Below are 288,358 nucleotides of genomic sequence, written 5' to 3'. Positions count from 1 at the left end.
AGACAGGTGACTATAACTAGGGTTTCTGGAACTGAGAACTTTCATGGGAGATGAGACTTTTGGTTCTAAATCTGAGAAAGCCTTGGGAGAGCCTGAGGATATGGTTCTTCTAAGGGTAGCACAGGAGTATTCTGTTGGATGGTTCTTTTTAAGGATATATACTGTAATTTTTGATGAATTTTTACTAATGTCATATTCATTCTGCCCAGAATTCTCCAGAGCTGGTAATCAATTACAAATATTTGGGAATGTAGGACAACCAAAGATTGTGTTTCTTGTCTCAGAATACAGGAGTAATGTGAAGGAGGAGACTCCTCTTACTTCTTCTTGAGAGATCTATTGGTAGATCATGTTGCCAGGACTGATAAAAGAACTTTCCATTTGCTGGGAACAAACCTACTAGTTCTAGATGGATGTGGTATTAGAAGAAATAGGTCTTACCTCACTAACTGTCCATTTACAAATATGTCATTTCCCCCCATAGACACACAGTTAAGGGACTATTCCAAAACAAGTTAATAAGGCTACAGGACTCAACCTGAGTTTATATTACTAAACATCCCAACTTTTTTTTCACTAAAGATGCCACTTACTGGTTGATATTATTATAATTTGTGGTGAATCTTATCTTGAAATGTCTACAATTATCACAGGTCCCCTAAATAGCTCCTAGATAGGAAAAGAGCAGAAAGTTTAACAGTTTAGTTTGTTAAATATCATTGCATAATGTCAGATTTCTATCTTCTAATTTTATTAGTGTTGCTTTGTCTTTTGTCTAAAACCAAGTACAATATCTTCTAATATTAGAATTAGAGAGAACATACTGACTGTTACTCTGAGTAGGAAAAGTTGATGAAGTGGTGCCCTCAAGTTAACTGATAGAATACCAGATTTTCAAATGAAAAAAAAATTCTCAAGGGAGAAACCAAGTAGTCATTGAACTATGCTTTGGAGGGTACTTGAGTAAAAGTCTTACAGCATTATTTCATGAAAATTCAAAGCACAGCATGGAGTGTTGATGCTGAGTCAGAGAAATCAGTGTCAGTATAATTGCCCAAAGTTGAGAAACACTATAAAATTCCCCAAACAACCACTAACATGTATCTAGGATCTATTATGTATCAGGTACCATGCTAGATGATTCAGACACATTCAGACAGGTTAATTAGGGAGAGTTATTAACAATGCAAATAGTCATTTGAAGTCATATTAGCATTTTACCAGTTCAGACACAGTAGTGCTGCCCTGGATTTATATCTTCCATTTGTTCATCCCAATTGCCCTTCTATAATATGCTCCCAGTACAAGTCACAGCTTATAATTACTCTTATTCTTCCTGCAAACATTTCCCTGGGACTAGATTTTCAGACAGTTGTGAGCTGCCATGTGTGGGCTGAGAATTGAATCCAGGGAGGATCACAGATTTAGAAACAAGTTAGGTGAATTGCTCCCATTTTAGCCATCATAGTTATTTTTCTACTGCTGTAATAAGACACTAAGGCCAAGGAAAGTTACAAAAGTAAGTGTTTATTTGGGGCATATATTTCAGAGGGTTAGAGTTCATGACCATCTTGGCAGGGAACATGGCAGCAGGCAGGAAGACATGGCACTGATTCAGTGGTTCCTGGGGATGGAGTCGGATTTGAAAACTCAAAGCCAACTTCCAGTGATATACCTCCTCTAACAATAGCACCCTTCATAACCCTTTCCAAATAGGTCCTCCAAATGGGGACCAAATATATATGGCTACTGGTGTTGACCTCATTCAAATTTTCACACCATTCAACAGTCATTAGACGTCTACACTGTAATAGCCTATAGAGTAACAGTGGGTAGGATAGTGCCATGGACAAGGTATGTCATCCAATCTGGGTTGTCAACACACACAAATGATCAAACATAAGAAACATCTTAAACCAGTTTTGGAATATTGTGATGAACTAATCTGAACAGGCATGTCTTTATATTGGATATTTCCAACCAATGTAGGAAAGGGCTATTTGATGAGTATGAAAAGCTCTACTGAGAGGAAAACAAGAAGCCAACACTAAGTCTGGCAACAATTTTAGTCATTTCCTTTTTCTCATATGTTCTCTAGGAGGACTGTTTTCCATTCCATTTACCTTGAGAGTTGTCCTAGTTTTTGTACCTCCATGTTTGATAGAAAGACAAACATGCTAAACTCCTGAGTGTATCTAATAAAATCGCTATTGATGTGGAATACAAGACAGAAGAATGACGTCCTGGCTTTTGTACATTATAGTCCTGTTCACACAACCCAGGCGCATAGCAGTCTTTTAAACCATGGCCCTGTCTTGTTTCCATTTATTCAATGTGTGATTCATAGTGATGGTTTCTCCAGCCATGCCTCAGCAGGTATTCATGTGTTTTGGATTTGGGGAGCGCATGGATTGCCCAGCACTGTCCCTGTTGAACATCAGATGTCAGCGTCTCTTTGACAGACCATTTTTCTAATTGGTCAAGGTCACCTAGGATTCTGTTCTTCCTTCACAAGGAATTTTCAGCTTTTATTTCGACCCCTCATGCTCTAGCTTCATTTCCCAACATTGTGTCTTCTATAGATTTATAGGAATTTTCTTATTTCGTTAGTTCCAGACCCTCCAGAAAAAAAAAATAGAACTTCCAAGAGAAATGTATGTGGTCTCTGGGATATGTTGCCCCAGGTTCTTCCAAAAGCACTTTTTAATGCCCTTGCTGTAAGACTCATATAAGACTCATAATCAAGGCCTGATATCCTCGGCTCATTAATGGAAATGCCTTGCAGATCCTCATAACTTTAGTGAAGTCCAGATGTATTCTACATTGATTGTTCCACCCCTTTTATTCAAGACTTGAAACTCTGTCACAGAAGGTAATTTCATTGGCTTAATATGACTTGTCTTGGAATCTTGTGAACAAATCACTTGCTTGATTTTAATCTTATGAACTTTGTGTGCATTAAAGTAAAAATGATTCAGTATGGAAATACTATTTTAATTGCTGGAGTGATTCAGAGTTGACACAGGTTGCCTTGAAGAAGAGGTGCTAAAGATTCCACCCCTACAAGCATTTGAATAGAGCACTCAAGGGAAACCTTCATTGGCTAGGATATTGGCCTGTATGACTGGGCTCCCAGGTTTCTTCTCAATATTAAGTTGCTACAAACCTGCATTCTTTTATGATCTAGTAATAAGTTTTCTTTCATTTTAAATTGCTTTTCAATTGCTTGGTCTTAAAGGAATTTTCCAATTTCTGTAGGAAAAGATGACTTTTTTCCTGCATCCCATACTTCAGCTCATGTCAGGTAGGATTGGAAATGAGCAGAGGTTACTGACTGACTAAAACTTTCCCCATTATCTTTAGCATTGAAGAAAGGTAGAGAAAGAGGAGTACCACTTTCTCTTCCTTTATTGAAGTGGTGGCTCTTGACCTATAAATGCAGAGCTCTGGGGATTCACAAAGGTTTCATAAACAAAGGCCAATGATATCTTTGACATTCGACATAGCTCTTTCCTGGGAGTTCATAAGATACTGGCTTACTGAAAGAATTTACCACCTTTGAAAATTGCTGATATAATTAATAAGGCCTACCAAAAGTTACTAAGTAATAAGAAGATGACTATTAGAAACCCGATAAAAGCCAAGTACAAGCTAAATTTTGTCAGTCAGTGTATATTCTCCAAATGATGTGCTCAAGATGAGATACTTCTGTATTTTCTTTCTTTCTTGTGATGGCCTTTAGAGAAATGCAGCATTCTATGAGACATGTGTAGCTGAACCCCCTGATTCCACTATTTTTTTTTGGTTTTTACGAGACAGGGTTTCTCTGTATTGTTTTGGAGGCTATCGGTCCAGCCCGGCCTCGAACTCACAGAGATCGGCCTGCCTCTGCCTCCCGAGTACTGGGATTAAAGGTGTGCACCACCACCGCCCGGGTCTGATTCCACTACTATAGAGTAGGCTTCTAAGGCTCTCAAGCAGCTGAGAACCTCATTAGATTGTGAAGCATCACAATGATTATCAACCTCTACTTTCGCATATACTGCAGTACATATCGAATTGGTTAATTGAGAACAAATGGGATGAAAGTGACAATGGAAATGTTGTACTACCATTCAATGTCTACATCTTATGAGAGATAAAAGTGCTTTTTTCATTTTTTGGGAGAGGTTGGTTTGGTTTTTTGTTTCCAAGACAGGGCTTCCCTGTGTAACCACTCGGGCTATCCTGGAGCTTTCTCTGTGGATCAGGTTGACCCGGAACTCACAGAGATCCTCCTGACTCTGCTTTCAAAGTGCTAGGATTAAAGGTGTGTGCCACCACTGTCTGGTGAAAAGGGCCTTCTTCAGGAAGTCCCAAATGGGGTAACTCTGCCCCTGTCATGCTCACTGGGAATAACAAGATCATTTGTGCTAAGACCACATGTATGGTTCCTCATTAAGGTCTCCAGCATTAAAAATTCTTGGTGTTTTTAACCTCAATAGCTTCATATAACTTAAGAGTACATTGTCTAGGTTTTAGATCAAATCCCATGGATCAATTCAAAGTTTTCTGAGAATTTTTGAGGATATATTATTCTTTTGTGTTTGCATGAGTTCACCATGAGAGAAAAAGTGAATACCCTGAAATAAAGATGGCAAGACGAATAGATTGATTGGGAAATGAACTTCGCAAGCACTCAAAGCAAGCACACATGTGAGATAGCAAATGAAAGTAGTTCTTAAAGTTTTGCCTTATCAAACCAGTTATCTCCATGCCCTATTGGAGCTCAGCTCTTCTGGATAATTATAAGACACATGGTAGAATATGCTACAGAGTTATCCCGAAAGAAGGAGGAGGTGGCCAAATTGCATACCCACTGATTTATCATTATTTGGACAATGTTTCCATAGATTTTAACAATGTGGTACCTCTGGCTTACACTATCAGCAGCCTGAGCCTGCTCTATTGGCTAGAAAACAAATAAAACCTTTCAAATTATACAAATGAATGCTGAATGGACACCTATGGGACATGACATTGAATCTGGGAATCTTGGGGTTTAACTTAGAGTATCTTAGCTTGCTGTTTTGTCAATGCATTAAATGATGTGTTTAAGTGGACTACAGATATTGGGCAGTAACTCATTTGACACTTTATATGCAGTTAACTTATGTTAGAGTCTATGCTAGATCATAGATCTAATAATTCTCTGGCTAAGAGCAGTGTGAATATACTGACTCAATTCTCCTAGAACATTACATTCTTCCTAGTCAGTCACTATCATTCCAAAATTATTTTCTCATGAACTCTCTCTTAATCTCTCACCTAGCCATCTTGGATATGTCCAATGCTCCCCCTCACACTTCTCTTCCTGTAATTTTATCTACATTTTTAAAATCTCAAGCCAGGTATAGTGGCAATAGGCTTTAATCCCAGCACTCAGGAGGCAGAGGCAGGCAGATCTCTGAGTCTTGGACCAGCCTGGTTTACAGAGCAAGTTCCATAGCATCCAGGACTACATATAGAAACCCTGTCTTACATGCTGTGTTAAACAACTTCCTTAACTTCACTGAGCCTGAATTTTATCACCTGAAAGGTTAAGTTTGATAACATTACATGTGAAAATGAAAGAAAAAAATAAATTGATTAAAATAATTGGCATGGAGTAGCAAATTATAGTGGAGTTTATCTATTTTAATTTTGTCTCTTCCTATCACCTCAGTATGATAATATCTTTTAGATGTCTGCTCTCATACCACACACTAAAAATTTACTAAAAGGAATATAGACTTCTGGGGCATTAATAGGAGTAATTTCTAGTTTTGTCTATTTGCCTATGAATTTTAGGATGTCATTGCTTCTTACTGCTGAGTAGTACTCCATTGTGTAAATGTACCACATTCTTTATCCATCCTTCAGTTGAGGGGCATCTAGGCTGTTTCCAATATCTGGCTACTACGAATAATGTTGCTATTAACATAGTTAGGCAAATAGGAGCAGATGGGAGTAAGGGGAAGTGGGGGAGTGGGAGGAGATGAGGGAGGGTGAATTGGGATTAGAATGTAAAAAATAAATTAATAAAAATAAGAGTGATTTAGAAACATTTTTGTAATACAAATAGTTTATACCCATGAACATAGTCCGAATTCTACTAAAACTAGGCAATTTGTATAATGTTAAAAAAATTGAGGGTCCACATTGCCTGACTTTGCTACCTCTGTCACTATATGACAAATTGTAAATCTGTCTCTCTCTTTTCCTTCCTCCTATTCCCTTGACTCTAAAATGAAACTCCAAAACAGCATGTACCTCATGTAGTTGTTGTGAGATAAGCCATCATGAGTCAGCACCTAAAAAATGCTTACTACAATAGTCCATGTACAATGCATGTCAGCAATTGTTCCTCCTTCAGAAACAACCAGGGTTCTTGGATCTCAGAGAATAAAGATTTTCACTGTGGCTGGCCAATTCACAGCCTGGAATCTTTTATGACTGACCCATGAATATCACCCTTTTAGAGGTAGTTCTGTGATGGAAGCAGACATGAATTAGGTCCTGCAAAATCACAAAAGGAGATAGAAATGAGATACAATAGTGCTGTGACAAGAGATGTGAACTTTGCATCAAAGGATCCATCCCAATTTAGGTCAGTGAGATCAATCCGCAAGTAAAGGTGCTTGCTGCTATACCTGCTCCCTCTCGTTTGATCCTTGTAACACACATGATAGAAGGAGAGTATTAACTGCTACAAGCTGTCACCTGACCTCCACACACATGTTCATGAACACACGCACCCCATAGCACACACACAGTTGGGCACACATGCATGCATGTATGCTGGCAGAAGTGTTATGTCAGTGTTCAGAGGCTTTGTTCTTGATTTTTTTTTAATTTTACCAGCTTTTCTTCCCTTTATGTCAGCAAGATAGTGTTCTACAGCCATCTTCAATCAGTTAATAAAGTAGGCTGTCTTGCGAAATTCACTTAGCTTCACTAAGTATTAATTAATACACCTGAAAAGTGAGCACAATAAACCCTTTTGTTGAGGCCAGAATCGAATAGGAATACCAAGAAAAATGTGTGGCAAATCACTATGTACCAACAAAAAATGCCTGTCATCACAAATGCTATTATATGTCTGACAAATCTATGCCTCCATCCAGCTTAGATGAAAAATGGGCTTTCACCTTGGAGATTTCTAGGACTATCTGCTTAAGATCTGGACCTGGGCAGAACTGATAGAAACTCCCAGATCCTTAACTGAACTTGGTGCCAGTGTCCGAACAATCATACTCACACTTAAACTTGGGTGGCTGTTAAAATAGGTGGCGTTACTAATCAACCAGGTGGCTACCCGCTGTCCAGAACATGGATAATTAAGTACAAGGGCCATTTTTATCCAGAGGGTTTGCTATTTCATAGCCAATTACCAGGGCAGCTTCACCCCACTATGAACTTTGTGGAAAGTAAGGGCAGCATATGCATCTGCGGCCTCAATAGCTTCCCTGTAGTTCCTGCCATCAACTCTATTCATGGGTTTCTAAAGGCGCGTCAGCACCCACCTGCCTTTCAGTATTTAACTCCTTCATTTAGAAAGAAGCAGCAGGAAATTTGAACCAAGAGCTATTTTTATCTTTATAATGGCAAAAGCAATTTTAACACTATATCCCCTCCGTAATCTGCATTTTTTGCAATCTGCTATATTTTAAAATATCAAACTCAGGAATGAATGTGCCCCTCTCAGGCACTAACATGGCTTCCTAATGCATTTTTTCCCTAATTATAATGGCGCTCAGTTAAGAGCAAGACAGTTAATGTTCTTGGTCCCTAAGACAAATACAGATTCTACCAAAGAGAGGCTGTGGCTCAGTTTTCCTAAAGGAGATGCAATTTTATTATGGCATGAGTTTATTTTAAAATGGATGATTACCAAATTATACCAACTGTACTGATAAAATTAAAGACATGTGGTACAAGTATAATACTGTACTTATTCATCCAGTGACATACAGACAATGCTGTCCCAGGCCTAACATCTGAGAAAGTGATCACATAAGGACCGTGTGGAGAAAAGAGTTGTTTGTAATACTTCCCAGAATCCTTTCCTATACTTGAGTCAAAAGAACATCTCTTTATCTTCAGAACATTTTTTCAAGGCCTTTTGGAGACCAGAAATGACTTTCATAAAAGAAAAACCAAGTTGGTGGTGACAGGGAGAATCATATAATCCTGTCCTCAGAATGCAGCTTCAGGCATTTCCTCTCATTTACTGCTCTGTAAAAGACCTTATGGAATTTGACCTCATGCTCATGTGTATAAGTTACTTCAGGAACTAAGTAAAATGCAAGAAATCGTTCAGTAGCCCTGGGCTGGATATCTAAAGTTCTGTATTTTACTGTGTTCCCAGTTGATAAAATTGCTGTAGATCCATGGTCCATATTTTTAAGACCACATATCTATATAATATGATATTATGGTTGACCCTAATCTTCTCTGTCTCCCCACATAAGCTGTCTATTCTCCAAGGCCAGATATACTATCTCATACTTCTTCTACAGAGCTTCAGCATGTTGAGATCATAGTTGGGATAGTTTAAATGCTTCAGGATTTACTGATGAATTCTCATAAAAGGGTCTTTAAAACTAGAGAACCCAGTATGGTGTTCGTCCCATTGGTGCCCCTTAGAGATTGTGGAATGTGGAAGAATTTATTCATCTTCTCTAATCCTTCATTTCCTCATCTGGAACACAGTAAGGCAACTCTGAACAACAGATAAACTAATTCTGGAAAGTGTTTTGCACAGCACTTGACACTAAGTAAAGTCCCCATAAGTAGTAATTCTGTATGCCTTAGACCTTCCAGGATAAGAATTGAAAGTGATCAGATAAAACTTTGAAAGGAGAAAAGGACATTTTAAAAATATACATATTTCTGAAAATGGCTGCTTGGATGCTTTGAATAAGGCAAATTTAGTGAGGTGAAAGGGTTTCTGGAACTTCTAATCAAACAGCCTTTATCCACAGTTCTGTTAGCATTCCTAATGCCTTCTGTCCCTCTACTATTACCCAAATTATAAAAATATAAAAACAAAGATATAAATATCATTTATTCAATTAACCAGCAGGTTTCAGATAACCTTGTGAATACAATCTTTATTTTTTTCTATGAGAAGGTAGAAACACATTGAGTTTTCTATACATAATAGTAAATTTTAAAATACTGCCTGAAAACAGGTATCACAGAATCCTATTTTTACCTTCCAAGCAAACAAAGAAAGCATTTTGGGCAAAGCCCAATTCTACCATAGCCACTGGGGTTAGGGGCTAAAATTTATCACCACATGACTTACCTATCCATTTTTAGTGTCCCTTTCTATATAATCACGCTCTTTTCACAGAAAGTAGATTTCTGGGACTTGTAATGGTCTCTGGCAGCACTTCAACCAGAACTTCCCACTGAATTTGACATTGAGCAGACCCTAGCCTAGACACTGATGTTTGCTTGCGTCCTTCCCTCCCTCTCTCCCTTCTTTTTTTGTGTTTTGAAGGGAAATAAATCATCTCAAAGTAGCACATAAGAGAGTATGAGAAAAACACATCCTTCTCACATCATAATTTTACCATTTCCTTAGTAGCTATAGTTTTATTAAGAAGTGGAGATAGCATTGTATATTTGTGCAGATGATAATATGTTTAGTCCTTTTCATCCCATGGTACACAAGCGTTCTATGATCCTAAGTTGAAAAGTTTTAACTGCTAGTGAAGGTTGAAGCACATGTATCCTTTTTTATTTTTGCTTTTTCAGTTTCAAAACCCCAAATCATAGAATATCTCACAAAAAAATGCACAACTCTAACGTGCTCCAACTATAGACTTTAAATGGAATTCAGAGTTTCCCATATTAAGAGAGATCTATAGGGTGCAAGATCTGATTCTGTCTTCAATGACCAGGACAAAAGTGACAAAGTTGTCTCGGATTTTAGACAACCTACTTTTAGGATTAGTAATTACCATTGACTTTTGCTAGCTCATCAAATTCTTCACATTCCATATTTAGTACCTCATCATCCTTGCTGCCCTTCAGCAGAAATCCTGTTAAGTCAGTTTGGCAAAGAATTGCCCTATCTATCTCATAGGAATTGTCCACACCCTCCTTGGTCTTTAACTGTACATCTCTGACTCTTCCTTGGAGTTGAGCCTTATAAGGGTCTTGCTCTCTTTAAAATGTATCAAGAATAAAATTTTTCTTCAACTCCAGAACATCTACATGTGGCTCATCTAAGTAGTCTGGGTTTGATCAGAGTGTGGTGCCTGTGTTCCATTGACAAGGGGGTGGGTAGAATGACACAGATAAAAATTAGAAGAAGAGGAGGAGGGGTAAAATAATACATGAAAGGAGAGGAGAGGAGTAAAGAGATGAAGGAAGAAAAGAGGACTGGCAGAAATATCAATTGCTTTTTAAAATCTAACCTCCAGTGTTACCTGTGCTTCATCCAACCCATCATATCCATCCATCGAGGCAGTTATAAAGGAATGACACTGAGACCCCTCCCATTTCTCAATGTGAAAGAATAAGTGTGCAGGATAGGATACTTATTTCCATGAGCATCTTTAGCATCTATAACCTGCCAGGCATGAGAGGGGCACCTAGATAAGACAGCTTAGAAGTTGTTCATTCTATTGCTTGTGGTCACTCAAATTCACTAACTTTACATATTGGAAACAACTTTACAATCTTTCTGAGATTTGCATCCTCAATCTAGCAACATTCAGTCATATGATAATTTACACTGTCACCTAATTGAACTTAGAATCACTGAGAAGATATACCTGTAAGGATATATCCAGAGAGGATTAACTCAAAAGGGAAGACACACCCTAACAGGGATAATAGCTTAGCCATTAGCACAAGTAACTGTGTATATTCCCACCTTGGGCTATTTCTCTCCATCTGAGTTATACACATGTATAAGCATGGGTTTACTCTAATTTTTTTTACTGACACCTCTCTATACAGCAGCAGTTCATATTCAATGTGCATCCACAAAATGAGCCAAGCCCCCTTTGTTTTCCACTAACACCTCTATTTGCTTCTCAGAGAATGCGCTCCCACCATTCTGGTGGCTCTAGGTGTGAGCTGAGGAAAAGGCACCAATATAATACTAGTAAGTATACCATGCAGTTCCCAGCCATCGATTCATGCAGCTCACTTGGTCCTGCCTATGATCAACACAGGATGCCCTGTATCCAAATTAAGATAGAGTATTTTAGCCCACCCTCAAGCACACACAAGAGAGGCCATTTAGGTTGCTAGTGGATTGGTGCTCCTATTAGGCGTGATGTAAACTTGACAGCTTCTCTTTTCCTTTTTCTTTTTGGTTTTCCTTCTGTGATAGAGTTGAATACAGAGAACTGTACATGGTAGATAAGAAAGAAAAACCCACACATTTTTGTTTATCCTTTATTTGCTTTGAAACTTGGTTTCACTATGTAGCTCAGGCTGACTTTGACCTCACTACGGAGTCCAGGCTGGCCTCCAACTCATTGTCCTATAACTCAGCTTTCTGAGTACTTGTTGTCACAGGTGTATACCACCACATCTAATTCCACATTTTGTTTTTACATTGGAGATATATGTAGTATCATTAAGACTGTGGAGTTAAATGTTAAACAAACAGAGCTGTATTTCCACCAGTGGTACATGCTGCCTGCAGAGCTCAAAGGGACCCACAAAATACTTTGTTTCCTTTTTGTAGTGGAGCAGGCAAGGCATAGCAACTTGCTTTCAACTTGGAAGGGGACATTCCATTATTGAACACTGAATAATTACCAAAAAGAAAAAGACAAGTAAACAGCCCCCTGACACTTCAAATCCTACCCTGTACCTTCTCTGGTGCTAATATCTTCACAAAGTGTTCAACAGACTTACGCTTTCTGATTGATAATACATCATTTATAGATTGGACCAATGTGGAATTCTGTAGGTCATCAAAATAGCCTATATTTCCTCAGTTCACAGAAGGACAGTGTGAGAGGGTTAACATAGCCTTCAGGAGGAGTCTAAACTTGTAATGTCACTTGTCCCACATGAATGCAAGCTTCTTTTGAGCCTCCTTCTTGATAAGAATGCATAAAAACTCATTTGTAATATAGATGACCACACACCATGTACCTAAACTGATGCTAACATGCATTAGTATGATTTTGGCTACTGCTAGACTGAATTAAGCATACTCCACCATAATCCTTCAGCATGCAATTATTTCTTTTAAAGAGAAAACTGCTAAATTGGTGAGTATATAATGAGAACTCTCAACTCTTGCATCCTTCAGAGGTTTTTAGGGTAGCATCAATTTCTACCATTCCTTGGAGATGCAATTTCATTTGGATTTGCTGTTTTAACTGAGCTTATAATGATGAAAGGAGAAAGTGATTCAGTGGCTTGCATTTAGCCCTCCCCTTGCAGTAGTACTTATACTTATTCTAATTAGAGAATTTGGGGTTGAGGTCAGGATGACAAGAGATATTTCACAATCTAATCCAGGGCTCCATTTATCAGCTGATCCAGCAGAAAGGTCATGATAACAGTTCTCCTATCCAGATATCATTATCAACTAACCCTAACATATTTCATAGTACTTGAGTAGTCTGTCTTCACAACGGGTCATTTCCCAAATAGATGATCTTAAGTTCCTCCAGAGTGCTACTGCAGGAGTCTCTACAGGCTTTATGCTGACTTTACTTTTGGATAGGCTCAGAGACAAAAACTGGATAAGAGATCATTTTTTTCATTAGGAAGGCTGCTTTTTCTCAGCATTACCCAGGAATTTTTTGAGTAATATCTGTAAAAAAAATCTTATTTGATTCCCATTTATATTACTCGAAGAATATCATAATCTCCATATCTGTTTACAGATCAGACGCCCCTGCTGTTTACTACAACAGTTACACATACATTTCCCTGAGGAAAAATCACTACCATGCAGTCTCTATTATTACAAGGTCTTCTTATTACCTTTGCTATCAAGTATCCAAGTGCTGCACCAGCATTTCCTACCACTAGTATAGATGAGCCAGTACATTCTCCATAACAGTACTGTCATTCTCACTAGTGCATGACCAGCTTCTGAGTCTTCCTGTGGAAAATGTTTGCCTGGTAGATTTTTCAGAAGTTCCATGTATACTCTTTCCTGACTCAACTAGTTCCGGAGACCTCTGATCCCTTTTTCTACCACACTTCCATGAAATTTCGGACATTTTTACTTCCCAGTATTCTGATGAGCAATTTTCTCAACTCTCCAGGAGTCATCCTGATGGCATATTAGCACTATCCTTCCACAGTCCTTGGCAAGTTAAATTGTGCAGCATAGGAGCAATACGTTTTCCTACATTACTAAACTCATTATCCCATTTATCATACCACTTTATGTTTTGTTCATCTTGATCTAGCATATTCAGAACACAATCAAATATATACTCTTCTGACTCCCATTAAAAATTAATAAATATTGAGTAGGCCCTTCTCAACTAAGAAGTTCTATGGTTATGACAAAATATAAATGGTGTGTAAGGGTAAATTCTTGCACCACGGAAATATCTACAATATCTTCTAACTAGAGAATAGAACTAAACTTTACCAAAGAAGAATAAACCACTTTTGCATGTCAAGAGAATCCAAGGGAACTGAAGAAATCAACATATTAGACTCCACTGACCCCCCCTCAGGCACTTCTCCTCACTCAGTACTGATGACCCACTAGAAGTTGAACATTCAACATTCAGTGGAGCTATGAGGTCCTTATAAGGAAGTCTTGGCTTCTGGTAAGAAGACATGAGGGTTTTTTTATATGATGCCAAAGATATTTGACGTTCTCACTCCACCGTTATTCATATCCAGCATCTCCTCAGTCTTCCAATGTCTGTTCAAGGCATTAGTAGCACCTAGCCAAAGCCATTCACTTTCCTTATGTCTGTAGTTACTACTTCGTTCAAATATTCAAACATAAAAAGTACTCTCCCAGGGGCTGGAAAGATGGCTCAGAGGTTAAGAGCATTGGCTGTTCTTCCAGAGGACCAGAGTTCAATTTCCAGCAACAACATCATGGCTCACAACCATCTGTAATGAGATGTGGCACCCTCTTGTGGCCTGTGGGCATACAGACAAATGCTGTATACATAATAAATAAATAGATCTGAGCCCTCCTGTACAATAAAGGAACTTCTGGAGGCATCACCATCCCTGACTTCAAGCTCTATTTTAGAGCTTTAGCCCTGAAAAGAGCTTGGCATTGGCACAAAAACAGACAGGTAGACCAATGGAATCGAATTGAAGAACCTGATATCAACCCACACACCTTTGAACACCTGATCTTTGACAAAGAAGCTAAAACTGTACAATGGAAAAAAAGAAAGCATCTTCACCAAATGGTGCTGGAGTAACTGGATGCTGGCATGTAAAACAGAGCAGATAGATCCAATTCTATCACCATGCACAAAACTTAAGTCCAAATGGATCAAAGACCTCAACATCAATCCAGCCACACTGAATCTCTTAAAAGAGAAAGTAGGAAGTACCCTTGAACGAATTGGTACAGGACCCCCCTCCTGAACATAACACCAGTAGCACAGACACTGAGATCGACAATTAATAAATGGGACCCCCTGAAACTGAGGAGCTTCTGCAGGGCAAAGGATACAGTCTACAAGACAAAATGACAGCCCACAGAATGGGAAAAGATATTCACAAACCCCACATCTGACAGAGGGCTGATCGCCAAAATTTACAAAGAACTCAAGAAGTAAGTCTCCATAACACCAAATGATTCTATTAAAAAGTGGGGTACAGAACTAAATAGAGAATTCTCAATAGAGGAGTCCAAAACTTCCAAGACACCTGAGAAAGTGCTCAACATCCTTAGCCATTAGGGAAATGCAAATCAAAACAACTCTGAAATACCATCTTACTCCTGGCAGAATGGCTAAAATAAAAAACACTAATGACAGTTTATGCTGGAGAGGATGTGGAGAAAGGAGAACACTCCTTCACTGTTGGTGGGAATGCCAACTTGTGTAGCCACTTTGGAGATCGATTTGGAGATTCTTCAGGAAAATGGAAATCAGTCTACCACAAGATCCAGCAATTCCACTCTTAGGCATATACCCAAAAAATGTACCCTCATACAATAAGGACATCTGCTCAACTATGTTCATAGCAGCATTGTTTGTAATAGCCAGAAACTGGAAAGAACCTAGATGCCCCTCAACTGAAGAATGGATAGAGAAAATGTGGTACATTTACACAATGGAATACTACTCAGCAGAAAACAATGGAATCTTGAAATTAGCAGGTAAATGGATGGCACTAGAAGAAACCATCCTGAGTGAGGTAACCCAGTCACAAAAAGAGACGTGTGGTATGTACTCATTCATACATGGATTTTAGACACGGAGCAGGGCACTGCCAGCCCACAATCCCACCTCCAGAGAGTCTTGAGGACCCTAAGAGAGATATGCATGGTAACCCGGAGAAGGGTTATGGGATGAGATCTCCTAATTTGATTGGGGGGGGAGAAAGGGAGGGAAGAAGGAGATGGGAGAAAGAGAGGGAGAGAAGAAGAGGGGGAAAGGAGGACATGGGAGAGCAGGAAGCTTGAGCCAGGGTAAGAATAGAGGAGAAACGGATGAGAGATACCAGAAAAGACGGAGCCATTGGAAATTGGAGGAGAGATCTGGCACTAGTGAGATCTTCACAGACATACAAGAATGAAAACAACTGGCATTAAGTCTACCTTAAATGCCCTCCCATGATAATGAGAATGATGACTACCTTATATGCTATCCTAGAATTCTCATCCAGTGGCTGATGGGGGCAGAGGCAGACACCCACATCTGTGAACCAAATTGAACTCCTGGAACCCAGTTGCAAAGAGGAGTGATGACCAAAGGAATCAAGATCAGGCTGGCGAAACCCCCAGAGGCAGCTGACCTAAACAAGGGGGGAACGCATGGACCCCAGACTGATGACTGAGGGGCCAGAATGGGACTGATCCAGACATCCCTCCCACCAAACCTGGGTGACAGAGAGAAGGCCTTGGCAATCTGTGGGACCATGGAGAGTAGAGAAGTATTTATTCCTGGCATATAATGGACTCTGGGAACCCATACCGTGTGGAGGGATGCTCTCTCAGCCTGGACACATGGGGAAAAATCTAGGCCCTTCCTGGGATGATGTGACAGACTCTGAAAATCCCTCATGGAGGCCCTTGTCCTCCCTGGGGAGTGGAGGGGGGGATGGAGTGGGGGTGAGGGGTTGGGAGAATTGAGGTATGGGGGAGGAGGGGAGGGAGAGTGACATGTATAAAAAGTTAAATAAGAAATATGAAAGAATGTTTATAAAAAGGTACTCTCCTCACCAAGGTACACCCTGCCTCTGATAACCCCTCCCAGGTTCCCACTAATAGTCTAAAATTTCACTGTTATAGAATGCTGAAAGTTGTTAATACTCCACTTATCACCTGAGAAATGACTTTCATTCTCAACTCAATCTCGCTTTTTGAGTGATTCATGTAAGCTAATCCTGAGAATCCTGTCACCAGGAGATATATCTGAAATGAAAATTTTGAGTGAAATTTGTTGGGGATAATTATGTATCACAAAATTCAAACTTCTCAAGGAAGTAAGCAGTAAATTGGATTCAGGGAAGTTTTGAACAGTCACAATTCCTACAGAGATTTCAATCAGTCCCACAGCATTGCCGGGTTTGGCATAGCCTTGCCAAGTTTCCCTGATAGATGAAAAACTACTTTTAAGTTGATTTAAGTATGTGTGTGTGTGTGTGTGTTTGTGTGTGTGTGTGTGTGTGTGTGTGACATGATATCTGATGACTGTGTATGGTTTTAAAGACTTTATGCATAAGTTAAAATAAAAAGTTTTTTAAACTGAAAAAAATACTTTGAAAAATATTAAAAGGTTCTCTCTCACTAACATGAAGATTTGGGGGGAATATAAAACCAATTGCCCTGAACTGGGGAAACTGGGCCCTTCAGAGTCATTGAAGCCAGTTGCTCTCCAGAAAGAGAGTGTAACTCTGAACAAATTTGTCAATTATAGATGAGACCAGATCCTGGAATAGGACTTACCCATGGGTCATTAACAGGCAAGAACCATAGCAGCTAAAAAGGATGAGTGTTTCAAGGCTGAATGGGGAGTCGGGATGGCACATGACAACATTTATTACAATCTTTCCTCTTAGAGTTGATCTATGTTTAACAGTGTTTTTTTATGTAGTAGCAGTCCATTCATTTATGCAACGGTGTCAATGGCATACCATTATATGTCAACAACTAGGTGCTATAGAGAATTAAGATAGAGGTTAGTAAATGAGTGGTTTATTTGGAGGGAGTCTTTTGTCAATATTTTACCTTTGTTGTCATGTGCCATTTCTCTTTTTAAAACCTGGCAGAAGTCAAGGGGTAAAATTCTATGTGAGAAGAGTAAGCAAAGACAAATATTGAGGTAAAGCTGTCATATTGTCTTTATGAAGCTTACCACTCCTTAAGAACCTTTAAATTGGTCATAGGGCCCTCATCCCTTCACCCCTCACCCTGTGGCAGGTAGGAGAGCTAACTAACCTAGGACCTCACAACTGCAACACTAGGGAGAGCAGGTCCTGTACCTTGCCTGGGCAGCACAGTAGAGCTGGCCCTGCTGGTGATGGTACTGGCGAACCAACCCCGAAGGCATAAGCTTGGGAGAGCTAGTCCCACTTCTTGGCCATCATGTAGCAAGGGCACCACCTGGGCACCACGGTTGTGCTGACCCTGCTGGTAGGAGTATAGGTGAGCCTGACCTGAGGTTGTGAGAGTGGGAGAGCCAACCCTGCACCCACTCATTGTCTGCTACATGGTGGTGAGGGAGAGGGAAAGACGCACCCCATCACCCCTTGCCACCTGCAGCAGACAAGAGAGCTGACTCTGCCCCTCATTAGATGCCATCACTAGGGAGAGTGGGTCCTACATCTTGCCTATGCAATATAGTAGAGATTAACCCATTGACAGAGGCATGGGTGAGCCATCCCCAAGAACGTGAGCTTGAGAGATCAGGCCCTGCCCCTGTTACATGGAAAAGGGATAGAAACACTGCCCAGCACCTCCAAGCCTATGGCAGATGGGAGAGCTGTCCCCAAGGTCACTAGAGCAAGGAAGCTAGCACAGCCTCTCACCAGCTGCAGCACTGGGCAGAGTGGACACAACACCTTGCCTAGGCAACACAGTGGAACTGGTCTTGGTGGTGTAGGTGTGGGGAAGCCAACCTCCAAAAACATGAGATAAGGAGAAATGGCCCCACCCATTACTACTTAGGGTAAGCTTGCTTGGGGCGGTGCTGGACAGCTAGCTCATCCTGGTATTGAGAATGAAGGAGAGTTGGCAGGCTGGCCAAGCCATCAACCACCCAAACCCAGAGCCAGTGCTATGAGTTGGCCCATTCCAGTATCCAACCCATTCATGATCCGATGGAGCATGTGAAGGGACCGGCCTTACAGATCCAGAGTTTCAGGATCCCCGTGACACAGGACAACAACAGGCTATCCAAGAGGAGCCACACTGAGAGCCCAGTATTGAAGATGTAGTAAAAACCAGAGACATCAAACCAGACCAATGACTCAATGTAATGAACACTTGCAAGTAATAATCTATGGACTAAAGGGTATATTGTGTGACTCACTATGTCACACTACAGCTTCCACAACAACATATGGTGGTGATAGAGCAGCCTACTTAAAAGTGATAGGTTGGCACATTCTTATGAATAGATTTTGGTTCTCAGGAGAGGATTGGGCACGATATAGCTGGATTGGTTCTCATGAAAGCAAGTCTTTACAAAGCAAATGTTTACCCCATATGCTTGGATATGTCAACCATGGGACTCTTTATCAGCATATTATGATAGCCAGAGAATCTCTGCAAATATGCCAGTGCAATACTTCTCAGAGCCTCTAGCCAACATAATATTGAGTCAAATTAACTTCATATTTATATATTATCCAGTGTCCAGTATTTTGTTATACCAATACAAAATGATCTAAAACAATGCCTAATACAGATGATATATTATTTCTTTTTTGTGTTAATTCTATATTTAACAGTACTCATGCAGCAGTAATTTATTTACTCATTTAACAGTGTCAAGGGCATATCTATTATATGTCACAAACTAGGTAACATTTCAAAAGGATATACAGTTTTCAAGAAAAGTGCATTATAAAAATGCATGAAATTTTCAAAAAATAAACATTTTATTTAAAATAATTATAAAATGAATGAATGTCCCAATAAGAAAACCCCACCCTTAGAGAGAGTTGGGGAGATAATGTTCAAATAACAAAATTTCAAGAGCTATAAATGATGGCATGTTAACAAAAGACTAACCAAGCCAGGCAGTGGTGATGCAGGCCTTCAATCACAGCACTCAGGAGGCAGAGGCAATTGCAGATCTCTGTGAGTGTGAGACCAGTCTACAGAGTGAGTTCCATGACAGCTAGGGCTACACAGGGAAACCCAGTCTCAGAAAAAACCTATAAAAACCAAATAAAAAATCCATACTACCAAATATGTGGCTAGATGTAAAATGGAGAGAAAAGTTTCTTTAAAGGCATTAGAGGAGGAAGCTCATTGGAGCTGACAGCAGAGTACAGCCAGTAAATAAGCCATGAGGAGATGGGGGGTCTGGACATAACAGACTTGAAATAGCCCCCCAAAACTATTAGCATGAATCCCCTGAGTTAAGTATGAGCTTGGCATGACCAACAATCAAGAAGACAGGCAAGTCAGACAGATTAACACTGGAAACTGTGTATTGAAGATTACATTGTCCTGGAAGCCATAGCAAATAATTTACTTTGTACTTAAGGACAATGGGAAGACTGCAGCACAGTTTGAGCAAAGTAATGGTAAACTCGATGTTTCAAACAAATAGCTCTGGAAGCTTTGTATAAGATAGACTACAAAGTCAAAATGTAAACAGGAGTGCCAGTCAGAACAGTATAGCAGTAACTCAGGAACGATAACCGAGGAAGTGGCTATCAGGATAACAGCATGGAGATACTGTTGATTTGTCAGAAAGTGAAGTGAATAGGATTTACTGATAGGCTAGACGGAAGAGGTGGGAGGACTTGGATCAGCAACATTATAGCTAGGGCACATGTATCAAGTTATAATTTAAACAATGTGTTCATTGCAGAAAGAGGTTACTAAAGGCCAAATAAGGCTCCACTGTGTCCACCCTCTCTCTCTCTCTCTCTCTCTCTCTGTCTCTCTCTCTCTCTGTCTCTCTCTCTCTCTCTCTCTCTCTCTCTCTCTCTCTCCCTCTCCCTCTCCCTCTCCCTCTCCCTCTCTCTGTCTCAATCTGTGCATGCACGTGTGTGTGCACGTGTGTGCACTTGTGCTTGTGTGAGTATACGTGTGTGTGTGTGTGTTTTGGGTAGGGCAATGCAGAAATGTAGAGATATTGTTGGGTGGGAATATACAGAAATGCAACGATATAGGAAGTAATTTCTTTTGACGAAGATAAAAAGGCAATGTGTTCTGTTTTCATTGACTGTATGAGGTCTTTACTTTTTCAAAATTGCTCCTGGAGCTTACACTCCAGCACACATGAAGGCACCCCATGTCTTTTTGTCAAACCCCCTTGGTAGCTTCTGAAGTAATAATGAATGCTACAGCACTTCAACAGAAAGCTGTGCCTGAGGCTGTTGAACTACTTGCACTAACTACACAGGTGTAAGAGACGAGCACGCATAATCCAGCTGCAGCTGTGGCTGGACACCCTGCCCTGTGTTGGTCCTTTTGCACTTCATAGGTGGGAGGCCATTCTGAAAGCAAAGCCATCCCACAGACACTGGGTTGGAACACAATTGATTTCCTTTGTGGAACTAGCCACAGAGAAATCCTTCATGTCTGCTCCCAGACTCAGTTTCAGGTGGTTGTAACGTGCTGACACATCGCATGGAAGTGCTACTGTTGGAACATTTTGGAATTTCAAAGCACCATCTGATGGGGCAAAGTGCAGAGAAACCAGAGGTTAAATAAAGAGATTTCCTCAGAGTGAAAAGAAAATTGAATGTTTGTTTTACTTTATCTGTTTAATCTTCTGTTTACAATTTGAAGTTTATATTGATGTATATATGATGTATTTTTATCATATATATGCCCCATTTTCCTCACCCAACTCCCCTGCACCCCCTCCCAACTTCATGTACCATTCTTTTTTTAACTCCCACTTAATCCAGTTAGTGTTGCCTATATGAGGATTGTGGGAGACCACGACCTCACCCCTAAAGAAAATGACTCCCTTCTCTGTCCTATCTATGCTCAAGTTTTGTCTGGCTTAAATTTGTGCCAGTCTTGTGAAAGTAACCACAGCTACGATGAGTTCATGAATACCATATCTGTATCATATGCATAAGACAGCATTTTCAGCACTCTTTCCCATCCTCTGGATCTGACACCCTTTCTGCCCCTTCTTCTGCTTCTTACCCCAGGTCCTTGATGTTCCCAGAGAGTTCCTTTCTCTCTCTCTCTCTCTCTCTCTCTCTCTCTCTCTCTCTCTCTCTCTCTCTCTCTCTCTCTCTCTGTGTGTGTGTGTGTGTGTGTGTGTGGTGTCCCATTTTTGGTTGAACGCTCACAGCAACATATTCTCTGAAGTTTTACCAGTCATGGGTCTGAGAATTAACCACTGCAATTGCAGAGAGAAGCTTCATAAATAAGGTTGTTGACTGGATCCTTGGATATAGAAATATTTAGAGAACAGTTTGGCAAAATGACCATTTAGGAAAATAAAAATAGGCATGTGCACACACACACAGGGCTTTTGACCAGTTTTGCCATACAAGGTATGAATTTCTACCTATGAAGCATGCCACAAATCCAATCAGAATGCCCTTGGCTACATCCATAATAGCTGCGGCATACATGCAGGTCAGTAGTGTATCTCATACATATAGTGCTGGAGAAGGCCATTGCCATCTTTTGTCCCTCAGTTGCCTTCATAGTGGATCCTAACCTTGAATGGATTTTATGGATCCCTTTAGAATATATGTGAAGTGAGGAAACTTACAAAGGCCCATGATATGTTGTGATGGCAATTCTTGGTGTCAACTTGACTATATCTGGAATTATCTAAAAATCCAAGGGCTGGGCACACCTGTTGGAGCATTTTGTTTGTTTATTTGTTTTGTTTTCTAAGTTAACATATTTTTCATTCATTTTATATGCTGACTGAAGTTTCCTCTCCCTCCTTTCCTTCTGGTTCCCCCCTCCCTCCCTCTCACCCCGCTTCCCATCTACCCCTTCCCTTCCACTCCTCTTCCATTCACAAAGGGGCAGGCCTCTCATGAGCTTGAACAAAGCATGTCCCACCAAGCTGAAGCAGGACCGAGTTCCTCCCTTGTGTCAAGGCTGGGCAAGGTAATCCAGCATGGGGAACGGGTTGTCCAAATCCAGCTATGCTCCAGGGACAGGTCCTTACCACACTGCTAGAGGCCTTACAAACAGACCAAGTTACACAGCTGTCACACACATGAAGAGGACCTAGGTCAGTCCCATGCAGGCTCCCTAACTGTTGGTCCAAAAGCCATGTGCTCCCATGAGCTCAGGTCAGCTGTCTCTGTGGCTCCCCCCTGTCATGACTCCCCTGGCTCATCCTCCTCTCTCTCTTCAGCAAGACTCCTGGATCTCTGCCCAGTGCTTGGCTGTGGATCTCTGCATCTGCTTCTGTCAGGTACCAGACAGAGTATCTCTGATGACAATTAGGGTAGTCACCAATCTGATTATGGTAGACAGCCAGTTCAGACACCCGCTCCAACTATTTCTATGAGTTTTAGCTGGGGTTATCCTTGTGGATTCCTGGGGGTTTCCCTGGTGTCAGGTTTCTCCCTAACCACAAATTCCCCCCATCAAGATGTCTTTTTGTTACTGGAGGGTCTTAATTAAATCATTTAAAATATGAAGAACCACCTTTAACCCAGATCTTTTGAGATGGGAAAATCCACCTTTCTGGGCCACACCTTCTGCTGGCAGCCTATATAAAGGGCATGGGAGAACAAATCTTGCTCTCTTTGCCTATTTGCCCTCCCTGTTAAGTCCATTCCTTTGTGGTCACTGGAGTCTACTTCAGGATTTTAGCATATACTGAAGACCAGCTGAGACATTCAGCATCATGGACTGAACAACCATTGACATGTTAGACTTCCCATAAATAGACAGCCATTGTTGAACTAGCTGGACAACAGCCTATGAGCCACTCTAATAAATCCCATCTATATCTGTATCTGTATCTATAGATATGCATATACACACACATTCATTTATTCTATCAACTCTGTTCTGTAGAATCCTGACTAATACATGGGAGAAAGATGCATTAATGGATGGGGGAGTAGTAAAAACTGGAAAAAACAAAAGTAGAGAGTGTGTTAATAGGGGCAGAAGGGTTCAAGGAAGAGAATAGGCAAATGAAAGTGGATAAATGAGTAAATCAAAACAAATTGTGTGTGCAAAAACCATATAGAAACCTACTATCTTGTAATCAAGTTAAAATAAAAGTTGAATGTGATATGAAAGAATTGAGAAAACACTGAAGGTTAAAGGTTTAAGTGAGGATACAGTTGGGCAGACAAGGGGCGAGGAGAGGTTAAAAGGCTACGGAATCCCGCTAGTTTATACAATTACATAGTATAATTTTTTAAACGAAGTTTTGGCTGGTAAGAAGGCTCAGTGGATAAAGGTGTTTGCCATCAAGCCTTACAACCTGAACTCAGTACCCAGTTACAATGGGGTGGAAGGAGGGAAGTGACTCACAAATTGTGTTCTAACTTCCACACATAAACCATGCACTGCGCATGAATATAAACCCAGTAAGTGGGTAAGTTAATACATGAAATGGAAAAGAGATTGGAAGGTGTTTGAATGAAGGTGCACTGGAAGAGTGACAGTGCTGCGTAAGACGTCATGGGCTATTTGTTCAAAATCTCAGTACCAGGCATGTGATACCTCCCTATGAGTTATGGTCATGGGGGCTCCAGGGGCTCCAAAACAGCACAGGCTTGGTTATGCAATATAACTATATGGTAAGACTCTGGTGCTGAAAGAACCATACATTTCAATCGCAAAATGTAAAGAAATACATTTCAAACTATAGGACAAATCTCTTCCCTGGCTAGATTACACAGTGCTACATTTGCATATTTTATATCATACTCTATTGAAATTTTCTTTTTCATTGTCTCTGTATCCTAGACCTGTTGTGCTCAATATCAGTAGACTGACTGCCACCTGGACCACCTGGCTAGTTTCACAAAAGGATTGCGGAATCAGGAACAAACAAAGGAACCTAAGTTAACCCCAGAGTCTGCCAGCTAAGTCATGTTGTCAATATTTGTGTCAGTAACATGACTTGTCAAGTCTTGGCTTTGTATTTAGTACCTGGATCATTTACAGTCAGACTACAGCTTTACTGTGAGTGGAGCCTGTGGATCAGTAGAACTGATAGTCACTAGGACGAGGAACTTAGTCAACTGCTTCAAATAGTTGCTTTGATTGCTACCTTTTCCTACTCAGGCAACTAATCGTCTCTCTCTCTCTCTCTCTCTCTCTCTCTCTCTCTCTCTCTCTCTCTCTGTCTGTCTGTCTGTCTCTCTCTCTCTGTCTCTGTGTGTGTGTGTGTATGTGTTTGCACATGCACATGAGTGGGGGGTGTGGACATATGAGTGGGGTGGGGTGCATGCACATATGTGCACATATGTGTGGAGGCCAGAGGTCAACACTGAGAGTCCTCCTCTGTCACTCCCCCTTATTGTTTTGTGACAGGGTTTCTCTCTGAGTCCAGAACTAATTGATTTGGGTAGACTGTCTGGTCACTTTTATACATGGATGTTAAGGATCAAAATTCAGGTCCTCTGGCTTGTATGGCGAGCATTTTACCCAGTGAGCAACCACTACTGCCCTGCTCAATTGCCTAGCTTTATTTTTCTGAATTGCCAACAAAAAAGTTTAAAAAGCACACACTAATGTCTGTGGGACACAATTGTACCTCTCTCCTGAGATGTGGCCATCATTCTGAAACCTGAGAGACGAAACAGTGATGTTGAAGGCTATCTCTCCAGACTCTCTTGTTAGACACCCCCAGAGTCAGGGTACAAAGCTGGAACAGTTGTTTGAGGTCATGAATTCAAAATACCCAACTGATTGGCTCAGTTCTTCTCTACTTATACAATCAGAACTCGCGTGTAATCAGCATCTGTTGTCTCCATAAGGTATCAGGCTCTTTTTCACCTCTCAAATGTCTCTTTCAAAAGATTATAAACATTACACACCTTAAGTCAACCCTCTTTGTAGATTTTCTCACAAAACCTCTCTCGTCATTCTCTACATCTTCCCGCTGCTTTAGCAGCTGTGTGCCCCCCAAGATTTTCCTTCTAATCAAGGCTGAAATCCATTTTGAATTTTCACATAAGCAAACATGGGACTGTGTGGATGAGCAAGCACTATTTACTCCAGTCATTCCTGATTGGACGATGCATTGAAGGTTTTTGCAGCCTTCACGAAGTAGCAACAGTTTAAGCTAAACAATGACACCTAATAAAACCATATATCAAATAAAGGCGTATCAGGAGAAGGCACAAGATGCCAGGCAGATTGGTTCACTTAGAGGGGTGACATAGGAAAGGCTGAGTTTCCAGATTTCCCAAGCCAGAGACAGTATGAAGAAAAATAGGAGAAAACACAGAGGGACCTGTGTTTTATGTTATACCAACATAAAAAAAAACTTCCCATGGCAGCCAGATTTGTTATCCTTTCTAATCATCCATGTATGGAAAGCAGTCGCTGTGACACTCTCCTGCCTGGCATGTAATCTTCAATATACAAACGTGTAGTTTTAAATTTTCTTTTAACAAATCAATGAAATGCATAATCGTTCTATGTCTAATAGCATAATTCAACGAGTTAAAAGTCTAATAGCTGTGCTCCTGGGTAGCATAACCATAAGTGAGCTACTCAGTCTTCCCGATGAGTGAAAAAAAAGGAGTGGTTTTATACCAACCACTTCTACTTCCTATTTATAATACAATTCTGCCCATCACCAGCAGCCTGAAATTATAAAGAGCAAAACATTTAATGAACATGCTCTCATTAAACGGTGCATATCCACTAACTCTGGGGGAGAGAAAGCCAAGACTCACAGTTTGAATGGTCCTAGAACAACCTTAACAGCGGCTTGTTAACAATCAGACTGAGGAGTATTACACTATTTCAGCAATTTGGAAGCAATTTATTTTATTTATTCTCACCATTGCACTTTTTGGACCTATAATATATTCCATCCATCAGAAAGCTTTATCTCAGCTGGAAAACATGAATTCTTATTTTGGTTTCTAAAACTCCAATTCTTTACTCAATTCTAAGTGCCTTTAAAATTGAAATGCACTTGGTTAGCACTTATTCTTATAGGTAAAATACATAGTTATATTCATATTTCAGAAGAGTGTATATTTAAATTCATACCCCCCCAAAATAAATAAATGATAAAAAAAATGAAACTCACACCCTATGAAGACTATAATTGAAAATGAGAATGTTCCTCTATTCCTTTGCTTTCAACTTGAACATCATGTCTTGTTTACTGTCTACCATAAATTTACATACAATAAATACATATATATATATATATATATATATAGTTCTCCATCTGTAAAGATGCAATGGCACTGCTCCAGGATTGTTTATTTAACACTGGCATCATTCTACCAGAATAATCCAGTTTGTGGTTCTCAGTTCTGTCTAGTAAAGATGCTTGAGCTTGAAAATCCCCTGAGGAGAAATTAAATAAAAGCATAGTGGAAAGGTCATCAGGTGATCTATTTTGGACTTAATGAATATATATTTGATTCATTTTATATTTGATAGCATAACTGTGACAATAGAAAGCAATTTGAAAATAATTGAACACTTTAACAAGTGTTTAGTTAGCAACTAGGTGCTATATGTCATTGCAGATTAAACCAAATTGCAGCAGCATTTGTACATGCATCTCTCTAGCCATTGCAGAAATACATATTTATGGTACATGTTCATATATAAATTAGTTACTGAGTAATAACTACTAGAGAGTGTTCTCTTCTGGCTGATTATTCTGTAATTGTTTTTGCACTAAATTTTCATGGATACTCCTCAGTAAAAATGTAGCGTGAACTGAGTGGTGGTGGCACACACCTTTAATCCCAGCACTTGGGAAGCAGAGGCAGGCAGATCTCTGAGTTCGAGGCCATCCTTGTCTAAATGGTGAGTTCCAAGACAGCCAAGAGAACCAGTTTTCCCCAAGGATAATGTCCCTAATTGTTTATCCAAAACCAAGTGTTCAGCCCTAAAAACGTGTGTGTGTGTGTGTGTGTGTGTGTGTGTGTGTGAGTGAGTGAGTGTGTGTGTGTGCTGTGTTTAAAGAAAAAGAGGTCATGAATTTGAGAGGAAACAAAGGGGGAAACAGGAAATCATTTTCTGTTCTGATAGAAACTGTTCAAACTATGCATTAATAAATATGCATTGTTTTTATACTAACTATATAACTTGGTATCACTAAGACAACCTCCTATAGAACATATACGTACACTGGAAACGCAGAAGCTGAATTTGGTGTTTATAGGTAATAGTCAAATTTTCAGAATGGCAAGCTATGAAATGCATATATACATATATATAGAAAATGTTAGATAATAGACAGACAGACAGATATAGACAGACACAGTACAGTACCGGGAACTAGACAGACAAACTAGATTAGATTCAGATTTTGAAAGAAGATACAATCTTACTAAACTGACTATTTTTCACTAAACTGACAATTCAGTTTAATGAAAGTCACTTAACTCCCTGCCACCGACATTTGATCAAAACCACCTGCTAAGGAACTTATGCAAAGTCTTATTTTCCTGATCTTTCACAACCCTATTTTACTTTCCACTGTTTGACTCACCCATCTCCTCCAAGCAGCTCTTTACTGGCTCAGGGTTTTCTCGGTTGTGGCTGGAGTTAAGGAATAACCATTTGTTCCCCAGGACACACATTTTCCTGGGACTGGGTGAGTTACAGTAATGAACTGAGCCGATGGATGCCCTGGGCAGAGCTGTTGGAAGGCCCCTGAGGAGCAGGTTAAACTCCTGAGCCTCCCAAGAAATCTACCACAGTCTAAAACTCCATGAGCTGCTAGTTTGGTGTTCATTCCTCCATTTCATAACCAACACTCTGCCTCTGAGCTAGTGATCTGAAATACACATTCAGCTATAATTTCTCTTGAGGCTAGCCAATAAACTGAAGTGGGTCAAACCAACCACAATTCTTTAAGAAGCAGTCACCCAATGGCAATATACTGTTCATCTTACTCTTCAAGGTAAACGCCTTTATTTCGAAATGTATGATGAGAAGGGAAGTACAATTGTGCAATTTTTAATTGAGATGTACTCATTTTCATTTTAATCGTTAATGCAGTTCTCTATAGGAAACAGCACATCCATAGGAAGGTGGGGGAGAACCCAATAGAACATGCTTAGAAGACTCACTTGCTTTCTTTAGGCATGAGATTCCCACTATCTTCCACAAGATGGCAGGCAGTTTTCATTTTACTATTGGTGATCAAGAGGAAATTGTTCCATTCTCAAATGACAACAACCCCAGGTAGCTAGGGTGACATTTGCTTTACATTATGATACACACTAATTAATCATTAGTGATCCCAGAAGTAAGTCTGCTAAAAATTCTTTGCAATGGCTTTTCCCAGCAGGGGCTTTCAATATTGATACTATTACATGCACATATGTTCAGCCAGTATATGTTTTAGTCATGGCTTTAAGCTTTTAGGGTATTTTAATTAATATTGCCTCGATTAATATTTACGTCTCATTCAGAAGGGGAAACAGCAAAGCTAGTAAAATCAAAACAGGAAGGAAAAGCAATAAACAGGGCTTTGCAGAGCTGAAGGCAGCTGCCGAGCTTTCAGCATGAGGCACATCTGTCTTCTAGCATCTGATAGCTTCAACTTTGTCTCAGGCTTACCTTAAAGTTACTGAAACAAATATCTCTTTAAAAAATAAAACAAAACCCTTGGCTGGCATGGCTAATATCCTATGAAATCAAAGTGCATAACTTAAAAAACTAACAAACAAAAAACCAGGATCTCATATATCCCAAGATGGCCTTGAATTCCATATGTAGCTGAGACTAACTTTGCTCTTCTTTTTCTTTTTTTTCCAAAAGAGTGTTTCTCTGTGTAACAGCCCTGGCTGTCCTGGAACTCACTTTGTAGACCAGGCTGACCTTGAACTCATGGAAATCAGCTTGCCTCTACCCTTGCATGATCAGTGCTTGGATGGCACACATACCAACATGCCCAGTTCCATGCAATGTTGAAGAAACCCATGTGAAAGAGTTAAATACTTCTTCAACCAACTGAGCTGCCTCTGTCCCCTCAACTAACAAGAAACGCTCAGACTGCCTTCTAACATGAACTTGATTCCTTTGTGAAAAGCAGCTGCTCCAGGCCTTGGCTACAATCCAAACTGTAGAAAATAAGCACGGATGTTCTTCTCATCTACAAGGAGTCTTCCACAAAATGTTCATCAACCATATGAGCAGCTACAGCCAGCTTAGTTTCCTCCACTACCTGAAGCTGGACCAGAGCAGAAGTAATCTGTACATGCCTTCTCTACTGGTGGTGAAACCACGAATTTTAGATTCACACCTTGTTTCAATTATAACTGGCTACTTCTCCACTTAGTCCCACACCCCAATCCATGTTAGTGCATCTCTTAAACATTTTCTTTTACTCTTTCACTGTGATTTAGCTTCCTTTTGATAATTGCACCTCTCTCACAACCACTTCAGCAGTGGTTCTTGAACTGTCATGTTCATATGTGTCCCCTGGAGACCTTACTAGAATTCAGATGACAGTCCAGTAGGACAGTAGTGGGTCCTGAGGTTGTGCCCTTCTAATGGACTCCCAAGTGATTTTGGAGGGTACCAGTTCACTGGCCAGACTGAGCTCTCCATATCTCTTGGAATTCCTTTGTCTACACTCCATATTGCACACATGCTGAAATAGAGGAGTCAGGCAGGAATTTCCTAATCCCATCCTGACAATTCTGGAGTTCTTTACACCAATAACTCCTCCTCTTTTGAAGCCCTCCTCATCCAACTCACAAACTAAAGTGTCTTTACAGTCACCACTGGAGCTCCGCCTCCGGCATTCCATTGCATTACAGAAGGTTCTGGAACCTAGATTGCCATTTTCTTTCCACCATATCTTCTTAAAATTTAACTTTCATGTGACAAATGCGTTTAAGGCACTAACCCTGATCTGTCTTATTTCAACAACCTTCATCTCTATCCCAATCATCTTTACCAGTCATCTCAGCAATTTGACCATGAACTTCTTAATCCCCTAACACCAATCTCACACTAAAATCGTAATCCTTAAAACATGCCTGTCTTATTTCAGCCTCCAACAGGAGCCTGACTGCACTCCCTTCCTCCAATGAAACACATTATCCTACTCCATTGGACTTTCCACTCCTTGGTCACCCTCCAGAGTCTTAATGTTTGTAACACTTCGTTGTCTCCTCTATTTCTAGCAGTCTAGAGATGGAGATTGTATTGAATTGCTTTGGCTCTGTAATAAAAAAACAATCTGTTTTCATTAACTTATATTTTTCTGACACTACCCTGCTAAATGCAATTGTAAATGCCCCCGGACTTATTATATTCCTCTTCCCCATCTAAAAAGATCATAATGAGCACTCAAACAACTCATGCTACAGAATGACCCCTACTGTACAGCCATATAGCCCAGTTTGAAGCACTGCTTCCCATCTAACTGGTCCCGCTTCTGTCTCCTGCTCTTCGCCTTGATTTCTCAAACTGTCAAGCTATAGAGGAGGAATTTCTTTAGTTTCCATCCCTTCGACTTCAGTCTTTCAATTATCTTTGCTCCATTTCTTTTTCTTGTCTATTATTTTGTCTTGGAATTATCTTCCAAAGTCCATTTCAACAAATTTTGGCATTCCAACACATTCCCTCTTAGCTTTTGCTGTGTATTCTTTTTTAAGCTTTGGAGTGATATGTTTCATGGTTTTCGGTTACGAAGCTTTACTTGCCCATTGGATTTTTACTCTCACTTAGTACACATTGTCACATTTCCCTCAGTAAGCATGATCTCTCCTAACTGAAAATTGCCTCAACAAACTTACTTCTTGATCATTCATGGAATAGCCTCAAACTACCTTCATTACTGAGCATTCTTCTCAGAGCTAAGAATGGAACCCAGGGATACATGGCATTAAATACATAGCATTAAACACATGCTAAGGCAAGTTCTGTACCACTACCACTGACCCTCACGCGCAGCCTTATAAACTTTAAAAAGTGATGTCTTTCTTGTTTTTTTTTCATTATCCATCCTCTTTTGAATTCCCTATAAATTTGTGCCATCACATAAATCAAGGTCAAACTTTCAGTTTGGTCTCTACCTTTATCATTTCAACAATGGCCTTTTAATTTTTAATTTAAGTCACCTCAACTCTGTCCCTATTGATTTTAATCTGGCAACATTGATACTATGTTCACTCTGTGATGAAATCATTTCCTGTTTATTACCCTGGCTCCTTCATTCTACTTTATTTTTATCTCCTATGATGATTAATCATTTCATCAAACATTTAATGTCAGCGTCTCAACGGCTGTGGCCTTATGCCTTTGCTTCAAGCTTTGTATTTTCCTTTTTACTGCCTATGCCCCACTCAGCTATCATAAGCATTCTTTTTTGTTTGGGGGGATTTTTTGTTGTTGCTTTCATTTTTTTTTTGAGACAGAGTTTTTCTGTGTAACAGCCCTGGCTCACTCTGTAGATCAGGCTAGCCTTAGACTCACAGAGATCCTCCTGTTTCTGTCTCTTGAGTACTGGGATTAAAGGCATGTACCACTATCACCTGGCAATAAGCATTCTTATAAATGTAAAACAGAATAATAATTTTTGTTTTTATGTTTTAGTCAGCATCTCACTATGTATTTTTGGCTGGCTTGGAACTCACTCTGTAGACCAAGCTGGTCTTGACCTCATAGAGATCCACCTGCCTCTGTCTCCTGATTACTGGGATTAAAAGTGTGCACCACTATGCTCATTCTAAAATAATGCTTTTTAAGTAAAAATGATTCTCTTGATTTCAATGTTTGTCATATAATACATGTACTTTTGATATAGCATTTTTATTTCATATACTCATTGGTATCTACCTACCCAAATCTATCTTAACACTGCTGACTGCCAGCTCCTTGGAAACTGGTAACTATGTCTCTTCCCTGATCTTCACAAAGCACTTGGAACACAGTATATGCTCAACACACTTTAAAATAAGTTAACCATCACCTATAAGCAAGCAATGTCCTGTTCAGAAGTCTGAGCCATTTTTTCTCTTAAATATTTGCCTATTCATGGTTATAGAACCAACACATCAAGCGTAAAATGTCTCTAACCAAAATCATTATCTCCTCCTGCACCATATTACTCCCCCTGCAGTGGTTGAAATATCAGATCATAGCAGTGCAAACCCACCAAGTCTGAAGTCATCTGGTTCATTTATCCTTTCTCACCCTGCAGAGCTAATCAGCCATTAACTCCTATGGATTCTAACATCTGCAATAGCTCGCAGGGCCATGATCTCTCTATTTTCCTCCTCCCAAATACAGACACAGGCCAATTTCTGCTCTTGCCTAAAGCCCTAAAAATACCTGCTAAAATTATTATCCTGCTGTCACTAGTTGCTCACACCATCTATCCCATACAAATGTGTCTGACTCATCTTCTGGGAAAAAAACCCACAAATCTGATAACATTAGCTCTCTCCTGGTAAGTCTATAAGGGCTGTTCATTTTCTCTAGGTTTAACTGTGAATTCTAAAGCTCCTCTGTCATCTGCCTTCAAAATGTCCTTTCAGCTTCATTGCCATTGTATTTGTCCCCATCTCTATCTTGAGATAATTCTAATCCAAATGTTCACCTGACCCATAATAGAGAAAGACATTTTAGGAGAACACAGATAAGAAAAATGGTGAGTTACTTAAAGAAAATATGACAAGATTCACTAGACAAAGTTGGGTGATTTAAAAGTAGCCTCTGCTGTGAAATAGAAATCTGTGAAACATTTGAGGCTAAACTTGGATAAAATCATTCAACTTCTCAGGGCTGAGGGCCTAAGAGGTTTCATAAGGTAGCATCTACTAGGTGGGTTGTAAGATCATCATTTGCAACAGATTTCCTGAGAGATTCACACATACTCAATCCTGAAAACAACTACTCTGAAAGTCATAGCTGTCCTTGTTTTGTGAAGGGAGTGAGAAGCAATGTCTGTATCCTAGTGCACAAGGGTAACAGGAAAGGCACTGGATTTCTTTTTCATTTCCCTGTGTGCTCAGGCAAGCCACTTACTACAATATGCATGGGCTACCATAGGACTTACTGTTTCTTAGAAGCCATGTCTCATCATCATACATCTTGAAGCATCATGCCACCATGCTGAATTGTCACCCATCACCCTGACCTATGAGTGGGGAAACAACTGAGAAAGTGACTCATGCCTTAATGTCAGTCAACCTTACATAAACACTGACTTATACTGTGCATTCATTTAGGTATCTTGATTTGTGTGTATCTTCCTCCACTGCACTATAAACTAAATGACAGCCAGCATTGGGGCTGATATATTGGTTCACTGCTGTATCATCTGGATCTATAACAACATCTGGCATATAACAAAATGTACCCATATAAATAAATCTTCTCCTTCCTTCATATATCTCCCCATGTCCGCCCCTCTCTCTCATGCCACTTTCATTCTCTTGCACTCTTGCTTTACACCTCGACCCTTACATATATATCTATAAAGATGGGATAAATTAGGTGGGTTGGTATAGAAAACAACTTGTTCCATTTTCTGCTGCTAAATTTTTTTGAATGAATCTTCAAGTAAGGAAAGTCCTCTACATTAGATGTCATCTAATAGGAATGGTAAAACATCTTTTTCTCAACTAAGAACTTCTACTGTAGCAAGCTTTCTTGAATCACCATTATAACATGAAGAGTGAGTTATGAATGCTCAGCCTTATCTTATACTTGTCCCACAAGCTTTAATAACTCCAATTAGCCTGTTCATCCATATTTTGCCTTAGGGCTATTTACCTTTCTTTTCTTCTGTATGTCCTACTGTCTGTATGACTGGTAGCTGCCTGACCCCAGGTGTCTCCCTCTCTTTCTTCATCATTCTCTCTTCTCATTGTCTTCTTGAGCCTAGATTCCTCTTACTACTTATTCTCTCTGCTCACCACCCCTGCCTGTCCCTCTACACCTAGCTATTGACCATTCAGCTTTTTATTAAGACAAATAGGGTGTCTTAGGCAGGCAAAGAAACATCTTTACATCATTAAACAAACGTAAAACAAATGCAGCATAAACAAATGTAACACATCTTTGCCTAGATAAAGTAATATTCCACAACATCCTACAAAGTAGAAGACACCCTCTTCTTTGCTATTGGGCTTGCTTCTAATATTAACAGAAGAGACATTGCATCTCTACCTGGAGAAACAAATATCTAGTGAATTCATAGAAGCAGCTTGTTGAGTAAAGCCTTCCCGCCAGCCTGGTTCCAGAGCCACATCAGTCCCAAATGAACACATTAATGCTATATTAATTATGATGCTGTTAGCCTTTCTTGTTTCTTACTGGCTAGCTCTGACTGAAGTATTTACTCCATAATTGTTAATCTAAGTATTTCTCTTACCGGAGAAAAGGGTCCGGACTTCTTACCCCTATGGCAGCTACATGATGACTCCCTGTGTTTCTCCTTCCCAGAGTCCTCCTTGACTCCTAATGCCACCTGTATTGCTTCCCTATTGGCCAACAGTGCTTTATTGACATATACACAGGACTTCCCCATCAGCAGCTATCATCTCAAACATGGACAAACAAGATGGAAGCAGTCACGAAAGTGTTTGGTCTAATTTAGTGTGGAAAGACTATGGTGCCATTTAACCAGAGGGAGAGTTTTCGGGGATTCAGAAAACCTGTGTAAGCCGATAGAAGAATCCCAAGGCTTATCAGGGTGCTTAGTAAATAAGTGTGTGTTGAATGGACATACAAACCTGGTGCTTATGGAAAGCTGAACCCTTTAACACAAATACTGCATGGCATAGAGGATAACAGGACTCTTAAGGATTTCATTTCAAATGGTAGAAGAGCCAAAGAAAAGGAAACAACCTCAAAAGAACAGATTTATATTTTCATTTAAAGCAAATTAAACACTCTCCTTTCCTCTCTGTTGGACCCCAAGAAAATGTCAAGTCTTTCAAGATCTAGCCAAGACTGTATTTCAAGGTTCTTGGAATCAATGATCACTTTGGCTTCTCAGAGTCCCAGGAGATGTTCTTTTTGAATGCCTAGCAGCAAGCAATTAATTCCAAGGGAAATACTGTGGTCAATTTCCACCTGTCCGTTGAGGAATTAGCTTGCGATACTTTGACTAACCTCCATTTGGGGATAGGTAGTAGACTTAGACACTAAATGGTGATAAAGAAAACTTCCTAATTCTCTATTTTTGAAGATTGATGGGGAAAGTTGGACGGTAGGACTCCTGGATTTTCTGGTCCTTGTCTGACAGATGAAGAGCCTGAGACTCAGAGACAAATAAATCTTTTTCTTCCCCCAAAGAACTGTTATATCAATTTTAGAGGAAATTCATGATGGATTATAATATGCCTTGTTGAGTGACTTCTAACAATGTGTTTCCTTTTTTATAAACTTCCTAAATGGTAATGAAGAAAGCATAAAACGTGGATATATGTTATCTCTGTGGAGTGAAAAGCCCATAATAATCCACAGATTTAGAAAGAGGTAAGTCTACAGGGTTACTGGAATGGCCTCTTCAGCTCATTCATCACATGAGCTGACTCCAAATTTTATCATCACTGTCAACGTTGTACAAGGATAAAATAACACCTCTCCAACCAAGATTTTATGTGCCCAATTCTAGTCAGTTAGTAGTGCTGAATGCTAAAGCAAAACTCCTCTCTCTCTCTCTCTCTCTCTCTCTCTCTCTCTCTCTCTCTCTCTCTCTCTCTCTCTCATCTGTGTGTCTTTTCCCATCTCAGTTAATTTGCTATAGCTTTCCAACTTTCCCCCAGCCCACATGACTTTCTATTTGTAAAAATATGATACTTCCATTGAAACTAATAACTAATTGTGTGATTTTTCAAGTGAATGTATCAAATTTGAGTTGAACTGAAGCTATCTCTTCTTCTCCAGAAACTTATGGCATTTCACAGCCTAAGTGTTATGGGAAATGTGTTCAATAGATATGATCTCCTCTGTGAGACTGTAAGTACTTGATAGCCAGGGGCTTGATAGTGTCTCTGTATAACTCCATCATCCAATACAGTGTATGTTAAAGTGCTTTGCTAAAACCAAGGTCCCATCAAATAATATTGGGCTGATTAATCAAAAACTAAAATCCATCCTTTTTAGACTATAACTCCTGCATTTCAGATCCTAACCTGGACACTCCAGAGTTGGGAAGGCTAAATTATCATAGAAAAAAATCTTTGTGTATTCAGATCAAGAAATGTTCCAATACAGAACTATAGCTTCCTGGATAAGTAAGCCCAAACAAATCATTTCCCTGTGTGAGCCTCAGTTTTGCTTGTCTATGAAATGAGTGTATAATGTCTAGTTAGAATTGTCAACTTGACACAACCTAGAGTCACTTGGGGAAAAAGTCTCAATGAAGGACTGTCCAGATTAGGTTGGCTTTTGGGTATGGCTGTGGGGATTTATTTTGATTTTTAGGACCATCTATGTAGTTTGGGTGGCACCATTCACTGAGCAGGGGATACTTGCTTATATAAAAGTGGAAAATGTAAAGTGAGTAGTAGCAGTTGATTGCTCTCTGCTCTTGACTATGGATATGATCTGTTTAAAGTTTCAGCCACCTTGAATTTTGCCACAATGATAGACTTTAAGCCAGAATTGTGAACAAATAAATCCTTTGTCCTTTAAGGTGTTTTTGTCAGGTGGTTTATCATAGCAACAGGAAAGGGAACAAAAACAAGTTATAACTGCTGTCATGAAATTTTTGAAAGGCATAAAGATAAGCATGTATATATACATGTATATATGTGTGCCATGAAGCAAACTTTAGATTCTTATCTTTGATAGTAGGCAAAGGCCCACTGTAGGAGAAGCAATTGTTAACCCATACTATGGAGGTAACCAGCCTACAAGTAAGCAAATGAGTTTAGTTGGCCTCTAATTCTTCCCAAATCTATGCTAAATTGGACAGGGGAAATGATGAGAAGAAGCAGCTTCTGCTTTCAAGTATAGAAGAATCTATTGGCAGGGGAAAGAAAAATATCAGAGACCAGGTGTTGTAGCCTACAGCTTTAATCCTGGCATACAGGAAGCAGAGGCAGGCAGATCTCTGTGAGTTTGAGGCCAGCCTGGTTTAACAATTGTGTTCTAAGACAACCAGAGCGACATAATAGAGACAACCTGTCTGAAAGAAAAACTAAAAACATCAGAGACGTGTGTAAAGAATCTCAGAGGCCATGTGCTAATCATCAAAAGTATTCAGAATATGAGAATGTTTAAATGAGTTGACGTATTACGGGAGAGCTTCAAAATCATCTGAAAAATTCTTTGGACATAGTAAATGCCATTGCAGTAGGAAGCAATGCCATGTGCTCAAAGACAGAACTGGGCCTTATTCAGACAGTTGCTAAATCTGGACTCTTCTGAATAGGTAATAAGGTAGAGAATCGAGGGAGAGTATATGTTGGATCTTGGAAGGGCCAGATACTCAATGTAAAGTAACATTGTCAGTTACTGTCATAGAGTAGCCCATTGGGTCTCCCACCTGGAAAACTGATTTCTAATTTAGGGAGTGTTTTTCCTGAGGCCACTCTTAAAGTATTCATAAAATAGTCACTATTCAGTGGCCAGGACCACTGATCTGCAGGACTGAAGCAGAGAGGTTCATTACTTTTCACCAGCTTCCAACTTTTCCAGATTCTCTAGACTTTTTCTGTCTAACTGCTGCCCTTCCCCCCATGGCAGCTGCCCTCGGTGCAAGGTGGAGACTGACTCCCCTTGATGGACAACAGAGTTGGCTCCCCAGAAACCTCACAAACGTGAACATAATCAAACGCTCCTCTTTCAACCCTCACCTACAGTCAGGCTTCTTGTCTCAACTTGGACCCACAGAATGAGAGCCTACCATGGTCAGTCCAGAACGGTGTGCTGCTCTTGGTTCCAAGCTGCCTGTGTCTTCATTTGCCTGGTGTGGGGGAGGAAATCCTGCTGATTGGCCTCCAGCTGGCTTTGTTGTACTCGAATAATAAGGAAGATAGGGCTCGAAACCAATGAGGTCATGGATTGAAGAGGAGAGGCACAAGCCCCTCATCCCACACTCCGTTCCCCACTACCACCACCACCTGCTGAGTGCCAAAGTTTTCTTTGGCATCCAAGAGGAATGGTGAATGGGGAAGGCCAGGTGGTGGGGTGGTATGCTCTTGGAGAGTGGCTGGGAAGAAGACAGTATTGTGAGCCTCTGACTCTGTGTATGGGAAGAAGACAGTATTGTGAGCCTCTGACTCTGTGTATGGGAAGAAGACAGTATTGTGAGCCTCTGACTCTGTGTATGGGAAGAAGACAGTATTGTGAGCCTCTGACTCTGTGTATGGGAAGAAGACAGTATTGTGAGCCTCTGACTCTGTGTGGGCCAGTGACAGAGTACGAAGACCACTGATCAGGTGAGCTCAAGTGCCAATCAGCTCACTCCAGCGTCTGCCACCTGTCCTCCCCTAAACGTTTCCGCATGCACATGTCTCTGGGCTGTTCATTTTCTGTTAGAAAAGGGGATCTGTATGTAAGCTCATTTGCATTCTTTGGTTCCAAACAAAACCATATTAAAGTGCTTTGAAGAATCCAGCTAACTAGGAAGGCTATTTGCGATGGGGGGTTGGGGAGGGCTTTACACTTAAAAGGAATCAATGTAGTAATTCTATTTTCACACCAAGTACAATGCTTGCATTAGGGATGAAAAAACAAAACAAAACAAAAAGTCCTTTCCTATTCATTCTGCCCAGCAAGCCTGAATGGGATGGTTGAGAACTTAGCATCTTTCTCAGCAGCCTTTAGATATATTAGCTGGTGTTTTTCTTCATTTGTACCAACTTGTTTTGAGACTTGTGAATGAGTGGGATGAAAGGAAATGAAGGAGAGAGCAGCAGCCTCAGCAGCGACCTGGTGCCTGTCCCTCCAGAAGTATGGATGCAGTCCCTTGTCTCACTTGGGAACCAGATGGTGTTTTATGCTTAACATAATCAGCACCGCCTCTCTATCTGTGCCCCTAACCTTCTCCACCTGTGTGAAACCTAATCAGTGCCTAATGAACATGCTTGGAGCTGTCTGGATGAAATTAGTCCCAGTAGGAGCTGGGCTTCAGGTACACAGCAGTCTCTTAAAAACATGGAGCTGCAAAAGACAAGGAATCTTTACATCAGGGATAATAAAATAAATGTCTCCCTCTGATAAATACATGTCTGCCACTAAAAGTAGGCAACATTAAAGATATTACTTTGTTTAGTAAATGCAGACCGCTCTCTGTGCTGCAACAATGTGCAAATGTTTTTAGTTTGAATTTCATCTAAAGACATGAGACATCAAGTATCTGTTTGATTGTTCCCATGTTGGATGGGGGCTGCCTTCCTTAGGTCACACTCTTCTTTGTGCCAATGTACACATGCTAATGACCACAACATTTAGGCTATGCATGCCAAGGGGCTGCTTCCTCGCCTATCCTTTGATAAAGCTATGGTTTGCTTCCAAGTGAATGAAGAGATGAATTGGTTTATAGTGCCAGCCTACACTTAGGTATATAGCGTGGGCACACGTGTGCGTGCACGCGCGCGCACACACACACACACACACACACCTGTAACATTAGATAAGATAATTGCCACTGGAACATTTAAAAATTGTATGAAAAACTGCAACAAGCTAGAGGCTTCTGGGTAATGTTCCAATCACCATGAAGGAACTCACCTTTTTCTGATCAAAAGCTATTTGTTTTGATGACACAACAAGGTCAATGGGTCATAGTTTTTCCATTACCTCATCTTGATTGAACTTTCCTGATGACATATGAAATTATAGAGCATCATGGATTATCTAGGCTGCTTATCCCCTTACCCAACCCTATGCCATGTCTTTAACATTTACAAGCAATGGGAACCCACAAATTATGTTCCTACACTCTTCATCTCCCTGTGAAAGTCATTAAGGCGTCACATTAGTGCCCCATCACTTCTTCTGTATGGCATCCACAGAAGCCTTATTTATGATCCAGTTGTATGGAGTTACAGGCAATATTAATCCCAGATTGGCTTAGCTCAAGAACCTAGTGTTATCTCCCTGTCCTAGCTTAGACTTCCCTCAATCTTAAAAGGATTGTTTAACAAACTTGCCCCAAACCTTGCCAGCCATCTGTTTGAGTGAATAAAGTTTTATTAGAATATATCCTTATCCATCTGTTTATGGAACCCAAAGCTGCTTTCTCACTGCAAAAGTGGAGTTGAATGGTTGTTACCAAAACAAAATGATATGCAAAGCTTTGAAATACTTAGATTTGAGGTCCTTTCCAGGAAATCTCATTAAATCGCTATGTTGCAAGGTACTAGCTGTGCTATATGATTCCTTTCTTAGTGTTCATGTTTCTCATGTATGGAGAGAAGATGTGTGATATTTCTCCTCAAGGACCCATCATAAGGGTCACATCCAACACTCCTATAATAAAAGGCAGGTAGACAGGAAGAAAACTATGCATTCATCTAATCAAGGTTTCACATGACACAGGAGTTTTCAGAAACAAGGTTAACATGAAAACTGTCTGCTTTTGTGCCTAAGCAACAAACCTAAGTTTGGTGACTGATGGGCAGCTATAAAGATATATGAGAAGACAAAGAGCATAATCTAATGACAATGGCCTGATGAGGGAGCCAGCAAAGCCTATCTGTTCACTTGGCCTCCCTGCTTAGCGCATCATCCTCCAAGGTACTGTGCAAGACCCTGATGGAACAAGGATCTAAGACTGAAAACCAGATATGCTAAAGAATTTATGTTTTGGAAGGATACTGATGAAATGGGTACTCACACTGTAACCCACATTGGCCTGTAACACACTACAACCTTGAACTCCCAGCAATCCTGCTGCCTCAGCACCTAAGTGCTGGAATTACAAGTGTGAGCAGTCATACCTAACCTACAGAATTTCTTTATGGATAGCTCCTGCCATAAAAAGGTAGGTAATGATTAAATTTCCAGACTTTATGGCTATCTTTTGGGGAGAAATGTTACAATTTGTATGGTTTGCTTCAGGAAAAAGAAATGCTAGCATGTATGAATAATTTCAGGAAAGAAATTATGGTAGAGTACAGGAGGGCATGAGGTCAGTGAGATCTTCTGAGGAAGTACCAATGTCTCTCAGTTGAAAGGACTCAGCGTATCAAATTGGTATACTTTAAGGGATCATTTCCTGAGCCCCACCATCTGCCTCTAACTAGCCTGCCTCAGCACCTATTTGTTACTGGAATTGTTGGATCAGAGTTTGGCTTCTAGCAGCCCTAACAAGCCAAGCACAGCTGCCCATCCCCAATAAGCCAATTAAAGAGACAAATAATAGTGAAGAGAGGTGAAAGGAGGCTCATTCAATGTGACCACATTGAGAAAAGGAACAAAGAAAGAGGTCTAGTGACCACCACCCCCCAAATCCATCACTGGGGTACTGACATGAGATTTAGGTTTAAAAAGAAAGCAAATCTGGGCATGGTGGCACACACCTTTGATCCCTCCACTTGGGAGGCAGATGCAGGTGGAGCTCTGTGAGTTCCAGGTCAGCTGGGGCTACAGAGTGAGACCTTGTCTAATAACTAAATAGAAGATGAGAGGTATGGATAACTAGCCCATCCTAGTCAAAGTGTTGTTATGCACACAACTGACCCATAAATGTCTTGACTCCATTCTCTCCTGTGAATTGTCAGGGTTGTGTGAAATCTCTTTCAGGACACAAGGTCTTGCCCTGCCTAGCTCCAGGGCCTCCATCCTTTCTCTTCTTCCATCACAAGATTTCTGGGGAAATTCCAATTTCTCCGGGTCTATTGTCTCAATCAGATACAGAAAGGAAGGGATACAAGTGTCCCCCCTTAAAGCATCTTCCCTCCTGCCAGGACAGTTACAAGTCTACAATCAATTCACAAAAGGTAGGCATTTTAGAACAACACAGAGACCTTCTGTATCTCCGTATCTGAGAATCCTGGGGGGATTGAAACTTGGCTATTGTGCCCTTTATCAGCCTGTCCTTTTCTGGGGAAAATTCAAATAGGAGAATCAGAATTCTCTCACAGATAAGAACACCCCCCCAAAAAATCCTAAATCACTTCCAGGCAAAAGTGTAGAAGAAAATGCTTCAGAGTTCACAAAATAAATAACAACGGTAGCAGTTCCCTGAGAGAATCCAATTCTGAAACCCAAAATTCTGTCTTGGGACCCAAATCATGTTCAGTAACCTCAGTGCTCCTTTCTTGCCATAGGCTTAGCTGGGACTTTAAGAGGATTCCTTAAAATTCTCTCCAATTTCTTTGTGTCTGTTTCTCACCTGCGGAGAAATCCAGGTCCCTAAATTAGAGCAAAGTTAAGCAATTCCAGCTGGGTTCCAGCTCTTTGGACTTTTTACAAACTACCCTGAGCAGAGGCAGAATGTGGAGATAGCCTGTAAGGGAAGAATACCGAAAGGGTGCTTGCCACTGGAAGATTTCACTCTCAAGGCAGCAGTCCCTGCTTTCAAGGCAGTCCTCTAGCCCAAAGTGGATTTGCTCCAAAACATGCTAACCACTTAACCAAGACAGCAAGAGGCAAAAAGGGGAAGCATTTCAAAAGAAGGCTGCTCTGAAGTCCAGGACAGATATGATGAGGACCTTTGTGGGGGGGGGGGGGGGTTGAAAAGATGGCTAAAATGGGTCACAATCAACATATAAAAATACGTTCAGGCCATTGTGAAAGGGCATCGATAAGGGTGGCCTAACTGCTGAAACTAGACACCTTTGAAGTAAATGGCTCAAATCACATACTTACTTTTTGTACACATCGCAATACTGAACACCTCAAGAACTGGGCAAATCAGTCATCTTCCGCTCAGGGTCCTGAGGGTACCAGGCTCACAGGAAGCACTGCCATCTTGAACATTGTAGTTTCCTGGATGACCTTTGAGCCAGTTTCATTCCAGTAAGCTGAATATCCTAGAGCAGCAAGCTTGTAGACAAAGAATTCCGTGTATCAGACATGATTCTTTTTTATGTTTTTTAGTAATGGTGTTATTGTTATGATAAATCGTGGGGAACCTTAGCAGATTCCATGGCAGGCAAGGGTGACTGAGGCAGACATGCCAGGCAGACAGACCTTAAGTGAGAAGTTTTATTAGAAATGGAAGGGAAGGGGGAAGGCAATAGAAAAGAGGTAAAAGACACAGTGGGGGACAGAAGATAAGAGGGAGACAGGAAAATTCCTCTCTGCCCCAGAAGACCCAGGAAAGAGGCGGAGGCAAGCATAAGGACCTGAATTTGGAACCTCACAACCCAGATTTAAAAGGCCAGGCATAGTGGTGATTTTCTATAATCCCAGCGCTAGAGGAGGTTCAGAAAGCCAGGTTGCTGGGATTCATTGGCCAGCCAGGCTGTCCAGGCAGGCTCCAAGTACAATGAAGTGAAGAGCCATCAAAGAAGACACCCAATGTCAACCTCAACCACTATACAACACATGTATATGCATCCACATGTGTGCACATGCACATACATCTATACAAATAAGTACATACACTACACACAAAAAATAAAAGTAGTTCACAAGCACAAATCAGCATACACCAATTCTGAATAAATTGGAAAGGGAAGTGATTTCCTACCAGTGGTCTTTCTTATCTTTCTCACTATTCAGATTCACAACATAAGGGTTTGGACCAACAGAAATACAGATGTTGTGCAGCCAGCAATCCTGTGGAGAGTGGAGAGTAAAGACTTTCCTGGATTTGGTTAGTGCACCAGAAATAACTGAATAGTTTAAACCATGCCTGCCTTGTGACTTGGCCAGGCTTTATATTATAACAATGGAAATGCACAAATGTGTCTAGGGAGTCATTTATACACTGGAGTGCCACATAAGAAACCCAATTGCATATAATGAAGTGTATAATGCACATAAACTTTTAATGAAGAGTAAAAGTATTGCCAGGCCTCTCCAGGAGCAGCCCTTGGCCCCTCCTTTCCCCTGAGACTGACGGAAAGGGTTAAGGCAGCTGTTGTGCAGCTGCAGATGGAGTGATGGTAGGAAGTAAGAGAACAAGGCATGGGGCAAAACTGCAAAGGATGATCAGACTTTTCTTGAGATGCCTGCTTAGCCTCAGGGGGAAAGCAGGTCACTATTGCGAACTTCTGCATGAACTTGATATGCCTCACTATCCGCATGCTACTATACTCAAGTGTTTGAGTTACTGAGGCAGGCAGATCGATAATTGGATCCTGACCCTCCTCCATATTGCCTATGTAAGCTTAGACAAGTCACTCCACTTCCATGAATTACAGTCTGGACATGGAAACAAAAAGAGTTCTTACTTTTCAAGGTAGTCTAGGAGAAGTCAGTGAAATGATGCAAATGAAGGTGCCAGGGCTGTACCAAGAGCTCAGGAAATGATAGCTGATGTCATTTTCTCTATTAAAATCCACCCCCTCCTAGGGGACAGACTAATCCACATACCACTGCTGCTGCTGCTGCTGCTGCTTCTGAGTCAAGATATGTTTGGTTGCCAAGGAAACTGTTCAACACAGAAAATGCTCCAATAAAATGCCCATCCATTATTATTAGCTAAGGGTTAAACCCCAAATCCTATGAGCTGAGCTTTTTGGGACATGGGAACATGAGAAGCACCCCTACTTCTTTAGCTGTGAGCACAGAGAAAAGTATACTCAAGAACCCTTTTCAATACTTAGTATATTAGATTTAGAATTTAGCAAGCTTCCCCCAAATGCAATGTTTGAAAAAAAAAGCTATTTATTTCACAGTTCTGTGGGCCAGTGATATGGACTGGGTTCTGCTGCATGGTTCCTTTGCTGGTCTAGGCTGAACTGGTACTCATATCTGTAGTTTACTCAGTGGCCTCACATCTCTGGGACTTGGCTGGGTGACAATGAGCTTAACAGAGGCAACTGGTTCATGTGTCTCTAATCATCTACCATACTAATCTGACATTTCAAGACCAACAAGAAGGCAAATCCCCATGCACACATGTGTTTCAAACTATTGCTGTGCCATGTTTGTTAATTGCCCTATTGGACAAAGGAGGTCATGGTGCCAAGCCAGATTTACAGATTGAGAATATCAATTTACATTTCGCTGGTCTGACCTACATTTGCCATTATATGGATTCTATGCAATTGTAAGGGCTTGGCTACATAAGGGAAATAATTTATGGTCACTGCTATATTTGACTTCACTGGCCTTCCCTGCGCTGTCTCCTTATCCTGATCACCTTCACTCATTCTGCTGCACACCAACAGCATGTATATTCTCATTTGTGGCTTTGTGCGCAGTGTTCCCTCTGCTTGAAGCACTCTAACCTCAGATATTCACATGCTTGCAACTCCAAGGCCAAACCCAAGGACAGAAGATTGGGAAGATCTTGCACAGCTGGTCAGTTATACCTGGCAGAGTCTTGACTTGGCATTCCCAAAGATGGTTCTCGCCTTTGCTGTACCCTAATGGCTTCTAAAATAGGCCAGCCACCTCATGGATAAAGTTACCTCTCTGGTCCACTTCTCATTCTAGCAACTTTATTACAATATAATTTAGATACAATACGGCCCATCCATTTAAAACGTACAACTCAGTGCCTTTAGCATATTCAGAGATATGAACAACTAATGAACATTTCTTCACCTTAAAATGTCTTTGAATCCTTGCACTATTCCCCCTGTCCAAGAGCCTATTGTAAGCAGCCACCAAACTACCTTATAATTCTATATCTTTTTTCAGTTCTGAGACTTCCCATTAATGGGATCATATTGTGGTCCTTTTGTACTTCCTTCTGTTAGCATAGTGTTTTAAAGTTTTATATGTGTTGTGGTGTGCATGGATATAATGACATAATGACTTTTAATGGCTCAGCAATACTTCGTTGTGTGGCTAAACAACATTTTGTTTAACAATGAAACACTCAAGGCATTTTGCTTACCCTATACTTTTGTTATAAATAAAATGTGCTTCCTAATGTGCAAGTTTCTGTAGAACGTGCTTTCAGATCTCATAGGTAAGACGCAGTGAGCATAACAGTGAGCTTATAGTGTTAGCACTCTGCTAAATGCTTAAAGGAAAGGCTCAAGTTTTCCTCGGGACTTGTGCCACATTATATGCCAACCAGCAGTGTATGTGGGGGCTAAATTTTTCACAGGCTTACCAGTACTATTTTCTTCATTTAAATATAATGGGATACTTTATTGTGGCTTTAAGTAACAATGGTAATCATCTTTCCTGGAGAAATGCCTACTTACTGCATTTACCTGTGTTTAATGTGAGTTGTTATTTTATTATTGTGCTATGAATGATCTTTCTACATCCTATGAACACCTTTTTTTTTCAAAACAGATTTACTCTATTTTTATTTTATGTGTATTTGTGTTTTGCCTGTTTGTATGTAAGCACACCACATGTATGCAGCACTCTTGAAGATCAGAAGTAAGTATGGGATCCCTTGGAGCCATGGTTTCCGGTGACTATGAACTACCATGCAGGTGCTATGAACCAAACCTGAGTCATCTGCAAGACCAGAAAATACTCTATGCACTGGATCACCTCTTCAGCCCCTATGTACACATCCTTTATTAAAAATATGGTCTGCAAATATTGTCATCATTTAAGTCCCAGTCGAAGCACGAAAGTTTTAAATTTAATGAAGTCAGATGTATCTGTTTTCCTTTAGTGCTCATGCTTCTGCTGGCATAGTTGAGAGTCAGTCGCCAAGTCCAACATCATCACGATGCATCATTGTTTTCTTCTAATGGTAAAAACTGTAGTTTTCACCAATACATTTCAGTCAATGACCTCCTCTTCCCTTTTTAAGTATTTGAGATGATGTTTCATTAAATTGTCCAGACTGAACTGAATCCTGGACTCAAGTGGTCCTCCCTCCTCAGCTCCCAGGCAGCTAAGATTACATAGATATACCAATGTACCCCATTTTGAGTTAGACTTTATGTATATTATGAGGCAAGGGTTCAACTCCATCCTGTTGCATGGGCCTATCCAGTTTCTTTCAATATAATTCACTAAATACACCGACATTTTTCTATTAAATGGTTTTGGTATCTGTAGTGGTTTGAATGAGAATGGCCCCCATAGGCTCATATATTTGAGTGCTTGGGTCCCAATTAGTGGGTAGTTATTGGAGAAGGTGTATCACCCTCTTTAGGTTTCAAAAGTTATCACCCCTTCTCTGCTTCCGGGTTGTTGTACAAACATGCACACTCCCAGCTACTACTCCAGCACTATGTCTGGTTGCCTGCTGTCATGTTCCCTGCCATGATGGTCAGGAACTCACCCTCTGAAACTGTAAGTTCAATAAATTCTGTCTTCTATAAGTTGCTTTGGTCATGGTGTCCTAGCACAGTGATAGCAAAGTAACTAAGACAGTACCCTTGTCAAAATGGACCAGAGAGGTACAGGTTTACTTTGGGACACTGGATTCCATTCCACTGGGCTAGCTAGTTCCATCCTTCTGGTTGGCTCTTTTTGAATTCATGCTTCAGCCCTAGGGATCAGAGTATCACCTCCTTCTGAGCCACTTTGCCTTCTCTTTCAAGTTGTCACTTGGACTTATTCTAAGATTTCTCTAAGCTGGTGATAGCTATATACCTCATTTGGTAGAGCATTTGTGTATAGCACACACAAAGTCCTGGTTTCAATCACAAGCAAAGAATAAACTGGGCATGGTAGCACACAACTGTAATCCAAGAACTCTGTATGTTAAGGCATGAGGGTAAGAAATTCAAGGTCATTCTTGTCTACATAGCCACCTTAGTTGGAAGCCACCTTAGACTACATGAGACGCTGTATGAAAAAATAAACTGCTCCAAGCTGACTTTGCCCTGAAGATCCACACAGGCCCATCATTGATCAAAACAAGAAATCACCCTTTCTCTCTATTCTGCTCTGATTTTTGCTATCACTCATTCTCTCTTTCATAGACATGGACTCATGGTTTCTCAGGCAACTATCATGTTCCTCCTTTCAGTGTCTCCTAAACTCCAAGAAGTACATCAGGCCTTCAAAATGGTCTTTTCTAAGTCACTCATTTGATATAAGGTGTGAGGATAACAGCCACCTAAAAGGCTCAACCAAGATAGAGACGTAGCAACCATAGCACTCCAATAACCCAGCAGAGGAATTCATTCTCCCTCCATGAGCCCTTCCCTTTCCCTCCTCTTGCTCCCACTCTCCCTGGCTCCGGAGCATACAGTTGTCTGTATGTGAGTGAGAGAGACTTCAACATTTTTAATATCCTAAAGATAATAAAATTAGGACAGCAGAGTTTCATTTTAGTAACCCTTCATGAACAAATGAATGGGTAGATGGATAGATGAATGGGAGCTTCCTTCTGCCCATCAGTGTCACCTTCTCAGTTTAATTAGTTGACTACCTCCATGTGGCCAAAGTTAATTAATAGTGATCAACAGTTGCTGTGATGAGTTGAAGAATCAAATGCCATAATGAAAATATTAAAAATTAATTATCATAACCTCTTGACATAAGTAAATGATTTTAGAGATTTGGATGGACTTCTGATTTCTTGATGATTAATATATTTATGTCTCATCTATTTCATGTCCCCTCCTTACGCAGCTGCTCAGGGAACATTGCAGAAGACAGGGATGGGAAATATCAAATTCTATTTTGAAAATGGCTTCAGAAATTTGCACTGTTCTTTTGTCTTTTATTTTCCAGTATTAATTACCATTCACAGGCATTTTGTTTGAATTTATATATTCAAAATATTATGGTTTAGATAATCCACTTCTAGAATGAGAGGTTATGTGGGTGACAGCTGAGAAACAGTATCTTTTGAATATGTCAGGGCGAATGTACTTATAAACTAATAGTGACTGTGATTGCTGTACGAGACTTACCCCAAATCAAGCCAAACATCATTCTAGCATAGATCAAGAGGAGTTCATGAAGCCCTGCTCCTTCCTAGCTGAGGAGTTATTGGAGACTGGAAGCTATTGGCATAGAGAGAGTCAGTTTTCTTAGAAAAGTGGCCCCTGTTGGGATGCCCATGTTCTAATGAATTGTGCTACATACACCCATAAGGTTAGCACTGATTGGACTCAGTGGGCTACAGAGGGTTGTGGTAGTAAGATTCTTAGAGGAGCTGAAGAGGAAAGCAAGCTGATACGATCAAAACACATTGTAGGGCAATTAAGATGGATCAGTTGGTAAAGGTGACTACTGCCAGGCTCAATAATCTGAGTTCAATCCCTGGAACCAACATGATAGAAGTAGAGAATCAATTCCTGCATTTTGGCCTCATCACATGTATAACAAGCATGTGGACAAATGTATAAATAAATAGAATAAAAATTATAATCTCAAAAATAAAATAAATGATTTTTTAAATCATGTTTTCTAAAAAAAAGAAAAAGAATCCCTTAGAACCATAAAGACATTTTGAGACAATTTGGGTAGATTGAATATTGTTTAGGCTTCATTAAACTGAATCTATTATTGTTAGCTTAAAAATTATAAAGCATTCTATACATTCATGAAACTATTAAATAATGAATTACAAATATATTTGTCTCCTCTTTTTAAAAGTCATATAAACCCAACGAGGAAAACAAAAGTGACAGAACTCCACGTTCAATGAAACTACTATGACGTCTAGCCTCCAAAGGTGATCCTAACAGTTTCTTCTGTCAACATGCTTATGCTGCTTCTCATAGCAATGGTAATTTTCCTTCCCAGGAAGCTTCACAATGAAAGCACAAAGCAAAAACACAGAAGGCATAAGAACCAGGAGAAAGAAAACTCATCAGAACAGTAGGGAAAATTTAGTCCCAAGATATCAGACTGGAGTGAGGGGTGGGGAGATTCAGAAAGTCCAGTGAATGACTGAAGAATTGAAGCAAAATTTCCAAAGAAACAGACTGATACCAAATAGGACAGCTTGATACTAGGTAATTTGATAGAGTCGAATGGGGGTAAGAAATAACAATTTTCATTAAAGGCCTTTCAATGTGCTTACTGTAATTTCCTCTTAGAACTTTACAGGTAATACATTATTATTGGCCAAAGGTTAAATTTCTCTACAAGTTAAAGATGCTTTTTCAATCCCACATAACCTTTATGTGATCTGCTCTACTGTGTAACAATTCCACCCTAAACTACATCACTGATTTTATGTAGACATCAGAGCTTATCAATACATTACTGTGGTTTCTTCTATTACTTTATAAAAGCAAGTATAAATGGAAATAGTTTTGTACATACAATCTAATTAAGGAACAGCTTATTGGCTATGTCAAGATAATGAATCTGTACCTTCATTTTTTACATATGGAACTTAAATTGGCCATCTACAGATTAAAATATGTGGAAAATTATAGGCAGATTAGACATTGGAGATCCCATTTAACATCAAAAGTATAATTATGACATGGATAATATTTTAGCTTTTTAAAAACAGTACCACATTCACAGGGTGCAAAATAATTATTTGAAAAATTGGTTTTTCACATAAAGTTTATAGAAGGCTATGTAGGAAAACATATAATCTGCTGATCAGTGAAGACAGAAAAGTCACAGCAAGATTGAGAATCCAGGCTATTCTCAAGCCCCTAAAAATTTAGGCACATTTCTTTTTTTCTTTTAATTATGATATTTCAAAGTGAATAAATTCACCAATAAACAGGAAAACTATAGGTTTCTCTTACTACAGATGGCTAAACAGTAAATGTGCTCTTACCTTAACAAATCCATGTGTCTGTAACACTGACAAATACAGGATATTGCAAAAATTCATATGTGTTATAAACCTTACATTTATACTTATTTATTAATACCTTTTCTATGTGAAAAACAGCTATTAAAGTTACCAAAGTAAGAAAGTAATCATGGTTTCATTGATAGCTGAATAAATTGTACATTTGTCATTAAATTTCACATATGTGTGTGTCTTTACACACACTACATAGAGGAAAAAACTGTCATTAAAAATGTAACCACTGTGGGACTATTGTTCACTTTTATGAACTCAAGACCACCATCATAACTTTTATGATTTCCTAACTCTTGTAAAGATCACTTTTATTTTTTCTTTTATTAGAATACATTCATTGCACACAGTGATTGGTTTCATAAAGACATTTCATACAAATATATGACATGCTTTAACCATATTCACCTTCCCCTCCCTATCTAACACACACACACATCTATATGATTGATTGTGAATCTATAGGATCTTCAAATATACATTCCTTTACTGAGCAAAGGTTCTAATAGAACAGAGGTTCTAGATCCAGTTTATGTGTGTAGGAAAGAAAAGGTATTCAAGTTTTATCTGCATCAAGCCATAACTTTTATATTCAAGTCTTTAGTTGTCTCCATTCCTCAGAAAAGGTAACTTAGGAAAACTGAGATGCAAAAAAGGCAAAACTTACCCAAATACATGGTGCCTGAATGGTACTAAATCCCACTGTTTTTCAATTTCTTTCCATTGTACATGAAAGCCCAACCCCAAATCCATGAGCTTCCTTTATGCCTAATGGCATGGCACATGGCCAAAAGTTGTTCCATTCTTTGCTGATAAAGATGAAGGGCATAACATTTTAATATGACTCAATAGTGGAGACTCAGTGATGCATGACTTGCATACACTAAGGCAATTTCTTTTCTGTAATTGGCAGGAGTCTCCTTTAGCCATTCCTAGAAACAGTTCCTTTTGTGACAAGATATGAAACAGGCTTGAATGCTGATGTCTGCTTCTATGTCAAACCTTTTCAAACAAGAATAGAATCGTGGGGTCCTCATCCTTTTTCAGATCTTCTCCTACACTGGTTGGAATCCTGGCTGCATAATTACATCTCAACTTTGCATGATCTCCACTGGTTCAATATGAACTTCTTGGCAGGAGTCTCCATGAAAGACCTTTATTTCTGAATCTGCAGGTTGTTGGACCATTACCATACAGCTTGGGCTCGGAATAGTAAATGTTACAATCCAAACATTTCTCCAGAGGCCAACATGTACATTTGAGGTGAACATAAGTTTTGGCCTTTGCTAGTTGGAGCTGCTTTAGGCCAAGTAAACTAAATATGATAGGCTCTATATCTCTTCCAAGTGCTGCCAGGGAGACATTTACTTTAAAAGGTATGGTTTGAGACTTTCCAAATGCATATCTCAGTTTCATAATTCTATGCTTCAATCCCAAATGAATTCCCCCAAAAAGAGATTTTTGCAAATTCTTTTGGGTTTCCATAAAAGAATGAATGCCTTTTACAATATTTATTGCTGTGGGCTTAGGTTTGTATTTTTAACCCTCTTTGTTTTATGACATGCTGTAATTATATGCTCAAATCATAGTCTAAATTTATCTCATTGTAGTTTTCTGGTAAAATACTATGTATTACATACAACATTTATATTTATAAAGTCTATGATACAGGCAGAAAGAGGTTTGTTTAGAACTTTAAACTGAGGTGCAAGAAAGAGAAAGGAAAACGATAAACGAATTTCAGAAGAATTCAATGTCAAAAATGTATGTTAAATGCTCTCATGGATGTCAGTTTATGACATGATTCGATATTAATGCAGTTCCATCTCGTGTGTGGGTGGTATGAAATCACATCATCTAGGAAACCCCTAGTTTCCTCTATAGCCTTGCTACTAAGTTGTACCACCCTTCTTAGAGCACTTTCTATAAAATATCAGATAATAGAGAATTCTCATTAGAGAAATCTAAAATGACTGAAATACACTTAAGAAAGTGCTCAACATCTCTAGCCATCAGGGAAATGCAAATCAAAACAACTCTGAGATACCATCTTACTCTTGTCAGAATGGCTAAAATCAAAAACACCAAGGGCAGATTGTGCTGGAGAAGATGTGGAGAAAGGGGTACACTCCTCCACTGCTGGTGGGAGTGCCAATTCGTACAGCCACTGTGGAAATCAGTATGGTGGTTCCTCAGGAAAATGGGAATCAGTCTACCACAAGATCCAGCAATTCCACTCTTAGGCATATACCCAAAAGATGCAAATTCATACAACAAGGACATCTGTTCCACTATGCTCATAGCAGCATTATTTGTAATAGCCAGAACCTGGAAGCAACCTAGATGCCCCTAAACTAAAGAATGGATTTTTTAAAATGTGGTACTTTTATGCAATGGAGTACTACTCAGCGGGAAAAAAACCAATGAAATCTTGAAATTCGCAGGCAAATGGAGGGAATTAGAAGAAACCATCCTGAGTGAGGTAACCCTGTCATAAAAAGACAAACATAGTATGTACTCACTCCTATATGGATTTTAGACATAGAGAAAAGGATTATCAGCCTACAATCCACACCTCCAGAGAAGTTAGGAAACAAGGAGAACTCTAAGATAGACATACATGGTTCCCCATAGAAAGGGAAAAGGACAAGATCTCCTGAGCAAATTGGGAGCATGGAGGTAGGGGAAAGGGAGTTAGGAGAAAGAGAAAGGGAGAAAATGAAGGGAGAGGAGGACATGAGGGAGCAGAAATATTGAGTTGGGGGAAGAATAGAGGAGAACAAGATAAGAGATACCATAATAGAGGGAGCCATTACAGGTTTAAAGAGAAATCTGGCACTAGGGAAATGTCTAGAGATCTACAAAGATGACCCCAAATAACAATCTAAGCAATAATGGAAAGGCTGCCTTAAGTGCCCTCCCCCAATAATTAGATTGATGACTACCTTATATGCCATCCTAGAGCCTTCATCCAGTAGCTGATGGAAACAGAGGCAGACACCCACAGCTAAACACTGAGTTAAACTCCTGGAATCCAGTTGCAGAGAGGAAGGAGTGATGAGAAAAGGGGTCAAGACCATGCTGGGGAAACCCACAGAAACAGCTGACCTGAACAAGGTAAAGCTCATGTACCCCAGACTGATAGCTTGGAAACCAGCATAGGAATGATCCAGACCCCCTGAACGTGGGTGTCAGTTAGGAGGCCTCTGCAATCTATGGGGCCTCTAGTAGTGGATCAGTATTTATCCCTAGTATAGGAATGGACTTTGGAAGCTCGTTTTACATAGAGAGATACTCTCTCAGCCTAGACCCACAGGGGAGGGCCTAGACCCTGTTCTAAATGACATGGCAGACTTTGATGATCCCCTATGGAAGGCCTCACCCTCCCTGGGGAGCAGAAAGAGGATGAGATAGGAGGTCAGTGGTGGGCAGAGGAGGAATGAAGTGACAGGGAACCGGGATTGACATGTAAAACAAGACTTTTTCTAATTTAAATTAAAAATAAAAAGGTATCACAATAAATTCTGAATCTCATAAGATAAACACATAAGATGTTCTATGTATCTACTCATCCGTTTCACAATCAAGATAACTTTCCAACAAAAAACAAGTAATAAAGAAATTACCCAGGCAGATACATAAATACTTTTTTTCTTCGAGAGACAGGGTCTGTCTACATAACTCTGGCTGTCCTGGAACTCACTACGTAGAAAAGACTGGCCTAGACCTCACAGAGATCCACCTGCCTCTGTCTCCTGAGTACTGATATTAAAGGCATGTGTCATAACACCCACCCTAAAATGTTTTTTGAAACAATTCCAGAATGGGAATGCCATTGAGTTTGGACAGGGGACCCAGAAACAGCAGCTAATGTACACACAAATTTAATATACAATAAAGGAGATAGGACAATTGTACAAGAATGGAAATGATGAGGCAGTTGTCAGGTATTGAAAGAGAAACTGAGTCCAAATGAATTCCAGATGGATGAAATAATTAAATATAAATGCTGAAGTCAATGGTTGGGGGTGTAGATCATTTGTAGAGTATTTGTCTAGTATGCAAGGGATTCAATCCTAACATTGTCCCCCAAAACATTAAAAGCTAAAAGAAAATCCCATCTTGGAGTTAAAAATACACTTGAGGGATAGTACCAAATACAAAACTCTAAAGATAAAAATTAAGACTTGACTATATAATTTTAAAATAGTTTACATGTAAATATAATACCATACACAAAATTAAGAAGCAAATGACAAACTCAGGATTGCACCAGATATGAAAATAGATTAATATGTCTAATACATAGATGGCACTTCTAATCAATAATGAAGAACAAATACCACAAAGGAAAAATAATCAAATAATAAAAACAGAAAATTTACAAAAAACACTGATATCTAATAAACATTAGAAAAGCACACCCTCTCTCTCATTAATCAGAGAAATAAATAAACATTAGACTAATGCCATATAGAAATTTAAGATACAAATTAAAAAGTCAGAGGAAGTGTTTGCTCAAAAGTAAGAGATGTTTTTAAAGCAAAAATACCTAATGTGGGTATGGATCATTAGTTGATCAAATATGCTTTAAGTAACCATTGCCTTTACAGGCATTGAATAAATGCTGGGGGATAAAACATGGTTCTTGTTCTGGAAAGAGTTGTGTAGAGAGAAAAGTGTTTTGGTAACTCTTTGTACAAAAAGTCTACCTGTTCCTTACTGGACACCAATTACAAACCAAATCAGAATTGCAATAAAATCCAATTTGCATAACCAATCCATTTACTGGGCTTACTTAAGGCGCATGTGTAAAGGGTTCCTTATAGGGCATGTGCAAGGCTCTCCATTCCAACCTCAGAGAAAGTGAGGAAGGTGGGGGAACTTCTGAGCAATTCAGATCACACCCACAACTGGTAGGAGTGGAAATTACTGCTCTCCTTTTGGCAACATGCATTAAGTATGTTAAAAAAAATAAGCCTGTCCTGTGGCCCCATCTTTCTGCTTCTGAGATTTTATCACAGGCATGTGATCAGAGAAATACACAATTAATGATGTTCAATGTATTACAAGCACTTCTAGACACAAAGCACTATCTTAGCATATTACATGTGTTAACTCATCTATTTTAACTTCCCAAGAGTAGTATTGTATAGAGACACATAGTGTCTAAGTCATTAATTAGCTGAAGTTTACAAAGCTTGTAAGTGAAAGAGGCAGGATCAAAACCTAATAATCTCAACCCCTGAGCCATGAAGTCTGCTAGAAGATCTTAAACACAGCTCTGTTTATGTATTTGAACTACTGAAAACGGTCTAAACAAACACCAAGAGGAGCTTGCTTCATACATCCAATAGGTACTACACTGTCCACAACAACCACAGTGGTAACGGTTTTCTAAAGCTCAAGGACAATTTTACTGCAGTTTAAAAGAAATGGAAAGCTGTAAAACCCCAGCAACTGCCTAGAGGAGGAGAATGGAGATGAAAAGTTAAAAAAATACCCAGCTTTTTAGCCTGGTGTGGAGGGCAGACAAGCAGCCACGTGGTGGGGAGGTGGCCTTTAGGGAAACAGTAGGAAGCCCAAAACTTGGGGAGAAAACCCAAAGATTTGAGGAAAGCACTTTAGCGAAGAGATAGAAATAAGTAAACATGGGCAGACTTAAACCAACATGACTGTGGCCTGTAGGCTATTGCCTTAAAGGTTGATCCATGACAGAGAAATTGACCACAATGTATTATTATACAGAAGAAAATGGTTTTCAAGTATTAATGTGGGCTTGGTTGGGGAAGAACTCAATGTTAGAGCACGTACCTACCATATGTGAGATCCTGGGCTCTTTCTCTAGTGTACACACACACACACACACACACACACACACACACACACCTATATTAATATAGATATAACAATGGCTGTGTCTGAGTAAAGGTTTCTTGTCTTTCCTTTTGAGTTTGTGATTCCAATTTTTCACATAAAGGATCTGTATTATCTTCATATTAATAAATTTATTAGAGTTGTAACTAGTGTTGTTAAGGTCAAAGCCTGGGTTCAGATTTAATAAGCCAAGTTTATCCACTTGCTCTCAATGAATCAATTAAGCAAGCAAGTAATAGTGAACATTAGAAAGGGGGATTTATTCAAGGTAGATACACTGAGAAGACAAAAAGGTCCAGTGACCATCCCCTCAAATAAATCTTTGGGATTTGAAATGAGACTTAGACTTTGATGCGGAAGTCCTGTGTATATGTTAATAAGGCACTGTTGGTCAATAGAGAACCAAGATAGGTGGGACTAGGAGTCCAGGAGGACTCTGGGAAGGAGAAACACAGGGAGTCAAGATGTAGCTAGCTGTCATAAGGATAAGAAGCCTGGAAACCTCTCTGGTAAGAGAAATACTTAGATTAACAATTATGGGATAGATACTTAAGTCAGAGCTAGCCAGTAAGAAACAAGCAAGGCCACAGCTTCATAATTAATATAGCCTCTTGTGTGTTTATTTGGGACTGATGCAGCTCTGGAACCAGGCTGGCGGGAAGGCTTCTCTTTGCAAGACTTAAATAAAGGACAAAAGATATACACAATTAAGTAGTCCTGGTCAAAATGTGGCACATCAGTAAACCCTCCCTGTTGTGTCTCCAGTCTCCCATACAAGGTTATCTAACAAACACTCAGAACTGTGTGAACTTTTAGAAGACAAGACTCTCCTCTGGCTGTCCATAGGGTAGAGCACCCCTAGCTCTATTCCCAGGTTCCCATAATACCTTGTGCATATTTATTTTCCCATGTTTTCTATCTCCAGTACCTGTTGGTGCCACGGGTAAATCTTTAAGTCTTGCACAGTATCTGGCTTATGGAACAAGGTTTTTTTTTACTTTTTTGAGATTTTCTTTTTTATATGAATTTATTTTTTTATTTTACATCCCAGCGGCAGTTTCCCCTCCCTCCTCTCCTCCCACATCATCTCATCCACCCTCCCTCTGTTCCCTTGCTGAATCCACTCTTCTTCTGTTGCTGTTGAGGAAAGGGCAGCTCTCCCATAGATATCAACAAAGCATGCCATATCAAGCTGCAGGAAGACTGAGCACTTTCCCTTGTATTAAGGCTGGGCAAAGCAGCCCAGTGTGAGGAATAGGGTTTTAAAAGTCAGAGACAGCCCCTGGAACAAGTTTATAAAATAAATGAAAAACATCTCTTGGTGAAGAAATGGGAAGAAACTAATTTTCTAAGTGTGTAAAGTATGATGTTTATAGGTTTGCTTGGGAGCTGGTGGTAAACCTTGGGTTGTGGCATAACACTAAAACAGTCATTAGCATATATCACCCTGTATTAATCTCTTAGACAACCTATTCCTCAGTGCCTAAGGACAAACTCTTTGATACTAGTGTCTTTTTTCCCTAGTCAAGCCCAAATTTTTTGACACTACACTCTTCCACAAGACTGAAATTCTTTTTCTGGCCTCATGCAACAAAACCTGCCATTGAATTCCCTAAGCACTCAAGAAGCACATTGAACACCTGTTTCTGTGCTCTATTTCCAAAGTACTGCCTTTCCTAGTCTGTGCCACAACACTAGGCTGTATGCAGCACTGAGTATTCAGCTCATGGCTTCATGCATGGTAGACAGGTACTCTAGAACTCAGCAACACTTTAGCTACCTACGAGTGTCCTGAAAGATTATCCACAGCTTGTCCATCTCTGCGTCCCATGCCTAACGTCATATCCGAGTCCTTGCTACAAGCCCTTGTTGATGACTCAAAGACCTTTCTTTAGCATTGGATACAGTTGATATAGCAAAAGATCTGAGGTTGAGAAGATACTTGACCAGCACCAAAATATCCTGGTGTTTTTTACCCACTGTACTGTGTATGTGTGGAAACACCACACTCATTCGAACTGTAAGTTTTACCACAAAATTCCCACCACTGTTACTGGCACCACACACAACTTTCTAGATGGAGGTTGTTGGGAAGGAGAAGTGTGGGCATGGAGCAATGTCTCAAGTCTCATATCCAAGCTGGGCCACAGAAAACACTTGAAAGACTGTTTTTCCTCCCAAGTTTAAATGTGAATTATGTAATTTCCAGAAGAGCATAACAAAAATCAAACCTTTAAGGGATTCCCATGCTTTGTATGCATCTGTCTTTCTTTCTCCCAATGCTGGGCTTACCCATAAAAGGCTTCTGAAAATCTTTATTCAGGCCTCCATTTTTCAACCAGTCAGTATGGTCAGTAGACAGCATGCACCCCATGGAACAGGGGCTCTGTTGTGCACAGATCTCTGTTGGCTCTTTCCAGGTTCGCATTTCTCCCCTGTGAATCATGCACCTGAAAAGGCAAATTTCTCTTAGTTGTAAGTCCCCTGACCTCAGGCAGTCTGGCTTCCTTGTAGCATTGGCCACAGATCTGTGCTAATTTGCATTCCATTATACTTCTCTTCCCAGCCCCTCTGATGATGGCCAAGACCCAATGCAGAACTTTCCCAGTACCACAAGAGTATAGTTAGACCAGTGTCCCATGTGACTCAAAGGGAACTGGAAACCTCATCAGAGAAGTAGCTTGTGAGATTTCCAACCTCATTTTCAATCATCATTCTCTAGGTTCATAAACACTTCATATACCCATGCGGACAACATTCCAAGAGAAACTGTGGATAAGAATTTGCTAGTGGCAGTATATTTCACCTCTACGCATTTTTGAAAGCTCACCTGGGGAGAAGTGAAATATAGCTGGGAGACTAGCCAGCCATAATATGATATAAACACCCCAAAAAAACGAAAGAAAGCTTTTACTATATGATTGGTGTTTCCACTAGGTTAGAATTCAATAGAATGTACTTCAATACAGAACGATCGCAAAGGACCAGTCAAAATCATACAGACATTAAGAGGAATAGCTCTAGAGACAAACAGATCTAATGTCAGAGAGCACATCTTTGGAAAACATGTGCTAAACTATTCGATCCTTTGTTTTCTCACTTGAAAAATAGGCCTAAATATAGTGTACTTTAATCAGGTTATATAGAAGGATTTAGAGAGATTAATGTGTATAACATAGAACCAATGTCCCAATGTGTTGATTACAAGCATTATTTACCACCTGTGGAAAAGACTCCTCATCAATATCCAGGTATCTCTTTGACTAGTTACCCAGCTAAAGCACATTTCCCATCTTGTGACTAATAGGTCTTGTTAGTCCCTGGCCCTTCTAGCACTAATCTTTTGTGCTCTTTCCACTTTCATTTGCTGGATATTGATTGACAACAAGACAAGCTTAGATGCCTGAATTAGAGATAGCAGGACCTCCACTAACATGAACTCTAATTGACTGCATTGTACACAGTTCTGAAGTTGTATCATTACCATAGGCTAAGGACATGCATATAAGGCCATTTGATAATCATTAAAGAAATTTCTATGGTATTAAGACACAGCCTGGGCAGGATTTTGATGTACAGAGCTTAAGCACAGAAGAACAAATCTGAAAATATCCTTAAAGAAGACCTGTGACACAGAAGGAGATTTTATGTCTCAGGGTCATTATCAAATGATTTTTAATTTCTAAAATTACAACACTTTACCTTGCGATTTGACATGGCATGTTAATTAAAGGCTACATAATTAAAATGTATCCGCTGGCCTAGTCAAATCAAGATAGATATACTCTTAAGGATATTTGGCAGAGGATGAGGTAAATACAGATGTATTATACAGAGCAGCATAGCAGAATGGAACAAACATAAAAGAGTCCTTGCTTATAGTTTCTATCATTATAGTAAAGTAACTAAAAATTTATACCTTCTTCCAGGATTCATGAGTCTATCTCAACATTATGTTTTGAAGAAGCTTTGCAAACTAGAAATGTCAATATACTACTGAAATATTTTTGTCTTTTCAGCACATGCAAGTTTAGAATATTTTTGGGTTTATAGCATGATCAAGGGAATAAGCTCTCCCATATAATCCTTGTCTACAAACATAGCTTTCTCCACTGTCAACATCACACACCAAAGTATTGTATTTGTTGCAGCTGATGAACCCATATTATTGCCTCATTAAAACCCAAAGCCCAGTGGAGGGAAGCAGCCAAGCTATGACATCTATGAACAACAACAATGACCAGCATGACACAATTACCTAATAATGCAATAGTGACATCCATACCTTGGCAATAGCCAATAGCTCACTAATTGGACTTAGGATCCACCCAACAAGGCAGGAATCATGCCTGGTATTGGGAACTTAGCCAACTATCCAGGAATAATGAAGGCATGGACTTTAGAGGTGAACCTACAGCCACCATTTTACTAAATTAGCAGAATCCTTAACTACATTCTAAATATTTATCCTTATAACCACAGATAAGGGTGATTCTCAGCCCTTCTCTTTGCAACAGATGGAGACCATTACTGAAAACCACAACCAACCAAAATGCAGAATTGTGGATCCAGCCCCAAATGGTGCATCTGCAGCACAATTCCTACACCAGTGACTCAGAGACCATTGCAGAACAGGGCTAAAAGATGGTTAGAGTCAGAAGAACTGTAAATTTGCTGTGAGACCATAACTCATGGAGATGTCAGAAGCTATACCCATAATGTCTCACTGTCATGGCTGCCTAAACATGATATGAACAAGGACAACACCAATAGACCTGCTAATATAGATAGGGAAAAGCCCCAACCGTAAACAAAGTACTACAGGCAACTAAAGAATTCCAAGAGCAGAAGAAATATTCTTCCCTAGGGAAGAGTACACAGTGGCTATCCAGTATCAAATGGTCAGCCCTGAAAACATATACATACAAATAACATTACATGAGCCAAACATGTATTTATATATTTAGGAACACACACAACAATATATATTAAAAAGAGAGACCATGAACTTGAAAGAGAGCAGGAGTGGGTACATAGGAAGGTTTGCAGGGAGGAAAGGGAAAGGATAAAGATGTAATCAAAAACCTGAAAGCCCATTGTTTATATTAGGGTTCACCCTTGGTATTGCACATCCTACAGATTTGTGCTCATAGATAATGATATGTACCTACCACTGTAGTATGACATAGAATACTTTTACTACCCTAAATATCCTGTGTGTTCCACCTAAATATCCTGTGTGTTTCAACTGGTCAAAGTGCAGAAAATAAGTTATAATAGCAGACTCAGTACTCAGTAAAACATTCCCCCCTGTTCTGAAAACTCAGGGAACATTGCAAAAGAGGTAGTAGAAAAATTGTAAGAGACAAGGATGGAGAGATGGCTTAGTGGTTATGAGCACTGGTTGCTCTTCCAGAAGACCCAGAGGGTGCCTGAATAGGCCTTCCCCTTTAATCAGATTAGTGACTACCCTAATTGACATCATAGAATCTACATCCAGTAACTGATGGAAACAGATGCAGTGACCCACAACCAAGAACTGGGCTGAGCCCTTGGATTTCATTTGAAGAGAGAGATAAGGGATCATATGAACAAGGGGGGGCTGTCAAGATCATGATGGAGAAAAACACAGAGACAGCTGACCCAAGCTGGTGGGAGCTCATGGACTCTGGACTGACAGTTGGGGAACCTGCACGGGACTGAACTAGGCTCTCTGAAAGTAGGTGACAGTTATGTGGTTTGATCTGTTGGGGGACCCCTGGCAGTGGGACCAGGACCTCTCACAGGTGCATGAACTGGCCTTTTGGAGCCCTTTCCCTATGTTGGGATATCTTGCTCAGCTTTGATACAGCGGGGAGGGTCTTGACCCTGCCTCAACTTAGTATGCAGAACTTTTTTGACTCCTCAAAGAAGGCCTTACCCCCTCTGAGGAATGGATGGAGGGCAGGAAGGGTGAAAGGTAAGATCAGGAGAAGGGGAGGGAGGGAGAACTGGGGTTGGTATGTAAAATGAAAAATGATTTTTAGATAAAAATTTGTAAGAGCCAAGCCCAGGGAAGACTACTGCAAAACAACATCTTCTGAACATGATAGAGACATTGCACACACAGACTCATAGCAAGGAAAAAAACATGATAAATAGGAAGTATAGGCTGAAATCTCTCCCCTTCTTCTACAACTACTCCTAAGATTTTATGAAACAAGTAGGCTTACCTCCTGACAAGGAAAGGTACATCATTATCTTACAGAATGGAGGGAAGTAGGAAGGAATCTGAATTAATCAGTCCTGCTAAATTTCTCACAGTTTAATACTCTTAGTTAAGAACCAGTTTGTGCCGGGCGGTGGTGGCGCACACCTTTAATCCCAGCACTCGGGAGCAGAGGCAGGCGGATCTCTGTGAGTTCGAGGCTGGGCTGGACCCATAGCCTCCAAAACAATACAGAGAAACCCTGTCTCATAAAAACCAAAAAAAAAAAAAAGAACCAGTTTGTGTTAGGACATTTTCCCCTACAACATTTCATGTGTCACAATTTTAATAATTTTGGGGGGTTTCACTTCTTTACTCACAAATGACACAGAAGACTTAAGTTTAATATTTTGTGTACTTTTCCCTTGTTGACTCAGTGCCCTAGCTAAAATTATTTTAAAAAGCTAATTTTCCTCCTTTACATTGTGATATTAGATAGCATTCACGGGGTCCTTATTATTTATGCCTTAACACTATGAGATAGATTGTAGATTATTTTTAATTCAGTACTATTTGTTACATTTATTTTAATTGCTTTGTGACTGATCAGTATCTCATTTGGGAAATTCTGTCTCAGCATACATCAAATGCAAAACAAAGTCCTACCTCCCACTAATGACAAATGATGACATACTTTCTTCACTAGGCAAGTTTCTTCAACTTGAATAATTGGATAATGTTATGGAGGACAAGGTTTCTGCCTTTAAGCAGTAGGAAAATCAACCGCCCAGTGGTGATGGTAGCAAAAGGGACCTCCAGAGTCAAGATGCTAACCTGGCCCTGCAGGTTGCAGTTTTTCATAATTTCTATCATTCTCTGAAATTGTGTTGCCTGTTTTCCTATCATGCACCCATGAAATCTGGCTTGATTATGCTAGCTGTGATTGGTTGCTTTTTGTTTTTAACAAGAAACCTGGCTAATCACAAAGGTTATTGTTATTGATGATATAAATGAGAAGATGGGGGAATAGATAAGGAATCATACTGCTGACATTTATACTGTGATCACATGAAATCCAATATTATGATAGGAGAAAAGGAAGCCATAGAGATGATTCACCAAGGATAGTAAGGTAGCCAGATAGTACATGCATGAAGACCAATATCTACATAGAGGATTAATGAGTTAATACTTGTAAGGCATTCAGAACGACATCTAAGGTAATGTCAGTGTTTGTTAATGATATATAATTCAAATGTTTCAGACTATAAATCAAACTTTTAAATCCCTATCCAATACATACAATCTATATTTTCTAAAGAAATTATCAGAATTCATTGAACTAAGGAACATTTAATATCTCAGTATGAAAATCCATCACTCAAAGAAAATCCTAGAATATTAGAAATTTTAAAATGGCACATGTACTCCCCAAAATAAGATTATGTTGATAATTCTTTTACATCAATTGCTTTTGTTATATTTTTCCCAGTGGAAAATGGTGCAGATATTTGATCTGCTGCCAAATGACAAAGAATTCTACACACACAGTTAGAAAAGAGAACAATGAAAATGTTAACAAAAGATGACTAGAATACTCACTTTATCCAACGTGGACCAACACAGAAAGACTTGGAACCAGAGAAATCATAGACTTTAGCCAGTTGCACCAGAGGACAGTAAATTATATAAGAAGAAGAATTATTAAGGGATCTTCCATGTGCTGGGTCCTTTATATAATATTATCTCATTAAGTCCTCACAAAAAATTTTCAGGTGATTTCTATTTTACAGAAAAGAAAAATAAACATTAAGTTTCAGAGAAGGTATGTGACAAGACTATGAAGGAGCAAAGGTATGAATTTGATTTTAAGACAGTCTCACTTCAAAGTGCATTCTAAAAACCCATTAAAAACAATCAGATCTTGTCAAAGAAGTTGCTTTGTGAAGTGGGCAGTGGGTAATCTGGAAACTCATAACTTGTCAAAGTGCAAAGAAAAAGTGTCAGTGGAATGCTCAGCCACAAATGGGACATCTATCTATGTCACTCCCTCCCTCCCAATGCTCAAGGACCATCACAGAAAGACTGTAAGATTCAAAAGTGGACGATGGTGATGAAACTGTTTCCTGTACACGACAATACTGAATCACTCATGAACTCACAACAATTGTGATCAAGCTATTAAATAGCTCAGTGTGGAAAACGAGAGGTTCACAAACATCCACCACTGACAAAGAAGCTAGTGACAGTTGATGCATGTATAAAATTCTGAAACAAAAATTATTCTACAATTCATATAAGCAACTCAGTTATCTGAGCAAGCTTGAAGAGCACAGGTCCAGAGAGAGGTAGAAGAAACCAACACATGGTCAAACATAACAAAAATATAACACCAGGGACTTTTCAAAGCAATTTTCTCATATATTATCCCATAGTAGCAATTTGAAGTTCAGTGATAAAATGCTTCAAGCAACTGTTTCCTGGTATTTAATTAACTCTAAAGGGATTCTTGAAATAGTTGAAAAATAAAGGTCTGAAAACTAGTCTGCTGTGCTTTTCAATAGACATGTGGAATGAGGGTAAGCTATGAAACATATGTTATAACCTTCCAGGAACACAAAATTTCCTGTTAAGATTGGAACAAGAAAGTTACATAATTTTCCCATCATATAAAATAGATTTAAAATAAAAACAAACATAATATATTATGAAAACATGTGTAAATGTTTGTGATATTTTTATATTAAAAATGCTTCAAAGAAATTTCGCAGTTTTGATAGACTGCTCTGGATCCCGGGGGAGTTCACATTCTTCCATCCTTAGGGATACATGCCGAATCTCTGCAGAGCTTTATGTTAAGGAAACATAGTACAACTTTCCTGAAGTGGATATATTTCCAACTGCCATGATTTTAAGCAGAACAAGTTGACAAATTAACAAGTAATTTACAAGTATAGAGTGACCAACCTATATTTCTAATAACAGCTGAAGAAAGGGGGGCTGGAGAAGTGACCCGATGGATAAGAGTACATGTTGCATTGCACAGGACTCAGGTTCACTTCACAGCACTCACATGCTGGCTCTCAACCATTTATAACTTCAGTTCCAGGGCAACTGAAAACAAAAGTCCAGTGGCAGGCTGGAGAGATGGCCCAGTGGTTAAGAGCACTGCTTACTCTGCTTACTGCCTCACAATTTTTTGCAACTCCAGTTATAGGGAATCCAGTACTCTTTTGGCCTCCAAAGGCACCAGACACACCCATGATACACATATATACAAGCAGGCAAACATTAATACACAATAAAATAAAATAAATAAATCTTGAAACATGAAACTGAAGGAAAAATAGCATTCAGACTACATTGTTTAAGTAATGCCTAGCAAATGTGGTCTTCCTGGCATTATTTATAACCATCACAAAACAACTGCCATCTCCATCCTTGCTAGCCCCATCTGCAGCTGCAGACAATACCAGAGAAGGCAGCTTCAAATTGAGTGCAGTTGAGTGTACTTGTAATCCCATCATTCAGACAACCGAGGCAAGAGAATCATGATCTGGAAGCTACACAGACCCACGTAGCAAGACTCTGTCTCAAAACCAAAAAGAAAAAAAAGAATTGGGGAATTTCTTGATGTCAAATCTTGCAAAGATAAGGAGAAAACTGATCGAGTGGCACAGGCTTAAGAAGAAAATCCACAGACTTGCATCCTAATTCTTTTTCTCATGTTGCCAATTTTGTTAAACTACTACTAGAAATTACTTTTACTGTCTTCATAGAACTACTGCTGGGTTATACAACCCAAAACATCAAAGAGAGCATGGATTTTTAGCTGAAACACAGGATTGTTTTGAACTTACATATGTATATATATTTATTTTTGGAAAACTATTACACTCTGTGTATGAATCTACTTGAAAATTGTGGTAAACATTTGCTCCCAGTTTTCATCATCATCATTCATTGTATTGTTGCTGTTTACAATGCATAAAATGTGCCTGAATCACACAGCTTTACTCTTACTGTAGAGAACTTAAGCCCAAGGTGGGCTTCTCAACTAGCCAGTTCTGAGCTTCTTTCTCTGGACAGCCTGGGTCTCAAAACAATGGAACAACCATCATCAGCTCCTTTTCTGTCTCCCTCGCTTTCAGTGAGGTTTCAGACATAAACAAGGAGCCACCTAATATACTCAGAAAGCTTTCTAGACTTTAAAATGTTGGGTTTTCCTGTCCCCGCAAACCTGTAAACGAGTTTCTGTTTCTGCTGTGGCTCCGTTGCATTTGTTCCTAAGAATCCTACCACTGTAATCTTAAACTGAAAAAGGTAGTTTCTGAAATTGCTCCTACATTGACAGTATAATTATGCATGCATTTTGACTGACGATAGGAGCAGATGAAGAAAACATGAAAACAATTTGATTTGCAGGGGGTGGCAGGACTACAATGGGGATTTGTTTCTCCCATTCCTTTTGGCGTTTCACTAACATTCTGAGAAGCAGTGCAAAGATCAGGTGAAACCTAGAACTTTTGTGGGTAAAATGTTGATCATTTTCTCTGTTCAGCGTTTGCTGGTCATGGACAGTGCTCTCTTTTCTACATCACCTGAAAGAACAGATTCCACTATAATTTCAGGAGGAGTCCATGCCAAGAAAATCAATAAAGACATATTTGTACAGGACCTAAAGGAGGCTGGCTTTATCCAGGAATGTGTTGAGTTAATTGAATAGGTTTTGGTTCAAGTTAGCCTGTTGGAGATCACAGAACTGTAGACAACACATACTGTGAGTATGAACTTCGTACAACCTTTCAAATACCTTTGGGAAGGCAGGAAATTGAAATATTGTGCTATATTGGCAACTAAATGGTCATTTATCATCCATGCTAAGTTTGAAGCTGAGGAGACCGATTTGGACAGTCTCACAGGGCCTTTATTAACAATTTCAAAGTTAGGCTGGTATATGTAGATTTTTCACAGCATATTTGGGGAAGACTAAGAGATAACATCTGTATATACTATTAGCATGGCCTTGCTAATAACAACTTTGGACTGTATTCACACCCTCAAAAGCTGCATTAAAATCCATTAAGCTTGAGACACCAACTGACAAAAGCAAGGAAATTCACAGTTAAAGGGGAAACACACCATATGTTCTTCAATACCTAAGAGCAACGGGGTGCAGTTGGAAAGTCATTAAAGCGGCACCCAGTTGTGCCTAGGTATTGGAGAACATATGGAATCTTTTCCTAGGCGAGTGTAATTTTCCCTGCTCTCACTGAATGCCTGTATCAGTCTTCACTTTTTGGTCATATAGGTTTTTGTTTGCTTAATTACCATAGCATGTAAAATAAATACCTTCTTATTTTCCGAAATCAATACAGTCACACTGTGAGAACCGGTCCTCAGCCCCTGTTGCCTGATGGTTTCTGATTATCCTTCTTTCCAAAGTCCCTGCATCATCTTCAGAGTTCCAGAGGTTCCCAATGCCATTAAATGTGCCACCTCTCCTTTCCCCCTCCGAATGATGCGGTCATGCCAGGAGGGCCAGGCTTTTCTCTTTCCCCTAGCATTTCTGTGGGTTAAAAGTTCTAATAGAAGGAAACTGCCATGACATATCATTATTATAGACCCAAGATGATAATCAAATCAATTCAATATGGTCCACAAACTTTTATTGAACACCTAGAGCATGCCAGACACTAACCTAGGCATTGAGGATACTGACATCGTTCCTCTAAATTTAAAGAAGTGCAGTTTAGCCAAATAACTGGGGTATAAGACAGAATGGGGGATGGACAAGCTTGCTTCATAATACACAAGTAAAGAAAACAGTTTATTTCACACAATGTGGTTTGATCAAATCAGTGTTTTACAAGTATCATTTGGGTAATTTCTAAGTGAGGGGAAACAGCTCGATGCTGGTGAACGGTACCGAATGTCTTGAGGAGGAAAAGGCACATGTTGTGGAAGGGTATGGGGAAATCTAAATGACAGAGGACACCAGGACCTGGTGATTGATTAGATCTGAGGACAAGAAAGACTTGGGTATTACTGCATGCTGTAGAATTCATACAGACTCAATGACTATTAGAGGAGATGAGCCAAAGAAACTGGAGCTGGGTTCAGTGAGATGGCTATTCAAGTAATGGTGTTTGCTGGAAGATCAGCCAGTCATAGTAGGGATGGTCGGAACCTGAGCTTGCTATCTGGGACTCAGATAGGAGAAAGGAGAACTGACTCCAAAAGTTGTCCTCTGGCCTCCACAGGCACATGGTGGTGGGCATTTATCCATAGATGGATACAGGTAAACACGGATAGATACTTAAGTATATTTTTTATAAAGCAATTGGAGGCTTAGATTTACTAACTGATATCAAATTAACTGATCTTTATTTTGTGGTGCTTCAGCATTTAGGAGTAAGATTTCTTGGCTCTCGAAAACAGTTCTGCAGTAAATTTAACTTAAAAATCTATATAATTACAGTTTAAAGTACCCAACACTGAAAAAAATGATCTCAAAATTCCCTTACTTCTCTCATATTTTCTTGGCTGTCTAGTCCCATCACAAAGGATCTGAACTCTATGCTCTCCACATCTTCTTTTAGGCTCTGGAAATTCATGAATGACAAAGAATGGCAATATGATACCCTCCTGATACCACAACTATGAAATTCAAATGCTTTACGCAGACAGTTACTTTGTGATTAAAATGTGGGCAGACTACAGTGCAGAAATACCACAGAATGCATAGCAGTGAGTCGAAATATCAGTTGTTTTCTTCTCTAGGGCTCAGTTCCTAACTTGTAAAATAGAGGAAACAAGATTGAGTGACTACTGAGGTAAAGAACATTTGATACAATCAACTCTGAAGAGCAGCAAATTTCAAATATCTGTGGATTACCCATCTCTTCAGTAAGAATAAAGTTGTTCTGTTGCTTTCCTGACTTCAAATACCAGCTGGCCTCTAAACCATTAATGATGGGATCTATTTTTTAAAAACTAAGTTATAAATTAACAATCATTTGAATCTGCATATCTCTATCCAGTGATAGTTTTGATACTGCTTCCTAAAACATGCCCTAAGGGATTTCTTTACAAGTTCTTCTGATGGCTTCACAAACACAATAAAAACATCAAATATACTAGCACTTTGAGATAGCACACACCCTCACTCACAAGGGGGTTACAAATTCCTCAATGCCCTGAATGGTCCTCTTCAGTTTCAAAAGCCATATAAGAGGGGTTGGAGAGAGGTCTTAATGATAAACATATTTCTGTGAGTTTGGATTCTCAACATCCATGTAAAAGTGCAGGCATGGTGTGTATGCTTGTAGTCTCAATATTGGAGACAGGAAAATTTCTGGTTCTCACTGTCCAGGCAGTCTACCTGAATTGGTGAGCTCTAGTGAGAGATACTTACTCACAGAATAAGGTAGAGAGTGACTGAAAAAGATACTCAATGTTGACTTCCCTCCCACATACACATATACACATAAACACACACACATACACTAATACATCCTTTTATTCAGTGAATGGTGGCCATCTCCTTTGTATAGAATGAATACTATCTCTCTCTCTCTCTCTCTCTCTCTCTATATATATATATATATATATATATATATATATAAATGCCAGTGAAGGGATGAACTTGCTATGGAGAGCAAGCAGGCAACAAGCAAAAGCTCCCTTCTTCCATGTCTTTATATAGGCTGTCAGCAGAAGGTATGAGCCAGATTAGAGGTGTGTCTTCCCACCTCAAGATTCAGATTAGAAGTGGATGTTCCTACTTCAATTTAAGCAAAAACCAAAAAATCTCTCAGTGGGGGTTGTAGTTCATTCCAGATGTAGTCAAGTTGACCGCCAAGAATAGCCATCACACTCCTCCATAACTTTTTGTATCTCCATATCCTTTTTCTATCCTCCATAACTATTGTTATCGGAGGTCAATGGCTCTCCAGCAGACAGTCTGGTGTGTTATTTGTTATATAAAATGTGGCCAGTGATAGAAGAGGAAGATACAGTTATATCATCTTTATTTGTGGAAAATATAAAATAATACATTTTCATCTTGCATGTATATTTCCTTTGTCCCTTGAACACAGAACATTTATTGCCTAGGGTGGGTGGGGTGGTGCTTCAGATATAGCTTAGAATAAAGAATCATTGCTGAGCTGGGCAGTGGTGGCGCATGTCTTTAATCCCAGCACTCACGAGACAGAGGCAGGCAGATCTCTGTGAGTTCAAGGCCAGCCTGGTCTACAGAGTGAGTTCCAGGACAGACTCCAAAGCTACACAGAGAAACCTTGTTTCAAAAAAAGAAAGAAATCATTCTTCTATTTAGATTTCAAACTTTATTTTTGTCCAAGTACATAGAAAGGCACTCACCTGGAAAGTTAGTCTACATTGGAAAACTGAAGGCTTTTTAAACCTCTTTTTAAAAAACATTTTACTTTATGTGTATGTATGAGTGCCAACAAGTACATACAGGTTATGTGTTTCTGCTGTCCTCAGAGGCCAGAAGAAGGTTGTTGGACCCCCTGAAACTGGAAGTATAGATGTTTATGAGGTGCCATGTGGGTGCAGGGGACCAAGCCCAGGTCCTCTGCAAGAGCACCAAATGCTCTTAACCACTGAGCCATCTCTCTAGTACCTCTAAACCTCTTTTTAAAATACCATTATACGGCAGAAGTAAGAACTACAAGGACAAAGTTTTATAATTAATCACAATGTAAAAGACAGTGTGAGCACTGGAAATAGAACTCAGTGGTAGAGCATTTGCCTGGCAGACACAAGGTTCAGCAGTCTGGGCTTTCACTGATAGCACCACGGTCAGTCAGTGAGAATAATGTACTGTAAAGGAAAGTCCAGTGAAGCAGAAGAATATTCCTGGGGTGAAATGAAGACTTGATGAAGGGGTGTAATTCAAATAAATGAGACAAAGTTAGACTTGCCTTATCCTTGAGAAGGTCAAACAAGAACCCGAGATATTTGCCACATTATTTTTATTCAGAGAAAGCAGAGTATCCTGGGTGACGTACTCCTTTCAACTCCCTGTTCCCATATTGGAAAAGACATTCCAATAGGCTGGAAACATCAAGTGTGACAGCATCAGCCATAGAGGTATCTGTGCAACTGGTTCTAAGAGACTACTTCTGAGTGTCCCACAGCTCCTGAGTGACAGTGTTAGGGCAATATTGAGAGACGTGATAAACTGGGAGATGTCTGATGACATATGAAGACAAGTAGCAATCGCACAGCTAAAGGATCCTGATCTGTTGACAAGGATGCTACTAGGAACAACAATCACCACAGCAGACATTTTCACTGCAATGACAGCAGAATGAGAATGTTCCAGAAAGCAAGAAGCCAATTTGTTCTGCTAATCATATCACCATACATAAACCTTCATCTACATACTGATGCATTCATGGGTGATGAGAAAGGAAAATACCCTTTTCCTTGGCTTGAGAAAGAGTATGAACATCCAACAGAATGACTACTTGAAGACAGTTGGAAACTAGAAGGAAGGGAATTGCTTTTAATATCCAGATTAAGCTTTCCACTGTCAAGGAAACCAGTAATGCTACAACAAAATCAAGTAATGCACTGGTTATTTTGCTCATTTCTGTGAGAAATGTCTGACAGAAGCATCTCAAGGAAGGGTTTGTCTTACAGTCTGAGCTGATACTGTCTAACATGACAGGAAGGCACAGCCATAGGAGGACAAGAGCAAGGTTACACTGCGTTTGCATTCTGGAAGCAGTGAGATATGAGCATTGGTGCTTAGGTCATTCCTTGTATTTCATTCCAGGACCCTTGATCATGGACTAGTACCATAGACATTCAGGGCAGGTCTCCTGTCCTTAGATAAAACTCTCTGGGAACACTCTCACAGACACACATAAGTGTGTCTCCTAAGTGACTGTAAATTCAGTTGCCTTGACAATGAAGATTAACCACCACAGGTGACTTTGGTTTTGTCAAGTATAATATATGAGGCCTATTAATCTTTTTTCAAAGATCTTGAAATGCTATTGCACTGGCTTGTTGAAGTAGTGTTTCTATGACAAATACCATGACCTCCACAAGTGAAGTCAGGCTTTTCAAATTCTTGCAAATCAATCATCTTTGGCATGAAGCAAGACTCATGGAGAAGATGAAGGCTCCATCTTCATCTCCAGTTTTGCGGTCTTTCTTATGTCCCCCACTAACATATTTTTTCACAATAGCTATAAATGTAGATAATAAACTACAATGAATGACCCACTTTCATTTAAGTATTGGGGTTTATATACAGTCTTGACCAAATCCACTTAATTTATGCTTCCTTTGTGGTAAAAAAATAAGGTATCCAAATATTTTAAAGGGCCAAACCAGTGTGCATTTTGGTTGGTGAATAGCTAGCAATGGAGTTCCCAATCTCTTCTAGGGTGATCATTTCTTGAATCTCACTCAAAACTCTGGATATGCTGTCATGAGGCCACAACTAGCTGTTGTCCCCTTTGAAATAATACAGTTTTTAGCTATATTCATCAACATTGTGCATGGGAGGAGTTAAGGGCTTGTTCTCCAGAATTATTTTATTATTCTTTCAATACTGTAATAATATAATAACTTAGAGACTTAATAGTTAAGCTAAACAAAGGTACATAGTTGCCTACTGAGAAACACTAGTATTTTGCTTTTGATAAGACATTCTTTCTGGGGACTAAAAAAATTATTTGTGATATTTACATAACAATGTATTTCATTGCAATGTGGTTAGCATTTCAATAGTAACAAATCTGGAGAAAAGAATAGCATTTTTCTAGTATAAACAATGATATTTAGAATTCGAACAGAAAGTCCTCCATCATTTTTCAAGCTGCCAACTATGTCAATGCTGAGAAAAACATCTCTCTCCCTCCCTCCCTCCCTCCCTCCCACTTTCTCTCTCTCTCTCTCTCTCTCTCTCTCTCTCTCTCTCTCTCTCTCTCTCTGTGTGTGTGTGTGTATGTGAGAGAGAGACAGAGAGAGAAAGAGAGAGATGCAGAGAAAGAATATGCACATGTATAGAAACCTGTGGACTGATGGGAGTATCCTACAAATATATGAATTTATACACTGCCAACATGAAAGGAAGCATTTTAAGTGGCACTGTTAGCCAAAATGCAGGGGTAGGAGGCAAGGGTCATATATTCTAGTACAAGTCTATGTAATGTTTCACCTTTGTGTACATTTTTCAATCCTAAAACAGATTTACTTGGGATTTAAGACTTTATTAAGGTCAAAAGGATTACATTAAGTTCATAGACACGTTTGTTATATTAATTGAGTCATAAATTCTGGCCATCTGCAACCACATGTGAAAACAGGCATCAGCTGGTTTCTATTGCCATAACAGATCAGAAAATCTGCCAGTAAGTCTGTTTGCAGCTCTTAAAAGTTGCAGAACAAAAATGTGTTTTGCACTATCGACAATTACCTGAGAAAACAACTGGATTTTGTAAATGGATTTGTTTATATTCTCAATATCGTTCCTTGCTTTACTTCTGCTCTTATCATTGACTTCCCTTAGCCCCAAGCTTCCCAGTCATGTGTGTCACAGATAATTACTGCTTGAAAAATTCTTCTTCTTTCTTACTAAAATGGAATAAATGGGGTACTAGCCTTTTCCAAAATGATTTAATATTAATAAGGAAGGGAAACAGTGGATGTAGGATAGAACAGATCTGGGTTTCCATTAAATTATATACAAAGAAATGCATCATATGTACAAATACCTTTAAGTTCTCCTGTATTAAGAAAGCAATCTTTAACTTGAAAGTGCCATTAGTTCCTACACAAACCTATAGCTATCACTTTGCTGAGATGCAGTAATTATCCTACATCTTATGTTTATCATCCATCTGCTTTTTTGGCAGTGTTCCACATATATTTATGTAATTTAACAATGTGTTGTTGAGTTTTCTATGTTTTCAACTCTTTAAAAATAGCAAATCAGAGAAGCATCACCTTTTATAATAGTCAAAAACAGCATCAAATATCTGGGGATAACGTTAACCAAAGGAGTAAAAGACCTGTATATCAAGAACTTGAGTCTGTAAAGAAAGAAATCAAAGAGGATACCAGAAAATGGAAAGATCTCCCATGCTCTTGGATAGGTAGGATCAACATAATAAAAATGATAATCTTGCCAAAAGCAATCTACAGATTCAATGCAATCCCTATCAAAATACCAGCACAATTCTTCACAGACCTTGATAGAAGAAAAATCAACTTTATATGGAAAAACAAAAGACCCAGGATAGCCAAAACAACCCTATACAATAAAGGAACTTCAGGAGGCATCAGCATCCCTGACTTCAAGCTGTATTACAGACCTATAGTCCTGAAAACATCTTGGTATTGGCACAAAAATAAACAGGTAGACCAAAAGAATTGAATTGAAAACTCTGATTTTAACCCACACATGTATGAACACTTGATTTTTGACAAAGAAGCTAAAGCTAAAATTATACAATGGAAAAAAGAAAGCATCTTCAAAAAATGGTGCTGGCATAACTGGATATTGGCATGCAGAAGACTGCAGATAGATCCATGTCTGTTGCCTTGCACAAAACTTAAGTCCAAATGGATCAAAGACATCAACATAAATCCAGCCACACTGAAACTCTTAGAAGAAAAAGTAGGAGATACTCTTCAACAAATTGGTACAGGAGACTGCTTCCTGAACATAACACCAGTAGCACAGACACTGAGATCATCAATTAACAAATGGGACCTCCTGAAACTGAGAAGCTTCTGTAAGGCAAAGGACACAGTCAACAAGACAAAAAGGCAGCCCACAGAATGGGAAAAGATATTCACTACCCCATATCTGATAGAGGGCTGATCTTCAAAATTTACAAAGAACTAAAGAAGCAAGTCTCCAAAACACCAAAGGATGCAATTAAAAATGGGATACAAAACTAAATAGAGAATTCTCAATAGTGGAGTCTAAAATGGCTGAGAGACACTTGAGAAAGTGCTCAACATCCTTAGCCATCCAGGAAATGTAAATCAAAACAACTCTGAGACACCACCCCACCCCTGTCAGAATGGCTAAAATCAAAAACACCAATGACAATTTATGCGGGAGAGGTTGTAGAGAAAGGGGAACACTCCTCCACTGCTGGTGGGAGTGCCAACTTGTACACCCACTTTGGAAACCAGTATGGGGATTCCTCAGGAAAACCGGAATCAGGCTACCACAAGATCCAGCAATTCCACTTCTAGGCATATATCCTAAAGATGCAAATTCATACAACAAGGACATCTGTTCCACTATGTTCACAGCAGCATTATTTGTAATGGCCAGAACGTGGAAGCAACCTAGATGTCCCTCAACTGAAGAGTGGATAGAGAAACTATGGTACATTTACACAATGGAGTATTACTCAGCATAAAAAAAATGAGCAATGGAATCCTGAAATTTGCAGGCAAATGGATGGCACTAGAAGAAACCATCCTGAGTGAGGTAACCCAGTCACAAAAAGATAAACATGGTATGTACTCACTCATTTATGAATTTTAGACATGGATCAGGGGAGTGCCAGTCTGCAATTCCAGTGACAGAGAGTCTGGGAAACAGGAAAGAACCTAAGAGAGATATGCATGGTACCCCAGAGAACAGAAATGAGGCAAGATCTCCTGAACAGATCGGGAACATGGTGGGGGTGGGGTGGGGGAGAGTGGGAGCTGGGAAGAAAAGAGGGGGAGAAGAGGAAGAGAGAGTAGGTCATGGGGGAACAGGAAGGTTAAATTGGGAGAAGAATAGGGGGAGAACAGGATGAGAAATACCATAAGAGAGGGAATCATTATAGGTCTGAAGAGAGATCTGGCACCAGAGAGACCTCTAGCGATCTACAATGATGACGCCAACTGGCAAGCTAAGCAATAGTGGAGAGACTACCTTACATGCCCATCCCTGAAATTGAACTTGACGACTACCTTATATGCTACCCTAGAACCTTCACCCAGTGACCAATGGAAGCAGAGGCAAACACCCACAGTTAAACACTGAACTGAACCCATGGAACCAAGTGACAGAGAGAGGAGCGAGGAGCAAATTGGCAAAGAATGGGTTGGCAAAACCAGCAGAGACAGCTGATCTGAACAGGGTAGAGCTCTTGGGGCCCAGACCGACCGACAGCTGGGAGGCCAGCATGGGACCGATCCACACCCCCCTGAGTGTGAGAGTCAGTGAGGAGGCCTGGGCAACCTATGGGGCCCTGGGCAGTGGATCAGTGTTTATCCCTGGCATACAAATGGATTTCGTGTGTCCATGACACAAAGAGGGATGCTGTCTCAGCCTGGACTCTTAGGGGAGTGCCGGGACCCTGCCCTGAGCGAAATGACAGACTCTAGATATCCCCTCTGTGGAAGGAATTGGCAATAGGGTGGGAGGATGGGGGGGGATGGTAGGAGGAGGGGAGGGAGAGGGAGCTGGGATTGACATGTGAAGCAAGCTCTTTTCTAAAAAAATATAATAAAAATAATGAAAAAAGTAGCAATAATACATTTGGTGACTTTTGTGGAAGCACAGTAATCTATTCATACATATGTGTATATTTTATACATTAAATATCTGTGAGCTATTATCATTCTCATTGCCATTATTATTGTCATTGTCTTTGGCATTGACAACTAACCCTGAGCTTTGGGAGCTCTACGCATACAGTCTACCTCTGATCTATACTGTAGGATAAAACTTTTTATGTTACTAGTATAATAGTGTTCATTGTGGATATTTTTAGGTGACAGAAGTGTGCCCAAATTTAGGACAAAATAGAATTGTTCATAAAAAGAAATAGATGTTTTCTAGCATGTTAAACAGCATCAAATTGTGCTTCTTACATATGTATATCAAATGTCTGTTGCTCCTTATGCTAGCCTGATAGCTATGAAATAGTTACTTCATTGTGGTTTCAGTTTATGCCTCTTTCATCACAAATGGAATTAAGCTTTTCATATACTTCTCACTCACATTTACTATTCTATTATATAAAATTACAGCTGATTATTATATATTACTTTTATATTTAGACACTTCGGTCAAACACTCTCATTAATTCTTATAATTTATCTGTACACTGTGATTTTTGTACATAGACAATTGTATGATCTATGAATAAAGATAATCTGTCTCTTGTTTTCGATCACCAAATTGTTTTTCTTTTCTTATATCACTGGTTATGGTTGGCATTAGAATGCAGAGTAAAAGTTGTGGTAGCAGGCATTCTTTTCATCTTCCTAGTTACAAATGGGAATACTTCCATAAACGTAACAATAATAATGTACTTTTTTTACGTTTTAAACAAGTTTAGTGTGGTCTATTTTCTTCCTTCTTTTTGCTAACACTTTTAAACTAAATGGCTGTTGCCTTTTATACCAAATGACTATTGAATTTTTCTTCTATTGAAGTAATCATATTCTGTCAGTGTGAGAAGTTCTAAAAATTAATTTCCTAAGTTAAACCAATTATGAACTATAGAATTTATGAACTTGGTTACAAAGCATTATCCTCTTCTGCTTTGATTGATTTATCTAGAAAATACTATGCTTAGGATTTCTGAATATATATTCATGAATGAAAAATCACCTATAATTTGCCTTTTATGACATAGCATAAGGAGTTTGTAAGTATTCCTTCTTTTTCCTAAATCTGGAGTAATCTATATAATTGGGATTATTTGTCCCTCCTATATATATTATAGCTAAATAAAATCACTTTATATTTATTACTTTGGACATTTGAAATAAGCATACATTTATTACTTTATTAGTTTCAGAAGAATTTTTAATTATTCTTATCCCCTCCTTTTTAATCTTTTTGTCAGACTTACTTTATTTTATCTTCATGGGTACTTTGCTTGTATGTTTATATGTGCAGCATGTGAATGCCTGGTACTCTATGAGGTCAGAAAAGGGAATTGGATCCCCTGAAATTGGCATTATGAACATTGTGAACCACCACATGTATGTTGGGAAACAAATCAGGGTACTCTACAAGAGGAACAAGTATTCTTAACTACTCAGTTATCTCTCTCTCTCCAGCCCCTTATCCATTTCTTTGGTTGGTTAGTTTTGGTTTTTGAGAGTCTAGCTGTTTAGCTTTGGCTGGCCTATAACCCACTGTGTAGATCACATTGTCCATTAACACACAGAACTCTGCCTGCCTCTGCCTCCTAAGTGCTAGAATTAAAAGTACAAGGACCATGACTGTCTGGTCCTTTTAAATTATAAGACAAAGGTTGAGCTATAACATTCTAAGTAGATTAAGCAGTCAGCCAGCATGTGATTCTTCTGTCTCCATCTTCTAAATGCTAGGATTACAGGTGTGAGCTGCTGCCACAGCTAGCTCCTGTTTTTACTCTTGATGTTGCTTAATTTTGTCTTCTGCCTTTATTCTTTATTATCCTTATAAATTAGGCTTTGCAAGGTACAGTTGTGGGCTTTATTGGCTTATTTCAGCTGATATTTATTTTCTAATATATTGGCTTCTGCTTTTATCTTTATTCTTTGATTCACGATACTTCCATTAGATGCAACTTATAATTATTTTTTGGTAACTTATAATTCTTTTTTCTTAAATTGAAACCTTCTCACTAATACTTAATATATATGGTATTAACATTCTAGATCACAAATTTTTATGTAAGTACTATTTAACTGTATGTCATGAGTTTGGATATGTGTGTGTGTGTGTCTGTGCATGTGTGTGTTTGCGTGTGGAGGTCAGAGATTGATACTGAATGTCTTTTTCAAGAGATTATTATTATTGTATTGTGTGCATGATGTGTGTGGGGTACGCATGCCATAGTGCACATGTGAATGTCAGAGGAAAACAATGAGGAGTCAATTCCTTTCTTTTACATCCACATTGGTCCCAGTGACTGGACAGGTTCACTTCACATGCGGAGTCATCTCACTGGTCCCAGTGACTGGACAGGTTCACTTCACATGCGGAGTCATCTCACTGGCATAGGAACAATATGCTTTTGAATGACAGTGACTGGACAGGTTCACTTCACATGCGGAGTCATCTCATTGGCATAGGAACAATATGCTTTTGAATGATTAGTATGTTACAAAAGAAACCAAAGAGGAAATACATAATGTAGACTCAAACAGAAGTAGAAATACAATGTACTAGACTGTGCAGGTTACAAGAAACACAGTTCTGAGAGAGAAGTTTATAGATATGAACACCTACATTAAAAAAGAGATGTCTCAAATAAGTAGGTATCCTAATGATGCTCCTCACATTCTTAGAAAAACAAAAAAATGCAATCCAAAACTATTGGAATAAAAGGAATAATAAAGATGCGATCTAAAATAAATATAATGGAGAAGAAAAATGATCTGTGAATCAAAGAATTTGTTCTTTGAAAAAATAAGTAGGAATTGGTTCCTTGGAAAATAAATACACCATAGTAATAAGAAAAGATAGAAGACTCAAGTAAATAAATTCAGAGGTAAGCACAAATACCGTATACCTGCAACTTAAATCCATAAGCTAATTTTTAATTTTTTATATACATGGGTGTTTTGCCTGCATGTACCACAGACATGCATGCAGTACCTGTTGTGGTTAGAAGAGGGTGTCTGATACCCTGAGACCGGAGCTACAGATGGTTGTGAACCACCATTTGGGCACTGGAAATGGAATGCTCATCCTCTGGAAGAGCAGTCAGTGCTCTTAGTTGCCAAGTCCTCTCTCAGCCCTCACTAGGGATTATTTTGAAAAGTTATATGCTGAAATTGAATCAAGAGGGTATAAAAGTGGCTAAATTAATCCACAACAGGCATTGAGAATACAGCATTAGTAAAAAGTCTCCAGGCAAAGATAAGCCCGGCAGTAGATGGATAATTTGCAAGAGAATTTTATCAGACTTTTAAAGGACTAATAACTCCTTTCTCCTTCTCTCCCTCCTCCTCCTCTGCAGGATTCCCAAACTCCAACTAATGTTTGCTGTGGTTCTCTGTATCTGCCTCCAGTTTCTGGATGACGCCTCTCTGATGACAACTGGGTCAGGCACCAATTGCCCAGTCTGAATAAATGGGGAGGTGCTCAGGCTTACTGCAACTTGTCAAGCCATGTTTTGTTGATACTCATAGGAGACCTGCCCTTTCCTTGATGGAGACACAAGAGGAGGCAATTAGCAAGTAGAAGGGGGAAATGGAGGCAAGGGACTGGCAGGGGAGGAAGGGGAGGGCTGTAGCCAGGATGTAAAGTAAATAGATGAATAAAAGAAAAAGAACAATAACTATGGTCCATAAAATAAAAAGAGAAGGAATGTTTCCAAGTCACTTTCTCCAAAGTCAATATGACTCTAACACCAACACTTGATGAACGCACCCCTAAAAAAAAGAGAATGAGAGACCAACATCTTTGATGAATATATATGGAAAAAATTCTCAGTGAATCACTAGCAAATTAAACTCAACAACACATGAAAAGATTACATATGGCAATCAAGTTAGTTTCATATCAAGGATGTAAATATGGCTCATCATACATAAATCAATAAATTTAATATAGAACATAAATAGAATCAAAGATAAAAATCACATGAGCCTTGCAATAGAATCAGAAAGGGCCTTTCATAATAAAAGCTTTGAATAAACTGATTTAGAAGGGCCATTCCTCCACATATTAAATGCTATATACAAAAAATCCATAGCCAACATCATAATGAAGAAAACCAAGAACTAGACACTCATGTCTGTCCTCAGCACTTTTCAACATAGTACTTGAAATTTTAGTCAGAGAAGTCAGAAGAAAGAAATAAAGGAGATACAAACAAGAAAAGAAGTTAAATTACTTGGCAAATTAGAGGATTTCATACATAGAAAAACTAAAGGCTCTTAGAGCTGACAAATTCAGCAAAGTGGGAACATAGAATATTAATTTACAAAAATCAGAGATTTCCTATACACCAATATTTCCCGATTTTTTTTGTGTGTTTGTTTGAGTTTGGGGTTTTTTGCATTTGAATTTTATGGGGGATGACTGTTTTTCTTTTCTCTTCTTTGTTTTCGTTTTTATTGTTGTTTGTTTGTTTGTTTTATGAAAAAGGATCTAGCTATGTAGTCCCAGCTGGCTTGGAACGTGCTATGTACCCAAGTTGACCTCAAATTCTTAATCCTGCTGCCTCAGTCTCCGGAGTGTGGAGCTGACATGTGCGAGTCACCACATCTGGCTCTTCCTGATTTCAAAATCCCCTTTGATCCCTATTTACCATGAACTCAACATTATTGTTTTGACATATATATTTCATTCAGAACAATATTTTCTCACTTTGAAAAAAGAAAATAATGGAAAAATATTGTCTGGGGGAATGTACTAATTCTTTTCAAACAAAAACAGAATAACCTAAGAATGTATAAAGTTTTATTGTTGTAAAAACTAAATATACAGCATAAAATTTACCATCTCAACTCTTTTAAATGCACAGTCAAGTAGTGTTAAATATACTCACATTATTCAGTATCCAGAACTTATTGTCCTAAAATACTGTGGCCATTATATAACCATTCCCTTTCTCTAATGTCCCTAGTCCATGGCAACTACCACTCTACTTTCTGTTCTGGTGAATGTCACTGTTTTAGATACCTCACATACAGTAACCATATAGTAATTGTCTTTTTTTGTCTGGTTATCCCCCTACTTTAGCACGACATAGAGTTTCCTTTATCTTTAGAACTTGATAATATCACATTGTGTACATAAACACATTTTATCCACTAACTAATTCATAAACATCTAGGTTAATTTCACCATTTGGTCATTGTGGATAATGCTGCTACGAATGTAGGGCACCCCATTCTGTTTTTATTTATGTGGGTCTCACCAGGCTGATCTCAAACTACCAGTTCTCTTGCCTCCAGCTTCTAAATGTTGGAATTACAAGTATATACCTCACTCCACCTGGCTTTTATTTACATCTTCCAGATACACAACCAGAAGTGAGGTCACTGGATCACATGAGAGTTTTAGTTTAATTTCTTGAGGAAACTCTACACTGTTTTACATAGCAGTTGTACTACGTTATGCTGTGAAAATGATTTCAAGTCACATGTGCCATTTTGGTGGCCTGCTTCTTTAAACCATTTTATGGGAAATGAGTTAAACTTGCTTTTCACTCACATTAAATCAACTACGTAAGCAGTTTGAAAGAATCCAATCATTCTCAACAAGTTGTCACAGTGTCGCTATAGAGGCCAGAATAATAACTAACATCTCAGAATAATAAATACAAACACAAGTACTATAGAAACATAATACATACGTGCTTGACTAAGGCATTCCCATGCTGACCCTTCATTTCTATGTGTTTTCATTGTAATGTCTTCTCTAAAGGCAGTTTAGTTTTTAGTAGTAGAATAAATACATACACAAGTACTATAGAAACATAATACGTGGACTTGGCTAAGGCAATCTCATACTGGCCTTTCCTCTATAGCACCTATTTTTCTTTTCACTGTAATATCTACTATAAAGGTTTCTTAGTTTAGTGGTGGTTTTCTAACATAACTGAGCACTATGTGCTGAAAGATTTAATTACATATTTGTGCTAGCCATTCCAGCAAGAATCATTCCTAGTCCCATTCTCTCAAATAACACACTAAGAAACCTTAAGAACTGTATTTAAAAGAACCTAAGATACACATTGTACAACTCCAAAATCATCACGTATCTTGTAATCAACAGCATCTTACAATTACTATTGTCTGACAGTTGCCTGGAAAGGCAGCTATCATCGAGATGTGTACATATTCAATCACAGTTGTTGGTGTTTTTGTCACTTCTTTTGAGTTTATATACAATGTCAGTACTAAAGTGATGAGGGTGTTTTCATAATTTAAAGGCTTTCCAAAATAATCAGTCTGACTTATCATTAAAGGAAAATGGATTGTGCCTCCTGAAAAACATAAAAATAGAGTATGAGGGTAAAAATGGTGGATTGGTAAAATAAATATCACTGGTGGGATAACACAGTTCTTCATTTTCTTACAAAACAATGAATGACTGACAGGATCTAAGAAGATGATGTCTGAAAAAAGAAAATTGTATAATATTTTAGTATGGTTATATACATAATCAAAGTAGCTGAAAATAGGAAAATTCTCAAAAGTTTCCACATAAATGCAAGCAGTTTTAAGGCAGACAATAAGAGACCGAAATGGCAAATCCATACATTGCCAGAATTACTAATATGGCCAATATGTCTTTGAAATATATATTCTTTCTTAGTGGCTTAGTGGTACATAAAATAATAATGTGTCACATTAGATGGCACCTAGTGCATTGCCCACGGTTCTGAGGTTAGTAAGCAAAAAAAGAAAAAATGGAGAATTATGTGCTAGGTCTATATTTCTAGCCAGCAAGTTTTAGTGGATTTTGATGATGTAACTTCTCTTTATCAAGCCTGAAGCACTTTTTTTACTTCTAAAGTTAAATTTTAACAGAGTATTCATTTATTTTTGCCTATATTTGCATGCCTCTGTGAGTTTGTATATACCAAGTGCCCTCAAATGCTTGCAAAGGCCAGAAGATGGTGTTGGATCTCCCAGTTACAGGTAGGAGTTATAAGCTTATATGGGTTCTGGAAACCAAATTACAGTCCTGTACAAAAGCAGTAGGTACTCATAACCACAAAGTCATATTTCCAGACAATAAACTTTCCTTTTTAAATAAAATATTGCCTAGGTTTTTACAAAATAAAAAAATGGATTTTTTAACATTCATCTATCTGTGTGCATGTGTGTGCATGCACCTACACTTGAGTTTGCACATACATGGAGATCATAAGACAACCTATGGGAGTTGATTCTTTCCTTACACAATGTGGGTACCAGAAATTCAACTAAACTCAGGCTTGGAGACAAGTGTCCTACTCACTGAGCAATCATCTGGCCTCTATACTTTTTGGCAATTTGGTGACTTGTGTTAGTTACCTTTACTCATTATGTTCCACAAAACTAGTTAAAAAACAACTCAGAAGGAGGGGGATGTATTTTAGCTCATGGATGCATAGGATCCAGGCCAGGCTTCCTTGGCTTTCATGTGCTTAAGGATAAAATTGTGGCGAGGAAAACTTACGGCACACACAGAGAGGGAAAAGGACATTGGACCACCTATAACCTTCAAAAGACATTCCCAGTGACATGGTTCCTCTTAAACTTCCTACAGCCCTCCACATAGCACTACTAGCTGGGGACTAAGCATTCTATACCTGAGCTTATGGGAAACATTTCAGAACCAAACCATAATAGTAACCGGTCAGGGGATAATTATAACTCCTTGAAAGAAATCTCCAAAACAATGTCAAGAATCACCCAAATTAAGGAAAATTATAAAACTGGAAGAACAGCACATAGTGACCATCAGATATAGCAGAAAACACATCCTCCTGTATTAATTCTACTTCCAAACAACAGTGAACATGTTATGTGCTGGATTTCACAGAAATGTAAAATGGTAGCACACATCTAAAAATGAAAACATTGCTCTGTTTACTCATATCTCATGACCCATGTTTACCTGATATATTCTATGCTTTTAGAATCTGTTGTTTTAAGAGCTAAGAAACAGTCTTAACATGATCAGTTACAATGGTTTTATTAGTATTGAATCATGTGGTCTTTAATCTCTTGATAAATCTTCCAACTTCTATTGGGGAAGTCCTGTGTATATGTCAATAAATTACTGCTGGCCAATAGGAATCTAGATAGGTGGGGCTAGGAGTCCAGGAGGATTCTGGGAAGGAGAAACACAGGAGAGTCAACATGTAACGCCATGGGGGTAGGAAGCCTGGAACTATTCTCCGGTAAGAGACATACTTAGATTAACAATTATGGGGTAATTACTTAAGTCAGAGCAAGCCAGTAAGAAACAAGCAAGGCCAACAGCTTCATAATTAATATAGCCTCCTGTGTGTTTATTTGGGACTGATGCGGATCTGGAACCAGGCGGGCAGAAAGGCTTCTCTCAAAGAAAAAGCTTCTCTTAACAAACTTCATTCCACTTGGTCCCCATAGACACACCTTACAATGGAGAGTCTTAAACCATCATGGGAGTTCAAATCTTTACTTAACCACAGGTTCAGTTTTCAACTGATGACTTGAGGCAATTCACTTCATTTGCATGAGCCTTGTTTTTCTTGTTAGTAAAATTAAGTTGTAATAATACATATCTTGAGAGTTGTTATGAGAATGAGATAAGATACTTCATGAAATGCAATTTAACATGTCACTTGTTCTTTTTTGTCTTTGGTTTTCAAGAAAGAGTTTCTCTGTGTAACTTTGACTCCCTTGGAACTCACTCTGTAGCCTAGGTAGACTAGGTTGGCCTAGAACTCAGTGATCTGCCTGCCTCTGCCTCTTGAGTGCTGGGATTAAAGGCATGTGCCACCAGTGTGTGGCACAACTTGCTCTTAAAGTCTTGATAAATGCAGCCTGTCATTGTTAGTAGCAAAACAAAACTGTGCCTAAAATATTTTTTCAAATAGGAAAGTAAGGCTCAGAGAGACTAAATCAATTCCCAAGATCATGCAGCTATTAAATATCAGAGAGAGAAGGAGGGAGGGAGGGAGGGAGGGAAGAAGGGAGGGAGGGAAGAAGGGAGGGAGGGACAGAGGGAGGGAAGAAGGGAAGAAGGGAGGGAGGGAGGAAGGGAGGGGAGAAATTTACTTGCCTTGGGTGCAGACAAAATACACACTTGGGGATTTCTCATGGTCTGTGCCAAGTAAGAAATTCCTGTTCTTTTATGATCCCTATATAACTTAACAAATTAGTACAAGAGCTATAAAAGCTTGAAAATGCTTTTTCCCCTTCTCTCATAAAGGCTGCTGAGAAGTAGAGATAAAAATAAAAATTGAGTTGACTTTCTTCATAGTATATATTTATCAAAATGCCAAAAGCTCTTTGTTATAAAAAATAAAAATAAAAAAGATCAAATCCTAGCTACCTTGTCACCAAGTCAAGAAACATTTGCTACTATTTTTGAATAACCAAAGACAAAGACAGGGCATTTGAGGCTTAATGTGAAGAGTCTGACCCGTACTGGAGCCCACTTGAATTTCCTAGTACTTTAGCCCATGGTGATGATTTGAATTTGCGTTCAAGCTCTTCATCTGCATAATTAGTTCTAGTACCTCACAGAAACAGATTGAGACCTAATCAAGGAGGTCAAGAGTTGGACAAGAGTGAGCTCCAGAGGAGAGGATGCTGCATTAACCCCTGCTCTTAGGTGCATCTTTGTGTTCAGGAGTCACTGAACTGGGAACAAAGGGATGGGCCAGAAACAGAGGAGACAGAGAGGAAAAGGCTTTGGGTAGATATTCATGAGTTTGCAAAGCTTTGTGTACTAACACAGAAGGGAGAGAAGCAGAAACTAAGGAGAGTTGCTCAGCAAGGGCTAAGTGCCCACAAGAGTCTAACAGATAGCTGAAGACCTTAAGCAAAATCCCTATAAAAGGAAGTACGAGAAAAATAAACAAAAACAGGAAACAAACTATAAAGCTGACTGAACAATAAGGAAAGAGAGCTTACCAAGCTCAGGACGGTGACAGCAGTGGCACAAAGCACCCAAGCACAGTTTTACAAAGCAGCTCAGAGAGTGTGCGTCTCACAGTCTTCCCTTGCCAAGGAGGTTATGCCACAGCCAAACATTCGGGACAAAGAACAGGACAAGCATTGGGCCATGTCTTTACTAACATGGAGATACCATTCTGGTATGGTGAGAATGGTCCTCTCCAGCTGGGGAACTGGAGCCTGTAAGCACTAGGAAGGTCACATGTGTCCAGAGCTGTAGCCATGGTGCAAGCTCTCTGGTGGGGCATGAATGCTGGAGGACACCTGGGAGCTGTCCAGGGGCTGTAGAAACCCTGAAGGCTTCTATGTGGGAAAGTCTCCCAAAGATATCAGGAAGCATATTTCTTTCAGGGCTCAAAATGTCTGGGGAGATTTCTCAGTGGAGCTTTGTGTGAGAACGCATTAAAGGCCAGTGTTGACAACTCCATCAGACTATCACTAACAAGATAAGTGCTCAGTGACAACAGGGAAAGACTTTCTACTATGTGTCAAATAAGCCACTTGACCTTTTTTTTTCTGCCCAAGTAAATTTGGCATGGTAAAAGATGAGAAAATAGGAATTAGGAATAATCATCAAGTTTATTCAGATACATACACTCTGCTAATTGTTCATTCTTTAGTCTACTTTAAAATTTGCAAAAGCTTTTCTTCAGAAGATGAGAAATGACAATATATACATCTTATTGCATTTTCCTCTTCATGTTAGAAATATACCAAAAACATAAGAAATTATCACAGCGTCAGAGACGAATTCACTAAATAATCACTTTCTGGAAATTCAAAATCTAATTGCTTCATTAATAATGGCAAGTTGACAAATTAATACTGAGTAAAATTTTAGTATCGACCTCAGGTTATCATCATTGCATATTCGGTTACATTGGTTTATAATCCATACCCTGTCATCACTACAGATAGAAAGAGTACCCAGCACATGGGCCCATATGTATTTATAAGTATAAGTGTGTGTGTCTGTCTGTCTGTCTCTGTGTGTGTGTGTGCATGTGTGTGTGTGTGCGTGCGTGTGGTTTTGCCCATTATCACATACATTTGCACAGTAAAGCTCACACACATATAAGCTACACAAAAGTTCATGCATATGCACACATATTGACATTATACAAATGCTCACGCACTTGTACCCTCATTCATGAATTTATTGTCACACCCACATGTGCACTCAATTAAAATATATACATATGCTTCTGTACACTCAGCAATAGACATACATACACATGTAGCAAGTGCTATACAAAGTGAACCACAGAATGATGCTATGAGCTCATGGCTGCTGACTCCATTGTACAAATTAAACACTGAAAGTCTGCATAGAAAAGATTTTATTTAAAGTTATGCTGTTAATAAATGGAAGGGTGTGTCTGAATCAGAAGTGTGCACAGTTGCTTTTAAAGTTAGAAACAAAACAATACACTATGTCTGAGACCTCTTCCAGATTTCACTAATTATACCATCATTTTCACTAGCCAAATTCAACATGATTCTTTGAAATATTTCTTCACTTAGTTTTTGAACTATGTAGATTTGTGGAAAATTTAATCCACATGCTTATAATTCATTTACACCAAAATGCTGCAAATGTTGTTTCTTAAGAGGTATTTGATGTCAAAAGAAAGCTTTTGAATTTTCCAGTGACATTCTTTAAGCTTTGTATTTTATTAAAAACAGGCAAAACTGTTGTTCCACACTTAAGGAAATTGGAAGATACATTTGATGGTTTTTCCCCCCTCTTCTGACATTTTGAAGATTGTTATTCATATTCAGTGATTTAAATCAAGATTAATTTGGTTCTTATAAGTCTCTACTGTTTGGAGTGCTGCTGTTTTAGCTAATGACATAATTACTTTAAAAATAATTACATGGTGATTTTTCATTTAGCAAGATAACGATACTGACCATGCAAATTCAAGAAGACATAGCTGTTACATTTGAAAGCTCTATCATTTTATTAGGAAACTCTTGGGGAAGATAAGCAGAGTTCACATAAGACTGCTGGTGTGAAAGGTCACATGAGTTCCACTAAGATGTATATGAAAAGAGAAGCTTTTTCCTTGAGAGAAGCCTTTCCGCCAGCCTGGTTCTAGAGCCGCATCAGTACCAAATAAACACACAGGAGGTTATATTAATTATGAAGCTGTTGGCCTTGCTTTGTCTCTTACTGGCTAGCTCTGCTTTAAGTAATTACCCCATAATTGTTAATCTAAGTATGTCTCTTACCGGAGAATACTTCCGGGCTTCCTACCCCATGGCGGTTACATGTTGACTCTCCTGTGTTTCTCCTTCCCAGAGTCCTCCTGGACTCCTAGTCCCACCTATCAAGATTTCTATTGGCTCAACAGTACTTTATTGACAAATGTACAGGACTTCCCCCATCATGTATATGTTGTTGTTCCAAATCCAAAGCTTCCAGAAAAATCACAAATAAGCTCTAAACAAATCACTTCTGACCTTCTGAGGATGAATAAACACCAAATAGTCATCTGCAGTAAGTTTGAACAGCCTTACTCCCTCTGTATTATCTTTGTTGAAAAGACAAGAGACACAAAATAAACAAATGACCAGAAATCTGAAGCATAGTTCCCCACTGAAATGTGCTGAGTCAGCTGACCTGGAGGTGGGGCAGAGAAGCAGTTTACTTTTTCTGAGTGACTCTGGAGATAAAGCTTTTATAGATATATGTCTCTGGTGGGTATATCTGTGATGTAGAATACTAAATTTTCTATTTGCCCTGCAAAATTTCTCTAGCAAGGATGGTTTTGTACAGAGTAGGTATATTGTAAGGAAATGTAGTGCTTGCATTACCTGAAAATCCCACGACAAGTACCCTATGATGCAACTGTTTATTGTTGTCACTGTTACTACCCTTATAATTTTTAGTATCCCCACTCTGAAGATAAATAGCTTCAGGTTTAAAGTTGACAAAGGCTGCTGCAATATGGGAGAGTCCAAAGTAACAAGAGATGTGACCAAAATATATATCTTCAAGGAGAATCACCCAAACTCAGGCTGAATGGAATATGGGGCAAAAGCCGAATGTTTCTGGAGTGAGTGAGAAATGAAAGGAAATAAAATAAAATAAATCAGGGCTCCTGGCCAACCTAGTAAGACCTTGCTAGCAAATCTTGACAGTGCCTCCTCCATTTCATGCCCACATTCAGGATGACTTGGAAGGGTTTCGGTTGTGTTCTCATTTCAATGTCATTTACCTCTCTGTTCCCACCCCATCTCAGATGCTCAGCAACCCTCTGTCTCTCCCTTCCGCCCTCCATCTAAGCCCATAATATTTCAGCATAGCATGATCCCGTTTCCTTTAGTGTTTAGTCCATGGCATCAACTGGAGTAGCAACTCAGTATTGTTCATGGACACTGAAGGTTACAAGCTCAGATGTCTCAAAGAAATTCCATGTTGCAGCTCCTAGTGATGATTCTCTACTATTCTGAATTGTAATAGAGACTGTTCAACAAACGTTAGCACAATTCCCCCACAAACTCACCAACTTTTAGAGTGAGCTATCTGCCCAACTCAGTCACATCACCCACCCATGTGCTTCAGCTTTCACTAGCCCTGAATCTACAATGTTTCTCTTTTCTTTCACTCATCTCCTTCAGCAGAAATCTTACCCCTCAAGGCTCAGTACAAATACCACTTCTTCCATGAAGCCTTCTTTGATCTTCCCATCTGGAAATGATCGAACTCCCCTTTGAACACCATTGCCCTTTGTACTTCTCTGTTGGCACTTCTCCCATTCCACCTTATATTAGAATTGTAATCCTGCCTTAGCTCCCCTGCTAGTCTGTGAACTCTTTGAGGGCAACAGAGCACTTTTTATGCACTTTTAGACTCCCCCCAACAATGCGTGGCTCTGCTTAGTTCATTGGTACTCAGTGTACACTTGTATGAATGAGTGAATCCAAGCTAGGTGCTGTAGTATATGACTTGAAAAGTTGGCAAACCAAATGAAAGTCTGGCTTGACATGAAATGTCTGTAAGGATAAAGCCCTAAATTAAAAGGAAGCTAGGAAGCTTGGTTCATGACTCTACTTCTTTGTCAGAAATACCATTATTAGTCTGAGAATTGCCTAAGGCAGAATATCAGCTAAATGTGGTATACTTAGTATGTATATAATTTTTATTAAACATAAAATAAAATAACATACACACATAAAACTAATTAAATCCTCATGGCTTTTTAAATAACTATATCAACATTTCAATGGATGGTGTTTAAGAGACTCAAAATACTCAGTCATCCTTGACAGAATTCATCCATCACCTCAATCTTGTTATCTCTAGAAATGCTCAGCGTCAGCTGGTTTGACCATTTCCATTCTCTTTGACCTCAGCTCCCATGACTGCTACCTGGTGGGTTTGTAGTCAAAGTTGACTGACAATTGTGGCAATAAAAATGCTCTTGCTAAACAGAGATTAAGACCATGTCAATATAGTCCTGGCATCAGGTTCTGTGCTTAAGTATTGAACTTAAGGAGCCTGGGACTGCTAGATCATTAGCATGGAAAGGGTCTTCCTAGATTTCAGAATTACTCATTTGCTCCTGATTTTTTTCCTGCTGTGTGGAAGGATGTTTCAAAAAAATTAATTTGACCTCTATATAACCTTATCAGATCAAGTCATCCTGGACACAGTGCATCTTGGAATCAGCATAAACCCTCAGTAAGGATATAAGGTCAACAGAATTTCTAGACTTCTGGATACTTCCATGTCATGTGGTGGCACCTGAAGCCCCGCTCCCTCTCACCTTCCTAAATGCTGTACTTTCTCTTAGTCTTCCAGCTGGCACTGGTCTGAGGAGCTGTCCATTTTCCTTGGTGGCTCTACTCAATTACATTTTTATTTTTATTTGTTTAATGGGACAGGGTGTGACCAAGGTATGAATGCAGAGGTGAGAGGACAACTTTTGAGAGTCAGTCCTTAGCTGGGTGGTAGTGGCACATGTCATTAATCCCAGCACTAGAGAGGCAGAGGCATGTGGATCACTGTGAGTTCAAGGCCAGCCTGGTCTATAAAGTGAGTTCCAGAACATCCAGAATTACACAAAGAAACCTTGTCGAAAGAAAGAAAGAAAGAAAGAAAGAAAGAAAGAAGGGAGGGAGGGAGGGAGGGAGGGAGGGAGGGAGGGAGGGAGGGAGGGAGGGAGGGAGGGAGGGAAGAGATAGAGTCAGTTCTTTCCTTCTGTCATGCATGTTTGGGGGCTCAATCTTAGGTCATCAGTCTTGGCAGCAGGTACCTTTACCTGTTGAAGCAACTCACAGATCCAGTGTTTATTTCCTTTTATAGATTAGGAAACTGAGACTCAAGAAGAAGTAATTTACCCAATGCAAACCGCTGTGAGTATTTTAGTAGAGTTAATAACAACAATTTCATTACAATAAAGAGTTCGATGCTGCCATTTCTTAACTTCCCCTTCACTGTCAGAACATGACCTGGGACAACTTAGTTTAGTTTAGCTACTAAGTCCTTTGTTTTCCTGATGTCTGGTTACCTCTCTACCTTATTTCTTCTGACCATAGCTGCACTCATCCTACTATATGTTGATCTTCAAATATCTCAAACATCTGTCTTCCTCATGCCTTGTGTCCTTCCCAGTTTCTCCATCTGTCACATACTTTCTCCAGATAGCTTTGTGGAATGATCTGACACTGCCTTCCATTACTCAAATATCATCTCCAGGATGATACTAGCCTGCTTAAAATACTGCTATTTCAGTGGGCTGAAGAAATGGCTCAGTGGTTAAGGGCACTGCTTGTTTTTCCAGAGGTCCTGAGTTCAATTATCAGCAATCACATCATTGCTCACAAGCATCTGTAATGGAATCTGATTCCCTCTTCTTGTGTGAGTGAAGACCGGCCACTCATACACATAAAGTAAATATTTTTTAATCATGTCATTCTAATATGATCCTCACATGTTGCCTAGTGTCCTCTAGGTTACATATTTAAATAATAGATATACTATCTTAGGGTTCTAGAAGATCGGCTCCAAAAGAGCTAAAACTTTGCTATTGAACACCATTTTCCCATCACCAAGAGAAATAGCAGGTACATAGCAAGTACTTAATATTTGTTGAGTGAGTTCTCTGAATACAAGGACTCTGCTTACAACTTAGACCCCAGAGAACCAGGTCACATGACTGTATCAAATGAGATATATTAGACCACACAGAAAGGCAGGTGAATGTGGCAGTATCATCTCAACATATCGTTTGCTGTCTTTTATTGAATTATTTCACGTTTATATGGTAACATCTAGCAAGGGTTTATTTCAGTGATTTAAAAATTAGCTTGATTAAGTGTAATCATAGCACTTGGCTGTTGTAAACCCTAATGTGACTCTTCATGCTTATTGGTAGAGAGCAATTATGGCATTCAAATTGATTCCACAGACCATAGCACCATGTCCAGATGTTTCTTCCCAGGGGAAGCTATAGGGAATCTTTTCTCAAGCTATTGCCAGCTGTAGGCCTTCTCTTGAACTGTAAGGGGCATGCTGGGGACTTCTATCAACTCCTCAGAGATGAGAGCTTCCACTGGAGAACCCAGGCTGCACAGGGCTGTCTTAGAACAACCAAGCTAAGTACAAAGCCTTCTGGCTTGAGGCTCTGTGTTCTCCCTAGGAAATTTTACCAGTAGGAAAATCTGTACCAAACTTAACACAGCTAGAATGTCACAGATTGCTAAACAATTCAAAAGCATGCTAATAGAAGTCCTAAGTTCGTTTGCACTGAGGATGGCCCAAGCCCTGTGTGTGAAGTTCACACTTCACACCAAGACAACACTGCATCTACATGGGATTTGTTATTGTTTATTTTACAATGTAGAAAACATTATTTCCCCAGTTTTACAGGTGAAAAGAGAGAAGAAACTTACCCATGATCATATAGCAAGTAGGTGACAGCAGGGCATTCAGGGACAATTTCATCAGAATGTAAATGCCCTACTTAATGTAGGCTTTGCTTATGTTTCAGAATGGGGAGTTTAGAATTTTCTCTATAGTTGGAATGTTATTGAAGGGTTTGAGTTTCTTTCAGAGAATCAGATAAAGTTCCATGAGGACAGATGCTATGTCACACACATGGTTGTACTCCAAGTGCCCAGCAAAACATCTGTCACAGAGTAAGTGCTCGGCAGATGTTGTCTTAGTAGCAGAATCCATCACTACATGTGTTTAGACAAACCATATCAACCAAAGTTCCTAGACACACACAACACATCTGTCCTGACATAATGTGCCTAAGGCCATAGCATAGACAAAAATGATCTTGTCACATACAGTGGAGGGAAGAGTTCTGCTGTAACAATTGGAATTCTTAGGAAAATGACTTGGGTATACTTAAAATCAGGATAATTGTTCATTTAGAGCACTAAAGCATGAGTTCTGATAACCCCACTCAGCTTTTATCCTTGTGCCTCTTTTCTCTTATTATTTAAGGCTTTTAGTGACATGATCAGCCAGCCTGTGTTTTTAGCAAAGCTCTCTTGTGGGAGATGTGGAGGACTGATTACAGAGGGGGAGAAAATGGAGGCTGGGGGCCAGGGGAGTGGATGCTCACTGCTGCGGAGGGAGCGGGGCTCAACGGGGATGATCATGAGAATGGCCAGGAGCGAGAGATGAGAGAACGAGAAGGATAGTGGGGCTTGAATTTAGTCACAACTATCAAGAAATATTGGGAAAGGGTGGGATGCATTTTAAAAGGGTCAGCTACAGTTACCAGCAATGTCTTTGAGGCTTTAAATACAGAGTGGGAAGCAAAACAGGGAAATCCGGAGTCAATAATCCCTTTCAGCACAGAATAAGGGTACAAGTAATGATTCTGGTTTGGAGTACCTTCAACTCATGGGGTCACTGTCTACCCAAAGGTGGGTGTTTAGCCGATATTTACAAATTAGAATTCATTAACAAATCCCCTCTCCTTTCCTGGTTCCAAGGATGCATAACCATTTGAAAGACCCGGATTCTACATATTTCAGTGTGTTCCAGGCACATGAATTACAGCAACTTCTGCTCTGGAATGCAGAATTTCTGAGCTGAGTAAGGGGGAATGTGAAGACAGTGCTGTGGGACAGAGCTGAACGGAGAGTGAGCTGCTTTGTCCATTTAGGAAACACTGTATCCTTGTCTCTTCACACTCTGAGGCTGACTAGTGAGTAGTCATTTCCTAGAATGATAGGGTACTTCAGTACTCAAGTACTTGGTAAGTAAGATTCTATATGAGCAATCAGTTGAAGAAGCAAATAAGAGCCTGAGGAGAGCATTAATCATCTCTGCATCTAATAGGGCTTCCCCAAGGCCGCATATACACGAGTGTAGAATTTTAAACAGATTTTCTTTTTGTACACTTGAAAAAGGACAAGGGTATGTCATGTTACAAATAATAGTTTCCTAGTAGTTCTTTCTACATGAAAATGAACTTGGAAAGCAAAGGTCCTCCGGCTCTTGCCCCACATGCTGAAAGAGTTCTCTCTACTTCACAGCATCTGCTAGCACATCTGGAGAGTTCAGCTTGGCCAAAGCTTTCTCAAAGGCAACCCAAAAGGCTCTTGCAGATCAGGTGCTCCTTCCTAGAAAGACTACCATACTTTGCTTGCCAAAGCTGACTTGGCCCAGCATTTCGCATATTCTAATTGAATAAATTATAAAGCCTCCTTTCTTTCTTTTGCATTGGTGGCTATTTCTTTGATATAAGGACTGGGAACATATTGGCAGATGTTAAGAGTTACCTTTGTTTCATCTCTTGAAATGTAGCTTACTTCAAAAAATCAAGAGACTGTAATATACTCGTGCCGCTCTGACGAGAAATCCACCAGGGACACTGCTTCCTCCTTTCCCCTCAATGACAGAAATGTGCGGGACCTTTAATAAAAGTTGGCAGCACTGAAACCTTGAAAATGACTTGAAAGGAGTAGTTGCATGGGATACCACCACCCAAACTCACTCCAGGTGTGACAATCTCTTCAGCTCCTAGACTGCAAGGGGAGGGTCATGAGACTTGCTTGCAATTCTTTTTTTTTAACTCTCTTTTTATTTGTTCTATGTGTCTTTTATATCACGTATCTCTGTGTATGTGCATTTTATTTTTTTTCTGGAAAAAGGGATACCACTATCTCCTTAGAACAAATCTTTTGTCCTGGAGAAGGATGTTGCTATACTTTCCCCAATTCCTAGCTGTGAAGGTTAAGCAAGAGTCAAGTATCCAAAGCAGAGTCTCAGGATCTAGCCTATGAAGAATGGGGCAGCAAGGTGTTTACTTCACAAGCTCCCAGCCCAGTCCTGCTCATATGGCTAGTAAAGGTATGAAGTACAAGCCATGGTATCTCTGTAGGAGAACGCATTTCTGAGAGAATTTTGTATTCTGAGACACTGCTATAGCACCAAAGGGAAACCCACAGTGGGTAAATTCATCTGAAAGGTTGGCATTCAAATCATATCTGAGGAGCCCTTAGAAGCATTTCCTTAGGCCTTATCCCAACTCACTTTCAAAAGCCTGGGGACATTGAAATGGCACTCAATAAAATAGTCATTTTTTTTCATGGCCACTATAACCTTTAGAATACCAAAAACAATTACCTACTGGTTTTAAATTTATGCCAAGTCTAGGTCCAAATGAATAATCCATCCTACTTGAGAACAAATGATGATGATGATGATGGTAATGATGATTATGCTAATAATCACCATCATAATAATAATAGCTGCCATTACTAAGCAATTACTATGTTCAAGGCATTATATTAAGCTCTTTGCATGCATTTTTCTTATTTATGCTTGTAACAATACTGAGAAGTAGGTATATAATTATGCTTGTTGTAGAGATGAGAAGGGGAGACTCAAAAAAAGGTTTAAATAATGTGTCCAAGGGCCTATAACTAGTAAGTGGCTCAGTTAGCATTCAAAGCTAGGTCAATCTGGGCTGGGAGTGCACCTCATTGGTAGAGTATGAGCCTAGCATTCATGAGGCCCTAGATTCCATCCCTAGCCCCAAAGAAAAGCAAAACTAAAGCTGATGAATACAATTCCCAAGACATGTGTAATTAATAGACAAATTACATTACCTGTATACTACATATGTCAATACAAATGGAAGAGAGTTTACTCAAATAGCTTCAATGTGCCAAGAACCTAAATAGTTTATATGACTACTCACTATATGTTCCTTTTTATCTCAATTGATTTAACACCCCCAAAATGATATATTTGTTCTTATATAAATGAACTGCTCTGAATTTTGAAAATACTGTTCTTTTGCCTAAAATAATCAACCACTACAGAATATCAGTGGAACTAGTAAGGTTATGTTGAAAACTGTTTCTCAAATTCAAAACATAACAGAATCCCCTGGAGAGCTTGAGAAAGCCAAGACAAGGGGTAGGTATTCAACTCTAAAGTTCATATTCAATAGCTTTGGGTGGACCTAAAAATTATAATTCCTTTATGTCATTTGTAGGAAGATGGACAGAACTAAGAGAGCTAGACATGTTTTTCTCTCATGTGTGGAAATTAGATTTAAAAGGAAAATAAAGACAACTTGAGAGTTCTAGAAAAACTATGAAAGGGGTGTTATGGTTATGTTTAAGAAAAGGCAATTGTTCTGAACTGGCCATCTCCTGTGATCAGACTATCAGACTTGTGACTGTCCAAATTGTCATCAGAGAGCCTTCATCCAGTAACTGATAGAAACAGATGCAGAGACCCACAGCCAAACATAAGGCCGAGCTCAGGAAATCCTGTAGAAGAAGGAAAGGCAGGATTGTAGGAGCCAGTGAGGTCAATGACATAACAAGAAAACCAACAGAATCAACTCACCTGGGCTCATAGGAGCTCACGGAGAATGAACATGGGACTGACCTGGGCACTCTGCATATATGTCACAGTTGTGTGCCTTGGTCTTCTTGTGGGATTCCTAACAGTGAGAACAGGGGCTGTCTCTGAATCTTTTACTGCTTTGGGGACCCTACTCTTCATGCTTGGTCACCTTGCCCAACCTTATTACAAGGGGAGATGGTTAGTCTTACTACAACTTGATATGCAATGCTTTGTTGATACCCATGGAGGCCTGGCCCTTTTCAAACAGAAGCTGAGAAGGAATGAATTAGGAGAGGGAGAGGATCCTAGGAGAGGAAGGAGAAGATGGGAGGAGAGGAGAGAGGGGAAACTGTGGCCAGGATATAAAAATGAATTAAATTAAAAAGAAAGAAAAGGCAGTTGGGATGATGGCTCTGATCAGAGAGTGATTTCTACATGGACAAAAATGATACAGTAAACTCTATCCATATGTAAACTAACATACATTGATAATTATAATTAAAAATAGAGAAAAGAGTTGAAGTCATGGAAATTTACAGTGAAAAGTAGTGATCGGTGGGATGGGGAGAGGTGGTAAGTGGACACTAAGCTACAGCTAGATGGGAGCAAGAAGCTCTGAGTGACTACAGATAATTACATGCTGAGTATTTCAAAGGTTTCATTATAAAGAATGATAAATGTTTGAGGAGATAAGTTTAACGTGATTTAGACATTTACTTGGTGCACAGTTGTATTAAAAAACACAGGAAATCTACAGATTTCACCTATCAATTTAAAAGTAGTTGTAGTTAATTAAAAGAAATTTTGCTTTTAACAAATTCTCAGGTGATTCTGTGGTTGCTGGGCAGGAAACAGTAGCTTGAGATCTTCTGATCTAGCGTTAAGGGAGTCACAGGGGAAAATAGTATCTGTCAGAAGCAAGTAGTCATGGGCGTAGGTTTTAGTCCAGACTCTCTTGCTGACTAGTGATATGATCCTGGGGATACCAATCACCTCTTTAAAAGTCTGAGTGATTCTTATTCTATAACATAAAGGAACTAGCTCCAATATTTTATGAGGAAATACATTAAATAAATGTAGCTTGCTTGAAATTCCAACATATGATCTTCAGGACTTAGAGACTTCATTTTATTGACAGTGACAGCAAACAGCACACACATGCACTTTGTATACATAGGTGAATCCAAAACACATTATCTTCATTCTTTCAATATATTTACTGAAGTATGATGTTAATAGTATATTGGTATCACTACCTTCCAATATATTTATCAAGTGAAATGTCTGCTACATAGTGGGTGCTGTACTAGGTATTGGAATCAAGTAGTGAACAGAAAGGCAAGACTCTTATTCTTACAAAGGTTATAGCCATACTGTTGAAATGCAAACCTTTTACGGTCTTTTTTATTTTTAAATGTACTGTTATTGCATGTGTACGTAGACGACAATGGGAGGTAGGAGCCAGAGGATACTCTGTGCAGTAACGTTTCCTCTTTGTATCTTTATGTGGGCTCCAGGGATTGAATTAAGATCCTGAGACTTGTGTTGCTACTGCCTTTACTTGCTGAGCCATGTTGCTGGCCCATGGAACTATAAACATTTTAGAGAAAAATGAGAAAAACCATTACTACATGTTCTAATATATTTCACACTAAAGTATATGCCTTACTTTTTAATTTTCTGATTAAACAACTAGCTGCATAAATCTTAAATTCATGTCTGCATAAGTTGATTGCATCCAGACTTTGTATAAGAAGAAATTGCATTGTAAACAACTACTTGTTATTATGCCTGTCTCCACTTGACAGAAAATAAGCTACAAATTCATCCTTTATTTTTACGTAACGGTTCTAGAATCAGGTGTGGAGGCTTATCTCTGTTGTCACAGCAGCCTGGAGACTGAGGCAGGAGAATCATCAGAAATTTGATGACAGATTGGACTGAATGTTAAGTTCAAATCCAAACTGCACTATTGAGGGCCACCCTGTCTCAAAAAAGCATCTAAGTTTATTTATCTTTGTTTTACTGTATTACAGTCTTTTTATAAACTAATTTTGCATACAATTGGGTTTATAACATACATATTCCAGCTCAGTTTCAAACACCATTAACCATGTTAGCATCTTTGTTTACATAGAGTGCTTCATGAAGCCCTCCTGTTTCATCTGGAGCACTTTGAGCCATATGACTCATAACACATAAGAGGACACTAATATGTTTCTACTTCCTCTCTGAAATCTATTTATTTTATTTTATTAAACTCAGGATATTATTTGAGTGTTGAAATCTTATGCTATGAGATATCCTTATCTATTTTTAATCTAATATTATGCCACTAGCTTAGAGAGTAAACTGGATATATGGAACACTTTCTTTTAGAAAATAATTTTGCAAAGAGATGCACGAACACAGTGAGTCTAACTGGCCTTCTAGCAGAAACAGCCATGAACTGGTTTAGCTAATGCCTGGCCGGAAGGTTTCTTTTCACATGTGTGCCTACTACCCAACTGGCTATAATAAGGAAAGAGTCACAGTGGTGATTCCTCCTGCACTGGACTTTGCAGTTTCTGTGATTAGTATCTATGGTTTTATTCCAACTGTGTTGGTGTTAAAAACTTCAAAGCAAATCCAAAGCCCAGTATTTAGGGGAATATATTTTAAATGAATACTCACTACCAATTAGCCTAAATGGTAATGAAAATCATCATATATTTTCAATGATGAAAGATCCCGGTAGGGGGGCTCCTAATGGATGACAGGTGCCAGAGTGAGAGGCGTCCAGTGGGAGGAGGGCACCGCCTGTTTCTTAGCTGGAGAGAACACAGCTCACCCAGCCTGCAAAACTGGACTTTGAACACAGAGGCAGCCCACAGTCTCCTCTGTTTCATTCTGAATGCTGCTGTTTATAATTAAGTCATCAGAACCCTTCTGGGGAGAGTGAACTGGCTACTGCAAGTTCGCTATCCCTTTTGCTGTCTTGACATGGCTACTGACAGCATTAAGACACACCACTAATAGATGAAGAATGAGATTGGGGGAATTCTTGTGTATTCCTTAAATGACTACTCTGCTTACTCCTGGAATATGACTTCCACTAGAATGTGACTACTATTTGGGCAGGAATAGAGGTTTCTTTACTGATGTGTTCCAAGCATTTCAAATGGTACCTGTCACACAATGCTTGTTAAGCAAGAATAAATGAATGAGCAAATGGATCTTATAAAAACAATTCTTTGTCTGGCTCTCATTTTTCCTATTTTTTCTTCTATTACAGTTATTCCAAGAAGTGCTCCATTCCTATCTGCCACATCAACACACTTCTTTACTGAATATTTTTGTTGGTGTTGTAGTTTATTGGATTTTTTAGAGTTATAGAGAAAAGGAAAAATCACTATCAACATAATTAAATTAAATTTCTTATTTATTATTTTTTTCTAGACAGGGTCTCACTACATAGCTCTGGTTGACCTTGAACTCACTAATGTAGACCAGGCTGGCCTTGAACCCAGAAATCCACCTGCCTCTGCCCCACCGAGTCCTGGGAATAAAGGCGTGTGCCACTATGCCTGGCTAGCATAACATTTTAAAAGGTGTGTACACCCTATGTAGTAAGTATGCAAAAAAGGAAAATAATCTGAATAGCCCCGCCCCCAGTCATCACTCCACCACAATGCTAACTGCTACCTGACTTTGAATAGATTGGCTTACCCTGTAGGTAAATGAAAAATATGGTTTCTCTTCTTCAGTACTTTCTTCATATTGAGAGACATGGTTGGGCTTCATTCATCCACAGTTGCATACAGTAGTTGCATATATTGTCATTTATTTGGTCATTATGCTGTTATTAGGCACTTGTGTTATTTCCATTCAGAAACATTATAATTACCTGTTTTGGTACTTGAGTATTATTTTATTTTAGTTTGGTTTGGTTTGGTTTTGGTTTTGCTAGGGGGTTTCTCTGTGTAGCCTTGGCTGTCCTGGAACTACCTCTCTAAACCAGGCTGGCCTCGAACTAAACTTCCTGCCTCTGCCTCTAGAGTGTGGTATTAAATGCATGTTTCACCACCACCCGACTTGCGTTATTTATTTGCTTTATCTTTTTTCTTCATTTATTTATTTGTTTAGTTAGTTATTTTTATTTTTATCACAACAGGGTTTCTTTCGGTAGGCCTGACTGTCCTGGAACTCACTCTGTAAACCAGGCTGATCTTGAAATCAGAGATCTGCCTGCCTCTGCCTCTCTAGTACTGGGATTAAAGATGTGTGCCATCACCACCTGGCTGTACCTGTGTAGTGATTTTTAAATACATTCCTAGATTTGCCCCCATTTTAGTAGTGAGCATGAAACTATTCTTTGACTGCCACTGTCTACTAGTGTCTCCTCCATGTTAGGAAAGAATAGTTTGTCCAGGTTCCATAAATGCAGTTCTTCCAGCAGGACATAAAGACTCTACAATTAGACCACGCTGAAAATGCCTTGTTCTTGTTACATGGTTGTAACTCCTCCAACAAACACTTGTGTTTTTTTCAAGGAATCAACTACTTATATAATGAGACTGCAATTGGTTATCTGAGTATGTTGACGTTTGGTGCCACACATTTTATTGACTAAAGCCTTGGGTCACCCAGATAGCAGTACATGGGTGTATCTGAATTAAGCCATTGCTTTCAGTTAAAAGGATGATAAGGTGGTTCAGAGTGTAAAGGCAACTGTCCTGATACCAAGCCTGACAATCTGAGTTTGATTCCTGGGTCCCATATGGTGAAAGGAAATAACTAACTCCCACAGGCTGTCTTCAGACCTCCATGTATGCACCATGCTGTGCACACACATGCGTGCATGCGTGCACACAAACACACACACACACACTAAATAAGTAAATAAATGACCAATTGTTTAAAATTTTCTTAACTATTTTAAATGAATAGTTTGACAGCATTAAGTTTATTCACAGACTTACACAAGCATCACCATCATTCAGCCTTCCAAACTGAAACTAGATACCTCAAATACCATATTTACCCATTCCATTACCCCAGCCTCTGGTTACCACCATTCAATTTTTTGTCTGTGAATTTGACTACTTTACAAACCTTATGAAAATCATCCTGTGCTTATCCTTTTGTACATAGTTTATTAGTTCACTTAATATAATGCCATCAAGGCTCATCTATGCTGCTCCATATGACTAGATTCCTTCTTTTTCAAGGCTGAATAGTACCATATTGTATATTTATATGTCATTGTTTTATCCATTTGCTTGGGTTCTATACCTTACTGATTGTAGATGCTGCTGCTATCAACATGAGTATAGAGTGTTTTTCATCTTCAAAGAGCCACTCTGGTTATTGTGTTGAAGTTAGACAGCAAATAAGAGTGGAAGCTGGAGGCCAGTTAGGAAACTACATAAAAACGATGTTTGTGTGGTGGAAAGTGACAATTCATCAAGAAAAGGGATAAAAGAGTAGACAGTTTCCTGTGTTTTATTTCTCCCCAGACTAGCATCTGGCATTGTACAATTCATGTCTCTCAACTTCTCGTGGAATTTTAGTGCTGTGTTCTCAGTGTATCCCCAAAAATCCATATATTGAAAACAACCTCCATAGTCAGAGACAGGGCCTAGTGGACACAGGTTAGGTCATGTGGTTCATGTTCTTATCAATGAATTAATGTCGCCATAGGAAGAATTTGTGACAGCAGGTTTGCTCTCCTTTTTCTTCTATTATATTCCTCTCTACTGTGATACTTTCCCTGGGGAGACTATATCTGCTCATCTCAGATAGAAATCAATCACAGACCAAGGTAAATATTCCACTCAGGTCCAGTTTGTTAAATGAATGAGTTTTGATGAAGTTACTTAAAGAAACATGGATATCTCTGGCAGTTACAACACCATAAAGCTCACCCAAGTGTGGGTGACAAGTCACAGAAAGCTACATCTCTGTAGTTCCCTGCAAGTTCAGCTACTCCACTAAAAAGCCTGCTCTCCCCTCAATGATTGCTTTCTGTTTACATAACCTCAGGGAAGGGCCTCATGAGTCCAGTGAGTTTCATGTGTTTCCTGAGACTTGTAAGTTTTCTGTACGCTTCAAGTTTCGTGACCCTCATGAACCTCCCTCTTTTGTCTAGGAGAGAATTTTTCAGTCAAGATGAACCAGCTACACATACAACACTACTCAAGAAGAAAAAGAATTCCATGTGTCATCTTGAAATCAGACAGTGTGGGCTATAACCTACCACACATTCTTATTCTTCAGAACTGAGAATAGATCTCTGTCCTTTGTAAATTCCCCAGTCTCATATAATATAGACAGACAACAGATAGATACATACATGCATACACACACACACACACACACACACACACACACACACACACACACACACACACACACCACAATGGATTCCTTCTGTATGTTCTGTTCCTCTAGAGACAGTTGACTAATACGCAAATCTACACTAAAGAGACTCAGCATTTCATGCTTTTGAAATTCTTCTTTCCCTTCCCACTTGCTTGTAGAATGAGGATGACTGAAAAAGTTTATATATTACATAATAGAAAGGAAAACTGTTACAGAATGAGGAATTCATATGTGCATAGCTTTACGTTTTATTTTTCTTCTCTGTTCAGGGCCCTCTGGTGTTCTTCCTAGTCTTCACAATTTTCCAGGAAACCTAGTTTGCCATATTACTACACACAGTTGAGGTTATTAGGGTAGGCCATTAACTACTAGCAAGAAATACCTGATTGGGCATGCAGGCTGATCTTACAACAGAGAAGCCATAAAATGAGAAATCTCTTCCTCTCCCATCTATTCTGGTCATAACCATACTGGAAAAAGATGTGCAACACTTTGAAAGCCTCAACTGCTTGGCATCTGTTTTAAGAAAGTTCACAAGCACAGTCACAATGACAAAAGTGGTGTGTTATTTTCTTTATTTTCTTGCCAAAACAATGCATTATAAAGTAAAGACTAATTGGGTGGGGTCACATTTAAACTACAAGTACATGTAGAAATTACAGCATCTAGGATCAAGAAGGGGCCCAGAGATGAGGGAAACAGGAAGACTAACAGATGTGGATATGAGACTAGAGCACATACTTATTACTACTGTAGTTACCGCTGCCAATTTCTGTGGATATGCAGAAAATTTCCTACAGTAGGATTTACATGTCTGTCTCTGTATCATATGAGGAATACAGCGCAAAAAAGTTGGAAATGAAATATGCCTACTAATAAAGGGAATTGTGAGGGCTAACTGAATCATCTACCAGCCCACATATAACTTATTCACTATTCATCTACTGGTAAATTATAATATGTAGTTATTATTATGCCTTATACTGTACTAATATTCAACATGTAACAAATATAATTGTCGAGCACCTTTATGATGTAGATATTGCTATTGTCACCACTTTATAGACATGCGTAAACTGAAGTTTGTGGCTTGGTAGAGTTAATATTTAAGCCCAGTTTTGTCTGAGGCCAAACCTAGTGTCCTTAACTACCATACAACACTGCATGGGAAAGCAACAGCAGAAATTCAGGGTCTAAACAAAACGCCAGGTGTAAATGGAGGCCAAAAGAGAGTACTTGATACCTTGGGAGTTGCAGAAGATTTTGAGCATCCATATGTGTACTAGGAATTGAACCTGCGTTCTCTGGAGATGTAGCCAGTCATCTCAATTGCTGAGACTCAGCCCCAAAATGTTGAAATTTGAAAACTATTACTATAGCCTAACATAACCTGCTCTAACTGATAATAGCGTACTTTCCAGAAAAAAGTAATCTTTAGATTTGCCAAGAGCCACTGGAAGTCATTAATGAATGAATACAATCCATAAATCCATTATGATTAATATCACTCACTTCTAAATTTACACCACTGTTCCAGTCAACTCTTCCCTATGTGTAATCAATTTTCCACTGATTTTATCCAAATGATATTAGTTTGAAAGTAATTGGTCCCATAATCCCAAAGGGAGTGGCACCGTTAGGAGATGAGGCCTTGTTGAAGTAGATGTGGCCTTGTTGGAGGAAGTTGTGGGGGTGGGTTCTGAGGTCTCTGCCTTAAGATTTGCTCAGTGTGACAGACAGTTGTCCTCTTCATGTTGCCTTCTGATAGAGATGTAGCTAGCATCATGTCTGCCTGCAAGCCACCATGCTTTCTACCCTAATGACAATAGACTAAACCTCTGAAACTGTTAGGCCAGCACTAATTACATATTTTCCTGTATTAGAGTTGATGTGGTCATGATGTCTCTTCACAACAACAGAAATGCAAACTAAGACAGCAACTGAAAATAGAGTTTAGAAATATTCTTAGATCTAGGTGTGGTGGCACACCACTTTAATTTCAGCATTTGAGAGGCAGAGGCAGGTAGAACTCTGAGTTACAGGACAGCCAGGACAACCACAGCTACACAGAGAAACCCTGCCTCAAAGAACCCAAAAATTTAAATTAAACTAAAAAGAACTATTCTTAGAATTTATCAAGACTTTACTGAAGATTTGGTGATAACAAATAGAAATAATTATTTGTTTGTTTGTTGAAACAGGGTCTTATGTGTCTCAAGCTGACCGTGAATTCATTATGTATCTAAGGATAACCTAATCCTATTGCCCCCACCTCCTATGTTCTGTGATTACAGGCATGTGCCTACTTAGACCTAGTTTATAGGAAAGTAACAATGGAACCCAGGACTTCATGAATACTACATATGCATTCTAACACTGAGACAAATCTTCAATCTCGAGTAGAACTTGAAGCACTAAATAAAGTTTAGTATATGTCTCCTTAACATAATATCTCCTAAAGGATATTAATACTCAGAGTATGTCTCTGGGAAGAATCTGCAGCATCACTGTGAAACACTGAAGAAATACACCTTTCTATAAGCAACATCTGCCAGTACCTAGCTCATAATATCTACAAAACACAGTGAGTTGTTATGAGAAGAGGTCATGTATGATTATACTGTGATATCTAATTATACTATAAGATGCCACACAGTCTAATGAAACCAAAAGAGACGACAAAGTACTTCTTCCAACCAGATGGCTGATAAACTGGGAGTGAAAGGAATCTGAGGTACCTTGAGGTTTTTGAGAGCCCAAGGAAGAGAAGATAGGAAGGATATAGTGGGATATAGTGGTGGCTAGAATTAGAATAACCCCTATGGGCTCTATACTTGAATGTATAGTCCCTAGTTGGTGAAACTGTTTCGGGAGGATTAGGATGTATGGCCTTGTTGGAAGAAGTGTGTCACTGAGGAGACTTCAAGATTTCAAAAATCCCACATCACTCCCAGTTAGTTCTCTCTGCTTGTTGATTATGTCTCAAGATGTGCACTCTCAGCTACTGCTCCAGCAAGTACCTGGCTTCCTGTTGTCATGCTCCCCAAAACTCTAACTCTCTGAAACCATAAGACCTAAGTAAACTCTTGGCTTATAAGTTACCCTGATTGTGGTAACAGCAACAGAAAAGTCACTAAGGCGAGTATTAATCAGACAAGAGCATTTTCATCCATTGGGAGGAGAACAAGGACCACCTCTGGAAAAATGACCACATTATGCTGTGCTAGTCAAGTCCCAAGTATATTTGAGACAATATTTTGTTGAGCATTCCCAACAATCTCACAAGGGAGATATTAAGATTCTTTTGAGATTAAAATGTTGACTGTAAGTTTGTGGGATGTGCCTGGGTGCCCTTGGCTTATTAGTTTGTCATACTGAGATTCAGACCTAAGCCCACCTGTCCTCAGAATCCATGATCTTCGCTTCCTCCACTGGACAGACCACAGAGCCTTGCTAAGTCACTGTCTGTTTCCTGTTCTCTGCATTAGAGTACAAACTTAAAACAGTACAGGAGGGATGTGTTAACATTCGTCCCAAATACCTAGCTCAGTGCTTGCCCAAGACGCAGTATGGAGGAATGGAGAGAGGTGCTCTGTCAGCTTAGGTGTCGGAGGAAAGCTGAAGAGGACGAGGTTCAGGAGCACACCCCTGAACACAGTCCTCTCAAGAATCACTAAAGGTGCAGGGAAGGCACTGGGTCACTGCTGGGTTGAATACATCCTCAACAAAGGAAGTAGTGCCGTATGGAAATTTTCATAAGAAATTTCAAATGCAAAACAAATCCTTCTTTTAAAAAAATATCTATATTACATTTGCTGATGGTTCCGTTTCAGAAGTTCAGAGACCTGATCTCCAAAGGAAAAGACAACAGACCCAAACAAAACCCAAAGGCATTGCTAATCGGCCATCTGCACTGATGAAGTAGGAAAATAAACGAAAGCGAAGCAAAACAAAACACAACAAAAACGCCTTAAACAAAAACGTCTTCTCTTGAGACAAGAGGAAAACTCTGGCTTCCCAAAACCATATCCATGTTTTCCGTGTTTATACAATGATGTGACTGAGACCTCGTGCTCTGATAAGCGAGTGGGGGGCATCCCTTTTCATGCCATGTGATTTCATCTGTCTCCATCACTTCCCAAGGTCTGACAGGAATCAGCTTAAAATGCCAGAACTTGACTTCAGCCAAGTGCCGCCCACCTCCCAAGCCACAACATTGTGCTATAGCCTTCTCACAGGCGCGGAAACAGTCAATAAGGAAATACCATAGTTAGGTTCTTTGCAACTTGCTGGAAGTGTGTCTGGCGCTTCATTTCCTGATCGCTCAGGTGGAAATTGTAAAAATAATTAAGAGCTATGACTAATCACCAAATCAAAGCAGGTTGCCCGACTCATTTGCAATTGTGCACGGAGTTCTGTGTGCCAACAAAGAAAGACTTGGAGAGTTTATTATTTAAACCAATTAAAAGCTCCAGGCAAAGTGAGGAGTCAATTTGTGGCCACGTGGTGGGAGAACAGAAGTTGGAGGAGCCTGAGGAATTTTGGGATCAGAGCCATATGGCCCAAATCGAAATGAAGCACCCAGAATCACTAGGAATGTCTGCACAGTAAGCAATCTCAGAATAAAAAGTGTCACCAAGCAAGAACAGGCTTGGGCTTTGCACATGAGTCCATCCGATTCTCCCTTTGCCCCAGCCGATCAGCAAGGCCAGTAGTCCTACCCAACAGTAAAAGAAAAATCAAACTGACTAAAATCTGATTCCTGTTCAGCAAGAGACATGGCTAAATTTCCTGTCCAGCATTTGGGCTTTTATGTATTTTAGGGCTACCTAGAGAGTTCTTAAAGGCACAGATGATGAAAATCGGCTGCCCTGCCCTTCTTCCCAAATGAGGTGAACAGTCCATCTGGAGAGGGCACTCACACACTTGAAGGAAGCTGTGGGCCATAAAATGGAAAGGAAAGAATTAAAAACTGGAGTCATTTGGTAGCAGTTACAAAAATAAATAAATAATAAATAAGGGAGCACAATGGGGGTAGTTACTTCAGCAAATTAGTTTTACAGAATGGATGCTAGTGAGTACCCCTTTACTTAAAGTTAATTTTCACATATCCATGAGGTAGTTTCCTTTTTCCCTTCCCTTCCCTTTCCTTTCTTTCTGTCTTCTTTTTTGAGATGGTCTTTTGCATTCCAGTCTGCCCTCAGACTTTCTGTGGAAGTAAGAATGACCTTGAACTTCAATCCTCTGTCTCTACCTCCTAAGTGCTGCAATTACAGGTATGCACCTCCATCCCAAATTAATGAGCTACTGGGGCTGGAAGCCAGGGCTTCATGCATGCTAAGCAAGCACTCTACCAGCTGGGCTCCAAACCCATCCCCCCTCATCAAGTAGTTCTCAACCTCAGTTTTCTTCTGGCCTACTGGTCCCATTGCTCATAACCACTGTCTTTCATGAACCCAGATCTCCACTAACCCTGCATTTTCAAGAAGTCTAATTATCCTTCTACTTTCAAGGGCTGTCACGTCCAGGTCCTAGTTCCATCTCCCTTCTATTTTCCATCAAAACAATCATTCTCTAAATCTCCTTAGAGAAGAAGGAAGAAAAAGTGTACCAGTACCAGTTGTCAAACACTGAAGCTAAGTCACATAGCTGCCGATGTCCATTTCCATGCTGTACATTACTACTAATGCCTTCAGACTAAATCATTTTATACATCCACAGAGTGGCTCAAAATATGCCAACAAATTAAGTCAATTGAATAACAAAGAAAAACAGGTATAATTGCATTCCTAAAAAAATCTAGTTGTCAATAATTCCCAAATTACTAAGGCATACTTGTTAATTCATTGGAGTGTGTTATCACTATGTAGCTTCATCATTCTGCTACTTGAACTCTACAGGGAAGAGGTAGAAGGACTCCTACTATTTCCCCTACAAGTTATTCTCCTTAAACTGTCATTTTGTCCTGCAGTAGGCCTCTTTTCATTCCTACAAGTTGGCAGAAGCAGCACAAACTAACATTTCAGATGGAGGAGACCACCCTTGGATGTTTATGAAGAAGAAGAAGAAGAAGAAGAAGAAGAAGAAGAAGAAGAAGAAGAAGAAGAAGAAGAAGAAGAAGAAGAAGAAGAAGAAGAAACAGATGAGTGATGGGGAAGTCCTACTGTGTATATGTTGTCCTATTGGTTGATAAATAAAGCACTGTTTGCCAATATGGAAGCAAGACAGATGGGACTAGGAGTCAAGGAGGATTCTGAGAAATGTAGTCAAGAGTGGAGAGTCACCATGTGATCCCTAGAGGAGAGGACACAAGTCTAGTGTTCTCGGTAAAATAAGACCTTTTAAAAATATATATTAGTAATCATGGGTTAATAATACAGAGATAGACATTAAGAAACCATAGCAAATGGCCAATGGCTTCATAATTAATATAGCATCCTGCATGTTCATTTGGGACTGATGTGGCTCTGGGACCAGGCTGGCAGGAAAAATATACAGTACAGATAAGGGTCTATGTGGTGGTTTGAATAAAAATGACCCCCATAGTCATGTGTTTGGAAGCTTGACCCATAAGGAATGGCACTATAGGGAGATGTGTCACTTTTGGAGGAAGTATGCCACCATGGTGACATGCTTTGGGGTCTCATATGCCCAAGCTATAGCCAGTATGACACACAGCCTCCTTTTGCTGCCTATGGAATCAAGATGTAGAACTCTCAGTTCCTTCTCTGGCACCATGTCTGCCTACATGTTGCCATGCTACCTGCCATGACAATAATGGACTAAACCTCTGAAACTGTAAGCCAGCCCCCAATTAAATGTTTTCCTTCACAAGAGTTACCATGGTAATAGTGTCTCTTCACAGCAATAGAAACCCTAAGTCAGTCTGCAAAATGGCTCAGCAGCCTAAGGAGCTTGCTGCCAGCTCTGACATTCTGAGTTCAATCCCCACACCCTATATGGTAAAAGGAGAGAACTGTTTCCTGAAAGTTGCCCTCTGACATCCACATGCATGCACACAGTGGAATGACAAATATGTATGGACACACAAGCATACACACAATTAATTAATCAAATGTAGTTAAGGAAGCTATAACAAGCTAAAAAGCATATAATTGCAAGATCTGTGAGTTCAAAATTTTACTCTTGGTAGGTGGGGCTAAGATGTCCTTTTATTTTTATTTTAATTTATTTTATTTTATTTTATCTTATTTTCCAGTTTAAATTTAGATAAGAAACAAGGTTGCTTCACAAATCAGTTCCAGGTCCCTCTCCCTTTCCCTCCCCTCCTCCCGTGCCCTCCCCCCCAGCCCCCCCTCCCCGTTATCCCCTCATTCCCCCAGGGAGGGTGAGGCCCTCCATGGGGGTGTCCATAGTCTGTCATTTCATATAGGGCAGGGCCTAGACCCTTCCCCAAGAGTTCAGGGTGAGAGTGCAGCTCACATTGTTCTATGGGAGTCCAAAGTCCGTGTGTATACTTGGGATGGGTACTGATCTGCTGCCCAAGGCTCAATAGATTACCTAGGCCTCCTCACTGACTCCCAGATTCAGGGGGGTCTTGATCAGTCCCATGCTGGATTCCCAGGCTGATGCCTGGGATTCAAGAGTTAACCTTTGTCTGGTCAGCTGTTTCTGGGGGTTAAACCAGCCCAGTCTCAATCCCTTTGATCATCAGTCCTCCCTCTCTGTTACTGGCTTTCTTGAGTTCAGCTCAGTACTTAACCGAGGGAGTCTGCCTCTTCTTCGATCAGCCACTAAATGAAGTTTCTGTTTCCCAGACTCTCTGACCATGGGATTGTATGCTGGCACTCCCCAGATCTATGTCTAAAATCCATATATGAGAGAGTACATGCCATGTTTCTCTTTTTGTGACTGGGTTACCTCACTCAGGATGGTTTCTTCTAGTGTCATCCATTTGCCTGCGAATCTCATGATTCCATTACTTTTTTCTGCTGAATAGTACTCCATTGTGTAGATGTACCACATTTTCTCTATCCACTCTTCGGTTGAGGGACATCTAGGTTGCTTCCAAGTTCTGGCTATTACAAATAAAGCTGCTATGAACATAGTGGAACAGACATCTTTGTTGTATGAATGGGCATCTTTTGCATATATGCCTAAGAGTGGAGTTGCTGGGTCTTGTGGTAGGTTTATTCCCATTTTCCTGAGGAATCTCCATACTGATTTCCAAAGTGGCTGAACCAGTTGGCACTCCCACCAGCAATGGAGGAGTGTCCCCCTTTCACCACATCCTCTCCAGCATAAATTGTCATTGGTGGTTTTGATTTTAGCCATTCTGACAGGAGTGAGATGGTTATCTCAGAGTTGTTTTGATTTGCATTTCCCGGATGGCTAAGGATATTGAGCACTTTCTCAAGTGCCTCTCAGCCATTTTAGACTCCTCTATTGAAAACTCTCTGTTTAGTTCTGCAGCCCACTTTTTAATTGGGTCCTTTGATGTTTTGGAGACTTGCTTCTTGAGTTCTTTGTAAATTTTGGAGATCAACCCTCTGTCAGATGTGGGATTAGTGAATATTTTTTCCCATTCTGTGGGCTGCCTTTTTGTCTTGCTGACTGTGTCCTTCGCCTTACAGAAACTTCTCAGTTTCAGTAGGTCCCATTTATTAATTGTTGATCTCACTGTCTGTGCTACTGGTGTTATGTTCAGGAAGCTGTCTCCTGTACCAATTTGTTCAAGGGTACCACCCACTTTCTCTTCTAAGAGGTTCAGTGTGGCTGGATTTATATTGAGGTTTTTGATCCATTTGGACTTAAGTTTTGTGCATGGCGATAAACATGGATCGATCCGCATTCTTCTACATGCCAGTCTCCAGTTATGCCAGCACCATTTGTTGAAGATGCTTTCTTTATTCCATTGTATATTTTTAGCTTCTTTGTCAAAGATCAGATGTTCGTATGTGTGTGGGTTAATACCCGGGTTTTCAATTCGATTCCATTGGTCCACCTGTCTATTTTTGTGCCAATACCAAGCTGTTTTCAGGACTATAGCTCTATGATAGAGCTTGAGGTCAGGGATGGTGATGCCTCCGGACATTGCCTTGTTGAACAGTGTTGTTTTGGCTATGAGATCACTTCAGAGAGCTGCTTGGATCTCCAAAGAAACATCTTCCTTAACTATCATATATGCTGAAGATTTAAGTCATATGATAAGCTGGGCACTAGCAGCAAATGTCCCTTTAGTAAACCAGTGTGGCCAGAAATAGCATGTCCCAGGCACTAACTGAACCATTTTGAGTAGATTTCAACTGAAAAGGTAAAGAAATATGGTCCTGCCTGAAGAAATTCCTGAAGTGCAATGAGATGCAGGGTTGGGATAGCCCTGCATCTGCTTAAGAGCATTAGGGACTTAAGCCTGATTTACAAGATAAACTACCAACTGGCCACCTAAAACTACCAAGTACTATTGGCATTACACCTTCTCTAAAAGAAATAGGTATATTTGCGGAATACAAAACCCGTCCCTTTGAAATTAGACACCACCTTGTCACTTGATTTGACCAATGAAGGGAGGGTGAAAGATTGTATTTTACTTGTAAACAGAAGCAGTTCTTTGTCAGAGTTCTCTTGCCCAAGCATTTTCTTTTTCCTTTTTTATTATTTTTTATTTTAAGTTTTTTCATATTATATATTTTGATTGTTTGCCCTCCCCAATCCCAACTTCTCCTAGATCCACACCGTCATCTCCATACCCATCCAACTTTATTCTCTCCCCCTCTCTCTCTCTCTCTCTCTCTCTCTCTCTCTCTCTCTCTCTCTCTCTCTCTCTCTCTCTCTCTCTCTTTGTGTGCATGTGTGTGTGTGTGTACATATGTGTGTGACCCCATGCATCCCCATGCATGACAGTGTAGTAGATAGATTAGAATGTAGGATATTCTTCTATTGCTCTTTGACTTATTCCCCTGAGATAAAGTTTCTCGTTAAACTGGAAGCTTGCTGTTTTAACCAGACTGGCTGGCCAGTGAGATCCTGGGATCCACCCATCTCTACCCATACTGGGATTACAGTCACACACTAGGATGTGTGCTGGGTGCTGGGTGCTGGGTGCTGGGTGCTGGGGTCTTGAATTCAGGTCCTCATGCTTGCATAGCAAATACTTTACTGACTAAGCCATTGCTTTAGATATATAGATATAGATATTTCATTATAGTCTATTCATATTTGCCTACTAACTACCCCCCTGGACCTCTTCCTTCTAAATGGACACCTTTCTGCTTTCATGTCATATACATAGAGGCATATATAGTTAAACATAAATTCTGAATGTAAAAAATATAATATTTTGTCATTTCTTCCCCTAATATTAACTTTTCTTATCCTCTCTCTTCTTCTGTTTATACTACTTTCTTCCTCCCTCATAGTCTCCAGAGATCACTCTCTCCCTCCTGTTTCCCCTTTTAATGGTCCCTTTCCCTAATTAAAAAAAAAAACCTTCGTGAACCTTGTTGCATGGCATCTTTCTCTCACATGCTGCTTTTCTTAAATTACAACAGTCATTACTGCCAAAGAAGACCTGAACACAGACAACACAAAAAGATATACTAACAATGAAGGGAGACAACTCATGGGGCCGTAACCCTAGACAAAGAACTGTAGAACTTAGACAAAGAACCCTAGACAAAGAACAAAGAACTTAAGTAGGGTTTCTATTGCTGTGAAGAGATACCATGACCACAGTAACTCTTTTAAAGGAAAGAAGTGAATTGGGGATAGCTTACAGATTCAGAGGTTTAGTCTATTATCATCATGGCAGGAAGCATGGCAGCACACAGGCAGATACAGTGCTGAAGAAGGAATTGAAAGTTCTACATCCAGATCCGCAGGCAGCAAGGAGAGAGAGAAAACACTGGGACTAGACTGAGCTTTTGAAAGCACAAACCCCACCGCTAATGACAATTTCCTCCAACAAGGCCACACCTACTCCAAGAAAGCTATACTTCTTAATCCCTCTCAAGTAGTGCCATTCCCTGATGACCAACCATTCAAATATATGTGCATAGGGAGGCCATTGCTATCCAAGCCACCATGGCACCTAAGAAATAATGAGAGCAGAAAATAAAATCATCCCCTGGAAAGAGGCCCAAAGTGGTCAGACCTAAAAATCCTATACATTTAACTAACATTGTATACACTATGTATATTTAGGAATATATACATACATACACACAATTAAAGACATAGACGACATTAATTTGAGAGAGTAAGGAAGCCACATGGGAAGATTGGGGCAGAAAGAGAAGAGGGGAGAGATGATGTGATTAGATTATAATTTCCAGCAATAAAAAAATTAAAGCATACATGGCCAGAGCTGTGTAAGCTCTTTTTGGGTCATCCACTTCATCCCATTGGTATATGTTGTATTTGCACCAGTACCATGTTATTTTGTTACTGTGGCTCTGTATTGCAATTTGAAATTGTGCTATTCTTCCAGCGCTGTTCTTTCTGCTTAAGAATGCTTTGGTTATTCTGGGTCTTTTGTGCTTCCATGTGAATTTTGCTCTAGTTATATAAATGATATTGGCATCTTAGTGAGGACTGTGCTGACCATGTAGTTTGTTTTCCATTTTCACAATATTCTATCAATCCATGAGCCTGAGATTTTCTATCTTCTACTGTTTTTGAGAAAAGTATACTGGTACTGCAAGTGCCTCATTGATTTCTTTCCTAAGAGTATTAAAGTTTTCATTGTAGAGGTTTCTAACTTCCTTCCTTTGTTTTACTTGTACACATTAATTTTGAAGCTATTATGAATGTAATTTTTCCATGGTTTCTTTCTCAGCAAGTTCATTACTGGAGTACATAAAAACTAGTGATATTTGCATGTTGGTTCTGGTTCCTGCTACTTTCCTGAACATGCTTATCAGATCAAAGCCTTTTCTCATGGATTATTTAGGGTCATATCATCTGACAGGATAATTTCTTACTTGTATCACTTGTATTTTCGTTTCTTTTTGTTGTTGTTGTTGTTTTCGAGACAGGGTTTCTCTGTATTGTTTTGGAGGCTGTCGGTTCAGCCCAGCCTCGAACTCACAGAGATCTGCCTGCCTCTGCCTCCCGAGTGCTGGGATTAAAGGCGTGTGCCACCAATGCCTGGCTCATTTCTTGTCTTATTGCTCTAGCTAAGAATTTAAACAAAAATGGAGTGAGTGGGCATCCTGTCTCATTTTACATTTTATTTCCTAGTCTGTCCTCATTTAGGCCTAGAACCATATTTTCAGTATTACTTTGACTACAAGGAAGCTCAGGGCTAAATTTAACATTATAAGCTACTGAGTTTCTAGAGAGACTCGCCTGTGAAGCAAAATCACCTCTCCAATGTGAATCTTCCTGTAAGATCCAGTTTTAGTGGCTGCAAGTTTTCTCTCATCTCTCTACTGTTTTCAGAAGAAAGCAAGCTAGCGGCCATGCCATTGGACAGTGTTTAGATGGTCTTTAGAGATATAAGCATCTTGTTTATCGGATCTGTCTGGGGGGTATAGATCAACAGTAGAGGATTTCTTGGCATGTGCAAAACCTTTGGTCTGATATCTAGAACTGCATTAAATAAAATGATTTCAGTTGTTGAAAGAGGGGAAAAGAAGAATTCCAGGTGCACAACAATGAAAATTTCTGCTTCAGACCGAAAATTGTAGGTAGATTTTGACTTAGAAAAATATGAAAAAGGAACTACATGCAGTAATTCCATTGTTTTTTTGAATATTTTTCAATTATTCTCAGCCCCCTCCTACATACCTTCTTCCCCTTTTTATTGTTTTAAGTTCATAAAGTAAAAATTGCTATTTGTTGGAATGCACTGAATTGGGATACTCTTCCCTCACAAACAGTCAGTCACAATAATAATCCCAAGGCTTGCCAACAATATGGTTTAGTGGGTGAAGGTGCCTATTTCCAGGCCTGAGGACCTGAGTTTGACCCCCAGGAACCTCTATAGTGGAAGGAAATAACTGACTCCTACAAGTTGTCCTCTGACCACCATACTTGTGTCAAGGCACATGGGTGTGTGAGCATGTGAACTCTCACATTCACACATGTGTACTCACACACCACCGAGTAAATAAATAGATGAAATAAATAAGTAAAATGTAATCATTTTTAAATGACAATAATCACAATAGTTGTCATTACTGTTCACCTACTATGTATTCGTTGCGGTGCATGCAATATCTCATTTCATCCTCACCACTGCCTTGCTGATTCATTGTTCAAGCAGGATCAACAGCCCACAGGGTACCATATATCATGATTTTACCAATTAAGCAAGTGATGGCCAACACCTTAGAAGAGTCAGGGTTCTAATGTAAATTTCTGAAGCTCAAAAATACACACGTATTTTTCTCCATATGGATCTATTCAGTGGCTGCTGGACCATTTATACCTTCTCCCACTTGGGTGCCAACAGAGGCAAGAGGGTGAGACATCTGGAGCCAATGAAGTACAGAGATTGCACCAAAGGGAAATACCAAAGCAGTGGCAATCAAGTAAAGAAAAAAAAGTGTCAGTGCTGGGCAGGCCACACAGCTACCACAGTGAGCAATAGAAGAAACAGTCTGAAGACTACTACTACCACTGAGGGGATTGCTTGAGTATTTCTCTGGTAATCTTTAACCCTGACTGCTTCACTGAGCTCCAAACACAAAATATTTTGTGACCAGTTTGAGTTTTCTCATGGCACTTTGGTATTTTCTGACTTTATGTATTCTAGGGACTAAACAAATTAGCTTTGAGTTTGTTGTTGTTATTGTTGCTGCTGCTGCTGCTATTTTATTTGGTTGAGTTTTTCTTTTTTGCAATGATGATGATGAAAAGTAAATATCACAGGAACTTCCCACGTGCCCAAACTTGGATTTAACATGAGAAATTGATGTGTGAACCAGTGTTGCTATTTAATGTGGTTTCTATCAAAGTGTTCATAAAACCTGGAGCTGCAGCTGGCCCCCATTAGGTAGTTTCTTGGTGAAAGTTTTCCAAGGAAAACTTTTTTTTAACAACTTCATAAAGTCAGGCACAGAAGGGCAGAGCAGCAACTGGCTGAGAGACATGGGACTTTTTATCTTTGGCTGAAATGTTAAAAGGGTGGGAGGGGACTTATTCTGTCCATTTCTGGCAGAAAAATTGGAAGGCAGTTAAAAACTCCATTTTGGGCCTTGCATGACTTCAGTCATTTCTGCATGAATTCAACCTACTATAGACTAGGCACTGAGCCAAAGGCCGGGAGAACCAAAATGATGAAGAATACTGGACAAAACAAAAACAACTACTTCAAGGCAGTCTGTGTTGAGTGTTCCTACAACATTTGTAAAGCTATCTAGAAACATGCTGGTTGCCAAGTAGGTGTGAAGAAAGTATGTGCATTTTTCCTCTCCATGTAAAAGGAAATATGAATGATTCGAGGATATGGCCATCAGCTTTTCCTAACTCTAACAGATGACCTGAGACAGTCAACTTTATAACACAAAGGTTCCTCTTGGCTCACACCTATAACACATTCAGTCCTTTTGGTTGGCTCTATTTCTTTGGACATGCTGTTACACACTGCTGAAAAAGCATATGGCCGAACAAAACTGCTCACGTCATGGTTGAGAGGAGAGAGAAAGAAAAGGGAACAATTGAGGCACTGTCATTCCATTCAACACCATGCTGCCAATGAACAGAAAACCTCCTGCTTTTCACAGATGCCACCCGACCCCAATAGCACCAAGCTGAGGACCAATCTTCTAACACAGACTTTTGGTGGATACTCAAGATCCAGACCATAGCAGAGGGTAATCACATATTTCTTCTACAAAACAGCCAGCAACCTCACATTAAAGGTAGTATTTGGGGCCCAATTTGAGAACATGTAGGTTTGAAAGGTAGGCTGTCTGATAAAAAAAAACAGATAAATACATTAGCTCTATAAATAACAATACTGACCCCTCCTAGTATGCACACTTAAACATTTCCTCTGCTCTCAGAAGACTCCAGCTGAGGAATTCTTAGACAAAGAATGTGAAACAGCTTTTCCTATCCAGTAGACTCTCTTCCCTTGGGCTAGTTGCAGATCTGTGTCAGGGTTAGCCATTCAATCAAACAACACTGTCATTCAACTAGCACAAGTAGTAATAGTGTCTATGACACATAAACAGCAAACCAAAATATTATACCATTGAACTCCAGTTTGAGGAACCAATGAAATTACTGGATTTACATAGCATGGGTGACAGGTTACTTACAGGAGTGACTGTGACTACAAAACAACTGCACCAACAGAAAGTCTCACCCCAGCATGGATGACAGCTTCCCCATAACTGAAAATATAGTCTCCCCCATTTGTTAGCATTACACATACTATACACTCTGGCACCTCCAGAGACTAAGACACTGGTGCAATTACGGCAGAATTCCCTTCAAATGGCAGGAGGGGGTGGTTGGAATCTCAGGAGAGGGTCCAAGGGCCCCCCACTCCTACTTCATTGAGGGAGCACCAACAGTTAACAAGCCTTCATTGAGGGAGCACCAACAGTTAACAAGCCCAATCTCTGGAATTTTTGCAAGAGTTCTGATGAAGATGATGGCTGCTAACGAGTTCTAAAAGTAGAGTGGAGGAAGTAGAAACTCTTTCTTGTTTAATGAACAAGGAATGAACCCTATTGGCAGAAACACTGTTCAGAGGATTCGTGGGAGATCAAAATCACACTACACAGTTGGGCTTAGGGGTGCCTTCAATTCCAGCACTCAGGAGGCAGAGAGATAGGTGAATCTCTGAGGTTGAGGTGAGCCTGGTCTACAGGGAATATTTCAGGACAGCCAGGGCTACACAGAGAAAAATGTGTCTCAAAAAAAATATATATATATATCTATGTTGCTAGAGGTGCAGAACATTAAAGTTCAGTGTAAGGTACTGCATGAAATCAATAGACCCTAATTCTCATAAGCATTATAGTTAGAAAAATAGGAGAAAGGATTGAGTACCCAACTTCTCAAGTATAGTATTTTATCTGCATTATTAACAACATTGTGTCTCCAAACTCTATCTGTCCTATCAAATTATTTTAATATTACAAAACACTTAAGACTTGCAGACCTGTAAAAGAGAAGATCTTGAGAACCAATAGCAGCCTCTATCTCAAGAATGTGTTCTTGACTTTGGGAGCCCATTCCCTATGGAGGGATACTATTGCAACCCAGATACATGAAAGAGGGCCTAGGTCCTCCCCCAAATGATGTGAAGGACTTTGATGGTTCCCTGTGGAAGGCCTCACTCTCCTTGGGGAGTGGGTGGGGGTGGGTTGGGGGGTCGGTGGATCAAGGGAGGGTGGGAGGGGGAGGGAATGGGGGAATGATATGTAAAATAAGATTGTTTCTAAAATAAAAAAGCAAAAAAAAGTGTCCTTGAAATAGTCAATTAGTATTTGGAGACCTTGTGTAAGATGGTTGTCCATTTTTATCATGTATTTGTTTTTAACTAATACATACTATATAAGCAAATATTTATGTAAATACTGATGTATTAATTAATCCATACATATACTAATGATAAAATCAGGATAACTAAACTATCCATCACTTTAAGTTTCTATCATTTCTCATGGAAAACACACTCAAAATACTCTCCTAGGTATAGTGAGATCTATAAGTTGCTGAGCATCCTACTCCATTGTAGAACACCAGGATTTATTATTCTTACCTACATATAACATATGATCTATTACCTGACCTCTCCATACTCCCCTTCCCCCTATTCTACATAGTCTCTGGGAACATATATAATACTCTCAACATGTGTGAAGTCAACTACTTTAGTTTCCACATATGAGCAAGTTCACAAAGTTTTTGGTTTTCTGTGCCTAGATTGTATCATTTGATATCCTACCCACTAGGTTCTTCATGTTATCACAGAAGACAAAGCTTCATCCTTTTGTAAGGCTGCATAGTACTCTACTGTGTATATGTGCTATTCTAGTCTGCTTTCTGTTGATGTGATAAACACCATGACCAAAAGCAATTTGGGGAGGAAATGGCTCATTTGGTTTACCTTCCTGATCACAGACCATCACTGAGGAAAGCCAAGACAGGAACCCAGAAGCCAGGACTGAAGCAGATACCACAGAGAAACACTGGTTCCTAGCTGACTCCCAAGCTCATGTTTACCTGCCTTTCCTACATAGTCCAGGGTCACCTGCCTAGTAATGACACTGCCCCTCTCTGGCTGTATCTAAACATTTGCCTATTATCTAAACATCTTTAACATCAGATACTTTGTGGGGAAGAAATTATTCAAGGATATTTGACCAATTTGATATATGGTCAAATTACCCCCATTTACTCCCATATTAGATAGTCAAACTATCCATGCTGTTACTCAAATACCAAGTAGTACTAATGGCTCTGTGGACCAGAGGCAATGACACAAACTGGAACTGTTCATAGATGAAGCTAGGATGCCATGAGCAGCCAGAGATTCAATTTGCTATTAGGTGGTCCATCCTGCCTACCTAAGTATCAGACCCCTAAACCCACAGCAAGGTTATAGGGGTTGATAACTGTTGTAGCACACCCCTAGATTCAAAATGGTTGGATACCTCAAGATTCATTGCTCTCATCTTCACAAGTGAAGAAACTGAAGTTCAGAAACATTATGTAAGCAACCCAAAGTCATGTACCTCTGTAAGTTATAAGGGAACGATTCCAACTCCAGGCTTTTGACTCTGGTGTTCAATATGCTAATTTTAAAGCACCAATAAGGCATTTAAGGAAGATAAAACTGCATCTTGGCCCCTTTCTTTTAGCAAAACAACTACTTAAAAGAAGAGGAAAGGGTGACAAATAACTTTGACTTCTCATTGCTCAATCTCCAGTTATGAAACTTTCTCTTACTGGCCTCATCTTATGCTCTCTGCTGAATGAACTGACTGGCTTGTCTGTAACCATGTAGACATAGGGTATATGTCATAGGTAGAGGGAACCCCTCCCCAAACTTGCAAGTGCAATAAACATGACTTTAAACTTGAGGAAATCCAAACCACATGGTGCCCATAAAAAAATGGCATTGGAGAAATTAACAACAGGTTATCAGAGAGCCAAGCATCTCCAATAGCATTATATGGAGGACTCACAACTAGCCTCTATCAAAAAGACCTGCAGGGGCTACAAGATCAACTCAAGAAAATCAGTAGCCCTACTATATACAGATGATAAAAGGGCTGAAAGATAAATCAGAGAAACATCACCCTTTACAATTGCCACAAACAACATAAAATACCTTGGGGTAACGCTAACCAAACAAGTGAAAGACCTGTATCGTAAGAACTTTGAATCTTTAAAGAAAGAAATTAAAGAAGCCCTCAGAAAATGGAAAGATCTCCCATGCTCTTGGATAGGTAGGATCAATGTAGTAAAAATGGCAATCCTGCCAAAAGCAATCTACAGATTCAATGCAATCCCCATTAAAATCCCAGCACAATTCTTCACAGACCTTGAAAGAACAATAATCAATTTTGTATAGAAAAACAAAAGACCCAGGATAGCCAAAGCAACCCTGTTCAACAAGGCAACGTCCGGAGGCATCACCATCCCTGACCTCAAGCTCTATTATAGAGCTATAGTCCTGAAAACAGCTTGGTATTGGCACAAAAATAGACAGGTGGACCAATGGAATCGAATTGAAAACCTGGGTATTAACCCACACACATACGAACATCTGATCTTTGACAAAGAAGCTAAAAATATACAATGGAATAAAGAAAGCATCTTCAACAAATGGTGCTGGCATAACTGGAGACTGGCATGTAGAAGAATGCGGATCGATCCATGTTTATCGCCATACACAAAACTTAAGTCCACATGGATCAAAGGCCTCAATATAAATCCAGCCACACTGAACCTCTTAGAAGAGAAAGTGGGTGGTACCCTTGAACAAATTGGTACAGGAGACAGCTTCCTGAACATAACACCAGTAGCACAGACAGTGAGATCAACAATTAATAAATGGGACCTACTGAAACTGAGAAGTTTCTGTAAGGCGAAGGACACAGTCAGCAAGACAAAAAGGCAGCCCACAGAATGGGAAAAAATATTCACTAATCCCACATCTGACAGAGGGTTGATCTCCAAAATTTACAAAGAACTCAAGAAGCAAGTCTCCAAAACATCAAAGGACCCAATTAAAAAGTGGGCTGCAGAACTAAACAGAGAGTTTTCAATAGAGGAGTCTAAAATGGCTGAGAGGCACTTGAGAAAGTGCTCAATATCCTTAGCCATCCGGGAAATGCAAATCAAAACAACTCTGAGATACCATCTCACTCATGTCAGAATGGCTAAAATCAAAACCACCAATGACAATTTATGCTGGAGAGGATGTGGTGAAAGGGGGACACTCCTCCATTGCTGGTGGGAGTGCCAACTGGTTCAGCCACTTTGGAAATCAGTATGGAGATTCCTCAGGAAAATGGGAATAAACCTACCACAAGACCCAGCAACTCCACTCTTAGGCATATATGCAAAAGATGCCCATTCATACAACAAAGATGTCTGTTCCACTATGTTCATAGCAGCTTTATTTGTAATAGCCAGAACTTGGAAGCAACATAGATGTCCCTCAACCGAAGAGTGGATAGAGAAAATGTGGTACATCTACACAATGGAGTACTATTCAGCAGAAAAAAGTAATGGAATCATGAGATTCGCAGGCAAATGGATGACACTAGAAGAAACCATCCTGAGTGAGGTAACCCAGTCACAAAAAGAGAAACATGGCATGTACTCTCTCATATATGGATTTTAGACATAGATCTGGGGAGTGCCAGCATACAATCCCATGGTCAGAGAGTCTGGGAAACAGAAACTTCATTTAGTGGCTGATCGAAGAAGAGGCAGACTCCCTCGGTTAAGTACTGAGCTGAACTCAAGAAAGCCAGTAACAGAGAGGGAGGACTGGTGATCAAAGAGATTAAGACTGGGCTGGTTTAACCCCCAGAAACAGCTGACCAGACAAAGGTTAACTCTTGAATCCCAGGCATCAGCCTGGGAATCCAGCATGGGACTGATCAAGACCCCCTGAATCTGGGTGTCAGTGAGGAGGCCTAGGTAATCTATTGAGCCTTGGGCAGCAGATCAGTACCCATCCCAAGTATACACACGGACTTTGGACTCCCATAGAACAATGTGAGCTGCACTCTCACCCTGAACTCTTGGGGAAGGGTCTAGGCCCTGCCCTATATGAAATGACAGACTATGGATACCCCCATGGAGGGCCTCACCCTCCCTGGGGGAATGAGGGGATAACGGGGAGGGGGGGCTGGGGGGAGGGCACGGGAGGAGGGGAGGGAAAGGGAGAGGGACCTGGAACTGACTTGTGAAGCAACCTTGTTTCTTATCTAAATTTAAACTGGAAAATAAAATTAAAAAAAGACCTGCAGGATATTGTAATGATATAGACTATCAAAGGAAAAGGGAGAAGATAAACAGTTACCTAGTGAGTAGGCAGAGACTCAAAAGTTCTTAAAAAATAACTCTGGTCTTTAGACCATTAATTGGCTTTGCAGGCTACCCTGCCTCCCATGTTTTAGTATCATATGTATTAAAATGCATCAATCAGCTAATTAGTTTAGGGATGAGGAAATTAGTGAATTACACTCTCCAGAGAGGGTCTTATTTATTTAACTAGTGATGTGAAGACCCGAACGCAAGCCTTTACTACCCAGGGGCTGAGTCATGCAAGAGCTTCCTTTGTAATATCTCTCACTATGTAGTATACAGCCCTTGTGGCTTCTGCATGTCTAGATTAAGCCAAATACACAGGTAAGATTCAGGAAAAACCAAACATGGCTTTGGACCTGCTGCAAGCCTCACAACCTAGATTCATCCCCAGGACTGCCTCTGTACACACATACACATACACACACACACACACACACACACACACACACACACACACACATACACACACTAAATAAATATATGTTTTTAAAGAAGGATCTGAACATGTTCTGCCTGCTTCCTTGACATGGTATTGGGTATAAGAATACTGTAGAGATGGGTCTGCAGCTGTTGCTTAGTGGGAAAGTACCAACCTAGCACATGCTAAGCCCTGGGTTCTATCCCTAGCACTACAATCAATGGATCAATCAATCAACCAAATATAAACAGATAAAGCACACTAGAAGATGAGAGTGAACAATGTAATTTTATATAATGAACTGGAATATCTGCACATTGGGGTTTCTGCCCAGGAAGTGAAGGAGGCCTGAAACCAATAAATTTCTATGGACCACGTGTTGTGGTATCTCTCTTACACAAATAAGGCCTATCTGGGGGTCAGAAAATGGAGCTTGACACTAGCTAAACATAGAGGTCTGGAGGTCTGTACAGACAGACAGGAAGTGATGAAGCTGGGCAGAAACAGCATATAAGCAGGGAGAAACAGAAAATGGCTCTCTTCTCTGCTTAAACACTTAGCAGGCAAGGTGTACTGTGGCATGCTCCTTCTCTCTAATCTCTCAGCATTTCCCTCTATATCTGACTCTGGCCTTTTATTATCTATCTAGACCAATTAAGAACTCCTTTTACATCCGGAGGCATCACCATCGCTGACTTCAAACTGTATTACAGAGCTATAGTCCTGAAAACGACAACTTGGTATTGACACAAAAATAGACAGACCAATGGAATCAAATTGAACACCCCAACATTAAACCATACACGTATGAACACCTGCTCTTTGACAAAGAAACTAAAAGAAAACATCTTCAACAAATGGTGCTGGCATAACTGGAGGCTGGCATGTAGAAGACTGCAGATAGATCCATGTCTATCGCCATGCACAAAACTTAAGTCTAAATGGATCAAAGACCTCAACATAAATCCAGCCACACTGAACCTGTTTGAAGAGAAAGTGGGAGGTAACCATGAATGATTTGGTACAGGAGACAGCTTCCTGAACATAACACCAGTAGCACAGATAGTGAGATCAACAATTAATAAATGGGACCTCCTGAAACTGAGAAGCTTCTGTAAGGCAAAGGACACAGTCAGCAAGACAAAAAGGCAACCCATAGATTGGGAAAAGATATTCACTAACCCCACATCTGACAGAGGGCTAATCTCCAACATTTACAAAGAACTCAAGAAGCAAGTCTCCAAAATACCAAAGGATCCAATTGAAAAGTGGGGTACAGAACTAAATAGAGAATTCTCAGTAGAGGAGTCTAAAATGGATGAGAGACACTTAAGAAAGTGCTCAACATCCTTAGCCATTAGGGAAATGCAAATCAAAACAGCCCTGAAATATCATCTTACTCCTGTCCTGGCTAAAATAAAAAACACCAATGACAGTTTATGCTGGAGAGGATATGGAGAAAGGGGAACACTTCTCCACTGCTGGTGGGAGTGCCAACTTGTACAGCCACTTTGGAAATCAGTGTGGAGATTCCTCAGGAAAATGGGAATCAGTCCACCCCAAGACCCAGCAATTCCATTCTTAGGCATATACCCAAAAGATGCACATTCATACAAGGACATCTGTTCCACTATGTTCATAGCAGCATTATTTGTAATAGCCAGAACCTGGAAGCAACCTAAATGCCCTTCAACTGAAGAGTGGATAAAGAAAATGTGGTACATTTACACAATGAAGTACTATTCAGCAGAAAAAACAATGGAATCTTGAAATTTGCAGGCAAATGGATGGCACTAGAAGAAACCATCCTGAGTGAGGTACCCCGGTCACAAAAAGAGAAACATGGCATATACTCTCTCATATATAGATTTTAGACATGAATCAGGGGAGTGCCAGCATACAATCCCACTGCCAGAGAGTCTGGGAAAAAGAATCTTCATCCATTGACTGATGGAAGCAGAGGAAGACACCCACAGCTAAACATTGAACTGAACTCCTGGAATCCAGTGACAGAGAGGGAGAACTGATGAGCAAAGGAGTTAAGACTGGGCTGGTTTAACCCACAGAAACAGTTGACCTGAACAAGGGGCAGTTCTTGGACTCCAGATTGATGGCTGTGTGGAAAGCATAGGACTGACCCAGACCCCCTGAATGTGGGTATCAGTGAGGAGGCCTAGGTAATCTATGGGGCCTTGGGTAGTATTTGTCCCTGGCATACAAATAGACTTTGAGTGCCCATCCCACAATGAGGGATGCTCTCTCTCTTGTGGGAGGGCCTAGGCCCTGCCCTGGATGAAATGACAGACTCTGGAGATCCACCATGGAGGGAGGGCCTCACCCTCACTGGAGATTGGAGTGGAGATTGGGTGGGGGACTTGGAAGCCTAGTGGGGAGGGCAGGGCAGGAGGGGAAGGAGAAGGAACTGGGATTGACATGTGAAACAAGCATGTTTCTAACTTAAATTTAAAAAAGGAAAAAAAAGAACTCCTTTTACATATTGGAGTCCATGTGGCAAGAACATTTAAGGCAGGACAGGGGCAAATTGCCCTGTGAGGGTACCAGTCAGGCCCTGAGAAAGCTACCAGCTGCCTGCTGTGAGCTCACTCAGACAATCAGGCCATGCCTAACTCCCTGCTATTCCCCCTCCATCCAGTGCTGGTCATTTATACAATCCTTAGAACTTTTTTCTATGAATTTGGAGGTTTCACCCAGCTTTTATTTAAACAAAGGGACACACTCCCAGACCTTGAGACTTCCCAGTGCAGGAACACCAATTCCAGCTCACAGCTGGGCGTCTACCACATGCCTGCCGCCCTTCTCAGATACTATATTAGTTATAAAAATTTTGGCTGATAACTAGGGTTTCTTACTGGCTAGCTCTGTCTTAATTATTAGGCCATTTCTATTAATCTAAGTATTTCTATGTGGTCTTGGCATACTGGACAATGGTCAGGCTTACTCCCTTGGCATCTACATGTCATCTACCTTCGCCTATCTTTCCCAGAATTCTCCTCATCTCCTAGTCCCGCCTATCATCCTGCCTCCAGGAGTGTTTTATTCACCAACCAATAAGAGAAGCATATATACAGAAGGACATCCCCCATCAAGCAAGGGCCAACAGTATAGTGCTTCTCAATCAGAATTCCTGGAAATGCTAGTTCACCCCAGAATCCTGAACAACAAATGCGGTTCTGTCATGCAAGCAGCCAGTTAAAAAGACGTGTTTTCAGCACTTGTCCCAGATGCTATCAGAAGCTCACAGCTGCCCCCACAGTTATATCCTCCTTTGATGACTGACACTGCAGTTCTGCTCCCTCCTTTTCTCCTTCCTCTTCTCATACTCTTAGACACCAGCCCGCAGTCTCAACCAGAACTGGCTGCCTCCCAGATGCTCTCAACTCAATCTGCTCACTGCTGGCTTCACTCTTGCTCCATGCTGCTCCTCTAAAGGGAAATGCCTTCACCTTTCCTCTCACCATCAATATCCCCAGCCTTCTGGCTCCAGCTCCATTTCCTCTAAATGGCCTTTCAAGACTGTTCTAGCTGTGTTAATCTTCTCTTGGAAAGGCCAGCAGCGTTTCTCATTTGTGTCCCTCAGTTTAGCACGAGGGAAGGTGAGCAATTTTACAGATGGTTCCTTTTGGTAAATAAACTCAGTTCCCTGAAGGACCATTTCCTAAGCAGTGCTTGCTTCTGGGACCTATGGTAGCACTAATAAATAGTATGTTACTCAATAAGTCCATTCCTTTAAAAATATAGCTAATAGCTAAAGGTATTTGGTACATTTTTAAAGGCTGGTGAAGCATGCACAGTTAAATGTTGTATTTGGGCTATCAGGGTTTGTTTTCTTTTCACATTTTTGTTTATTTGTTTTCCATTTCTTTCATGTCCTGAGGATTCCTGGGGACAGTAACTCTTATAAAATTAGGTTGAAAATAGACGTGACAACATGAATACAATCTATGCATTTGTTGATCACTGCTGGATATTTCCCAGTCTGCTCACACATGGAGCACAGACCTAATTTACCCAACTCAACTTAACCCTCTGGTAACACAGACACATCATAGGTGCCTTTGACCCAGATCAGCATTGAGTACTGATCTAGACATATGCTAATTAAGATTTCATTAATGACAAAAATATCCTGCCTTTGAGGGATGCCTTGGTGAAACAGGAGGGAGATTAAAAAGACAATTACATTTCTTAAATCACCTCTCTTGTTCTCTATGAAATATTTTAAGGCTGATTTGGTTCAATTCCACCTTTCAAAAACTCTCACTTGGGGGAAAATGGGAATATAAAAATAATCATTTCTCAAAGCAACTTTAAGCTGTTCTAACAGAGACTCGGCATGTGGAAAGCAACTAATGTTCTCAGTCATGCTGTCTGGCATCTCCCCTCTGTAGCACCTAAATCATTTCAACGGATGAAAAGGAAAATAGACTCAAATTGTACCTACACACAAAAGCGTGTTCTCTATTTATGAGCAGATTACCTACCTGGATTTGATCTGGTGTTGTCGAACATCTGCTACTTTTACTATCAATTGCCGTCTCTGACTCAGTGTTCTATAACCACATATAGTTTCTAGAATGTGGTGGATGGGCAAAATCACCTGGCAGCCAGACATCGTTCCAATGATGGTCATGTTTTTTTTTTCAACCCAATGACATTAGTTGCCAGTGGCAAATGGCTATTTACTTACTTACTTACTTATATTATTTTGGATTTCCTTTGCTCCAAAGAGGGTTTCCAATTCCAAATACTTAGCCAGACAAGTGACTGCTCAAGTAAGTGCAGAGTAACAGACTTGCTGGTCTCTACGGCAGGCCATACATCATTACCACAGAATATGAAATTAACCTGCCAGGCCCGTCTTGTATAATTGATTCCATCACTAACAATGTCAGTGGCAGGCTACATTTCGAGATCTCAGTGTGAAAAAATACTCATACATGGCTAAACATCTTGGTGACTTGATTGCCTGTCATACTGCCAAGCCTCCTGCATTGTATCAATTTCCACAGCAACAGACTGGAAGAGATAAAGGCCATTGACAACCAAAAGTGAACTGATCACCCTTTGAGAAAATTGTAGCATCATCCGTAAAAATAATCTACTCACAGAACCCAGATTTGAAAGAGAAACCGAAGAGATGATTCTTCGCATTAAAAACTAGACATATACACTGCACTTCTATTCAAAAAGTCCTATAAATATGATTAGGAACAAAGAGGAACAAGCCATGCTCAAACACACACACACCCTGGGATCTGCTGAGCACTGGAAATTTCTTGAGAGTAGTCTGGAAGGGTACACAGTGGAAATATGGAATCCACAACACCGAAGACCAGTGTACAGCCATAAGTGATTACAATAAAGATGGAGAGTCAGGGTCAGTGTTGTAACAAAACACAATAGTTTATTTTTGAAGTTTCACAAATTATGTCATATTCCTAGTAATTAATAAGATGGTGAAATTATGCAATTATATTATGATCTCAAAATGTAAGTGATAATTTTTAAAATAATAATACAGTGATTAATTGAAAGTTGACAGGAAGCCCACAGATTCACCATATTTTCCTCAAGATTAAATATGTTTTCAGTCTTTCATAGACAACTCCCACATCTGAATTTTTTATTTCTGTTTAATAAATTCAGTTGTTTGAGAGCCAGCTATCCTCAGAGCTCTGCATTCCAGAGCTCCCAAAGCCCATTCATTTATTAATGCATCTGCTTATTCCCTTATTCAACATACATGTGAGCACTTTCTATGGGTAGATGCTATACTAAGTGTTGTGACAGTGCAAGATGGTAGATTTCATGTATATGTCACTGACTCACACTCCATTGACGAAACAGGTTTTCCTGAGGATACAAACCCCTAAGCTGAGTCTTTACAGATGAGTGGGAAATTAGTTAGCTTTGCAAAAGGCCTGATACCTGTCACAGACCAGGGAGGCATAGAGGTGAGGTACAATACAACTATATCAGGACATGGCATAATGAGATTTTTCTTGAGAAGGAAGAAGAAATCTGGTTGCAGAGGGTTACCATGTGCTATTGAAGAGCAGTGAAGAAGCAGTTTGGAGGTGGGTTAGAGACAGTTTTTAATGTACTTTAGGAACACAACATAGGTGGATTGTTTAACCACAATGTTGAGAATAGAGCTAGAAATTATGGTGTCCTATTCCAGATTCACAAAGACAAATACTTCATATTTTCACTCATGTATAAAAATGAAAATAGAAGGTGGGCATGGTGACATACACATTCAATTCCAGAACTTGGGATGCAGAAGCAGTTAGATCTCTAGGAGGCAAAGGCATGTGGAACTCTGTGAGTTCAAGACCAGCATGGTCTATAGAGCAAGTTCCAGGATAGCCAGGGCTACATAAAGAATGACCCTTCTCAAAAAGAAAAAAAATAAAAGGGAAGAAGGAAGAAAGGAAGAAAGAAAGGAAGGAAGGAAGGGAAGAAAGAAGGAAGGAAGGAAGGAAGAAAGGGAGAAATACAAAGGCCTCTGTTTGGCAAGCAAAAGTTGACCAAAGAGAAAGAAAGAAGGGAAAATAGTGGGTAATCAATATGATAATGTATTACATGCATAATGAAGAGATCACAACAAAACACATTTATGATTAATATATATAATAAAATACTTTTAAGGAGAAAACATTAAAAATTGAAGTGTACTTCCACAAGAGTCAGATTTGCTTTTTGTCTTTGTTTTTCTATTCAGTTATCCTCTCCTTGATTTAATAATCTCACTTTGCTTTCTTACACTTAGCTCTTCTAATTTTTCACCAGCTCCTTTGCTAATATTTCTTTTCCTGTCACATCTATTGATACTTTGTTTTTCCCACTACTCAGAGGGCTTCACAGGCTATTCTTAGTTTTTGTTCTGTAACCTTTCCCCCAGTTTTCTTGAAGACTCTATAGAATTGGTGTAGCTTCTTCTTAAAATGTTTAGGAGACATTCCAAGTGAAATATCTGAACTGAAGTTTCCTTTGGTGGGGAAGGTTAGAATAACAATGTTCATTTTTCATACAGTGCTACTCAGATTATCTTTTTTCTTTTCCTACTCCTGCTCTTCCTCCTCATCCTTTTCTTCTGCTCCATCTCTTCCTCTTTCTTCTCCTTGGTGATGATGTGGATGGGCCCCAGGTCCTTGTGCACACTGAGCAGTGCTCTCATCTTACTGAACTCCACAGCCAGACCCATCTCTTTCTTGCATGAGTCTTTACAGTATGTATTTTTGAAGAATTTAGTAATTCGCTCAAGTTGTTGAAATTGTTAACATAAATGTTTTCATCACATTCTTGTATTACCACTTGAATATCTCTAGAATATGTCAAGCCTCTTACTGCTTACACTGCCTATTTGTCTATCTAATTAATTGGTCTAGTTAGTGCTCTACAAATTTTATTAATGACACACAAAAGCCAGCCATTGACTCCAGTTGTTGTCCTTATTGTTAGTTCTCCCTATTTTTGTCATTGCCACTTAATCTTTATTACATCCATTTTTTCACTGTGTGCTTAATTTGTTCTTCTCTTTCCAGATTCTTAAAGGTGAAGCTGAGGTCAACTCGAAACGTTTCTTCTTTTGTAATTATAGATATTTAGTGTTGTAAATTATCCTCTAACTAAAATCCCACTATGTTGCATTTTCATTTAATTGAAACTACTTACTATTTCTTTCTTTGGATTTTTCTTTGACCTTTGGGTTTCATAGAAATATGTTACCTGGATTTCAATTTTTGTAGATTTTTCCCCATAGCATTTTATAGCTGTTTCTAATTTTAATCCCATTGCAGACAGAGCAAATTTTATATGATTTGAGTAATTTTGATTTATTCAGACTTGTTTTATGTCTCAAACTTGGTGAATAGTTTGCTATGAGCTTAATGTGTACTTGAAAATGCATTTCTGCCATTGTTGGGTGCAGAGACAGTTTCAGATTTAAGCTATGACATCTGTCATTGGCCTGCTCTTCTTGGTAGAGTTTCAATGTCTTCTCCCAAATCCAAACAGAAAAAAGAAAAAGCACAAGAAACACACATAGCCACAGACACACACACACACACACACACACACACACACACACAGAGAGAGAGAGGGGGGAGAGAGAGAGAGAGAGAGAGAGAGAGAGAGAGAGAGAATGAAATCCTGTAAAAAGCACATGAAACCAGAAATCAAAATATATAAGGGGGAAATGTCCAGATAAATAAGACCTTTCTTACCAAAAGTTTCTCCAATGGCATTCATGATTCTGCCCGAGGTAGGAGAAATTTTGATTGCGGCATCTAAGTTTTCTGCACCACCCATAGCAATGTTTCTTATGGTGCTGTCACCCAAATACTACTGGACCACCTCCAGAACCAGCCTGGTCTTCCTGCCTTTCACTTCCAGGGCATTTAAGATAGGTGATATTCCCTCATCAAATTGGATGTACACCATGGCACCTATGACAGGCATAATTCGCCAGTGGCAGCACCCATCTTAGGAACAGGAAACATCTAGATCACAGTCTCTTGGGCATTATTGGTCCCATTGTGGCTGTGGCTCACAGTAAAAGCTGCACCTGGGGTAGCAACTTCAAAAGACCGAATCACCACATGGTACCAGAGGCTGAGGCAGCAATCACACATCCCACAAAACTCAACATGACAGAGTGTGTATTTGCTTGTCTGTCTCGAACCACTACCTGTGTGCAGGTACCTGCAAAGGCCAGAAGAAGGCATTGGATCCACTAGAACTGGAGTTACAGGTGATTATGAGCCATCAGTGTGAGTATGGGAACCAAATTCTGGTACTCTGCAAAGGCAGCATCTACTCTTAACTGCCAAGTCTCCAGCCCTGAAGATAGATGGATTAAATCATAGGAACTTACCAGCTGTTGACAGCATGTAACTTAAAACATGTCTAAGTGACTTTGGTCCACACTATCATTTTGGTTATGTTAGAATAATAGTTTGCATCTATAACACATGAAATTGAGTTTCAGTCCTTTCCAGAGAATGCATCTGCCAAAGCAGCCCGTTAAATCCCACCAGAAACAGTTTGTGTGTAAGGACACCTGTTCAGGAAAAAATGCCTCAGGGGCCTGAGAAAGAGACTTGGATTTCCTACATCAGATTGTTCAAAGTATTCAGACATGCTACCTTTTCAATAGTAAAGAAGCATGATTTTGGTTATTTCTATTACACCATCACACTGAAAATGGGTACCAAAGGACCTCCTGGATATTCTGAAATCTATTTCTATGTCTCATCAATGAAATGGGTAGATATGTATGTTTTCTAATTAGCCAAAAGAAGACAGATGTTGCCTTTAGTGATGTTTCTAGATCAAGAAGCAAATGATTTTACAACAATGGTGTTGTAAAATGGTGTATGTTCTGGCTTACAATGTAGTACTTATTAAGACAGAAAATAGAGTTCATTTTTTTCTTAGTATCATTAAGTGAGCCCTGAAGGAAAATACTGATTGATGATAAGCATAAACATTAGGAAAGCATTCTGCAAGTGTACCACACATTCTAATTGTCTTGTTACAAGATAATCACAAATAAGATTTTGCTTTGTAATTCTGTGCTTATACTATGAACAAAAATATTACTGCTTGTATGGTAGCAAATAATATGTGCTACTGTACAGAATTAAAAATAGAAATTAATGTATCATGTAGTTCATTGATGAAAGGACAGTTGCTCAGGATTGCAGCTTATGCTTTTGAGGCAATGTCTCATGATCAAACCTGACGAAGCTAATCTTGCTATTTTGCTTATTTAGGGATGTCCTGCCTCTATCATCTGAGGCTGTAATTACAGGTCAGCAACTATGCCTACCCAGCATTTTACATGGGTTCTGGAGAGTTGAACTCTAGTTCTCTTGCTTGTATACCAAGTACTTTAGCTGCTAAGCAACATGCCTACTCCATGTTTAATGTTTCAATCTTGGAAACAGATGGAAAAGTATTGATATGATGCTGCAATTTTGTCTTCTCAATATTAGATCCCAAAATAGATTCAGCCAAATTCCTCAGTACACTTGGCCTTGGTGTTGTGGTTAAGTTCAAAAGCTCAAGAAACAGATCACCTGGATTCAAATCCCCAAACTTGTCATTTATTCAGGTCATCTAAATTTTCTGCCTTCCTTTCCTTGTTGAAGATTTTATTTATTTTTTAAATGTTTTATCTTTTTATTTAAATTAGAAACAAGCTTGTTTTACATGTCAATTCCAGTTCCCTCTCCCTCCCCTCCTCAGCTGCCCCCCACTAGCCTCTTATCCCATCCCCTTTCTGCTCCCCAGGGAGGGTGAGGCCTTCCATGGGGGGATCTCCAGAGTCTGTCTTTTCATTTGGGCCAGGGCCTAGGCCCTCCCCAATGTGTCCAGGCTGACAGAGTATCCCTCTATGTGGAATGGGCTCCCAAAGTCCATTCTTTTGCTAGGGATACATTCTGATCCACCACCAGAGACCCCATAGATTGCAGAGGCCTCCTCCCTGACATCCAAGTGTTCAAGGGGGTCTGGAACAGTCTTATACTAGTTTCTCAGCTATCAGTCTGGGGTCCATGAGCTCCCCCTTGTCTGGTCAGCTGTCTCTGTGGGTTTCCCCAGCCTGGTCTTGACCCCTTTGCTCATCACTCCTCCCTCTCTGCAACTGGATTCCAGGAGTTCAGCTTCTGCTTCCATCAGCTACTGGAAGAAGGTTCTAGGATGGCATATAAGGTAGTCATCAATCTCATTATAGGGGAAGGGCATTTAAGGTAGCCTCTCCACTATTGCTTAGATTGTTAGTTGGGGTCATCCTTGTAGGTCTCTGGAAATTTCCCTAGTGCCAGATTTCTCTTTAAATCTATAATGGATCCCTCTATGATGGTATCTCTTATCTTGCTCTCCTCTATTCTTCCCCCGACTCACTTTTGGGGATTTTAATCGTACAGAATGTCTGTTTCCAAAAGGATGCTATATTAAATGGGTCATGTTTTGGAAAGTGCTTAAAATATATTATCCAAAGAAAGAAAAAATGAGAACACAAAGGCAAAAACTGAGCACTGGCTGAAAATTTTACAGTCAAACATATCACTCTGACATAGATGTAATTTTCTATGGATTCAAGCTAGGTGAAGTGACATAGGATGGATCTTTAATTCCCAAACTGCAAATCATCTCAATCACACATTAAGAGTGCTACCTGTACCGTTGATTGCTCGCTGGCTTAGCACTGCATGTATGCTGGGGTCCCTTTTTCCTATGCTATGTGCCTTAATTTATGGTACTAGTTATTACTTTAGTAAAGTTGAATGTGCCATGTTTTCAATATGCTAGATAGATACAATAGGGTCATTAAAACACTACTCAGTACTTCAAAAAGTCTATTATGATTGCTGTGTCAAAGCTATTAAACATTGCTATATTCTACCCATGAAGGCATCCAGTTATCTGGTAATGTTTCAGTGAATATGAGTGATATTTCCAAAAGAACTCCAGTCTCTGGCTCAGTGTTTGCAAAAGAAAGATGCAAATGACTGCTTTGTGGTGAGATTCAAAATACTGTTGCCAAGAACCTAAAAGAAGCCGTCAGAAAGATTAACTTGAAACATAGAGCCAGGAAGAAAAGAGGTGCCACCAGATTAGATCTCATACTGAAGGGCAGCACTCTTTCCTAGGGGCATCTACAACTGGAATGCTAGTGGTACATTCAGAATCTGAACTCAAAGGGGAATTCTCTCGTCTATTGGTTCTTAACACTAATGTGCTTAGCCAATCATCTTGTTGTCATATATTTGAGTTTATCATGTTTCTAATCCTAAATTCTAGCATTCCTTTTCTTGTGTGAGAGGGTTAGATGGACTATTGGTATGTATCCTAGGGGAGACTTGAACTTGCAGCCCTCTGGAGTTCTGGAATTATAGACATATATCACGATGTCTGTTGTTAACTCTTGGCATTCGTTTATTTTTTATTTTCATTTTTTTTAAATATAGATTCTCTCTTTGCAGTGGCTAACCTGGAACCCCTGCCTCAGTTTCCAAAGTATGGTATTATAAGTCAGGCACTACCAAGCCAGGGCTTAAATTCTTGGATTTTAACTCCAAATCTGGAGTTTATTATAATTCATTAATGCTATGGTTGCTTACCAATTTGAAGTGTATTAATCTCTTTTTCCGCCTGGATCTATACATTAGTTAACATCATCGCTTGTGCCATGAATTAACCAGAAGCAGTTGGGTCTCATCCTCTTGTGGCAGCATTCAGACTACTCCTTATATTGTTTCTAGCTTATGTTAGAATAATTCAGAATAAGAACTTTTCTTTAAATTTGCAGAGTATTTTTGCTGTGGTCTCTTTCATATAGACTCATATCTAATGAAAAGGATGGCACTTCCTGCTGATAGCCACTGATGGGTGTCATCTCAGAAGGACCCTCCAGCCTCAGACACACTTTTAGCTGACATGCGGACCGTGGACCTGTGAGTTTCCTGGGATCCTATACCACACACACTACGTCTACATGCAAAAGATGCAAGTTTAAAGCAAGAGCATAATGACACAACCTAGAGCTTTAACAAACTAAAAGCTGAAAACACTCACATACAGAGAGAATAACAAAAACAACACAAACAAGCAAAACCCTACTGTTGGGCTGGGGCCATGCTTGGTGGTAGAGAGCACATGCCTAGCATATGTGAGAAGCTGTTTTCAAACCCAAGACCAAACATTTGAAAAAAAGAAAGAGGGGGATGGAAAGAAGGAAGAGAGAGAGGGAGGGAGGGAGGGAGCCTGGTGTTATGGTGCCCACCTTTACTCCTGGCACTTGAGAGGCAGAAACCAGCCTCGTCAATATGGTGAATTCCAGGTAGCCAAAGCTACTTAGTGGGGAGGAGGAACAGGAAGAAGGGGAGAAGGAAAGATAAGAAAACACTTTTTTTTTTGGTTTTTCAAAACAGGATTTCTCTGTGTAACAGCCCTGACTATCCGGGAATTCACTTTGTAGACCAGGTTGGCCTCAAACTCACAGAGATCTGCCTGCCTCTGCCTCTGCCTCCCGAGGGCTGAGATTAAAGACGTGTGCCAGCACTGCCTGTCCAGAAAACACTTCTAAGCACACCATGCTCAGTTAATTAAAAGCCAAAAAAAAGAAGAAAATCTTGAAAGCAGCTAGGAAAAAAAAGCAGATGTTTCAGATAAGATTAATAGCCTCTTGTACTGAGCATTTTCCTGCCAGTCTGGTCCCAGAGCCGCATCAACCCCAAATAACACAGAGAGACTCTAGCTACTCTCTTTCTTTCTCTCTCTTTCCTTCCTTCCTTCCTTCCTTCCTTCTTTGAATTCCAGAAAACACTGGATAGCTTATTGAAAGTGCTGATGTGGGGTGGGAAAGCACTCACCTAGAAAGAAGTCTATCTAGCAAAGCTATCCTCAATAATGAAGGGTAAATTTAGAACACATTCAAATAAACAAAATTCTATGAGCTCATTACCAATAAACTGCCACTGCAGGAAATGCTGAAGAATACTTTTCTGCCCGAAACTCAGTGGCACTAAGAAAGCGACTCCAATATAGAAAAAGTAAAGTAAGAACACTAGAAATGGTAAATACAACACAAATTATGACTTTTCTCCTTTGAACTACTTTAGTGAACATGTAACTTTTACAGTGAAAATTATAATGCATTGACAGATTTACAATGTGTACAGATGTAGCATGTGTGTATACACACACACACACATATATACATATACATGCCATTCAACAATATCACTGGAGTAGAAATGAAGACTGGTTATAATGCACTTGCAAGCAAGATTATATATATATATATATATATATATGCACAGGAAGAAAGTATGCTTTTATAAATTATTAATCTCAATAAATTTGTTTATATAAGTTATATATAATAAACCCTAGAGAAAAATGAAAAATACATCTATTTCACAGAAAGTTTTTTAATATATGAGTTTAAAAAGAAAAATTTATTTGATCAATACAAAAGAACAACAGACAAAATCATAAGATGAGTGAAAAACAAATAGTAAATTTCAGGCTTAAATACATCCATATGAATAAGTATAAAAGACTCCAAACTCATAGAATTTTGTCACACTGTCAGAATATGCCAAAGTATAAAATGACAAAAGGTAGATAGATAGATATATAGATAGATAGATAGATGACAGATAAAAACATCACTAAGAAGGGGAGACATGAAACGGAAACATACTCTATATAGTAACATTGTATTACTATATAGTAATACAATGTTAAAACTAGGTGGGCTGATATACTGAAGGAACAAATAAGTAGACTAAAAGTATAAATGTAAAAGGCTGAAAAATACACCATGATGTATGTTTTTAGAGATAGGAAAGCTGAACTGGTGGGTGGGGGCTGGAAAGATGTCTTGGTAGTCAAGGAGAACTTCCTGCTCTTGCAGTAAACCAGGGTTCAGTTCCCAGTAACCTCAGTTGCAGGGGATCTGATACATCTGCACCTATACACATATACCCCCTTCACAAACATAAACATAACTAAACACAATAAAAACATTTTTAAAAAGAAAGCTGGATTGCCTACACTAATATTATTCTAAATAAAATTTAAGGCAAAAATACTAATAAAGCTAAGGGCAGAAATCTTATAACAACAAAAGAATTAATACATTAGGAATATATAAAATTATAAATTTACAGGAATTTAAAAGTCAAAAGATTGTCTGCACTACAGCATTAGGGAACATTTTTAGGTGAAAATATGGTTTATTTTACAACCATTGAAGTGCTTATATTTGTCAAACTTTGTCAGTTGTTCACTTAAAATTGATGTGCTAATTTATAGAATTTATTTACACTTTAGTGAAAAAATAATGAAAAGAAAAAGGGAAACTAAGTATAGAGCTAATTATATATCATATATATGGTAAGTCAGCCTTAAATGTACACCCTAGGGGCAGTTCGTTTTCATTTAAAGTACCCTAATCAGAAATCCACACTCCAGGAAGATTAGTGAGGGTTTGAAGGACTCTAATCAGGAATCCACACCTCTCACATGACTATAGCAAGCACTTTTCAAATCTTCTCCAAATATGCACCCAAGTGTTCATTATTTAGCATAAGGGCTGTTATAAATAATTTAACAATTTATGAGAAAATTAATCATAGTCAGGGAAAATTAAACAGGTAACTCACTTTGACATGAACAAAATGTAAGAACCTGGCACCACCTATATCAGTGAAACACCTATGAAGTGCACCCTTAACACATGTGTTCACCATAAACACACACACAACACACACACACAACACACACACACAAGTCTGCAGGGATATGTGTTGGTGATAGTGGGACAGTTGGAGGGGGAAATGGGGGTTGATATGGTCATGTTTCTTTGTATGCATGTATGAAACTAAAGAATACAGAAAGAAATTTGAAAGGAGAATTCTCAGACTTGGAATTTTGCTCCAAGAACTCTTGTCCAACTTTAACACCAAAAATACCAAAGAGAAAGCAAAGTCTGTCATTGTTCCAGTAGGAAAATTGCCTGATCATACTACCACTACCACCACAATATTGTTTGCATCCTTCTTTCAATGACCCTTTCCTGTTGTGCTTACTGTAGTGTCTGAAGAGATACCGTGTTGCTTTCTCTGCCTAATTCCTAGGAAATACCTGGTTTTGTGGCCAAAATTCACGCTGACATTGTTCTGGGAAAACAAATTCTCCCCAGCATCTGTGCTTGTTGGAACTTAACGTGATGGGGAATGGCCAGATGAGTTTTCAGTCAGGTTACAGTGATACCCGATGTTGTTCAGAAGATCTTGTGTTCTTTCTTTGCTGCTACAATTGAAGAAGACTAAATAAGGTGCTTCTAATCAGGATTGTTTATATTCCTAAACTTTCAACTTAGTTTCCTAGACTTCCTCTGTAAAAACCTGTTTTCTTCCCAGTTCAGCTCATAAGAGCAGTTCACACAGGGGGTTTAGGGGAACAATTAATAGTGAGATGCCAATGACTGTAATATTAAACTCTGCATGAAATCCTTCTGAGCAGCATGCTTACAAGCAGTAATGTGGAAGCATAACTTCCCAAAGGATATGGGTTCTCTTGATCATGGTTGCATGTAAGGCAAGTTTTATTAGAACACAGACTTGTTCTAATGTATTGCCTAGGACTGCTTCTATATTATAATGGCAGATTTGAGTAGCTGAGACACAAATTCTGTGGACTGCAATGTTAAAGGTGTGATCTACTTGACCCTTCACATAAATTTGCTGACCCATGAATTGGAATAGAGTTCTTTCTAAGTCAGGAATTCCCTAAAACAGCTACATAACAATCACTATTAATTCCTATTTTTTTCCTTCTTGAGACAAGATCTCACTATATATAGTCCATCCTGGTCTGAGATCTATAATTCCCCAACTTCAGCCTTTGAAGTATGATTACAGGTATACACCACAAACCCTGGTGATTTCCACTTGTGTATTTTCCAATCAATTTTTTCTCTTCCAGATTCTTGTTTCTGCCTGTTGTTGCTATTGTTGGTTATTTGCTTTTGTGTTCGCAGTTCTCAGGATGAAATCTTACTGGCTTGTTCCTTATGCCTTGCTTAGCCTGCTTTCTTATAGAACCCAGGACCACCAGCCCAGGATAGTCCCACCCACAAGGGGCTTGGCCCTCTCTCATCAATCACTAATTAAGAAAATATCCTAGACTAGCCCACAGTCCAATCTTATAGAGGCATTTTCTCCATTGAGGTTTCCTCCTCTCAGATGACTCTATCCAGCATGGGGGAATTTATTTGTGCTTATCATTCCAGAGGGATAAGAATCCATGCTAGCACAGTGGGTAGGCATGGTGCCTGGAGCAGGAAGCTGAGGGCTCACATCTTGAAGCACATGAGCAGGAAGCAGAAACAACAAACATGAAAAAGCACAAGTCTTTAAATTCTCAAAGCCTGACATCTAGTTAGATGCATTCTCCAGCAAGGTCACACCTCCTAAGACTTTCCAAACAGCACAAGTATTTAAATGTCCAAGGTTACAGGGAACATCTGCTTCTAAACACCACAGATGGCCATTTTCACAAGATTAATTCTTCTAACCCACAGGCATGGAAGGATGGACAGCCTTTCCATCTTCAAGTGTCTTCATTGATTTTTTTTTCTCCAGTGTCTTTACAATCATTGTAAAAATTGTTTCCTTGGTTAAGCTTACTCAAAACAATTTTATGTGTGTGGGGTGTGTGTGCGTGCGTGTGTGTGTGTGTGTGTGTGTGTGTGTGTGTGTGTGTGACAGGGATTGTTTATGAGGCATATAAGTTTATAGGAGAGACCAACCAAACGTGCAAAAAGTAGATAAGTCCTTTGTTAATTTATTAATTCTATGAGCATATTTTTCATATCTAGTGTCTCTAAAGCTAAAAAGCCTTTTAAAATTGATGGAATTTATAGCCATTGATAGGCAACAGTCACAAGACTTTTATTATTGTCTTCCCATATGCAAGCCTGGTCACAGCTCCTTACTGTTTATATTTCTATGTTTCCAGTAATAAACAGTGTTTAACAAAAGCCTCAGCCTTTAGAAGAAGGCCTGTAACACAGATATTCTGTAACTGTAACATTTCAATAAAGAACATAAACAAGAAAAAAAATCTCAATAGAAAAGTATACCATGATCGAGGCTAGAAAAACTTACTGTTTTATAATATCATTTCTTCCTAAACTATAAATACAATACAATAGTAGAAATCATATTAGTAGCAAGCTGATTTTATATTCACCTTAGAAATTAAAAGCATGAAAATTAGTGTCAAGAATAAACAAAAGTAACAATATTGATAAGTTGCTTCTTCAAATATAAAATACCTTATAAGGCTAAAATAAATTATAGCAACTGAAGTAAACAAATAGGTCAATAACATACAGTCATTAATACCACTCTTCTGGCACCCAAAGAACTCTAAGTCAAAAAAAATCACATCCTTCACATCCCATTCATTGTTATTCTGCTCACAACAAGTAAGAAACTGAACCAGACTAGATGGCCCTAAACAGATGAATGAATAAAGAAAATGCAGTACATATACATAATGGAATTTTATTAAGCCATAAAGAAAATTAAATCATGACATTTGCAAGCGAATTGATTCAACTGGAAAGCATTATGTTAAGCAAAATAAGCCAGACTCAGAAAGATGAATACCACATGTTGTTTTCCCAAACAGAAAACCTATGTTTTAATTCATATATGTGTGTATTTAGGTAAAGAAACTAGAAGAAGAACCATGTGAGAGGAAGAAGCGATCTTAAAGGAAGGGAAGGAGTGAAAATGGAGGATAATAAAATACATGAGACATGAAAAGGGGGCCACTGAGGAGAAGAAGGGGACCAGCATGAGTAGACCAGGGAAATGAAAGGGGCAGGAAAAAGGGGGACCAAAAAATGAAGTATTTATGCAAATGTCATTATGAATCCCATTACTTTGCATGTTGACTTTAAACATTAATTTTAAGTCAGGACATTGTATGTATATATGTATGTCTGTGGGTGTGGGTATAGCTTATGCATGTGCTCATATATGAGTATGCGCATGTACACATATAGGTATGCATACACGCATGTATGTGTATATGTGTATGAAGGCCTGAGGTCAATGTCTGGTATATTTTTTAATGGATCTCCAGATTATTTTTTGAGACAGAGTCTCCCACTAACCCTGAACCTCACCGATTTGACTAGGCTGGCCATCCATTGAGCTAGAGAGATGTGCACCAGCATGCCTTGCTTCTTATGTGAGTGCTGAAGATTCAAAGTCAAGTCCTCATGCTTTTATAGAAGATTCTTCACTGAACACCTCCCCAGTACATTTAGTAGAACAAGACAGTGGCTCTTCAATTCATAAAAGATATTATTACAATGCATTAAGTGGTATTCAGTCATTCACTGGATAGTAGGACAAAATAAAGGCCACATTCTAACTGATGCTGTTCCAGTCTATATCTGAAATAGCTCCCAAAGGCCCATGTGTTAAGGCTTACTACAAAATGTGCTATGTTTACAGATGGAGGTTTGGGGAAGCAATTGGATCACAAGGACTCTGTACTCATTAATGGACAAATTCATTGATGCAGTCATAGTTTGATGGGCTCTTGTGAAGTTATAAAACTTAGGGATAGACCCTGTTTCAAGGAAGTGGACCCTTGAGGAGTTGTCCTTGGGCACTGTAACATGTTCCACCTCTTCTCTTTCATGGCCACTGTGAGGTGTGCAGCTTTGTCTTACCCTGCCTTCCATGCTATAATTTTCAGTGTGAGCAGGACCTTGAAAGCAATAGAGCCCTTTCAGTTTGTGGACTGAAACTACTTAAACCATGAGCACAAGCACATTTTAAGTTGTTTGTTTTTCTTTGTTATTCCTTCACAGTCACAGATAGCTTACTAATACAGATAGAATGTAAAAGATAAATTCCAGTGTTGGGGATTTGGTTCAGTACTACTATCCTTGCCCTGGCTTTGGTCCATATCAGTGCTTATGTACCAAGGGTACATGCCTTGGAATCCAAGCACTTGGAAAGTGGCGGCAGAAGGATTAGAAGTTCAAGATCATCTTTGACTACATAGTGAGTTCAAAGGCTGCCTGGAATATAAGAGACCTTATCCTAAGATAATTAAATATATACACATGCAAATTCCAGATAGATGAAAGAAATTATCTTTTCTATCCGTAAATATGGTTAAACAAAAGTTCTACTTTCACTGGAAGCCTATAAAATGCTACAATTTCTTTGTAGAGCAATTTCCCAATTGATGTTAACAATTTGAAACATGCACACTTCTTGGCTCAGCATATGTGTCTGTGTGAAGAGGCACACAAACAAAAGCTTTCATTGCTATGCATTTGGTGTGTGGTGCTGGAGATTGAACCCAGGGCTTGGCTAGGGTGGACTTTACCTACTACTGTGCTCCAGCACTGAACTACAGTTTCCATTTGCAGCATTATGTTTAATTTCAAAATGTTAGAATCAATTGAAATAGTCAGCAGCTGTTAAGTAATGTTCAATCTGTATAATGCAGTGGTTAAAAGAAATTAAGGTGGGCTATATCCTGGAACATGGAAAGGTCTCTAAGGCATAGTATTAAGTGAGAACAAAATAACAAAGCAATTTTATATTATGATCTCAATACTGTAGCCAAACAAGTATACATACAATAAAATTTGCATACAAATATATGTATGTATATATGTATATGTAACTCCATAAGGGACAGACTGTAAACACTCATCCCAAACTAATGGCAATGATTCCTTCAGAAAGGAGGGTAGATGTGGCAGTGAAGTGTGAAAGGAGTCCTTGAATGTTTTGCTTGCTGTACTCGTGAATGACTTGACTCATTCCCAATGGGAATGTATTGTGCAATAGTTTTAGACATAATAAAAATTTTAAATACTAAATAAAACTGGATAATGAGCAGACAGAAGGCAACGGAACTGCTGTTTCTCGTTAGAAGACTTTGAATGACATTTGACTTTTAAAACCATGCACATGCTTTAAAAGGTTTATAAAATACATTTGAAATATATACTTCTGCTCCTTGCTTCAGAGATAATAAGTGTCAGAATTGGCCTTCATGCCAAAGGTGCATTAATAACTTCTAGATAAATAAAAATGAAAAAGATTTAATCTAGTAATGCATTATAATTGAATGCTATTTTAGCTTTTACCTCTATTAAGAAAAACATTATTGTGGCTTCATAATAAGCTATATAATAATCTTCAAATACTAATATATTTTAAAGTTATAAATATGTCCTGATCTGTAAAATGTCTTAAAAATGAAATAAATAAGTTGTTTTATTCCTTAAGTCCTCTGTATTTCATCCTATAGCTGATGCACTTAGGATTAGTTAAGTGTTATTCTATCAAGATAATTTTCTAGAATGTGTCAGCAAATATCTATTTCAAACTGCTAATATCTGTCTCATTTTGGGTCTAGATTTAGATGAGAAAGAGGAATTACTGTATGTTTGAGATGTAAATTTGTATACTGCTCTAAGCCCAGGTACAGTTTTGTTTCTCCATATATTTATTTACAGATCAGCCGATGCTTTGTGGAGTCCTTTTATGTGAGAGAACATGGTTTTGATTTTCCCTTTTAAAATCATTTTCGGATCTATAGTATGGGAAATAGCTAAGGATGAATTACCATCTTCATTTTTATAATTTGTAAAACAAGCTTATTCTTACCATTAAGTATTTTTCATTAATTTCTTTGTTTTATTTGTGTGTGTGTTTGCCTGTGTGATTTGTACACCCCATGAATTTGAGAGACCATGGAGACCAGAAGAAGGCATCATATCTCCTAAAAGCCTATTGAAAGCCTCCATGTAGGAGCTGGGAATTGAACCTACGTCCTCTGCAAGAACTGTAGGCACTCTTGACAACTGCTACATCTATCCATCCCCACCATTAAACTTTTTTTTGATACAACAGGAAATCATCTTTGTCATCATTGTAAAACTCTTATAGAAACACACAAAGCAAATTAAATTAGAAACATAATACTTAAAATTGGCCAAGAACATAAAAAATAAAATTACTGAAAGTTAACTGAGGATGTAAGGATTTAAGCAAAAGCATTACCTATTATTATTATATATGATGTGCCAAGCTCTTGAATATGATGATTGTCCCACTGATCCTTATTTTAAAAAGTTTGAAAGTATCTACTACTATTCTCTCTGGATTCAACATAAAGAAAATGGGGGCTCAAAGTGGTTAAAAGAGATACCAGAGTTGGTCATTGTAGTGACTCACACCTTGTAATACCAGCACTCAGGTGGCTGAAACTGGAGGGTGGTGGCCTGCCTTGGCTACAGACTGATTAGAATAAGACCCTGTCTCAAAATAAAACATAACAAAAATCTCTAGCAGAAGTTACAGATCTAGGAAGTAGCCATTATTTGAACCTTGAACCTATGCTCACAACTGTAATTCTCCCCAACTTCATGTTCAGATCATCAGGAATGGTGACCCATAGTGAGATTTGTGCCCTCACAGCTATCTATGCTACTCATCTACTTATCATGCCACTCTCATAATTTATAAGTGAAATGACAAGAAGTTAAGAACACCCTTCACTGGCACCCACTGCCAGTAAAGGCCTAGAGGCTCCTGTTTGACTTGCTGCAGATGGATGTAGTGGAAGCCTATGCATGCCAATATTTGGAATTGCTTTCAGTGCAGTGCTTGTTGGCATTAAACCAGGAGTCTATGTTGAGAGACAGGAAGGGGAAAATTGCACAGTGTTTGTGCCAAGAAAGAATCCTTTGTAACTATCCAAAGAATTACTTTCCCGGAGAGTCCAGTATCTGAGAAACTGGGATTCTCTTGGAAGAAGTCACCAGTTTGCATCTTAAGAGATAATGGGATTAGTTGATTACATTATGTTTACTTCTTCTTTTCTCCCTTCTGTGAAGCTTAGACTCAAATCATCATTACAGTTCTAGCAATTTTAGGGCATTTCCACATGAATATCTTATTCTTAGTCCTACTACTTGTTTTAATAATTTTTCTTTATTCTTGAACATTTCATACATGTACACATTGAGATATTATCATATTAATTACCCATTTACCTCTTACAACTTCCTACATACACCTCAACATACATTCCTTCCCAGTGTCATTTCTTCTTTTTTGACCACACACCAAGTCCCATTAGAATTGCCTATATGTGCATGTATGTGCACCATCCACTGAAGCAATGGCCACATCATCTATAGCACCTCTCCCATCTACACCAGGATTTTTGGTTGGCTTGATCTTGTGCAGGTCTTGTACAGATAAGCACATCGGCTATGAGTTCCTGATTGGATGAGCCATGCCATGTTCAAAAGGCAGCATTTCACAGCACTCTTTCCTGTCCTCTGGTTCTTACACCCTGTCTCCTTCCTCTTCCACAGTGGTTTCTGATCCTTGGGATTTGGGATTGATAAGCATGTCTGACTTAGGGCTGAATACTATGCCTCTTATTCACAGCCCTTAGACCAGTTAAGCACCTCTGAACTGACTGTTGGCCATTACAGAAAGGTGCTTCTCTGAACAAGGGAGAGGGCAGTACAGATTTACAGGCATACATAGATACAGAAATGTTTAGAAGGCAGATTGACAACATAACCATTCAGGGAAGAAAACTACTAGGCCTATGCCCTTCTTAGCCATGGGCTCTTGACCAGGATTACAAGGCAAGTTATGAAATTTCCACCTGTGAGTGAGGTGGTGATGGCACACACCTTTAATCCCAGCAGAGGAAGGTAGATCTCTGTGAGTTTGAGGCCAGACTGGTCTACAGAATTAGTTCCAGGACAGCCAGTATTGTTATACAGAGAAACCCTGTCTTGAAAAATAAAACAATACAAAAAGGAAAAACTGGATAGTAGAGTATATTCATCCTGATAATCCTCAAAGTAGAAAAATAACTAAAATGTAAGTGTCTAAATACTGTGAAGTCAAAAGACAAGCTAACAGACATGAAAAGGGAGATTTTGAAAAAGAAAACAATTAAATTGACAAAGTTCAGCTTCAGCTCTTGAGGTAATAATTCAGTTTACCAACAGACACCCACATTATATGACCCAGGAGTTATCAACCATGATATCATATATTCTGTTTGGGAAATACAATATATAAACAAGCCAATCCTCAGTGCTTCCAGTAGAAATCAACTTCTAGATATGTCATCGGGTCAGTATATCCTTAAGCCAACTTCCCATGTGGACTACTCAAAGCCAAGTCAGATTTTTTCAGTTTGAGAGTCTTACAAATCTCCAAAGAGAAAGTGTGGTGTTATAGAATAGCTTAGCAACTTAATAAAAACCTAGTTAAGTGAAAGGAATCATGAAATACTGACATAATCTTTCCCAACTTGTTTTGAATGAAAAGCCTAATTAACCTTAAGCCATTACAAAGCAGATTCCTATTCACTCCCTATGTTTATATCTTTCCAAACAAGCAAAAACTTCCAACAATACAGTCAGCTAGCTCTCTATTCATATTCTTGATTGGCATGATGAGGGCTGCATCACAGTTTGCCAATATCATATATTACATGAAACCAAAGAGGGGTCTACTCAAACCTGCAGGACATTGTAGGCAATCAAGCAGCATAAAGGAGATGAATTGCAAGTCCTTAGGGAATGGAATCATTATGAACTTAACAAGCATCATTTCCAGCCATATCTATTTTTGCAGTGTTAGTATGACACTCATTGTTGCTCTCTGGGCTGCCGTGATAGCTTCAGATACAATAAGTTGATAAATATTTTAGAGTGCCATCTGAATAATCATAACTACTCTATTCAATTGTCCATCTCCTGGGCATCAACACAGGGGAGGATACTGATTTTTTAAGCTAAGGAAGAGGTAAAAAGAAAAATCAACATAATTAAATGCAAAGTAGATCAGTAAAATTATAGAATGTCAGAACTGAAAAGAACCCTGAATGTCAGCAATGTATTGTTTCTACAAACATTCCACCTAAGTGCTCCTAGGAGAAGGGAAAGGTATTATATATCCCAGGCAGCCTCAGACCACAGGCCTCAAGGGCCAGTGGCTTATTTGAAACATATTTTAAATACCCTACTTTATCCTATAATGTACTTAACCTCTGAATCTCATTTCCACATCTGAAAATGGGGATTAAAATGTTTACTCTAAAAGTCATTTTCCTGTTTAATGAAGCTATGTATAAATACGAGGTGTAAGCACTTGAGAGATGGATCAATGGCTAAGAGCACTTGCTGCTCTTGCAGAAGACCTGACTTTGGTTCCCAGCACCCAAGACGGGAGTCTTACAACTGCCTTTAACTTCAATTTCAGGTGATCCAACATGTTCTTTTGGCCTCTGCAGGCACCTGTAGTCACATCACATGTACATGTACATGTACTTATATAGAAAAACACACACATACATATGTATATATAATTAAAAATAACCACTTGGTACTGTACTCCAATTAAAAGGCCTCTTATAGGGCTGGAGATGGTTTATCAGTTAAGAGCACAGGCTGCTCTCCCAGAGGACATGAGTTCATTTTCAGCACCCACATGGTGATCCACAACCATCTGTAACTCCAGTCCCACACTCTTCCCACATCTGCAGGTACTAGACACATGGGGGATGTACAGACATATATTTAGGCAAAATACCTATAGGTATAAAGTCAAATTTTAAAATGTTGAAATAGTCATTTTATAACAAAGAAAAAATGATTGCATTTTATACTTGAGACGAATGAACAGTATAGTGTACAGAGAGTGAGTAAAGTTCTGACGAGAAGGCATGGCCCTGAATTTGGGGTCTCATATAAGGTAACAAAGTTATACCTAGAATGGACCTAAGATGTCACTTTCCAAGCAATTGACACTCCAGAATGTTCCCCTAACAATGCATTTCAAAATATAAGCTAAACATGAAGTACCTTCTACATCAGGAATTGCATTGAATACTAAGAAAAGTAATTCTCAAAATAAATACCCATACAAAGTAGGATATGGTTTGGTTTGGTTTGGTTTGACTTGTTTTTGGTTTTGGATTTGGGGGGTTGCTTTTTGTTTTGGTTTTTTGTTTTTTGTTTTGTTTTGTTTTGTTTTGTTTTTGAGACAGGGTTTTTCAGTGTAGGCCTGGCTGTCATGAAACTCACTCTGTAGACCAGGCAGGGTAGCCTCAAATGCACAGATACTCTTACCTCTGCCTCCCAAGTGCTGGGATGAAAGGTGTGTACCACCACAGCCGGCCTGCTAGGATATGTTATTTTATATAACCCTTTGACAGAAAACATGAGCCTTCAAATAGATGCCTGACCTATTTGAGTTGCTTCATTTGCAAGGTAGGATGTGCAAGAAGATGGTTCAGAACCCTATTATTTGCCATTATTTGTTGAAGGCTCATTCAGAGGGAGACCTCACCTGTAAGCTCACTGAAGCACAAATCTAGTCTTTCTTATTTGAAATGTTCTTTCAGCTATTTATTTGGTGTTCAGAATTCAGGAGAATGGTTAGATAGTGGATGGTTGAGGGCAAGGATGGGAAAACAGAGTGATATGTAATGTCACTTTTTACATCTATAATATCAGTCACTCGAACTACAATTAGGTAGAGAAGCTCTGATGTGGACCTGAGGACAGTTCACCTGGGCATCTCAGGATAGGTGACAAAATGGATATGTATCCCCTACAATGATCTCTCCAAAGCACAGCATTCTAATGACATCAAGTGATGAAGGTTACTATGTTAAAAGCATTGCATGGCAGAGAAAAGAATGCTTTCCTGGGGATGCAATCAGCTCACTCATCATCAATATAAGTCTTACCCTTAACAAAATATTTTAGCAAATAGGACATGTGTAAACATGAGTGTCTGCATATTACACTGTATTACACAGAGTATTCATTAATTCTACTTAAAGCCCATTTTCCAGCTTGGTGTTGTAGCTCAGTAGTAGAATTCTTTCCTAGCATGTGCAAGGCAATGCTTGATTCTCAACACGGGAGAAATAAAAATAAAATTTAAAGTCACCTTGAGCAGGGAGAGTGCTGTGGGCAGAGCAGGTACTGCTAGGAAGAGGAGGCACAGACTGAAATAATACAGACCATCAAAGCCCTGCTCACTTCTCCAGTTCTGATCGGCTCCTGTACTATAGGTATCATCAGGCCTGTGTCTGCCTCACTCCTGAGTTTATCAGAGGCCCCCTAAACAGCCTTTCAACAACAACTCCCCTTCCCAGGTAGCCAGACAGGAGTTCCAAACTCCAGGAACATTGACACAGAAGTCAAGTTTATTAGTGCTAGGGCTGTCATAAATGGTGTCACTAGATCATGAGCTAGAGCCACGTCTCAAGCCACAGCTCTCCTCTTCCCATGTCATTCTGGTCTTTGTCCTGTTTGACCATGGGCCTCTTCTACTTGATGATTTCCTGCCTTGTCCTCTCTGCCATATGAGGCTACATGGCATCACCCATCCATCCCTGTTGCTTTGATGCTGTGCCATTCCTGATGGTGAAATGTACTGAACTTTCCAATTATATACAATGTTCTCTAAAACAAAATCTATCATACTTTCTGCTTCATTAGCTATGTAACTTCATTAGCCATGTAATTCTCTGCTTTAGTTTCTCTGGGCTTCAATTTCCTCTTTGAGAAGAATGGGATAATATTAACACTGAACATTAAATTGACTTCTCAGTATTTGATGTAAAGTTGTGTGGGTATGTCTGTGTGTGTGTGTGTGTGTGTGTGTGTGTGTGTGTGTATCAGTAGAGAAAACATCTTACATGAATGCTATATAACAGAAAAGTGAAAAGAAATAAATTATACTGATAGACCATTTATCTCTGATTTATGGATACTCTTTTTATTTAACAGGACTAATGAAAACATATTCATGGAAATCAAAATAATTGCATTCAAAGAGAAAAATATCATTCTTATCTACTATCCTACTTTGGGTTACTATTGCTGTGATAAAACACTATACCCAAAGCAGCTTGAGGATAAAAAGGTTTTCTTGGCTTCTTCGTCTTTTGTTTTATGTTTTTGTTCTTGTCTTTGTTTATGCACATTTGTCTATCTGAGGGTATCAAATCTGCTGGAACTGGAGTTACAGACAGTTGTGAGCTGCTAGGAATTAAACCCAGTCCTTTAGAAGAGCACCCAGTGCTCTTAACCCAGTGCTCTTAACATGTCTCCAGCCTGGCTTATACTTCTTCATCACTGAGGGCGTCAGGACAGGAACTCAAACAGGGCAGGATCCTGGAGGTGGCGGTGAGGAGGTACATTACGTGGTGAGCTCAACCCACTTTTTTATAGAACCAAGGACCACCAGCCCACGGAGGAACCACAACAATGTGCTTGGCCCTGCCCTGTCAACTACTAATTAAGAAAATGCCCTACAGTCAGATCCTATGGAGGCACTTCGTCAGTTAAGGTTCCCTCCACTCAGATGACTATAGATTGTGCTAAGTTGTCATTAAACTATCCAGGACACCACATATTCATATGCCTTTGTCTGTAGTCTCAAGCATTTAAGATTCTAGAAGAATGATGAGCTTAGTTTTCTTTGTGTGTTTATATTACACCCACCCCCATCAGAGGCCAGAAGACAGTGACAAGACTGCCACTCTATAGGAGGCAAGAGACCAAGCCAGGGTTCTCACTACAGAATGACATCCAGCAACTCGTTAATTACATAGTTCCATAAGTAGGATGAATCTCTTTGTCTTTCTGGATGACAATCTCCCTTTCAATGCATAGATGTCTTATTTTGTTCTTCACTCCTCAGCAACCCAGCTCCTGTGTTCTGACATGTCCATTTCCTCGTTAGACTAGAAACATAAAGAAAAGGGGGGAGAAGAAAAGAAAAAAGAAACTGCTATTCTGGCAATTCAGGGATCTCGCTGCAGTGGAGATTTATCTAGCCAAGTTTCTTACTCAATTAATTTGTAGAATGATTGTACTCTCTGAAAGCAAACATGTCTCTCACATGAAGGTTTCTCACTCTGTAATGCCTCCTCACATCAGGAGAGAATTTTTTTGTCTTTGGAGAGCAAATCAAAGGACAATCTTGTAAATGTACCCGGGATTGACTTTACAGACTTCCCTTGGCAAGAAGGCTGTATTTGGATGTGATTACATAGCTCTCTGATGTCATCCCTACACAGGAAAATACAGGAGATGGCAGTCACAAAAGACCAAAATTGAAGGAAAAGCTGAGAAAGATGGCATTTTGAGACAGTAGAGGCTCCTTTTTTTTTCAGAGTCAACAACTGCAAAACCATGCTTGATACTGAAAAAAATTCATCAGAGTGTGCTGTATACAAATAGTTCCCCTTTTATAGAAAAAGGAGGAAGTGACAAAACGCCCCAGGCATGAGATGGAATTTGAAATGATACTTAACTGAGAGGAAAACGTTCATCTTGGGGAGCGTCAGAGAAGAGGTAGACGAGATGAGGCCAAGGTTGAGGCAAAAGAATGGGGAGCATGTGAGGGGGCAGCGGTAATGTCAAACAGACATGAAGACTTAAAAGTTGGATTCATGTTTTTAAATTGGATTTTAGAATGGATAGAGAGCTAAAGGACAGGACGGAATACAAAAGTAAGCGAGTCCTGAAACATCATGAGTCCTGCATTTAAAGCAATGGGGTTGCACACTGTGTATCACTAAGTTCTCTCCTGATACTTGAGCACGGTGTCAGCATTGAACACTCCCTTCTCTATATGCACGAAGATCCTCTACAGAAAGGATAACTGTGGCATACCTGAATTAAGCGGCACAATGTGTTACTCTATGCATTTTTACATATGAAATGCTGGGGCATGCACATACTTTTAAAAACCAAAAGGGCAGGCAAAGCTGCTACATTTCCTTCTTACACATGCATACAAAGTACCACAAACATAAGCAGCTTTCCCTAATATCCATGTGTTATTTTATAATCATCATAGGTCAGAAGTCCAAGTTTGGTTGCAGGATTTGCTTAATTGTGGTCTCACAAGGCTGAAGTCAAAATGTCAATGGGCACTGTGATCTCTAAGCTTTCTTCTAAGTCAATTGCTTATAGGGGAATTTAGTTCCCGTCCTAGTAAAGGTTGCTACAACTGACATAAAACACCATGACCAAAAGCAACTTGGGAAGAAGGGGGTTATTTCATCTTACAACTCTCAGGTCATCTTCCCTAACTGAGGGGTATATCAGGTCAGGAATGAAGCACAAGTCATGGTGGGTTGCTGCTTACTGGCTTGCTCCTGACGTCCTGCTCAGTCTGCTTTCTTATAGAATCCAGGACCACCTGCCCAGGGATGGCACCACCCACAGTGGACTGAACTCTTCTATATCAATCATTAATCAAAAAAACACCCTACAGACTTGTCTACAGGCAACCTGACAGAGGCATTTTCTCAAATGAGGTTCTACTTGCCAAATGAGGTTCTAGTTTGTGCCAAGTTGACAAAAAAGAAAAACAGCAACAACAACAAAAAAAACCAAAACAGGATACTTCATTATGGTTGTAGAACTAAGGTCTTTCACTCCTAGAGGCTACCTACAATTTCCTATCATATGGCACTCTTCACAATATGACTGTTTGCTGCCTAAAACAGGAGGAAGCCACACCAGGCGTGGTGGCAAACACCTGTAATGCCAGCACTCGCTTGGGGGTGGAGACAGGGAGATCAGAACTTCCAGGGTCATTGTCTGCTATACAATGAATTAGTTCTAAAACACTTCTATAGGGGTGTTTCTGAAAGAAAAAAACTGACTGGGGAAAGGAGACCCACCCTGAGTGAGGGTGGTACCATCTTACGGCTGTGGTCCCAGATTAAGTAAAAGAAGAGGGTCTCAATTTCAGCTTCTAAAGTTCAGAATCTTATAATTCCATTAGAATCTAAACTGTGAATGGGCACCAGGTCATCTAATCTTCCATGGTTATGGTGAGGATGAATGGAATGCCATAGAAAGCTTCTACTGTGCCACTTGGAAGTCGTTTCTACTGATTAGCAGTCCTGTGGTTTCCATCTTGGATGTTGTATGGAAACACTGCCTAGTAAATCAGAGAGCAACTAAATAGAAAGGAATACATGTTTGGAGTGGTCCTGGGAAGAGGGTAAATGATGAGAAAGATGACTGAATGTCTTCTTAACTGATTACATAATGTATGGCCAGCATCCTGATTCCTTGCTGTCAAAACTAAAATTGAAAATTGTCTCCATTTACTGATAGAGTACTGGGGTATGCAAGACCTTAGAATTATTGATTGAAGGGTTGGTTCTTATCTTTTTAAAACTCCTCAAACACTTCTTACCTGTCTTATGCTAAGAGGGAAGGTAGCATTTAAAACAACAGAGTGAAAAGAAAAGAGAAAGATCAGATACCACTTCCACATTGATTAGTCCCATCTTTTCTAAATTCCTTACTTTAATGGCAGTTCTATCTGGTCACTTTAATGTAGTTCTTCTGGGGAAATAGATGATGAAATGAATGCTCCAATTCCCCTATGGTGAGCTCTGCTGCGGAGCAAGATGCTCATTAGTTCACTTGAGGTCATGGGTATTTGTGTCTCATTTATATGGCAGATATTGCAGAGCCCTCTTAAACGAGATAGAGATATCAATCATCATCCATAGGCAGATTGGGAAAGAAAAAGAGGAAGGAGTGGCATTTCCATTTGTTCTCAGAGCTGCTTTGCTGTCTTCGTGGACACAAAGCCCCAAATCAGTATCTGAAGTCACATGAGTAATTGTTAGAATTCTAAAGTATCTTGGGAAGTATTCTACCAACGCTCTTCATATAAGGAAAGATCAGAAGTATGGGAAAGGATAACCCCTCTCTTTGAGAAATCAGAAGATAGTGCCTGTGATGGTTTGAGGATGAAATACGCCCCAGAGGATTATTCCCCTGCTTATGACACTATGTTGGGAGGCTGGAAAAGTTTTTTTCAAGTTTTTTGAAGTTAAAATATAATTTCATTGCTTTGTCCCTCCATGTTTCTCCTGACAACCCTTCCCATACACCAACCCTTGCTTGATTTCAAATTCATGACCTCTATTTATTTTTTGATCCATACACACACACACACACACACACACACACACACACGGATATACATAGGGTATAAATACAGCCTGCTAGTCTGTGTAACATTGCTTGTATGTATTTCAGGGATGACACTGGGTATTGGATAACCAATTGGGGGGGTCTAACTCTGAACATTATGTAGCAACCTATAGTTCTTTGTCTAGAATTAAGCTCCCCATGTTATTGCCCCTTTCCATGTTAGCATGTTTACTGGTCTAGTTCTTGTTTAGGCAGCCATATTTGATGAGATTTCATGGGGTAGCTTCTCTGACATTTCTAGGAAACAAAATCTCACAACAAACTTTCTGTTCCTCGGACCATTGCAATCATCCTACCCTCTTTTGCGCTAGGATGTCTGAATGTTGGGTGCAGGAGTTGTATTGTAGATGCATCAGCTGAGATTGGGCATCACATGGCCACCTGTTCTCCTTATTTTGACTTTCCGCAATGGTTTTCATCTGTTTCAGGGAGAAGCTTCCACAGATTTCTTTAATAACGCATTATTGCTTCAATTCAGCTTGCATGTTCCTCCCACGAAACCTGTAATTCCACTCCTTAAGTCATGCACCTGTATGAACAGCACATATTTCTGACATATGTTCACAGTGTTCACATGGTTTTCTATGGTTCCTGCTATTGAAATAAGGACTGAATTAGGCTTTTTTTTCATGAAATGTATTTTGGTCATAATCTTTCCCTTTTCTCAACTCTTCACAGATCCCCACCCCACCCCCTGCTTCCCTACCCAATCTTGTGTCCTTTAACTGTAAAAGAAAGATGTTTCTTTGATGGGGGTAAGGCTGCAGAACTTTTAAGAAGTAGGTTGTTGCTAGAGGAATTAGATCACTAGAAGTAGGCCTTTAAAGGGTATATCTCGAACTGGAGAGATGGCTCAGAGGTTAGGAGCACTGGCTGCTCTTCCAGAGATCCTGAGTTCAATTCCTAGCACCCACATGGTGGCTCACAACCATCTGTAATGGGATGTGATGCCCTCTTCTGGTGTACAGGCATGCATGCACATAGAACATTTATGTACATTAAATTAAATTAAAAAATAAAATGAAAGGGTTACCTAGCCCCTGTTTCTCTGTTTCCTAATCCACCATAATGTGAACATCCTTTGACACATGTTCCTCCATCAAACCTTCCCATCATGGTCAACTGTAAGCCGAGAGAAATTGGTTTTTTTTCTCCCTTAAGTGGTTTTAGTCAAGCTTTGTGGTCACAGTGACAGTACCTAACACAGTCCCTAAAAATGAAATGAACCTTAACTACCTAGTGAGTAACAAAACTATTATTTCCCACATAAACTCAGGACTATTCCTCCCATCTTCTCACACAGATATTTCTGTGTTGTAACACTCCATTGTGAAAATCACTGTTCCTCGAGGTCATTCAGGTCTCTCAGAAACTAAACCCTATGATTTCCATTACATACATGAAGATATATTTGTATGGTAGACGAAAAGTCTTTTCCATGTATTTTTTCTGGGTTTTCAGTTTTAGGAAGAAAAGAATCAATTGTTCTACATCAAAATGTCTGCTGAGAATTTTACAGCATTTTTTTTAAACTGAAAGAGTTCTTTATTTCACACTATGTGAAAACAAATGTGTTGTTGCCCCCATAACCCTGTATCTTTCTAATTAGGCAACCTCTATCTTTCCTCATCACTTGAAGTAAAGATCTTTATTTTTAACTTAGAGAACAGAGCACTGCATGACACCCCCTCTACATTTAATGACACAGTACTATGTTGGAGCTTTTTGAAAATTAATATGGTTTCCTTTGGGAGCAGTTGGAAGTCCTCCAGGTTGTCAATAGCACATCATTTACATTTCTAGCTAAAAGAGGTGTGGGTAGTTTGGTGCTGTATATATGCATGGATGAATAATTACCTTAAGGGAATGTAGTGGCACATACTTGCAACATGTGAGGGGACAAGGCACAAAAGTCATGAGTTTGAGGCCAACCTGGGCTATATAATGACATTCTGTCTCAAATAACAAAACAAAATAAAAATCAATATATACTTATAGAAAGTAACAAAAACTTGAGGCTTTAAAATGTACCTTCTGTACTCAATGAGAAGATAATTATTTTATAGATTATTTCCATCATCTTTACCAGTTTGTGAAAATAAATATTCATAAAATATCTGTATTCTCTGAACACATTTTTTCATTTATACTATGTTCTAGTCTACAGATATTTCCCTTTAAACTTATCTCTAAAATGACCTCCACAGAAATTAATTTCTAGAGTAAGATTTACTTTTTTGTTTACTTTTTTTGAGTAACAAGTAAATAATAATGTTTGAGTCAGGGTCTTGTTATCTAGCTCAGGCTGGGCTTGAGGGTACTCTATAACCCAGGCTGGCTTGAACTTACAGAAATCATTCTGGCTCTGCCTCCCAAGTGCCTCAGTTACAGGCACATTCTACCATATTGGAAATGTTTGCTTTCAAGATGTAAAGAAAGCGGGAAATCCTGACTCCATTTGTCGTCATTTTATCTTGTCTTGTTCTGTTGTTTGTTTATTGTTTTGTTGTGCTGGGGATGAAACACAGGTTTCACACATGCCAGCAAATATTTTTCCAGTATAGCCATGCTATCATCTGAAGGCATTGGATCAGTCCATCAATTAAAAAATCCATTACCTTCTTGCATGAAGGATCAGGTCAGCATATACCTTCACATTAAGAAGGGAAATGTGAATGCGGCTCCACACATCAATATAGAATCTTTGTGTTATTCCTTTTGCTATAATGATTACTGTTGTTGTAACAAAATAACACTGAAGTTATTGCATGTGGATATAGAATCTGCAATACAAATTTTTTTTTGCTAGCTGCATGTGGTGGCAAGTGCCTTTCATCCCCAGCACTCAGAGGCAGAGAGAGCTAGATATCTATAAGATTAATCTGGTATACATTGCAAGGTAGAGAGTGCCAGGCCAACCAAGGCTGCATAATGAGACTCTGTCTCAAAAAAATTCAACTCAAACAGTATTTTTACTAGCATACTCCTTAGTTGTCAAAAGAAAACTTGAAGCTGAGTGGCATATGCCTATAATGCCAGCACTCAAGAAACAGAGGCAGGAGGATTGCTCAAGTAAAAAGCTAGCCAGGGTAAGCTCCATACCATCCAGGGCTACACTGTAAAACTGGGTCAATAATAATAATAATAATAATAATAATAATGAAGAAGGGACAAAGAGATGAAGAATGTATGGAAGAAAGGAAAAAAGAAACTTTAGTGCTTTAGTGACTGCTATGCACTCTCTTGGAAAAAAATGGAATATATATTAAAAAGATCAGCAGGAGTCACCTCAACACTGTGTAACCACTGTGCTGATAGGAGCCTGATAAAGCTCTCTCCAAGGAAAAGAGTGAAAACAGACCCATGTATGCATGCACAAAGCAGAAGAGAAAGAAAACCAAATTTTCAGGAAACAATGGGGACACTTAGCTGTTCATTTAAGAAAATCAATTTTTAGATAAATATTTCATACTATATACAAAAGTCAATTCCAGATGGTATAAATAACTAAATGTTAACATAATTAATAAATATAAAGGATAGTAAAATACTAATAGTAATGTAACTTTATTCTACTCTGGAAGGCAATTTGACTATATTTATGTACATCACCTATAGATTTTCTTTTTGCAGTGCTGTGGATGGAACTAAGTGTTTCATGCATGCTAAGCAAGCACTAGCACTGAGTCTCACCCCCAGGTCAGGATACATGGTGCTATCTTAAGCATGTATGCCTGGTAGCTAACAATAGAACCCCTTCATAGTTTCCCTAGGGAACTACTGATTCATATGGACATAAAGGCAATTTCCCAGGTGTCCACCTCAACACTGCTCACAAGAGTAGCCACATTGAGGGACTGGAGAGATGGTTCAGTGATTAAGAGCACATACTGCCCTTTAAGAGGACCAGGAGTTCAGTTCCCAGCACTTACATTGGTCAGTTCTCAACCACATGTAATTCTAGGTCTGGGGTTCCCATACCCTCTGTTGGCTTCTGTTGGCAGTTGCACACACGTAGCACATACTCACACAGACACAAATGCATACACATAAACAAAAATAAATATTTTAAATTAAATTTTAATTATTATTTTAGCTGTGTGTGTTTCTATATGTGTCTATATATGGGGGGGTAGCGGTAAGTGCAGATGTCTTAGAAGGCCAGAGGATTCAGATCTGCAGGAGACAGAGCTATAGGTTGTGAGCTACCTGGCATGGGTATTGGGAACTAAACTCAGGTCCTCTGCAAGAACAGTATGTGTTCTTCATTGCTGAGCCACTCTGCAGCCCGAAAACAAATCCTTTTTCAAAAATTAGTAAGCACAGTGAAATATTCTAAATGTCTGTTGGCAGAGAAGCAGTAAAAATAATAGTTGAACATCCACACAGAACACTGTACAAAATATACAGCAGCTTAAATACAACAAATAAAAATTTTAAAGTCTGAGGATGGAGAGTTGGCCCAGCAATTATGAGCAGGAATTGTTCTTGCAGAGGACCCAGGTTCAATTCCCAGCACCTATGTGGTATCCCACAAGCATCTACAATTCCAGTTTCAGGGAATCTGAAACCCTCTTCTGGCCTCTGAGCGCACCAGACACATGCTTGGCATATAGACATGAATTCAGGCAAAACACCCACACACATAAAAATAAATAAACCCTTTTTTAATGGAAGAAGACAAAGAGCTGAAGAGAGGGTTCAGTGGATAAGAACAAGTACTGCTCTTGCAGAGGACCTGAGTTCTGTTGGCAACTCACAGCTGCCTGTGACAACATCTCCCAGAGGGTCTGACTTACTCACACATATATACCCATACATGCATACAAGCAGAACTAAAAATAGAAATAATTTTTAAAGAATTTAAAATTAGGGCTGGAGAGATGGCACAGAGGTTAAGAGCACTGATTGCTCTTCAAGAGGTCCTGAGTTCAATTCCCAGCAACCACATGGTGGTTCACAACCATCTATAATGAGATCTGATGCCCTCTTCTGGCATGCAGGCAAACATGCAGACAGAATACTATATACATAATAAATAAAATGTTTTTAAAAAGCAGCATTAAAATACATAAGATATGTTAATTGACGAAAGCTAATCATTGACTAATGTATATATAGGACATGCTCACTTTTATCAATGGAAAAAGGCATTGTGTAAATCCATAGATACATAAGTAAATATAGAGAAAATTCTGAAGGAGACATAATAATATATAATTATGAGTATGCTTCAAAATGATTGGAGGCAAAGTACAAAAGTGGGAAGGTGTTATTAGAAGTACTTACAGTGATTCAATTTTGTTTTGCAGTTTTGGAGCACACACTACAGGACTATGACAGCTATGAGATTAGAGACATCTTCCCCCATCCCATTCCCAAGTTTAGAATTTCTGAATGAAAAAGAGAAAGTCCTTTGGAGAGGTGAAGGCTTGAATCGATGTTTCATAATGAAACTCAATGGCAGGAATCCCTGCATGGTAATGATAATGCCTTATTATACCTGCCCTCAGATATTCTCAAGGTGAGATAATGGTACAACACTTGCCTAGCATGTGTGAAACGTGGGTTGGGTTCAATCCTCAGCATTTCAATACATATATTCCAGCTTCCTCTTTATTTTATTTTATTTCATTTTGAGGCCAAGTCTTGCCATGTAGCCCTGATTAGCCTGGAATCTCTGTAGACCAAGCTGGCCTTGAACTCACAGATCCACTGAAAAGGAGACTCAAAGCTACAACTCACAGAGAAACAAAATAAGTCCAGAATAAATGTGGGAATTGGGGAATGATTTTCGGAGGATATGGCATTTCAAAATGGATCTGAGAATGACAAGTATTTGTAAAGGTAGTAAACGAGTAAGGTATGTGGCTATGTACCTCTCTGTCTGTAAACACAAAAGTAGTCCTGTGCCAGCCCCAGAATGGAATTAGTTAGGGTGATAAAGAAAAGGTAAGAGGCACGGTGAAGATTATGTCTCTATAACAGCAAACATATATTTTGGCAGAGAATAAATGGATCATCATGAATCAATTGCTTTATCCAGACTCAGGCAAAGGAATTATTTTAAGAATTGGAGTTGAATATCAGGATAAGATCATTTTACTAGAAAGATGGTTTTGATTGTGAGACAATCTCCTATGTAAAAGAAAAGAATCTTTTGCTGGTACATTCCATTAGCAAGAAGATGTCTTGGATACATTTGAATCTTTTGATTGCCTGATTGAATAAAAACTCTTAAAACAAGAATGAAGAACAGACATTCCCTTGGAAACTGTTCTCAGCAGTCTAGACAGTTTTTGGTACAGGAACCCTGGGTGTATTTGGTACCGGAACACCAATTGAAATCCTGCTGGCCAATGGGGTCTTTATGGCCTATTCTCTCACCTACTAACGGCTTCCTCCATATGCATTGTCCAAAGAGATTCTAGGCTCCCTGAGGGCAGGAACAGGGCCATCTATCCTCTAAATTCAGCACTATCCTAAGCACTTTTCCCTAGGTTTGCCTTTCCCCATTCAGTCATCTCTCCCATCTAAGTTTTCATTACAAGGTGATAAATATGAGGGACAGCAGGAGCCATGTTGGCTCATTTGTAAATATCCTGTGAGGTGCTGACTTCAGGCCCCGGGATTCTACTTGCTAGGTGGACAGAGAAGAGCACCAACTTTCAGCTCCTCTGCAATTTGCAGCAACGGGTTTTCCTGTAGACCTTAGAGAGGACAACTTCATGCAAATTCCACCTCAGTGGAATCAAGACACAAGAAGGGAGAGGCCTTGCTTTCTCAAGTTAGGGGTGAGTTCCACAAAAGACATTCCTACAACCCTGAAGCCACCCAAGTTCTGCTTTTGGTATGTTTCAAGCCTATGAATGTAGCATGTAAAGCAAATCCCTTTCTGCTGAAAGGGTATTCTCCTGAGCCCTCCAGCCTGTGCCGGGAACTGTTGGGAGAGCCCATGTGGGTTCCCTGGAGAGGCTGGGCTTGGAATTAACTGAAGAATCAAGAATGTGACTCTAAGGAGGGCCCTGGGCATAGTTTGTCAGTTGGGAGAAACCATCGTTTGGCCTCCTCCCCCTCCTTTTCTTGAAGGTTGGCTATCCTGGTAATTAACTGTGGAGCAGGGTCTCATGGGAGCTTGCTAAGAATGCAGAATCACAGGCTCCTTCTTTAGCCAAATCCCCAGGAATTCACATGCACAGTAAAGTTTGACAGTTGCTGGCCTAAGCCCCCTGGGCCTGGTAAATGTTCTAGTTAAATGGGGTTGGGGACACTGACCAATCTGTGAGGTTGCTATGGACAGCAGATGAGATAATCTGGTGCAGTGGTGCGGGGACCATTTGCTAGAATTTTCAGGACTTTTGCAAGCCAGTTGTTGCACTTTTGGTCGCTTGAAATTGGATTATGGCGTGACTGTTTACACCACAAACATCTGCAAACCGCACGCACCAGAGGTTTTCATTTGATTTGCCGAGATTCAGTTTACCTGCATTGCACTGGAAGAGCCTTTTACAAATGATTTGTAAGACCCCTGAGCTGGTAAATCTGCCATGCCCAGTCCATAAAGGACACTTGCAGGTCTGTCTGGACGTTGTTCTGAAGTGGGGGACTCGAGATGGCATTTGGATACCCAAACAGAAGGGATAATGGTACCACAAAGACAAGCTTCCAGAATGGACCAGAGCCTGCGCTCAACAGCTGGAGCTCATTACCGTGCAGCTTACCAGTGAGCAGCTCAAAGGCCTTGTTCTGTTACATTGCAGAAGGTCAGCACTTGAGTGGCAAAGGAAGGCAGGCCCAGAGCAGTGCCACTGGGCCCCGACTGAGGGAACCTTTGAAAACAAGTTTTGAAATCATTAAGGAAATGAAAATGAAAAACAAATCCCGAGAGAGGAGCGAACCTGCCTACCAGCTAGCTTACTTAGTGCAGCCTGCGCGTTAATAGGACATTAAGATCACGCTGAAAGGGAGAAAACCTGTTAGCCTACAAGCTCTCTGGTTCACACAGGGCAAAGATGAACCATTGAGCTATGGAACATTGGTGTTCCTAGACGACTTTGCAAGGGGTTGATGTGCCTCTCCGAGGTACTGTAAGCATTTTGTGATCTGGAGGTTGCTATGGTGGCTGCTTTTGTGTTGAATAACAAAGTGCTATATAAACTTGAGCAAATCTGCATAAATTATGTCTGGCCTATGGCTCTAGTTTACACACCCTGATCAGTAATTGAAGAAACATGTTCAAGCCCAGAGCACTGGGGCATGGGCGTGTGTTCCACCAGTGCAGGACTTTCCCAGGTTAGCTTCATACAGGGGCTTTTTCTTCCCTTCAGCTGAACAGCTAATGATTGTCAGCACACCTTTCCTGGCCTTAGTTTGCAAGCCTTTCAGTACAAACGCTATGAGGAGGAGCACTTGGTATTTTCAGATAATAGAAATCACAGCCAAGTGAACGTGTTTCCATTTTGATGCATCGAAATAAAATCCTCTTTTTTTCTATGCATTCAGTCCATATTTGTGACAAAAAAGATGTTTTCATATAAAATAAAAGCCCTAAACTCTACCACTGTTATGTATCTCTGTCTTTAATCTCTTCCTCTTTGAGCCACAACATTCCATGAAATCCAGAATCGTATTATCAGAACCTCACTGCCTTTGGTCCAAGAAATACTCTGGAAATAATGAAGTATTGTCAGTCCCCAACCCCTCCCCACTTTCATACACTCTTCCCTTCTGTTTGGCCAGTAGTTTTCATAGAGAAGTACTCAGTCAAGTTGTCTATTTGTAGGTAGTTTCCAGCCTGAGCAAAAGAGGTTGAAAAGTACCACTAGTGTATTTCATATCCCCTGAGCTGATGCATTTCAGTGCATGGCCAGGGTATGACATTTTCCCAGAATCAGTGTGGCTCCATTTCAGTTTCTGCAGAGCTGCCCTGTTATTCTGCACTCTTTCTTGATGTCCAAGACAACACCTAAGCCATACACCTTTTACTCCCTTCTGGAAATGCAGCCAATCCACAATCATACACAGGCAACATCCAGCTGGGAAAGCTACTCTCGTCTCAAAGGTGAGTGCAGTGTGGCGATGAGTCATGAGAGCTCACAAATGGCAAAACCAGGTGTCTGAGACTCCAAATGATATGAAAAGAGCTCCCTACCGGTGCTGAGGCAACTTAGTGAGATAGAACTTCAGCCCTGTACCAAGTGTAGCAGGGGAACATATGGGAACGGCTCTGATTTTTCTTTTGCATTCTTTCAGACAGCCAACTTTTACAGAGGGTAGCCACATGATCTAAGCCTGGGATTTCACTTGGCCCTGAGCCACCAGCCCTAACACATGTCTAAGGACTCACAGCTGCCTCATCCGTGGGTTCCCAGCATCTCCACTGCAGATGTGGGTTTTGCAAGCTGTGTAAAGTCTGCTTCACAAGCTTCTGTGAGAGAGAAAGATAGGAAAGAATGCACGGGTTCGAGCTCCAAGTGCCCACCCACAGGTGGAAGGGGATCCAGAAAGCTAGATGAAATCTCAGACTACTGGACATTAGACATGTTCTCCAGGGCAACAGGCTGTAGTAGAACCCTGCTGATGCCAATCCTAAGCCTCCACAGCCTCCAAGCCATGGATAAAATTAGCTTGCCCAGGAAACTGATCACCACACATTCCTAGGCAAGATTTCTAAAGTTCCTGACCCATTTCTTTGTCTATGAGATGAGATTAGTCAATTACAAGTTGCTAATACTAAATAAATGATAAAGACAAATGAGCCTTGGGCCTTACCTGAAATCCATGGAAACGTCTGCAGACTGGCGCCTAAATGTAATCTCCAGTACGTAGGACAGATAGAGATCTCAGTCCTCATGCTCACATGTGACAAGCATGCTGGTTAACTTCTGACAAGTCACTTTTGTTTTGTGGAACTCAGTATTCCCTCTGTCTCCAGGGAGGAACTTGAACTCCATGGTATTCAAGGGCAATTCTACTTCTAATGTTAAGTCACTCTGTTGAACATGTGGGCTCTATAACTTGGTGGCCCCAGAAGGTCATCATAGGGTTCTCTATTTCCGCTGTGTGCTCTCCTTAGACTTGTCCATAAGAGAAGAAGAGTGTCAGCAACACACTGCGACAGCAAGAAGCAATGAGCTCAGCCCACACAGCGAGAATATTCGCCAGTGTGGCGTTTGCCCAGTAAACCAGTTCTCAGACACATCTGCACAGCACCTAAGACAGAAAGAAATCAATCAGAAGACACACAAAGTTTGTGGGTGGTCTTTTCTTGGGATGTTCAAAACTGATGACAGTACAAACTCATAAGCTCTATCCACACTCTCAGTCGCTGAAAGACACGGGGACCCCCTAAATACAGGCCCTTCCTGTTCGTAACCATCTATAAGGCAAAAGTCTTTTGTTAGTTCCTACCCTAACACCAGGACAGCTTTCTTCTCTAGGTTCCAGATCTCCTTGGTTCCAGGATAAGGAATGAAATGTTCCCATAGCTGTTTCTCAAACAATAGCTGTGTATAAGGTCTGCCTTTGTCCTAAATTTTGCCCACAAATCTGCTATAAGCTCGAAGATCAGATAAAAGACTTGAACTCCAGTCTTAGTGTAACACTGCTACTCAGGTTGACCCTGAGCAGGCCACTTTTCCTCTTTGTGACTCAATTTCTCCATCTTTACAAATAAGAATTTCCACAGCCCTTCTAGTTCTGACCCTGAGGGATTCTATGATATGGGCCATGCCTGCAGCAGGAAGAAAGGGAGTAAGCACCTTGGCCTTGAACCCAGAAAGCCTGTGCCAAGTGGCAGAAGACCTTTGTGGAGTGCAATAAAACAGTGGTACCTCTGTTTACCCACAAAAATTCTAGCTTTGTTGTATGGATGCATGTTTTCATTTCATAACAGTATATAACATATTTCTTAGAAGTTATCTCTTTGGGTTGGAGAGATAGCTCAGTGGTTACGACCACGAGGTGCTCTTCCAGAGGACCCAGGTTCAATTCCCAGCACGCACACTGGCAGCTCACAACTATCTTCCGGAGGACTCCACACTCTCGCACAGACATACATGCAGGCAAAACAGCAATGTACATAAAATACAAGTAAATAAATCATTTGAAAATAAAAAGTCATCTCTTAGTAGATGTACACTTTCTGTCATCCTTACTTGCTGACTGCTTGCTCATTCTTTCACCAACATGGACAGAAGCCCTTGTCTCATATCCCCACTGACCCTGCCCTCTCCCTGCTCTATCTCCACTCTCCTGCTCCCTCCTCCTTCTTGACACCGGAATCCTTTGACTTCTTGGAACATTCTTAAACATTCCTTCCTCAGGGCCTTTGCACTTTTATGTTCTCCATGTGGGATCACCCAACATTTCTGTTTGTTCAGATGAAATGTCACCCACTCAATAGAGCTTTCCCTAGCTTTTCCATCAAATGTTCTAAAACACATCTACACTGCCTAATCCCTGTGACTATTTGTTGACTGTTTTACCTCTCTAGTCTTCATCACTGAAATATAACATATGTTATAAATTAACCATATCTATCATCTTTTTCTCCCACTAGAATGTAAGTTCCCCAAGATCAGGGTATTTGCTGTCTTTGTCTTCCCCTCCCCCACACACATCGATACAGATAAATGGTACAGATCAAACAGTATCTGAGTTGAATACATAAAGGAACAGTATCAAACACCAAATGGTTAATATAATACTTATGGAAAAATACAATTGAAAGAAATTTTTAAGACAAGATCTTACTTATTCCCTGCTATCCTTGAACTTGCTATGTTGCTAAGAATGACCTTGAACTCCTGAGCCTCCTGTGCCTATCGCCCAAGTGCTGGGATTGCAAGTCTATATCACCATACCCTGTTATAATTTTAATTATTTTAACTACACCATCCTCAAACTGAAAAGGCTTCCATCAGTGAGGGAAGTTTGGAGGGCCTGGGTTTAGATGACTTTTATTCCTTTTAGTTATATGTATGCCCTGACTTAAATGGGCTAATCCTGCCGGGCTATCTTCCCAGTTGCTAATCCATACTTCTGGCTGGGAACATCCACTGATACCTCAGCACATAGAGTCCTCTGGAGATAAAAGCAACCACAAAGAATGTTTCTTTGAGTGCCAGGCCCAGGGCTTAAAGACATTTCTGGCATTATCAGGGAAGTTCACAATCACCCCATAAGATGAGTACCATTTTATATTTTTATTACATTTTTCACTTTTATTTTGTGTACAACTGGGACGGGGCACATGCTGAGGACATCAAAGGACAGCTTGTGAGAGTTGGTTCTCCCACTTTGACCATGTGGAGCCTGGGACTCAACTGAGATCATTAGACTTTGTAGCAGGCGCCTTTACCCACTGAGCTATCTTGCTGGCCCCATGAATACTATTGTATGCCTGGTTTTCTGCTAAGGAAGCAGAGACTGAAGGAGGTTAAGATCCTTAGCCAAGTGCATACAACTAGAATTGATAAGGTTAGACAAAGGTTAGACTTTAAATCCAGGTCACAAACAAGCTCAAGCCCCCTTACTTCCCTCCTACAGTATGTAGCAGTGTTCTCGACACCCCCATCCCCAGCTGGAAAGTTGTGTTTGGAAATCAAAACATGTTAATGTTACCACAGTGATGAGGATATATTCCCACTTGTAAGCAGCAAAGAATTGATGAGGTTGATGTAAATGAAGAAAATCTGGGCAGGAAAATACTATTTTAAAACCTAGGTTGGGAATATAGCTCAGTTATTATAGCACTTGCCTAGCAAACATGGCCCTAGACTCAATCTCCAGTGCTACATGCACCAGGCTTGGTGTGTCTGCCTGCAGTCCCAGAACTCCAGAGGTAGAAGCAGGAGGATTAAGAGTTCAAGGTTATCCTTAGCTACATACAGAGTTCAAAGTCATCCTGGAAAACAAGGTATCTTCTCTCAAATAAATAAATGCATACAGAAATCTGTGGCAAGACAATACATCTGTAATCCCAGTACGCAAGAGGCTTGGAAAAAGGATCATATGTTTGAGGCTACCCTGGGCTACCTGCTAAGATGCTACTACCCCTACTACCTTTCCCCCAAAAGGAAAAATTACAATTTTGTTCAAACTTTACCTCAGTCTATCTAGCAAATACAAGCATACATCACCACACACAAAAAATAATTAAAATAAACATTATGGGTTAATCAACAGACTGTTGCAAGTTACATAATGAGAATATGAGTTTTCTGGAATGTAAAAACAAAAACCCCTGGTACATAGCATTGACATGAGGATAATATGTAAGAATGGATCAGGCTCAGCAACTGGCACCTAACAAAGCTTAGCAAACATTCACTTCTCTTCTGCATTTTCAGACTCCTACATGAGCATCCGCTGTGTAGTTGTTTCCAACCTCCAGGGTCCCGCTTTTGTGGGTGTCAAGGGAGGAGATTTTCACCACCTTTGGGGACAGTGTGTTTCCACTGTGTTCACTGCTTTCCTTGTCATTTTTATTGGCCTTGTGGAATTATAATGAGTGGAGATGACCTCAAAACTCGGACCCTTCTTCAAAGGAGGGAAGTCTGGAAACTCACTATGCTGTAATGTAGAATGCTTGGTGCTTCCCTTCTTTTCAGTAACTTGCCAAGACTGTTGCTGTACTGTTCCTGGATAAGATGAACAAACATTAACATTGTCCAAAGCAACTCACTTCACTTGAAAAGTAGGAAGCCTGATAATGACTCTCTCCCATGAAAGTATATCTCCAAATAGTCTGAGTTCCATTTTGTTGCCATAGTACCAACATTTTCAACTATTTTCAGTTAGCCTGAGATACTGAGTCAGGTCAGATACATCCTAGACTACCCCACTCAGTAAATGCAAATGAAGATTTGCAGGCATCTGAAGATGAATCTTGAAAATGGGAATATTTCGTAAAATGTCTGGCTAGATAATACCATAACAATAACACTTGGAATTCATCAGGTGCCTATGTTCTGAGCAACTCAAGCTCTGAATCCATTATCACATTAAGTGAATAGCACATTCCTAAGCTAGAATATCATCATGTGGCTGGTTAGTGGTGTCATCAATTCCATTCTGGAAACCACATACTGTTAGGAGAGGCAAAATGGAAAAAGAAAGGGGAAGAACAAGAGCCTCACAACTACTTCAATGTGTAAGTTCTAATCCTAATAAATCATGTCTCGGCAAAGTACTTTTGCAGGATTACACGAGCCCTTTCCATATTCCCAATGCAGGTATTAGGAAAGACTGCTGTAGTTTCCCAAGCACATAATGCCAAGTACAGTGAAAGCAGCCACAAGCTGACATCAGACCCAGTCATTGAGGTGGCTTGGCCTTTAACTTTCTGGACATCCTGCTGTGTGTGAGTCCTTTCCCTTTGTGCACCAACTTTCCTGAGCTGAAGAAAGACAGCATAGAATGGACTACTACATTTTATGATGTCCTGACAATAGAACACTTTGCACCAGACACTAGGAATCTGCATCACTTGTGGGTCATCTACATAGATATCTGGAAACTTTCCTGCATTTGCACTCATAACAGCATTATTCTTACCTTAAGAGAAGTGGAAACAACCCAGATATCCATCAGCAAATTAACACATTAAATGCTATGTAGACACATCAACACATTCATTTTTTAAATTTCCATTCCTTTTCAAACTTGCTATGTAGTCAAGGATGACCTTGAACTTCTGAGTCTCCTGTCTCCACCTCTCATGTGCAGGGATTACAGGCACACACGGATCACTGGGCCTGATTTATGCAATGCTGGAAACCATCAAACCCAGGTCTTTCTGTGTGCCAGGCAAGCACTCTACCGACCATGCTGCATCTCCACCCTACAGGGTTATTTCTGCATCTTTTCTTAACTTAGAAAGCAAAAATAGAGCCAGAAAGGAAGCCCTGTATTCTGCACCTAGCATTTTATGTCTGGTTGTTGCTATAATTGCCACGATGAGCTCATGAACAGTTTCTTCCATAGATTCTGAAAGAAGGAGGGAATGGAAATCCTTCCCCTTGACAAGTGCAACTCTGAGGGGACTTGTCCAAGGTCACACAGCTACAAAGCAGTGAAGCTGGAATTCAATCCCAAATCTATCAAGCTCCAACCTTAGTGTTTGTTTCCTTCTTTCTCTTCACAAGCAAGGCACGAAAACAAAATTCCTAGGAAATAAACTTCATTACCTTCTAAGTCCAGGGGAACAAAGCTACCCAAAATTGCCTGTGTTAGAATGTGAGCACAAATGTAGCAAGGATGTAGCACTCAGTCTTACAATTTCCAAATCAACCATGGTCTTCCTAAAAAAGCAAAGGATTGTTCTTAGGGGCTGTGGGCATGGCTCAGTGGGTACAAGTACTTGTTCTGCAAGCATGAGTTCAAATGCCCAGTATCAACATAAAAAGTCAGGCATGGCTGCATGTACCAGTAACTATTGAGAGAATGATCCCAAGAGTATCTTGGCCAGGTAGCCTCCCTGTAACCACAAGTTTTTGGTTGAGTGGTAGAGTCTATCTCAATGTAGTAATGGGGAACAACAGAGAAAGACACCCAGTGTCTTATTCAGGCTTCATCTCACTCATATGCATATGCTCCGACATATCAGTTTTAGTACATTAGTGAAGTAAGGAATCATGAGGCCTGTTTACGGTCCCAGCTGAGGCAACAGGATCATTGGAGTTCCAGGGCAGCCTGGGCTACATAATGAATTCAAGGCTAGTCTGGGTTACATAACAAGCCTCTGTCTCAAACAAAAATTGGAAAAGGTGGACAATGGGAATCAAATAAAATAGAAATCATATCTCTCGAGTTAGCCGAATTGGTGAATTGAATTCCAAAGACAATTCCCACTGATCCTCTTGTTTTTGCAATTACTACAGTTCACTAAAGATAAAATGTGTTCTTTTAGATATTCACAAACGTCAGGAGACTTTCTTCCTAATATTCTCAAAGGCACAGAGCAACATGAGCTGGTGGCTTTTGAAGAGAATCTGTACAATATTGTATATAATCAGCTCTTGGCTCTATGATAAGAAGATTTCTTTTTAAATAAAGGAGCCTATGTTTAATGATCAGCCACATTGAAATTCAGGTGACCATTGCTGATTATATTGGTACTGGTATTTATGTTTGAAATTTTACTTTTCTTTTTTGTGGAATCAAGGGTTTTAAACAAAACCCACTGCAGTTTAAATAAAGCCTTAGTTATACATCTTTCTGTTTTATGTCAATAAAGCTGTGCTTTGTTTTGTGTTTTTCATGGTAGCTAAGTATCTCACAGAAGTTTAGGAGTCTTGTAGCAAAGTCACTGTGGAAAATAATCTCTTTCCAGTGCCTTGTTGGCAATGTGGGATTCTTTTCCCCAACAATCCTTGGACCACTATACAAGATAAACTTTGCAACAAACTTGGATCTCTCGAAAAAATATGAAGCAACCCGGCCTGCAGACCCAAAGCTGCAGGATCTCCACAACACAGGGCGCCAGTGGGATGTCCAGGAAGGGTCCTAGTGGGGGCCCAGTTTCAAAATGTGTAGTGGAGATCAGAGGCTAGAATCAGACCAATGACTCTACACTTGCACTTGCAAGTAGAGATGTATGGACAAATGGGTATACACGTGAGTCACTGTGTCACACTACAGCTCCCATGACCAGATTTTTAATTCTTTCCCTTTTTTATTTTTCTTATTTTATTCTCTTCATTTTTTCTCTTGAGTTTTGTTTTATTTGGAGGGGAGGAATGGGCATGCAGGGGCAAAGGGTGGATACAAAGGGATGAGAATGAATGGGGTCAAGATACATGATGTGAAAAACAGAATAAATAAATTTTATAAAAAACAAAATAACTTACACCATTAAAAAAGAGAGAGAAAAGGAAAACGCTGCTCTTAGGGAATGGTCATTTCAAGACGACACTAGTTGAAGGAAAGATGTTCTGCACAATTAATGTTTTCAAGAGGGTCACTATAGAGGTCAAATTTTAACTGGTACCAGTATATCACTCAATATGCAATGAGGAGCCAATGAAAGAACACGATTGGCTTCAGCCGCATGAACCCAAAAGGCAAGGATGTCTGAATGAGACAGAGGAGTGAGAGATGGCCTCTAAAACAACTGTACACCTGAAGTGCTCAAAACCCCTGACTAGTTGACCTTTCTTCAGCCAGTGGCTAAGGGAAAACCCCTTTTCAGACAGCCAGTCTGCATGCGCTGCTAGAAAGCAATGCGAGCATGTACCTTCTATATGGGAATTGATTAAAGTCCATTGGCATCTCTTCAGTAAAGCTGTTATGCGGACTACACACACCTCCCACTCCTAAACACTGTGACTCCCTAAGAGATGGCATTAAGACAACATGAGGATTTAGACTCCCTAGGAGTCGAAGCCGGAAGGGAATTTAGAATTCAAATTGAACACACCCTAGTCTCCATTTTTTTCAGATTAGGAAACAGAAGCCCAAACAAGTGAGGCTAGACATTTGGTGTTGGCCCAGTTTCATCCTACTTCCACAGGAAGAACGCAAAAAACATCCGGGTTAATTTTAAAACCAGTGCTCTCTCCCTGCCTCATTGTTTTGCTTCCAGAAAACTAAGTGAAAGCAACTTCTTTTAACCCCTACCTCTTCCCCACCCCCACCATAATCCCTGCTCAAATCAACAGTTCCGGTTCTCTCACTCTGTCCTTCCCGCTTTCTCAGTCTCCTCCCCTCTGTAGGGGTAGGTCCAATTACTCAGCAGCCCACTTAGCATAGCAAAGAGCCGAAGTCCAGAAATGTGGTGTGGAAAAAACAGTGGACCTCCAGTTGGCGCTTTGTTCCTCCCAGCTGTGCTTACTTTTCCTAGGCAGAGCTGCGATCCCCACTGCTGTGGCTTCCCTCTGTTTAGCTCAGGCCCCTGGGGATATGATTATTACATAATTTTGCATTGTACCCCAATATAATATCTATACACGAAGGAGAAAACCTGCATCATCCCAGTCGCTCTGTGAACTGCCCCTTGTCCAGGATGACAATGGGCTTTCGGAGGACAAGGTGATTAAGGCAGCCGTTGCAGTGTTTGATTAACACCAAGCAGCTCTTTGTAGGACAATATCAGGCCGTCCAGTAACAAGAGCACGTCTTTTGATTTGGGTTTGCTCCTCTGTTGATACAATCCATTATCCTGTTTGCCTTTCTTACTACAGCAAGGCATTGCACCAAGGGCTTCAAGGATTTTTTTTTCTATAATAACCTCCAAATCCCTTAGCACCTGCCTTCTTCCAAAGAACCTCTTCACATCCCTGCTTGTCTTTGTCCTTTCAAGCCCACTTGGAATAGTTTAGGTGAAGCTATACTTCCATCCTAAGGAGAAAGAAAACTACGTCGACAGCTAGGGGCTCCATATTTCATAAGAAACCAAATGGGGCAGAGCAATTGAGTCACTGTTTGCTTAACCCCTTCCCTGCTGCCCTTGTCTTCGATGCGGGTCCCACACAGATTGGATGGAGAAAGCAAGACAAGTTCCAGAGCTCAGAGTTGCAAGCAAGAGATTTCCATTGATTTGTTTCAAGGCAATTGCCACAGTGATGTTAACGAACAGTACCGGGCTACTAATCTCTGCTCTCCCCAGTGATTCAATTCCTAAAGCACCAAAGTGTGCTCCCTCAGAATCTTTCCAAACACCCTAAACCTTTATTATGAATCACATGAGATTAATGGAATTTCCACATCTTAGACATTGAGTTTCAGACCATTCCGACACTGACAGACATGTTCACATTTAAAAGAAATCCACATTTGAAAACATTTTCCCGTCTGGCAACTTTGAAAGGAAAATACCAACAATCTCAACAATGAGACAACACAGACTATTCCGAATGAAGATGTTCCCAAAAATAACGGGTTCTGTTTTTGTGGAGTGGCCCATCCCCTGTGAGAGCCGCACCCCCACTCCTTCCCTAGCGTCTTATTTATGTTTGTGCAAGATACCCCTGGTTAATTATCAGGCCTTCCCATTTGGCCAGTAAATAGGAGGCAAATTAATAATTTCGGGTAGAAAAAGACCTGGGTGCTTTTCTCCTCCCTCCGTTCCCAGGTCAGCCGGCTCGCTTATGAATTAGTGCTCCAGCGGCCTGAATAGCACAGAATGCATGTTTGGCTAAATCCTCTAAGTATGAAAGCTCTGCACACCATTTGGTCTTGAACTGATCCAATAGCGAGGTGTAACCACTAGTGACAATAAAGCGCCATCTGGCAAAGTGAACTCTAGGCAAACAATGACAAGCAGAAGTGAAAAGAATTGCAATGATTTCCACAAACATGTGAAATACTATAAACTGTGGGACTTAGCAGCTTCTCCCGAGGCAAGTAAACAAATGCAACCCCTCGGCTGCGCCTGCAACTGCGGGTAGGCTGAAGTGGGGGGCTCCGTCTCTGAGAGCAGCCTGGCTCCATTTGCATTTAGCTAGGGAAAAATGTATGCAGATTAGGGAACAAAAAAATATATAAGCGCTCGTAGCCAGACATCACTTTTCCTTCGCTCTTTACTGTCAGGGTGATGTACTGGAAGTCTTTATTTCTTTCGGCTCGGGCCTCTCAGAGCCTCATTCTCCTTCCAGCCTGTTCTCATGCCTTTCTCATCACCTGCTGAGGCCTTGATCACGGACAGAGCAGACGAGCAGCGGGGGGACAATTAGAGAGGAGTTCAGACTTTGATCATTTGACCATATGTGAATACAACAGCTGACCACATGTTTTAAAAGACAACTGACTTAAATGTATTCAAAACATTACAAAGCAAAAGCATAGATAGTGAAATTTACATTTTAATTATCTGACACAATGCTGTGTTCAACTTTTTCAAAATATTGAATATGGAAAAAAATACATCTTGCTCCTTCAAACCAGGAAGAGAAAGCACTTTTCAGTGCCTTCTCCCTGCCCCCACCCCGACCCCTGCCAAATGTGTTCCCTTTCAGCACAACATTTAAACCACTCTGGATGGTGAAGAATCCTGTGTTGGAGATTTCAAAAGGCATATTCAAAGCTTCCCAAACTTGAGCATGCTTACCAAAGGTAGGCTGAGCTTAAAGTCCACTTATTTAAAGAATGGCTGTACTCAACAAAGATCTGCCCAGTGTGGCTAAGATAACCCAGCTCCACTGTGTGACAGCAGCTTGTCCTCACTCCTCGAATTCTTTACAAATGGCCATTTGAAAACCATGTTTGGTAACGTGTGCCAAATCAAAGAGCTTTGCTGTCAATAAAACTCCCCAATGCTAGGCTGGCTAGTGTCTTTGCAGCCACAGGACACGAATGAAGGTTTATTCGTGGTCAGTTCTAGCAAAATGTGCTGCTTGCTTTCTGCTTCTCTTTTTCACTTAGCAAAGATGAACTGATCTCTGCCTAGCTAAGGTGAAGTGTGGCCTCCTGATCCAGCCAGGACCCTTTCTCCAGCTTTTGTATGCAATTGATGATCTCTCCTGGCTTCTGGAGACACAGAGCTTTCCTTATCTTCCCCACCTACAAGATAATTAACATATTCATGAATGGTTATTTACTCTCAAATAGCGAGATAATAGAAAAATAACACTAATTGTTTTGACAGCAGTTTGCTTAAGAGTTATCTGGAAGAACAAATGTTTCTTTTGTAGTGTTAGGAAGATGAGCACTTATCTACATACTAAGATTATTTCTGTTCTTATGGTAGACAGACCAAAGCAATCTCGTGTAAGGGGGAGAAAAGGTCTAGATGTAATTTAAGTGAAATTTCATTTAACATCCCCCAAATATTTTGATAACCCATTTATTCTTTTTTCCAGTGTGAAAGAGATTAGCAATGTGATTTACATTTTAATGGCTATATATGCTAATATTTTGTTGATAATCTGTGCATCTTAGTGTCTTTAAAATGTAAATTACCTTTTAATTTAAAAAGATCCCACCTGTGTAATTTTACTTTGGTACCATCTTAAATGTAATTGATTTATAGCCATGATCATATAAGCACATATTTTTTAAAACAAAAGGTTGCTTAAAAAGACATGTTCCTGTCTTAATTATGAGTGTCCTTACTGGAGTTTCTGTGTCACCTTGAGGCCTTGGGCATGTCATCACCCTCTCTGGGCCTGTTTCCTTCTCTGTAACACAAGTTAATTAAAGGAACTGATCTCTAATGACTTTTCCAGTTCCAGAGAATCTCAGATACTATAATTGCCCTACCAAAACAAACTTTGCAATTGAATCTTGATAACTTTTATTTCTTTCTTTAAAGATGTTTTCCCTGCAGCATGGAGAAAGAGGTTAATGAGACAATCTCTCTGTCTCTTTCTGTCTCTCTGTTTTTTTTCTCTCTCTCTGCTCCAACAACTAAGAAATACGACAGCCCCAAGTTAATGAGTGTTTATATTTTACCTATTATGCGCCAGCATTGCTGGCATTTTACAAACACTATCTCCTTTATTCTTTACAACCACCTTGCAAAATAAGCATTATTATCTCCATTTTACAGATGGAACTAAGGTCCACAGAGCAGAGGGCAAAGCTCTTGCTCTTGTAACAAATCTCCTAGCTAGCCTCAGGTAGAGCCAAAGCTCGATATCAGCTAGGAATTTTCACCCCTATCCAACATCCCCTCACAGAAAGATAATGTATATCAGAAGAGCAAGCTCCTTTATCAGTAATTTCCTGGGACAAATCCTCAACCTCAATTTCCTTAACCCACATAGGAGCTGTATCTCCAGGAATCTACCACCTACCTCATGAATGAAGACAGAATGAGAAAATGGTAAACCAAAGGCAAACTATGTACTTCCTCTGAGATAGCAGAAGAGATGCTTCAGATGAGCACGGGCCTGCCCCCTCCTAAACACACATTGACCTTTGAGGGTGAACTAATATATGCTAGATATGTTTCCAACTATGGCCGTCTTCTCTAATGCCATTCCTATGGCTAAAAGAATGTCCCACAAAGATGGAAACATATAGAAAACATAACTCATTATTCTCCACTGAGTCAAGTTACAAACATCTGAGAAAGAAAACCCTACAGAATGAAAGAAATTGAAAAGTCTTCCCTGCAAATATGCTTTATTTTAACCTCAAATGGAGCTAACACTTTCAAAGTAAACAGAAAATCAGCCCAATTTCAACCCAACCAAAAGGTCTTTGGAGCCACTGAAACACTGAATGACTACGCAAAATATTCCTTCCTAATTTCAATAAGAAATTGTTTTGTTTTTAAAAAATTAAAATATGCAGAAATATTGTAAGATATTAAAAGTGATTTGAAATTTAAAGATACAATTTAATTCCTCTGGGCTAGTGGTTTAAGAGGCCCCAAGAACCCTACCCCATCAAAAAAAGAATTGTAGTGACTACTGCCTGGAGTGAGGGGTGCTTCCTTGAAGTAAAGTGCTCAAATGGTCTTTGTGGAAGGGAGGGGTGCTTTGAGAAAGCAATTAGATTAAGCTCAACCACAAAGCTGAAGGGGTAGATTGCTCCATGGAGCTCACATGATTTTCCCATAAAGGAGCTTTTTATATTCATGTGCCAGAAAGCCAGAGCATCCCAGAGGAAGAAATCTAAGAGATGCTGAGGGGCTCCATGAGAGGGAGCACATTCAGAAATCTGGACATTTTCTGTGATCACTGCTATTTTGTAACTTTCCAAATTTGTCCTTTTTGTCATAGCTACTCTAATTTAGTGATTTGCTGCCAAATCCTTCCAGCTGTGTTTTGGAGATCTAGAATCCGCAGAGGAATAAGAAAGTTCTAGAAGGCTTTCTTCCCATTTCTTCCATATACCCATGGAGAATGTGTAGAAGACATAAGCAATCTGTCCACCATTTCTGATGCTACCATAAAGCCCAGAGTTAAAAATATCTCCAGTGCCATAGTTAAAATTAATGTCCAACTAGGAAAACAAGGCTCTATTTTCAACTACCACATTGACAATAAGTATTAAAAACTCAAAAGTACTGCTTAAGGAAAAACAAGCAAGTTGACATATCCCTGGTGCAAGTGTAGTGATATATGGAGGAGAAGCTTCATGACTTTTCCATCTCCAGCATTCAAAATGCTGAGAAATAACATTGTCTGTGGGTAAGAGACTGATTAAATGAAGACATGAATCTTCGATCCATGCTGGTGGTGACTGGTGTGTGTGTGTGTGTGTGTGTGTGTGTGTGTGTGTGTGTGTGTGTGTGTGTGTGTGCGTGTTTATGCAAAAGCACCATCTCCTCTCCCTGGAGTAATTATGATGAATATTTGTGGTGAGTAGTGCTGAGTCAGTGATGTAAGTAGGGGCAGGTTGTCTTGAAATTCCACAAAAAGTGTTTTGTTGCTAAGTTACCTAAATGGACTTCTCTGTAAGGTTATTCACAAGATAATGAGAGCAGTGCACAGAGGAGGGGGCACCTGGGGTAAGGGGCGTGCCTGAAGGCCACTTTACTAGGACAAACATTTCAACAGTGCTTGGATTTTCCTGGGCTTTAAAACACACACACACACACACACACACACACACACACAGTATCACTGTGTAGCCCAGGCTGGCCTAAAGCCTGCTCTCAACAGTACTTCCTAAATCTTTTGAAAATCTAATGAGATCTCAATACCTATTCTCTAGAAAATACACATATTCACTTTTGCGTATGTGCTTAGGGGATTCTTGGACCCCTGAAGGGAATTAATATACACTAGGCCAAGATTTCTGACTTGGACTTTTATGCTTTATTGATCCCCAGTCATAGGAAAAAAGAGCTTCTGCTGAGGATAGAGAATCCCACATCTGGCAGCAGATTTCCTTTCAGTTCCTCATCTAAGACCACAAGGAACTTTCAAACAATGCCCAGAAACTCCTCTCCTGCTTCAGAATTTACTCTCTTGTGGAACATGAAAGCATACCCCTGGGACTCACACTTAGAAGGCCAGCCTGAGCTACATAGTAAGATCCTGCCTCAAAATTCTTTATTTCCCAAGGTAACTCCTTCACACTCCCACTCCCTTTTCTACCCCCCTCTTGCCTGTACCTTCTTGAGGTGTGACATTGCCACTTATCTCTGAGAAAAACCAATTTGTCAGATAAGAAAGACTTACCTTCCTTTAATCAATGCGAACTGAACTACCCTTGCCTGCACTATGTTACTTTTGCTACAACAAGGAAATGGTTTCCCCTAGTCTACAACCACCCCTGCCTTCTGTGTGGAGGGGAGTTCCTGAGCCCTGTCTCACCAGCTTGCCTGAAAGTTAGTCACAACAATATACAATTTTAGAGGCACATAAGGAAAACACATGATCTGATTTCAGCATTAGTGCCAGTGTTCTCTCTTTTTTGCTTTATTATGCAGGATTACACAAGGTCATTTTTCATAAAAACATATCATATAATGTACTTTTGAAATATGCCCCCATATTAGTCAAAAAAATCTTTCTCTCTCTGTCTCACTGAGCCCCCTTTGTTCCCTAGATAGTCTTGCTTTGCCTTTCATGATTTTATGTATCTGTAAACTCTGAGACCCACAAATGAGAGAAAGTGTGTGCTATTTGTCTTGTTGAGACTCATTTAATTTGGTTAATATGATTATACCTCCAGTTACATCCATCTTCCTACAAACAACATAACTTCATGGTTGAAAAAAATGTTGTATACATAAATCATATTTTCTTTATCCATTCCTCTGTTGTTGAACACCTAATTTGGTTCTGAAATTTAGCCTTCTTGACTAGTGCTACAATACACACTGACATGCAAATATCACTATACTATGCAGAGTTGGAGTCCTTTGGGGAAACATCCAGAAGTAGTGTAGCTAGGTAGATTCTTTTCTTTCTTTCCTTCCTTCCTTCCTTCCTTCCTTCCTTCCTTCCTTCCTTCTTTCTTTCATTTACTTAGGGGTTTGGTGTGTATGTGTGTGTGTGTGTGTGTGTGTGTGTGTGTGTGTGTGTGTGTGTGTGTGTGTGTGTGTGTTACCCTGGCTGTCCTAGAACTCATAAGTTTGGCCTGGAACTCAAAGATCCACCTCCCTCTGCTTCCCAAGTGCTGGGATTAAAGGCATGTGCCACCACTGCCTGGCTTTTCTTTCTTTTTTTCAGTGCTGGGTAGGAAATTCAGGATCTAATACATGCTAGGCAATCACACTCTACTGGACTATCCTCTGAGAATTATATTCTTACTGAAGGGAAAAGGGACCAGTCAAAGAAACACACCCTGAGCAGAGCCAAAGAAATACACTTTGTCCCTGCAATCAGAACCAAAGAAAATGCACCCTGATCCTGAAACCAGCACCAAAGAAACACACTTTGCCCCTGGAATCAGAGCCAGTAAAAGGAATACACCCTGGCCCTAAAATTGGAGACAAAAGGCTAAAAAGGACCAGAAAAAGAAACACACTTTGACTCTAAAACTAGAGCCAAATCTGACCCTCAACCCTGTGCAGAAAACTAACCAATGTGAGCTCAGCATTGAAATCTGACCAGTCCCCACCCTGGAAGCCCTATATAAACCCTGTTTGGCTTGTGACTATTCCTGCTACCCAGCAGCTACTCTCCTGGATTCTTCCCTCCCAATAAACCCCTTGAATAACCATTGGGTAAAGACCTTCTTTTGTGGCGGAGCAGAGATGACCCTGGGCAGAGCAGAGCGAGCAGGGCTGTAACACTTTTGCCAGGGAAACCTTCCCCTGGCAGAGCGGAGTTGTTGCACTGGCTCTCCACTCCTGGGAGCAGAGCTGAACTGTAGCAACTTCACCCAGGAAACCTTCTCCTGATGGAGCAAAACTACTACACTGAGCAAACATCCCCAGCTGGAAGACCCTCTCCTGCTGGAACAGAGCTGATACACTGGGGAAGCCTTTCCCTGAAGCAGGGCTGTAAGCTGCCATGCTTACTGTGGCTTGTGGTATTCCTTGACTCCCGAGCTCCAGGATACTTGCCTGTCTGAGCTGTGTAACACTCAGTATTCTGTGACTCCCGAGTGCCAGAATACCTGACCCATCCGATCCTTCCAAATGCCTACACTTACTGCTGTGCAGAAATCTACAGCAAAATAAAATGCTGGAAGACCAGATACGTAGCCAGCATTACTGCATATGTTCTGGGAAATGCTTGTCGCCAGAGATAAGGTGGTGAGCACATAAAGTGTGGCCTTCTCCTCAGGAGCTTTCACTCAGTGACACTTTAGATGTTAAACACCCCCAGCATCATCCTCCAGAGATCATGTGTTGTAGGCTTGTACCTATCTAGTGGTATGACAAGGAGGTGGCAGCATGTCCTTGAAAGGTACACCAAGAGACTCACTCCTTTCTTTTCTTCCTTCTCATCTGTGAGCCTTTTCCTCCATCACAGCCTTCCACCATGACATACTGCCTAGCCACAGACTGGATGGTGACCTTTGAAATTGTGAGTCAGGAGGCCCATGCCTAAAGTGGGTGTGGTTAGCAGTGTGGTAAACCACTCTTTTATTACCTCATCTGAATGCGCCTCTAGTAAGTCACATGGTTAATGGCAGCATTGTTTTCCTCCTACAGCATGCCTTTAATCCCAGCACTTAGGAGGCAGAGGCAGGTGGATCTCTGTGAGTTCGAGGCCAGGCTAGACTGACAGCCTCCAAAACAATACAGAGAAACCCTGTCTCGTAAAACAAACAAACAAACAAAAATATCCTGACTTAATGTTATAGACCAACAACATTAGAATCACTTTGGAGATTTACTGAAATGTAGAGCGCCAAATCACACTCCCAACCTATTGAATGGGAATCTAATTTTAACAGGATCCCTACATTTGAATATATACAACACAACAAGGCCAAACGACTTCCAAAGAGGATAGGTGAATTCATAGAGACAAAAAGAATGCTACAGGGGTAGAAATGGCAGAATGCTGGATGAAAGCGATTGCTTAATGAATGTGAATTCTAGAGTGATAAAAATGTTTTGGCATCAGACAGAAGCAGTTACATAATAGTACTTTTTAAAAAGTCAGTTGCTGTCTCTAAAAAACCAAAAAATAAAAAGTAAAAATAAAAAGTCAGTTAGATGTCACATGACATTTACTTTTTAAAAGTTCAAGTCAAATGTGATGATGATAAGCACTCCAGAGGCTAAGGCAGGAGGATGCCAAGTTTGAGACCAACCTGGGCTTCATAGAAAGGTGCTAGCTTTAAAAAGAAAAAGTGAGCAAGCAATTTGTTACCCAGCATCGAATCCTTCTACACAGAAAGGCGTGTGAGCAGATAAAGCAAGTTACAGCTCATTTTGTCATTCGAAGGTGCTTCCCACCATTTCCAACACTGAGGAGACTACACGGGGATGGGGGTAAACAAGCTAAAGAAACCTTGGCTCTTTCCAGATACCATTCTACATATCAATTGGATTCTGCTCAATTTGATGTATTCATAAACGTGAGATTTGGAAAACAGAATCGATGTGTGTATAGGGATGTGAGGCTTCCTAGTAAATTTTATTCAACTATTTAGTGTCTAGCTTCATGGGCAAATACAGAGAGCTGGTAAAATGAAAGTGAGAAGATTCATGTATGTGATGTGGCCAGTCACTAAGTTCAAATTAACAGGCATTAAGAGGAGGCAGAAGCAGCAGCCATAAAACCCCTTTGAGCAAGACTTTCGTGTGCCCTGTATCTGAGTTATGGAAGTGCACTCATGAATTCAACATCTGGTGGCAACTTGCTTTCTTTGCTCCTCTTTGATATTGTCACAGGGAGCATGTGTACTTCAAGCCCCACTCAAGTCTTCTTAAGCACCTAATTCCCTGTGCAAACCTCCTTTTGTTGAACCTATTTGGAGTGGCTTAGGTTTTGTCCCCTGACCTCTAGCTGACACAAAAGCTCTGGGAGCCTCGTGTTCTAGCTGCCAAGAGATCCAGAGGAGAGAGCCACACTTAGTCCTGAGGACTCTATAAACAGCTTGCTGTATGGAAGCTGTGTGACTCAGAGAATGAGAAAGAGGCTGTCCAGGAACAAAAGATAGGCTTTACTTTGCTGAATTCAGCTGAAGAAGGAATTTCGAAGCTAAATTGTGAGGTGACAGGAATTTACAGAGTTTATCTAAAGACACATGTCTGAAACTCCCAGAGAATTACAGATGTTTTATTTATTTTGGTTTTAGGGGTTTGGACTTAGATCTGGTTTTTGAGATACAGTCTTAAGTGGCCCAGGCTAGTCTTGAACTTACTATAGAATCAAAGATGATCTTGAACTTTTGATCCTCCCACCTCTGCCCTCCTAAGTGCTGGGAATTCCAGGTATCAGCCACCAACGTGGTTTATTCTTGAGACAATGTTGAAATCTCTTGGCTTCCTGCTGTTATCTTGAACCCCCACTAGACTCAGTTGCCCATAACATGATAGATGCTGGCCCTCCCTGCCCTGTGGTAACCCACCTTGATAACCCTGCATCAAACAAAACAAGGTAGAGGCGATATCAAGCAAAGATGAGGAATCGGGCTCCTGGCAGAGTAAGGGCACTGGCATGAGTCATAAGGATAAGAACAGAAATGAAGGCCATTGAAAGGAAAACAAAAAGGCTCTGCAGAGAGTAAAGTGCTGGTTATACACACATGAGGACTCAAGTTTAATACCTGGCACCCACAGAAAGAAAGCACAAGAACAAAAAATAGTAATTCAATCAAATGCATAAGTTGACATGTTTCTGGTCATGTTTGCCATGTTACATAGTGGGACTTCACTGCAAGCTTAGTTCTGAACAACCAATACTGATGCTTTCCCCCATGCATACCACTATACCATGGAATACCAGTGACCACAACACCCCCCTAATATGCCTTTGCTCAGATTCAAGACCATGAATTACATTGTTTTTACTGTACTGTATATACAAAGTTTTCTGCTCTTGTAAAAACAGAATAGTTTGATTATAGAAAACAAAGACAAAGCAATGAATCTTAACCACTGAGCCATCTCTCCAGCCCCCAGTGATATAATTCTTTATAAAACAAACATATCCATCTCATTAGTATGGAAATTGCTTTTGTCTTTAATAAATAGTAAAAGTACATGCATAGCAAAGAATTGCTTTAAAATAAATTAATTTATTGTTTATTACCACTAATTTTTAATGTATATATGCATAATATTTATCTAGGGAAACAAAAATTTATTGGGCAAAAATATACCATTGGTGGAAAAACTTAAGCGCTGCCTTCTCTACGACCATAACAGACTGTTGGTAGATTTGATTTATAAAAGATACATTGAGTCCCAGAGAAATTATATAATTTGTATCAACTAAGAATAGTCAGGTAGTAATTGCCAGAATTGGATTCCAAAGCTCTCATTCCTAAATGCAAAATGTTATAGAGGATTCTCTGTTAATGAAATAGAGTTGTAAAGTTGGGCATGGTGGTGCACACCTTTAATCCCAGGACTAGGGAGGCAGAAGCAGGTGGATCTCTGAGTTCTGGGCCAGCCTGGTCTACACAGTTTCAGGGTAGCCAGAGTTACATAGAGAAACCTTGTCTCAAAAAACAAAAACCAAACAAACAAACAAACAAAAGAAAGGAAAACAGACAGAGAGTTGTAGTGTACTTTTCAATGTAGGAAACTGAGAAACAATCTAAAGCGTGCTTTCTCCATACAATGGACTGCGATATAAAAAATACTTCGATGTGTATCAACGTATTATGTCTCATCATGTTAAATACAAAAATGTAAGTTGTGAAAAAGCACAATATGATTTTATTTACACCTAAATTGTTAAAGCACTTAGCTGCGGCAAAACATCCAAGAATGAGATGTTCCCAAAGGACCAAACCCAGTCAGTCCCCAGCCTGTCTTTGTACAGCCTGAGAGCCAATAATGGTTTTTACAGGATTGAAGAATTGTAAAGTTTTTTTAATAAAATTTAACTGCAGAATCTCCAATGGAGACTTACAAAGCCTAAAATATTTACTATCAAGAATTTTATGAGCCAGGCGGTAGTGGCGCATGCCTTTAATCCCAGCACTCGGGAGGCAGAGGCAGGTGGATCTCTGTGAGTTCAAGGCCGGGCTGGACCGACAGCCTCCAAAACAATACAGAGAAACCCTGTCTCATAAAAAACAAACAAAAAAAAGATATAGAAAATTTTGGGCAATCTTTGTGTTCTGTGGAGACACGTGCACCTATAGGAAATATATATCTATCTATTATCTATTACCTATCTAACCATAATATCTTTTCACTCAAAACATGCATGTATATATATATATGTTATGTATATATGTGTTGTGTATGTGATATAGTTGTGTAAATTGGTGGTTATTGTGACAGAGGAGGATAAAGGGAAATATTTCTGTACCACTGGTCGTCTCAAGAGGAAATAGAGGCAAATGTGTCTTTGTCTATTTTGAGCTGTTTGTTTTTTATGTTTGTTTTTTATGTTCCTGAGTTTTAGTTTCCTCATCTACAGAATTTAGATGGTAATGATGGCTCTCCACTTACGGGAGTGGATATATTTCAGATCAAGACAGATAGCAGGAATGGAAGGAATCTCTTGCTACAGAGTATGATGCCAAGCTAAAATAATACCATTTCTCTTATTTAACTGATTTATCCCAGATATTTATTGTGATAACAGAAAGCTGATGAACACTATTGAAATGGAGACAAATTGCTTTTTTTCTAAGACTTTCTGTGTCATTGACTCTGAGGAGCCCGTGTCATTTAGGACCAGAGTTTACCTAATTTCATCTTCTCTGTTCATATTACCATATCTGTGTTGTCAGCTCTGAATCCTGAGACTAAAATATAGTGTTATGGAGCACAGTAATGCTTGCCCTGATTTTATTCAAAGCTCCATCTACTAATAAGACCCATCCGCTACATAAAATAAAACAAAAATATGGAGGGGATACTGAATTCCCCTCTGAATAAGCCACACCTCCCTGGAGGTCCTTCTGCACCTTCACAAAAGACACCTTGTGAGTCCACAAGTTCTTCTCTCCCTTCAGACTCACTGGCATTGAGCTGGGACTGCAGTATTCTGTTATCGCCTGACAGCCCCTTGAAAATGGTGTAGTTCTTCAATTGATAACTGAGACTCTATGCTGCATGAGATAATCTTTCCAAGTGAACTGTCTTTAAGAGATGTTCCGAATTTAGTAAGTATGCTGAAAACAACAGGACCCTCTTGTCACTGCTGGATTCTGGTACTGATGCGGTAAACATCCTGTGGAGCCCGAATGCCTTAAGGAATATTTCACAAGACCTTTTAGTGCCTCATTCGATGTTCAACACACTTTCTTGTCCAAAAGTACTTTTGAAAGTATCAACTTGTTTGTATGTATGCTTTCTGATTTTGCTGTCTGTTCAACTCCCTTTGAATACATTGTTACTACAAATTGAAAAAAACCCACTTAACATTTACTACCTCTGCTCCTAGATTTAGTTTATTACTTAAATTTGCTCATGATTTCATCTTTATGGAGAGAGGAGAGAGAGAGAGAGAGAGAGAGAGAGAGAGAGAGAGAGAGAGAGAGAGAAAGAGAGAGAGAGAGAGAGAGAGAGAGAGAGAGAGAGAGAGAGAAAACAAAGACCTAGGCACTGGTAATATTACTATTACTACTACAGTCTCTTGCTTATATTTTCCAACAGCCATTCAGATTTATTGCTGGATCTTTTGGAGGTGGATGAAGCATGAGTTAAGAATCCCTTGTTTAAAGAACAATCAGGTAAGAGGTTCATTAAAGACATTGTGTTCAGGCGAGCTCCTTCCATGTTCTTTTGACCTAAATACTTTAGAATAATAGCTCCTTGAATTTTTATGATGTTTCTTTGACCTCTGCATGCTGTGCAAAGGCACGCTCTGAAATCCATTGTTGTCTTTGATTAACTTCACCTCAGGTTAGCATATATTCTAGGTGAACGTAAAATGGAGATAGTACTCAACAGTTTTCAGTTGTTACCAAATTTTCATCACTATTTTAAAATATTGCAGCCCTGCCTGGCCCTCAGCATTTTAGGGAAGATTTAAGAAGGAGGTAGGAGGGGGAATGGAGAAATGGCTCAGTGGTTAACAGCACTGATTGCCCTTCTAGAGGACCTGGGTTCAATTCCCCCAGCACCCACATGGCAGCTCAGCTCACAACTGTCTGTAACTCTGATTCCAGGTGTCTATGATACCTGGAATGCACATGGTGCACACACATATGCATACAGGCAAAATATACATACACATAAAATAAATGAACCTTTAAGAAACAGGCAGGATCCGCATTCCTTTGTCACAGGCAACACATACACAGTGTTGCAATGAAAAAACAAGAGCAGGGCATGGTGGTACACACCTTTAATCCCAGCATTCTTGAAGCAGAGGTAGAGAAGCAGAGGTAGAGACAGGTGGATCTCTGTGAGTTCAAAGCCAACATGGACTAACCAGGACTTCATAGAGAGACCCTATTTCAAAAATAAAAAATAAAGGAAGGAAGAAAGGAAAGAACGAAACAGGTTTGAACATACTGGATGTAGTAGTGCACATCAAAAAGTAGAGGCAGCAGAATTGAGAGTTCTAAGACAAGCTGGGTTCCCTAACAAGACCTATCAAAAAAGGAAAATAAATAAGTAACAAAAAAGTCTCCTGGTAAGGTGTGGTAGTCATCCTGTAAAGGCAGTACTCAGAAGACTGAAGTAGAAGATCGCAAATTCAAAGTCAACCTGTACTACACAGTGAGTTCAAGTCCAGTCTGTCTGGGATACAAGTAAGACTCTTGCTCAAGACACAAAACCAAACCAAAAACATAGACGCCCTAACCTTAAATTCTAGTTCTACCAATTACTTTATAGACTACACAACCTGATGTAAACCACTTAACTTTCTGAGTCTCGATATTCTCATTATTAAACGGCACATTTTAATACTAGTATACATCTCCCAAAAATGTGACAAGTAATCAGTAGCTATTAATGTTATCAACCTCCATAACTCTCAGTCTTTCTATTTCTAGAAATGGAAACACAGTGTTACAAAGACAGTTTGGTAGTAGATTGTTTAGGATGGCAGCCTTTTGGTTCCATACCCACAAAGGGGGGGGGGAGAATTGTGATCCTCAGAATACACATTGGAGATTGGTTAGCCCTGGCCTTGTCCACTTAGGCCAGAAGAAACCCTCCAGATTACCAAATTGACAACAATTCTGATAATTCTATGTCCATTCTTAGAAAGGTAGGATCCATTAAAAGGCTAAGGAATCAGTTATACACATAAGGTACTATAGCTGTTCAACAAATAAAGTACAGTTTATCAACCCCAGAGACAGCTGACTCCCTCTAATGGGATACACTCTGATTCATCTATGATTTCAATAGTTTTATACTTTTTTCCTTTTGAAATTAACAATGGCTGGGCGTTGGTGGTACACGCCTTTAATCCCTTCACTCAGGAGGCAGAGGCAGGTGGATCTCTGTGAGTTTGAGACCAGCATGGTCTACAGAGCTAGTTCCAGGATAGTCTCCAAAGTCACAGAGAAACCCTGTCTCGAAAAAAACAAAAACAACAACAACAAAAAGAAATTAACAATGATGTCCCCTAAGAATTTTTACCGTTTTCTATTTTGCTTTCTTTCAATAACACTTATTCATGTTTTTGGAGTACTTTTCATTTCTGGAAATATTCAAGTCCTATTCCAAATACCAGGAAATAAAGCTAAGTAACTTACTTGGAGTTTGAAAGAAAATATGTATTAACTTCTGAGCCATCTCTCCAACCCATGAAAATATGCCTTAAATGGAACAATATAGGATTCTCCTCATTCCAGTGACTTAGAAACATTCCAAGAAGTGTGAAAAGCTGGAAGAGCAAGATTACAGGATAGTCAAAGTATATAGAAGTTCATAAAATGCTAAATCTTGTCATACTTCCTACTGGAGTTAGGTTGACCACCAAGTAGTTTTGGGTAGATTTTGTTTTTTTATTTATATACCTTGGACTTTTCACTTGACTCCACTATTACTCTATTGTTTTTATAATGGGGGAACCAATTCAAATCATATAACATGATATATTATATAATAGTATATTTCTCAAAGCATTGTGTTCTTCCATTCCTACTCTTCTCTCCTCTATCCCCAAGAGAAGAGGATATGCCATCCTCATATTACCTCCTGCATCCCCCAGTAAAAGAATAGATTGACATAAGAAACTGAAATACTTGTATAATAAAAACTTTAAAACATTGAAGAAAGAAATTTAAAAAGATAATAGAAGATGGAAATATCTACCATGATCATGAATTGGTAGGATTAATACAATAAAGAAAATGGCCATTCTTCTAAAAGCAATTTACAGATTCAAGGAAATCTCCATCAAAAGTCCAACACAATTTTTCATAGTTCTTGAAAGGACAATTTTTGCCTTCATATGTAAACATACATAAACACACATGCTCACACACATACACACACACACACAAATGCACACCAAAACAAAACCAAGATTATTTAACACTCCTGAATAACAAAAGAGCTGCCAACAGTATCATTATCCTTAATTTCAAGTTGAACTGTGAAGTTATAGTAATAAAAGGAGCATTTTATTTGCATAAAAACAGACATGTTGACACATGGAATCAAGTTGAAGACCCAGACATAAATCCACACACCTATGGACACCTGAATTTTAATAAAGAAGCCACAAATACACACTGGAAAAAAAGGCAGCATCTTCAACAAATAGGGCTTGTCTCACTGGATGGTGCATGTAGAAGAAGAATACAAATAGATCCATACCTATCACCCTGAACAAAATTCAGGCCCAAAGAGTTAAAGATGTCAACATGAAATCAAATACACTGAACCTGATGGAAGAGAAAGTGAGGAACAGTCTTGAACTCACTCACATAGGAGACATTTTGAACAAAACTCTGATAGCACGTGCACTAAGATAGACAATCAGAATGGTCAAGATCAATAAACCAAATGACAGTTTATGCTGATGGGACTGAAAAATTGTACAACCACTATGGGAAATCAGAGTGGTACATCCTCAGGATGATGGGAATCAATCTACCTCAAAATCCAGCTATATCACTCTCAGCTATAACCAAAGGACATTTCACCCTACCACAGAGACACTTACTCAACCATGTTAATTGCTGCTGTGTTCACAACAGTCAGAAACAAGCTAGATGTCCCTCAGCAGATGCATAGATAATGAAAATGTGGTACATTTTCACAATGAATATTACCCAGCCATTAAAAAATGAAATAATAAAATTCATAGGTAAATGGATAAAGCTAGAAAATAATCAACTTCTGTGATGTTAACCCAGGCACAAAAAAATGACAAATATGATATATGTGGTGGTTTAAATAGGTATGGCCCTCCTACAGACTCATATGTTTGACTGCTTGGCCCACAAGGAGTGACACTATTAGGAAGTGTAGCCTTGTTGGAGGAAGTGTGTCAGTGTGGGGGCAGACTTTGATGTCTCATGTGCTCAAGCTATGCCCAGTATGAAACAGTCTCCTCTCACTGCCTATGGATCAAGATGTAGAACTCTCAGCTCCTTCTCCAGCACCATGTCTGCCTGCATGCTGCCATGCTTCCTGTCATGATGATAATGGGCTAAACTGTAAGCCAGTCCCAATGAAATGTTTTCATTTTTTAAAAGTTGCCACAGTCATGGACTCTACACAGCAATAGAAATCCTAATGAAGACAGGATTGTTGAGATAGAATAGCCCTAGCTGTCCTGGAACTTGCTCTATAGACCAAGCTGGCCTCCAACTCATAGGTATGCCTGTGCCTCCAGAGTGCTGGCAGTATGCATGCACAGCTACTCACATGCCCAGCTACTAATTCATTTTCTTTGTCTTTTGTTTGTTTTTCAAGACAGGATTTTACTCTGTAGCCCTGGTTGTCCTGGTAATCACTATGTAGACCAGGTTGGCCACAAACCCGGAGATCCACTTACCTCTGCCTCCCAAGTGATTGGATTCAAAGGCATGCAGCACTACTGCCTGGCTCTTATTTTTGTCTTTTGAAAATATTAGAGAGGATCAAGAAGCTTCAGTGTACTAAGTAGAGTGGGTGCAGATAATTACAGTGTAATGTACATTGCAAATTGCTTGTAAGAAAGGATTTCGAATGCTTTTACCATAAAGAAACAATGTATGTTTGATGAGAAAGAGAGATGCCTAACCTGATTTAAACATTCCACAATGTATACATGTATCAAAATATTACAGGAAACCCCATAAATATGTACAGCTTTGATTATGTGTTGGTTAAAAACAACTTTCTTTGAATGATGCATAGTTACAGCCAACATGGTATTAAATTGGGAAATACATATGTGATCATTTTATGAATTCACTTTGTATAGAAATCATGATTAGGGCTAGAGAGATGGCTCAGTGGTTAAGAGCACTGTCTGCTCTTCCAGAGGTACTGAGTTCAATTCCCAGCAACCACAAGGTAGCTCACAACCAACTGTAATGAGATTTGGTGCCCTCTTCTGGCCTGCAGGGTTACATGCAGATAGAAAATTGTGTACATAATAAATAAATCTTAAAAACAAAGAAATTGATTTCCGGACCGCCTGCCTGGGCCTGGGCTCTGCCACTGAGGCTTCCATCCCGGCAGAGGTGGCAGGAGCTAAGATACCATAGTTTCCTGCTCCACCCACGGAACTAGGACTAGACTGGCTGCCTGTGCTCAGGGACAGCCACAGCGGCTTCCATCCCAGAGGCAGGAGCAAACTCACCCTAGCATCCTAGTCTCCTGCTCCACCCATGTGACAAAGACTAACAGGGCCTGTCTCTAGACAACACTCCTGTACCTGGGGTATAACACTGGGGTTACCATCCATCCCAGTGGGATCCAAAGCATCCCAGCATCCTAGTCCATTTTTCCACCCACGAGAAAAGGAAGTGGAGAGCTACTAGAAGAGTGGACTTGCCGACACCCAACAGAAGGGAACCCTGGTCCCACACCCATCAGTAGAGGAAGAAGCACCCTCTGGAACCCACTGTGAGAACAGATGGGAAGGAGACAATATAAAAACACAAGGAGCAACAGAAAAACCAATATGACACTGCCAGTGTCCAGAGACCCTACACCAACAAGATTGGAAAACCCCAACACAAATGAACTAGAAGAGAATGGCATAAAAAACAACTTCATGGAAATGATAAAGGCCCTCAAAGACGATATGAGAAAATCCCCTAAAGAAATGGAAGAAAAAACAATCCAAAAATGCAAGAAATGGACAAAAGACAAAACAAAAATTGCAAGAAACAATTCAAACAGTGCAAGGACTGAAATCTGAAATAGAAAAAAAAATTAAAAAAACACAGTCTGAAGGAATGCTGAAAATAGAAAAGCTGGGAAAACAGTCAGGTACTACAGATGCAAGCATAACCAACAGAATACAAAAAATGGAAGAGAGAATCTCAGGTGTAGAAGATATACTAGGAGAATTAGATTTATCAACCAAAGAAAAGTTTAAGTCCAACAAATCCCTAACAGAAAATATCCAGGAAATATGGGACACCGTGAAAAGAACAAACTTAAGAATAATAGGTATAGAAGAAGGTAAAAAAAAAAAAACCCACCTCAAAGGGCCAGAAAACATATTCAACAAAATAATAGAAGAAAACTTTCCCAACCTAAAGAAAGACATGCCAATGAAGGTACAAGAAGCCTACAGAACACCAAATAGAGTGAACCCAAAAAAATCCCCTCAACACATAATAATCAAGACCCCAAAAATACAGAATAAAGAAAGAATATTAAGAGCAGCTAGGGAAAAAGGCCAAGTTACATATAAAGGCAAACCTATCAGAATTACACCTGACTTTTCCATGAAAACTATGAAAGTCAGAAGGTCCTAGACAGATATTCTACCAACAGTAAGAGTCCACGGATGCCAGCCCAGACTACTATACCCAGCAAAATTTTCAATCAATATAGTTGGAGAAAACAAGATATTTCATGACAAAACCAGATTTAAACAATACATATCCACTAACCCAGCCCTACAGAAAATTCTGGAAGGAAAACTCCAACCCAAGGAAGTTAACTACTACCAGAAAAACACAGGCAATAGATAATCCCACTTTACCAACAGGCAAAAGAAAAAGTGGTGGGAATCCACATACAATTCCAACAACAACAACCATCTAAAAACAAACAAGAATGAGCTATCAATGGTCATTGATTTCCCTCAATATTAATGGTCTTAACTTGCCCATAAAAAGACACAGGTTAACATAATGGATTCAAAGACAGAATCCATCCTTCTGCTGCATACAAGAAACACACGTCAACTTCAAAGACAGATGTTATTTCAGAGTAAAGTGACGGGAAAAGATATTCCAATCAAATGGACCCAAGAAACAAGTGGGGGTAGCAATCCTAATATCTAACAAATTAGACTTTAAACTAAAATCAATCAAAAAAGATTAAAGAGGTCACTTCATACTCATCACAGGAGAAATCAACCAAGATTAAGTCTTAATTCTGAACATCTATGCCCCAAATACAAAGCCATCCACGTTCATAAAAGAAACATTACTAAAACTCAAAGCACATATAAAACCTCACACACTTGTAGTGGGAGACTTCAACACCCCACTTTCACCATTAGACAGGACCACAACACAGAAACTTAGCAAGGATATGAAGAAAGTAATAGATGTTATGAACCAATTGGGTTTAACAGACATCTACAGAACAATCCATCACAACACAGAAGAATATACCTTCTTCTCAGCTCCACATGGAACCTTCTCAAAAACCGACCACAAACTTCGCAACATAGCAAACCTCAACAGGTACAAAAAATTGGAATAACTCTGTGTATCTTATCAGATAATCATGCCTTAAAGTTAGAATTCAGCAATAACACAAAGCGCAGAAACCCAGCAAACTCATGGAAATTGAATAATACACTATTGGACCACTCCTGGGTCAAAGAAGAAATAAAAAAGAAATTAAAGACTTCCTAGAATTCAATGAGAATGAAGGCACAACATACACAAACTTATGGGACACTTTGAAAACAGTGGTAAGAGGAAAGTTTGTAGCACTAAGTGCCCACATGAAGAATCTGGAAAATAGCCACACTAGAGAATTAACAGCACAAATGAAAGCTCTTGAACAAAAGGAAGCAAACTCACCCCTGAGGAGCAGACACCAAGAAACAATTAAATTGAGGGCTGAAATCAATAAAGTAGAAACTAGGAAAACATCAATGTAACAAAGAGTTGGTTCTTCGAGAAAATCAACAAGATAGACAAACCTTCATCCAAACTTACCAAAAGGCAGAGTATGAACATGCAAATTAACAAAATCAGAAAAGAAAAGGGATACATAACAACGGACACTGAGGAAATCCAGAGAATCATCAGGTCATATTTTGAAAAAGCTGTACTCCACAAAATTTGAAAATTTAAAGGAAATGGACAATTTTCTGGATAAATATCACTTACCAAAATTAAATCAAGAACAGATAAACAGTTTAAATAGTCCTATAACACTTAAGGAAATAGAAGCAGTCCTCAAAAGTCTCCCAACCAAAAAAAAAAGCCCAGGGCCAGATGGCTTCAGTGCAGAATTTTACCAGAAATACAAAGAATATGTTATACCAATTCTCCTCAAAGTACTCCATGCAATAGAAGCAGAACGGTCTTTGCCAAATTCTTTTTTATGAGGCTTCAATAACATTGATACCCAAGCCACACAAAGACACAACTAAGAAAGAGAACTTCAGACCAATATCCCTCATGAACATTGATGCAAAAATACTCAATAAAATAATGGCAAATCAGATCCAAGAACACATCAGTAACCTCATCCACCATGATCAAGTAGGCTTCATTCCAGGGATGCAGGGATAGTTCAACATACGAAAATCCATCAATGTTATTCACCATATAAACAAACTGAGAAACAAACATCACATGATCATCTCACTAGATGCTGAAAAAGCCTTTGATAAAATCCAACACCCCTTCATGATAAAGGTCTTGGAGAGAGCCGGGATAACAGTTACATACATAAACATCATAAAAGCTATATACAGCAAACCAACAGCCAACATCAAACTGAATGGAGAGAAGCTCAAGGCAATTCCTCTAAGATCAGGAACAAGGCAAGGCTGCCCCTCTCCCCATACCTCTTCAATATTGTACTTGAAGTTCTAGCTAGAGCAATAAGACAATAATAAGATCAAGGGGATACAAATTGAAAAGGAAGAGCTAAAACTTTCACTATTTGCAGATAATATGATAGTTTACATAAGTGACCCAAAAAACTCTACCAGGGAACTCTTGCAGCTGATAAACACATTCAGCAATGTCTCAGGATACAAGATCAACTCAAGAAAACCAGGATCCCTACTATATACAGATGATAAAAGGGCTGAGAATGATATCAGAGAAACATCGCCCTTTACAATTGCCACAAACAACATAAAATACCTGGGGTAACACTAACCAAACAAGAGAAAGACCTGTGTCACAAGAACTTTGAGTCTTTAAAGAAAGAAATTAAAGATACCAGGAAATGGAAAGATCTCCCATGCTCTTGGATAGGTAGGATCAATGTAGTAAAAATGGCAATCCTGCCAAGAGCAATCTACAGACTCAATGCAATCCCCATCAAAATTCCAGCACAATTCTTCACAGACCTTGAAAGAACAATTCTCAACTTTATATGGAAAAACAAAAAACCCAGGATAGCCAGGATAACATGGCTCAACAAAGCAATGTCTGGAGGCATCACCTCCCCTGACTTCAAGCTCTGTTATAGAGCTATAGTCCTGAAAACAGCTTGGTACTGGCACAAAAATAGGCAGGTAGACCAATGGAATCGAATTGAAAACCCTGAGATTAATCCACAAACCTATGAACAGCTGATTTTCGACAGAGAAGCTAAAATTATACAATGGAAAAAAAGAGAGCATCTTCAACAAATGGTGCTGGCATAACTGGATGCTGTCATGTAGAAGACTGCAGATACATCCATGTCTATCGCCATGCACAAAACTTAAGTCCAAATGCATCAAAGACCTCAACATAAATCCAGCCACACTGAACCTGTTAGAAGAGAAAGTAGGAGGTACCCTTGAACGAATTGGTACAGGAGACAGCTTCCTGAACATAACATCAGTAGCACAGACAGTGAGATCAACAATTAATAAATGGGACCTCCTGAAACTGAGAAGCTTCTGTAAGGCAAACGACACAGTCAGCAAGACAAAAAGGCAGCCCACAGATTGGGAAAAGATATTCACTAACCCCACATATGACATAGGACTGATCTCCAAAATTTGCAAAGAACTCAAGAAGCAAGTCTCCCAAACACCAAAGGATCCAATTAAAAAGTGGGGGACTGAACTAAATAGAGAATTCTCAATTGAGGAGTATAAAATGGCTGAGAGATTCTTGAGAAAGTGCTCAACATCACTAGCCATTAGGGAAATGCAAATCAAAACAACTCTGAGATACCATCTTACTCCTGTCAGAATGGTGAAAATCAAAAACACCAATGACAGATTGTGCTGGAGAGGATGTGGAGAAAGGGGAACACTCCTCCATTGCTGGTGGGAGTGCCAACTAGTACAGCCACTTTGGAAATCAGTATGGAGATTCCTTAGGAAAATGGGTCTGAATCTACCACAAGACCCAGCAATTCCACTCTTAGGCAAATCCCCAAAAGATGCCCACTCACACAACAAGGATGTCTGTTCCACTATGTTCATAGCAGCATTATATGTAATAGCTAGATCCTGGAAGCAACCTAGATCCTGGAAGCAACCTAGATGCCCCACAACTGAAGAGTGGATAGAGAAAATGTGGTACATTTACACATTGGAGTACTACTCAGCAGAGAAAAACAATGATATCTTGAAATTTGCAGGCAAATGGATGGCACTAGAGGAAACCATCCTGAGTGAGGTAACCCAGACACAAAAAAAGACAAACATGGTATTACTCACTCATATATGGATTTTAGACATGGATCAGGGGAGTGTCAGCCTACGATCCCATGGCCAGAGAGTCTGGGAAACAAGGAGGTTCCCAGGAGAGATGCATGATACCCCAGAGAAGTGGAATGAGGCAAGATCTCCTGAGCAGATTGGGAACATTGGGGGAGGGGAGAGGGAGCCAGGAAAAAGAGAGGGGGATAAGAGGAGGGGAGAAGAAAGTATGGGGGAGCAGGAAGGTTGAGTTGAGGTAAGAATAGAGGAAAGCAGGATGAGAGATACCATAATAGATGGAGTCATTATAGGTTTGAGGAAAGAGCTGACACCAGTGAGATCTCCAGAGATCTACAAGGATAACACCAACTGGCAAACTAAGCAATAGTGGAAAGACTACATTAATAGCGCCTCCTTGATGACAGGGTTGATGACTACCCTATATGCCATCATAGAACCTTCATCCAGGGACTGATGGAATCAGAGACAGATACCCACAGCTAAACACTGAACTGAACTTCTGGAACCTAGTGACAGAGATGGAGGAGTGATGAGCAAAGGGGTCAAGACCATGATGATCTAACCCACAAAGACAGCTCTTGAATAAGGGGAAGCTCTTGAAAAACCCATAAAGATAGCTGACCAGATAAGGAGGCACTCTTGAATCCTAGACTGATGGATGAGAGGCCAACAGGGGACTGATCCAGACTCCATGAATGTAGTGCCAGGGAGGAGGTCACAGAAATCACTGGGGTCTTGGGTAGTAGATCAGTGTTTACCATGGTTTATGAATGGGCTTTGGGGGCCCATTCCAAATAGAGGGATGCTCTCCTAAACTGGACACATGGGGAAGGGCCTAGGTCCTGCCCTGGATGAAATGACAGACTTTAGAGATCCCCCCCAAGGAGTGCATCACCCTCCCAGGGGAATGATGTGGGGATTGGGTGGGGGGCTGGAAGGCTGTTGGAGAGACAAGGGAGGAGGTTTGGTAGAGGGAGCTGGGACTGATATGTGAAATATTCAAGTTTCTAATTTAACTAAAACATATTGAGAAAAATTTAAAAAAAGAAAAAATTTGCTATTAAAAAATAAATCATGATTTGTCACTAAGATATAATAATGTACCCCTCAGAACCTTCAGTGGAAAACAGTATTTACTTTTGCTTGGGTGTATGTGGACAGAGCTTCAGTATTTGTGGAATAATTCATATAACAAATCTTTTAAAAATAAGTGAAGGACTTGAGAATGAAGATGCAAGATTTTTGCCTAATGTTCTGTTGCTGTTTTCCCCTATGGATTTCAAGCACTAGAAGATAGAGGCAAACATGACTTCTTTGAAAAGATCAAAACTAAAATCAATTTATAACTTGTTCTCAATATTATCAGAAGTATAGTTTAATTGCAAAGAAAAACTACAATGATCTGTAGTTCTCACATTTCAAATTATCACCAGTTTTCCTCCTGCCTCCATAATTTTAAAATAGCACAAATTCTTTGGCCTTCATTTTTCTCTACTGGGGCTGCAATATCTAGAGATGGCTGTCCTTTTGGTGCAAATTACTATTTGGAAAGTGTCATCTGGTAATATTTGTATTAACAAGGAAAACAAGTGCCAACCACACATTTTGCTGCCAGAAATCTCATTAACAAAGGTAGATATAAATAACCAAAATGAGAAAATGATTTCTGAATGTGACTTCCCTCCCTGTGGTATCCCCACAATCCATTCACACTTCCCATCTAATCCCACCTGCATCTCCTCAGCTTCTTCATAATGAGCAGGAGGCTCCCAGGCATGGTGGTACATGCCTTTAATCCCAGTGCTCAGGAGGCAGAGGCAAGCCTGGTCTACATAGCCAATTCCAGGCAGTCCAAGGCTACACAATGAGACCCTCAAAAAATGAAATAAAAATGAACGGAAAATCAGTATCTCAAGATGAGATACTCTTCCCCCTCACACCTCCACTCTATCCAAATCACCACTGGTTGCTATTTCCTCCGATGTGCTGTGTGTCCAAGAAGTGTGTATAAAAATATGCTTCCCTCACTCATTCATTCACTCAACCAACAAATGTTTTACTTTTATTTTATGTGCATATGTATTTTGCCTCCATGTATGTTCTGTGCACCACATGCATGCACGGTGCCCACAGAGGCCAGAGAGGGCACCATATCACCTGGGACTAGAGTTATAGATGGTTGTGAGCTATCATGTAGCTGCTAGGAATTGAACCCTGGTCCTCTGGAAGAACGGCTAGTCCTCTTAACTGGTAAGCCATCACACTAGCCTCCAACAATTTATTGGGTACCCAGCAAATATCTTCTTGCCAATGTTGAGTCAGATTTCCTGGGTCTTAATGTTTATGCAATTTGCAGGGCTATCTTTAAGAAAAACCTATGAAATCCCAACAATGTAACCTAAACAAGTCCTAAAAAATTACAATATCTACTGACATGCAAACATGGATGGGGGAAATGCCACAAGGCCCCACCCCTAGATGAAGAACTACAGGTAATTAATGACTACTGAGAGAGGGAGAATCAGTCTGTTCCATGGACGAGCCCCTGATAGGTTATCCAATCCCAAGCTGGCAGTCTTGAACACATATACATATGAGCAACGCTAAATGAGCTCAGCAGGTTATATTTATAAATTTATATGTATATAGGGAACAATAATAATTATGGAATAAGCCTCTATGAATTCTAGAAAGGGGAGGGTGGACTCAGAAGGACTTGAAGGGAAGGAGAAGGATACAAAAATAATGTAAATACAGTACTATATAAGAAAGCAGGGTATGGCCGGGCGGTGCCAGCACTCGGGAGGCAGAGGTAGGCGGATCTCTGTGAGTTCGAGGCCGGGCTGGACCGATAGCCTCCAAAACAATACAGAGAAACCCTGTCTCATAAAACCAAAAAAAAAAAAGGCAGGATACGCATGAGCCAAAGAACAGGCTAGTGGGCAGCATTCCCCCAGGGTCTCTACTTCAGTTCCTGTCCCAATTTCACTTTATGGAGGAACTGGAACCTGTAAGCTGAAATAAACCCTTTCTCTACAAAGTTGTTTATGTTCATGGTATTTATCACAGAAACAACCTGTTCAGCAAAGCATAGTAGACTAGGACCCTAGTGACTGCTGACAAACTAGCAGTGAGACTAGCTCTGTGCCTGGAGTGAAGTACTTTAAGTTGTCTGTCACCTCAATATCCTCAGCTATAAAACAGAAGTAGTAATAGCGTCTTTTACATGATCTTTAGCTCTAAAGAAAACCCAGTCTTCCTGAAGCTGTCAACAAATGGCTGTTAGATGAAGTCATGAAAGTAGACAGCAAATTTTAATAGAAACTGTACATTATAAGGGAATATTGTATAAATGTCAATTTCCTGGCTTTAATGGTAGTACAATAGTAATACATGAGAATATTTTTGCCATGTAGAAAATACATACTGAAAGACAGGTGCCACAGACATCATGATTGCAACTTATTGTCTACTGGTGGAGAATGCTAAAACCGTACTTACTTAATAAGAATCATAAAGTATGAATAATTGAGAAATCATGAAAAGTGTATGAGAACTCTGTACTTGTTACTTTAATGTTAAGTTTGAAATTATTTAAAAATAAGAAAATTTAAGAAGGAAACAGTTGGAAGCACATGCTAAAATACTACATTAAAGAGTGAATTATCCACTTAATCAAACAAGTCTACTTTAAACATGACTACATTTAGCTCATTAACTACTTTGAGTGGTGAGAGAAAAAGAAAATCCATTTACGAACATAAAAGATCTTAATATAATTTGAAAGTCACTGTAAAACTATTGTTCCCTCTTGACTAATTCTTTTCTATCCCTCCTACACACACACACACACACACACACACACATACACACACACACACACTATACCCCCACACCCCAATTCCCCACACCCCGTGCACGCCTTAGAGACCTAGTCTAGTGATGAATCCCAGACTGGCATGAAACTCAACATAGATCATGATGCCTTCTGGATCTCTCTAGGCTACTGTCTTTGAATTCACTATCCTCTTCTTCAGCCTCCTGAGTGCTAGGATTAGAGGCATGTGTCATGACACACAGCCTTTAACCAATTTTTAACTATATAGAATTTTTCTTTCTTTTTTCTTTTTTTATTATTTATTTTTAAATTTAAATTTAAATTAGAAACAAGGTTGCTTCACAAGTCAGTTCCAGGTCCCTCTCCGTTTCTCTCCCCTCCTCCCGTGCCCTCCCTATAAAATTTTTCTAAGAACACTTTAAGAGGATAAAATAAACTACACCCAGTTCTACAGCTCAGCTATGTCAATTGTCTCTGAGCTGGGCTTACTAAGTAAATAACTGGAGCAAGTAAAAGATATTTATAAAAGTAGAGGTAATCTTATTTATTTTAAAACAACATTTTCTCATTTTACATATCAATCCCAGTTCTCCCTCCCTCCCCTCCTTTTGCTCTTCCCACCTTCCCCCCAACCCACCCTGTCCACTCCTCAGAGAAGGTAAGGCTTCCCATGAGGAGTCAATGAAGTCTGGCATCTCACTTTGAGGCAGGATCAAGGCCCTTCTCCCTATGTCTAGGTTGAGCAAGATATTCCTTCATAGAGAATGGGCTCCAAAAAGACAGTTCAAGCACTAGGGATAAATCCTGGTCCCACGGCCAGTGGCCCCACAGCCTACCCAAGTCACACAACTGTCACCCACATTCAGAGGGCCTAATTTGGTCCTATGCAGGTTCCTCTGGTGACAGTCCAGAGTCAGTGAGCTCCTACTAGCTCAGGTCAGCAGTCTCTGGTGTTGACCCAAAATGGTGTTGACCCCTTTGCTCATATTGTAGTTCATCTCTCTCTTCGACTGGACTCTGGGAGCTTGGCCCAGAGCTTAGATGTAGATTTCTGCATCTGCTTCCATCAGTTGCTGGATGAAGTTTCTATGATGATAATTAAGGTAGTCATCTATCTGATTACAGGAGAAGGCCAGTTCAGGCAGAAAAGGTGATCTTTTTAAAAAAATTTTATTTATTTTTTTCAATCAATATAGTTTGCTCTTATTCTTTCCCTTCCTGAGAAGGTGATCCTTAACTGTAACCTTGACATTCACTGACATGGTTCATTGCCACAGAGTCTTAAAAAGAATGGTGTCAACATAGCTCTGCTTAGTATACAATCACACACATACACAGAGAGAGAGAGAGAGAGAGAGAGAGAGAGAGAAATAGAGAGAGAGAGAGAGAGAGAGAGAGAGAGAGAGAGAGAGAGAGAGAGAGAGAGAGAGAGTCTTAAAATGCAACTGAGAATTTTCAATGGTCTAGGGCAGAGGGCTATAGAATACTAGCTAGTGGTCTTGTTATTACAGTCGTCATATGCATTTAAAATTTCTCTTATCATTATCTCTGCAGTATGTCCAAGTGGAATATTACAGAGGAGAGCATGACAATTCCCTGTAGGGTTTTTTTCTCTTGGTTCTGGAAGCATAACTTTAGGATGGCTGAGCAGTTTGTGCAGTTACATCAGCCACTGGTCCACTGATGATATAAGCATTCAGAGTAGCCTACCTAAGAAGTTCCATCTGCTACAAGACTTTCATTTTTCCAAAACTTCACAGGGGCTGACATAAGGCTTAAAACAAAGTCAATCCAACTCAGTCCAATGGCAGCCTCCTTTCTCCTACACTCCTCTGCTTTTGTGACATAAAGAAGTCAGGTTTTTTGTCAGAAATAAAATGTTCTCTTTCAAAAGCTACAGAAAATAATTTACCTGTCAAAGTCCCTGTGGAGAACCTGGAGGTCACACTTCCACAGTAACAGTTAACTGTTTTGTTAGGGAGTTTGTTTGAGCCTCTTCTTCCTCACCTCCCTGAATGTTTACTCCTTGAAAAAAAATCTCAAATAAAACAAAACTAAACTGATCTACCACTCATTTCCGGAACTCAAGTTGGAAGGACAAAAAAAAAAAAAAAAACCAAAACAACAATGAGCAGCATCAACAGAAACTCGGGGAGAGACGCCATATTGCAAGGGAAATCAGTCTTTTGTATAGGAGAAAAATCTCTGTGAGAAATATGCAGAGGAATCATTTCATTTCTTTGCATCTGCCCTCCTGGTGGGAGGTATCAGGCCTTCGGTAGCCCATGAAGCTATAGGAAGCATATTACAGAGAGTTTAATTTATTCAAAGAAAATCAGAATCAACTAATCAGAAGGAAGGGGGAAAACGCATTAATTAACCAGCTTTACTCATGCAGAAAAGCTGCCAGCATGAGCATTTCAAATTACCTGGGCACACCTAATGCATTTGCATTTCCTCGGTAGAAATGTGCTCTGCCCTACAAAGCCACGAACATTTCATAATTCCATTTGAGTGAATAACAAAGGGGAATTGACAGCTGAGAACCACCTTCCACACTTGGGGGCTATAGCCTTTTCCTAGGAATTTTTAGCTCTTGAAGAAATTTGCTTCTTGACTAGATGTGGTGAGAGGAAGTTTAAAGTCTTCTCTAAAGGAAAGGGCTAAAAAAGAATCCCCCTCCTCTTCACACCCCCCCAACAAAGGAGGTGGGACCTTTACTGGCAGGAGGCTAACAGTGTTCTTTTGTTAGATATTAACATAAAGTAAGGTCGTAGAAATGGGTGTCCATCAACAGAATTAGAAAGAGCTAAGTAAGTTTTAAGAACAAAAGGTTTACTTATTTAAATTACAGGAGTTGAGAAACAGCTGGGAATGCAATTTCTTTCCCAGAGTGGGAACAAAACAAAACAAAACAAAGCCCTTCAAAACAGTTAAATGTAATTATGTTGCAATAAAACTTTATCATTTCAAAGTAGACGCATAATTCTAACTGAAACAACCCTATAGGTAATACTTAAATGCGTATGCATTTACATTAACATTTTTCAATTCAGCTTATCCTTCAAGGAGGCCAGAGTCTTATTTTGGTATTTGTTCCTAAGAAAGCTTTCCACTGTGACATTTCAACGTTCTTATTATCCAATGAGAACTACCTGAGAATATTGTAAACACTCATATGCTTTTTATTGTTTGTGTTTCTTTAAACATGTTCTAAAACCACATTTGGTCCAAGAAAATATGCTACATTTTAGCTGCAAAAAAAGAAAGGGCCATTAGAAAACTTCTCAAAAGTTTTCTTTTCTACTTCAGAAATTACAACATTAACCTGAAGTGAAAAGAACTCTATCTAATAGCACTGGACATTTGCCCCACTTTATTCTGGTTTGAAAATGGATAGCTTTTGCTCGAAGCAGAGAATGTTGATTTCATTAAACTGCACAAACTAGAAAAATAGTCTCTACTGTTACCTAAAATGTCTTATCTGAGATTTTGGGATCAAGCTTCTTGCTAGCAGACAGCATATCCCTGACCTAGTTGTTTTAAGCAAGCTGTCTGAAGGTGCACTGCCCTAGATGAGCCTGCAGTTAAAATGATCAAGAATGAGCTGCTGCTACATCTGTAGGACATTTCCACTGGATAGAGGAGGCTAATAGGGTGAAGTTAGGCGCAGTGTAAACTCACATTGGAAAGGCCTGAGACAACCACCTAGGTTATGAGGGGTTTTAGAATCTCAATGGCTGGCTTTCTTTCACACTACATTTAATGGATTTTTTTCCTCTCTTGACTACAGCAAACCTGTGCTACGGAATACCTTTCCATGAACCCCTTCACATGCTATCATCACTCGTGGCAGAACACAGACAAGAATTACAAGTACAAGTTTCAGGTACTATAGCTTCAGTGAGTTCAAACAGCTCATTACAAACCTTTTGGCTCCGCCACGTTTCCAGGCATTTAGGACCCTAGCCTAAGTGCCTTCTGCAATGAAATACAGTAGGTAAACTACTGGTGAATCAGGCATTGGAAATATGAAAGAAGGTTTGAATATTCACTTTGAAATATCCTGATATGAAAGTAACTGCAAAGACATGTCACTGATCTAATCGTTGTTTGCACATTCCTTGAAGCTATGCATCAGACATAATAGGATTTGTATGGACCAAAACAACAAAAGATGTAAACTGCCCTTTCAATTGCAAACTGCAAATGTCATTCATTTATTACATTGGTAAAAAGAAAAAAGAATGCAAACCTTGTCGATTTTTTGTTTTGTTTTTGTTAACTGGCACCAAACCTTTCTCACAAAACTTTTTTTATGAGACAAGGGTAAATTAAGTTCAGGGTAGTCCTACTTCATTCCCTGTGGTTGATAAAAAGGGAGAAGTAAAGGGATTTCACCCAGTCATCCTTGTTCATTGGAACCTGACATTTAAATTAATTCAAGGGCTTAAGGCATTAACACACCTACAGGAATGTGTAATTCAGTAAAAATAACACAAAGCATTTAAGAGTCTCAACAGTACTCAAGTAAGTCTTGTCACACAAATATAAATCAAATGATAGCCAAGCTTTTGAGTTGGCATAAGTTGGCTATGTTTTTATTTAATTTCATGTTAAGTGTTTTTTTTTTTTAACAAACTAGAAGATATTTTGCTCACTCTTGTTCTTATTTCCAAAGGACAAAGTAGGTGAAGACATCTAACAACTGGGCTGAGTAAACTGTAAACAATAGCCCAGTGGTCAACCAAAGAAGAAGGGAGGGGCAATCCAGAAGGGGGGAGAAAGGAGGGAGTGGGGGAAAGTGAAGAAAAGGCAGAGAAGAGAAAATTTGCAACCACGCATTTAATTATTTTACTCAACTCTTTTAAAAGATTCAACTGAAAGAAAACTTCTGAGTTAAGGTAGATTGTCTCATTTTTATTTCTTTTTGTTTTTTAAGGCAGGGTCGCACAATGTCACCCTGGCTGCCCTGGAACTCACTTGGTTGAGGAAGCTGGCCTCAAACTCACAGATATCCACCTGTTTCTGCCTCCATGTCCCACCACACCTGACTAGGTAGAGTATCTTAATGGTGATCTCATGAAAGGAGTCAAGTAACTAAGTCTACATCGTTGTCTTCACTGCTGGTGTGGAACTTTTTTTTTTTTTGCTTCAAGACATGGTTTTCTGTATAGCACTAGCTATTCTGGAACTTACTCTGTAGACCAGGCTAGCCTTAATCTCAGGGATCCACCTGTCTCCCAAGTGCTGGGATTAAAGATGTGTGCCAACACCACCTATCCTGAGGTGGGACCTCTTGATATATTTTGTCATCACAAAAGGCTACCATTGTTCATAGACAGGTGTAAGACAGACTTTACTAACCATCATATTGGATTCTGGAGTGCTTTTTTTCATCCTTTTTTAAGATAATTTTTAAAAATTTTGAGATTACAATATAATTACATCATTTCCCCCTTCTTCCCTCCTATTTGCTTATTTCAAATTCAGGAGTTTTTTGTTAACTGTTGTGTATATTATATGTATATATATATATTATGTGTACGTATGTGTGTGTGTGTCTGTGTTTATGTTCTGTTCTTATACACTGGGAGGACAACATCAGAAATGGAAGTAAGCAGATGTCAACATGGCAAATGAAAGGCACACTATGTTGATGTGACTTCATGGATGAAGCTTCTGACATTTCTGTATATATATATATATATATATATATATATATACATATATATATGTATTTGTAAATACATAAATACAAACTGCTCGGTCTTTCTGTTGCTTGTATATATGTTTTCAAGGCTGATCATTTGGTGTTGGCTAACCAATTGGGGAACTCTTCCCTGGGGAAGACCATTTTTCTGACTCCCACCATCCTTTAGTTGCCTGTAGTTCTTTATCTAAGGTTGAGACTTCATTGGCTTCCTGGGAGGTTTTTGTCTCCTAGAAATATCAGATCCATGAAGTCACAGTAACATGGTGTGCCTTTCATTTGCCATGTTGACATCTGCTTACTTCCATTTCTGGTGTCCTCCCAAACTATGAGAATAGAACAGGTGGTAAAACCATTGTGATAGGAAGCCTGTCACTGGGTTTGTCCTTGTCACCTAGCCAAGTTAGTCAAAAGTCATGGTCTATCTCTTTCTGGATGTAGTTTTTTGAAATAGGCAGCACAATTAAAGGAGCATTCTGAGGAATTATGGACTGCGAGCAGTGGCTTGTAAGCTGGCCCAAACAACACGCTGATCTGGTGACTGAGGTCCTGCAGAGAAACCCGGAGAGGCCACTGGTAAAGGTGCAGACTCAGCTGCAGTGGAGACTCCAGAATATTGATAATTCCAGGGCTGTGAGACAACCACCAGGGACAATGACTATCAGACAAGCTGTGTGTGCTAAGGACAGCAGAGCCAGAGAAGTAGTGCTGCCCGTTCCCTTTGGAGGCCAAATGACCTCCAAGTCTTAGAACTGAATCCCAGATGACAGAGCTAAAAGGATTCATAGGAATGAAAAATGGTTGGGAAAAATCTACAGTGATGAATTAGAAGGAAGATAGTTTGGGACCAGCAACCTGTAGCTATCAGTCTCATTTTAAATGGTAATGGGGAACAAGAGAGAAACAGTTTTCTGTGTTTTGTTTTGGAGAAAATGATTTCAAAAAGAAAAAAATCTTGATCCCTGGAAATGTCTACCTCATGATGCTGTTTGCTTTAGGATCTAGTGATTGGCTTTGGGAATCCTGACATTAAGGTCACTTGTGTTGGTTATTATAGTGACATACACCTATGATCCTAATACTAGGGAAAGTGAAGCATAAAGGTTGTGAATTTAAGATTAACACATACACACACACACACACACACACACACACACACACACACACTCCAAGAGAATTCCAGGACAGTTTCCGAATCATAGTAAGATCTTGTCTCAGAAAACAAGCATAAAAACAAGTATGGTTGAGAGGGCCTTCTAACTGCCCTGTGTTTGAAGATCTGTTTTAGCATGGATTAATGGAATCAGAAAGGTGTCTCTTTAAGAGCAGTGCAGGTGGTAGGCAGGACTTCCTAAGGTTCTTTTCAGATAGATGACAACACATGTGTCCATTTACAAACCTGCAAACCTTGACATATAGCTGATAACCTGGATGAATGGGATAGTAAACCTTATCCTATGATATGGATGTGCTAGTTCTTGCATATAGCTAGCTATACTATGGAATCAATGGCTTAATCAGTGCAGAAATGGGTTCAGAGGTGCCAGGACATGAAGCAGCCCAAAACTGTGGCTGTCTCTTGTTTGGAGGTCTCTGCTTTTTATAAGGACACAGTTAAAGCTTCTGGCCATTTAACTCTTGTTTCTTCAAGCTCTTTTATGTCTACAGTTTTGTGTGCCACTTTCCCTAGAAGTTGGGACTGGCATGGGATATGAAAGTTTAATGAGTACCCAAGAGGCTCTATGAGCAAGTGGTTTACTTCTGGCTTCTGCAGTAAAATTAATTCCCCAGTCTGACTCAGCCAGTAAAGGAATGACAACCCAACGAGTCATCTCGGTTAGTAATCTTTTTATGTTTTCTCTTTGGTAGCAGGACTCAGGTAAACCAAAGGCCTCCCATATGCTGAGCAAGAACTCCACCACTGAGCTGCTCAACTCCACTAGCATCACTAGTCTGGTAGGTATTCAATCTAGCCGTTCAACATGAAGGCAATAACCAGTGAAGAAGCATTGCTTACACGTTGGCATAAATCTATACTATCCATTTAGAGTCCTGCAAGGGGTAGTAGGGACTTGATGCACTTCCTGAGCTAAGTCAGTTTCCTTCAGAAATTTCACTACACTTACAAGTGCAGCACTGGGAAATAATTTGATCATAAATGTTATATATGCTATCGAAGAAGCAATTGTCATTTACTTACTTAATATCCCCCTCCACTTTTGCATATATGGCCTATGTAGTGTGTGTAACTGCAGGCCACAGGGACAAAAGGGATTGGTAGGAATTGCACATTTGACCCACTGAACAATCAATCTGATAACTCCTTAGTGCCCTTTTGTATTCACTTAACTTTTTCAGATTCCTGGGCAGTTGTCTAAATGTTTACGACATCAGAGAGAAAGGTAGCATTAGAAACTGGTGCAAACAAAGCCGGTAGTGGTGGTACACGCCTTTAATCCCAGCACTCTAGAAGCAGAGTGAGTGTGAGGCTAACCTGGTCTACAGAGTGAGTTCCATGACAGCCAAAGATACACAGAGAAACCTTGTGTCGAAAGAAAGAAAGAAAGAAAGAAAGAAAGAAAGAAAGAAAGAAAGAAAGAAAGAAAGAAAGAAAGAAGGAATAACAATGAAGAAGAAAAAAGAAATAAAAGTAAAAGAAACTGGTGAAAAGAAAATGGAGAGAGGTCTTTTCATCTGAATAATTAGCCATTTTCTCAGCCCTGCCATTCCTAGGAGGTATAGCATCTGTCTTCTTGGTACAAGCCAGACAGTGGGTGAGGACAGTTTTTGTAGAAAGGTGGATAGCCTGCAAAGGGGCAGCAGCAATACTAGCAGAGGTGAAACTCTGTGGGACTTTCAGATTGTACCAATTATCAGAGGCTCCAAAGATATATTTGGACTCAATGTAAATAGCAGCAGAGTTTTGTTTCGCCAGTACACAAACTCCAGTGAAAGCTATCAGTCCAGCAGCTTGGACTGATTTCACAGCAGGCAGCCTGTGTCTCAAGTGTTTCATGTGGGGAAAGTATGGCGTAGTTAGTTATTAGGTTTCCTTGAAAATTCCCTCACAGGGGCTGCCAAAAGAAATAACAAGTCTGGGTTGTTTCATGACTGTAAACCCATTTCTGCTTTATTTTACTAACTTTATTTTATCACTTATTAGTTGTTTACGTTTTTTAGACAGGGACTTACTCTGTAGCCCAGGCTCACCTGGTGTTATCTGTATAGCCCAGGCTAACCTTGACATCACAGAAACCTTCCTACCTCATCCTCCTAAGTACTGGGAGGATAGGCATGAGCCACCATGCTTAGATATTGAAATCATTCCTGTAGCTGTAAGATAATTGCAGAACGGAGTGCGGCTTTCTATTCAGGAGGAATAAGCGTGAGTAAGCAGACTAAGTGTTGCAATGATGCACAGTGATAGATTGATTTGAAAGGTTTGTTCAGATGCAGTCTGACTCCACAGCATCACAGGGTGGTGCTGCCTTACGACTTTGTTGAAGAACAGGTACAAGATGAGAAACATAGAGGTGGATGGGGGAACATAATTTAAGAGTATTGGCATTCTCAATCATAGTGGCAACTGTACATATAGGCATGTATTTGAGGCAATAGGGTCCAAGTGACATGCAAAGTACACTATAGACTTCATTTAAGAGGTTAAACACCTAGCACTTGGGAGGAAGAGGCAGCTGGATCTCTAAGTTTGAAGCCAGCCTGGTCTATATAGTGAGTTCCAGGCCACTCGGGGATACCAACTGAGACCTGTCTCAAAGACAGAGACAGAAAGAGACAGAGAAATACACAGAGACCAGAGACAGACAGAGAGAGACAAAGAGAACATTGTGATAAGCTAGCAACTTCATGGCACTGTTGATCAAATTTAGATAGCCCCAGGCTGGGGTGGTAGATAAAGTTTATTTCAAGCCTTCAAAAATGCCAGCGTTTCTTGCAGACAGAACATGAGCTCTGATACTGGGAAGGAGGCATTTAGAGATCATGCATGAGTGCTAAGATTGGGAGCTGGAGAGGTATTTCAGTGATTAAAAACACTTGTGTTACAAATAATTTGGAAGGTGGTAAAGATGTCCTAAGATTGTGATAGTTGTTGTACAGTTCTGTCAATGTACTAAAAACCTTTGAATCACATACATTAGACTTTATTATAAAGCATGCAGAATTATACATCAAGAAAGTATTCTCAAAATGAAATTCTACAATATACTGAAAGTGCAGTATTGAGCATACTAGGAAGCTAAATTAAGGTGCCCTGTCTGACAGGGATGGTTTTGTTTCTCTTCAACACTGTAGAGTACCCTGTCAGGGTTAGAGGAACTGCTTTGTGACTTGCTGGATAAAACCCAAGCCAGTACTTCTCAGTACCCGACTGGGCATTCTTCTAAGGAAGGTAAATGCTGACTAAGTTTCAATATAAATGTATTTCTTTTCTAGCAGGAAATGATAAATTCCTAAAATCCCAGCATATACATCTCCAAATCTGTAGTTTCTTGACTTTGTTTGTTTGCTTGTTTGTTTGTTTTCCGAGACAGGCTTTCTGAGACTTGCTCTGCCTGGAACTTGCCCTGTAGACCTGGTTGGCCTCGAACTGACAGAGATCCACTTACTTCCGCCTCCCTAGTGCTAAGAGTAAAGGCAGGCACCGACACTGCTAAGCTGTTTCTTGGCATTTTTATTAGATATAAACCATTTGTAGTTTTCCTAATAAATTACCTAAGATTTTCTCAATCATTGTTTATACAAGTGACCATTTTTCCAAGCCTCAAATCATCCTCCTGATAACTTTAGCAAGCCACCCCAAACAACTACCAAAAAAGTAACTTTTTCCCCTCTATCCCATTATCCTTTGGTATTTTATTCTAGTATAATTATTCTAGAATTGTCCATCTAAGTCTATTGTGATTTTGTTAGTATTATTTGCTTTCTTCTCCCTAGAATGTAAACTCTCAAGGTCTGAAACCATGTTTGCTAGCCTTTTTTCAGCCTGAAAAATAACCTTTTAGTTGAACTTAATTTTAATTTAATACCTTAAAACAGCAACCACTTGTTTAGTTCTTTTGTTTCCTTAAATGAGACTATGAGGGATGTCCGGTCTTGTCTGTGCTCACACTTGTGTTTTGCACTAAGCTGATTAGTTGGTCCAGGATGGTTTTAATGGGAATGATTCCTCTGCTCCATCTAGTCTCTCAACTTCCATCAAGCAATGCAATTTTGATCTTATGATAGCTGAACAGACTTACAAAGGAGAAATTCAAAGAGTAAACAACTTGCTAAGATGTGTGATCATAAATGAAATCATATCAATTCTGTCCCAAGTCACAAGGGCAGTTCAAGATTCAAGGCACAAAAATACATCTCTATTTCCTTTTGTAAAACATCCACATTACTTCACGTACTTATTTATCGGCATGTGTATTGGCAACCCTTAAATATCTATTCTCTTAGCAATTGTCTGCACCCTTCCTATCATGATAGAAGCTAGACATCACTCTGCAAGGAAGAGGACATGTGGAAGGAAATCATGGTGTCTATTTCTACAACTAATGTACCAGGGAGACTTGTCCTGCTTTATTTATTGCTCTACCTTCATTTTATGCCTGTCCTGTAGATGCTCTATAATGTTACCTGAAAGAGTGCTTGAATTGTATTTTGGATACAACTTACCCATTCTCTCTCATGAGTTGTCTTTTCTTTGCTGTAAATGCTTACTGCATACAGATGCTTATGTTAAACTCTTTGGGGGTATATATATATATCACTTGTTACTCTTGCAGAGGACCAGGATTTGATTCCCAGCACCTACATGGTAACTCAAAAATGCCTATTAACTCCAGTTCCAGGGATCTGATGCTCTCTTATGGCCTCTTTGCTAAGCATGCACGTGGTACACACACTTACATGCAGGCAACAAGACCAGTAAATTAAAAGTCTGGTTGGATGTGAGAGCTTACTTCTGTAATCACAGCACTTGAGAGACTGAGGAAGGAGTATTGCTATGAGTGGGATAACAGTTTGTGACATAATAAGATTCAGGCAAGCCTGAGCTACATAGTGACACTAAAAGTTGGGTCTAATGAAGATAGCTGAGCTGTCTAGTTTTATGTCAACTTGGCACAAGCTAGGGTCATCTGAGAGGAGTGAGCCTCAATCTAGAAAGTGCTTCTATATGGTTGAGCTGCAGGCAAGCCTGTGAAGCCTGTGGAGCACTTTCTTAATTGGAGATTGATGTGGAAGGGTCCAGCCCATTGTGGGTGGGGCCATTCCTGAGTGGATGCTCCTGGATTTTGTAAGATAGCAAGCCATGAGGAGCAAGCCAGTAAGCAATTCTCCATGGTCTCTCCATCAGCTCCTGCCTCCAGGTTCTTGCCATGTTTGAGTTCCTGTCCTGACTTCCTTTGTTATGGAAAGTTATATGGAAGGAACTGCGAGGGAAATAATCCCTTTCCTCACCAAGTTGCTTTGGTCATAGTATTTCATCACAGAAATAGTAATCCTAACTAGGACAATAGACACCTGTCTCTACCCCAACTTTTGTAATTAATGGGGACCAAGCCCAATGTATCATCTAGGCTAGGCAAGAATTGCTCTACCATTGGATTATACCCCCAGAGCTATCATTTACTTTGGAGAGAAAAACAAGCAATACCTTTTAGAGTGATCTTTTGGGTGCCTTCCGATATCCATATATCCCACCTTCATATTCTCATACTTAAATTCTCATACTTCATAATCACCACATTAAGGCTCCATACTTGTGGATATTATGTTTGAGCATCAACAGTGGCTACTAGCTGTGTGTGTCTACTGAGCTTTACAAATATAGGTGGACCAAATTGTGATACTCTCCAAGTGTAAAATACATACCAGATATTGAAAATATAGGATTTAAAAATAAGATAAATAAATTGCATTAGCATTCATTTCATCTATTTCCTTTTACTCTCGAAAAGGACATTTGAAATTACATCCAATTACTTGCCTTCTGTTTCAGCCAGACACAGTCTAGAAATCTCAGCAAAGAACTTTGTATCCCCAGTGTTCTTGATGGATTTTTCTTGACGCTCATCTGTTGATTTTTTTTTTGCATCCTACCTGTCTCAATGATCAGAGACTGGGTGCTCTTTCCTTAACAAGCAATATGAGATTGACTTTGTGGGAAGGATAATTGGCCTGTGGACTGGAAAGTGACCTGGAGGAAGAGCTAGAGTTATTAGCGGCACATATAGGACTCCAGGGAGAAGTGAGATAGCTTTTGACTAGGGCTGTAACTGTAGGAGTGGAGAAGACAGACATTTCAATTCTATGCTATTAGAAACAGTAAAGAAAACAGGATGCATGAGTTCATGAGTTTTCAACAATGGCAATGGGAGAATGGTGGTCTCTCTGGAAAAAAATGGGTAATTGTCAAGATTAGGGAGTGATTAGTGTTTTAACATTTCATTTTGAAGTAATTATATTTGTATAAATATTATATTATATTACTGAGTACCAGATACTCTTCACCCAATTTTCCTACATATTAAAATCTCTCCAATTTTTAAAACTGTTATTCACGTGAGGTGAAAGGGCCTTTTAGGGTAGTTTGTTATCCTGTTCCAGTGTGTTGTTTCCAGGGATCAAAGTCAGGTTCTCAGCATTTGCAGCAGGTGCTTTATTCACTGATTCATTTCACTGAGGCCATGTTGACATCTTACATCTATACATGGTGTAGAAAAGAAATTATGTAATAATAAAACATGAAGAGCCCTTAGAATGCAAGTATTGTGTATGTACAGTTCTTGCTTTCTCTTTTCCGGGCACCTGATGTTCTAAGTGTGATCAGTATTATATAGTGCTGTTATGTCTAAACTAGAAGCATAAACTAGAACCAAGATAAGAATACTCAATGAAAAATGTGGTCTTGGGCTGGATAGATGTAAGAGCACTTACTGCTCTTCCAGAGGACCTAAGTTCAATTCCCAGACCCTACATGAGGCATTTCACAAATGCCTGTAACTCTAGTTCCAGGAGATCTGTCACTTCTGGCCTCCAAGAAGTACCTGTATACATTTGACCCACATATGCACACACATACCTGCATACATGTGGCATACACACGCGCGTGTGCGCGCGTGCACACACATGAGCTCACACACACACACAAAACCCTAAATAAAAATAAACATTTTTAAATGTGATCCTTAGGATGGGAACTTGAAGACAGCGGAGAGGGGAGGTTGCAGAGATGGGAGAAGCAATTTTGCAAGTGGTTCAAAAGCCATGTTGTGCATCCCTCCTGACAACATATAATAAAGAGAAAGTAACACATGTTATTGTTTAGAAATGAATGAAATTTTAAATCCGTTTCAAATGAGTGCTTTCTCCCCTTCCATTAGTACTCTGGGGACTGCAAGGCCTTCTCTTTTGTCTCTTCTGCTTGCTTTGAATGGTGATCAGAAATGCTTGATCAGCCAAGTGGCATCAGCTCTAACGCTGTCATCATATGCCAGCCAGAGGGGATGGGAAATGGGATTTACCACTGCAAATGCCATCTAGATTAATAAATATCTAAGACACACCAGGACAGAACAAAATCTGTTTTCCTCTTTCTGCGTGCACCGTGCCTTGTCAGTGGTGGTGCCTGTACAATAAACCCTCTTTTAGAGTCTGTTGTGTTCCCAAGCAGATCAAACCTCCTCCAAAGGGTCATATTAATCACTGTATCATATACTGATATAAGAAATGCATTCTAACATCCTTTGCAAAGGTGTAATTCAAATGATTACTTCATGTGTTTCAAAGGGGAGTCAGGTGGTGTCCTGTTTCCATGGCACTCAATTTCATAACATTTTGCAAAACTGCTCTGTATGATGTCTTCCTCCAAGAGTAGCAATAGCATAGCCATAACTTCCTAAATTTGGGCCTGCAGTAATGACAGACTTTGAATGAATGCTTTCCTATACTATGGGAAAGAAGCAAGAGTTCAGCAAACTTTCCCAGCTTGAAGGACTAAGCTGACTTGTCCCTTTTGCCTGCAGGGAAATAGCTATCCTTAGCTACAACTGAGGGTCTCCGCACTTGGCTGTTGTTGGAATATTTTCACAGTCATCATTTCATCACTGAAAAAAATGGAGAGACTATGTTTTGAGAATATAGGCTTATGTGTATGCATTATTCTTCTCTTTGTAGGATCTGTCTCAAGGAGGCAAGATGGCAATGAAGAGATGAGAGTTCAAATTCAAGGTCCTCCAAAAACTGCCCTTGTGACTTTTGTCTTGTACACTAAATCTGCACACCTAAATGTATTGATCTGGAAGATATTTAGGATTATCTGTTTGCCAGTGAGCAATTTTAATTTCTGTATTATTTTGAATGGATTACAAGTTGGCTCTTTCACATTTGTTTGTCATAACATATGACTTAGTTGATTAAACATGAAAATCATTTTGCATTTAAGTAAATTTTTGTTTTAGCAGTTCTGTTATAGGAAATGTTTCTAGCAGTTTACTCTCATGCAATGTGGTCAACTATTGTCTTTCCCCGTGTTCTTCATGACAGAGTAAGAGCAATGTCAAAGTGGAACCTAGAGTTTTGATCTAGCTTTAAAAGCATATCTTTAACTAAGAATCCATATAGGCTTTTCCTGTAAGAAAACAAAGAGTCCACACAGGTGACCTGTGGCTGGGTCAAGTCATCACTTTTCAACTATCATTACTTATTATTTGATATCAGTTGTCATAGTGGATGCCTGATATTTACGAATGTGATCATCCAACATCTATGTCTTTGGAAAATGCTCTTCAGGGTCTTTATTGATAAACTAATAATTTTAGCCTTCACAGTTAGCATCATAGTTAATGAAGAAAAGTTACTATCACCATATAGAAGAATCAACCCAAAATGAGTTAAGAATTTAAACATCAAATTATGAAACACACTAGAACAAAACATAAAGGAAACAGCTTTTCAAAACTGATCTTGGCAAATGACTTCTTGGCTGTTACCTCCAAAGTATAAGCACTAAAAGTGAAAACAAGCAAATAAGATTGTATCAAGCTGTGACATTTCTTTTCAGCAAAGGAAACATTTTAAAAGAATAAAGAGACAGTCTACAGAACAGGAGGAACTGTTTCTAAACTGTATATGTGATAAGGGACTCATATCAAAAATAAAATTCCCATGTTGCCTAGTAGCAGAGATAACACCCAAAAAATATATTAAGTAGTTTTGCCATTGAAAAACCATCACAGAGTAAAGTCATTTATACAAAGTCAGATGAATTGTCCTCTGACCTCCACAAGCACACAAAATAAACAAACAAATAAACAAATACATGTAATTAAATACTTTTTTTGGTTTTTCGAGACAGGGTTTCTCTGTATTGTTTTGGAGGCTGTCCAGTAACTCGCTCTGTAGACCAGACTGGCCTCGAACTCACAGAGATCCGCCTGCCTCTGCCTCCCAAGTGCTGGGATTAAAGGCGTGTGCCACCAATGCCCAGCCAATTAAATACTTTTTAAAAACAGGTGACTGCAGTTTAATAGAAGGCAAATGTAGAACATACTTTAAGAAGGTAGGAAGTTGGGTGGTGGTAGTGCATGCATTTGATTCTAGCACCCAGAGGCAGAGGCAAGGAGATTTCTGAGTTCGAGGCCAGGCTGGTCTACAGACTGAGTTCCAGGACAGCCAGGACTATATAGATCAACCTTGTCTTGAAAATTAAAACAAAACAAAAAGAGGAGGAGATGGAGAAAGAGAGAATTGAAAGGAGAGATGGAGGGAGGGAAAAAAGAGGGGGGAGAGAGGCAGGAAAGTACTGACAGACTGAATGAATATGATGAAGACTGAGATATGTCTATATGTTATCTGATCAGCACTGGTGACCTTAGAGCTGTCATCAGGATGGTATGAGCCAAAATTTCAAGGACCACACTGTCAGAGGACTCATTTGCAGCTAGGCATCCTGGCCATGTCTTTCTTCCTGTGACAGAATACCCAACATGAGCAACTGAAGAGAGAAAGAATTTACTTTGGCTCATTGTTTTAGGAGACATAGGCCACCCGGGCAGGGAAGGCTTAGCGGGTGGTGGCTCTGTGGTAACTCTTTATGTGTGGTGTTGAGGAAGCAGAGATCAGGTTGAAAGCAGGTCTGGGCTGCAACACCCTTCCACCTAAGGATAACATGCTGCTGTGAAAAGCACCAATGAGTTTTAGATATTTTTAAAATATAATCTTACATGCAAGTTTTAGAAAGGGCCTAAATATATTATAAAGGTTAGTCTGGAACTAGTTTGCAACTCTACTTCTTCAGCCTCCTAAGTATCTGGGACTATAGGCGTGTGTCACCACACCCAGGTTACATGCAATTTTTTATTTCAAGCATTATATTTGTGTACTTTCAACGAAGTACAGCAGCATGAAACAGTACACAGACTACCTTCAGGGCCATTAATGTACTTTAGTCACACTCTGAGAAACATTAATCTGTGAATGACATAAGAAATCTTTAAAAAGTTCATACACGTCTACTAAGAAAATTTACTTTCCTTGGGACTTCAGAATATTTGAGTACGAAATTCTCCAGGTCTACAAAATGAAAGCTGAGATCTTTGCCACCTTTCCCGTTTTAATCACCCACAGTCATCCAACTTGTAGGCAAGCATGCCTATACATTCAGTATTTTCATAGGCTACCCTGCACCTCCTTCTCTAACTGGCTCCCTACCAAGTCAATGAACAGGCACCATGTAACTGACTCCACTGCTTAATCTTCAGATGTCAAAATCAGAAATATATAGTGTGGAGTAAGGTATCCTAAAGAACCAGCATTCTCCTGCCTCCCCTGGTTTTCAGCTTCTGGAAAAGCCCCCTTCTCCCAATAAGGTTCTGGCTGTTTGAATGAAAATGCCCCCCACAGGCTCATAGGAGTAGCACTATTAGGAGTATGGCCTTGTTAGAGGAAGTGTGTCACTGGGGAGTGGGCTTTGAAGTCTCAGATTCTCCAGCCAGACCCAGTGTCACTCTCTCTTCCTGTTGCCTATTAATCCAGATGTAGAACTCTCAGCTCCGTCTCCAGCACCATGTCTGCTTACCTGCTGCCATGCTTCCCCCTGTTATGATAATGGAGTAAACGCCTAAACTGTAAGCCAGCTCGAATTAAACATTTTCCTTTGTAAGAGTTGCCATGGTCATGGTGTCTCTTCACAGCAATACAACACTAAGGCAGGTTCTCTTTACCTGGAAGCACTTTCTCCTACTCCTTCCAAAGGCCACCACCTACCACTGTCCTGAATGTTTCCCATCATTGTCTAAGCACTCTGGCATCTGATTCATTGGATGCTCTCTACCTGAATTCATAGACTGTGAGTTGACAAGGCTACCCCGTGTCTTCCTAGCTGCATTCCTTGGTTTACTCAGCTCTCACTGTGACATTCTAGATAATGCTGTCTTGTAAAACAACTAAATGTTGAAATCATAATTTATTTAGACCACTGTCTGATATACCGCTCATTCTTCCAGTCTAGGAATTCTCCTTAGGTTTTCATGCTGCTTGTCCCATGACTGTAGCTTATCCTTTGCCAGGTCATTTTAAAATATTGTACAAACACATCTGTGATCCTATAGTATGTTAAAAGCAGTTGCTTTACTCATCCAGCAAACAAAATCAGTGTCTGCCTCATAGTAGACATTCAAATCTAAATGGATACTCTTGAGAAATGGCAGCTAGGCAAAGTGCTGTGTTGTGAGAACCATGTAAAACTGACTGAGAATGGATTCTGACTCCAGGAAAGTTAGAGACTAGTAGAAGAGTGATATAAATGAACTAAAAACTCAGTTTCAAAAAGGCAAGTGATAGGGATGTAGATACGTAGCTTGGCTGGTAGAGTTTTTACCTAACTTACATGAATTCCATCACCAAGACCATGATGGGGCAACTGTAAACCCAGCACTGGGAGAGAGATGAAAACAGGAAAAGAGGTTCAAGTTCATCCTTGGCTACATAGCAATTTGAGACTCTGTCTCAAAAAATAATTTTTTAGCTGGGTAGTGGTGGCACATGCCTTTAATCCCAGCACTCCAGAGGCAGAGGCAGGTGGACTTCTACAAGTTTGGGCCCAACCGAGTCTACAGAGAGAGTTCCAAAACAGACTCCAAAGCTATACAGAGAAACCTTGTCTCTAAAAATGAAAAAATTAGGCCGGGCGTTGGTGGCGCACGCCTTTAATCCCAGCACTCGGGAGGCAGAGGCAGGCGGATCTCTGTGAGTTCGAGGCCAGGCTGGACCGACAGCCTCCAAAACAGAGAAACCCTGTCTCGTAAAACCAAAAAAAAAAAAAATGAAAAAATTAAATAAATAAAAAAAATTTTTATTAAAAAATAAGTTTAAAAAGAAAAGATGCAGGGCCTCAAACCCCTGATTTGCCTGTTAAATCACACATTAAAATTCCTACAGGAAAAAAGACAGTTTCTGTGAGGTATCAGGGTAGCTTCCCAGAGGCTGTGAGCCCTCTGCTCACCTGGAAGAAGATGGAGATTTGGATGTGGAGGAAAAAGGGCTTCAACGAGCAGGGAGTATAAGAAATCAGTGAAGAGCTGAGTCTGAAATGCATGAATTACTATGTACACGGGAGCTATGGAAACATAACGAGAAAGCAAAATCAACTGGGTGAACTTCATTTTAGAGCAATGTAACCATCCTCTTGGATGTTATTTTTACAAAGGTATAGTTCCTTGGCATCTAATTTATCAATTAACCCTCAAGCCACATGCCTTTCTTCAAAAGAATATTTCAAGGACCAAACAAAACTCCTTGTTTTAACAAAGCCTTTTCATCCACGATGATAGTTATTTATTATTTCTACCTAAGGTTACCTCTTTTTTTGTATCAACATGGTCATTGTTTCCTATGACAAAGTGATAAACAGGTTTGTTTGTTTTTCAAAGGAAAGTAAGGCCAAACAACAAAGATGGGAATTGTTTTCCATTCTTTAAGTCCTTTAGATGATATTGTATTTCCATGAACTTATTTTCCTGTTATTGTAAATTTATACTAAATAAATAATGATGGCATTAACTGGCATTCTTTGTGTGCTTTTGATCATCATTTTCAAAAAGCAACTGCCAAGACAATTTCCTACCAGACATCACTTGACTGGAAGAATGCAGGTGTTTAAGGCAATTAAACCATCATTATTAAGAAGCACAATGAAAATTACCCCATTTGTTAATAAATGTATAGCATACACAGACCACACATTTCTTGAGATACAGTGTATCATACAACATTTTACTTTTTGATATTATAATATAATTACATCACTTCCCCTTTCCTCCCTCCAAAACCTCTCACATACTCTACCTATACTCTACTCCTCACTCTTAAGTACACTAATTAGTTATCCAGCACCAACAGGGTGGCACTGAAATTATACATATAAGGAACATTATACAGGGTGAGGGGGCTTTACTTACATATCTCGGAACATATATTAAACACACACACACACACACACATTTTAAACACTGAACTGGGTTTTTGTCCTCAGATGTGTTGATTCCAGTGTCGTTAAAGGCCCCTGGGATAGAAGTTTACTCCAGAATTGTGACAGTCACTTACTATCTGTGTGACCTAGGGCAAGTGACTTAACCACTCTGCAGCTGTTTCTACAGCAATAAAAATAGATAATAGCATTTACTTCATAGGGTTGATGTGAGAATTAAATAAGGCAAAATACACAAAGAGCTTAGCATAATGCCTAGGACATAAAACCTGCTCAATAATGGATAACTACATTTTTACCACAGACAAAAATATACTTTGTAGTAATTCTATTTTATGTTATACATTTGAATTTGCATGGAACACACATTTATAAATACAGTTATATAGACACAGGTATGAAACTGAATTGTCTGGCTGGAGTTGTATCTCAGTTAGTAGAAGGCTTTTCTAGTATGCACAACACTCTGCTCTTGCCTTTATCCCTACTACTGAGTAAACCAGGCATGGTGCTACTTACCTTTAATCCCAGAACTAGGGAGAGAGAGGCAGAAAGATCAGAGGTTTCTGGCCATCCTTAGCATAACAAGTTCAAGGCTTCCCTGGAATCAACCAGACTGTGTTGTTTAGTTTTTTTTTTTTAAGGTAAACTGTTGTTATTCTCAAATTCCTGTGTATTTCTGGTCACTTTACATCACTACACCGTATCTGAGACAACCTGTAGTTCTGGGCCACTGTTAAAGCCAGCCTGGATACATCAGATGTTCTGTTAATGGTGAATAAAGCTGGAACTTTCCCAACACATTCTTCTTTTTAATCTCCTAAAACAGGCACGTCTTCCCACCTCATTACAATTCAGTGTCAAAACAAAGTGACATTTACTAGCCCCTGATCTGATCCACATGCTGGACTGGACAGTCCCAACCTAAGTACACAGGCTAAACTGTGAGTGCCTTCCAGCCATTGGCATGGGTCCCAATTCCCAGTGAGGGTATATAGTTCTTTCTCCCTCCTGAACAGAGAGCTGAGTTAGCGTGCTGGGGAGACTGGCAAAGCATAAATTATTGAGCCTCCCACCCCTGCCTTTGCTTTTAAGAATATCCTACATATTTTTGTGACATAAATACATTACTGAATGAAGCAAAAGAGACAAGTGTTGGGTAGATTTCATGTTTTCCTTCTTGAATCAGTCATGAGCCCTCGAAACCTTATGACAGTTCCACTTTTCCCAGATCAGATATAACTCAAGGACTCCACCAGGCCAAACTCTGTCCCCTAAAGAAATCCATGTAGACATGTTGAAAAGCCCTGTCCCACTGCAATGGGGATGATCACAAAATATCTCAGGCTTTCAAAGCACATTTGAAGTTGCTGAGCACCGAGGCTGCGATGATTCTCTGCTTTATAATGAGGGCCATGGAAAAAACTAAAATATGATCGCTATATTCAAGAAGCATGGCAAACAGAGTTTTGGCCTGAACTGGAATGCATTGCTCCTGTCTAGATTAGATAGCATTTGTTTGAGCCCAGAATCCCCTGTATCATGGGATTTTAATGATGAAAGGAAAATGGAACTTAGATCACAAGAGACAGGAAAAACTGAAGGAGAACAGATCTAACTCAATTAATCAAATCAAAGCACACATGAGGTTGGTTGGGAAAATATGAGGATTAAGAAGAGCTTGGAGTCAGGCAGATATTCACAGCACTAAATGTATATGGACATTATTATCGTATACATATAATACTTTGAAAAATGGCAACTATTGTGAGCCTGGCAGCTTTCTATAAAATGGAATTGTTGTTAGACTGATGAAATCATAGCACATAATAAGCACTTGAGAGTATTAACCAATAATAGCATTATTAGGAAGGCTTGAGGCCTTTCTAGAGAAATAGATACAGTATTTCAAAGCTCCCTTCAAGAGGCACACATGGTAGTACAAACCTCTAATCCAAGCACAAAGAATTCCAGGTCAGCCTTAGCTCAACAGTGAGTGTGAAAACAGCATGGGCTATATAAGGCTTTGTTGGGGCTGGAGAGAAAGCTCAGTGGTTAAGAGCAATGGCTGCTCTTCCAGACAACTTAGATTCAATTCCCAGCACCCACATGACAGCTCATGCCTGTCTGTAACTCCAATTCCAGGGGATCTGATACCTTACACCAATGCACATAAATAAAATTAAATTATTTTTTAAAACCTAAAAAAATAATTAAAGAAGAATGCTAGAAACATCCTTTTAATAGAAGAAGGCAGTGATTCTAAAGTTTAGAGATACAAGTTTCTGGGCCCCAAATTTAAAGACCCTGAACCTACAAAGAGGGAAGAACTTGTTTTGCACACATCAGATACAGGGCACACAAGACTTTTGTCCAGAACAACACACCCTACTTATCAAAACCCAAATGCACACTGCTTTCTAAAGATCCCTGATACTTTGCACAAACCGTCCCTAAACACCTTGCTTATGGGTTCTGTGAACAGTACATTGCATTTCCACTGTACTTCTAGACTGAGGCCGCATGCCAGGATATGCCCCTCATTTTCTGCTCCTCTCCTCTGTTCTGCTCTCCTCTCCTCCCCTCCCTTTCCTCCCTCTCTCGTCCTGCAGTGTGTTACACACTTCATATTTAAGTACCTAGGCCCAGTCCCAGATTCCTGTCTATCTTGGGAGAAAGGATGGTAGCTTAGAGAAAAGCAATTACACATTATCTGCTGGATGTCAATGAGCAGCATGGAAATCTGGGTTCACAGGGCTCCAGAGGAGACAGAGGTTGAAGTGGTTGCTGCATGCCAAGTCTCCAGATGTTTCCCACTCATGTAGATTACAACCTGATGTCTTGACTATGTTTTCCAAGGCCCTTGAGTTAGCTGTTCCTCCCCAGCTCCTCGGCTTTATCTCCCTGGATTCCCTAGTCCAGTCACAATGGTACCCTTTCTTTCTTTCCAACAGGCCAAGCATGCTATACCTAGGGGCCTTTGCAGTGGCTATTCTTTCTCTTTGGACATTTTCCTCCCTGATCTTTGCATGGCTGACTCCTTGTCTCTGCTGAGGCCTCCATTCAATGTCTCTTCCTAACAGAGGCCTTTCCTGACCCCTTATTTAAAGAATCTGCCCCTGTGCACATTCCTGTCACTTCCTATCACGTCACCTTCTTGTATTGGCTCCATAGTTCCCCACTCTTCAGCCGAAATGACCTCCCTCAAGTTTTCCTTCCTGCTTTTGGGCCTTTGCTTATGCTAATTGCTATCTCTAGAATGTTCCTCCCCTTCTCTTCAGGTAGATATTTCTCGCCTGTGCTCCCTGTCTCAAAAGGACTTCCTTGATCACTAAATATAATAGAAGCAAGCCATCACCACCTGCTCTGCTACCGTTAGTCCCATTACGGTCTTTTTCCTTTCTTTGAGAACAAGTCTGGCAATATTCAACATTAATGTGCCTCTATTGTTTTTCTCTCCCCAGTCCAGGTAAAAAGCTCCATGAGACCAAACGCATCTCTCCAACATTGTTCCGCCCTAAGATTGCCAGTGAAGCCCTCATAAGGTGGGTTTTTTATAGCAGCAGAGTCCAGACACTTGTTTCTCAAGTTTGAAGTCCCCAATCTAAAGCCACCTTTACCTCCCAACCCTCCACACTTACGCCCCTGGGGGGGCACATCAGCTCCATATCCCAAAGTCTCACCTGCACAGTCTTCTATATTTACTTTGCACAACTGTTCAACTACCACAATATAGTTATTGTCATTTTATTCATTTAACACACATGGATAGTGATGCTAACAGAGGGTGAGCACTTTCTTCAACATAACACAGCCAATGAAAGCTTAAGCATGCATGATTGGCTTCCAAACTAATTTCTTCTCCAGAACCTGTGTTCTTAAATAGCACAAGCTACCAGCAACAGAACAAAAGATGCAGCATGGAAGAGATTAGACTGCTGTAGAAAGGAGAGTTTAACAGACCATCAACTAATTTAAATTTGTCTCACTCCCAAGTCCATGTCCATAGTCTCGTAGAGGACACTACCTATGCAGGTTTGTCCGGGGAATCCTGGTTTCCCAGTCTAATTACTGGCCATGTAACATTTCACATACAATCCAAGGATGAACAAATTAGCAGAGTTCAACAACCTTTGATCAAAAGAGTAAGAAAGTGCTATCCAACCATGGGGATACACCAGTTATTGCAGTGTGTGGGAGGTAGAGGCAAGAAGATTAACAGGTAAAAACAACAAACAAACAAAAATAGGACAGATGACAAGGTTCATTAGGTAACAGTGCTTGCCTACAAGACTAAAGACTATAGTTAAGTTAGAACCCTAGGATTCACATAGTGGAAGGAGAGAATGATCACTACAAGTTGTCCTCTATGACCTTCCAGTAAATACCGTGGTATGTACGAAAACATACACAATAAATAAATAATTGTAATAAAATATTTTACAAAGAGAAGGAAAAAGAACGTGCTTTGAGGGATTTTGTAGGAGAGGAGGGAGGCAGGTTTTTGTGTATAACAAGTCCTGGCTGTCCTGGATCTCGCTCTGTAGACCAGGCTGACCTTGGATTCACAGAGATGCACCTGCCTGAGCCTCCTGAGAGCTGGCCCCTTGAGGAATTTAAAGAGGAATAATAATACATGTAGCCGCCGGGCATTGGTGGCGCACGCCTTTAATCCTAGCACTCGGGAGGCAGAGGCAGGCGGATCTCTGTGAGTTCGAGACCAGCCTGGACTACCAAGCGAGTTCCAGGACAGCCTCCAAAGCCACAGAGAAACCCTGTCTCGAAAAACCAAAAAATAATAATAATAATAATAATAATAATAATACATGTAGCCATTGAGAGCAGAAACGTAAAGACTGGGAAAAGTTTTAAGAACGGGGAGGGGGGGACAAGATAGCTCAACAGGTTTGCCATACAAACCTGAGGGCCTGAGTTCCATACTCAGAAGCCGCATGCATGTGCACACGACAATAATTAAAAAAATTAAAGTGCATTACAAAAAAAACCGTTAAGGAACAGATGGATATTGGTTGGGAAATCACATAGCAAAGCACTTCTTAGCTGGATATAGTGGAAGACACAGGTAACCTCAGCTGTCAGGAGCAGGGGCATGGGTTCAAGATCATCCTGGATTACACAGTGACTTCAAGGGATGGGCTGTAGAGGGAGACTGTGTCTCAAAAAGAAAAGAGAAAGGATGCATGAAGGGGGGAGAAAAAGAGAGAAGAGAGAGGAAGAGAGGGGAGGGAGGGCAGAGGGAAGGACAGGAGAGATGCAGTTTTGTCTGAAGGAGTTTGAGTCCTTGACTGTCCATCTTCAATAATTCACTCTTTCCAAAGTTAATGCAGGTCATGTCTGACATTACAATCTCTCCTATAGTTGAAGTAGAAACTTGCAATATAATTAAAAGCAGAGAAAAACAAGTCATAATTTGTAAAAGACTTGCCATGTCATCTTCAGGCCTGACTCTTCCCCTCTCTATGCCTCAGGTTCCTCAGATACGACTTTAAAAATTATATCTAGCTCAGGGGCTTGTTGGGATTCACACACTCAGGAAGTGATAGTGGCAGTATAATTTCTACTCTGTCCTTTTCCAGTTCTAAAAATGCATCTACTAAGAAAGTTTTCAAATGTAGCAAAATAAGCCTAACATGTGTGTATAAAGCTTGCCAGGTCCCCAGGCTAGAATATTACATTTTGCAGAAAGCTCTGTATGTCCTTTTTAAGGCAACTTTTGCTAAAGTCTATTAGATTTGGGACATCTGAGATGGCTGTGGTAGCTCACACTTATGAGGTGAGAGCAGGAAAATCCTAAGATCCAAGCCAAATGGGCTACAGAGCAAGAGTCTCTCTCCTCTCTGTCTTCTCTCTCTCTCTCTCTCTCTCTCTCTCTCTCTCTCTCTCTCAATCCCCATCTCTCTTAATCTCTCATACACACACCCAAACCTGGCACATTTGAACTGTTTTAAGCAAAAAGCACAATACTTTTTAATAAAAATCAGATTGGTAGTTGATAAATTTTAGGTGTAGTCAGAAACTGTTAATTTCATAAGAGTTTAGATGTACTTAGAAACTCTGGAGGCTAGAGTTGTGACTCCGTTGGGTTGGTAGAGTGCTTGCCTAGCATGCACAAAGCTCAGCAAACCATCACAACAATGCTTAAAACTGGGCATGATGGCTTATACATGCCTGTCATCCCAGCACTTGGAAAAGGGAGGCAGGAGAATCACACGTTTAAACTCAATTTTGGCTACATAGCAAGTTCTAAGTCATCCTGATGTACAGGAGGCCCTGTCTACATCAAATCAATCAGTCAATCAATCAACAGAAACTCTGTTTTGCTGAATACAGCGGCATAATTTCAGCACTCAGGAGACGGACATAGGAAGATCACAAGTTCAAGGCAAACCTGGGAGAGATAGGGAGGGGAGAAGAACTTTTCTAGAAAAGTTCACTCAGAAGGAAGAACAAATGATCTAAAGGCTTTCTGAGTACTGGTCTGGCTTGCTAGCCAGACACCTGCCTGCTAAGGAAAGGGAAAGAGCAGTGTCCTCATGAAGGAGACAAGGAGCCAGACCTAGAAGGTAATGATGACACAGGGGTACCAGTGGAGAGTCTGGCTTGTTCAATCTCTTTCAGAGCCAACATTTTTTAGTTAGAAGGCAAATAAAGCTATAAGCTATATCAGACAAAGAGGAGGGAACTTGCAGAGCCATGATGATATATTAAATTCCATCCCAAGCTCAGTAAACTATGACTTATAAGGCTTGTAAAATCTTTACAGGGCTCCTGACAGCCCCACATGTGCTGATGGCCAGAAGAATGGAACCTTTTGCAAAACATCTGTTAAATCATGCATCTTGGCTGGAACTGCTGTGTGCCCATGACAACAGAAGCCAGGGTAAGGGGAGTACACACTGAGGCTTGAGGGAGGGAGTAGGTGCAGGTGATTTGCATAGGGTAGGGGCTGCTTCTTTCAAGTGGCATCGTGTCAGGACCCCCATCTGTAGGACGCATTTCTGACTGTATTCGATGAAAGCTGCCATCTCCTAATTTTAACCATGCCTGAACAGTATGACTCATGGCTCTGTTTGCCACATATTGAATTATTTGAAGGCCTACTAGACAACATAAACTTAGTACCTTCTGACATGAACATGCATAGATTTCACCTGGGGGACTCCATGAACAGATGGAGAAAGATGAACTTTTGTGGACAAGCCAATGGGGTTCCATTGTCCAAGAAAGTTGAAGAAAGTGTGATTGGAATTTTGGAAACAATGCTGAGCTTTGCTTTAGAAAGCAAGTATCTCTGGGTGTGAGTATCATCAAAAGGTAGGTTGATAAAAGACACTACCCTATCCTCTCTCCCTTCCCCCTCCCCACAGTGTCTCATTTGTCCCAGGCTGGTCTCAGAACCACAGTGTAGCTGAGGACAGCTTTAGCTGCCCCCACATGGGATTACATACAGTGATGGGGAATATAAACCAGGGATCCATGAATGCTAGGCAGTCACTCTGCCAACTGAGTTCCATCCCTTGACCTAGATTTTACCTTTTCGGTGAAAATATATGTATGGTTTAGATGATGAATTTGAGTAAGTAAGTAAGAGAAATTGGATGACATTCTTCTTTGTCACTCTCCTCCCAGATTTTATTGACTGCCTCGCTTTCTAGCATCAAAGGACTATGTAACATGGGAAAAAGAAACAAATTCAGCCGGGATCCCTAGAACCAAAGTTAAAACCTTTCATTCCACCATTAACTTCTAGTCAAACCCACAGGATAGTGGTGGCCAGGAAACAATGGCATCCATGACCTTCCCAGTCATTCACTGAATCTGGCTAGTTGACTGCTTTCTAAAAATACTGAGACAGGAAAAAGTTATTTTTGCTGTGTCTTATGATAGCTGCAGGACTAGAGCTACACTGGCCCCCTATCTCAGATGAGTTGAACCAAATAGGAAATAATTGAATCTCAGTGTTCGTTCAAGGGCCAGCCATCATGGCTGGCATAAGTGGGGAGTCCAAGGATTCAAACATGAGTAAGTGCATGTTCTTACAGAGCTCAGCAGAGCACATAAGCAGCCATCAGTGAAAGGCAGACAGACAACTGGTACAGAGGGACATGCAAAGGTGACATAAGGAGGGTCTGTGCTCACTACGAGCTTAGGGCTTCGTGGGAGAAAAGCATCAGCAACAGAACAAATCCAGCACAGACTGACAGAGTCTGTATGAGGAAAGCAGTCTGGGGGCTAAGCAGAAAAGAGGTTCACTTACTCCTTCCCCTGGGAAAGATGAGAAAGGTGTCCTTAAAGCACACTTTCAGAGATTCAGTGAGTGGGGAAATAATAGACACTCCAAGAGTGCACCACACCTGCAGTAACACTCTGTCACCGTCCAGTGACCAAGATCAATTGTGTATGTGTGTGTTGACACGTGAATCTTTGTGTGGAGGCAAACGTATGTGTGGGTACGCATGCACATATAAACCTGTGTATATGTAGACCAGGGTCAGCTTTAGGTGTTGTCCTTTAAGTACCATCCAACCTTGGGGCGGGGCTAAGTCTCTTGACTGCCTGGAACTTGTCCAAATAGGCTAGGCTGGATGATCAGTGACCCCAGTGAGTCCCAGTCTCTTCATCAGCACCGATCACAAGTGTGCACCACCATACTCTGTTTTTTTTTTCACTGTTACTAGGGCTTAAGCTCAGCTCCCCATGCTTGCTGGACAAGTACTTTACTGACTAAGCCCTCTCCCTAGCTGATGCAATGGTCATTCAGTGAGCAGTAAAGAGTTAACCTGGTTTCTGCCAATCCTTTTAAGGTTCTTAAAATCCCAGGGGAGGAAGGACTCTAATCCTGCATCATAGCAGTGGTAGGAATGCTTTAAAGGGAGGAAACCCGGAAACATCAAAGACAGGGTGTGTTTCTGGGTGAGGGCAAAGAGCCCCGGGTTTGAGATGCAGCTTAGCCACTAACTCATGGCATTACCATATAATTAAGTCTGTGGTCATCAAGATACCTGAACTTTCATTCAGACTCAGTTTCTTGATCTGTAAAATGGTAATCCTGTCTGCCTCACATGTGTTTTCAAGGACCGATTGGAATGACCCAGGATGGGGCTTTGCAATCTGTGAAGCCGGATACAAGCAGCAGCTATTGTTTCCTGGAAGGGGAGGGCTGGCGGGAGGTCAGGGAGCAATTGGGCTTTATTCTTTGTGTCCTTTGCTGAGAAGGCAGTCCCTTCCTGATAAAGCAAGTGGGGGCTGTACAGCCCTTTCCACAGTCCAGGCCGAGAGTAAATGCAAAACCAAGCCCTGTGTGCTCAGGCGATCCTGGCATGGGTCTCCATGGACTGTGAGTCATGTTCGCTTGGTCTGCAGGAGGGCACAGTACATAGTGAAACATCCAACTTCAGGAATGCTAAGTGCCCAGGTAAGAGAAGCTGACGAACGAGGGTATCCTGCCTAGGAGGGCAGCACCAGACTGCTGTAGAACAGGTAATAAAGAGCTCTGTGGAGAGAGGAACGGAGAACAGAGTCCTACCACAGGGGAGTGGCAGCACCACAGCAAAGTGCCTAACAGAATGGGTTTGGGAGAAAAAAAAATCCTTGAACCTTCAGTCACAACATACAATCTTCTAAGTAACAAAGTGCTAGTTAGCAGTGAAGCATTTCCCCTTGAACATGTCTTCTCTTCCTGGCCCATTCACTTTGGTCTTGACTGTGTCACCTGCTTAGGCAAATAGGATATAAATGTATGACATATACTTCATACAAACACAAGTAAGCTCTACAGTGGTCCCATGATCTGAATATTTTGTCTCACTCCCCCCTTAAATTCGTATGTTGAAGCTAGACGGGGTGGTACACTCTGTTAATCCTAGCACTCAGGAGGCAGAGACAGGCCAGTCTCTGTGAGTCTGAAGCCAGACTGTTCTATAGAGCGAGTTCCAGGACAGACAGAACTACACACAAAGAAGCCTCTAAAAACAATGACAACAAAAAATTCATTGTTCAAATCTGAAGGTGATGGCTTTAGCAGGTAGACAGAGCCTTTGAGGGGTGGTGAGGTGGTAAAGATGATCTCTCATGAATAGGATTAGGGACAGAGGCCAGAGCAAGTTCATTCATGTTCTCTCTAGGAGGACACCGTGGATAGGTACCCTTCAGCAACAAAAACTTCTCCAGGTGCTGAGTTTGCCACTACTGCGGTATTAGACTTCCCAGCTTCTAAATATGAGGAATAAAAATTCTGTAGTTTATAGGCACATGAGAATTTTGCTTTAGGAAGACGTTGAAATTGTGTGGTCTGATTCTGCCTATCTTATTCCTTTCTTGTGATAACAATACGCCCCATGCTATGGCTACTCTTTCAGGTGGGTTCCAGAATTGTGGGTCCAAGGCCAGCTAAGATAGAGAGAGTCCAAGAGATTCATAACTGAACTTGTACCTTCATGTAGCCCAGACAGGAAATAAGTATTTTTGTGATTGTGTCAGTGGAAGAAATTAAACTTAAGTTTTATACATGCTGAAGACATTATTTCCCATTGAGGTACTCCTTCTGAGCTCCTAAATGGGTGCTTAATATGGCCAACACAATTTTTGTATAGCTTGTACACTGTGTTTTTAATTATGAGAAACACATAGTAAGAAAAATACTACATCATGGCCCATAATAATTATAAGACCCTGCCCCAAAAATGAACAAACAAAAAATAAAGAAAAAAGAAAGCACATGACAATGTACCAATAAAACTTCATTGCTAGACATAGAAATATAAAGCTGGCTGTGGCGACATATAACTGTAATCCTAGTACTTGAGAGGCTAAGGCAAGAGGATCATGAGTTCAAGGTCAACCTGAGCTATATATAGTTTTGTAAAGATTCAGGCATTATGCTGACCTGCCCCTGTCACCTGGCAGAATGAACTCAGGCAGTAGAACCCTGGTCAGCCCAGGGTTCCATGGTTGTGTAGTCTGCAGGCAGGTGCAAAGGACCCCTTTAAAAGAAAGATCCCTGCCCACTTACACTCTCTGCCCCCACTCCTCTCTTTCCTGCAATTCCCCTGGGACAGACAGGACTTTTCCGGTCTCCCTCTTCTCTTCTGTCCTCTCTCTGTCTCTGCCTCTTTACCTATTTTCTATTTCCTGCCCCTTTCCCTTTCTAATAAACTTCTCACTAAGCTCTGTCTGCCTGGCGTGTTTGTCCCTCTGCCTTGGTCATCCTCACCCACCATGGAATCCACCAAGGTTGACACTTTAACAAGTTTGAGGCAGAGTCTCACTAGATAGTCACACCTAGCTTTATAGTCATGGCTGTTTACATGATGTGTATGACAAAGGCATCATTAAGTAGTTGTGACAGAATTTGTATATCATACAAAATTAAAAAAATACTCTGTGGCACTTTAAGGGGAAAAAATGACCAGATACTGTTTTAAGACCAAAAATATTGGGTAGTTTGGAATCTCTACAAAAAGTGACTGATACGGTCAAGTGCTTAAATTTACCAAGCCTCGGTTTCCAGGTCTGCTAAATGGGTAAGCCAGTAAGAGCCTTGTTGGGATCTTAGAAAATTAAGTCTTAGCATATGCAAAGAATTTCTGATACGACCTGGCCCATAGCAAGCATTCGTGATAATGGTTAAGGATTGTCAACTTCCTTCAGCAAACACAGAAAGAAGGCAGACAAACTGAGGAAAGGAAAAACAAGATAAGATCAAGACAGAATACAGCAGAATGGAGCCTCGAGCCCTAATCCCCTCGGGCTAGACAATGGCCAGGATAAAGTGCTCACACAAAGGCTGAGGCACAACATGATGCCAACGGATTGTGAAGATGATTTTAACTGCTTGATAAATCTGTTCCTAAATCATTCATGAGGTGTAGTTTGTCCATCAAATCTCAATAACCACCCCCTCCTTCTTTGGCCCAAGTCACAGGTTAGAAGCCCCCAAAAGACATTGTTAATATCGAAAATGCCCTCAGTGACCATGCATCTGGGCCTGGCACTGCTATCCAGGTGGAAAGCCATTTGGTGATGGGATTTGAGGAGTGGGGAAGATGGCTAGTACAGGTGAAAAGGAATGGTCACACCCAGCCCCATCCACACTGGTAGTGCCCCTGAACCTCTGTGCCTGGTGCTGAATCTCATGCCCATTTGCATCAACAAAGTTGTTAAAACAAATCAGTCAAGCCCTTAGCTTGTTCTGCTCCAGTCTTCATTCCTGGGACACCCAGAGGAAGGGAGCGACACAGATTTAAAGAGCAATAGAGAATGGCTTCCAAGCCCTTTAGAAGCTGCAGAGAGGAAAGAAATGAAAATCGTTCAGAAAAGAATAGAAGCGCTGCTCTACTTCTGGAGCCCTAAGAGGCCTTCCTAAAAATTAATTCTCTCTGTCTGCCTCTCCATCTCCTCCTAGCTCACTCTCCTGCTCCAGCAGCAGCAAGCATATGCAGCCAAGTCACCTGATTCAACTTCACATTTTCCCCTGGCGTAATGTATACTAGGAAGAATATTGAAAGTATTCCCAGAGTAGTCGAGTTTGAGTTAATTACTTACTTTATTCAACTTCCACAGCTCTAAAACTGAAGTGTCTCGTAGGTGATCTTTCGAAGGCTAGATAATGTGGAAATAGTTTAGTCATTGACCAACTATTTTGTTCTTTGCTGCCCTTCCAGATGTAAAAGTCATTAGTTGCTAAGGCCGCCTCTGTGTTGCTGTAAAATGGGAGGCAGAATGCTGTTCTCAGAATAGTAGATACTCCAAAAGTTTCTTTGGAAGCTCACCGTTCAGAGCATCTGTAACATAAGGCTGGAAACTCAGAGGTACCTCTCCCTTGATACTGGCTGGGAGGAATTTATCAGGCTCTTCTGAATCAGCTACATCACCCTGACGGCTCTCTGCAGCCTTTTCAAGAGCACCTGCGGCATTTGGTCATGGACATCATCTTCTTTAATGTTGTGAGAGTCTAAACAAGCCCAAAAAGCCTCCAAGCAATTTGGGACTAAGGAGAAACACATTTTCGACAGGTCTGCTTTCCCTTTCTGTGGACATCCTAGCACTGAGTCCCTGGGCCAGGCAGGCAGCAGGCTGGCTCCCTTGTGCCGGCTGCAGGCCTCCACCTCTCCTCAGAAGCTTTCTGCCTCTTCCCATCCCAGGCTTTCTGATTATCCATTTCCTTTTCTGTCACAAATAGCTTGGATAGAACCTCAAAGACTTTACTGTTTTGTGTCTACTTTTCCCTAAATGTATCAGGTCAACAGCTACTACCACACCTTCCCTTCCCTACTCCTCTGTTCTTTTTTTTTTCCACCCCAAGACAGAGTTTCTGTGTGTAGCCCTGGCTGTCCCGGAACTCACTCTGTAGACCAGGCTGGCCTCGAATTCACAGAGATCTGCCTGTCTCTGCTAAGATTAAAGGCCTGCACTACCACCTCCTCACCTCCTGGCCCCTTGGTTCTTAACCACAACCCCCTCTCCTCCTTCATTTTGCTAGTGTTCAGGCAAGACAAAGTGTTCACACTCCCTTGAATGCATCCTGCACCTTCATGATCACGTCAAAGGAATGTTCACAGCCCTTTACCTCTTGTCCCAACAGGAGATCAGAGCTCCCCCTTTATTCTTGATGCTGTAGCCATTTATTTCTATGTCTCTGCTTCTGTTCTTAAGGGACTCCTAGCCAAAAAAGAGACCTCCTTGCTCTGTATTCCCAGGACATCAGATTGCCTGGCACATGTCAGATGTCGTGTATGTATTCGGGGGATGAAAGAATAAATTGAGATATTCACAAAGCGTAATGAAGCTCCTCCAGCAGATCTCCAGAACCCTTGAAAAGATGTGGCTGGCTCAGTGTCAACTGCAGGGAGTTGCTATCTTCCTGGGAGCCTTGGAAAGTTCTCTTGTGAAAATCCTAGTTCTCTATGATTGTTAAGTCGTGAGTTAGTGGCGTTCTGGGTACAGAAACTGCTACACCACTTACTTGGACATTGCACTTGTAGTTCAGTCAAATGTGCGTGTACTTGTTCGTGTACATACACACACACACACACACTACCATGCTCTTATGTGGCGGTTTGCCACTGGGATTACGATTGTAGAGGCATATCTTCCTGTCTCTTAGATTCAGCTTTACATGTGCTGGCCCTGAACATATGGTCCTTGTCTACCTACTCAATTGTCTGTGTCACTAGCAGTCCTGGTTATATCACTTCCCTGATCTTCTTTTCATGTTCTTGCCTTTGTCTGTAACAAAACAGGAGGTGATGGTCCTAGTAGTGGTGGTGGTAATGGTGATATGTGGGTGGCATCAAAGTGGGAGGTCTCAGTGATCTCAACTGATTTTCCTGGTGGGAGTTAAACATTCTCAATTTCTATCGTGCTCTTCCAATATTGAAGTACACTAAGGCAGCCCTTCCCTTTGTTATAGAAGTCTCTCTTCCCTGTATTCTCAATCCTACCTATGTATTAAATTGGGATTTTATACAATGTAGCCAGTTCTCTATATATTATTCAAACAATCAATAATCGATGAAAGGATTGAAATTGCTGGGTTGAAGGCTATTCTCCTAACCTGCTCACCCACAAGCATTACACACACACACAAACACACACACACACACACAGTCTCTCTTACCTGGTTTTCTTCATTGCTGTGACATCAAGCAATGCAAACTGATTTTATCATTGACTTAAAGAAAAAAAACAAATTGCATGTCAATTCTATTGCCCAAAACTTCCATAATCCAATCAAACATTTGGCTCTGAATTGTTTTGCTTATATATGAGGTGATGAAAACGAAATGAGTGTGTCAGGCACTTTGGGAGCTGTTTTAAATTTCTGAGGCCAATAAGGTACCAGTGTGTAAATTACTACTGCAGTATGCTATACAGAGTCCTGAAAGCCTTAATGAAGAAATGTTTTTCTGAGACTGCCAGTTTACTCAGAGGAATAACTTCCCCAGGTTAACAACAATTAGTATGCAATCACTTTTACAGAGAGGGAATATTTTATTCTATATTGTGTCTATTGTTTAATTGCCCAGATACTACTGTGAAGCCACTGAAATGAAATACATTTGCAATTCATATTAACTATCTATAGTGAGAACCTAGTATCGGTGTAGGAGATGAGCTTCAGTGATTGAGAAGGACCATTTAGAGGGTGGGATGCCTTTAAGTGATCCACCAGAGTGGATAATACAAACTCATTCCAGATTCAAATTAATGATTTGAGCACACCCACCAGATCAGCTAGGAAAGTATTTACACAGTGCAGTAATATTAGAATGAATCACCTCTCTGTGTGTGATTCTTATCTGTCAAGTCTCATCTCAAATGAGATCATAATGGAGCAGAGAGGGCAAAAGCTAAATTCCAGGAAAGAGTTTGATTTGATTTAAGAACTAAAAGGGTGGTCAGTATTGTTAGAAAATGGGAGAACAAGATGAAGAGCAGAAGAAAATGTGGCTGGAACGATATTATAGTTAGAATATTAGGCACTAATTGAAAATTGTCTAAAAGCTGTAGATACCACTTTCTCAAAGAACATTCCCGCTCTATTTGCTGTTCAGATTAGAAGAGATGAGAATGCAAACTCAGAGTTTAGAATGTAGCTCAGTGGCAGAGTACGTTTAGCATATGCAAGGCCCTGGATTCCAGTCTAGCACCACCACCAACAGCAGCAACAAAAAACCAGGAATAAGCAAGCGTATCGATTGTCTAAGTGAGAGCCAATGATAGCTCAGGCTAGTGATGTGGAAGTGGAGATCATAAGAAGTAAATGGATTCTCACTGAACTTCTGAGATGAAATCTGAATGCAAAGTGGAATGCCAAGGATAAGCTCTGATGCTACTTCTAGGATGCTGGCATTAGAGAGTCACCAGCTGCTCATTGAGCTGAGATGGAGAACCCTAGAAATCCAAAACAGCATTTGGAGAAAGTTTTCAAATGAGACATGTTACTACTAAATCTCATCTCTGTATCAAAGCATCTAGGGTCAATTTCAAGAACATGATTCACTGTTCTTGGTCAAGGTTTCACCAGGAAATGCATTAACGCCTATTGCACGATCAGTACTATTCCTAATAAATGGGAGGGAATGGAGCAGACACAGTTCTGGACAAATTACCTGAAACTTTTCTAATGGACAGATGGCTTAGGAACTTGCACTTTATTGATGATATGGAAGTTGGAAGAACAATCCACTCTACAATTACAAATGACATTGGTGCATTAAGTAACAGTTCTTTTTCCTTTTTCTTTTTAAATTTATTTTGAGGCAGGGTTTCTCTAAGACCAGGCTGTCCTCAGACCCACTCTATACACCAGGCTGGCCTCAAGCTCACAGATCCACCTGCCTCAGCTTCCCAAGAGCTGGGATTAAAGGCGTGCACCACCATTGCCCCAGTGTAGCATAGTCCTTGGTGACAAAACAGTTAAGTAAATTAGACAAATAGTTCAGTAAAAGCAAAAGTAAGATGGATCATGGACTGGCTATCAGGAGTCAGGAAAAAGATGAAATAGCGTGGCGAGTGCAATGAATGAGTTGTAGCCAGGTATAGCTTCATACCTGTAATCTCAGTGTTTGAGAGACTGAGTAGGAGGGGATTACCATGAGTCTGTGGCCAGCCTGGGTTATAACTAAGTTTGAGGCCATTGTGGAATATACAGTGAGAACCTGTCTCAAAATCAGAACAAACAAACCTTACAACATAGAAGAGCTGTGTTATCTTTCAAGTTCTAAACTTATCACTTTCAAATTTCTTTTTTTTTTTCTGCTTACGTACTCTTTTTTTTTTGATGTTAGGCAAATGGTCTGTTATTTTTCAAGGCCATAGTTCTCTTTGCATTGGAAGGTGTTCAATTAAATGATATCAAACATTTTGTGCAACTCCAACATTCACTGCATATACAGATATGAAAAACGTCTAACTGGTAGTCTCAAGGGTAGGAACATGGTTAGGTTATTCTAATAATCTTCTCCTAAGACAATAAGATACAATATATGCGACTTAAAATGTATCCTTGAAATCATAAACTTCACAAGTCGGAGGCAAAGACATTTTTTAAGATTTATTTACTTTTATGTGAATTGGTGTGAGGGTGTCAGCTTCTCCTGAAACCGGAGTCACTGACAGTTGTAAGCTGGGAAATGAACAAGGTCCTCTGGAAGAGCAGCCAGTGCTCTTAACCCCTGAGACAAAGAAATTTGAAATTATAGTGCCTACTACATGTAACCCGGGAGGGGGGGGAGGAGGAGGAACATCTACAATCAGTAAGAATTTCTCAGTATTTCTACAGTACAGAAGAGGGTTGGCAGCAACTGTAGGAGTCCAGCTAGAAAAGCACCATAGTGAAGAATAGAGAATCATTAGGACCCTAGAGCTTGATGGGAATATCCTAGAAATCCAATTTCTCTCCTCCTTCACTGTGATTCTCTGCTCACAGAGCTTCCAAGTGGTGGATTGCACTACCAAGTGGGGTGCCTATCAGACAGCTGGTCTCATTTGTCAGCCTAGGGGCCACTCTTGTAGTAAACTAATTAACCAACTTTCTGATTTACATTTAGTCTCTTGTGGGCTTTGTAAGAGTGAATTCGTTCACTGGAAAAAGAACACCCCTTGATGACAAGAATAAAATGTGTTTCTGTACCCACAAGGATGAAAAACAACACTTGGAGCCAGAGTAGTCTCAAAGACAGAAACCATACAGCCCCCAAAGGAAGTGAACAGACCACATGAGTCATAGTTCTTTTATATTTTGGTTGAGATGCCGCATGTCATAGTGGTGACTGGCATTGTCACTACTCAATGCCAGGCTTTGGCTTCTCTAGTTTTTCAAGCACAGCAAACCAATGCCATGAAAGGGCTATTCTCAGCCCATTGTTCTACTTTCCATTACATTCTTCATATTCCCATGGCACCAAGCTTATAGAACCAGCTGAACTGTGAGGGCTGCATACTGTGTAATAGCAAAAGAACCATTATCAGACAATATTATAGTCAAAATGGAAAAAAACCCACTTGGCAAGCATCATTAATTCATCCTCCTCACATTCCTATGAACTAAGGATCATCCTCATTGTCTCAATGATACCTTGCCTTACATGGTAGAACAGTCTTAATCTATGAACTTGAACTCAACTATTCTGTTTCTTATTTAAATTCTGTTCTTTGAACATGACTAAACCGGAATTATTTTCATGCTTTCATGCCATTTCCATGTAAGAAGTGTCAAATAAACAGAGTGCTTATTAAACAATGCAAATCAGAGCACTTTTATCTGCATCCCTATAATTTAAAATTCTAAAGTACTTGGAGAGTACCAGTGAGAATTATACAATACCATCAGCAAACTGAAGGTATTAGGAAAAAGTTTTCTAGACTATAACCACAGTATGTTTTTTTGTGAACTTCAAAATTACTTCACAAAAAAAATTACTTCTTCACACAATGTTTTATGATCAGCAGTCAAAGAACTTGGTTTAGTTGCAGCAAAAAGTGACAAAATGAGAACCAATTAAATGACATGGGGGAGGGGCTGTCTGAAAACATCTTGTTTAAATTGTGTAGTAAACATGTGGTTTCTAATTCTCTTGCTTACTAGCTTTCCTCTGAGAGAATGAGGAGCCCTCTTCCCCCCAGTCCTCTGGTCCTATACATGATTTTTGTTCCATTTCTAGAGTCAACTGGAGCCTGAATTTTTTTTCTTTACAGAAAGAAGAAAATAAAATGCCAGAAACAGTAAGTTCTTTGGGTTTGGTTTGCTTTACATTTGTTATAAATGTGAATGTAGAAAAATACACAGAAAGGAAAAATAAACTGTCTGATAATTTGACATCTGGGCTCTGGGACCAAGAATTTTAAATTGGGTCAGTCAGTCAGTCTGAAAGTACACAGGGCTAATGAAATGTGTGGCCAAACCCAGAAAAAGCCAAACCAGAAGTTGAGCCGTGGGGAGTAATTAAAATGGGAAAAGACCAAAAATAACCTCTCTTAGTAAGAAATGAGAACACAAAAGCATTTAATGTCGCTCCAAACAGCCTGATCAACTATCACAAGTAGGAAAGGCTTGCCATAAATATTTGCTCTACACTCTTCCACACAGTTTTTCTCGGCTCTTTTTTTTTTAGAGAAAAAGTTCAAAATCTCCAACCTCTTGCTTGTCAGACAGGCTTCTCACACCTTGAAAGAAGGGAATTCAAACTTGGTTTTTGAAGTATCCACATCTGCTGGTTCCTTTTAACAAGTAGCTACTTGGTGAGGAGTGAATGTATCAGGAAAGGGAGAAGAGCACACACCCACCCACCCCCAGGGAAGAAATGGCCTCAACTTCAGTAAATTTGTGGAAAAACCTATTTGAAAGAATAGATTTTCTCTGACTTAGCCAAGTCCACTAAAAAACTACGATTGATCCATCTTCAGGAATTCTAAGCCTTCAAATAAGAAAGTCAATGCTACTTTAGGGTTAAGTATACTCTGAATCAGAAACTTAGAATATGGAGATATGTTTTATATGCTCAAATTATGTCACTTAGAACTAATCCCTAATTGACCTTTGGCTGTTCCATTTGCAGGATTTCTTAATGGTTTTGTAGACTTCATTTCATCACAATGAATTTCCAGATAATGATTAAAAAATAAAAAGAGGGAACAGGGAAGAATGATTTCAGATGTAGTCATTAACTGCAGAAGTTCAGTACAGTGGGAACAGGTATAGAACCTGGGAGTTTTCAAGGAAACAGTGACTTTCTGTGTGTGGATGTCTTCTCCTTTGCTTCTGTTTCACATTTCCTCTTTAAAGCTAACTGAAGAAGCAATGTCCTCGATCACATGAGCACTTGTTTGGAAGTATACTATAGGGAGGGTAGATTCTCGAAGGCCAAGAAATAGGAAGGGAAAGGGAAATTAAGCATGCAGGTTCCCACACTCACACACACTTCATTCTGAAAATAGTTTTTAAAATTACCTCCTCATTAAAGCAAGAGTCTCTTCAATTTCATTCTTGGAAGGAAGATTATCAACATTTGAATTTATGAAAACTTCAAATATTTCCCTTTTATTTCTCAGAGTCTACACTTAGTGGGAAAGTAAAATATCACCAAATCCTGTTTTTATAGCAATCACAAGGTTACTTAGTTAATTAGTAACCCAGTGATGGACTTCAGTTATGAGTGGCTGAACAAGCTGTGGTGTACACATAACCCAGAATGCTACTCAGCAATATACAAGCTGTGGTATACACATAACCCAGAATGCTACTCAGCAATAAAAAGAAGCGAGTCTCAAATGACTACATTTTAAGACTTGGTCTATATTTACAGCAGCAGTGAGGAGGCCTGGACAATCTATGCGGCTTTGGGTAATAGATCAGTATTTATCCCTGGCATACAAATGGACTTTGGGTGCCCATCCAACAATGAGGGGTGCTCTCTCAGCCTGGACACATGGGGGAGGGTCTAGGCCCTGCCCTGAACAAAATGACAGACTCTGGAGATCCCCTATGGAGGGCCTTACCCTCTCTGGGGAGCAGAATGGGGATTTGGTTAGGGGCTGGGAGGGTTGTTGGGGGAGCAGGGGAGGGAGAGGGAGCTGGGATTGACATGTGAAACAACCTTGTTTCTAATTTAAATAAAAAAATAAAAGAAAAAAGCAACATGAAAGTGTAAGCATATAAATGGTTAACAGTGGCTGGTGAAGGGGTAATAATGAACTACATAGAGAAATTGGGTTCAGCCGGGCGTTGGTGGTACATGCCTTTTATCCCAGCATTCGGGAGGCAGAGGCAGGCGGATCTCTGTGAATTCGAGGCCATCCTGGTCTATAGAGTGAGTTCCAGGACAGCCTCCAAAACAATACAGAGAAACTCTGTCTCAAAAAAACAAAAAAAGAAAAGAAAAGAAAAAAGAAATTGAGTTCTACCCCCAGCCCTCACACCAACCCCAAAAAGTAACTGCCTAGACAGAAATCAAAGAGAACTCCTAAAAAATGTGGTAAGGATGCTGAAGTGTAGCTCTCCAGAATTGATGGCTCCTGGCAGGGGTGTGGTGGGGAAGGACTCAGTTTTTCTTAAGGGGATGGCCACTGGGAGTCTGACCATGCCCCCGTGATATGGATGACACAAATTGAAATTTTTTTTGTCTTTTTTCTTCTGTTTCTGTTGGGGTGTCAGAAGAGTGTCCGGGGAACCTGGGAGGTCTGGGAAGTGAGTGTGGTCAGGGTGCATGAAGTGAAATTCTGAAATAATCAATAATCAACAGAACTATTATGTTGGGAAAAAAAAGTTGTGTAATTCTGGGACATCACAGAAATGTATTGTTTCTTGATTTGTGTGATAGCCATTTGGCAAAAGTCATAGAACTGTGATTACAAAGTAGCATGTGATCTCATCTAGTCAGGAGGCTGAGGCGGGGGTCCCGTAAAGTCAGAAGGCTGAGGTCATTGTAGCTAAAATAACATTGCAAGAGTCTCTTTCAGAAGCAAAATGGTTCAAAAGTGCATAATAGAAGCAGCATGCAGAGGGCCTGCACTCGGTCTTCTGCGCAAGCATTTTTCACTCCAGTTTAGTGTTCTTATGGAACTTGTGAATACATGAACAACTGGGTCCTGATTCTTGGCCTTCTCTTGGGCTCTTTTCCTTCTGTCAGCTTGCCTTGTCCAGCTTCGATGTGGTGGGTTTTGTTTTATCTTATTATATTTTACTGTTATGTTTTATTATTATCTCTTAGAAGCCTGTTCTTTTCTAATGAGAGACAGAATGGAGTGGATTCAGATGGGAGGGAAGTGAGGAGGAACTGGGAGGAGTAGAGGGAGGGGAAACCATAATCAGGATATACTGTGTGAGAAAACAATCTACTTGAATGTATATGTACTTTTTTACTATCATGAGCTATAAAACATAGCTAATGCAATCAAAACATATTTTCTAAGTCTGAAGCTTATGTAAATTTTATTGGCAGCTTATCTAAGAAATGGAAATCAGCATTTACTTTTAGAAATTAATATTGTGTTCTTACTACAAGGTGTGGAAGACAAATGGAAAATTTGTGGATGGGAAGGATGAAGAAGGGGAAGAGAAACTGTTATCAGAATATATTGTATAAAAAAATCCATTTTGAATAAATTATATGAAAACTTAGAAAATGCAGACATGAAGATCAGGAGTTCAAGGTCAGCCTCAGCTACTTAGTTTTAGAACAGCATAATCTACATAAGATCCTGTCTCAGACAGATATAGTTTGATTGTTAAATAGATAGATGATAGATCGATAGATGGAGGTAGAGAGAGAAAAATAATTTTCCTTGTTATTTGCCCCCTCAGACCATAGGCAAGCAAACAAAGCACCACTACAACAACACTGGTAGAAAATTTGGTTAGTGTAAATAGTTCTCACCAAAAATGCTGGAAAGTCTCAGTGGAAGTAATATATTTCTGAAGTCCCACTTTTATGTTTCAAGGAAAAAGTAACTGAAGATTGTTTCAAAGTGAACTATAAAGATTAATTTCACTTATAATTGGGCACATATGTACACATATGTGTAAGTTGTACATATATACACATATATAATATATAATCCCTAAATCTAGATTAAGATTTCCAATTTGCCGAATTAGAAACCATCATAAGGTGTCCAGTGGTAGTGGCAGATGCCTTAAATCCCAGCACTGGGCAGACAGAGGCAGGCAGATCTCTGAGTTTGAGACCAGCCTGGTCTACAAAGCAAGTTCCAGGACAGTAACGACTACACAGAGATCTTCTGTCTCAAAATAACAACAAACTTCAAAAACCAAACAGATATTTAGAAACCTTTTACTATTTGGTTGGTACTATACTTCTGATACTAAGGTACTATATTATTTCTATTTTTATTAATATTCTGGTTATTACACTGAAATCTTTAAAGTTGTGGGCCAGATGTGATAGCACATACTTGTCATTCCAGCATTTGGGAGGTGGAGACATGAGGATCAACTGTCAAAGCCATCCTTAGCTACATAACAAATTTAAGACCAGGCTGGACCACATGAGACCATGTCTCACACAAAACAAAACAAAAAACCCCAAACCCACAAACAAATAACAACCTTTAAAATCACACTTAAGTCACAGAGTTAATATGAATGAGAGAAAATTTTAAGGGTCATCTACCATGCTTCAGACACTGTGCAAGCTCTTATTGAATTCAGTTTTTAAAACAGCTTTGTGAAGTACATGCAACCATCTTCATTTAACAGAAGAGGAAAGAAAGGCTAAAGGAGACTAAGTAGCTTGTCCAATTCACTCAGTCAGTTTATGGTGTCATCTGGATTGAAACTCAGGTCTGGCTAGCACTTTGAAGTGACTAAGCAAGAAGTAGGTTTGTAGAGTCTGGGCTAGGTGATAAAATAGTCTTGGGACCATTAAGGGTTTACCCACTGAAATTCAAAATACCAGTATTTGATTCTAAGTGGATGGTGTTGTGCGTGCGTGCATGCGTGCGTGCGTGCGTGCGTGCGTATGTGTGTCTGTGTATCTGTGTGTCTGTGTGTCTGTGTGTAGATAGGCACACAGGAGGGGAGTACAGGTACCATGGGATTCCCTAGAGTTCAAGTTACAGGCAATTGTGAAATGCCAGGATGGCTGCTGGGAACCAAACTCTCGTTCTCTGCAAAAACAGTATGCACTCTTAACTGTTGACCCATCTCCCCAGGCTCTTACAACATTTTACTTAAGGATTTTTCTTGAATTAAACTTCCCTAACTGTTGGGGAAGTCCTGGGCATTTGTCAATAAAGTACTGTCTGGCCAATAGGGAATCTAGATAGGAGGGACTAGGAGTCCAGGAGGATTCTGGGAAGGAGAAACACAGGGGGAGTCAACATGTAACGCCATGGGGTAGGAGCCCGGAACTATTCTCCGGTAAGAGAAATACTTAGATTAACAATTATGGGGTAATTACTTAAAACAGAGCTAGCCAGTAAGAGACAAGCAAGCCCAACAGCTTCATAATTAATATAGCCTCCTGTGTGTTTATTTGGGACTGATGCAGATCTGGAACCAGGCGGGCGGAATGGCTTTTCTCAAGGAAAAAGCTTCTCTTAACACCTAAATTCATTCATTTCTCCCCCTTCATCTCTAATTGACTGCCTGCATTTCACACAATTTTAGCGAAGATCTTTAGCCTTCCAAGCCTCCAGAGTCAATCAGGAATTACCATTACTTAATGTTACATTCAGTGTTGCATTTCAAGCAAAGAAGCCACAAAGATAAGTGGGGAGAAAACAGCATCCATGAAAGTGCCAGGCATGTGTGTTCTTACAGAAGGCATCCTCCACACACAACTCACATAGGACAGCATGAAACATGTCATACCAAAGCAATACTTTGCTTTCCCTCAAATGAGGAAAAGCACAGCAATGATATATGGTAGCTTTTTTCTTACTAAATATGCTTCTGCGGAAAAGCATAGCTCAGCTTTTGAAATTTTCCATCCATCTTTCATTTTTAAATGCTTTAGAATTGCTGGGGTTGGAAGCCATGGCCTCCTGAATAAAGGTAATTTCATGAATGAAAGACTACGTGATATTGCCAGCCCTATCCAGAAGTCATAAGCCATGAAATCCTGGAATCCGTGTATTCCTGGAATTTAGAGACATTTTCTTTATATCACTAAAATCTATTAACATTTCAAATATCAGGTCAAAGGGCTGGTGAGATAGCCTAGTTGGGGCTTGGAGTGCTTCCCAAGCAAAGCCTGACCACCTAAATTGATCCCCAGAATCAGGACTCATGAGGGAAGAAGAGAGCTAGCTCCCCAAAGATGTTCTCTGATGTACACACACTTGCAGCAGTATAACCATGCCTGCACACCTACACACACACACACACACCTACACACGCACACAGGTACACACACCTGCAGAAGAGAAACAGAATTTGCTTTAATCAGGTTCAGGTGAAATTACCAAGTTTTTCGCTTTTCATGCCTGTGTCTGTAGGAACAGCATCTCAGCTTTGTAAACACATTCAGTGCACCAACCACTTCAAGCAGCTGCATTTTCAGTTGTGCAACCTCTTAAGGCTATGCTATTTACAAGGCAGTTTGCAAAACATTTCTTACACTGCTACTAAAAACTCTGAGATAAAACAGCCACTCCATCTTGAAACTTCCTGACTTTTAAGTGTCATGGGTGCTCCTTTAATACTTTTTTAAGTGGTTTTCATTTAGTTTGCCAAAATAGGTTGGCTTTACTTTCCAATTTGAAAAAAAAATTCAGGTCAGTTAGCTGTGATGTCCATCTTACAGGCACTTTAAACTACGATGCTGGGATTCCTTTCTCCTGTAGAGATAACAAGCCCCCCCCCCCCCACCCGCCCCCAAGAGAAGGGAGGATCTCAGTCTATTTATGTATTTCGGAGTGTCCATGAGTTACTAGTGTGTGCTTAAGTTAAGAGACAACCACTTCCTTGTTGTACATAACCAACCTAGCATGGTGATGTTTGGTTTATGGCCTAATAAAGAGTGCCTGATAAAGAGTGCCTGAAGATCACTAGTTAGCCACACAGCTAGTTAAGAGCTAAGTCACTAGTTAGCCATAGAGAACAGGCAGTGGTGGCCATACATTTAATCCCAGTACTCGGGAGACAGAGACAGCTGGATCTCTGTGAGTTCAAGGCCAGCCTGGCTACATGAGTGGAGTCAGTCTAAAAGAGAAACAGAGCTCACACCTTTCATCTCAGCATTTGGGATGACACACCTTTAATCCCAGCACTAGAGAGGAATATAAGGTGGGAGGAGACAGGAGCAGTCTAGGCAGTCTGAGGTTTGATGGAGAGTAGTGTGGTCAGAGGAACAGTGGGGTCTGGAGATGCAGTCTGAGGACAGGATGTCCCCTTTGGTCTGAGCATTGGTAGAGGTGAGAACTCCCTAGTGGCTGGCTGCTTTGTTTCTCTGAGCTTCAGGAAAGTTTTATTAGATCATAAACAAAGTATAACCACAACCTCGTATACAATAAATGCATTTAGATTAATTCAATGCTAAATTACTATTAGGGCTGTTTTCAGCACTTGTATCTCTTAAGGGATCCAATGCTGATGTTCATTTCCTTTAGAATATTTTTGTACACTCTAACTTGCTCTGGCAGCCAGATGTCATAGTCTATTCTTCCTAAAATCTCATTAGGTGGCCTTTTTCCTCATCTCTACTGCTCTGACTTCACTGGATATTTAAGGGAGCACCATATGCTGAGAAAAGATCCAAGAGATGAGGTAATGAGATTGGTTTCTTATCAAACATTGTTGGACAGTTAGTGTACCACAAAATATAGTTTAAAAATATATACACTGACCAGGTGTGGCAATGTAAATTTGTGGTTCCAGGGGAGGCTGAGGTAAGAGGGTCAGGAATTAGATAACAACTTGAACTACATACTGAGATTCTTAACACACACTCACACATTTACCTTGTGTCCCACTGCGAGCTCGGGAGCTACTGGCAGTTTATGGCTGCTTGGAAAGGAAGAGTCCGTTTTCTTCAAGGATGTGCCTCCTGAGAGGAGAACAAAAGGCGTATAAGAAGTTGGAACAAGCCTGGCAGTCGTGGCTCACACCGTTAATCCCAGCCCTTGGGAGACAGAGGCAGGTGGATCTCTGAGTTCTAGGCCAGCCTGGTCTACAGAGTGAGTTCCAGGACAGCCAAGGCTACACAGAGAAAACCTGTATCAGAAAACTAAAAAAAAAAGTTGGGAGAGAAAAATTGTGGGGATACAGGAGGAGTTGAAAGAGAGGGTAGATTTGATCAAAATGCATTTTGTGTTTATAAGAAAGTCTCAAAAAATTAAATAAATATCAAATACTTGTCCTAAGATCAGGAAAATGAATGTTTTTTTTTTCTTTTCAACTTTTCTAATTTTCCTTAATGAGCATGTGTTTTGTTTTTTTCCGCATTTTAATTTTTTAACATTTTTTAAGATTTATTTATTTAGTATACAGCATCTGTCTATATGCCCACAGGCCAGAAGAGGGTGCCAGATCTCATTTCAGATGGTTGTGAGCCACCATGTGGTTGCTGGGAATTGAACTCAGGACTCTGGAAGAACAGCCAGTGCTCTTAACCTCTGAGCCATCTCTCCAGCCGTCCATATTTTAAATGTATTTGATTTCATTTTACATTTCAACTATACTTCCCGTGCCACCCTTCCTCCCACCCCCCCCAGCCTCCTCCCACCCCCATCCTTCCAGTCCTCCTCACCTCCTCCCCAGCCCACCCCCAGTCCACTCCTCCTCACAGGTAAGGGCTCTCATGAGGAGTCAACATAATCTGGTACATTAGGTTGCGGCAGGGCTCAGCCCGTTTCCCATGCATTAAGACGGAACACGGCATCCCACCCTAGGGAATGGACTCCAACATGCTAGCTCATGTGCCAAGTTTGTCTTGTGGTCCTACTGCCAGGAGCCCTTAGATAGTCCAAGCTTCACACCTGTCTCCCATATATGGAGGGTCTGGTTCGGTCCCCTGTAGTCTCCACAGTTGTAGGTCTAGAGTTCATGAGTTTCCACAAGCTTGGTTCAGCTGTCTTTGTTGATTTCTCCATCATGATCTTAACTTCCCTGGCTCACATGTTCCCCCCTTCCTCTCTTCAACTGGATTCCCGGAGCTCAGCCTGGTTCTTGGTTGTGGATCTCTGTGTCTGGTATGATGATAGTTGAAGTATCCATCAATCTGGATGCAGGGGTAGGCCACTTCTGGCATCCTCTCTATTATTACTAGGAGTCTTAGTTGGGGTCCTCCTTGTGGATTCTTGGGAGTTACCCTAGCACCAGGTTTCTCCCTAAACCCATAGTAACTCTCTCCAGATATTGTTTTTTCATTGCTCTTCCAGAATGTGTTTTCTTTAAATGGAAAACAATACTCTAAAATGATAGTTCCTTCACATCACGCAGCATACAGCTGTGTGATGAATGTCCAAGTCACATTTTAATAATTGCTGTAAGTGCCTGTATAGACATATTTTTTATTGATAGGTACTATTAATTTATAAGTTCAAGTTTTCTCAAAAACCGTAATCCTGTTTATTCTGCACTCACAGTCCATTGCTTGTAGCAATCTCAGACATACCTATTCCTAGCCAGCAGAGAAAGAATAATAGTTTCCATCACCAAAAACACATTTTCATAGGAGGCCTTAAAGCAAAGATTAATTTCTGTGGAACTTACTGTTTATTAAAATTGTTTGGCATTTAGCATTATTAATGACTCACATCTGACTATTTTGATGTATGACTTTTCCCCCTTACCAAGAGTTTGTTCTCCAGAACTTCCCATTATGTTGCCATTGAAATGAAACTCATTCACCCAATGTCTGTGAGTCTGTGTCCTTCATCCAATGTTTGTGAGTCTGTATCAACTAAGACTTTGTTATGGTTAGGCCTTAAATGTCCTCTAAAGGTTTGCGTGTGGCACCGCATGTTGTGTCACACGCCTTTAATCCCAATACTTGGGAGGCAGAGGCAGGCGGATGTCTGTGAGTTCGAGGCCAACCTGATTTACAGAGTGATTTCCAGGACATCCAGGACTGTTTCATGGAGAAAACATGTCTCAAAAAAAAAGAAGGTTTAAGTGTGGAATTCTATGTCCCTATTTGATGGTTTTATTGGGAAACGGAGGAAGTACTGGGAAATGAGGCCTAGTTGAATGAAGTAAGATAACTGGGGAGATGCTTGAATTGAAGAATGTGGATCTCTTTGTATGTGTGTTCTTGGACCCCATGAAATGAGCAGTTTTCCTCCACCACATATTTATTTCTCTGTCTCTTTTTTTAATTTAGTTTAATTTATGAGTGTTCTATTGGCATGGACAACTTTATGCCAGAAGAGGGCATCAGATCCCACTGTAGGGGGTTGTGAACCACTGTGTGGTTGCTGAGAATTGAACTTGGGACCTCTGGAAGAGCAGTCACTGATTGTAACCACTGAGCCATCTCTCCAGTCACCCTCTACCACATATTCTTATCATGCTATCTTGCTTCACAACAAGTCTAAAAGCAATTGGGAAGTGACCATGGAGTGAAAGCAAACTAAACATTTCCTCCTTTTAGTTACTTAAGGAATTTTGTTGCAGTAAGTGGAAACAAACAAACAGGCCTTAAGTCACCCCTTGAGAAAGACGAAACTTTTCTTGGGCATATGGGAAAGTGACTATCGGAGCACAAGGGCTCCATTAACAAAGGGGTTGAGCTGGTAGGAATGGCAGCTGCACAGCAGTAACAAACGATGTAGTGTGGCGATGATGGTGTTGAAGGTTTAAATACTGATGACTGCTAAAACGTGGAGATCTAGAGAAGAAAACAGTGGACAACTTAACATAAAATACATAAACATATTGATCCCCACAGTGGACACTGACAAACCAGGTACAGTGGGCACACCTGTAATCTAAGCTACTTCAGGAGTAGAGATGGGAGGATCATCTGAGTTTGAGGTAAGGCCGGGCAAGTGAGCAGAACTTTGTCACACACATACATAAAAAATTCAAAATCAAAACATACCAAGAATACAGTCAGCTACATATTCTGTATGATTTACTTTGTACTGTGCTATTATAAAATGCCTGTTAGAAATTTGTTTCTGTCAGCTATTTCATTTTTCTTGTGCAGAAGATGCAAGCAACAGAATAAGGAAAAGACTATTGCTCTAAGTTTAACAATTGTGATTTGATAAACCCAAGAATATACATTTATTCATCTTGCAAACTAAACTGATGTGTTACACGTTGAATTTGTTTCTAAATGGAGATTGTTTGGGTTTGAGGATTTTATTATGATTTTTTTTCATTTTCCTTCAGAGCTATATACATGCTTTTGGGTTTGATGGGATTTTTTTCTTTGTTTTACTGCCTTGTGTGGTTTTGATTTTGTGAGACAAGGTCTCAAGTTGTTCAGGCTGACCTTGAAGTCTTTTTTCAAGGCAGGGTTTCTTTGTGTAACAGGTCTGGCTGTCCTGGAACTCTCTTTGTAGACAAGACTGTCCTCAAACTTATAGAGACCCAGCTGCCTCTGTTTCCCAAGTGCTGGCCTCGAAAGCCTCATCTTCTTGCCCCTACCTCCCAAACCCTGGGATTACAGTGTGTACCATTGTACCCTATTCTCACATAGGTCCTTGTACATTATAAATACTGAATAAATATCTCAGAAATGAATACATGAAAGAATCATTGAAAGGGGGAAGTACTTTTGTAGGGAGAAAAATCAATATGCTCCCTTCCTTTACTACAATCTTCATGGTAAAGATATTGCCAATAGTTAAATAAGAGAAAAGAAGAAAAAAAGAATACATGAGGAGTTTGCATGACACAGACACCCTGAGAAGTGGGTTTGATAAAGAGGGGATGGTCACCTGGGCAGTGGTGGCACACACCTTTCATTCCAGGACTCTGGAAGCAGAGGTAGGGGAAGTTCTTCAAGTTCAAGAGCAGCCTGGTGTGTACACGAGTTCCAGGCTAGCCAGGGGTGCATAGTGAGACTGGTCTTACGAACAAAACAAAACAATTCTGAACACAGAAACCATTTTCTCTCCGTATCCTGGCTTTAAGCATTCCAAAAGGAGAGAACATTTCACACTCTTCATACTGGATGAAGAAAGCAGTAATATGACAGCAGAAGGCTGACTAATCGACCATCAGTGAAGAGCACCCTCACAGACGTCTCCCTGACAGACAGTAGGATTTGTCAGATGAGCTTTGTATTACACCTCAGTGTATTTGACAGGCCAAAGACAGGTTTTTAAAGAACATTTCACCCAAACACAAAAGAATGTACCTTCTTCCCAGCACCTTGTGGAACTTTCTCTAGAATTAACCACATACTCAGACACAAAGCAAGTCTCAACAGACACAAGAAATCTGAAATAATCCCCTGCATCCTATCTGACCATCACAGATTAAAGCTGGATATCAATACCAACAAAAGGCTTACAAACTCATGGAAAGGGACAACTCACTACTGAATGAAATTAAGAAATAAATTAGAGACTTTCTAGAATGTAATGAAAATGAATACATAACATGCCCAAACTTATGCAACACAACAAAGGAGATTCTAAGAGGAAAGTTCATAATACTTAAGTGTCTACATCAAAAAATCCTCTGGAGTGATCTCATACTAGTTACTTAATAGTACACCTGAAAGCTCTAGAACAAAAAGAAGAAATCATCCAAAAGGAGTAGATGTCAAGAAATAATCAAACTTGGGACTGAAATCAATAAAATAGAAACAACAACAAAAACAATACAAAGAATCAATGAAACAAAGAATTGGCTCTCTTTGGGAATCTACAGATTCAATGCAATCCCCACCAAAATTCCAACACAAAACTGGGTGGTGGTGCACACCTTTAATCCTAGAACTTGAGAGGCAGAGGCAGGTGGATCTCTGAGTTTGAAGTTAGCCTGGTCTACAGAGCAAGTTCAGGACAGCCAAAGCTACACAGAGAAACCCTGTCTGGAAACACACACCCCAAATAATAATAATAATAGTAATAATAATAATGATGAAGTACTGATACATGCTGAAACATAGATGGATCTTGAAGATCTACACTAAATAAAAATTTTAAAAATTGTTAGCAAGCCAGGTAGTGATGGCACATGCCTTTAATCCCAGCACTTAGGAAGCAGAGGCAGGAGGATTTCTGTGGGCTTGATGCCAGCCTTGTCTACAGAGTGAGTTCCAGGACAGCCTGGGCTACACACAGAGAAATCCTGTCTCAAAAGAAATCCAACACAATTCTTCAAAGATCTGGAAATGATCACTTTTGGCTGTTGCCAAGGCTATAAGTTGCTCTCTGCAAATTGACAACAAGGCCCTATTGCTGAAGAAAACATCTTTACAACACCAGCCACAAACCCTTTGATCTAAAATGGTGTCGCACTACAGTATCTGCTAGTGCAATGGTGGCATAAAGCTTGTGGGAGTGACCAACCAATGTCTGATTGTCTTATGACCCACTCCATGAGACAGAAGCCTGCGTGGGTGACCAAGAACCAAAGACCAGATAGCCCAGGGACCAAGGATAAAATCAAATACTTCCGTTCTACTAAAAGAATATAGTATTAAAATGACTCCTAATGACATTCTGCTATACTCACAGGTCAGTGCCTTGCTCGGTGTCTTTGTTAGGGTTACTATTGTTGTAATGAAACACCATGAGCAACAACAATGTAGGGAGGAAAGGGTTTGCTTCCCTCTCTGTTTCATCAAAGGCAGTGAAGGCAGGAACTCGAGCACAGCATGAACCTCAAGGCAGGAACTGATGCAGAGACTATGGAGCAGTGCTGCTTACTGGTCTGCTCAGCCTGCTTTCTTATAGAACCCAAGACTACCAACCAACCGGGCGGTGGTGGCGCATGCCTTTAATCCCAGCACTCGGGAGGCAGAGGCAGGCGGATCTCTGTGAGTTCGAGGCCGGGCTGGACTGACAGCCTCCAAAACAATACAGAGAAACCCTGTCTCGTAAAAACCAAAAAAAAAAAAAAAAAGACTACCGACCTAGAGATGGCACCACCTACAATGTCCTGGGCCCTCCCCGGTCAATCACTAAAATTAAGAAAATTCCCCACAGGCTTGCTTACAACCAAATCTTATGGAGGCGTTTAGTCAGCTGAGGCCCCCTCCTCTCTGATGACTCTAGGGTGCATCAAGTTGACGTAAAACTAGACAGGACAGCTGACCCCTGACCAACTTGACACACAACTTGACTTACTTAACACATCAGTGTTAAGCTACAACTATTCCTTTCTTGTTCATCCCCAAAATGACACATTAATAAAGACATCACAATATAAAACATTTTACAAACTTAAAAAGTCCCACATCCTTACAAATTCAAACACTTTAAAGTTGTCTATTTAAAAATATCCAATCCAGTCTCTTTTAAAATCCAAATTCTCGGTAAAACTCTTTTTAAAAAGGTTTGGTCTCAAACGGTTGGTCGTGGTACAGGCCTTTAATCCCAGACTCAGGAGGCAGATGCAGAGGCAGGCATATTTCTGTGAGTTCAAGACCAGCCTGATCTACAGAGTGAGTTCCAGGACAGCTAGGGCTGTTCCACATAGAAACCCTGTCTCAAAAATAAATAAATAAACGAATAAATAAATAACCAAAAGAATTTAGTCTCTCTACTTTTGGACTCCTACAACATCAAAAATAAATTAAGTACTTAAGAATCAGCACTCAATCACAGTCTGAAAAAAGCAAAACCAAACTCCAGGAGTGTCAATAGCTCAGTGTCCAATGTCTGGGTTTCACTCACAATTTTCTGGGCTCCTCCGAACTGCTTGGATCACGTCTCTCACTCCACCCTCTGCAACACACACAGCTGTCTTTGAGGCTCCCTCCAGCTGGCTCCACACCACAGCTGCTGCTGGTTTTGGTGGTTATCCCATGGAACTGGTGTCTCTGAAAATGTAGGGGTCCCTTGCTGTAACTGAGCTGTACTTTGACCAGTAACCTGGCCACACAGTGCCAAGCCTCATTTGCTCTCTATGACCCCTTCAGCTCTTCTACTACCAAGTTCAGTTGCTAGCACAAGGTACAGTCTCAGCCACTTCTGGAACACAGCTCTTGTGTGCTGACCCTGACAAAACACTTAGAAGATTTCACATCGGTGATGCTGGTGTCTTCTTAATCACAGCTGAATCTCAGCCCCAGCTGAACAGCATCCATTGTCCCAGCAAAGCAAAGCTTTTACTGTAGTGGTTCCAAGCTCTCAACACTCGATGACTTTTCCAGAAAAAAGTCCCAAAGTCCTTCCACAATCATCCTCCAAAGCAACACAGGTCTGTCACAGCAATACGCCACTATTCTGGTACCAGCTTGTGTCTTCGTTAAGAATTACTCTTGCTGGGATGAAACACCATGACCAAAAGCAATAAGGGGAGGAAAGGGTTTATTTCTCTCACAGTTCTGTTAACAGTTCATCACCAAAAGCAATGAGGGCAGGAACTGGGGGCAGAAGCCATAGAAAGGTGCTACGTACTGGTTTGCTCGGCCAGCTCTCTTATAGAACACAGGACCACCAGCCCAGGGATGGCACCACCCACAAAGGTCCAGGCCCTCCTCCATCAATCACTAATTAAGAAAATTCCCCACAGGCTTGCCTACAGCCAGATCTTATGGAGGTATTTTTCCAACTGAGACCCCCTCCTCTCTGATGAGTCTAGCTTGTGTCAAGTTGACATAAAACTAAGCAGGACATTCAGCCACCATCAGAGAAGCTTCTTCCTGCAGGAGATGGAACAAACAGAGGCCAGTGGTCAGACACTATGCAAAGAGCAAGAGACCTTGGAGCACTCAGCCCTCCCCAGTGTACTCAGGGAAACCTGTGGAAGAGGATGCCGAAAGAGTATAAGAGCTAGAAACAGGGGAGGGTGGGGCTGAAGAGATGGTTCAGGGGTTAAGAGCACTGGCTGCTTTTCCGGAGGACCCGGGTTCAATTCCCAGCACTCACACAGCAGCTTAGAACCACCTGTAACACCAGTTCCAGGGGATCTGACAACCTCATACAGATACACATGCAGACAAAATACCAATGCACATAAAAATAAATAAATCTTCAAAGAGAGAGAGAACTCCAGAAGGGATGGAGGACACCCAGGAAACCAGGCCTTTGAAACAGGGTGTCTGCACATGTGAAGGCACAGAGATGGATGCAGAAAGCATGGGTCCTTTGGGTATATATTATGACTCCCAGTCTACTGTTTTTGTGGGGTTTCCTGAGTATGTGAGCAAGTGGATCTCTGTGTCCATATTTCTGTTTCTTGTGACTTCTCGGGCTCTTTTTATCCAGTTTGTTTTGTCCTAGTCTGATGTATTAGTTTTGTCTCTTAGAAGTCTGTTTTTTTAAACAGCCAAGCAACATTTTATTGCATAAACAGAAAACATTTTCTTCATCTGCTTATCAACTGAAGAAAAATTAAAGTTTTTTTATTTAACTTTTTAAGCATGTCACTTTCAGTTCCCTCTCTGTCCCTTCCTCCCCTACTCCCCAATCCTCCCAATCCCTCACCCCCCACTCCATTCCCCCTCCGCTCCCCAGGGAGGGCAAGGGCCTCCATGAGGGATTTTCAGAGTCACATCATCCCGGGACGGGCCCAGGTTCTTCCCCATGAGTCCAGGCTGAGAGAGTCTGTTTTTTAATGAGATACAGAAAGGGGGTAGGTCTGGATGGGAGGGGAGGTGGGAAGGAAATGGGAGGAGAAACCATAATCAGGATATATTATATGAGAAAAAAACCTATTTCCAGTAAAAGAGGAGAAAAAGAAAGAAAAGGACAGTCGTTTTTAAAGTGTGAGAGTGGTGAGGAAGGCAACTCAGTCACAAGCATGAGGACCTGTAAAAATGGCAAGTATGACTGGTGTCAAGTACCGGCACCCCCAGTACTGGGGAGGCACAAATAGAGAAGTCCCGGGGCTTGCCAGGGAGCCTCTCATCCCAGTAACAGATCTGGTCTCCAAAAGTGATCTGAATGGCTCGTGATGAATCTGCTGAATGGTACCTCAGGTTAACCTCTGGCATCCACATGTACAAAAGCACACACTCATACACACAGGTGCACCCCTTCACACACAAAAAGTGTGGGAGTAGCCCCTCCCCATGTGGTAAAGAGCACAAATTGAGGACCAAGTTTCTTCTTCGATAGCAGTAACACCAAGCTCTGAAAATTCAACACAAAGTTCTACTAGGCTAGCTTGAAAAATTATCCCTATAAATACAAGGCCCTCGTCTTATTCCTAACTCTCTCCACCCTCCCCAGCTTTGTTCCTGTCTTTTTGTCTCAAATTGTTGTTTTATCAAAACTGTGTATGCTAATAGATAGCTACCTGCTCTCAGCAGCTCATTCCTTCTACCATGTTTCTCAAGACCTAGTTAACCTCCGGAGTCTCAGAATCACCCTTCCTTAAACTCTTACAACATGCAGGCCATGTACTAAGTAAGCCCCAGAGAGACGGAAAGTAAAGATTCCTACTTTCAACACACTCCCCACGGTAATTTGAGGAAAATTTTTGGCCAGAGTCTCAGAACCATAAGGAAAGTATTTGGTAGGAAACATTAAAGTAACTAAAGGGCTGCCTTAACCACCCACTGGCCTGTGCACAAACAAATGAGCTGTCGCTGAGATATGAGCATGGAAGAAATGGAGTTCAAGAGAAGCAGCAACGCTGGGGAATTTCCTCTGCTGTGTGTGTTGAGACGCACTGAAGTCCAGGATCCGATAGAAACATGAAAAAAATGCTTAGATCCCTCCCCCTCCCTCTCTCCCCTCTCCGTCCCCGCTCTGGGTCTCTCACCATGCAACTCTGGCTGTACTGGAACTCACTATGTAGACCAGGCTAGCCTTAAACTCATGAAGCTCTGCCTGCCTCCACCTCCCAAGTAATGGGATTAAAGATGAATGCTACCATATGCAGGCTTTTAGACACTATCTATCAAAACTGTGGTTTGGGGAATGACCTGCACAAATGATAAAAAGTCTCTTCCAAGTTATGGTTCCAAGACTCCCTAAGTGAAACAAAGGCCAGCAAAGACTGGTTTAGAGCCCCATTCATGATTCATTAAACAACTTTGAAACTCTCTAGTTATGGACAGGGGTACCAGACTGTGTCTATAAGCAAGCTGTGGAAATCCCACAAAAATACTGCAACATGATATGTCATGTTTTGTTGCTATTCATGGGAGACCTGCCTTTTCCTAAACAGAAACCCAGGGGGAGCAGGTTGGGGGATGGGAACACAGGGAGGTTGTTGGAGAGCCTGGGGGGGGGGGAGAAAGGAGGGAAAACTTCTGTCGACTGTAAAATAAATAAATAAATGTATTTGTTTACTTAAAAAAGTAAAAAAAATAGGATGGTAACTCATTTCTAAAATGATGTCCTTATTATAGCCATAAGAATGAAGTAATACTGTCACTTTTTATTATATTTATTTCATGTGCATGGATGTTTTGTCTTCATGGATCTCTGTACCATATGAATGGCTGGTGCTCTCAAAGGCAATAAAACAGTGTCAGACTCCCTGAAACTAGAGTTAGAAATAGTTGACCAGATATTTGGGTGCTGGGAATCAAACCTGGATCTTCTGGAAGAACAACCAGAGCCTGAGTCATCTCTCCAGTATGGGCAAATATCTTGGAATAAAACCAGACAAATATTGATAGAGAGAAAAATTACAGTGGATATTGAGGTCTTTCTAGGTCATTTCCTTCTAGGGCAGTAATCCAATGACGTGAGTGACCTGCTTTCTGTTGTAAGTACTTCATTTCACTTTTATTTTATGCTCACATGCTTATATGTTCTAAAGACATATGATCAAATTCAAATCCTAATAGACACAGGGGTTATATTCGTCCTAAAACACCTCCAGAAACTCATTATACAGTGAGCTCAACTTGCTAGTCAAGCCCTGCACCATGTGGATGCATGAAGGAAATGAGAACAGTTGATCCCTGGCAATGAAAATAGAATTTTGAGAATGGGATGTGAAAAACCTGTGACACGAGAGAAAAAGCCAAGTGTGTTAACTAGACCAGATTTTTGTGGTACCAAATATTTCTGGAAATAAACGGATCACTGGCTGAGTCATAGACATTTTTGCCATGTCTCATTAAATGAAGACTTTCAGAAAAGAACCATTTTTGTAAAGAATTTAACGTTAAGACTAAAATGGGTACATGCCCAATCAAATACTTAAAGTTGACATACTTTTTCACCATTTTTGCTACTTGAGTCACTCGATAAGAAACAAAAATAAGAATATCTTTGTTTCCATATGCTTGAACTATGTTAGAAATTTGCAGCTTAAGAAAACTGTGAATACATAGCAGCTGCCCAAATTATAATTATAGTGGTGTTTTCTTAAACCCACTGAAGAATGCTATACAGTTTGTTTTCCAGGGTTAAAATTTGGATGTATACAGTTGTTACAGTCTAAAACTTTTCACATAGAATCTGAGCTTTAGGAAACTTTTGTGTATATGTATGTTGAATTTCCTTAAAATTGCTGCTTATAATTTTAGACTATAGCACCCTAAAAGTTAAAATTCTTTCTTAAATGACTCCAATTTATAGAAGGATGGAACAGAGAATTTATACCATACTGATGAAGTACTGCATGCTGATAATCTTATGATCAGACATTCTCTGTTCTTATTTGTTGAGCTTTCTTCTGACTTTTTTTTAATTCTTTCTTTTTTTTAATGAGATGGGATCTTGCTATGTTGCCCAGACTAGCCTAGCTTTGTAGCTCAGAATGGCCTCAAACTCATGGAAATCCTACTGCTTCAGCCTCTGGTGTACTGGGATTGCAGCTGTGAGAAATTTATTCTCATTCATCATGACAATATAATACAAAATTGAAGGTGATTTCCTAGGAATACTTTTAATAACTGGAGATTTCTGGAGGCAGAAGTAGGAAGATATTGAGTTCAAGACCAGCAAGTTCTAGGGCAACCTGAGTTATTCACATGCCTAAAAGTACAGACAAGATACAATAACAAGGCGGGAGTTGGTGGTGAATGCCTTTAATCCCAGCACTCAGGAGGCAGAGGCAGGTGGATCTCTATGAGTTGGAGGCCAGCCTGGTCTACAGACCGAGTTCCAGGACAGGCTCCAAAGCCACAGAGAAATCCTGTCTCAAAAAACCAAAAAAAAAAAAAGATACAATAACAATAAATGACAATATTCCGTTTTGTCCTGGTTTTTTTTTTTAGACAGTTCCGCTGTATAGCCCTGGCTGTCTTGAAACTAATCCTGTAGGCTAGGCTGACCTTGAACTCACAAAGAGCCACCTGTCTCTGCCACTGTGTCCTGAGATCAAAAGTGTATGCCACCACTGCCCAGCAAAAACACAATTTCAAGTGTATGTCTTAACAATACATATGTATTCATAAAGTATTTAGGATGTTAAAGAACAGTGTGCTCTTCCAGTATCTCACAACATAAATATCATTTAGTCATTTGCAATGCAGCCCATGGTATTTCTCAAAGAAATACAATAGGCAAGCTGGTCGCTGGCTCTGATTTTGTAACTCAGACTTTCTTCAAAAAGCGTTTCTGGGGTATCTCTTTTTCAGTAACCACTCACAGCAATGACACTTAGCTTTCCGATTTATAACATGAAGAATTTGCGTAAGTTCCAGACTCTTTCTCCTGAATTCTACCCTGGAGATGATAGAGATGCTGTAATGTGGTCAGGTTGGAGGAAAAGTTCTGAGATTCCAGAATCCAAAATCCAGAATGATGAGGAATCCATAGAAACAGAAAAAGTGGTGGATCCCTGGATTGAGGGGTGATGTGGAGTTGAATCTAGAGCCTGTGAAGCTAATGGAAGAATAGCTAGGAGTAAGATTCCCAGTTATACTTTTCATACTTTCCAACATTTTCCTTGCAAGCTGTTCTCTGATCCCGTCATTACTGTGGATAGGGAACTAGCAGTACCAGTCAGAGGATGCACTCAAACTCAGTGGTGAAAGGAAAGCCATAGCTATGGTGAATGGGCATCCCTTTGTACCTAACTCTCATGGTGAATCACTAACAACTCAAGGAAAAGAGCAGTTCCCAGTGTGGACATATAGAGAGGTTCCTGAAGGTAATTATCACAGGGAGGGAGAGGCACAGCCTACAAGAAAAGCTCAGATTACAAACCCAGAGGTCCTTTATTTTAAGACAAATGCCTCAGAATGACTTCTGAGTAACATAGACAGAATTTTCCTCCTTGTGACCTGGTGAGGAAGAGTCAGTATGAGACAGAATGAACTCTATTTTTAAGTGAAGAATTGAAGAGTTTTGGAAATTCACAAAGGTGGTGATAGACCAGATAAAAGTAAACAAACATAAAGGATTAGTGATGCACCAAATGAGGCCAAGATAAATCCTTTCCTTGAATTTGTATTGAGTATTGTATTAATAGTACAAATGTACAAGGTGCTGCATGATCATACAACACAGTATGTAATGATCAAGTTATATTAGGGTGGTTAATAGTTCCATGTCCTTAAACATTATTTTGTAAACCAGCTCGTGTGTAATAATGATTATATATATACATATATATATTTGTAAGCTACATTGCAATATTTCAATTTATGTGCGGCAGGTACAACGACTCTCAAATGAAATGCTATATAAGAAATCCTCTCACTGCTATTGTAACTGTGGTCCCACAGGGCTGCAGTAGAGGTTTCCAGCACATCTACAGTTGGGGAATAATTGTTACATGCTAGGGAACAAATACCAATTATCTCCTCACTTCTTTCTGAAAATACATTTTATGTATTTATCGGATATGTGGGGGGGTGCACACACGCCACTGTTACACCGTGGGAGTCAGGAGTCAGTTCTCTTCTTCCACTATGTGTGTCCCAGGGATTAAACTTGGGGCCTCTGGCTTAGCAGGTATCTTTACTGGCTGAGTCATCTCAGCAGCCCAAAGGAAAGCTGGATTCTTTAAATTCATTTTTGTAATGCTGGGGCTTGAACCATGGGCATCACACATACTAGGCAAGCACCCTGCCACTGAGGTGCACCGCCAGCTCCTCTCCCCACTTTTTGCACACAGTATTTATAGTCAATTATTTTTTATTTTTTTTATTTTTGACACAGGGATTCACTATGTAGCCCCAGCTGTACTGAACTGGATATTTAAACCAGACTGGCCTCAAACTCACAGAGCTCCATCTGCTTCTGTAGTGCTGGAATTAAAGATGTGTGCCACCACACCTGACTTGATGATACCATCCTTTGACCACTGGTCTGCACCACCATGTCTCACACTCAAGGCATTTCTGGTAAGGACAACAATATAGTTAAACTGTGATAATACATTGCCATTGAAGAAACCTGGCTAAATTCATATGTCACATAGCCATATATTAAAAACCAAAGAACTATTTTAGATATATGAGTGTTTTAGATACATATGTGTTTCTGGTTCTTCAGCATATACAGTTACATGGAATGACATCTCAATAGCAATAGACATACCTAGACTTCAAATTTTGTTTTCAAATGGCATTTTTCAACCACAAGAACCATGACTCCTGTCACTCGGTGGTGGCCCATATCTTTAATGCCAGCACTCAGAGGCAGAGGCAGACAGATATATGACATAAACTAGGTAAAATAAAAGAAATGGCTCACTTAAACACAGAGATATCTGTTCAATGAATGAGAGGTTTTTCGACAGTGTTTCCTTACAGTGTCCTCCCTCCTCAGCCTCCTTGGTGATGAGATTAGAGGAGTACCCCCCACACTCATGATTAGTCCTTTCATCATTATTAATTTAAAAGATGAATTGAAAGAAAACAATGATAAATTTAATTTTGCTAAACTTTTATTTATATTATAGCAAAGGAAAGTAATACATATTCCTTATTCATTCCAAGATCCCTAGCTGGCATATCTGTATTTTTTAAAAGATGGATGAACATGGGAGAAATATGACAGATTTATTTCAATTTCCTGCATACCCACCAGGGAGGAAAAACTCCTTCATTTGACATGTAACATGTGTTTGGGGAATATCATGAGTTACATCAAACTATAATAACCATACAAGTCAGACTGCCATTTGGCAGTTGGCAGAGAGGAATTGGGTAACCACCGTGAAGTGGTTATTTCCAATCAGCCATGCATCCATGGATGGTTTGTGAACCATGGTTAATTTAATATCCACACATGCTTATTAGAAGTATTCAGCCTCTTGCTATAATCAACTTGTTTATATATTTACAAGTAATGACTTTCTGGTTATTTTAATTAAGAAACCCTTCATTCATTAGGATCTGCTGACTAATACAATCCTTTCCAATGGTGCAAACTACTATTTATTGCGGTAGTAGGAAGAGCAGGTTGACAAATTGCCACAGACATTGAGGAAGAGGTCTTGATTAATTTGTTCCTGGAAGAATTAATCAGATAAACATTTTGGGGAAATTTTTTATAATATATGTCAAATGGTGCTAAACTCTGTGTGTCCTCTGACCCTGCAATTTCTTTTCTAGGAATTTATCCTATAATAGTTGCCTATGCACATTTTAATTGAAGCATTGATTGTAACAATATATTTGGGAGCAACATAAAGAAATATGAGTCCAGCCAGGAGGTAGTTATGTATGCCTTTAATCCCAGTACTCAGGAGACAGAGACAGATGGATCTCTGTGAGTTCAAGGACAGCCTGGTCTACAGAACGAGTTCTAGAACAGCCAGGTCTACACAGAAACCCAGTCTCTTAAAAAAAGAAATGTGTAGCATTGAAATCCTGATGATGAAATAAGCATTATAATTGTCTAGTGGACTGCTAAATAACTGTGAAAAGAAATGAGAAAACCCTACAAATAATTGCAGTGAAAGATATCTATAGTATAGTGTTTCAGGTAAATTATGAGCATATGTATATCATGCTTTTCATTTGTGTTAAAAACAAAAATATCTAGGCTCTCTGAGGTTGTGGCCTGTAGACTTGTCCTTTGTTTATGTCTAATATACACTTATGAGTGAGTACATGTTATATTTGTCTTTCTGGGTCTGAATTACCTCACTCAAGATGACTTTTTCTAGTTGCATCCATTTGCCTGCAAATTTCAAGATGTCCTTGTTTTTTTCCGCTGAGTAGTACTCCACTGTGTAAATGTACCACATTTTCCTTATAGGTAACAAAGAGGACTCTAAGGGAGACATACATGGATCCTCCTTGGAAGGGGAAAAAGGCAAGATCTCCTGAGTAATTTGGGAGAGTGAGGGGAGGGGGAAGGAGAGAAGGAGAATGGGGAAAAATATATAGCTCTATTTAAAAAAACATGCACAAGTTTATAATGAATTACAAAGGAAAGCTAACCTGGACCAGAGATGGCCTCTTGCAGAAGAGTTTGCATGGGGTGGAAGAGGTCCTTTTCTTTGGCAGTTGACCACTGGTAGGTTGCCCATGCCCTAGTGGTTAGCCCCACCTCCTTTTGCTTGTTGGCAACATGGACTGGACTCAGTGGGTTATATTTTTTAAAAAGAAAGAAAGAAAGGACATGAAGTTGAGAAGGAGATGTATTGGGGAGGCTGAGGGAGAATTAGAGGGGTGTTGTGATAGATTTATTCAAGATATATTATAACATATGTACAGCTTTCTACAAATAAATTTTTGAAAAGAAAATAGAGTGTGGACCCAGAGGAGGTGGTGTACACCTATAATCCAAGCACTCCGGAAGCAGAGGTATGATGGGGGATGTCCTTCTGTATATATGTTTTTCTTACTGGTTGATGACTAAAACACTGGCCAGTAGCCAGACAGGAAGTATAGGTGGGGCCAGGAGATGAGGAGAATTCTGGGGAGAGGATACAGAGAGAGGTCAAGAAAGGACACCATGTAGCTACCGGGAAGATAGGATGTTCCAAGCGTTCTCTGGTAAGATAAGGCCATGTGGAAATACATAGATTAATAGTTACGGGTTAATAATTAAGAGAGAGCTAGCCGATAAGAAGCCTGAGCCATCGGCCAAACAGTTTATAATTAATATAAGCATCAGTGTGTTTATTTGGGGCTAAACAACTGTGGGACCAGGCAGAACAGAACCACCATCTTCAGAGGCAGGTGGATCTCTGTGAGTTTGAGGCCAGATTAATCTACAGACTGAGTACCAGGACAGGTTCCAAAGCTACACAGAGAAACCCTGTCTTGAAAAACAAACAAACAAAAGTACAGTAGAAGTCTCGTTCCTGGGTCATATATAGTTTTGTTGTTGTTTATTTGTCTGTTTTTTTTTTCTTTGAGACAGGGTCTCACCATGTAGTCCTGGCTATCCTGGAACTCAGTCTGTAGACCAGGTTGACCTCGAATTCCCAGAGATCTGTCTGCCTCTGCCTCCTGAGTGCTGTGATTAAAGACATGCGCCACCATGCCTGGTTCATATTTAGTTATTTTGACAACCAAATGTATAGTAATCTTGAAAATATCATTTCAGCAACAAGGAGTTCCTTGTTCATGTTCAAAAAAAATCTTCATATTCTCTCTCTCTCTCTCTCTTCTCTCTCTCTCTCTCTCTCTCTCTCTCTCTCTCTCTCTCTCTCTCTCTCTCTCCCCATTTCCTAATGCCATCAATTCATGTTCTCGGTTATGCCCCCCACACATATCTTTTCATTTCCATTTTTGTGTACTGTTCTAGGGATGGAACCCAGGACACTCTGTACAGAAGACTAGCACTCGAGGTCTGAACTATGACTCAGCCAGCCCCTCGCCTTTCTTTATCTGGTATTATAGACCCTTTTGACCTGCCTACCCTTCAATTACCTCCCACAGAATCTCTCATCTTTCATTTTCTCTTCCTGGCCAGCACCCTTCCTCTGGCCTGAGCTGGGGCCAGCAGGGTCTTCCTCCTCCCCAGCAGTCTGCCTACACAAAGCGTTCAGCACTTTCAGAAGGCCACTCTTTGGAAGACAGGCTGGTCAGGCATCTTCCTCTTAAAGTCTGGGCCAGTACACAATTGTACATATAGCTTCCAGGCTCCTACAGAATGAAAAGCTGACCTTTGCAGGGCATAAGAGTCCCCATCTTCATCATTAAGAGAAGCCACTAAATTTTTCCAGCCCTCATTTGTCACTTCCTTCTAGTCCTTTTATAGCCATGTGTACGTGTTCCTTGGGATGTGTAGAAGCTCCCCGAGCATGGCCACCATACATCTTACGTTGGCTTACACAGTGTGAATTGCCTTGGCCTTTGCCAGCCTGTGAGTCCAATGGGGAAACATATCTCCACTCTTATGTTTGTCCTCATTTGCTTCTGTGAGATCCTGCCATGCAAAGTTTGCCTCAAGTATTTCTGGGAGGCACCAAGCAGCACCTCACCAATGCCAATGCTCTACGCTCCCCTCACCCCCCTGTCCACAGCCCAGGTCTGCTACCATACACCATTTCTTTCCTCATTTCCTGCTTTCACCCCCTGCCAGGGACCAATGCCCCCCACTGGGCACCACTGCCGCTTCCACTGGATACCACCGTGTTCACTAGGCACTAGCCTCCTGCAGACACCACTACAATTATATTTCTCTGTGCTTGCCACACTGCTGTGAACCTAACAGTCTCTCACAGACATTAGCTGTTGAATGAAGGATGATATTCACTAGGCCATGCTTTGATTTGCTTTTTCAGTGATGGCGATAGGTTGCACTGATTTATCCTCACGCGCTCTCCAGCATCCTTGCGGCTGACACAGACATGTGTGGAGTAGTTTTTCAGGACTCAGGCTCCACAGTCTAGAGCTGCTGAGTAAAGTAATCCTAGCAGCCTTAGTTGCCAGCCCAAATCAGTGGGCCCTGCTCTGATGTGTTTTGATCCTTTTATGGAAACTTCCTACCTCTGGGTCTTCAAAGTTCAAATCCAAGTAGGAGTGGCTCTCAAATTTCAGGAAAGTTCAACTCACACCTCTAACAAAGTTGCTTTGTGCCCATCTGCTGAGCTGAAGACAGCAGTCCCTGATGCAGTTCTCACAAGAAGAGAGCTGAGGACATAAAACAATCAGGGTACTGCTTTCCCAGTGAGGAATGGCAGGGAAATGCCGCTAGGAATGAATGGACAGATGAGCCGAAAGTAAGGGTGGAGAAAGGGTGATCAGAGGACACTTTATGAGTGTTTGTTTCCTACACTGCCACTTAATATTACCATTCAAATGGTCCCCAAAGGCTTTGAAGTTAACAGCTCCTGGGAAAGAGCAGTATTCACACTTGGGGTTCCAATCCACTAGACCCAAGGTCAAGTAAACCTGGTGGTAAGAAAGGCTTGCAAGAAGAGCTCAAATGGTAGGGAATCTATCCTGGGTTTCTTTTAATGTATCTGAAAGAATACTCTATAATAAAGTAAAGGCAAGAGAAAAACTCCTGCATGTTATTTGATATTCTTAGTAAAATAAACACTTCAAATCATACAAATTAAGATAGACACTTACTGTGACATCTACACGTTGATAAATGTGACATATGTAAGAAAAGCTTGTTAGGCTAAAATACCTGACACTTCAGTAGTAGACATAACTTATGTTTCTAAACAGTAGCATCAAATTTTCTCAACCTCTACTTTCATATAAATATTTTTTTAAGTTTCTAGGAAGGATATAGTCTATCACGTGTCTTACTCAACAAAATACCATAAATGATTCTGTATTCATACAAAGGGGAGATGTGGAGTGATTGTTTATCTAATACTTTCATTCCCCGTAGAGCATAAAACCCATGAAATCCAACTGAGATAGAAGTAGTTTCCTAGCACTATTTACTTTTTCACTTCAGTGTTAGAAATCAAACCAAGGGCTAGCACATGTAGGAAAATGATATGCCATGGAATTATACCCCTAGCTCTGCATACTGTTGTTTTTCTTAATTTTTAAAAATGTTTTACATAGAAGGAATGCATTTGTCAATTATAGTCAGTAACACTTGGAGTTGTTGACAGACAAGTATTACATAATTTACAGAAAGTGTACTCACATATATGAATGGTGGGAGTGAAAATTATATAACTGCACATTTTGAATATCCCAGTTCTAAGGCCAGGCATGCTTTATTACCAGCATCCAGGAAGCAGAAGCAGGCAGGTCTCAGTGAGTTTGAGGCCAGTCTGGTCTACAGAGTGAGTTCCAGAACAGCCAGGGCTACACAGAGAAAACCTGTCTTTAAAAAAACAAACCAGACAAACTAAACTCCAAGTTCCAGCTCTCACATCCTGCCTTTATATGGGTTCCAGAGATAGAACTCAAGTTATCATGTTTGTGCAGCAGGGACCTTCATCCACTGAGCCATAATTTTCATTTGTTTAAATCCCATTTGAGGCCATGGAAGTTTATAGAATGCATGGCTGTTCGTTAGTTTGATTTCTTTTGGTTTATAAAATTAATGCTTGACAGGAGTGGTGGCACACACCTTTAATCCCAGCACTTGGGAGGCAGAGGCAAGTGGATCTCAGAGTTCAACTCCAATCTGGTATACATAGTGAGTTCCAGTACAGCCAGGGCTACATAGTGAGACCATGTCTTGGAAAAATAAATAAATAAATGAAAAGGAAAGTTTCCTTTTGCTCCTAGGTTTTCATTTTGAAGGTTCCCTGGCATGTAGCCCTTTGATTAAATAACTTGATTGGGCCAAACAGCACACCTATAATTTTAACACTAGGAAAGTTGAGGCATGAGGATCACTAACAGTTTAAGTTACAATGGGCTACAGAGTGAGTTCTAGGCTAGCAGGTTACAGAGTGACATTCTGTCTCAAGGGGAGGTCAAAATCATTGTTTTTCTCTTGTTACTCATTGTAGGAGAGTCACCCATGAATGCTGTGATAGAAGAAGAAACGATATTGCTTTTTCTCTGTGACATAAACTTTTGAGGAAGCTTATTTCTGATGGTAGTCAAAAAGTATTCTTCTCCTAGATTCCTTCGGTCAGGCCAAACTCCGTGTGTAGTGCTGGGAACGAAATGTAGATAGGGATAGTGCTCTACTGCTGAGTCATACCCAGCCTAGGTCTACACATTTTTTGGCACTACTACAAATTGAACCAGAGCAAGAACTCTGCCACTAAGCTAAATCCCAAGCCCTCAAGTGTATAAATTTTAAGGCAGTCTTATAGAATGCTCGGAGGGTACCATAATGACAACTGAGGCAGCAGCCTAGAACTTCATGTTCATAATTTGCAATCCACAATTTCCTGGCCATGTGCTCGTAGTAGGTACTTAAAAGCCACATCAAGAGGTATCTTCAGGAAGCCCCATACTGAGATTGTAGATACAGTTCCCTGTGGCTTCAGAATAAGCAGAAAGTCCTCTCTTCCTGCCCATCAAAGGACAGTCGGCCTGTTTCCCCCATCTGAAAGATTGACACTGTGATTCTCCACTTCCTTTTGAGGGAAATCCCCCTTCTCATCTCTAGATAACATTGAGCCAAACACAAAATCAGATCACAAGAGTCCACAGTCTATTTCCCAAAGGCTGACTTATTTAATCTTCTACGATACCAAGTGAGACGACCTTTCTGTAGTCTAGCCAGCACTAAGCCAGATCCAGCTCAGTTTCTTGTCAGACTTTCTTCCACCTTAAGGCCTACCTCTTTTTCCTCACAATGAGAACTCTACTGGGAGAAAATCCATACACCAAAAGGAACCATCATCTCCAAACTTATGCCATCTGTAGCAAAAGCAGGTACTATGTGTAAACACATTTGACATCACTAAGCACCCTGACTAACTGTTAACTTCAGAAAAAGACCAAGGACGTTTTTTCCAGAATGAAACTTCCCGAGACAGATCCCCACCTCTTCTACCCCAAGCAGGATTTGCTTCTCTGAATATGATCCTTCCAGATCCTGTCTCAATCCCATCTAGTTCATCTGGGCATAGTACTACAGTCCTGTAATGGATCCCAGCACTTAGGAAGTTGAGTCAGGATGGTAAGTTCAAGGTCATCCTCTGCTATGAAGTGAGTTCAAGCCAGGACTTTATGGGGATTTGTATCAAAAAAAAACATAACAAAACAAACTACAAAACTATGCACTTCAAGTCCCTCCCCCTAGAAGCTTCAGCCCACCATCCTTGACCACCAGACATCTTGCAATGACACACAACAGATGTTCTCCATAGTGCCCAGCACCACTGCTCAGACAGGGACAGCCTGGAAACTCCTTTTGTGTGACTGCCCTGAACTTTGAAGAGCTTCTCTCGGGCCCCTCCAGAACTAGCTCCTGCTGTGCTTGTCACCCAACAAGTCACCAATGAGTGATTGATAGAAATAATCTAAAATACCCTGCTGCTCCCAACAATGTGAATTTTCTATCATTTGTTCCATCCTCACAACATCCCAGTAGGTGTTAGCATTATCTCCTTTACATGGATGAGGAAACTGAGATTCAGAAAGATAAATGGGTTCTCTGAGGCCACAAGACTTGGTTATACCAAAACAACACAATAATTCCCAAGGGACTATTATTTCAAACCACTTTCGAAGGTGCTTTTTTTTTTGGACTGAAACACACGATGCATAGAAAAGTATATGCTAAAAATATGGTGGGAGCCTATATAAGAAAGACCTTACATAGCAAGCTCTGAAAGACATACATAATTTGGTAAGCAATGGAGAATTTCTGGAGGCTACTGAGCACAAAAATGACACCAACAGTGATGGGAGTTAGGAAGATTCATCTAACCTTGGGTTGTCCAGCAGGAGTAGAGGTACCCTGATAGGGAGATGCAGGGAACAAGCAAAGAGAGTAATAATCCATGAGAAACAGTGGTTAGAACTTGACAGAATGAGATGAAGATGCAGGAAGGAAAGGAAGTGATTACAGAAACAGTGAGAAAGAAGGCAATATGCTCCTAAATCAACTTCCAGAGCCAAAGCACAGAAAGGGTGACCTCATACTAAATGAGCCCACTTTGCCTTGGCATCCCTTTGCTCTCTCTCTCATTTCTTCCAAGCGTTGTCTTTCTCCCCATGGAACTTTAAGCTAGGATCACCTTACATAAGCCTTTTCTGGGTGTGTTGTTTTGTTTTTTAAAAGTTAGACAGAGGATTGTTCCCACTTGGAGCAGAATGACAATATTACATCTTCAGGGCTGAAACAGACTAAGTCATGTTTCTTCCCCGTTCAGGTTTCAGATTAAACAAAGCCTCTGGGAAAACCCTGAAACTGAAGGGCATGGGTGTCCTTAGTGGTCGGGTGCTTGCTTTCCATGTGTAAGGCCTTGGATCTCATCCTCCTCTGTACTGCAAAACAAAACGAAGCTGAAAGTATAAATCATGGACTACTTTATGTGGGATTCTAAGGAGTACATAGATAGGACAAGAATTGTGGACCACCTTCTGAGGGATTCTAAGGAGTAAACCAAGACCTAATGCACCATCCAAGCACTCATTGGAGCACTGAGCCACAGCCTCAACCCCAGGAACCATTTTCTGAATTTAGCAAGTTACAGAAATATTAGAAATATTTAACCTAGAAGTTCACATGTAAAGAAAAATAATTGCACTGTTTTTGAGACATGTTCTTACTGTGTAGCCCCAGAAAGAATGGAACTTTCACTAGGCTGATCTTAATCTCAGAGATGCACCTACCTCTGCACTCTTTCTCAAGACCTCATCACTAATTTAAAACCGTCTACATACCTAAATTATCTTTTTGAAACCTGGTTTGTATTGTCTCCTATTTACACTCTCCTCCAGCCAAATTGCTCTAACATTCTATTGATTGTTTTTATTTTTATATCTATAAAAGTGTGGTTAGATAATACTCATACAAGTTTTATCCTGTGACTCCCCACCCACTAACATCAAATGTCTCTCAGTGGCTTCAAATATTTGGTTCCTTGAGATAATAGTCCAATGGGACGCTAAACACATTGTGGGGGTATGGAAACCACAAGAAAGGAACATGACTTTATTAATACAGGGTTGAGTATGTGTTTTTCCACTGACTGAAGGAAACGCAAGCATTCAAAAGCGCATGTGCTCTACTCACTTCTTTAATACTCAGAAATCCAAGGAAGCTTCTTTGTTTACCATCAATATAGGTGTGACTCTCCAACCTGACCCTCCAACTCTCCTCAAGGTCTTTCCTATTTCAGCAGTAGAAGGATTAAAACGTAAAATGTTTACATTGCAAGAAGTCTTCCTGTTTTAATGCATTCTGGAAACCCTACTGTACTGTGCCTGTATTTGGTGTGCATATTGTAATCAAAGCCATGTGTGAAGATTTGTATTTCAAACATGTTGTATTCCAATGTGTTCTGAGTTACAGCCTTTGAAAATATGGTATAGCTTCAATCCAAAGCCAGCTGAAGGGCTAATCTCCCCCGTTGTTACACATTAATTAGTGAAACCTGTCACTGAAACTTTTTTGTGATAGAAAGTATCAGGTCTTTCATCTTACTTTTAAACACCATCCTGAAAACAGCAGAGAAGGAACTGAAGAGACAGAAAGGAAATTTAATGTTATGGAACAATAAGCAGAGTCTTTAAAATTCTAGGGATGTTCACAAACAACCAATAAAAGCTACCGGAGGCAGTGCCATTACAGTATTAGCTATCACCTATCTTCCTCATATTCTCCGGAATCCAAGGAACAAGATTCCCTACACACAAGGAGATAGAGGCAGAAGAATGATGTATTCGAAGCCAGTCCAGACTACATAATAAGCTCCAATTCAACTGGTGCTATGCAAAAGGCTGTCTCAACATCAGCAACAAAGAGAATAAAAGCAAGTTAAAAACATTTTTTAAATGTTAAAAAAACACCATCAGATATCATGAAAATCAATATGAAACGAGGAAGATTGATAGAATTAGATTACAACTCAGAAACATGCTAAACTAAAACTAAGCATATTCCAGTTGAGCACTTCTATTAGATGTGCTGGATTTACCAAACTTACCATTTAAGTAAATAATATACTCAAAGAGTTCTCCGGAAATGGCAGCTTTTTTCAAGAGCTAAAAAAGCCAAAAGCCACAGACTAAAATAGGGCTTTCTGATTTTGTACAGTTCTGTTTTGCAAACGGTATTTGTACAAGCATTATCGTACTTTGTCCTCAAGATAAAAGAGGTTTAATGGGAACTAAGCCATTTGGAGGAAATCTACCTGTTTTGGGAGCAGGAGGCAAAAATTCATATACCTAGTGGAGAATGGGGTTTTTGTTTGGGGGGAGTGAAAATGATTACTTAATGCTAAAAGAAAGCAAAATGGAAGCCAAGAATACCGTTTCTTTACAGGGATGACTCAAAATAATTGGTTGATGCTAAAATGCTTTTCTTTGCTCTTTCATTAGACTCTAATTTAGACAGGTTTGGTCTGTTTACTCGTTTACTTTGCATGTGCTTTGGAAACCCAAGTTTTAAACTAAGATAAGAAAGAGCTTTATTTCCCAGCACTGGGAAGGGGGGGGGGTACTTCATAAAGCAAAGTAGACAAAGGGGACAGGGGCATGGGTCCAAAAAGAGAACATACTGCCTTACAAATACTCTGACTCTTGGTTTTCTGTGCTGGAATATCTGAGTCTCTGACCTACACACTCAACCCAGGGGCACAGCACCAGCCACAAAACCCCAGCTTTACAAACCAGTCAGAAGGCAACCCCTTCTTTTTCTCTACCTGCACTTAAAAACCACACTGGAAATCCAGTACCAAGCACAGTCTACTTTAACTGAACTGATAGAGTTTTGAATAATTGCATTTACAGTTTTCCACAAGTATATACTATATATTCAGCATCTCCTCACCCCACCGCTGCTGGCCTCAACTTTCCCTTTTCTCCTCCTGTTCCCACTGCCAATTTCTGTCTGTTTGGTGCTAGTAAATAAACGCAATGCCTTATGTGTGTTAGGCACACATTCTAGCAGTGAGCCCCACAGCCAACCCTACCCCTACCCCCCTCACACACTCTAATTTAAAATCCTCATTGGCCCCACACAATCCAAGGAGATCTGGAAAGTGATTCACCTTTACCTATTTAAGAGAGCAAAAGAGGACGTGCCTTTGACATGCACAGTTGAGTTATCCAACACTGCAATTAGGATGATATCACCTGATTATACCACAAGTTAATGTTAAAAGAAGAGAAAAATACATTTTCTGAATAGTTAATCTGGAAGAACCAACTATCACTGTTTCTGTGGAGAAATAAATGGTGGGTTTAAAATAAGCTAAAAATGTAAAAGGAAATTTTGGAACCTAACTGCTTATTAGACAGAACTGGTTGTATTGAAAAGATTTGGTAGAATATGCTTTATTGCTCAGCAAATATACATGAACTTAGGATTTCTCTTCTGGCTGGGTTTAAACAGGTTATCTCTTTAATATAATGGGAAAACAAAGATTTAGGACCCATAATACTAAACATTACTTTTAGAATTCGTTTTCCCTTCCAGCTAACACTTTGGGAACGTCTGTTTAACAGAACTACAGAAAAAGTGAAAGAATTCTTACTCTTTAGAGGGAAGCAATGGCATTCTTTTCTGAAGTGTTAGAAATCCCTCTGACAGTACAGTATTTATAACGTAACCATTTGAATATGTCATGATCATTGACAGAAAGCTGCAGAACCCTGGAGGAAGATGCTGGCCTAAAGGAATAGGAAAAAATCAGAAATACAAATAGGCTTGGGCTTTGTTTCTAAAGTTAAATGTTAAATCAAACAAACAGATGCTGAGGGATCTAGAATCTATTTCCCCTTTGTAGTTATCAAATTTGTTCTGAAATCTATATCTATATGTCGCCAACTGGTTGTCCAATCTCATTTGCAAAATAAAGAGAACTGATAGAAAAAATCCACCTCAAACAAAAATTCAGGGTTTTCTTGATTGGCAATGTCATTTTAATATACTGAATATTTTTTCCCGTTACTGGGCATGGAACCTGGAGCCTTGCATATGCTATGCAAACTATCTGCTATGGAGCTACATCTCCAAGCCCAGATATACTGAATCTTTAAGCACTGATGGTGAATAGGTAGACATGCTGGCAATAAATAGACTCATGCATTTTGATGGTTGTTGTGTTTTTCCTATAAAATGGTAGTTTTAAAATGTACATATGTAATAGATTCATCAGCGACAATCATACAAATGGAAGACTCTTAGACCTTGTCACTGAGAAATTTAATTTCATTAATTTTTAAGTTTTTTTTTGAAAAACTTTAACACAGGTGACAAGAGCCCACAGGCTAACCCAGAGCTATAATTCTGTGGAAATATCTAATAAAAAAATAAATACAACTAAGATACACAATATATGCCGTGACAACAAACATTTCAGTTATTCACTCATGCATTGGCCAGCAATGTGCCAAGACAGTGACATAACAGTACAAACCTTAACGGGGGGGGGGGGATTGGGGGGAGGGCACGGGAGGAGGGGAGGGAATGGGAGAGGGACCTGGAACTGACTTGTGAAGCAACCTCGTTTCTTATCTAAATTTAAACTGAAAAAAAAAAAAAACAGTACAAACCTTAAATCTTCTTTAATGTCTACCTGTATCATTTCCCTGTCTTTTACTCCATTTTATCCATATAAACCCAGTTAGCTCTTGACACATTACAGCATATAGTTAATTTAATGAATTAATCCAGTTTAAATCTTCACAATAATTTCATGATTAATATGGAATGTTTTCTGACGTGCCTGACGTTTGGCTTTGATTAGATATAACCATCTTCTGTGCTTTACCTGCCGAATGGAAGTGCTGGAAATGTTCTGGAAGACTTCCTTGAGAACTTTTCTCAAAGTTTAAAGAAGTTCCTGGCATGGTCCTCAGATTATGCCTTGAATATAACCATTTAGAAGAACAAAAGCCCATGGCATAAAGAAAATTAGGCTGAGGTCAAAGCTCAAACTGAGAATCAATGAGGAGCCTCATGTCTTGAATTCTAGACAATGCACACATTTTTAAGTCAGTCATAGCTGGGTACAGTGGCATGCTCCTGCAGTTCTAGCAATCAGTGCATTAAGGTGAGAGACAGACATGCACCCAGGATTTCCAGACCGAGTCTGAGAAATGCTGCAAGGAAAACACAAGGATCCGGGGTAGGCATTTGAATCATTCAGCATACTTGTACCACAGTGGTTCTAGTTCTCTCTCACTACATTAAGGGGCTTTGTGTTTTTTTTTTTTTTTTTTTTTTGGAAACATGTTTTCTCTGGTAACAGCCCTGGCTGTCCTGGAACTCACGCTGTAGAACAGGCTGGCCTCGAACTCACAGAGATCATCCACACCTGTGTCTGCCTCCCAAGTGCCGAGATTAAAGTCCTGTGCCACTTCTGCCCAGCTGTTCATTCTTTATTGCAGTACCGAGTATTAAACCTAGATCCTCCCACATACTCCAGCTGTGAGTTCGAGGTCAGTCTGGTCTACAGAGTGAGTTCCAGGACAGGCTTCAAACCTATACAGAGACACAGAGAAACCCTGTCTCAAAAAACAAAACAAAACAAACAAAAAAGTTGTCATCCAGTGGAAACAGATGAAGAGATCCACAGGCAAGCCCAGGGCCGAGCTCAGGAGTCTGTTCAAGAGATCGAGGAGGGACTGTACAATTGTGAGTGGGTATGTTGAGGTCCTGGGTGCTTAGGGACTCTGGATTGATAACTAGAGAGCCTCCACAAGACTGACCTGGGCCCCCTGCATGTGTGTAGCTTAGTGTGTCTGTGTGGCTCCTAGCAGTGGGATCAGGACCTGTCCCCGGCACTTGAGCTGGCTTTTGGGATCCTTTTCCCCATGCTAGGTTGCTTCACCCAGTGCAGGGGGAGAAACTTGGTCCTGTCTCAACTAGATGTGCCATGCTTTGTTGACTTCCATGGGAGGCCTTACCCCTTCTGAATGCAAACAGGAGGAGTGGATGGCGGGAGTATAGAGTGAAGGCAGGGGGAGGGAAATGGAGGAGCAGAAAGGAGGGAGGGGAACTGTATTGGTATGTAAAATAAATTTTAAAAAACTTAATAAAAAAAGATAGATGTTAGTTCTTGTTCCTAATTCTAATACTGAAGTAATAGCTTCCAACTATTTCCTAATCCACAATGATTACGCTTTTAATTGAAGCACCGGAGTTTAAATTTGATGTTCTTTTTTTTTTGTTTTGTTTTGTTTGTTTTTATGAGACAGGGTTTCTCTGTATTGTTTTCGAGGCTGTCGGTCCAGCCTGGCCTCGAACTCACAGAGATCCGTCTGCCTCTGCCTCCCGAGTGCTGGGATTAAAGGCGTGCGCCACCACCGCCCGGCTAAATTTGATGTTCTAATAACAGTATTATGCATTTAGTCAATACGAAATCAAAGGGAATTACATACATGCAACCCAAATATATGCAAATCAGAGATTAAGACTTCCTCAGTTTTATTCATATAAGGAAATTATGCAGTTAAAACAGGGCTCACTAAAGAGTGAATTGCATTCATATTTACCAGATGGACCATGTAATTGTTCATTTCACCAGTTCAGAGACCAATGAAAGCAATGCAAAGTTTCAAGAATTCACAGCAAAGATAACAACAAAAATGGTATCTAACATTTTTTCCTAATTTAGCACTTCTTGTGGTCCATCTCCCCCATATACTAAATTTCTTTTACATCATTGTCTTATTCGAAAGTCTTATGAGAGTGATTCTATAATATTAATTGTAGTGCCTTGGGCATAAAAAAAATCACTTTTCAGTGTTGAACAACTTAACATTCAATGGAAGAGATTTCATTTCCTACCCCTGATAACAGTAAATCAAGCTCAAAAAACCATAGGGGCTCAGAAATGATCAAGGAATAGACGTCTGATGAATCGGATGAGCAGATGCTAGAAGAAAAGACAAAGGTTGAGCTGCATAATGGTTTTGAAAAGATCGCTTTATCAAACATGTCATTTGTTTGAAGGACCTGCATTGTTGGCATCAGATGTGGGATACCAGCTTGTTAGCAAAGTGAAACATGATGGCAGTTAGATGCTGACAACTGATGACTCCATCAAAATCACTAATGTTGCTTAACTGAGCGTCTTCATTTCATTTCATATAGCCTTGGTCAAAAGTTAACTAATACCTTCTGGTTGGGGCTATCACTATAGCCAATTGCATGTCAGGTCTCACTGTGACAAAACAGTTTTTATAAAAGATAGTGGGATCTCCAAAGAAACAGTATCTTCTGGCCAGCAAATTATATTCTCTCCCGGTGATCTGTTGCAGAGGTGTGTACAAGACAAGAGTGAGCAGCCTTCCTGTGTGAGTTCTCTGTGGATAACACCAGTGGCAGTTTGGAAACAAATTTTATGGCAGGGCTTGATGTCAAGGTGTCAAAATGCACTTATGCTTTGCTGCAAATAGTCATCAATTATTTTTTTCCTCGAATGTTTACAGAGGTAACTGTTAGCAACGTTTCATCCTTTTACCAGTGAAGTTTCTGAGGACCTGACTTGTAAGAAAGGTACAACAAAATGCAATAGGAATCAAAACATTTCCCAGGCTGTATGAGCATGCTCTTCTGCCTTGCTCTTCTAGTGGGGAAACACGGAGCTGACTGACCTAACCATTAGGGTTAGCCCAGATCTTCTCTCTCACCCAGCCATTGGAAACACAACAACAGTGAAGTCAATAGAGACATATAGTTTGAAACCAGGCATTTAACACCTTGTGGATACTCAATAACAACAAACCACAACTCTAAGTTCTATATGGTCAATGGCCCCGTTGAATAAATGGGGTTAACGATGAGTAGTCAGGAAGAAAGAGATGAATGAAAGTGATAAAAGATGTACTGTTGTTCTTCATTCTTTTGGCCTTTGTTCTTTTGGGGGAAGTTTCCATCCAGATCCCATGTAAATCATACACAGAGTCTTATTATTACTTATGAATGTGCTGCCTTACCTTGGCTTGTTGCTAGCCAGCTTTTCTTAACTTTAGATTATCCCACCTACCTTTTCCCTTTAGACTTTTGTCTTTCTTACTGGGTATATCTTCCTTTCCTTCTTACTCCATGGCTGGCTGGGTGGCTGGCCCCTGTCATCCTCCGCTCCTGTTCTCTTGCCGATATTCCTCCTCCTTTCTCCTGCCAGCCCCGCCTGTCCTTGCTCCTGCCTCGCTATTCGCTCTTCAGCTCTTTATTAGGACCATCAGGTGTTTCAGACAGGCACAGTAACACAGCTTCAGAGAGTTAAACAAATGCAGCGTAAACAAAAAGTCACACACCTGAAAGTATTATTCTCCAACAACATAACGAAGAAAGACACAGCCAGGTGTGGTGGCCAGGTCCATGATCTTAGCAGTCTGGAGGTGGATGCAAGATGAGTCTTGGCTGCATAATGAGTTTGAGGCCAGCACAGTATGCAAGAGACTCTGTCACGAAATATGCAGTTCAGCCTTCCTGAGATCTCCAAGTCTTCAAAATATATGGACGGGGAACAAACACTTCCCAATTTGATAGTTCATCTGTACAAAGCTATGTATTGGTGTTTTTGTTTGGTTTCATGGCATGAAAAAATCAAAGTGGGAAAATATGAATCATACTGTAGCAGAGCATTTTTATACTTTTAAAGTCAAGGCTTGTTTTGACTTGTTTTTTTCAGGCAGGGCAGCCAAGGCTGCCTCTCAAATTCATGGATTTTGGGCCTCAGACTGCTGAATGCTAGGATTACAGACATAGGTCACCTTGTCATACCTGGATCAAGATTCACTTTTCCTATGGAGCTGAAGGTGTCCCACCCTACCTCATAAGGGAATACACATAATGAAACCAGAAGAATGACTACAAAGTAATAAGCCCAGAGGCTATTATTTGTTTTGTTTTCATTTTTTTCATCTCAAAAGAGACAACAGTCACCTCAGGAGTCCATAAAGTTATTGTAACAACACTGACATTGGTCAATACATTTCAGGACATCTTCTTGGGAATTGCTTTGAAGGATAGCTTCTAAGCTCCACAGAAAAATCAGTCTCATTACTCTATAGTCACACTCATATAACACTAACATAAATTTAGCAATGGAAAACTGAATAATTTAAGACATAAGATCTAATCTTTTTTTACATGACTATCATTGAATGTTAATGCCAGAATCAAGTTGTGGACGAAAGTAAAAATTTGATTCAATATAAGTAATATGTTTACAAGTTTTAGGTACTCAACTCTAACTCTTAATCACGTAAACTTTTGTGTTTAAATATACATGACTATGTTCATGAACCTACACGCTTGATCTAGTGATACCATTTATGAAGTTTGGTATTTCTTAGAAGTCCCCAGTCTATATCTGTTATCTAAAATATGTATGGATTTGTTCACCAATATAAACTGTGATTTGCTTTTAATAAAATATTCTGTATTATTAAAAATAGAAAACTGCCCCAAAGCAACAAAACAATAACAACCTGCAAATGGAAAAGAAAGGAACTAAGATTTTCTCAGAGACAAGGACTTTATGGACATTTGTTTGTTTGTTTGGTACTTAGAACAACCCTGGGATATATTATCACAGTGTAGCTGGCTCACCTTGTAGCACACCTTTCCAAGAGTTCTTTTTTCTCTTTTTTCTTTCTTTCTTGTTTTTTGTTGTTGTTGTTGTTTTTCTGAGACTAGGTTTCCCTCTGTAACAGCTCCAGATGTCCTAGAGCTCGATCTGTAGACCAGACCGGCCTCGAACTCACAGATATCCTCCTGGCTCTACTTCCCAAGTGCTGGGATTAAAGGTGTGCACCACCACTGCCTGGATCTAAATTTATTTTCTTTATTTTTTTTCAAAAACACCATTATAATTCTCCATTGCCTACTTCATTCTTTCTTTGTATGGTTTTTTCAAGACAGAGTTTCTCTGTGTAACAGTACTAGCTGTCCTGGAACTCATTTTGTAGACTAGGTTGGCCTTGAACTCACTGAGATCCACCTGCCTCTGCCTCCGGAGTGCTAGGATTAAAGGTGTGCACCACCACTGCCGGATCTCCATTGCCTATTTCAAAACATAGTTCATGTTCTTCCAATACGCAAAGAACAAAATTCTAACCAACATTGTTATAAACTTTATAATATAAAGGATAAAAAGCAAAAATTAATCTTCCTTGACTTGTTTCTTTCTTTCTCTTCTCCTCCTGCTTCTTCTTCTTCAAAAAAGAAGGGGGTCTCATCTCTTCCAGATTGGCCTCCAACTCTCTCTATGTAGCTGAGAATAACCATGTAAGTATGAAGATCTGATTCTCCAGTGCTGGAAGAAGTGTAAGCTTGCACTCACTACCATGCCTGGTTTATGTGGTATTTAGGATTAGACAAAAAGTTTCCTGCAAGCATCCTACCAGCTGGGCCATATCACCACTTCTTTTTTCTACTCTTTAATTTTTTAATTTTTATTTATCTATTTATTTGGTTTTTGGTTTTTCTTTTCTTTTCTTTTTTTTTGTTTTTTTGAGACAGGATTTTTCTGTAATTTTGGAACCTGTCCTGGAACTCTCTCTGTAGACCAGGCTGGCCTCAAACTCACAGAGATCCGCCTGCCTCCGCCTCCAGAATGCTGGGACTAAAGGTGTGTGCCACCACTGCCCAACTATTTTTTGGTTTTTCGAGACAGTGTTTCTCTGTGAAATAGCTCTGGCTGTCCTGAAACTCGTTTTATAGACCAGGCTGGCCTCGAATTCAAAAATCCACCTGCCTCTGCAACCCCTGTACTTAGATTAAAGATGTTAGCTACCACACCCCCCACCATTTCTTCTACAGAACAGAAATCAGAGACAAGCTACTACTCAAAATTTACAATAGGATCAGTTTTAATGAAATCCCAATAGCAAAACAGATTCCATTAGATTACAGACATCAAATTGAAAACAATGAATCAAGTATGTGGTGTTTGGAGACTCTTTCAAATTTCTTCATCTTCCCAACAATTATTTAACAACAATTTACAACTAATTAATAATAACCCTGTTTTTAATAACACTTGTGTCCCATGATTCTGTAACTGTCCTAATCAATGATTGCCAGACTGTCCCAAAGATCAGGATGAAGGCTTTAGGAAAATACTCTTGTACTAATAGATGTCACCTCTGGATTGTCACAGATACTGGCTGTCCTTTAACCTTTTCAGCTACATCTCCTTTTCTTTTTTTTTTTTTTTTTTTTTGGTTTTTCGAGACAGGGTTTCTCTGTGGCTTTGGAGGCTGTCCTGGCACTAGCTCTTGTAGACCAGGCTGGCCTCGAACTCACAGACATCCGCCTGCCTCTGCCTCCCAAGTGCTGGGATTAAAGGCGTGAGCCACCAATGCCCGGCCTCCTTTTCTTTCTTACTCAGATAGTGTTATGTAAATGTCCTTCATTCCTCCAAGCTCAGGTCTCCCTACCTTCTACTAACAACCATTGATCCTTGCTTTGGAATTCTTCTCTGAGTTCCCTCTACCCCCAGCAACTGGCCTTGAGACCCAGGGTAGAGGGAACTGAAAGCTCAAAACAGTTGGTTTGGGTTTGTCCCATATGTTTTCTCAAGTTGACTGGTTAGTGGAAAGCCAGCTATCACATGAAAATGTGAATAGAATATAAATTGCCCCTATTCTACAGGTTAATCAAAGTTATTTAGGGGTTATGGTTGTTACTGTAATAAAACAATAATCACAAATATAATTTAAATCGTTTTATTAAGTCAAACAACAATTGTAGGGATCCTGAATACTGCTTTTTGAACACAAGCATAGTAACATTTACAAAACAAATATTCACCATTTCTAGTTTCAAACATCAGCTCAGACATTTGAAAGAGACTTGCAACAGTGCATTAGATAGTGCCTACTGACTTCTGATGGTGACCACCATCTTCCCATTTATAAATCCTAAAATGGAGGGGGAACCTTTTTGCTTTTTTCATTTCACAAATGATTGCTCAACACAGAATGCAATACACCAACAGAAGAAAATAGTCTTTTTTTTAAGACCTAGGGGAAGAAGCTACTACTCTTAAAATGATCACTTCAAGGTAACAGGCATCCAAATTGATGTGCTTTTCTTTGAAACCTCATCAGTAAATCATTTCTTGCACAGTAGGTTCGGCATTAACCCTACATTTAGGATAGGAAGTGTTATGGAGGGCTGGTTGCTGCATACCAACGTCAGTATCAGGTTCTTCGTCAGGAATTAGTCTGTCTCTGATACCAAGCAGGGCAACACTGGCAAGAAAACAAACAGTGAACTGTAGATAGGTCAAAGCAGGCCACATTTTCCTACAGAAAAAAAGTGTCATAAAATGTTACATGGACATGTTGTTTTAAAAGGCTAGTTTCTAATAAAACAAGAAGGACTGTCTCATATTTAGCATCTTATTTCCAAATGGTCTCTGCATAGATTTCATTTTCAAAAAGCAATTTAGACAATGCATATAGCCTGTTAGAGAGCAAATATAAGAAACTTGCCATTTGTTGAAAGGTGCTTTGTAGCTGCTAGAAACCTTCAGCTGCTCCCTGTGCATCAGATTAGAAAACAGGTTTATCATATTGGAAGTATGCAAAGTTGCTTAGATGCTTTTGAAAAGAATTGTCTTTAGTTTCAACGGGTGTTTTGAAACAGGAGTCTCCCAATTGTTCAAAGAAGTTACGTTACCATTAGTCTGAGTGTTGTGAACAGCCATTTCTTCTAATGTTCCTGCAAACTTGAGACTTTTCAAGCAGTGCATTTCAAGTTATGATAGAAACAAAATCCTCAGTAAGAAAAGAGTGCCCTTTGGAGTCAACAAATATAACTTTCCCCGTCTTCCAGAATTTTCATGCACATAACTCATATATTTCTATATAGATATATATGTATATATTGAGTTTATCTATGGAAGTAACCCAATGACATCTCAGGTATTCCGAGGAAACCATTCACCAAAGCATCTTAGCTAGATTTTTAAAGTCAACTGAAGAAATTCCAAACTCTGTAGTACCTAAAGAGACCAACCTCTAACTGTCTAACCCGTGGCTAACACAGTTCTGATTTAAAGAACTTTTTTGTTTGCAAATTTGATAAGAGATTTAAGCAGGAAAAAAAGCTCACATTTCAGGGTTCAGACGACAGCACGGAAAATAGAGCACAAAGCAAGCGCGGTTTACTTCATCTGATCTCTCAAAGATGTCAGGAGATTATTCCACCGTGGGCCTGTGGGGTGGCCAAGCCTGGGAAGGAAACTTCACCCACAGGAAAGAGGGAAAAAATCAGTTTGGTGGCAATTTCAAAAACAAGTTTTCAAACTGCTGAAGAGGCTCCCGCGCCTTTGACATGCAGAAATCACACATAATAAAAGCACAGAAAACTCTACCGCGCATGCTAATTTTAATTGCCCAGAGGTTTTCAATGCAAAACACCACAACTTAAATGCATAGTCCAAATTCTTGCTCCAAAGCCGCTGTCTTTGTGCATTGAAAAGGAGGAAAGACAGCCCCGTCAATTGTTCTCTGCAGATAAAGGCACTGTTTTGCAGATTTTCCCCAGATCAGTGCCAGACTTGCTAATGACCTGCCCACCCACCTGGGGCCCTTCCCAAGGTGGCCCTCAAGAACTGCCCCACATCTTCAGTAGCTGGAATGCTTGATAGTGGACGACCCCAAGAGGGTTGTCATTTCGCTTGGACGCTGGTGTCTAGGAACACCTAGAAGAGTTCCTGCATCTTATTTGCCTAGAGGAGAGCCGATGGAGTGCAGTTTCAAAATGCCATTTTCCTTAATAAATAACGACACGTATAGAGGACTCCTTAGCATTTTTACTCTGCTGTGCAGCAGACAGGAGCTGGAGAGCCCAGAGTTTCACAGTCTGTCATGAAGGAAATGGGAATGGAAGTTTGGTGTTTTTCGGCCCCCTTTAACCTAAGACTACCAGCTGTGGGTATTCACACAAAAGCATTAACAGTGCTGGGTTTTCGTAGGTTTTCAAATGGGTTATGAAGAAAACGAGGCCTGGTAAAAGGGTAGCTTTCGAACTCTCAAAGGTACAAGTGGGTTGACAAGCCTTCCTTCGTATCCTAATCGGCTTGACCATTGTCCTGAGAAGACAACACACTGTGTACTGTTGATCGTTTTTAAGGTGCTGTGGAATCTCAACAGAGACAAGGCTAACTGGAAATCACACACGCGCACACGCACACACACACTCGGGAGGGGCAGGAGACGGGGATGTTTTTGTACCAGGAGCTTCTTCTGGTGCATTTTGTGCCCCAAATACTGTGAGAACCCCAACCCCCCCTAAAGGGCACATCAATTCCCCACCAGCGTGCCCAGGAAGAACTTCTTCGCTTCCGTTTTTGTCTGTTTGTTTTTAAACTGCATTCAACTGCCACGACCTACATTGTCCCGCGAGGCGCCAGCGCTGAGGAATAACCAGGGAATTTCAACGACACCACAGCGCGGCAGCCCGTAGTCTGCGTTGTGCGGCGCTCCACGGGGGTTCGCATCCGGCCGCCATGTTCCTGACTCGAGAGCCGCCCCCAAACCAACCCTCCTTCCCACATCCCTCTCCTTTCCTCCCGCCCTCCCCCCCTCCGGCTTAACCAAGGCCGCCCTCCCCGCGAGGCTGCTTTCAAACTCCCCACCCACCCACCCCCTGTCCGCAAAATCCTACTCGACGGCTGCAAGGCTACGCGCCTGCGCGCCGAGCCCGCGGGGATGGGGGTTGGGGGAGTCCTATGGTCTCTGGTCTGGGCTTGAAAAGGCCGAAGCCACGGGGAGCAGGGGAGGGGTTGAGGCCCGGATCGGAGCCTCCTCTTTCCTCCCTGCGGGTCCTTGCTAAGGCCCCGGCCGAGCTCTCACACGTGCGCGCTAAAAACCCACTTCAAAGTGTGTTCCCAGTGTGGAGGAGGCCCCTTTTGGGTCAGCCTCATACTCAGAGCAGCCCAGAGCCTCACCGACTCCGTTCCGGGCACCGCAAATGATCTTGGAGGGACGAGCAAGAGGGCGTTTGCGGACTGATGCGGATGCTGCAAGCACCCCTCGGGTACCATCCTCACCCCCACCCCCACCGCCACCGCCAGTGGAAAAGGAATTGAACACAAAGTTTGCTGGCAGCGCGAGGCTGTAGCCTTCGGAGCTCGCCATTGTTTGGGCTCGTATTGACCCCAGGTCGGGATTAGGCAGAGGCTGATTTCTGCTTTACAGCCCCGCCGGCCTAATGAGGCCGAGAGGCGATGGGGCGCGAAGCGTCCGTGGAGCCCAAGGCGATCCGCTAGCTTATGGCCGCCAAGGGCC

At 40.1% G+C, this 288,358-nt stretch overlaps 1 long non-coding RNA gene across 3 annotated transcripts; it reads right to left on the bottom strand.

The window, feature by feature from the left end:
* Window positions 1-59,392: 59,392 nt before the first annotated feature.
* On the bottom strand, window positions 59,393-257,693 carry LOC110343631. 3 transcript variants are annotated; one of them, XR_005876871.1, is made up of 5 exons: window positions 256,953-257,693; window positions 250,110-250,195; window positions 238,303-238,356; window positions 236,229-236,386; window positions 233,728-233,897 (listed from the first exon to the last, which is right to left on the bottom strand). It is a non-coding gene; the product is annotated as an uncharacterized LOC110343631 (long non-coding RNA). The 3 variants fall into 3 exon arrangements; XR_002385927.2 differs by lacking the exons at window positions 233,728-233,897; window positions 236,229-236,386; window positions 238,303-238,356 and adding exons at window positions 59,393-59,542; window positions 167,449-167,889 and having other exon boundaries at window positions 256,953-257,690; XR_002385928.1 differs by lacking the exons at window positions 233,728-233,897; window positions 236,229-236,386; window positions 238,303-238,356 and adding exons at window positions 165,072-165,506; window positions 167,449-167,889 and having other exon boundaries at window positions 256,953-257,690.
* Window positions 257,694-288,358: the final 30,665 nt, after the last annotated feature.

The sequence above is a fragment of the Mesocricetus auratus genome, unplaced genomic scaffold, assembly GCF_017639785.1.
Source record: "Mesocricetus auratus isolate SY011 unplaced genomic scaffold, BCM_Maur_2.0 Super-Scaffold_100003, whole genome shotgun sequence".
NCBI classification, from domain to species: domain Eukaryota; kingdom Metazoa; phylum Chordata; class Mammalia; order Rodentia; family Cricetidae; genus Mesocricetus; species Mesocricetus auratus.
This window is presented reverse-complemented; position numbering and strand designations above follow the sequence as displayed.